The 214,449-nt window shown below is 45.7% G+C and overlaps 12 protein-coding genes and 5 non-coding genes across 31 annotated transcripts; 7 read left to right on the forward strand and 10 right to left on the reverse strand.

The window, feature by feature from the left end:
• Nucleotides 1-13,208: 13,208 nt before the first annotated feature.
• Nucleotides 13,209-17,146, reverse strand: ERAL1 (Era like 12S mitochondrial rRNA chaperone 1). Its single transcript, XM_045836789.1, has 10 exons — nucleotides 16,854-17,146; nucleotides 15,901-16,028; nucleotides 15,715-15,792; nucleotides 15,272-15,318; nucleotides 15,049-15,110; nucleotides 14,774-14,886; nucleotides 14,435-14,683; nucleotides 14,146-14,295; nucleotides 13,955-14,035; nucleotides 13,209-13,837 (listed from the first exon to the last, which is right to left on the reverse strand). Exons 1-10 carry the CDS (start codon nucleotides 17,134-17,136, stop codon nucleotides 13,715-13,717), a joined length of 1,314 nt encoding a protein of 437 aa, XP_045692745.1. The 5' UTR covers nucleotides 17,137-17,146; the 3' UTR covers nucleotides 13,209-13,714.
• Nucleotides 17,147-25,323: 8,177 nt separating this feature from the next.
• Nucleotides 25,324-90,147, forward strand: FAM222B (family with sequence similarity 222 member B). 5 transcript variants are annotated; one of them, XM_045837511.1, is made up of 4 exons: nucleotides 25,324-25,442; nucleotides 60,489-60,558; nucleotides 79,976-80,097; nucleotides 87,227-90,147. In XM_045837511.1, exons 3-4 carry the CDS (start codon nucleotides 80,016-80,018, stop codon nucleotides 88,831-88,833), a joined length of 1,689 nt encoding a protein of 562 aa, XP_045693467.1. In that variant the 5' UTR covers nucleotides 25,324-25,442; nucleotides 60,489-60,558; nucleotides 79,976-80,015; the 3' UTR covers nucleotides 88,834-90,147. The 5 variants fall into 5 exon arrangements, with proteins under 5 accessions (XP_045693467.1, XP_045693466.1, XP_045693470.1 ...); XM_045837514.1 differs by lacking the exon at nucleotides 25,324-25,442 and adding an exon at nucleotides 51,008-51,236 and having other exon boundaries at nucleotides 87,339-90,147; XM_045837512.1 differs by lacking the exon at nucleotides 25,324-25,442 and adding an exon at nucleotides 51,009-51,236.
• On the reverse strand, nucleotides 42,303-42,410 carry LOC123817849. The gene has a single exon (XR_006785547.1). It is a non-coding gene; the product is annotated as a U6 spliceosomal RNA (small nuclear RNA).
• Nucleotide 90,148: 1 nt separating the features above from the next.
• Nucleotides 90,149-99,795, reverse strand: TRAF4 (TNF receptor associated factor 4). The gene is made up of 7 exons (XM_045837515.1): nucleotides 99,523-99,795; nucleotides 96,513-96,564; nucleotides 95,817-95,921; nucleotides 95,587-95,748; nucleotides 95,336-95,497; nucleotides 95,100-95,255; nucleotides 90,149-94,843 (listed from the first exon to the last, which is right to left on the reverse strand). The coding sequence occupies exons 1-7, from the start codon at nucleotides 99,663-99,665 to the stop codon at nucleotides 94,211-94,213; spliced, it is 1,413 nt and encodes a 470-aa protein (XP_045693471.1). The 5' UTR covers nucleotides 99,666-99,795; the 3' UTR covers nucleotides 90,149-94,210.
• Nucleotides 99,796-100,356: 561 nt separating this feature from the next.
• NEK8 (NIMA related kinase 8) lies at nucleotides 100,357-109,086 on the reverse strand. 2 transcript variants are annotated; one of them, XM_045837508.1, is made up of 15 exons: nucleotides 108,984-109,086; nucleotides 106,607-106,812; nucleotides 106,139-106,371; nucleotides 105,778-105,909; nucleotides 104,868-105,076; nucleotides 104,625-104,704; nucleotides 104,360-104,541; nucleotides 104,116-104,266; nucleotides 103,639-103,715; nucleotides 103,209-103,326; nucleotides 102,426-102,576; nucleotides 102,030-102,193; nucleotides 101,764-101,922; nucleotides 101,432-101,590; nucleotides 100,357-101,040 (listed from the first exon to the last, which is right to left on the reverse strand). In XM_045837508.1, the coding sequence occupies exons 1-15, from the start codon at nucleotides 109,028-109,030 to the stop codon at nucleotides 101,012-101,014; spliced, it is 2,097 nt and encodes a 698-aa protein (XP_045693464.1). In that variant the 5' UTR covers nucleotides 109,031-109,086; the 3' UTR covers nucleotides 100,357-101,011. The 2 variants fall into 2 exon arrangements, with proteins under 2 accessions (XP_045693464.1, XP_045693465.1); XM_045837509.1 differs by lacking the exon at nucleotides 108,984-109,086 and adding an exon at nucleotides 106,962-107,106.
• A 2,150-nt stretch (nucleotides 109,087-111,236) lies between these two features.
• TLCD1 (TLC domain containing 1) lies at nucleotides 111,237-113,456 on the forward strand. The gene is made up of 4 exons (XM_045836367.1): nucleotides 111,237-111,613; nucleotides 111,936-112,018; nucleotides 112,116-112,198; nucleotides 112,715-113,456. The coding sequence occupies exons 1-4, from the start codon at nucleotides 111,420-111,422 to the stop codon at nucleotides 113,096-113,098; spliced, it is 744 nt and encodes a 247-aa protein (XP_045692323.1). The 5' UTR covers nucleotides 111,237-111,419; the 3' UTR covers nucleotides 113,099-113,456.
• A 257-nt stretch (nucleotides 113,457-113,713) lies between these two features.
• Nucleotides 113,714-117,508, reverse strand: RPL23A (ribosomal protein L23a). Its single transcript, XM_045836368.1, has 5 exons — nucleotides 117,362-117,508; nucleotides 116,555-116,738; nucleotides 114,751-114,927; nucleotides 113,971-114,040; nucleotides 113,714-113,747 (listed from the first exon to the last, which is right to left on the reverse strand). Exons 1-5 carry the CDS (start codon nucleotides 117,390-117,392, stop codon nucleotides 113,733-113,735), a joined length of 477 nt encoding a protein of 158 aa, XP_045692324.1. The 5' UTR covers nucleotides 117,393-117,508; the 3' UTR covers nucleotides 113,714-113,732.
• On the reverse strand, nucleotides 113,859-113,928 carry LOC123817779. Its single transcript, XR_006785494.1, has one exon. It is a non-coding gene; the product is annotated as a small nucleolar RNA Z17 (small nucleolar RNA).
• LOC123817776 lies at nucleotides 114,103-114,168 on the reverse strand. The gene has a single exon (XR_006785491.1). It is a non-coding gene; the product is annotated as a small nucleolar RNA SNORD42 (small nucleolar RNA).
• LOC123817778 lies at nucleotides 115,000-115,070 on the reverse strand. Its single transcript, XR_006785493.1, has one exon. It is a non-coding gene; the product is annotated as a small nucleolar RNA Z17 (small nucleolar RNA).
• On the reverse strand, nucleotides 116,827-116,890 carry LOC123817775. Its single transcript, XR_006785490.1, has one exon. It is a non-coding gene; the product is annotated as a small nucleolar RNA SNORD42 (small nucleolar RNA).
• A 125-nt stretch (nucleotides 117,509-117,633) lies between the features above and the next one.
• Nucleotides 117,634-123,496, forward strand: RAB34 (RAB34, member RAS oncogene family). Of its 5 annotated transcripts, none has more exons than XM_045836364.1 (11): nucleotides 117,634-118,556; nucleotides 119,537-119,667; nucleotides 119,871-119,962; nucleotides 120,787-120,855; nucleotides 120,957-121,058; nucleotides 121,160-121,224; nucleotides 121,353-121,404; nucleotides 121,588-121,669; nucleotides 122,161-122,251; nucleotides 122,380-122,487; nucleotides 122,570-123,496. In XM_045836364.1, exons 2-11 carry the CDS (start codon nucleotides 119,614-119,616, stop codon nucleotides 122,635-122,637), a joined length of 783 nt encoding a protein of 260 aa, XP_045692320.1. In that variant the 5' UTR covers nucleotides 117,634-118,556; nucleotides 119,537-119,613; the 3' UTR covers nucleotides 122,638-123,496. The 5 variants fall into 5 exon arrangements, with proteins under 5 accessions (XP_045692320.1, XP_045692322.1, XP_045692319.1 ...); XM_045836366.1 differs by lacking the exon at nucleotides 117,634-118,556 and adding an exon at nucleotides 118,600-118,794 and having other exon boundaries at nucleotides 119,589-119,667; nucleotides 120,790-120,855; XM_045836363.1 differs by lacking the exon at nucleotides 117,634-118,556 and adding an exon at nucleotides 118,607-118,794 and having other exon boundaries at nucleotides 119,455-119,667.
• Nucleotides 123,497-125,557: 2,061 nt separating this feature from the next.
• Nucleotides 125,558-133,377, forward strand: PROCA1 (protein interacting with cyclin A1). Its single transcript, XM_045837110.1, has 5 exons — nucleotides 125,558-125,822; nucleotides 129,655-129,741; nucleotides 131,680-131,815; nucleotides 132,102-132,263; nucleotides 132,351-133,377. The coding sequence occupies exons 1-5, from the start codon at nucleotides 125,735-125,737 to the stop codon at nucleotides 133,000-133,002; spliced, it is 1,125 nt and encodes a 374-aa protein (XP_045693066.1). The 5' UTR covers nucleotides 125,558-125,734; the 3' UTR covers nucleotides 133,003-133,377.
• Nucleotides 133,378-134,847: 1,470 nt separating this feature from the next.
• On the reverse strand, nucleotides 134,848-165,740 carry SUPT6H (SPT6 homolog, histone chaperone and transcription elongation factor). Of its 2 annotated transcripts, XM_045836255.1 has the most exons (38): nucleotides 165,588-165,710; nucleotides 160,640-160,715; nucleotides 156,758-156,899; nucleotides 155,848-156,000; nucleotides 155,671-155,747; nucleotides 155,119-155,311; nucleotides 154,804-154,888; nucleotides 153,919-154,192; nucleotides 153,435-153,536; nucleotides 153,074-153,190; nucleotides 152,638-152,727; nucleotides 152,301-152,443; nucleotides 151,630-151,778; nucleotides 151,381-151,479; nucleotides 150,773-150,902; nucleotides 150,539-150,689; nucleotides 150,224-150,378; nucleotides 149,834-150,029; nucleotides 149,317-149,456; nucleotides 149,082-149,199; nucleotides 148,012-148,088; nucleotides 147,643-147,778; nucleotides 147,210-147,347; nucleotides 146,964-147,131; nucleotides 146,210-146,337; nucleotides 144,696-144,903; nucleotides 144,045-144,192; nucleotides 143,050-143,192; nucleotides 141,786-141,926; nucleotides 140,551-140,746; nucleotides 139,910-140,148; nucleotides 139,217-139,330; nucleotides 138,924-139,048; nucleotides 137,132-137,244; nucleotides 136,798-136,875; nucleotides 136,535-136,701; nucleotides 135,911-136,098; nucleotides 134,848-135,628 (listed from the first exon to the last, which is right to left on the reverse strand). In XM_045836255.1, exons 3-38 carry the CDS (start codon nucleotides 156,864-156,866, stop codon nucleotides 135,442-135,444), a joined length of 5,175 nt encoding a protein of 1,724 aa, XP_045692211.1. In that variant the 5' UTR covers nucleotides 156,867-156,899; nucleotides 160,640-160,715; nucleotides 165,588-165,710; the 3' UTR covers nucleotides 134,848-135,441. The 2 variants fall into 2 exon arrangements, with proteins under 2 accessions (XP_045692211.1, XP_045692210.1); XM_045836254.1 differs by lacking the exon at nucleotides 160,640-160,715 and having other exon boundaries at nucleotides 165,588-165,740.
• A 61-nt stretch (nucleotides 165,741-165,801) lies between these two features.
• On the forward strand, nucleotides 165,802-172,872 carry SDF2 (stromal cell derived factor 2). The gene is made up of 3 exons (XM_045836256.1): nucleotides 165,802-166,207; nucleotides 169,726-169,922; nucleotides 172,191-172,872. Exons 1-3 carry the CDS (start codon nucleotides 166,057-166,059, stop codon nucleotides 172,476-172,478), a joined length of 636 nt encoding a protein of 211 aa, XP_045692212.1. The 5' UTR covers nucleotides 165,802-166,056; the 3' UTR covers nucleotides 172,479-172,872.
• Nucleotides 172,873-175,926: 3,054 nt separating this feature from the next.
• On the forward strand, nucleotides 175,927-202,818 carry KIAA0100 (KIAA0100 ortholog). 2 transcript variants are annotated; one of them, XM_045835723.1, is made up of 39 exons: nucleotides 175,927-176,055; nucleotides 176,880-177,003; nucleotides 177,560-177,609; nucleotides 177,909-178,056; nucleotides 178,237-178,355; nucleotides 178,791-178,851; nucleotides 179,042-179,231; nucleotides 179,792-179,915; nucleotides 180,060-180,184; nucleotides 180,418-180,485; nucleotides 180,592-180,737; nucleotides 181,641-181,759; nucleotides 181,870-182,033; nucleotides 182,191-182,449; nucleotides 182,972-183,177; nucleotides 184,536-185,631; nucleotides 186,055-186,246; nucleotides 186,389-186,591; nucleotides 186,732-186,850; nucleotides 186,971-187,191; nucleotides 187,502-187,692; nucleotides 187,824-187,923; nucleotides 188,071-188,273; nucleotides 189,123-189,417; nucleotides 192,382-192,539; nucleotides 192,815-193,021; nucleotides 195,890-195,989; nucleotides 196,228-196,410; nucleotides 197,629-197,750; nucleotides 198,243-198,398; nucleotides 198,481-198,602; nucleotides 199,183-199,363; nucleotides 199,999-200,085; nucleotides 200,284-200,394; nucleotides 200,533-200,668; nucleotides 200,778-200,908; nucleotides 201,080-201,181; nucleotides 201,467-201,601; nucleotides 202,020-202,818. In XM_045835723.1, the coding sequence occupies exons 1-39, from the start codon at nucleotides 175,988-175,990 to the stop codon at nucleotides 202,197-202,199; spliced, it is 6,702 nt and encodes a 2,233-aa protein (XP_045691679.1). In that variant the 5' UTR covers nucleotides 175,927-175,987; the 3' UTR covers nucleotides 202,200-202,818. The 2 variants fall into 2 exon arrangements, 1 of the variants encoding a protein (XP_045691679.1); XR_006785325.1 differs by lacking the exons at nucleotides 201,080-201,181; nucleotides 201,467-201,601; nucleotides 202,020-202,818 and having other exon boundaries at nucleotides 200,517-200,668.
• A 132-nt stretch (nucleotides 202,819-202,950) lies between these two features.
• On the forward strand, nucleotides 202,951-210,818 carry RSKR (ribosomal protein S6 kinase related). Of its 4 annotated transcripts, none has more exons than XM_045835724.1 (12): nucleotides 202,951-203,270; nucleotides 203,648-203,896; nucleotides 203,994-204,077; nucleotides 204,211-204,279; nucleotides 206,465-206,534; nucleotides 206,766-206,870; nucleotides 207,054-207,094; nucleotides 207,311-207,338; nucleotides 207,448-207,537; nucleotides 207,625-207,713; nucleotides 207,841-207,951; nucleotides 208,393-210,818. In XM_045835724.1, the coding sequence occupies exons 1-12, from the start codon at nucleotides 203,127-203,129 to the stop codon at nucleotides 208,612-208,614; spliced, it is 1,302 nt and encodes a 433-aa protein (XP_045691680.1). In that variant the 5' UTR covers nucleotides 202,951-203,126; the 3' UTR covers nucleotides 208,615-210,818. The 4 variants fall into 4 exon arrangements, with proteins under 4 accessions (XP_045691680.1, XP_045691681.1, XP_045691682.1 ...); XM_045835725.1 differs by having other exon boundaries at nucleotides 203,651-203,896; XM_045835726.1 differs by lacking the exon at nucleotides 206,766-206,870.
• Nucleotides 210,819-214,449: the final 3,631 nt, after the last annotated feature.

Here is a 214,449-nt window from a genome sequence, read left to right on the forward strand (position 1 = left end):
ATTAAGAAAAATATGTATACAGCCCTGGCTGGCGTAGCTCAGTGGATTGAGCGCGGGCTGCATACCGAAGTATTGCAGGTTCAATTCCCAGCCAGGGCACATGCCTGGGTTGCAGGCCACGGCCCCCAGCAACTGCACATTGATGTTTCTCTCTCTCTCTTTCTCCCTCCCTTCCCTCTATAAAAATAAATAAATAAATCTTTTTAAAAAAAAAGAAAAATATGTATACAGTATTTTAGATAATGTGTGTACTAAGAAGAAATATAAAACTGAAAGAACTAGGAAGGTCAGGAGGATGCTGAAATTTTAGGATGTTGAAGACAGACCTAACTGAGAAGGTAATGCTGAAAAAAAAAAAAAAAAGATAGATTGAACCTGGGCCTGTGAGCCAATGATTCCCAGTCAGGACACATGCCTGGGTTGTGGGCCAGGTCCCCAGCAGGGGGCACCTGAGAGGCAACCACACATTGATGTTTCCCTCTCCCCCTCTCTCTAAAAATAAGTACACTTTTAAAAAATGATAATAAAGGTTAAATTAACCTGTATTGTGAAACAATTTCTCTAATGAATGTACTACTTTTTTTTTAAGATTTTATTATTTTTAGAGGGGGGAAGGGAGAGAAACATCAATGTGTGAGAGAAACATCGACTGGTTGCCTCTCCCACACCCCCAACTGGGGACCCAGCCCACAGCCCAGGCATGTGCCCTGACTGGGAATCAAACCAACGGCCTTTAGGTTCACAGGCCAACACTCAACCCACCAAGCCACACCAGCCAGAGCCCACCTGTCTCTCTTACATGTGACTTTGAGAGTCCTTCCAATTAGATGTAGAGCATATGTCCCCTTCCCTTGAAACTGAGTGGACTTTTGTGACTAAGTCAGTAAAATGTGATAGAATTGATGGTATGTGACTTCTAAGGCTAGATCATGACAGTGTAACTTATGCTTTGTAGTTGGAATACTGTCTTTTTAAAAAGATTTTATTTACTTTTTGAAGATTTTACTTATTTTTGGAGAGAGGGGAAGGAGGGAGAAAGATGGAGAGAGACATCAATGTGCAAGAGAAACATCGACTGGTTGCCTCTCTCACGCCCCCAACTGGGGACCTGGGCCACAACCCAGGCATGTGCCCTGACCGGGAATCAAACTGGTGACCTGTCAGTTCACAGGCCAGCACTCAGTCCACTGAGCCACACCAGCCAGGGCAAGGATACTGTCTTTAAAGCTCAAACCAGTGTACAAGCAGTCTGACTGTTCTGAGGCCACTGTGCTGTGAGGAAGTCCAAGCAGACAGGTCCTGACCTACACGGAGAGAGAGATGTCTGGCCATCCCTCAGCACCTCCAGCCACCATCTGACTGCATCTGCATGACAGATCCCAAGCCAGTTCTGCCCAGCCTACCTCCTGAAACCCTGGCCCCCGAAACTGTGGAAGATGGTGAAAGGACTGTCAATTGTTTAAGCTTCCATGTTTGGGAATGGTTTATCACACAGCAGTGGATAATGAGAATAGCATGCATAACTTCATTAGTCATCAGGGAAATATAAATTACAAACCAGGATGAGATATCACTACACACACACCAGAATCACCAGAATGATTAAAATGGAAAAAAGTAACAACACCAAGTTTAGATGAGGATGTGAGCAATTGGAACTTTCATACACTGCTCGTAGAGGTGTATATTGACACAACTACTTTGGAAATCTGTTTAACAGAATGTAGTACAGCTGAGCATAACATAAGCTTTGACCCAGCCATTCTACTTCCAGAAGAACTACGCATACACGAATATTCATAGCAATATTATGAAGAATGGCCCCAATTTTCAAAAAACCCAAATGTTTACCCATGGTGGAGTAAATAAAGCATAGTATATTTAGGAAATTAAATACTATACAATAATGAAAATAAATTATTGGTATATGCAACAACTTGAATGAATCTCACAGTATTGAGAGAAAGCGGCCAGATATAAAATAGTACATGTATATCAGTTCATTTTATAAAGTCCAAAAAAGCAGAAAAAACTAATCTATGGCATTAGGAGTCCAGAGAGAAGGTCGCTGATGGAGAAGAGGGCTGTGACAGAGAGAGGATGTAGTAGGCTCCTGGGAACATCTGGGAACATTCTCTTTTTAATTTTATTTTAATATTTTTAATTTATTAATTAATAATTTAATTTATTAATATTTTTTAGAGAAGAAGGGGAAGAGAGAGAGACATCCATTTAGTGCTCCACTTACTTATGTATTCATTGGTTGATTCTTGCATGTGCTCTGGTTGGGAACTGAGCCCACGACCTCGGTGTATTGGGACAACACTCTAAGCAACTGGGCTATCCTGGCCGGGGCCATGTTCTTTTTCTTTTCTTTAAAGATTTTATTTTATTTTATTTTTTCAGAGAGAGGGGAATGGAGGGAGAAAGAGTGGGAGGGAAACATCAATGTGTGGTTGCCTCTCACATACCCCCCACTGAGGACCTGACCCTCAACCCAGGCATGTGCCCTGACTGGGAATTGAACCAGTGACCTTTTAGTTCACAGGCCAGTGCTCAATCTGCTGAGCCATACCAGCCAGGGCTCACTCTCTTGATCTGAGTAATTTGTTACATAAATGTGTTCACTTTGTGATAATTCACTTGCAAGTTATGTACTTTTTGAATGTATGTTATACTTCAATAAAAAGTTAATTCAAAAATAAACTGTTGCCCTGGCTGGTGTGGCTCAATGGATTGAGTGCTGGCCTGTGAATCAAAGGGTCACCAGTTTGATTCCCAATCAGGGCACATGCCTGGGTTGCCGGCCAGGTTCCCAGTTGGGGGTACATAAGAAGCAACCGATGATTCTCTCCTGTTTCCTTCCCTTCCCACATCTTTAAAAATAAATAAATAAAATCTTTTAAAAAAATAAATTGTCCCATGAAATATTACTTGGCCATAAAAAAAAAAAAGAATGAGCCCTGGCTGGCATAGCTCAGTGGATTGAGCGCGGGCTGCGAACCAAAGTGTCGCAGGTTCGATTCCCAGTCAGGGCACATGCCTGGGTTGCAGGCCACGGCCCCCAGCAACTGCACACTGATGTTTCTCTCTCTCTCTCTCTCTCTCTCTCTCTCTCTCTCTCTCTCTCTCTCTCTCTCTCCCTCCCTCCCTTCCCTCTCTAAAAATAAATAAAATCTTAAAAAAAAAAAAAGAATGAAATCGCTGTTTACAACAGCATGGATGGACCTAGAGGGTATTATGCTAAGTGAAATAAGTCACAGAAAGACAGATACCATATGATTTCACTCATATGTAGAATCTAAAAAACAAAATATATAAACAAAAAAAATTGAAACAGATTCATAGGTAGAGAGGGGGATTGGGGTACTGGATGAAAAAGATGAATGAATTAAGAAGTACATATTGGTATTCACAAAGAGTTGTGGGGATATAAAGTTCAGCATAGGGGGTATAGTCAGTAACATGGTAATAAGTATGTATGGTACTTGGACTGGAAATATCAGGGGGCACTTTGTAAAGTATCTGACTGTCTAACCACTAGGCTGTACACCTGAAGCTAATACAAAATAATATTGAATGCAAAGTGTAATTGAAAAATAAAATTAAAATAAATAAATAAATAGCTTCCAAGGTTTTGGGGCTGTCTGAAAGAATGAAGTTGCTATTTATACATGCATGGGAAAAACAGTTGAAGGAGCAGATTTGAGGTGGGATCAGGACCTCAGCTTTGGACATGTTAAATCTAAGGTGTCTATTGGAGAAACTGGTAAGTAGGAGATTCACTCCACAAACTCGTTTAGGAGACAGGGAGAGGCCTGGTCTGGACATTAGGATTAGAGAGTCACCAGTGTGCAGATAGTATTTAAAGCCATGGGACAAGATGAGGTCAATAAAGGAATGAATGCAAGTATTGAAGAGAAGAGGTTCAAGGATCGAGTCTGGGGCTGTGTATAGTTGGGAATGTCACAATAGCTAAATGACAGGGTTCACATTAGCATCCAGCATGGCACTCTGTGAGCACGTAGCATCTATTAGCTGATATTATTTGCTTGGTAGCTAGCATATAAAGCCCTCCTGCAGGCACTTTTTAAATTTAAATTTTATTTTCCAAGTGATTACTAAAATGATATACATGTCGTACTCATTTCATCTCTGAGTCAACCCTGTGAAAAGAGCCACTGCCTTCTATGTTATAAAATGAGGAAACTGAGAAGCATAGAAGTGAAGGAACTTGCCCGGGCTACACAGTATCTGAGCCAGAACCAGCATTGGAAGCAGGATCCCCAGACTCTGAAACTCCTGCTCCTTTTACTAGTTCCTGTTGACCTTTAGGGAAGGGAGGCCTGGGTGGCTGCATGGGGCCTAACTAGATGTCAGAGACAATGGTTAAACAGAGGAGATGACCAGAGGGGCCTGGGGAGGGCAGTCAGCAAGAAAACAGGCAGGGGGTGTTGCTAAAAGAGGCTTGGAGAGGAGAAAGGGGCAATAATTTGGGGGTGGAGAGAGGGGTGATACATCTGCACTAAAGGTAATGGACTCAGGTCCCCAACCCCAGAGCCTGGAACCTCAGGAAGGGAGACTGGGTAGTGGTACAGAGCCTTTTGTCTAAGCCCTTAAAGGTCTGCTCAGGCTGTCCCCTCTCACTCTGGGCTGTCATGGACCTAGGATGGGGCATAAGAAGGCCCAGTGTGCAGAATGGGCTCCTGGAGGACATAGTGATGCTGCTGTCTGCTTCCTTGTGTGCATGGCTCCAACCTTCAGAACTGGGTATGGGGTACACGGGCCTACCTCCCCTTTTTGCTATTTCCAGTCCCTGGGCCTCAGGGCCCAGCACAGAGAGGGTTAAATGCTTTCGTACCTTTGCCTGAAAGGGTGTGGGGGCAGGGAACTGTCACTAGGAGACTTGTCTGACCTGATAATCCAAGCTGCCTATCTCTTCCACAGCAGCTGTGGAGCAGACAGGTTGTCCTGGCAGGGAGGGAGAGAGGTGAGGGCCTGGCTGATGGCGGGAAGGATCTGAAGAGGAGGAAACACCCAGGCTCCCGGGGGAATCCTTTCCCTTTCCCAACCAACAGCAACTTTAGGATGGTGCCTGGAGCCTGGGGAGGTCATAACCCCAGTCTGGACATGGGGGTTCCCACTGACCCAGAGAACAGGAGCTAGAAGGGAATGAAAAGACCTGGGAAGATGCTGATCAGAAAGTCTCTATTTCTAAGCCCTGGCTGGTGTAGCTCAGTGGATTGAGCGCGGGCTGGGAACCAAAGTGTCCCAGGTTTGATTCCCAGCCAGGGTACATTCCTAGGTTGCAGGCCCTAACTCCCAGCAACCGCACATTGATGTCTCTCTCTCTCTCTATCTATCTATCTCCCTCCCTTCCCTCTCTAAAAATAAATAAATAAAATCTTTAAAAAAAAAAAAAAAGAAAGTCTCTATTTCTGACTCAGTATATTCCCAGGCAGATATGCACTATCTCGCGCATCTGCACAGGTATGTGAGTGAACACACGCGCCCCAGCAGGGAGGACAAATAGGGAAAGCCCTCTGCAAGGCCAGAAGGGAAAAAGCCTGCATTTGTCCAGTTCCTATAATACAGGGTCCAGCACAAATAAGGCCCCCTTTTTATTATAAAATCTTTTATTACAAAATCATAAGTATGTAATTCTGTAACATAACAATATCATACTCAAGCATACCATATGACATTTTAGGTGAAATGTTCAAATTAAAATGGCAAATTATTACACCCATGTTATGATGCTACCAACCATGTTCAAGCAGGTGTTAATTCTGCCAGACCCTGCATATGAACCTCTACTATCTTATTTCATACACAATCATCACAGAAAATAAGGCTTTTAAGCCCATTTTATGGATAAGGAAGCCAGGGCTCCACAAGCAGGGCAGGGAGCAGGGCCCAGGCCCACCGGGCGGGTAGTAGTGGAGCCCAGGCTCAGACAAATTCAAAGCTGTGCTTTTCCCTTCTGGCTCTGTCTGGCCCAGGCAGGCTGTCCAGAAGAAAAGCAGTAACTCTAGGGCACGACCCATGAACCAGGAAGGCCAAGGCTCTGGTTCAAGCCAAAGATGTCCCATGATTCCAGGCTTGTGAGCTCCATGTGAGGGCCTGGCTCACAAGCTACAGGAGGTCAGGGAAAAGAGAGAGAATTGTCACCTGGTTGGAACTGGTCAAGAGCAGGGTGTGGAAAAGGTTTTAAAAGGAGTCAGACAGGCAGGCTCTCCCTCCCGGGAGCACCCCTGCGCCTTTCCCTTTCCTCTCTTCTTCCCCCACAGACACATCTCCCAAACTCTAAGGGACCCCAGGAGACTTGAAACCAGGGGAGCCATGAGCAGCGGCGGCCTGTCCTGGCTAACCCCCTGATCCTGTCTTCAATGCCCCCTTTCCTCTGATTCTGCAGTGAGCCAAAGCAGCCCCGCCTGGGCTCACTCCTGTTGTTTCTTCTGTCCTAAGCCCTTCCTTGTTTCGCTGTCCCCAGCTTTAACAAATGTACTCTCAAAACCAATCAACCAATCAATCAATCAATAAAATAAATAAAAGGAGTCAGACAGGTGGGAGGACCCAAGGAAGTGGAAGCAAAGATGAAATCTCTGCATTGTGTGGCAGCTTCCCACACTTTCGCTGACTCTTCCAAGGATCTCGTGAGATGAGTATTGTCATCCCCACTTGAGAGAGGAGGAGGCTGAGACTCAGAGAGATAAAATAAGCAATATGTTCCGAATCACATCACTGGTAAGTGGCAAACTCAGGTCTGATTCCACTGTCTCTAAAACTCAAAAAGCCCCCACAGAGACACACAAAAAACCAACCTCATGCACAGCAGCTTTGTGCACAGAGCCTGCGGTGGGGGTGGGGGGGTGGTCTGGGGAGCAGAGCTGTGCTCCCACCTCTTTTTAAAATCCCCTGTGCGATTCAGGGCCACGCATTTCCTCCAGGAGCCCCACTATCTCCATTATAAAATCAGCACACAGCCACCTTTTGGAGACTGAGGGACATGGGCAAAGCCCCCAAGGACCCCACTGAACCCGGGTTCATTGCTCAGCATGTGCACTTGCTCACGGGGCCATGAGGAACTGGGAGCGCGAAAGTACTTGAGCACGCGCTGGGCACTGTCTGCAGGGCCAGCATCTGTTCAGTGCAAGGCGTCCTCTGAGCACCTCCCAGAATAAAGCCCACGAAGGGTGCGGGGGCCACAGAAAGTAATCCGACAAGATGCCTGGTCACAGAGTAGTTAGAGACTAGTAAGAAACAGATGAATTCTGGCAGTGTAATGAGGGAAACAGAGCAGGTCCAAAGTCTGGACATAAGGGGCAAGTGTCGGGGAAGGTTAGGAGAAGCTCCATAGGCTGGTCATGATGAAACTAAGCTGGGATAAAAGGCAATCACCAGCGGTCACCTCTGACAAACCCCTGGATCTCAGACTCCAGTATGTCACATGGACAGAAGGGATTAATTTTCCAGCTCCTCTTTTTCCACATCTCTTAACTTTCTAGAACCACACCAGGCTCTTGCTTTGGGTCCCCTGTACCTAAAGCAAAACAGGATGGCAAGAACCTCCCAGAACTTCTCAAAGTCCTCAGTTCCCGGGTGAGTTTTGCTGGTAACTGGACTATGAATGAGACATTAAATATTACTTACTTAGCCTTTTTTTGTCTTTGCCAACTTCATGAAACTTAGTAAAGTAACTGAGAGGAAATTAAGAGTAATTTTACAAAAAAAAAGTACTTTACTTAACCAAGATGAAATTAAGAATAATTTCACTAGCTGAATCTATTTTTTGAGTATTTTTAATGTGTACCCCATGTGCTGTGTGTCTATGTGGGCATCACACACGTGTACTGGGTGTGTGTACTGGGTGTATATGTCTGTGGATCTGTGCATATCTGAGGCTGCTGACCTGTTCCTCCTAGGGTCCTGAGTTCTCTGATGCTGAGAGGTGGAGGGAACCCTGAGGCATTGAATGATTCTCTCCCCTCCTCTGGGCCCCGGTTTCCTCTACTATATAAATGAGGGACTTGAACTCCATGATTTTAAAGGACCCTAACTCCATCACTTGCCATATGGTTTAAGGACTTCATCAGAAGGTCTAAATAAGAGTCAAGGGCTGAGCCCTGGCTCGGTTGGAGTGTTAACCCTTATACCAAAAATGTCTCCAGTTTAATTTCCATTCAGGGCACATGCCTAGGTTGTGGGTTCGATCCCCAGTCAGGGTACCTACAGATGTTATTAGATGTTTCTCTCTCACATTAATGTTTGTTTCTCTTTCTCTCTTGCTTCTTCTTTCTCTTCCTTCCTCTCTCTCTAAAATTAATAAACATATCCTTGGGTGAGGATTAAAAAAGAGAGACAGAGCCAAGAACTGAAAACTGCACTGGAAGGGACTAGAATTAGACCTTAGAAGGGTAAGTCCCAGACCATCCCACCCTGGCCTCAAGAGAGCCATGAGGCTCTAGGTCTGAAGTAAAAGCTGTTACAATGTAAGACTAAACTCAAGGACCCCACCCCCATGCTAGCCATGCAAGGGGCAGAACCTCCTTGTGATTGGGAGAAAAGTAGGACTCTCGTTCTAAACCCCCTTAGGGCTCTAAGGAGGCACAGGGTTAAAAAGCAGCTATCCAGGAGATGGCGGGAAGTGTGCTCAGGTCCTACTGTGGCCCCTGCTGGCTCCTGATAAGCAGGAGAGCCCCCACCCTGATAGCCACAAGTCTGCTTATCAGGGGCCCAGACCACTCCACCCAGGCTCAGACTCTCCTCCAGCCCACACCCTGAGCTCAGCCCCCTCCACCCCAGTCAGGGGCCACAGCCACAGGGTGTCTGGTTAGATGAGATACTGCTACTGCTCTCCTCTACCTCCAGGACCCCTGGGTTCTGTCCATGTTCACCTTTACACTTGACTCCCAAGGATTAAGCAGAAACCTAGACAGTGAATGGCATAAAATTTGGCCTTGGTGCACAAAGCTTTTACTCCGGTAAAGGAACCTAATCTATCTGTGGGGTCTCTGAGTGGAGGTGGCCTGGCAGGAGGGGTCACGGGGAGGCAAGAGCAGACATACTCATGATTCCTCACTTGATTAGAGCACATTGGTTTATGAATGTTTCTCACACTTATTTCTCACTTATTTCTTAGAATTTGGTGAAGTATATATTGCCACCAAAGCTCAGAGTAGTGGTACTTTAACCCCCCAGTCATACAGCTCATGAGACAGAAAAGGAGGGGAGAAAACTGACATTGGTTCTATACATGGTAGGCTCTGATCTGGGTTTGAGATGAGTGCTGTTAAAAGACAAAATTCAGGCCCTGGCTGGATAGCTCAGTTGTTTACAGTGTTGTCCCCGATATGTCAAAGCTGTGGGTTTGATCCCATCAGGGCACATACAGGAATCAACCAGTGAATGCATAAATATAGTGAAACAACAAATTGATGTTTCTCAATTTATATATGATTATAAATTCTCACTCAATGATTATAAATTCTCACTATATGATTATAAAATCTCACTCAAATCAATAAATAAAATGAAAAAAAATCATTAAAAAGGCAATGAAATTCAACCAAGTAAATTTGAAGGTCTAATGGGCTTTAAGGGATTCATGAATCTCATCTAGCAACTAGAAAGGTGCTCCCAGGAGTTATACAAAATGAAAGGTTTTTATAGGAAGCAGGATGGAGCAAGGGAATTATTAATAAAAGCAGAGATTATTTTGGGGCCCTAACTTTTTTTAATGGGGAAGGGAATGAAAGGGGTTTTTATCATGCAGATTGCTCTTCTTCCTGTGAGGGATAGAGGGGCCTACATGATATTACCTCACTGGTGCTTGACCAGAAAATTCCAGACTCTTCAATTATTACATTTCTGGGAAAGGTTGAAGCTGCAATTAGATCAAGTAATAAATCTAGGTTTGGTACACGGGCTTTTAGCATGAATGATGTGATTTGGGGCATGTCTTGAAAAAGACATGCTCATATCATCCTAATAACAATGTGCCGGGTATGGGTAGCTCCCATTTATATTTGGGAAAACTGAAGCTGAGGGCACTTTGTCCAAAGTCACAGAGATGGGTCTGGAACGGTTGGGACTGTCACTCAAGTCCTGTTTACCTCTGAACCTGGGCTCTCTCAATGGACTCAAGCTACTTTCAAGAATATTCCATGCCCTGGCTGGGCAGCTCAGTTGGTTAGAGCATCATTCCAATGCTCCGGGACTGCAGGTTTGATCGCTGGCCAGGGCACATACAAGAATCAACCAGTGAATGCATAAATAAGCAGAAAAACAAATCGATGTCTCTCTCCCTCACTCTCTCCCCACCTTCCTCTCTCTTTCAAATCAATACAAAAACCAACCAAAAAAAAAACCCCACAATATTCCATGGGCTTTCAGATGTTCAACAACAGGCCTTGTCTGTGGCCTTCAATGAACACAAGAGAAAGGGATGAAGTAGGAGTTAACTTGTTTGAACCCCTTCTGAGGGCCAGCAGTAGTACTGTGCTAAGTGCTTTATTAGCAGCTAATCACCTTGTTCTCACAGCTCTATGAACTAGGGACTGTTATTATTGCTATTTACAAAGGAGAACAGGGACAGTCCAAGAGAGAATATGACTTGCCTGCAAGAGCTACGCCTTTGTCCATCTGCCTTCCCAGGCCAAAGACTCTTGCCTCCCCCACAATTACATCAGGTTCAGCTCCATGTCAGTCATTCAACATGAACATCAGTCACTGCTCTGTGGCAGAGAAACACCAATGAGTAAACCAGACCTTCACAATTATGCATTATTTACCTAATGCAAATAATCATATAAATAATGAGCCTGTAACAGGAGGATTTAACTAACCAGGGAACACTCTCTTGAAGAGGTGACACTCAGAGATCTGAAGTGGGACTAGCGTTAACTAGACAAGAAAGGAGTGAAGACCATGCCAGACATGAAGAAACATGTGCCAAGTTCTGTTGCATCAGGAAATAGAACACCTGCACGGAACCAAAACAAGGCTGGGTCTCTCCCCCCACTCCCCATCCTGGCCTCATCTGCCTGTAGAGGAGGGGCATAACCGCCTCCTAAAACACAGACCAGGTTGTCTAGGTCAGGGAAAGGAAAAGCAGATGTCCCCCCCCTCCCCAAATGGGGGTCTGAAATAATGGAAGCCCTGTTTTGAGGAGTTTCTATGCCAGGAGTCTCATCTTCCCCAGAGGCAGAGGACAAAATACTGTCCACTCCCACTCTGAGTGCTTCCATCTGTGAAGAACAGGCCCCACCCATTCTTTTTCTTTTTAATTTTTATTTATTGGTTTTAGAGAGAGAAGGGGGAGAGAGAAAGAAATGTCCATCTGCCATCCCACTTATTTACCCACTCATTGGTTAATTCCTATATGTGCCCTGCCAGGGCTGGAACCTAAAACCTTGGCTGTGGGGGCCATGCTCCAACCAGGACCACCTGAACTACCAGGCCAGGGCGGCCCCACCCATTCTCATGCTGGCTCCACAAGAGTTTTGGATTCAGCGCCCTTCAAATTTCTCAGCAAAGGACTACCCCCAACCCTCCACAAAGAGAAACTTGTCATGACTTAGGTGGGCAAGGGAGTCCACCTGCCTAGGTCTGGCCTCCTTGAGCTCAGTACAAATGCAGGCAGGGGCCTGGGGACTGAAATTTCGGCCAGAGCTTGCCCCAGGAATCCAGAGATCCAGCTGTAAGGAAACTCCCTGCCTTACAGAGATTCAATTAATCCCACCACCACCAAAAAACCAACCCAACCCCCCACCAGGGATGACCTACAATTAAGCCCTGAAGGGATGGGGTAGGGTTGTCCTTTTTCCTAGCAGATATATCACCAGCTTCATAGCAACAACAGTGAAGAGTGGATCTTAGGCCTAGCAAGGTCCGTAAGAGTGTGTGAGAAAGGGCCTAAGAGAGAGGGGTCAGTGACCCTCCTTCCAAGGTATCCTGCAAGGAAAGGGTTAAGACACAGGGCCTTACCCAGGAAAGTGCCCCACCCAGGGGAGGGGCCAGTGGATTAAAAGGCAAGCACATTCAGTGGGAAGGCAGGGACAGGGCCTCTCTACCTCCCCAGCCAGCAGTTTGGGCTCTAGGTAAGTGCTCCAGGTAAGTGCCCCTCCTCTGGGTCTGTCTGTTGGTCTGGCCAGAAGCAAACTTAGGCCTCATTATGTGATTTCTGTCTTAGCTCTGGTGCTGGGTCCCTAAGGTCGGTGGTCCCCAACTTTTTTGGCACCAGGGACTGGTTTTGTGGAAGACAATTTTTCCAGGGACCTGGGGTGGGAGGGTGATGGTTTCAGGATGATTCAAGTGCATTACATTCAAGCTCACCTCCTGCTGTGTGTCCTGGTTCCTACCAGGCTACAGACCACACCAGTCTGCACGCTGGATGTTGGGGACCCCTGCCTAAGGTGATTTCAACAGATCCTTGCTTTGAGAGTTCTCTGGGCCAGTGCCCTTCCGCTAACCCACTTGGGAAGCCCTTGACTACAGAAGTGACATGCTGCCCTGACTGGTCTGGCTCAGTGGGTTGGGGGTCCTCCTGCAAACCTAAAGGTCACTGTGGTTGGGGCACAGGCCTGGTCCCTGGTTGGGGGCATGCAAGAGGCAACTGACTGATGTTTCTCTTGCACATCAATGTTTCTCTCTTTCTTCCTCCCTTCCCTGCGCTCTAAAAATAAAAAGATGCTAGCCTGGGAGCTGTGGAGCAAGGACTGGGGAGTTCTGTGTGTCCAGCCTTGGTCTGTCCTGCTCTGCCCCCAGACCCTGGCTTTCCCTGCCACAGTGGTCTCCAAGCCATGCTCCTTGTGCCCTTCTGCAGGGCCCTGGCTGGGATATCATCATATACTGTAAGTTTGCAATGAGATACTACAGTATAGATGATGTACTAGTCCGGGCACCCCCAGCTCTGGAACCTGATGAGGAGGGCAGAGGATGCCACAAGCCCACCATGCTCACTGATCACATGATCACAGCCTGCTGACAGGGCACTTGGGAATGGCTAGGAAACCGTTACCATTACTGAGTTTAGTAATGGTAACGGTTCTCTTGCTGCGCCCAGAAAACGTGCCAAGAAGAGACCTCAGGACCCTGGAGCAGACTACTGGAAGGGAGGGAGACTCCAGTTCAGACAATAGGGTGGGGGTGAGGAATTGGTAAGTTTTCTCTTGCCTGTTCTAAAAAAATAAAGGTGAAAACCAGAATGCTTGTCTTTTAACTTTATTAGCATCCAATAATGAAAATGATGGGGTGGGAGGGATCAAAGACTTGGGTAGCATCTGGGAGGCACTGTCTCACTCAGGACACATGGATCCTTACAAGGCTTCAAGGTGGAAGATAGGAGGGGGAGAAAGGACTAACTTCTCTCTGCTAACAACTGGCAACTCAGGGAGAAACTCTGCTCCCAATGCCAGAAGGAAGTAGGGTGGCACTGATCCCACCAAAGGGCCAACTTTTAGACCTAGGTAGCTGTGGCCCCAGTGAGAGGAATTACCTGGGAAATGAGCTAAGATAGGTTACTTCCTCCAACACAAGACATGTCTAGACAGGGGCTGTGCAGATAGGCAAACTAGGCCAGCCAGAGTCAGTCAGTCAGAATCCATGCCCCTCACCAGCCCCTGCAGGGGCAGCCTCAGGCAGGGGCAATTCTGGTCAGTGGCTTCTGTCAAAGCTTGGACTGGGATGTCTTGAGAGGCACAGCAGAAGGTGGTCAACTGAGGAGCTTCACAGAGAGGCACAGCCGAACCTCACAGAGAAAGATGTTCATGAGGTCTTGGCCTACCTCCTCTGCAATCTGGGAGATCAGGTGCCCCTTCGGACCAATCAGGATCCTCTGAGGATGGGATAAAAGAGAGGGTCTGTGAGCCGCCTCTCAGGGATCCCAAGCAGTGAGAGGGAAACCCCTGCCTCATGGAGTCTTAGCACCTCCTCCAAGCTTAGCCCTGCTTACCACATGAGATTCTTTGGGCACCAGAAGCTTCTGTACAATCACCAGCTCCCCACTTGGCCCTTCCTCCCACACAACGGTTTTCTGCACAAGGAAACATAGTCAGGTAGGTCCATACCCCAATCACTCTGGGACCCAGCTGTCCTATTGTGTCCCTAGTAGAGAGCCCCCAGATCCTCTCACTGGGCCTGTACCTGCTGCACATTGTATGGCACCTCCTGGGGCAGGTGCTCTAGGAGTTTCTCTCGGATGATGTTGGTGCAGATCTCCTCAGGTGTCTGGCTAGTGAGGACTTCACTATGGAACTCCCAGGGCCCTGGCCGGGCCTGTGCCAGGAGGTATTGCTGGGGGAACAGAGGGAGTGGGTGAGCATCTCAGTCCCAACCAGGACTTTCCTACTTACTCTCACTCCCGGGAAGAACTCTGAGGCTTGTCTTCCCATGGTAGAAGCCAACGGCCAGGCTATGGCCAAGACTAACTGACCTTCAGTGTTTTCACATCCTCCTGGCTTAGGGCTGACAACATGAAGATCTCCTGGAAGTGGGGCCAGCCAATCCTCTTAGGGCCGCCAACAGACTGTGTGTCCGGGCCCTTAGCTGCTGGGCTGGAGCAATGGACACCTGGCCCTGAGTGGAAGGCTGGCTTTATCTTGAGCTTCTTGCCGTTGACCATACCTTCAGTGAGGGCTGCTGTGATCTCCAGGAGAACTGACTTCTGCTTTAGGCAATCTACCTGGGCATGGGGATAGGCAGAGGATGTGTGGTCAGCCAGATGGAGTTCTTGAAGGAAAACAGACCCCTTCCTCAGATAGGCGGTGCTCACCTTGTTCAGGACAAGGATGCTGGGAACTTGGGAATACTGGGTCAAGCACTGGAGCACTTGCGGGCTGAGCTGGTTCCGAGTCCACTTGTCAGAGACATCCACAAGTACCACCACTGGAAGTTGGCAGGGAGGACAAAGATATGACCACTCTCTTCCTAAGCTCCCAAAGAACTTCTAGTGGTATGGGCTCTGACCAAACCCCACCTCCCAAACTATCAAGAATAAGAGGTCATGACAGTGTAAACTGGGCTTCAGACTCCCATCTTGAGCCTAACCCAGATTAGCAGACTCCATGCTCTTCCACGGATCTTCCAACAATGAGAGCTCCAGGTGGTGCCTGAGGGACAGACATACAGAGTTCAGGCAGGGCCTCATGATCAATGCACCCTTGATAAGGGATGCGGTATGAAAAGGGGGTTTTCTAGACCTTGTGATGGAATCTCCCCACCCCCTCTTCAACACCTTTGCCCTTAGAACCCTTGTTTCCATAAGTATTACCTTTTCTGTTTAATAGGGCTGATCAGACCAGGTGTGTCAAGTAGAATCTAAAATGAGGAAAGAGAGATACCCAGACCCCCGGGCCCCAGGAGGAAAGATTATGACTGGGAGCAAGAGAAAAGCTACCCTTGATGTCAGGAGCCTGCTCCGCCCCACCCCCACACACACTTTTTGGTTAAGCTAATTAGAGTTTTACCCTCTCGCTTTGTTTAAATTCTAGATGGGATCCAGGAGGAAGATGATGACTGTAGATATATGGAAGACTACAAAGGAGTAAAGACAAAATAAGCTCTTTCTGACTAAATGCCAGAGAGAGAATCTAGGCCTAAAGGAAGAGGAAATCCTCTTTCCTCAGAGAAGTGAGTTTAAACATAATTTTCTTCAGGTCTAACACTAAGGGAGGCCCTTTAAGCGTCACAGTCTGTCCTGTTCCCAGTACCTACCACCTGGGCCTCTTCCTCCGTGATGACCCCCAGAGCTTGGCACCGAGTGGTGTGCACCTTCTTGGAGACAGGAAACACCTGCCAGGAACAAAGAGGTCACAATTGAGGTCCCAGATCCTTCCAAGACAATACATGGAGAGATGAAAGGGGTGTGTTGTTGTGGGGTGGGTCCAGGGTGCAGCATACTTTGCGGCCCAGCAGCTGGTTGGAGAGTGTTGATTTCCCTGCATTCGGGGCACCCAGGAGGACCACTCGTAGGACTCGGGAGTTTTCAGGCATGTCAGGACGATGGACCAAAAGGAGATCCTGTTCATCTGTGTGTGGAGGCAGGAGGGGAATGAGAGGGAGTACAATCTAGATCCTGTCCGTTATGCAGCCCTACCCACCCACAAAGGGAGTACAGATACAAGGTTAGTGTACCAGGTTGAAGCCAAGACCTGGTTTTGAGACTTAGTTTGTCCATTAATTAGTTTATATCATTCTATCAAGTCCTCTAACCTCTCTAAATTCCTTTCTTTTCTCATATGTAAAATAGAGATGATATTAATGGTACCCACTTATAACCTTCTTTTGACAATTGGTCATTTGTGGAAACAATCCCTGGCACTTCATACTCAGTTACTGAGTGGAACTGCACTGTGTGGTTGTGCCTGGTAAATATGTGAGTACAGATAGACCAGATAAAGCCAGGAATCCCTCCAACCCTGACAGTCTCACTCTACTGATGGTGTTAGGAAGGCTCTGAAAGCTGTCTCAGTCTTTTTGTATTAGCCTCTTATGACATTGCACTGCAATGCTCAGTTTATGTGTCCGGACTCCCTACCAGAATAGAGGACGCTATTTCCCAGGTGTAATCCAGTGGCTTGCCAAGTACATGGGGTATTTACTGGATCGAGTCTGCTTCCCACGTGGGGTCAGAAAGCCACAACTCTGCCTGTGGTCCTTCAATCTCGTGCTTTGTGAGCGTCTATACTTGTGACCAGATGAGCCTTCACTGCTCACCTTTCTCGTGGCCTTTAGATTGTTTTTATAACGCCGGGCCAAAAATATCATCACCGGACTGAGAGGTTTCCCCAATGCTGAACTTTCCGTTATTAAAAACCGTGACCGTCCCGGGCATATCTGTCGGGGCTCTTTACCTTTGTTAATGGACACGGCGGGGACGCGAGGTGTCAACGAACTGTCCGACTGAGAGATTCCGAGCAAGCGGTCCAGGGCGGAGTTCTGGCCATAACGCCTAGAAGCTGAGGCCAGGAGGGGGCCAGAGAAAGCAGCGCCCGCGATACAGGACACGCACCTCCGCTGACAGCCTAAGAGTGACGGAAACTGCGTCGCCCGTTCCCTCGCGGCGACAGGGCCCAGCTGCCAAAACCCTAACGCTGCTCGAAAGAGCGCAACCCCGCGCTGGCCGGGGGGAGCCATGATAGCCGCAAAGCACTCCGGGAACTGGCCGGGAAGTCACCTACGATTGGATGGAGCAGCAGAAAGACGAGCGAGCTGGAGAGAGATAGACTGGCCCAGAGTGCCGAGACGCTAGCTGCGTTGGAGCGGGGTGCGGGAAGAATTACTCTGGAGACTGGCCAAGAAAAGGGGAAAATGAGTATTTAGAGTGTGAGCATGATGATCTTTTTGGAATCCTGTATATATCGTGTTTTCTTCTGCTAAACTTTTGTAAAAGGACCTTGTAGCCCAGCCTCCTGAAAAACTACATCTCGCACGAGACCAAGCAGGAGAAAGCGTTCTCCTTTTGGTGCCTGACTTCTTCACCCAGCTAGAGAAACCCAAGTATCAAAGGGGGTGGGCGTGGGAACCGGCACTGTTCCACTCGTCTCCGTATGGATCGTTTTAGTCTTCTCCAGCCTCAGGCTTGAAGGATCCTTTTCGAGGCCCGGTTTGGATTGGCCCTAGCGGCCGGCAGCGGCTCCGGCAGGCTGCACTTTCACTTTATGCGAGCCTCCTGTATGGAGTGATCCGTGGGTCGGTGTTGCGGGTGAGCAGCCGACCCGGATTTCCCTCCTTAAACCTTGGCTACTATCTCCTCCCTGAGATAGTAGACCCTGTCTTCCAAAATAGGAGAGGGTCTTCAAAGGAAGAAGCAGCCGTTTAGTCACCCAGGATCTCCCAGACTGCCTTAGCAGCCTGAGCAACTTGCTTTACCTTGGGTGATTTGTGGCCTAAAGCCCCTTTCATCCTTTGAAGGCTTTCAATCAGACTCTTTATATTGAGAGACAATTGTTACGGGAACTAGAGGGATGGGAATTCATTAGGCATATACTGTGTACAGGCCCTGCCAGGATGCCGGCATATAACAATGAACAAAATGGACAAAACTCTTCCACCACTTGCATCCTGGGGGCCATGTGTGTTTGTGTGTGTGTGATGTCAGTGACCTGATAGGAACAGTTCAGTAGAATGGTCTGGGTAAAAGCCTAAATGGAGTGGGTTTAAGAGAGAATGGACAGGAATTAAGGATAGCCAGGATACACTCATATATACAATTCTTCCCAGGGGAGCAGAGCAGAAGAGGAGTGGGGTTAAGAGAGAGTTTTCTTTTTTGAGGTGAGAGATTTTATTTGTTCATGGCAGTGACCCAGCAGAGAACGAAAACCTGATGATACAGGACAGAGGTGGGGGGATACTGGAAGATGGTGAGAACCAGCTGGCCAGGCTGCTGTTGTAGGAATTGAAGGTTGAGTGTCCAGGGAAGCTGAGTGACAGGATTGACAGAGCCAGAGGAGCCAAATACTCTGATGGTTTGCAAATGTCGCCAGGCTCCAGTCTTCAGGGTGCCTAATCTGGTAGTGGAAGGAACAGCTTTTTTGGAACATGATATTCTGGATGTTCTTTGGGCACCCATATGCCCCCAAAACAAGATGCCACTAAGTACAGGACAGTCAGCAATTAGGAAAATATGAATCTTTCATGGATAGTAAGGTAAAATGCATTTCAACTGCATTAAAGTGAAGGGAAATTACAGGTTAAACAGTGAATGAAGAGTTTAATTACCTAAATGCAAAATTACCTATGGAACACATACTAAATAGTACAGTTCTGGCAACAGATAGTACTGTGGAAGCATCCCAGGGATGACACAAAAATTAGGGGAAATGAGTCAAAGTGCTTTAATTCTCTTCTTTCCCAGAAATTTCCCTTCAAAGGATATTGTGGGGGAATTTTGTATTATGTGAAGTTAGAAGAGGTTAATCAAATGAAACATTACCTGGGCTGATATCTCACTTTGCCATTTATCAGCTGTGTGAGTTTGAACAAGTTATTTAAATTCTTCAGGTGTCAGTTCCCTCATCTGTAAAATGAAATATATGTTCATTTGAATCTAGGACTAAACACAATATAGGCTTTCAATAAATATTTTTATCTTAAGGCTAATTGTTTTGCACCATTGGGAATCTTTTTCCATAAATTTCTTTTCTGTATAGACAATTTCTTTCTGTACTGTATTTCTTATACCAGCATTTATTTTTAAAAAATGCTTAATTGCTTCCATCTGAAAAGCGAAAAACCTTTTCTTATTGCAAATCCTGTTTCAACTTTTATCTTATTAAAATAGTCCAATCAAGATGGTGGAGAGAAGCAGATAAATTTCAAAGATTTAAGAGAATAGAATTGGAAGGAGATGGCCTCCTCTTTCAACTGGATTAATCCAAAGTCCTTGCATGCATTAAAAACTTTGCTTACTTCTATTCCCAAGACTTCAGCCACATTGGCTTTTTTCCATCTCTTAATTGTACTAGGCTCTCCCTGGCTGGTGTGGCCCAGTGGATTGAGTAGTGGCCTGCGAACCAAAGTGTCACCAGTTTGATTCCCAGTCAGGGTACATGCCTGGGTTGTGGACCAGGTCCCTAGTTGGGGACACACAAAAGGCAACAGATCTATGTATCTCTCACACATCAATGTTTCCCTCCCTCTCTTTCTCCCTCCTTTCCTTCTTTCTAAAAATAAATGAAATTATACACACACACACACACACACACACACACAGAGCTCATTTCTGCCTCATGGTTTTTACATGTTATTCCTGCTTCATGTGTTCTTCTAGATTTGGCTTCTGCTCCCCATTCAGGTTTCAGTTTAAATGTTACTTCCTCAAAGAGGCTTTTCTTCACAGCAATGATCCTAAGAAGTTACTCAGGGGTCTTCAGGATCTTTGATCTTACCAACTTCCTCATGGCCCCAATCTGACTAAATCACTCCTTTGCTTCACTGCCCTGAGAATAAAGTACAAGCTAATTAATATGTCTCCAGCTTACTTTGCCAGTCCCATCTTTTGTCATTCCATTCAAGTGAACTTTTTCAGCTCAGTTGAAATTTTCAGTTCCCCAATTACATGGTATTCTCTTTTACTTTTTTCTTTTAAATGTATTTTATTGATTATGCTTTTACACTTATCCCATTTCCCCCCTTTATTCCCCTCTGCCCTGCACCCCCTCCAACCCCCATTACCCACCTTAGTTCATGTCCATGGGTTGTACACATAAGTTCTTTGGCTTGTCCATTTCCCATACTATTCTTAACCCCCTCTGTCTATTTTTTACCTACCATTTATGTTTACTCCCTCTACCTTTTCCCTCATTCTCTCCCCATCCCTCCCTACTGATAACCCTTCATATGATCTCCATTTCTGTGATTCTGTTCCTGTTCTAGTTATTTGCTTAGTTTTTGTTTATTTGTTTGTTTGTTTCTTATAGATTGATTTATTGATAGTTGTGAGATTGTTGTCATTTTACTATTCATATTTTTGGTCATCTTCTTTTTCTTAGATAAGTCCCTTTAACATTTCATATAATAAGGGCTTGGTGATTATGAACTCCTTGAACTTGACCTTATCTGGGAAGCACTTTATCTGCCCTTCCATTCTAAATGAAAGCTTTGCTAGATAGAGCAATCTTGGATGTAGGTCCTTGCCTTTCATGACTTTGGATACTTCTTTCTAGCCCCTTCTTCCCTGTAAGGTCTCTTTTGAGAAATCAGCTGATAGTCTTATGGGAACCCCTTTGTAGGTAACTGTCTCCTTTCCTCTTGCTGCTTTTAAGATTCTCTTCTTCTCTTTAATTTTAAGTAATGTAATTATGATGTACCTTGGTGTGCGCTTCCTTGGGTCCAACTTCTTTGGGACTTTCTAAGCTTCCTAGACTTCCTGGAAGTCCATTTCCTTTGCCAGATTGGGGAAGTTCTCCTTCATTAATTTTTCAGATAAGTTTTCCATTTCTTGCTTTTCCTCTTCTTCTTCTGGCACCCCTATGATTCAGATGTTGAAACATTTAAAGTTGTTCCCAAGCCTCTCCTCATTTTTTTAAATTCTTGTTTCTTCATTCTGTTCTGGTTGAATGTTTGTTTCTTCCTTCTGGTCCAAACCATTGATGATTTGAGTCGAGGTTTCCTTCCAGTCACTGTTGGTTCCCTGTGCATTTTCCTTTATTTCACTTTTCATAACCTTCGCTTTTTCCTCTATTTTGCAACCATACTCAACCATTTCTGTGAGCATCCTGATTACCAGTGTTTTGAACTCTGCATCTGATAGGTTGACTAACCTCTTTGTTGCTTAGTTGTGTTTTTCCTGGAGCTATGATCAGTTCTTTCATTTGGGCCATTTTTTTTTGTCTCCGTGTGCCTGTTCTGTCATAAGGGGTGGAGCCTTAGGTGTTCACCAGGGCGGGCAACCCATAGCGGGGTAGGGGTTGCGGAGCAGGGGTCTGACAGGGAACAATGCTGCTTACTTAGCTCTCTGCCGGCTTTCAGTCCCTTCCTCTGCTACCCATAAGCAAATTGGGCCTTTCTGGTGCTGATTCCTGGGTGGGTGGTTTGTGTATGTTCTAGGACTCCATGGGTCTCTCCAGTGAACTCTCATGTGAGGCTGGGAGTTTCTCCCACTACCACAACCCCCACAGGTTTTTTCAGTCAGAGGTTTTGAGGTTTTATTTCCCCACACTGTAACTCTGGGTTGTGTGGTCTGTCTCACTCCCCAATTGTTCCTCCTGGTTTATCCAAACGCAAATGTGGGACTACCCGCTCCACCAGCCACTGCCTCACCCACCCTGGTCCTCCAGCTGCTGCCTTGCCTCAAGTCCTGTCTGTCTGGCTGCCCTTCCTACTGGTCTGGATGAATATTTCTTCTTTAACTCCTTGGTTGTTGGACTTCTATACAGTTCAATTTTCTGGCAGTTCTGGTTGTTTTTGTTTTTAAATTTGTTATTGTCCTTTTGGTTGTGAGTAGGGACAGTGTATCTTTCTACACCAGAAGTCTCTTTTTTTTTTAACTTGCAAGACTGGTTATATTCTCTCATAGGCCCCTTTTTTCCTCCTATGACAAGGCAGTTTATAATATGGTGAATAAGCACACATATTGAGCCAGACATCCTGTGTTTGATTCTCAGCTCCATTATTTATGATGTGATCTGAGGCAGGTATCCTCTCTACTTCAGTTTCCTCATATTTTAAAATAGGGATAATGGTAATATGCTGATAAGGTTGTTATTAAAATAACTGATATGTGTAAAGCACTTAGAACAGTGCTTGGCACACAGTAAATGCTTTGTGTTTGCTGCTATTGTATATCCTATACTAGAATGTAAGTTCTATGAAAACAAGGAATACATATTATTCACTACTGTATCTCCTGCACTTAGGACAGTATCTTATATGTAGTGGATACTCAATAGGTTTTTGTTCAGTGAGTGAACAAATTACATTTCTGTATTGGCTCGCCTTTTATAGCATCAAGATGGTTGCAGCAGTTCTGGGTATGACATCTTCTCATATCCAGTTTTAGTGGAAAAGAACTTTCTCAGAAAGAAAATTCTCCGTATGCGTTTTTGGCTCTGTCTGGGTTATGCGCCAATATGTGCTTATCCACATGGTCTGAAAATGGAGTAAGGGTGGTTGTCTGAATGATCTTCATTAGATATAGTGAATGAATGCTTGGTAGGAAAAAAACTGCACTCTTTTGTCCTTGGTAAGAAATTCAAGCCCTGGCTGGGTGGCTCACTTGGTTGGAGTGCTGTCCCATACACCAAAAGGTTGTGGGTTGGATCCCTGGTCAGGGCACATTCCTAGGTTGAGGGCTGGATCCCCAGTTGGGGTGTGTAAGGGTGATTGATGTTTCTCTGTCACATTGGTGCTTCTCTCTCTCTCTCTCTTTCCCCCTTCCTCTGTCTCTAAAATCAATTAAAAAAAAGAAATTTAAGTAAAGAAATAGGTTAGGAGACCCTTATGGTTCAAATATAAGAAGATAATGCTGTCATCATATGGATTCCAGCAGGCCTTCCTTAGGGGCTGCATGTGGTGGTGAAGTTGGGAAAGCACAGTTCCCAGAAGCATCAGGGCCAACTATGGCCTTCTTTTTAGTCATCAATTCATCAGAACATAGTGTCTACATTAATTCTTCCTCCTTTCTGGCTTTGCAATTCTGCTAAGGTGCCAAATGTGCTCTCATTCCAAAAGATAATACTTTTGCAAGTAATGACAATTCTTCTAAGCCAGGAGCTAGCCTCTGGGGTTGGCCCTGGGCCCTACCCACAGGCCCACAGGATGTCTTTAGTGCCCACCATCCTGTTCAGTTAGCTGTTGTATTTTACTTTATATATGTCAAGATATAATTGCCTTGGTGGGAGGCAGTTCATACATGAGAACTGTACCTTTGTGTAGATTTGCTTTTCTTGAGATAGGATTATGTGAATTTATACATTGTTTCCCTACAGCAACATTTAGTTCTGCATGTAAAAATCACAAGAATTTGATAAGAAAAAAAATCCTCATGTTCCTGTGTGCTTCAGGGAACAACCCTTAGTATCTTAGTGACCTGAGAATTCCATTAGGTGCATTTGCCTTTATCTTTCTGCCTCCTTCTGCAGAAGAATTAGTAATATTTTAAAAAATATTTTATTTCCTTATTTTTAGAAAGAAGAGAATGGAGAGAGGGAGACTAACATCAATGTTCCACGATCACGTTTTGTGTGCCCCCAACTGGTGACCTGGCCTGCAACCCAGGCATGTATTTTGACTGAGAATTGAAGCAGACATCTTTGGGTTTTAGGGACAATGGCCAATCCAATCTCCGTAATTAGTAATATTAATGCCAATCAGGCAGTGTTGCCTCCAGCATCATTCTGATACTTCATTTTCAGCATTCTCAACCTTTACTCAATGGCAACGATTTTCTAGGCCTAGGGTCTATTTTTATTTCTTTTACAAAATAGGAAAACTTTCCTTATCTTATATTAGGAGTTTAAACATTCATTCTAGAACCAGGCCTACAAGTAGAATTTAACACCGTTCATTAAAAAAAAAAGGCACTTTATTCTTTTTTCCTAATGTTATATCTTGGTCCCTATCTCCCCAAATGCTGAATTGTAGAGGGAGAGTGAGCTGGAGGTGGGATGTTGGAATCACAGTGATAAGGAGAACTTAGTCCTGTACCTCTTCTTCCCTTTGACTGAAGTGCATTGCCTGCAGCTTTCAAATTTGTGCTGTTCAATTCCCAGGACTCAGCTGAGCCTAGTCTCTTACTGGGCTATGCCAAGGCAGCACAGTGGTCTACGAGCTGATAGTTGGGTCTCATTGGGCTAAAGGTTTGGTTTCTTTTACTAGTTTGCAAAAGGTTCAGACTCTACAGTGATAGCTGGAAAGTAAGGGCCTATTAGCCAGCAAGTCCCTTGGCGGTACAAATGAGACATCTAGAACATTTTCATCCAATAAACAGTATGCCCTTGATAAACAGACTGAACTTAACAGTGTCCCAGTGCATTCTAGGTGTAGTCATCTCCTAGAGAAGGACCCCGGGCTTCTGAGCACCCCCTAGCTAGTAGTATATTTTGGGGTGTCAAAGTTGCCTTTTACACAGTTACCCCTAATGCATTCTACAATAGATATGATCATCTTCTGGAAAGAAACCTAGCTCTGGCTGGATAGCTCAGTTGGTTAGAGCATCTTCCGGATATGCCAAAATTGCGGATTACCTCCCTGGTCAGGGAGCACACGTGCAATAATGCAAAAATAAGTGGAACAACAAATTGATGTTTCTTCTCTCTCTCTAAAAATCAATTAAACAAACAAAGAGTGCTCGCATGGGCAGCACATTTACTAAGATGGGACTCACACAGAGGTTAGCATGGCAAGTGAGAGAAAGGAAGAGGGGAGGGAGGGAAGGTGGGAGGGAAGGAGGGAGGGAAGGAGGGAGGGAAGGAAGGAGGGAAGGAAGGAAGGGAGGAAGGAAGGGAGGAAGGAAGGGAGGAAAGAAGGGAGGAAGGACGGGAGGGAGGAAGGCAGGCCTAAATTCTCAGTGCTCACCTCAGAGCACGTAAATTCAGGCCTTCAGGTGCAAATGGGATACAGAATCCTGGTAGTGCCATTAAGTCTATGGCCCCTTATGGGTCCAAACCTTTAGTAACTGGGCAAGACATTTCAGAGGTTTCTATCCTGGGACAGCTACCAAAGCCAAGTTTAATAGACCCTCCAGGTCCAGCGGCCATGTCTACCTGAGACACAGGACTCCAAGGCATCAGGCACTGTCTAAGACGCCCCTGAAGCGGATTGCGCAGGCGCTGGAGACCCGAGAAGGCCCGGGCACGCCAGGCTGCGCAGGCGCAGGAGCAGCTGCCGGCGAGCCCACGGCGGCGGCGGCGACTGAGGGGCTGGGGTGTGGAGCAGCGGTGTCGGCGGCTAGTGGCGGGCAGCAACGGAGCAGCCATGAGGGCCGGGCCCAGTCACCGACAGTGAGTGGTGGTGGAGCGAGGGAAGGGGGTGGCTTGGTGGAAGGATACTCCGGCTGTGGGGTGGAGGCTCTGCCTGTCGGAAGCGAAGGGGCGTGGGGGAGGGACAGTTTGAAGTAATGAAGGGAGAATTTGGGCCACGGGTGGGCAGATGGTTGTTAGAAGGGCTGGACAGCTTGGTAGAGAAAAGGGGTTGCGCGTTGCAGAGTGAAGGAGGCCATGGCAAGGCAAGTGTCGTATTCCCCCGTTTGTCATCGTCCCTTCCCCTAGGAGCTTTCGGTCGCCTCTCCCTTTCCGCTTCTTTCAGAGAATGGTCGGGGGGTGGGGGAGGATGAAAGCCCTGCTGGAGCTGAAGAAGCCAACTCTGATCCTGGCAGGGAAGGGCCGGTCGCTTGGAGCAATAGGCTGCTCTGGTAGAGGATGGAAGTCGGAAGCCCTCTGTTTAAAGCTGGTAGGGATCTAGAGAAAAGAACTAGGCTAGCCTTAGAGTTTGACAGGTTCCAACCCACGTCCACCATTGATGAAAGGTGATAATCTTGGGCATGACCCACTAAACCTTTCTGTACCTCTGGGAGATGTAGTGATACAACGGGCTATTGCAAGCATCATGTATGTGATTGAGATTGTTTATGAAAATTGTAAATTGTAAGTACTAAGCTGATCTTACTATATCACTAACAGTATTATTGGATTTAGACCTTACCATTATTAATGTTATGACTGATTTATTTGTCAGGGTGAAGCATATTGTTTGCAAAACCTCAGTAGGCGCATTGGTGCTTCGTGTCTAGGCATAGCAGATTATGTGCAGAAATAACAGTTCTGTAATGTGACATATTGGCCATCAGACTTGTGTAGGAAAAATACCATACTCTTTGACGTTTTTAGAAATGGTGTGAAGCTCCTTATTCAAGAGAAAGGAAATAGAGAATGAAGGGCCAATAATCCAGTTTGTTCCCTTGTAACACAGTTGGTACTAATGTGCCTTATTATGAGTTGAGAAAACTAGTTTGAGACAAGCTGGACGGGCTGCACAGTGAGGGATGTGCAAACACAATTTATTATTTTTTAATTATAAAAAACTGTTTCCTTTGCAAAGGAGTCTGGTTGCCCCAGGGCCTTGTCCCTGTTTTGGAGGTCATATAGGCATATAGCAACTTTTCAGCTCCACTCTTTGTTACCCTGCCCTTGGAACCTCCAGGGTGGAGTGTCTCTCAGAGAAAGACAGAAGCAGCTGTACAAGAGCCCAAGAGGTGGCTGGTTCTTTCCGATGGGCTGAGGGAGCACTCCTGAAGCTTTGTTGTGCTGGTTGTTCAGGGTAGACAAAGCAGAGGACAGAGTTAAATTGTGTGCTTCCAGAGGGAGAAGATGGCTTTTGGCCACAGCTTTTGAAAGAGAGGTGAAAACTCCTTTCAAAAGAACAGAGAGAGATGGATGCTTCAGCTTTGCTGGCTCTGAAGATTGAGAGCTTGAAATGGTGAGGCCTTCTGAAAATTAGGGAGTGATTTGTCTTTTGTCTAAGCCAACCTAGTGGCTGTACTAGATCCTTGAAGATTCACAGTTAAGGAAAATGAGTTATTTATAGGAATGAGGAAAATGAACCCTGGTTGTCTGTAACTTCTCTGCCCAGTAAAATATGTTTTACTTCTCTTGCCTGGAAATGGACAGTGATATATCTTTTTTTTTTTTTGACATATCATTTTTAACTTTTTGCTCTTTCACTAAATCTTCTGTCCATAACACTGATTATCTTTTTCTAAAGATAGTTTTAAAAAGGAGGCACTTCTTACTGTTGTCATAGGACATTTAGGGAACACAAATTTATTCTGTCTTTGACTACCACATGGCAGGTGAGGTGGGTATATAAAATGTTAGAGCTGGCCTAGCCAACTTATTTGCAATAACTGGATGTCTATTTTTGAAGAAGATTTATTTATTTTATTTATTTAGAGAGAGGGGAAGAAAGGTAGAAAGTGCGGGAGAGCAACACTAGTGTGTGAGAGATACATTGATCCGTTGCCTCTTGCAGTTGCCCCATTTGGGGGCATGGCCTGCAATCCAGGTATTTGCCCGAACTGGGAATTGAACCGATGACATTTTGGTTTGCAGGCTGGCACTCAGTCTACTGAGCCACACTAGCCAGGGCTGGATGTCTATTTTTAATTTTACTAATTTTTCCATCTATTGGAAATTTCCATCAGCTCAAATAAGTCCATAAATTTCATTCCTGTTACATTAAAATGGTAGAGGTTTGTTCCATTGTGATGAGAATTTCCCGTCCTTTGGTCCTTCTCTTCCCTTTCTTATTTGTGTTTAGTTTTATGTAGTACATGACAGTTACTAAATGAGGAGTCTTTCCCTGGGGGAGAGAAAGGTGATGGTCAGTGCCTTGATTGCCTGTTGTATGAGCAAGCAGTCTGTCTAAAGTGGGGATGTGTCCTGAATGGTGTGGCTCAGTTGGTTGGGTGTCGTCCTGAAAAGCAAAAGATTGCCAGTTCCATTCCCAGTCATAGCATATGCCTGGGTTGTGGGTCTGTTCCCTGGTTGGGGTGTGTGCAAAAGGCAACCAACAGATGGGTGTTTCTTTCCTCCATTTCTCCTTCCCCTCCCCTCTCACTAAAAATAAATAAGTGAAATCTTGAAATAAAATAAAATAAAATGGTGATGTAAGGGCTTCCCGTGAACACCTTACATAGCAAGGGCTAAAATAAAAGGAATAAGCCCATGCCCTGGCTGGTGTGGCTCAGTGGATTGAGTGTGGGCCTGCAAACCAAATGGTTATGGGTTTGGTTCCCAGTCTGGGCACATGCCTGGGTTGCAAGCTGGGTCCCCAGTGGGGGTGGTGTGTGAGAGGCAACCACACACTGGTGTTTCTCTCCATCTCTTTCTCCTTCCCTTTTCCTCTGTCTGGAAATAAATAAATAAATAAATAAATAATCTTAAAAAAAAAAAAAAGGAATAAGCCCTGGCTGGTGTGACTCAGTGGATTGAGTGCCAGCCTGCAAACCTAAAAATTGCTGGGTCAATTCCCAGTCAGGGCACATGCCTGGATTGTGGTCCAGATCTCCTGTTGGGAGTGTGCAAGAGGCAACTGGTCAATGTATCTCTATCTCTCACACACATTGATGTTTCTTTCTCTTTCTCCCCCTTCCTTCCGCTCTCTCTAAAAATAAGCAAATAAATCTTAAAAAAATGAAAGGAATAAGGTTTATGAGTTCATTTTTTTGAAAGATTTTATTTATTTTTAGAGAGAGGGAAAGGGAGGGAGAAAGGGAGAGAAACATCAGTGTATGGTTGCCTCTCATGTGCCCCCACCACCACCACCACCACACTGGGGACGTGGTCTGCAACCCACGCATGTGCCCTCACTGGGAATTGAACCAGTGACCCTTTGGTTTGCATGCAGGCTGGCACTTAGTCCACTGAGCCACACCAGCCAGGGCAAAACTTTATTTTTTTAAAACAAAGGGATTTTTTTCTTTCTTTTTTAATTTTAAAAAAATTTCATTTATTGAATTTTAGAAACAGAGAGGAAGGAGGGAAGGAGGGGGGGAGAAAGAGAGAGAGAGATTGAGATTGGTTTGTTGCACTTTTTTGTTGCTTCTTGTACGTGCCCTGACTGGAGATCGAACCTGCAACCTTGGTGCATGGGGATGATACTCTAACCAACTGAGCTATGCAGCCAGGGCCTTTCTTTAAAAAAAAAATTATTTATTTTTATTTTTGAAAAATTTTTATTTATTTACTTCTATTTATTTTTTTTAAAGATTTTTATTTATTTTTAGAGAGGGGGAAAGGAGGGAGAAAGAGAAAGAGAGAAATATCGGTGCGTGGTTGCCTCTCACATGTCCCCTACCGGGCACCTGGCCCACAATCCAGGCATGTGCTCTGACTGAGAATCTAACCAGTGACCATTTGGTTCACAGGCCAGTACTCAGTCCACTGAGCCACACCAGCCAGGGCTATTTATTTTTTAGAGAGAGGGGAAAGGAGGGAGAAAAAGGGACAAAAACATCAATTCGCAAGAGATACATTAATCAATTGCCTCTTGTACACCACCAGCTGGGGATCTGGACTACAACTCAGGCATGTGCCCTCACCCGGAATCAAACTGGCAACTTTTTGGTCTGCAGGCCAGTTCTCAGTCCACCGAGCCATAGCTGCCAGGGCATCAGGGCAAGCTTTTTAAATCAGTCTATTTAAAGACAAAAGTATGGTGTTTTACCTCGCGCTCTCTCTCTCTCTCTCTCTCTCTTTTTTAAAGATTTTATTTATTTATTTTTAGAGAGGGAAGGGGGCGAGAGAGAGACAGACAGACAGACAGACAGACATCAATGTGCAGTTGCTGGGGGTCATGGCCTGCAACCCAGGCATGTACCCTGACTGGGAATCAAATCTGCGACACTTTTGGTTCGCAGCTCGCGCTCAATCCACTGAGCTACGCCAGCCAGGGCTCCCTCTCTTTTTTTCACTGATAATATTTACTTGCAAACAGAATCTTTGTTTCTTAAGAGCCCTTCTGATCTTGCCACTCATCCCTTAAGTCTCTTTTGTGATATTTTCACAGCTGCTAATTAATAATAGAGCAAAACAGTTTTTAAAAATTGTTTTATTGTTGTTTAATTACAGTTGCCCCCAAAAAGTTTTATTGTCATTTGTCTTGGTTCTTGGTAGAGTGCTAATACTTTAAAGGAGGACTGACTATATGGGAGGATGTTAAAAAGGAAAAGTAAAGAGTGGATTTAATTTAGTGAATTTATGGATTGGTTCTGATGTTTGGAGGGTAAAGGATTCAAGAATGTGCCCTGGCTGGTGTGGCTCAGTGGATTGAGCACCAGCCTGTGAACCAAAGGGTTGCTGGTTCAATTCCCAGTCAGGGCACATGCCTGGGTTGCAGGCCAGGTCCCCACTTGGTGATGTGCAAGAGGCAACCACACACTGATGTTTCTCTCCCTCTCTTTCTCCCTCCCATCCACTGTTTTTAAAGATAAAATAAATAAAATCTTAAATAAAAAAGAAGAAGAAGAAGAATGAACCTATAATTGAGAGTAGCCTCCTGAGAACCAAGGTTTGCTTACCAGTGTTTAGCACAGTAGTTTTAGTTGGTATAGAGTAATTACTCATTAAATATTTGGTGAATGGGAAAATGATAACAATATGAATCATAATCAGTGAATATAGATTCAAATCTTTTGCAACTTTGTGTATCTTTGAATGAGCTTACCAGTGTGTCTTGACCTCAGTTTACTTATCTTTGTAAAATGAAGATAGTAATTGTACTTATTTCAGGGGGTTGTTATGAGGGTTAACTGTGTTAATTCATCTAAAGTGTCTAGAATAGTACCTTTTACTTATTAACTTAATTATTATTAGTGTTTATTGGATGTGCTCTCTTTTTGTGCCCAAATCTATGCTGGTCACAGATGATTTTGACATAGCCCTTCCCCTTTGGGGGATCACAGTCTAGTAGAGGAAACAGAAGTAAACAAATAATTATAAGATAATGTAATACCTTATTTCATCAAACCTGTGGTGCCAGTGATTGTAAGGCTCACAATTATTTTACATACCACTAAGAAAGAAGAAATGCTACTAATGAGACTGGCATGCCATCAGTTGTAAGATATATCCTGTTTTAAAAGAAATGTGGGGGGGGAGGATGTCTTAGAATTGATGAAGTACAGTAAGTATTGTACTAGCAGGAGGTACAACTTACAAGTGTTGATGGAAAGCTGGGTGCAGGTATTGTTTGTAAAGGCTTCCTGCATTGAACCTACGTGGTAGCCCCTCACAGATGGACAAGGATGATAGGACATTCCAAGTAGACCAACAAGTCTGAAAATGGGAAGGGAGAGAGCATTATTGATGTGTAGCACCATATCAGGACTAGCAGAAGGAGGAAATGAGCTAAGACTTTGGCAGAGTTACATTGTATAATGCGGCAGAGTAGGACAGGAAGCTTGGAACATTTTCAGAAGAGACATGAGCCTAATTCTTGGATTTAAACTTCTAAAATATTATAGCAACTCTAAAAAGATGTTTCAAATGCAATAAATTGAGAAGTGAGAGTGAGTGTGAGAAACAAAGTGGCCAGGGAAAGGGCTGTAGCTCTACAGCTGACCAGAGTGGGAAGTAAGTGTGAAGTCACTGTACTTTTGGTGAGAGGTGAATACTTTGTCAGCAGGGAAGTGTTTAATATTTCTGTCTTGGTTCACTGTCTATCAAGGTCTTGATTATGCTCCTTCCAGAGCTTTTTAACTTAAGAGTGAAGAGGAATACAACTCAAGAGGGAAAATGTTAAGTTTTCTTTATTAAAGATGCATTTAATACAAGGTGGGTAATAAGTTATCAGATTCGATGGCTCAGTTATAAAATTGTGGTACAGCACTGGATTGTACTGTTTCATGGGAAAATATAGGCCATCTAAGGAGTAATGTAAAAGACTCAGTTACTAATTTTTCTGGCAACTAATCCTGAAGCTAGTAGGAAAACAGGATGAAAAACTAGAAATAACATAAACATGAATTCATGTAGTGCCTTTTATTTTTACCAGTGAGCCAAAACCAGGCTTAAATCTCTTAAGCTATTTGGACTCTGATCTCATTGAAAAGTGTTGGAGTTGATCCTTTTAGCAGTCAAATTCAGCAGACATTTAAGTGCCTACTGTGTGTTGCGTATTGTGCTAGGCACTGGAATTTGAATGACATAATCCTTGTGTTTAAAGAGCTCACATTTTAATTGGAGACTAACTAATAATTATGAATCAGTACAGTAAGTGCTGTCTGCACCAGCTAGAGATGTGCACTAAGTGCTATGGGAACACCGGTTCTGTGTGGTAGTGGGAGGAGAAGGTTGGAGAAGCCTTCCTAGAGGGAGTCAGTAGGAGCTTGAAGGGTGAATACAGTTTGGCTACTTCAGCAAAAAAGGATCAAAGAGGGTAGTGTTTCAAATGCGGAGAATAGCTTGCTCAAGGGTACAGAATTATAAGAGTATGGACCTGCATGTGGGCCAATGGTTTAATGCAGCTGGATCATGGGGTATGAGGAAAGACTGGAAGGAAGTGAAGTGAAATACAGGCTTGAGCCTGATTGGGGATGGCCTTGGTGAGGTGTCTGAATTTTATTTTGTAGGTATGAAGGAGTCATAGGAGAGTTTTAAACTAGGTAAGGAACATGTTCAGATCACTACTTATTTATTTACATTTAAAATTTTTTTATCCTCACCTGAGGACATACCTATTAATTTTTAGGGTGAGGGGAAGGGAGGAAGAGAGGCAGAGAAACATCGATTGGTTGCCTTTCCTATATACCCTGACCAGGGGCTGAACCTTCAGTCTAGGCATGTTCCCTGATCAGGAATGGAACCTACAACTTTTGGTTTATAGGACTGTGCTCCAGCCAACTGAGTCACACTGCCGAGGGCCAGATCACTGTTTAAGAAAAGTAACACTGTTGACAGTGTGGAAGTTAGATTTAAAAAGCTGAGATTGGCTGCAGTGAGAATAGTTATGAGACTGGTATAATAATCATTTGAGAGATAACGAAGATCTGTTACATTGATAATGGTGGAGGTGTAGACAGATTAAAGAGTTTTTAGGAGACTGGCTTGAAGGGTCTCATTGACTTTATGTTGGGTAGTGTGTCAGGAGGAAGGAGTTGTCAAAGATGGATTTGATATTGCTTGCTTGGGCAAATAAGTGGATGGTGATATCATTAACCAGGGTAGGGAATCCAGGAGTAAGAAGCCATAAATAGGGGTGTCCAACCTGTGGCCCAACACAAAATCCTAAATGTACTTAAAGCATTATGAGATATTTTTGTGATTACGTGTCACAGTATATTTACTGTGTGGCTGAAGACAAGTCTTCTTCCAGTGTGGTGCAGAGGCACCAAAAGTTGGACACTCCTGCCGTAACATTTGAGGGAAAATGAGTTTGATTTTGGTATATTAGATTTGAAGTATCTGGGAAATCTAGGAACAAATGTCCAATAGATTTCTGGATATTTGGGTCTTGAGTTCAGTAGAAAGATTTAGAATGGAGATGAGGATTGAGAAATCGTTAGGGTATAAGTAATAGTTAAAGCCAGCATGATGGCCCTGTGTGTCTAAGCTCCAGATGTTCTGTGTGTTGTTTGTTCACATCATCTGGAGGGATTGGCTTTATGGAAGTGTGATTTCTAAGTTCCCTCTCTATAGTAGTGCATACAATACTGATCCTTTTCTTTATTTTTCCATTTTTTAGTATGCTATATACTTGACTTAAAATAGCAGTTTTTAGATCCAAACAAGAGTAAAACACAAGCCCTGGCCAGGTAACTCAGTTGGTTAGAGCGTCATTCAGATACACCAAGATTACGAGTTCGCTCTCCTGTCAAGGCACACAAGAGAACCAACCAATGAATGCATAAATAAGTGGAACAACAAATTGATGTTCCCCCTACTTCTTGCTCTCAAATAAAAACTGAGGGAAAGAAATAAAACACAAAATTTCTTACCTTAATGGAAAGAATGGTATTGCTTTTATTTTTATTTTTTGAAAGGGTGAGAAACATCACTTTGTTGTTCCACTTCTTTATGCATTCATTGCTTGCTTCTTGTGTGTGCCATGACTGGAAATTGAACCCACAATCTTGGCGTATCTGGACAATGCTCTAACTAACTGAGCTACCTGACAGGGCAAGAATGGTATTACTTTTAATTAAATAAGGATACCATTCATGTTTAAAACAAAAGCATATACAGGTTTATAACATTTTCAATAAAGTGCATATAAGCTGTACATCTTGTTTTTCCTATTCTTGGTGGTTTACCAGACTTAGAAAAACTGCCTTTCTAACATCAATATGGCGGGGACAAGGTAGGGGGGGATTTGTTCCACTGAATGCCTCAAATTAGAAACTAGGTGTTATGAATCAGAACCTCAGATTTGAAGATCACAGGACACTTTTGAACCAGTGATGCCAAGTTATTTCAGAGTTGGGATAGGGAACTCAAGCCAACTAACTCCGTTAAGTCTTATGCTCCCTCATAGCCTTTTCACCAGTAATATAAGAACTGAAAATGAAAACACTGAAATAAATATGCCTGGTGGTAAGTGAAAGATATATATGTTGTTTTTGCTGTAAAAAAATTTATTTAGTTATTTTAGAGAGGATAAGAGAGGGAGAAAGAAAGGGAGAGAAATATCAGTGGTGCGGTTGCCTCTATGTGCCCCTTGTTGGGGACCTGGCCTGCAACCCAGGCATGTGCCCTGACTGATTTTCAAACCGGCAACCCTTTGGTTCACGGGCCAACGCTCAATCTACAGAGGCACACCAGCTAGGGCTACCCTCATCATTTTTATTAAGGTAAATGTAGTTGGCTAATTCCTATGTAAAAGTGGACACTTTTGGGGAAGGTTGAAAAATTGGCAAAAGGCTACATATACAAGATCAGCAAACAGAATAGAATCCAGAAATAGGTTTATATTATTCGATGAGATTAGGCGCGATTAGGCGTGGTATGGCCTAGACTAGGCTCACACTATTAAATATGGTTATTTGTTTTTTGGCAGAGATACAAAGGCAAGTCAAGAAAGGATAGTCTTCTCAACAACTAGGTATTGGAATAACTATCTACATGCAAAAAAAAAAAAAAAAGAAGAAGAAAAAGGAAAGAAAAAAGTACCCTTAACCCATACCTCATACCTTATGTAAAAATTAACTAAAATTCTATCATAGATCTAAATGTACAATAGAAAACTATAAAATATTTAGAGTAAAGCAGGAGAAAAATCCTTATTGTTTTGAGTTAGGCAAAGAGTTCTTAGATATAACACCAAATGCAAGATCCCTAAAAGAAAAAAATGATAAATTGGATTTCATCAAACTTTACTTGGCAAAAGACATTATTAAGTAAATGAAAAGACAAGACACAAGATTGGGAGAAAATATTTACAAATCATACATCAGATGTAGGACCTTATCCAGAATGTCTAAAGAGCTCAAAGAATTCAAAACTCATCAAGTAGAAAGCAAATAATACCATTTTAAAAATGAGTGAAAAATTTGAATGACTTCAGAGAAAATACATGGATGGCAAATAAGCACATGAACAGGAAATGTGCTCAACATCTTAGTCATTAGAGTAATGCAAACTAAAATCATGATGAAATATGCCATTAGAAAGGCTAAAAAAAACAAAAAAAGAAAAGAAAACTGATTAGATTATGGACTGGCAAAGATGTGGAACAACTGGAATTTTGGAAAACACTGTGGTTTCATTTTTTAAAATACATGTATTTTATTGATTGTGCTATTACAGTTGTTTCATTTCTTTTTTCCCCTTTATTTCTCTCCGCCCTGCACCCCCCTTCCCACCTGCATTCCCCTTAGTTCATGCTCATGTATCGTACATATAAGTTCTTTGGCTTGTCCATTTCCCATACTATTCTTAACCTCCATATGTCTATTTTAACTTACCAATTATGCTTCTTATTCCCCCGTACATTTTCCCTCATTCTCCCCCCACCACTGATAACACTCCAGGTGATCTCCATTTCTGTGATCCTGTTCCTGTTCCTGTAGTTATTTGCTTAGTTTTTGTTTGTTTGTTTGTTTTAGATTCATTTATTGATAGCTGTGAATTTGTTGTCATTTTACTATTCATATTTTTTGTCATCTTCTTTTCCTTAGATAAGTCCCTTTAACATTTCATATAATAAGGGCTTGGTGATGATAAATTCCTTGAATTTGACCTTATCTGGGAAGCACTTTATCTGCCCTTCCATTCTAAATGAAAGCTTTGCTAGATAGAGCAATCTTGGATGTAGGTCCTTGCCTTTCATGACTTTGGATACTTCTTTCTAGCCCCTTCTTCCCTGTAAGGTCTCTTTTGAGAAATTAGCTGATAGTCTTATGGGAACCCCTTTGTAGGTAACTGTCTCCTTTCCTCTTGCTGCTTTTAAGATTTTCTTCTTCTCTTTAATTTTAAGTAATGTAATTATGATGTACCTTGGTGTGCGCTTCCTTGGGTCCAACTTCTTTGGAACTCTCTGAGCTTCCTAGACTTCCTGGAAGTCCATTTCCTTTGCCAGACTGGAGAAGTTCACCTTCATTATTTTTTCAGATAAGTTTTCCATTTCTTGCTCTTCTTCTTCTGGCACTCCTATGATTCAGATGTTGGAACATTTAAAGTTGTTCCTAAGCCTCCTCATTTAAAAAAAATTCTTGTTTCTTCATTCTGTTCTGGTTGAATGTTTATTTCTTCCTTCTGGTCCAAACCATTGATGATTTGAGTCGAGGTTTCCTTCCAGTCACTGTTGGTTCCCTGTGCATTTTCTTTTATTTCAGTTTTCATGACCTTCACATTTTCCTCTGTTTTGCAACCATACTCAACCATTTTTGTAAGCATCCTGATTACCAGTGTCTTGAACTCTGCACCTGATAGGTTGGCTATCTTTTCATTGCTTAGTTTTATTTTTGGAGCTTTGATCTGTTCTTTCATTTGGGCCGTATTTTTTGTCTTGGCATGCCTGTTACATAGTAAGGCACAGAGCCTTAGGTATTTGCCAGAGTGGAGCAACCTATGGTGCTGTGTTGTGGCACTGTATGTGGGGGAGGGGTCAGAGAGGGAACAATGCCTCTTGCTGGGCTCTCGGCTGGCTTTCAGTCACTTTCCCCACCACCAACAAGCAAAGTGGGCCCTTCTGGTGGTGATTCCTGGGTGGGTGGTTTGTGTATGTTCTTGGACCCTGCGGTTCTCTCCAGTGACCTCTCCTGTGAAGCTTGGAGTTTCTCCTGCTGCCACAACTCCCACAGGATTTTACAATCAGAGGTTTTAAGGCTTTTTTTTTTTTTCCCTGCGCTGTAACCCTGGGTTGTATGATCTGTCTCACTCCTCAGTTGTTCCTCCTGGTTTATCCACAAGCAAATGTAGGACTGCCCTGTCCACCAGCTGCAGTGCCTGCCTGGGTCCTCCAGCCACTGCCTTGCCTCAAGTCCTCTCTGCCCTGCTGCCTGGCTCTGCCCTTCCTACCAGTCTGGATGAAGGTTTCTTTAACTCCTTGGTTGTTACACTTCCATACAGTTCAGTTTTCTGGCAGTTCTGGTTATTTTTTGTTTTTAAATTTGTTAATGTCCTTTTGGTTTTTCGAGGAGGCAAAGTGTATCTACCTACACCTCCATCTTGGCTGGAAGTGATGCTGTGGTAGTTTCTTATAAAGTAATACATATACTTAACATATGACCCAAGTATTAATCCAAGTGAGAGGACAACCTATGACACAAAAGCCTGTATATGAATATTAATAGCAGCTTTATTTTTACTTACCCAAAACTGGAAACAACCTGAATGTCCCTCAGCTTGGATTGAATAAATCAACTGTGATATATTCATACAGTGGAATACTACTCAACCATATAAAGCAACTATTCATATATGCAATCACATAAATGAATCTCAATTGCATTATGGTAAGTGAAAGAAACCAAACTCAAAAGGCTACTCACTACATGATTGATTTGATATGACATCTGGAAAACTCAAAACTATAGGGACAGTGAAGAACGGATCAATGATTGCCTCCAGTTAAGGGTAAGGGGAGTGTTTGACTACAAAGGGATAGTGTGAGGACATTTTTTGGGGGGTGCGATGATGCTGTTCTGTATCTTGATTGTGGTTACACAACTTAATGCATTTATGAGAACTCTTAGAACTGAACACAGAAAAATGAATTTTACTATGTAAATTTTTTTTTTAGAAAGTCTGAGCATAGAAGAGGGAGACTTTAAAGAAGAATTCCAGAAATAGAATTTCCTAAAATATTTGAATTTTTAAAAAAGATTTTATTTATCCATTTTTAGAGAGAGAGGAAGGGAAGGAGAAAGAGAGGGAGAAAAACGTCAGTGTGTGGTTGCTTTTTGTGCACACCCCACTGGGGACCTGGCTTGCAACCCAGGTATGTGCCCTGACTGGGAATCAAACTAGCAATGCCTTGGTTCTCAGGCTGGTACTCAACCCATTGAGCTACACCAGCCAGGGCAAAATATTTGAATTTTTAACAATTTTATTTTGTGGGGGGGTATAATCCTCACTGGTTTTTAGAGAGAGAGGAAGGGGGAGAGAGAAACTGATGCAAGAGAGAAGCATCGATTGTTTGCCTACTGTATGTGCTGAACCAGGGATCATACGTGCCCAGACTGGGGACAGAACCCACAACCCTGGTTTGTGCCCTGACTGGGAATTGAATCCGTAACCTTTTGGTTATAGGATGACACTCCAACCAGTGTGGTTACAGTGAGCCACATTTACCAGGGCTGGATATATTTTAAATAATTTAAAAGATACATAGTGAAAAGTCTCTGAGTGGAAATTAGATCCTTAGAATGTCTTTATTTTATTTTGAAATGCAGTTGTCTCCTCTGATTTGTAAGATTTCAAGACTATGTTGCCAGTTTTGTTTTGTTTTTAATTTATTGATTTGAGAGAGAGGAAAAAACCTCACATTGATTTGTTGTTCCACTTATTGGTGCATTCATCAGTTGATTCTTATGTGCCCTGACAGGGGATTGAACCCACAACTGTGGTATATGGAGACACTGATCTAACCAAGTGAGCTAGCTGGCCAGGGCAGTTGCTTTCTACTTTAGTTGTTAAGCTTGCTCATTGCCAGGTATTGTGTTACTTAGCTTTTCTTCCCTACTCTGTTCTTCCTATCCTAGGATACTACTGTGTTACCTAAAGATAAGTTCTGCACTTCGGTGTGTAAGACAGTATTCACTAGTGAGATTTATCAAGTCAATTGGATATGTGGATCTCATCCAGAGTCTAGCCAAGCTGTCTGTTCTCCCAGAGATTACTTAATGGACTGAAGTTTAGACATTCAGGATATCATGGCAGGAGACATCCTTAATATTCTTGGAGGCTGTGTGTTACAGTTTTCAGGTGAGTGTGGATTTTCAGATTTGGGAAGACATTGAGAAAATTGGCTTTTAGATACCTGAACCAGGTTCAATATTGATTAACAGCATTTCCCCCTCTGGTTGGCATCCATCTGCTTCCCCCTGCTACTTTCTCAGAGGCAATTTGAATTATTTGCTAGTGTTTCTGGATCATATCTCTACCCTAAATACTCTGATTTTCCACAAGTTATCAAATTTTTAAGTAAGGACTTTTATTTAGTAAAGTAAGATTATTCCTGTTAGTAAGGACTTGTTGGGTGTCTGTTTAGACTCCTGTGTCTCACCCTAAATATGTATCTGTTCTTGGTAAATTGTTATTTCATTTGATCTCTAATCCTTTAATTTATTCTCTCCCACCTTTTTCTCAAAGGCTGTCAAGTGGAAATTTTACTTTTCTTCTACACCTACAGAGTTTACTGTATTCATATTCACATTGGCCTTTCCTTTCTTGCTATACTGTTAATCTCTCTGTGACCTTGTTGTATCACTATTTCTCTTCTATTGGGATCTTCGATCTTTGTCTTTATGTGTTTTTATCCAGCTCTCTGTCCCTACCCAGGCTCCCCCCATCACTGCTCGGTTTCTCTCCTGTTCATAAAAGTCGTCTTCCCCCGCTCTCTTCACTATCTCACAGCCTGTTTTTTCCTCAAGCATGTAATTTGATTTTGATTCCACCACTCCAGTGAAATTGCTCTGCCCAGTGACCTAATTGTCAAACCCAGATGATACTTTTCAGCCCTTAGTTTATTTTGCCTCTCTGCTGCTTTAAACTGTGATATTGTCCACTCTTGGTTTTTCTCTTATCTCCTATATCTTCTTAGTCTCATCAGTCTCCTTTTTTCCCATCCAATTCTAAATGTGTTACATATTTTTGTCAAAGTGTTAAAATATTTTAATATTTTAGTACCATAATTTTAGGTGGATTTTTGTAAGTTCTCTAAAAACCTACTTTAAGTAGGGTTTTAAGTAATATACACACAATGCTGAGTGGATGAAACTGATTTTAAGAGTCAAGACTCTGGTTTGGAAAAGCAGACCGGCTTGACCTTGGCCTTATGATAGATACATCAGTTTTCTCAGCTGTCAAATGAGCTTAACAGGACCAGTTTAGCTCAGTGAGTAGTTGTGAGGCATGACTACTAATGAAAATAATTGTAAAACACTTTGGCAAGTGTGATATAAATGCTAAATAATAGTTCTTTATTGGGATGTTGTGAAAATTAGCAACATGCTGTCTCAGAGGCCCTAAGTTCCTTTTGAGGAAGGTGATATCTTTTTTTTTTTAATATTTTATTTTTAGTCAGAGGAGAAGGGAGGAAGAAGGGAAGGGAGAAAGTGAGGGAGAGAAACATTAATGTTTGGTTGCCTCTCACACACCCCACACCGGGGAACCTGGCCTGCAACCCAGGCATGTGCCCTGACTGAGAATTGAACTGACAACCCTTTGGTTGACAGGTCAGCACTCAATCCACGGAGCCACATCAGCCGGGGCTGTGAGAAAGGTGATATCTTTTTATAAACATAGTTCAGGATTTGGGAAAAGATATTCCTGCCCCCATTTTCAGAATGTAACAAGTATAGAACCACAATGAAACAATTTTTTGTTAGAATACTTCCAAAAGGTTTTTTTAATAATATCACTTTGGGCACATGCCTGAGTTGCTGGCCGGGTCCCGACTGGGGGCATATGAGAGGCAACCATTTGCTGTTTCTCTTCTCTTTCTCCCTCCCTTCCCTTCTATCTAAAAATAAAATAAATAAAATCTTAAAAAAAGAAATAATATCACTTTTGAAGGATTGGAAACACTAGAGTTTTTAGCATCTTGGCCTTTTGGTTCTTCATTATGCTAGTTACGGTGTATGGTGGGGGTGATTTATTATCTATATTTGAAGCATCATAGTCAATCAATAGAACCACTTACAAAAAAGCATAGAAAAAGCCTTTTAATTTATTTTAGGTGACGCCAAATGGACGCTGAGGTGATGGCTGCAGTTAGCTTTGAGGAGGAACATGGTACCATTTCAGGCAAAGTTAGCACTTCTTGTTGCATACTTGAGGCTAAGTATAGAATGAGTAATATCATGTACTTAGAAAATGCTTGAAATTTTAATCTGATGAACTAAATTTTCCTCAGCTTCTAAAGTGGCATTAACAGTAGAGAAAAATTGGCCCTGGCTGGTGTGGCTCAGCGGATTGAGTGCCGGCCAACGACCCAAAGGGTCATCAGTTTGATTCCCAGTCAGAGCACATGCCTGGGTTGTGGGCCAGGCCCCCAGTAGGAGGCGCACGAGAGGCAGCCACACATTGAGATTTCTCTCCCTCTCTCCCTCCCTTCCCCTTTGTCTAAAAATAAATAAGTAAATAAATAATCTTTAAAAAAAAAAAGAGGAAAATTGGGATGTGGTTCTTTTGATGTCTAAAACCAAAGGGGAAAACTGAAATGGTAAAGCAATAGTCTGCTGACATGCTCAGAAGTTTCACTTTGCTGACAGCTCAGTTGCAGTCTTGTATGTTGCTTTTTCAACAGAAACCTGTGTATTACTAACTTTAGAACAAAGTGACATGGAGTTTTTAGCTTTACATAGGTTGGAATTGAATCTTTTTTTCTGGAATTTAAGTTCTCCCACAATCCATTATCTGTTTGTATCAAGGACCAAAAGGCTTAGGTTTCTTTTCCTCTTTGATGGGAAGATACTTGCTTTTGCAGCACCCAGGCATTATTTGCTTTACTTTTACATTTGGCGAAAAAGGGATCCTTGAATGGCCTGCTTCCACAGCAGAGATAGTTGAGTAAACTTAGTTTTTGGAAGTGCTTTACTTCTGTGGTTGTATTTAGACTTTGTTATTTGCTTCCATTATCTGCCATGTTCATTGTAGACTGAGGTATCAGCTTCAGCTGTTTTATGTTCATAGGTAAAGTTTCATCTTATTTATACACACACACACTTTTCATGTCATCTTTGCATAGAGGACATGCTAATCTTCTCTGTATCATCTTAATTTCAGTATATGTGCTGTTGAAGTGAGCAATCATTTTATTTTGGGTTGGCCGAAAAGTCTGTTATGTTTTTTCCTTATGATGGCTCTAGGAGTGCTTGGTTGTGTTTAACTTCACTTGAAATAATTTTGTTAGATTGTATTGTGACAGCTGTCATATCAGCATGCATTAAAAAATAAACCTTACCAAACTGGTGAATTTTTGTACAGCCATTTTAATGTTGAAAATGGAAGAAAACGTGCAACATTTTCAGCATATTCAGTATAATTGACAAAATAGTAAGATATTTAAAGTGTACAACATGATTTTAGGCACCTTATCTATTTTTGTTTTGTTCATTACTAGCCAGGTTTCTCTGGAAGCTTGCAGTTGGCATTTCTGTCAAGTGAAAAATACCTGTAGGACTGTATGGAGAAAGCACTTTCCATCACTTCCTAACAGTGTGGTCTATATGTAAGGACCTTATGTATTTTTCTTTAATCCTCACCCAAGGATATGTTTAGTGATTTTAGAAAGGAAAGGAGGGAGAGGGAAAGAGAGGGGGAGGGAGAAACATTGATAGAGAAGCATCCATGTGAGAGAGAAACATCAGTGGGTTGCCTCCTGTACCTATGTGCCCTGACCTGGGATCAAGCCTGCAACCCAGGCAGGTACTCGGACAAGGAATCAAACACCCAACCTTTTGATTTGCCAACCGATTGATGCTCAACACACTGGGCCATACCAGTTAGGGCATTTGTCCTCTTTTTTATTGCCTTGTAGAATTTCTTTGTATTTTGTGGCTATCAACTCTTTTTCATAAATGTTGCAGATATTCTTTAGGGCTATGAATAAGAAGTGAGAAAGCAGGTAATTGTCAAATGCTTATCCAAGATGGTATTTGTATAAAATGTTTGCCTTGGCTATCTGAGCAGTGGTAAGCTTCTTTTGTTTGCCTCCTTCCAAAGATGCATAGAAAAGCTCCTTCTGTTTGAAGTAAAGTGTTGGCTCTGTATTGGTTATAATTTGCTTTTTCCGGCTGGCAAAGCCTTCTTTTTGTTTCTGTCTTCTGACAGATTATAGGATTGTGGGGAAACAGCGTCCAGGGCTTTTTCAGGAACTGTGCCATTTATCTACAGAAGCCATTGGCTTTGGCACTTGAAGAGAATTGGCTCTGCATTTAAAGATGCCAGATCATGCTCGATTCACAAGTTTGCTGTCTCATTTTGTGTATGTGTATGAAACTTTTTTAGGATGTCGGCTTTTAGTTTTTCTACCATGTGCTACCCCATCAGTATGAGAAATTAATAGCTCATCCGTTCTCTCCAGCTCCTCACACCTAATACCCACAATTCAGGTATCTCAAACCATAGCAAATAACACAACAGTCATTTGAGGATTAGAGAAAAAGACACCACACAAATGTTTCCATTGCCCTTATGGTGACTTGAAGCTTTAATTGTAGTTTATCAGTTAAAGTCTTAGTCTTTCGTATGTAGGCTTGAATTATTTAGATATGGAAATGATTTGCCAACTAACATGTCTCTTTACAGAGGCTTTTCAAAGGCAAGAGTGAAAGCTAATTGCCAAAGTACTCTCTTTCTTAACTTGGAAACTTAATTTGGATAAGGCAGAGTACATTTAGGAAAGTTCTATTTATTCATTTACCCTTGGCACATTCTTTTCAGATGGTAGTAGCATAATTTATCCTGATTTCAAGAATTGTAAGCAGCCTTAACTCCATTTGTGTGCTACCCTCCATGCTTTTTAAACTGGGTGCAATTGATTTTGAAACCTAACCAACTACATATTTTAGCAAATCTTCCACACTCATTAAGGCCTTATGCTTCTATTTTCTATAGATAACTGTTTAAAGATATCTTCAAGGCATAGATTATTTTCATTTAGATAAGTCAGGGAAAATTGTTAATAGAATAAGCCAGTTTGGATAAGCTGATGTGTCTAGTATGAATTATATGGACATAGGAATTTTTCTCCTTCTGCTAGAAATGCTTCTTTTTTTTCTTTCCTGCCCCAAATTCAGTCTTGCCAAAGTTGGGGCTTGGTTCTCATGTGCTTTCTTTGTTGTAGTTTACCTTTAAGAAAATTTTTGATTGACTTTAGAGACAGGGTGAGAGAGAGATAGAAACATTGATTTGTTGTTGCACTCATCCATGCATTCATTGGTTGCCTCTTCTATGTGCCCAAACCAGAGATCAAACCCACAACTTTGACATTTCAGGAGGATATTTTAAGTAACTGAGCTACAATGCCAGGGTTTTTTCTTTTCTTTCTTGACTGGTGTGTCCCCTCTCACTAGACTTAAGTGCTTTAGTCAGGGACTATAGCTTTTTTTTTTTTTTTTTTTTTGTCTCTGGGTCTAATAGAATTCCTGATATATAGGAATGCAATAAATAAGAGGCATTGTGAGTGAATGAATGAGTAAATAGAACTCTCAAATATACAGTAAATAGATTTTATTCTTCCCTCTAGTGTCTGAAAGAGAAAGTGCAGCCAGTTTAAAAACAACAACTATTGATCCCTCACTACATTGAAATAATAGTTCAAAGCATTACCTTTTTAAATTTTTTGCTTTTAAAAAGATATTATTTATTTACTTTTGGAGACAAGGGAAGGGAGGGAGAAAGAATGGAACAGAAAGCCCTGGCTGGTGTAGCTCAGTGGATTGAGCTCAGACTGTTTGGGTTGCTGGTTCAATTTCCAATTAGGGCACCTGCCTGGGTTGCAGGCCAAGTCCCCCAGTGAGGGCCACGTGAGAGGCAATCATACATTGATGTTTCTCTCCCTCTCTTTCTCCCTCCCTTCTCCTCTCTCTAAAAATAAAATAAAACCTTAAAAAAAGATTAAAAAAAAGAAAGGGAGAAAAACATCAATATGTGAGAGACACACAGATCGATTGCCTCTCGAATACCCGCTGACCGGGAATCGAGCCCGTGACCTTTTGGTTTTCAGGCTGGGGCTCAAACCACACCAGCCAGGGCATTGCCTTTTTTTTTTTTTTTTTTAACTTTAACACTTTTTTTTTCCCCCAGACTTTCTGTTCTCTGTAAGTCTAGTGAATAATAAGGTTTCTCATTAAAGTTTGTGTTCTGACTCATGGGTATTTGAATCCTGTAAAATGTCACATAGCAGGTCTTTAAGGAGGAAATGCCTTTTTATTTTTTGAAAGGATTCAAATGGCTTATTTATTTATTTTTAGAGAGAGAAGAAGTGGGGGAGAGAGAGAGAAAAGAAACATTGATGTGAGAAGGAAACATTGATTGATTGCTTCTTGGAGCAGGCTCACAACCCAGATACGTGCCCTGATCTGGAATCAAACCAGTGACCTTTGCTTTGCGGGAGGATGCCATCAGTCAGGGCATGTTTTTTATTCTTTATTTTATTTTATTTTATTTTTAAATTTTATTTATTTTTAGAGGGGAAGAGAAGGAAAGAGAGAGAGAGAGGAACATCAGTGTGTGGTTGATTCTCATGTGCCCCCTACTGGGACCTGGCTGGCAACCCAGGCATGTGCCCTGACTGGAATCTAACTGTTGACACTTTGGTTCGCAGTCAGGCACTCAATCCACTGAGCAGCACCAGCCAGGGCTATTTTTTATTTTTTAAAAGATCAAATACCCTACTGTGGCCAGGTGGCTCAGTTGGTTGGAGTATCGTCCAGTACACCAAAAGGTTTTGGGTTTGGTCTTCAGTCAGGGCACATACCTAGGTTGCACCCCGGAACCCTGGTCAGGGTGCATACAGGAGGCAACCTATCGATGTTTCTCTCTCACTTTGATGTTTCTCTTTCCCTCTCCCTCTCTCTCCTTCTCTCTTTCTCTCTCTGCCCTCCTTCCTCTCTCTCTAAAATCAATAAACATATCCGTGGGTGAGGATTAAAATAATAATAATAAATAAATAAAAGATAAAGTAAAACAAATACTAAAAATAACCCTACTCCTCTCTACCCCTCCTATCCTTTTTTTCTTTTTTATTGAATTTATTGGGGTGAGATTGCCTCCTCCTCTGTGGTAACGACTGCTGCTGACCAGTTGGGGTATGTATACGTACAGACATCCAGATATTTTGTTGGACCCTATAGACATATATATTCATATGTGCTGAAAAGTAGATGGGAGCCCTGGCCAGATAGCTCAGTTGGTTAGAGCATTGTCTTAATATTCCAACTTTGAGGGTTTGATCTTCATTTATGGCACATATAAGAATGAAGCAATGAATGCATAAATAAGTGGAACAACAAATTTATGTTTCTCTTCTCCCACTCCATTCCTCTCTCTCAAAATCAGTAAATAAAAATTTTTAAAAATGGATGTGATTATTTTATAATACAATCTGAAACTTGGTATTTTAAAATTTTTTATTGAGATGAAATATACATCCAGAAAAAGTGTACATAAATGGATAGCTCAATGAGTTTTTCGCAAATTGAACTACCTATGTACATAACTAGTCCCCAGATCAAGAAACATTACCAAAAAAATCCACAACACATTACGCTTTTGGAACCCCTCCTATAAATTTGACCGTGATACTGTTGAAGCAGAGTGGCTAAGTACTTTCCAGTGGCAGAGTAGGAACTTCATTATCTGTTCTATCTTGAAAAATGAATTAAGGAAGTTATTAATGATTTCAGCTTTGGTGGCTGTTAATGAGAACTTGAGTCATTTAAGTGATTTGGATCTTTTTTTTGCTATAAAGTTTACTAGGGTAATTATTTATTGAGGACTATTACTATGCGTGCCTTACTGTATAAAATTGGGAAGAGAGAAGAATAAAGGCAAATATAATACTAGCTTTGAGTTACAGTCTAACTTAGGAAGACAAATTACATTAGACAACAGAACAGTTAAGTACCAAATTGTATAGTAGTGATTCAAAAGAAGGATTCATTGCTGACAGCATCAAAGAAGCCTCCACAAAGGAGGTGGAATTTAAGCTGGACCTTGAAGAATGGGTAGGATTTGAATGGAATGGTGATAACTTTACAAGTCATGGCAAGAAAGTAGAAATGGATGAACATGATCCGTAGATAATGAGCAAACAGAACAGTCTCTCTGGTGTGGGGAAAACTTGCTGAGGAAAGGTAGGGAGTTAAGATTGGTAACGTTTGCCAGTGCCAGGCTATAGACCATATATAACAGCCACAGAGTGGAAACTTGGTTGGGTGAGATAAGCACCAGTGAGCCATAATATAGCTTAGTGGATAGGAGTATTAGATTTGGAGCCAGAAAACTCAAGTTCTCATACTGACTTTTCCACTTACCAGCTATGTGACCTAGAGCAGATAATTCAACCTCTCTGGACCTCAGTTTCTTTATCTGTAAAATGGGGGGAATTTCTTCTTTTCTTTTTTTTTAAGATTTTCTTTTTTTATTTATAGAGAGGGAAGGGGGAGAGAGAGAGAGAGAGAGAGGGAGAGAGAGAGGGAGAGAGAGGGAGAAACATCAATGTGCGGTTGCTGGGGGTTATGGCCTGCAACCCATGCATGTACCCTGCCTGGGAATCGAACCTGCGACACTTTGGTTCGCAGCCTGTGCTCAATCCACTGAGCTATACCAGCCAGGGGAATTTCTATTTTAGAGGTTTATTATGGTGATAAAATAATAAAGTGTATGTGGGGGTGGGTGGGTGTATTGACATAGGGCCTTGCACCTAGTAAATGTGCAATACATTGAACTGTTTTTGTAGTTCTTAAGAGCAAATGGATGAAAGCAGTGGTATGTTGAATAATGGAGACTAGAAATAAGTTATAATTGCCCCCACAGACGTATGGTAAGGATCTTTGTTGGGGTAGTGGTAGCGATATAGAAAGAGTACATTTGATGGACATGGAAAGAAATTGGACTTGAATTCCTGTTTAGGAGGAAATGTTTTGGGTGTTCTTGTGATCTTTTCTTTTTAAAATCCTTATTTATTGATTTGAGAGAGAGAGAGAGAGAGAGTTGTTTGTTGTTCCCCTTATGTATGCATTCATTGGTTAATTCTTGTATGTGCCCTGACCTGGGAAACAACCTCCAACCTTGGCATATCTGAACAACACTCTTACCAACTGAGCTACTGGTCCAGGGCCATGATTTTTTTTTCCTTAAACAGTTATAATTCCTCTGTGGTTTCTTGGATGGTATAGATACTTTTGGCAAGATATGTTTGACTTTTTAATTTCAGTTAGAGTATTTGAAAACCCTTAAGAGTTTCTCGTTTATACTTTAAAAGAGGATATTCGAAGTTTTGTCTGAATTACCCAGTTGTCAATAACATTCGTGATAATAATGGCAAGACAAGTATGTTTGTTTAATTTTTATTTATTGATTTTTAGAGACGGGGAGGGGAGAGATGGGGAGAAACACTGATTTATTGTTTCACTTACGCATTCATTGTTATGTGCCCTAACTGGGAATTGAACCCCCAACCTTGGTGTATCAGGATGGTGCTCCAACCAACTGAGCTATTAAACTAGGACGCTTGTTTGTTTTTGATGTCTTGGTGAATTAATTGACACATGAGTGAACATGGAAGATATTAATCCTTAAAGAAAAACAAATGTCTTTATTGAGAAGACTAGAGTTTGGGGGAAAGTACTGCCTCAGAGGTTTCCTTAGCTGTGGCTGCATTGCTCAGTTAGTTAGAACGTCACCCTGATATGCCAAGGTTGAGGTTCCAGGTTCCATTACTGGTCAGGGCACATACAACAGTCAATCAATGGATGCACAAATAACTAGAACAACAAATGGCTCTCGCTTTCTCAAAAAAGTAAACAAAAAATGTTAAAGCTAAACCATAGACATTCTTTAGACAACCATAGACAGCCTTTTCCATAGACATCAGGAATAAGCTATTTTAAACAGTATCGTTTCCCTGACCAGTGTTGCTTGGTTGGTTGGGCATCATCTTGCAAAGTGAAAAGGGCTCTCATTCAATTCCTTGTCAGGGCACATGCCTGGGTTGCTGGTTGGTCTGGTCCCCTGTCAGGGCATTTATAAGAAGCAACCTATCGATTTCTCCCTCCCTCCTCCTCTCTCTAGTAATAAATAAAATCTTTAAAAAAGAAACAAACAGTAGCTTCTTGTAGTATTGTTTAGTTATTTTAATATGGACAATGCCAGGGGATTGCTAAGTGATGTGGAGGAGAATTGTAACTGCTTTGTGTTCTTGAGAATTTTATTTTAGGTCAGTAGAAGGTGGGAAGGAACTGGACACACCTCCTAGCTGAACTGGCAGACTTTTGTGGGCAGAATTTAAAATAAAAAAATTTTCTCATTTGGTTCTCTTCATGTAGACCCTGATAAAAGCTAGGCTATGAGACACCAATGAAGTTCCTCAATATATCTTAAACCAGAGTCTTTTAATTTGCTTAGAACAATGAACTGGTTTTAAAATGGGTATGTTTTCAGCTCCTTTTTCATTTTCAAGAAGATAGAGGTTATATATATGAAATGTTCTAAGCTTCATATAAGAAAGGTCTACTTAAAGTATTTTTGTAGTAGGTTGTGTTTTAATTATAGTAGTACTTGGGGGAACTAAGCGGTATTGTAGTGTGATTTAGATATGTAATATTAGTTGCCAGAATTCTGTGGACAAAAATGACATTATAGGTAATAGCTTACCTTCCCTCAGCCCCTTTTACTTTTTTCTTGAGCCCCACTGCGCCTAAGCAAATATCCTACAGTCCTTAGCATATTACATCTCAGCAGTGTTATGCCCCTAACGTTGGCATTAGTAATTGAAGTGTTGATGCAACCTGCCAGTTTTATATCGCGGCATGGCAGTTGCAGAGTTTTTTCTATTAGGTGTATGGCTTGAACAAGACTTAAGATGTTTGCTTCCTGGTTTTACTGAAACCTGCTAAGGGAGCGGTTAGTATGGGTTTAATTGGATGTAGTTGTCTTGTGTCTGAGCTGGGTTGGAGCTGTGTGTGTGTTTTGGTGTTCTTTTTTGCTTATGATTTAATGTATTCCTTCTCCTCCCACCACCAACTTCCAGGCACATACCTTTCCAATAAGCCCGCCCCCTCCCCATTCCTTAATTTCTACGACACTAGAAGAAGGAGTTTCAGACAGGGTGGTTTGAGGTATGCAGCTGAACCTTATGCAAACCTAAATCTATTCATGGTTATGAAGGAGCGTAGTTGATTAGTCTGAGGAAATAAGGGCGAGGCATAGCGGCCTGGGGAGCATCTTTTTACTGTTGAGTGTTTCCCAGTGGCTATTGCTGTGGAGGTCTGAGGCACTCTGGGAGGTTCTGCCTTGGATAAGGGTCTCTCTTAGTACCCAGGCAGAAGATGGGCGGGGGAGTGGGAAAAGGGGCGCGGTATCACCTGGCCCGTCCATGGGGTACTAGGCTCCCCGCTTTGGAGTGGGGGCCAAGAGAGATGGGGGCAGCTCTAACAAAGAGGAGCCGCGCCGGGGCCGGGGCCGCGGGTAACTGGCCTATCCCCGGCGGCTGACCTCCCAGTGGGCCTCCCCAGTTGGCTGCTTGGCGAGTCGCTCTGCTGGCTTCCTGGCTCGTCATTGGCTTGAGGACGGGAGGGGGATCGCAGAGGGCCGGGATGGAGTTGAGGGGGCGGGGCTGGCTTCCGGCGGCGAAGGGGAGCTAGCGGCAGCAGGCTGGGGGAGGGGGTGTCGGCGCACCGCGGAGTGCTGCGCTCGGAGAGCCTGGCATCCGGACCAGCCGCCTCTCCCCGGAGCAGACGCCTCCCCTCGCCCGCTCCCCCCGCCCCAACCAGGACCACTAGAAGCCCCTTCTCTTTCATTCTCTTGGGGCGGGGCGAGGAGAGTTGAGCTGCCCCAGGCGGGCGGGGCGGAGTCCAGAGCCCCACCGAGCGCTGCGGAGCGAACCTCACCTCTCTTCCAGGGCTCAAGGTGTGTGTGTGCTTTTTCTAACGCAACCCCGACTTCTGTCGACTTAACCTTGAGGGGAATGGAATGTGAAGTAAGAGCTCCACATCCCTTCAGTTTATTTTGATTTTCTAATTCTACCCTTCATTCCTCTTTCCCTCCTTCATCTCACCCCTGCAGCCGGGTAAGAAGATTCAGGACTCATCTCTTTTTACTGATGCGTCGATGTCGGTCGCGTAGTGAAATAACAGAAGAAAAGAGAAGCCCTTTCTTATTGGCATCTGACGCAGTAAACCGCAAAAAAAGGGGGAAAAGGCTAGGAATAGGTTTTTGGAATGTTCTACATCTTGTCCATTAAAACTGTCTTCACCGTTTTCCTGCTTGGGACTGCCTTAATCAGCAAAAACTATCTGAAAAGGAAGATGCTAGTGGAACTAGGGAGAGCCCCCTTCAAATGGTGGCTAAGGGAAATCCTGATAGTTGTTAGCTATTAACTCCGCTAAAGTCTCTTCCCGAGTACATTTTCGCCGTTTTGGGTAGGACTAAGCCCTTCTGTAGAATCCTAGCTAGAGCGAGCAAACTTACCTTGCTGTTACTGAAACTTAAAAGTCTTAATCTGTTTTCCCACTGGTCTGTTTCTTATATCCATAGGTTTTCAGAGAGAGTAGTTTTGGTCGTCAGAAGCCAAAACCAAACTTGAAAAAGTATCCAGATGAATTTTAATTCATTTATTTTTTTAACCCCGCCCCCAACTTTATGAATTTGAGTGGCTGTAGCATTATAATTTGAATTCTGTATTTCTGTTTTGAGTTCCTTTGCTTCTACAACTTTTGGGTTTCTTCTTTCTGAAGGACACATAGCTTATCTTCAGCAAAAGTCAGTAACCTCTTTATAGGTTTTTAATTGAGAGGAAAGTTATCAACTGATAGAAAACCCCAAATTTATAATAGAAACAAGGGGTGTATGCATGTATGTGTTGCACCTATGTCTGCATTGAGTGGCAATTTCATGGTAAACTTTTTAAAATTGTATTTTATTTTATTATTTTCTTAATCTTTACGGACTCTCTATTCAGATGGCTGGGATCTGAAAAGACAGTGGGCTTCTACCCTAACAGACCATCGTAAATTCCATTTTCAACCAACTTCTTTTGTAAGGAGAAGAAAAGTATAGGTAAGGGGATTGGAATTCAGGGGAAAGTTAATCAGATAAAAAGCTGCAGCATTCTTTCATCTGTGCCCTGGGTAGGGGGCATCTCACCTGGAGTACAATGGCTCAGATGCCATCTTGATTGCTTATAGTCCTTCTGAGGTCTCAAAAGGTGGGACTGCTTGTGATTTCCTGGAGTCAAGGTGGGTCATACCTTCAGTTCCTGAAACAATAGTGGAGAGTGCCAAAGGTGCAGAGTCCCCAGAATAGGAAACTGGGAAAGCCAGTGTTCGTGCTGCCTGTCACCTACCAGGCCCAGCAAGTAGAGACAGGGATTGAATCTTTATGGGCTCTTTATTTAAAAGGTCAGCAATATGAGAAGATGGTGGGTTTGTACCCTAACAGACCATCTTAAATTCCATTTTCAGCCAATCTTTTTATGAGAAAAGTGCATGGAAGGGGATTGGAATTCAGGGGAAGAGTTAATCAGATAAAAAACTGCAGCATTCTTTCATCTCTCTGTATTTTATTGTTTATGCTATTACATATGCTATTATCTCTTCTTTTTCCTCTTTTGCCCACCTCCACTCAGAGCCACCCCCCTTTCCCTCATGGTAAACTTGTTTTAACCGGGCATTTTTACCAAAGATGTTTGGACCAATTTATGTTAATGTTGATTAGCTAGAATGCCAGAAGGGATAAACATCAATTTTTGGGCAACATTTTAGTTAAAAAAAATGTTTGGAAGGTCTAATTGGCTTTATTAAGCAATGCATGAATTGGGCTGCATCCTAGCTAGCAACTAGAGGGGCATTCCTGTGTAAATATTAATTGAAGTGATTGAGAGTTCATTCTTGAAATCCAGGTTCAGTTTCCAGAGATTGTTTTAACTGGAGTTCAGTGTTGACAGAATTGGTATGCTGGAGCTATTTTACAGTTTTAGCTGAATTAGTGTTTTTTCTTTGTATTGATTTATTGTATTTCTAACCAATAAGGAGTGGTTTGGGGTGAAAGCAAGTATTATAAAGAATAGGGTCAATGAGACAGACCACCTCAGTTGTGGAAACTTATTAGGGATCAGAAAACTTAATATACTTTTTAAGAAATTCTCAAGTAGACAGTATAGAATTGTACAAAAAAGTTCTTGGGTTTGGTGTTTTTATTTCATTACCCATTTATTCGTTAAGACTCCATGAATAATATTTAAATTGAAAGGCAAAGAAGATCTCTTACTCAGGTGTTACTATGGAGAGTGAACTGTTAAAAATCACTAAAGTTTTGACAGCTAACCTAGTACAAAATGAAATGCATTTTGGCTAAGCTACAGTAAGCTGAGGAAATGACAGAAAAAACACGTGTGGGCTGTATTAAAGCATGTACCACCAGTTTATCTTGTTTTAACCAGAAAACAAGTTGTCTTCCTATTTGATATCCCAAGTGGTTTTTTCTTTGTCTTCCAATGGATGAGCAGTTAGTACAGCTTTATAAAGTTATATTACACTTTGCTCACTTAATTTCTTAATATTTCTGTTGTCTTGACTGATTTTTATAATCAGTATTTTGCATGGTACAGTGATTTCCCCAAAGAATTTTCCCCAGGAGACAAAAGGCTATATATAGAACTAATCTTAGGTATATCTGTCTGCACTGGTCTCCAAATATTATTTAAGGGAGATGGAAATCCTTAGATTTAGTCCCCTGCAAGAAAACATGAAACTATGACTTGCGAGGGGACATAGTGCTGCTGTGAGGATAAAATAACTGATTTAATTTTCTTAGCAGTCTGTTTTTATCGATTCTGCTTATTTTTGTGAAACACAGCTTTGAATGTGTTAAGGAAAAGGGCCCTATGTTTTCCTAAAGGGAGACTCAAGCTCAATCCCCCGTTCACATAAGTGTAAAATGATCCCCTTGAGAAGGTGAAGGCAAGATTGAGCCCTTGGCTTTGTTTGAGTCTCATAATAATCAGCTTGAGTGTTGTCAGGTTTGGAATTGGGTAAAGCTTGCTCAAGGTGAGAACATATTAGAGGCAAAAAGACCTGGGAATATTGCTGTATGAGAGATTTATTTGGAGAAGATGAATGCATTCATATGGAGATGCACTGGTGGTAGATTTTAGCTGTTCATCTTTGTCAGTCAGATGTCTGAAACAATATTTTGTGTGTGTTTTAAGCATAACCCCTGTCCCAGGGGTTGACTCTTGGCAGCTGAATCTTTTGAGGAAGTTGTTTGCTGTTCCTCTGAATCCAGAGGGTAGAGGACTTGGTGGAGTCTGTTATCTGTTTATGACCCAGATAAGGACTTGGAATTGGTTGCTGGTGAATTACTGAACTCTTCCTAATGAATGGTTGCTAGGCAAAGTGCATCTCAATCAGTTTAATCCTCAATAGTTTATAGGCCTGCTCTAGCTGATGGCCAGGGCTGCCTTAATGATACTGCCCTTTAAGAATCCTTTCGGATGTGCATGTATGTTATGTTGCTCAGTGGCTGAAAAAAAAAAAAAGGACTAGAACAATTTAGGGAGATCACTTCATCCATCTACTTACCTTTTGGTAACCTGGATCAGCATTATCATGAACATTTCTCCTGCATCAAGTGGTAGTGGTGGTGAGGGGGTTGCTCTCCAATATTAAGACACCACTCTGATTACCTTTGGTTTTGTAACTAGTAAGGCGGTGAACTAACACATTCATTGTTAGTTGGAAACAGGCCAGTGATAAAACTGCCCTTGGGCCTGGATGGATAGAAAAATAGGACAGAGTAAACAATCGAGGGCATAAATAATGAATCTTCCAACTGAGCCTTGGGAGAGTGAAGGAGATTATCCTTAGAGCTGTTCAATCTGGCAGTGAAAGGGAGAATCCACTGAATTAATTACCCTGACTGTGTTTGATACTGCACTTATATGTGATTGTTAGAGCTATTCAAAACACAGTTGTCTTTTAGATACAAACTTTTAACCCATCTTTTTTTGTTCATTTTGCTGTTGTTTTTTTTTTTAAGATTTTATTTATTTTCAGAGGGGAAGGGAGAGAGAAAGAGTGGGAGAGAAACAGTGATGTGAGAAAGAAACATCTATCAGTTGCCTCTTGCATGCTCCTGATCAGGGACCAAACCCACAACCCAGGCATGTTCCCTGACTGGGAATTGAACCTGTGGCCCCTTGGGCTACGGAACGATGTTCCAACCGAGCCAAAGCAGGCAGAGCCAGATCTTGGAATTTTTATTAGAGATTTCATTATTTGTAAATATATATGGGAAAAAAATTTAAAAAGAGAAAGCCTAATCCCAGTTTAAAAGAATCCTTTGGTATCTTGAATACATAGTGTACTCTGAAATTAAATGTGGGGTTATAGGGTATAATAATATAACAACTCCAAAGGTTAAGATAAGAGTTTCTTCAGCCCAACAATCATCTCTAGTGTTAATGTAAATATTTTTACTTTTGGATTAGTTTGTATCCAATTAATTAAATAAACAGTCTCTTAGTGGTCTCAGCTTTTCTTTGAGGTAGGAATAACTAATACCCCAAGAATGTCTAAATAACTTAGACAATGATTTGATAGTGAGGTCACACCCAGAGCCAAAAAGTCTCTAAATCCTTCCCTTCTCTGAATTTCTAATATATTTATTTTTTTCAAGAATTCCTTTCAGGATCCCCATTTGAAATGATTTAAAAATTTCCTCTCTCTACCTTGAGAAGCTGTTTTTATTTTTCTAGTGGGAAGGGAATCCAAAGACCAAGATGCCATTATTAGTCAAGAGAGGGAGGAAGTTTCAGGATGAGGTGTAGGAGGAATAAAAGATAGAGATGTAAAGGAAAGGCCAAGTTGAAATTTTATTATATTTAGTGCTGATGGATCCCAGGGAGGGAGTGTTGGACTGTTCAGATCAAATTTAGTCAAGGACTGAGTTTGTTAAATTTCAGCCTAGCTGAAAAGGGCAGAGGGCATCTTTACCAGCATATGTGCAGAACTGTAGTTAAGGGTTCATTCCTCATCAGAAAATATAGTCCATTCTTGATAATTCATGCAGAAGGGCAAACAGGCAAAGTATAGGTAAAAGATAAAGTTATTCCTAGGCCACATTTTTAAGCAATAGCTTTAACTTCCTGTACTTTTTAACTGGGATTTTCTAGCTGAACAAACTGATTAGAGATGTTTTCTTTGGTCATTCAAGAGATCAGTAAGCAAGATAGCCATGGGATTGGGTTACAGTTAGTTTCTTAATAATAACAAGTATTATAATAACTCAGTGTTAGATCTAGAAAAGTTCAGTTTAGTATCCTTGAGACAGTTTTATTTAATACTTTATTACTTGACCTTTGTTACCTAATTACACTGGGTTCCTATGGATAATTGAGATCTTCCAAGGAAATCATAAATAAACTAGTTCTTGAGACTGGTATATCTTCTTTGTTGGTGTCTTCTGGCTCCACAGTATATGCAAATCATTCATCGTGTGGGTGAGCTGTGGGTGAGCTGTGGATAGCCAAGCCAAAGAACTGTTACCCAGGCAAACCCCTCTTCTAACATTAGGCTTTATGTACTCTAATGATGAGGGCAGTTGGCCAAAATGAAAATCTGTTTAGAAGTCAGATTGTGATTAAAGAAGTACTACAAGTTATAAATTCAAAGCTGAGGATTTCTTTTAAGTGCTATTTAGTGGGAGTGGGAAAATGTTACATGCTTTTCTCTTTTTAATGGAAGAGCTGCTGAATATTACAGCAGTTTTATTTTTAAAATTTTTATTGTTGTTCAATTACAACTGTCCCCATTTCCCCCCATTTCCCTCCCTTCCCCACACCCCACCTTCCATCTTCAGTCCTTCCGCTCCATGCAGGTTCCCCCCACCCCGTTGTCTTTGTCCATGGGTCCTTTATACATATTCCTGGACTTGACTCTTCCCCTTCTTTCCCTCATTATCCTCCTCTGCCCTCCCCTCTGGTTACTGTCAGCTTGTTCTTTCTCTCCATGTCTCTGGTTCTATTTTTCTTGCTTGTTTTTTTTTTTTTTTTAAGATTTTATTTATTTATTTAGGGAGAGGGAAGGAAGTGAGAAAGAAAGGGAGAGACATTGATGTGTGAGAGATATGTTGATTCGTTGCCTCTCACACACCCCCAACTGGCGACCTGGCCCGCAAACCCAGGCATATGTCCTGACTGGGAATTGAACCAGCAGTGCTTTGGTAAGCATTGGTTCACATGCCTGTGCTCATTTCCACCAGCCAGTTTTAGAAGGCAAGGTTACCATGACCAATTGCTCATGCAAAGTGATTTTGAGGATTAGTTGCTGATCTAAGTAAAAATCAGATTTTTATGCCACTTAGAGAAGTGAAATTATCTAGCCAGCATCCCTGTTGCTTCAGAGGAGAAGCTGAAGTACTTCTACCGTTGGCATTTCATCGATTACTTATTAGATAGGACTTAAGTCCATTTTGAAATGAAAGGGGAATCAAGACTACAGAAGTTAAAAGGCAGCTTATCCCAGGTCACAGTATAAGAATGGAAAAGTCACATTTCCTGGGTTCCTGAATGGGCCTCTGCATTACCCAGCTATAGCTGAAAGTGGTTTTACTATTGTGAAGACATTAACTTTTTAGCTGTGAAGGTACTGCTTTGGCTTTTGCTTATCTTATTCTTCCAGAACCTCCTTCATTCAACAGAAAGTGGGACCAACGGGCCAATGAAGAATCCATATCTTGGTTTTAACCTGTTCTGTCAGATGTTATGGTACATTCACTAAAGTGCCTTAGAGAGGATTTTAGTACTTAGGCTTTATTCAGTCCCTGTGAGGTATGGTGCAATTGGAGTGTGATAATGTGTTAGAATATATTCCCAGAGAGACCAAAGGAACCTTTTCTTTTAAGGAAAGTCCTTTGCCTATTTCCATAGTCAGAGGCAAAATTGGATTGGAACAATGAAAAAACAGACTTAAAAATCCATGGCTGGGTTGTTTGGAGTGTCATCCTGTATACCAAAGAGCTGCGGGTTTGATTCTCAGTCAGGGCAAATACCTAGGTTGTGGGTTCGACTCCATCCCTGATCAGGGAGGCAGCCAATCCATGTTTCTCTTACATCAATGTTTCTCTCTGTTTCTCTCTCTAAAGTCAATAAACATATCCCCAGGTGAGGATTAAAAAAAAATTCAAGAGCTGAGTGGTTATCTTTTCTAGGGATACAGTAAGAATACAACTAATAACAAAATCAAATCTCTTGGGTAGTGCCCAAATAAACCTGGGAGCACGTACATTAAAAACAGTGCCAGACCGTCTGTAGTTCCCAGCAACAAGTGTTTCCTAGGATTCTGTTTACACATATGATGGCGGGTGTTGGGTCCATGTCACACATTACCTTTACACTAACACTCTTGCTACTGTGAGGGTAACACTTTGGAGAAGCATATGAACAAGAGTAATGAAGTACTAATACATATTTCCTTGTTACTGAAAATAAATAAATAAATGCAAACAAGTTGCTTTTTCAGCAAGCTTTATTTTAATTTATGCCTCTTCTCCATGCTGAATAAATTTCCCAAGTGAAATGTATTGTCCTTATCACTCACAGTATGTTTTGGGGAGATTGTTCCTTAGTTGCATCTAGAAGTGAGAGGCTGGTACCACTTCAGCCTGCACATCAACTTTGTAGCTTTCTAAAATTCCCTACCATATTTCTCCATCCCTCCCATCTGTCTACATCTGCTCATCTCTTGGCTCCCTACAACTAGTTAGGAAAGTTGCATTGCTCAACCAGGGAAATGCTAGTATTTTTCAAAGTCACAGTTGAATCTAACAGCAATCTTTGGTTGTGTGCAGGCTTACATTACTTTGTTGCATTATTGCTTAAAGAGTATTTCTACATTACAGAAACAAGATTTCCACTCTTCAAAACAAGCTGACAAATTTGCATTTTATTAAATGTGCAAGTGTTCATGAGTTAAACTTAAAATGAGAGGGGTTTGAGAGGGAAAAAACCGTATATTAGTTATAGCTTCCTTTAAAAAAAGCTGTTATGTAGTTAAAAGCTGTACTGCTCCCTTACACAGAAACTAGCAGATAAACCATGGAGAAACTATAGTTGCTCGGTGAGGACCACTCTGACTGTACTATTTAAAAGTCTCTACCTTAACCCTGACTGGTGTAGTTCAGTGGATTCAGTGTGGGCCGCCAGTCAAAGGGCCACCAGTTCAATTCCCAGTCAGGGCACATGCCTGGGTTTTGGGCCAGGTCCCTAGTAGGGTGACACTTAAGAGGCAACCACACACTGATATTTCTCTCCTTCTCTTTCTCCTTCTCTTCCCCTCTCTCTAAAAATGAATAAATAAAATCTTAAAAGTCACTACTCCATTCAGTACTCCTCATCGTCTTACACTGTTTTTATTTTTTCATAGCATTTATCACAGTCTAAGAGTGTGTGTATCGTACTTGTTCATTAGGTTTATCTGGCTTGCCCATTCTATCCTGTGTAAAAACGGAAGCACTATGAAGACAGAGTTTTTGCTTGTTTTGTTCATTGCTGAATTCCTAGCTCCTGGAGCAGTGCCTTGCTACATAGTAGGTGCTCAATAAATATTGATATGAATTAATTGGAGAGGTACTCTTGAATAGATATCTGAGTATTAGGGTTGGAGTGCATAGAAAGTGCATTGGAGACTATTGTTTTCCTGGGGCTAGTACTATATTTAGGATCAGATTACTTAACCTAGTTTAAGGGAAAGAATATTTATGTGAAAAAAAGTCAAGAGATTGAGATTGATTAATTTATTGTAAAGAATGACAGGCATTTTATAGTATGCAGTTATGAAGGAACATTATATAAAGATAAATGACCAGCTTTTATTCACCTTGAAGGGGACAAAAGAATAGGCTGAAGTTCCTGAACAATGGACATGAGACATGCAGAAGAATTCCCTGATTTTAAGAATAAACCCTGGAACAGGTGAATAAGGGGGATGGTTTCTCAGAATTGATTTTCAATTCTAGCAACATTCTGGAGGCAGTCGTGTGAGGAGAAAGCACAGAGCCAGGGGTCAGAAAACCTGGCTGTAGTCTAGGCACTTACTAGCTTTTCCTAGTTTCTTTATCTGTGAAGATGAGACTAATGATACCTGCCCTGACTGTCTCTCATAGGGCATTTGAAAAAATCAAGTGACAGAATCAATGTGAAAACACTTTGAAAATTGTAAAGGTCTCTACAAATGTAAGTAATTTATCAATGACTTTATAAAACCACCTTTGTAAGTGATTTAGAATTATGGGATCTGGCTCTGGTCAGTGTGGCTCAGTTGGTTGGAGTGTTGTCTGGTAAACTGAAGGGTTGCGGTTTCTGTTCCTAGTCAGGGAGAATATGGAGGAATCCAGTCAGTGTTTCTCTCTCACATCGATATTTCTCTATCTCCCTTTCTCTCTCTCTAAAAGCAATGAAAAAAATGTCTTTGGGTGAGGATTTAAAAAAAACTTACAATCATGGAATCTGGAAGTTGAATTTAGAAGTCACCCAGTCCAACTTTTTAGCTATTGAAAATAAAATTTTAATTGAATTGAGGTAGAAAATAAATTTTGTTCCATCATTTAAAAAATATATTTTATTTGCCAAACAGGTGTGGCTCAGTGGACTGAGTGCTGTCCTGCAGACCCAAGGGTTGCTGGTTCAATTCCCATTTAGGGTGCATGCCTGGGTTGCAGGCCAGGTTCCCACTAGGGGACACTTGGGATTATTTATTTACTTATGTTTTAGAGAGGGGAAAGGGAGGGAGAAAGCGAGAGAGAAACATCAATGTGGGAGAGAAATATTGATCAATTGCCTCTTACACACCCTAACCGAGACCTTGCCCAGGACTTCAGACATGTACCCAGACCAGGAATCGAACCAGCAACCTTTCACTTTGCTGGATGATGCCCAGCCCACTGAGCCACACTAGTTAGGGCTCTTTTTCAGCATTTTAAATAAGTGGTCATTGTTTTTGCTCCAGCATTTCTGGTGCTGTGCCATTGTTGAACAAGTTCAAATTGTTGTTTTTGTTCACCTAAAATTGCCTTTCTTAAGACTTTATTAACCTATTCTGATCTCTGGAGTTCAAAGATAGAACTACTCCTTTCTTTGTATAACAGCCCTCTTAGAGATCTTCATCTCTCACCTTGAAGTTACTATAGTCACCTAACTGACTTCTTCCATTTCTCATTTGTCTTTGACATGTCCAGCAAATTTATTTAAAGTAGACATCTCATCATGTTTACTGTCCTTAAAACCTATCCCTTTCTCCCTGTGTCTTCAGGATAAAGTTTGACATTAGCTAATAATCGTTATAACTACTGTCATTGAGCATAGGCACTGCACTAAGCAATTTATACATATAATCTCATTTAATCATGACAATTATTCTATAAGATATCAGGGCTGCTTTTTTGCTGACTTAATGGTAAGAACATTGAGCTGTGACTCCAACCAAGCTTTATTATTAATCTGCTACCCTTTAGTATGAAATAAAAGGCTCTTTATAACTTGGCATATCAGCCTCTCCTCCAGGTTTAGCACCAATGCCCTACTTCTCTGCAACAGACCACTTCTGGTTCCCCAAACATGCCATTTAGTTTCACAACTTCATGTCTTTCGTTATGCTACTTTTCTCTGCCTAGAGTGGCCCATCCCTCTCAATCTGTTAAATTCTTGCTTGGCCTTCAGTGACCCATGTTGTTCTCCCTTCCTTCTCACTGTACCCTGGAAGTATTTGTTTTATTATTTGAGTTTTCAACAATTTTACTCACTTTCTTCCTTTTCTTTTAAAAAAATTAAGGTATAGTTGACATACAACATCATATTATATTAGTTTTAGGTATACAACATAATGATTTGCTGTTTGTATGTGTTGCAGAGTGATCACCACAATGATAGCATTGCTCACTAGGGATTTTGTCTGTCATACTTGTATTTTCAATTCATAGTACTGCCACAGTGCCTGTTGCATCACAGGCACTCAATGCATGAGTAAGTGAATAAATGATGTCCCTACTAAGTGTTCTCTTTTTCAGATTAAACTCTTGATTTCCTTTACTATCCACATTACAGTTTCTAGATCCCTCTCTAGTTTCTACATCCTGACTGAGCCATTCCTAGGCTTTTCCACATTCTACATCAGAAAGTGTTGTATTTTAATGACTAGAAGAAGGGAACTGCAACCTTCCAAAATAACTTTTACTGAAAAGTGTACCAAATGGGCAGGTGGTCCAGTTGCCTCTTTGGGAAAGGTTCTGATTGCATTAATTTCTAGCCATCTCATCCATGCTGGTGTGACTCAGTGACTTGAGCATCAGCCCGGGAACCGAAAGGTCTCTGGTTTGATTCCTGGTCAGGGCACATTCCTGGGTTGTGGGCCAGGTGGCCAGTTGGGAGCGTGCGAGAGGCAAGTGATTGATGTTTCTCTCATACATCCCTCTCTTTCCCTCCCTTCTCCTCCTTCTAAAAAGATAAATAAAATATATTAAAAAATCATTTTCTACCCATCTCCTTGCCAGAAAAAAAGCCCAAATCACCTGAGAAAAAAATGAGCAGAGATAGCACTCTGTACCTGCTTTTTTCTCTTTTACCTTCTGTCACTTCAGCAGGGTACCTGCTTCCCACCCCCTTTATAGGTCATTACTGATATAAAGACCACAAGACAAATGGTTTCCTAAGACTTTTTAATACTTTTTAAGAGAAGTCTTAGCTCTTTGGGCTGTAGACACAGTTGAAGAGCAGAGAGTCTGATACTAAATTCCAGGGGAAAGGGCACAGTTCTTGTCCAGAATTGAAGGCAAATGAGTTAGGCAGCAGGAATCTATTAACTCCAAAACTGATTCAGAAATGATTTAATCTTTGCTATTGAAGCAGATCAACAGTGCCATTTGCCTGTCTAAAAATGAGATTACCCAGGATTCTCTTAGAAGAGAATAAATTATTAGTGTAATCATAGCTCCTGGCTTGCATAATATCTTCTTACAACTACATTTTAGTGGCACAGGGCACATCTATTGCATAGTACTAGGATATGTAGATCAGGCCACATTGCCTTACTAAGGGTGTCCAGGGGAAATTAACAATTCTCAGCAACCCACAGCCTTAATGAGCTTGGTTATTGTTAAAATTCATCTTTATCAAAGGAAGCATTGCTTAGTGATTTTTCTTCTAGCCTAACATCCTGGGCATTAGCTGGAATTACTGAGTGATTTGCAGTGGGGAAACCATGAGAGCAATTTCTGTTTTGTCCACAAATTATCATTAGCAGTTTCATTTGCAGATTGAAGGAGCAGGAGGAGTGTACTCTTAGCCAGTTGCAGCTTCCCTCCAATTAGGGCGTTAGTTCAATTATGTCCAATTAACTTTTATTGCAGCTAGTGGTGATAATTACTTGCAAGTCAGTTTTTTGGCCGCAGTTATACACTGAAGTATGAACTTGATGGATTTTAATAACCAGAATGACACATTTCACTCCCTCCCTGCACTGCAGTTAATTTTTTTTTTTAATTTTTACTTACTGATTTTGGAGGGGGAAGAGAGAAACATTGATTTGATGTCCCACTTATTTATGCATTTATTGGTTGATTCTTATATGTGTCCCAACCGGGGATCAAATCCACAACTTTGCCATATTGGGACAGTGCTCTAACCAGCTAAGCTACTTGGCCAGGGCCTGCAGTTCCTTTTTCCATACCTCTTTCAGACAGGAGATCAAAGAAATGTAAGGATTCATCTTACAATTAAAACATATTGTTCTTTTTTGAAGAGCTGTGTAGGATCATATTTTAAAAGAATCTATTAGGAATTGCCTTAATGTCTTTTCATGTTCTGAAATCATAATCATACCCTTGAGTTCATTGCTGCTTATCATAGGAGAATAGACTGAGATGGAATTAAATGTCATTCACAGCAACATGTGCTGATTGTAAGGCTATGGTAATTGGCAAGGTGCAGTTTAGTCTTCTTGCGTTTGAAATTCTCTTCAAAATGCAAAAGTAAACGTTTGTTTTGGGGTACTTTTAAAATTAGTAGAATGCTGAGAACATGTTTTTTTAGCTCTATGGGAATTTTAGTATGTTGTTTTAATAAACAGTTACATAATATATTTAGAAACAGTCCCTGTTAGGTGGAGAAAGAGGGAAAGGAAGAAAACAAATAGTTTGTCTTCCTCTGAAGATGACTAAGTCCCTTTGCCATTTCCCTTCAGTGTTGTTTGATAATTACCCTGAAAAGTAAATGGTCTTGTAAGCAAAATCTTACTTCCTTAACCTGCAAAAGATTGAAGTGGATTTCTCCTAGGGGTGTTCTTAGATCTCCAGGTGACTTGCTGCTGCTTTCATTTCAGATGCTGTTGCTCAACTTAGTGTCCTTTATAGCTAGAGCTTTCTTCCCACGGACTGATCAGTCTCCTGAGATATAGTCATATATGGCAGTGCATTTTAAGAGCCTGTTTTTGTTAGTATTTATTTAATGTAAGGTAGAAAGTTTATGGCTGCTTGGAGGAGGGCCATAATATACTTGGTCCTCCTCCAAAACTTCATGATCACACTAAATAGGAAAGAAGAAGAAAGGATAAGTGATAAACATCATCCTTACGCTACTTCAAAGCTCTTCATTGATTGTTACTGAAAACCTTTCTGCTGTTGAATAACCAAGACCCTGCTTGCCAGCTGCTTTTGGTGTGAAAGTGGAGAAGCTAGTTATACTCTACTTTTCAGGAAGTCTGGAGATAAAGCTTGTGGTGTTACTTGAAACTTTTCATATAGTGGAAGGAAGAGAGTGTCAAAACTCTGTTAGCACTCCAGAATATATAACTAGGCTTTCCTTTATAGCATAGGAGAGTTTGCATGGCACTTGTTTAGGTTCGGTATGTGTGTTTAGAAGGAAGAGCCTTGAAAAACTCTTAAGCCCTGGCTGGGTAGCTCAGTTGACTAGAGTGTCGTCCTTGTACGCCAAGGTAGTGGGTTCAATCCCCGCTCAGGGTACATACAGGAATCAACTAGTGAATGCATAAATGAGTGGAGCAACAAGTTGATGTTTGTCTGTTCCTCCCTTCCTTTCTCTTTAAAAACATTTTTTTAAAAGACCTCTTAAAACATGAACTTAATGACAGTGTTAGTGAATGTTAGTCCTGAAGAAGGGAAGGTCACTAATAACAACTTCTTCAAGATAGACATTTCTTTTGGAACCTTTCTAAAGGTGAAGTTCTCCATCTTTAAGGTAAGAGGGAAGCATGCATGTCACACAGCATTGCCAGAATAGAGTTGAGAATGGGAGAGAATTTGAAGTATAGGCACTGGAGAAAATGTTATTCAGGTAAGTGTTGAAAAGAAATTGGAAGTTGATTAGGCAGAAATATACAGGATACCTATTTTTGATGGCAAGAACTCCAATGTTGGTACTCAGCAATTCAGAGACAAGTTACTTGCATTAAGATAAAGTGAGAATGGTTACCAATAGACAGACCATTCTCTCCAACTCTTCTTAATGATCTGCAGTCCCCTCCCTTCCAGACCTTTCCCGCCTCTAAAAGGTACTGATTTGAGAGAGAGAGGGAGAGGGGAAGGGAGAGAGGGGGGCATTTATTTGTTGTTCCACTTATTTATACATTCATTGTTTGATTCTTATGTGCCCTGACCAGAGACTTATTAATAAAATTTCTGAAAAGAATCTCAAATTTATAGAAAAGTTCCAAGTACAGTACAAGGAACTGTTTTTCCCTTGAATCACTTGATAATAACTTGTTGACCTGATGGCTTCATCATCCCTGAATACCTTAGTGTTTATCTTCTATAAGCAAGGACATTCCCCAACATGAAAATCTGGAAGTTAACACTGATGCATCACTGTCATATAATTCTCAGATACCCCCTTCTCCAGATGTTGCCAGTTGTATCAGTAATGTCCTTGTTGCAAAAAGGATCCACTTCAGCCCTGGCTGGGTAGTTCATCTGATTGGAGCATCATCCCGTGCACAAAAAGGTTGTGAGTTCGATTCCTGGTCTGGGCACATACCTAGGCTGAGGGTTTGATTCCCAGTTGGTGCACATGCCTAGGTTACGGGTTTTGATCCCCCTGTTGGGGTGCTTATGGAAAACTGATTAATGTTTCTCATACTGATATTTCTCCCTCTCTTCCTCCGTCTCCTCCCTCTCTTGCACCACCTCTTCTTCTCTCTCTAAAATCAATAAAAACGTATCCTCTGGTGAGGATTTAAAAAAAGAAAAGGATCCAGTTCAGAATCATATATTGTATTTATTTGTTGTCTTCTTGCTTTCCTTCAGTCTGAAACAGTTCCTCAGGCCTTCGATGGCTTTCATGACCTTGACACTATTAACAGTTATTTGGTAAAAGTTCCTCAGTTTAGGATTGTCTGATGTTTCCTCATGTTTAATGTAGGTAATGCATCAGCAGCAAGAATATTACAGGAGTGATGCTTTATTCTTCATTGCATAACTTCAGGATGTGCTGATTTTTATTTGTCCCATTGCTGGTAGTATATGATCACTTGATTAAGGTGTTGTCTGCTAGGCATTTCTATGTGAAGTTTACTCTTTTTCTGTTTGTAATTAGTATTTCAGGAGGAGTTACTTTGAACCTGTGTAAACACCCTGTTCCTCTTCACTCCTTCAGTTTATTTATTTATATTAGTATTGATTCATGATTTTCTGTTTTATTGAATAGGTCATAATCTGTTATTATTTGTTTTGATGTTCAAATTATATATATTTTGCCAGTAAATCGGAGGTGGGGGGATTACATGTTTAACCTTAAAGATGCTGAAAGAATTTGCCATCTTTTTATTTCAAAGGATTGGCCGATACTATCCAAGGTAGCATCTTACGAACAGTGGTAGAAAACAGGTTTACAGTTCTTCTATTCCTGGTGCATGTCTCCTTCATTCAGTGTACTCATTCTCTGCTCTCTTCAATTTTTACTGTGTAAACTTCTCTTTCTGAGGTTTCCCTTCCCAGTTGAGCATACTGTAGCTCCTCTGTCCTTTGACGTGTTATCATTATTCTTGTGTACTTCCTTCCTTTCCTGCATGATGAGATGCACCAGACTCAACTGGTAGTTTCTCTGCGTCAGCCATTTCTACAACGAACCTTTGTTTTGTTAGCAGGAAATTCAGTATTTAATGTTTTATTTATTTATTTATTTATTTATTTATTTATTTGGGACAGGGGAAAGTAGGGAGAAAAACATAGATGTGAGAGAGAAACATCAATCAGTTGCCTCCTGTATGTGCCCCAATTGGGGGCAGGCCTGCAACTCAGGCATATGCCTTGACTGGGAATCGAACCAGTGACCCTTTGCTTCATGGGACAACGCCCAACCAATTGAGCCATGCCAGGTAGGGCAAGAATTTAGTATTTAGATGCCAAGATCTGAGTAGACCCTACTGAGATTCATGCCTTTGGACAAGGAGTAGTCACTGCATCCCCTCTGGGGATGCTCTCCTTGTGTCGCTTGGGTTCTGACTCCCCACATCAGCCCCCACTCCTTATCCCTCTGTGGATACCCTGTTCACTCTATTTGAGTGCTTTCTGTTTCTAACCAAATGAAGTAATTTAACAGAGGTAACAGGGTGAAAGTTGATAAGGACTCTCAGTTGGTGAGGGAGGCCCCAGAGAGAAAAGTTTACAGAGTAGAAATTAGGACAGTGAATGGATACACTGAACAAATGAGGCATGTACCAGGAAAGATGAGTTGTGGATTTTTGTTTTCTGCTATTGTCCAAAAAAATGTTCATTTGAGTACTGTTAGCCATTCCTTTTGAGATAAAAGGAAGGCAATAATTTGGACATCTGTTGGGTTAAACATGTATTTATATAATTTTTCCCCCTGATTTTTCTCAATGTTAGAATAATCTCAAGTTAAATTGCTTTGTTTGGGCGGGATTTCAAATGTGGTATTAGGCACATATTTGACCAGTTAGAACCACTCACACACTGATAAGTAACAATGTCAAATGGTGATGAAATTTCTCAGGGCACAAAAGAGGGCAAAAACACTCTGCTGATCTGTGAGTGAGTTGTGGTACTTTGAATCCTTGAGAGGTTTAAAGGACTGCTTTCTTGGGTTTTATTTTGTTTTCCAGGCAATTCCTGAAATGAGGAAGCTTCCTAAAGCTAAGTTCAGAATCTTACCTCAGTGGGTATATACCCTAGCTATAAAAGTATTCTTCCAGCAGGGACTGTCTCTCTCTTCTTTCTTCGTCCTGTGGATTGAGCCAGTACTCCAGGTTTTATTAGCTAGTTGTGGTGGTTTGCAGGGTGTGGAAGGAGGAGGTCCTCCTCTTTCTAAATAGGCTTTCAGTCCCTGGGTCCTTTTGAGGTTTAGTAGCTTTTACTGCTTTCAGAGACCCTTTAGCTTCAGAAACCTGTAATTCTTTGACTGTGTAGTGTGAGACATAAAGCCTCAAGTTACAGTGAGTCTCAGAGACATAGCAAAGTAAAATCTTTTGATTTTCACTAAGGCTATAGACTCCCTCACTAAACTTTGTTATATGTCAGGATTCTTTAGTCCTCTACTCAGGCTGGGAGGGGAGAAGGAAGGGCCTATGTGAACACAATGTATTCATGTATCAGTCATGCCTTGTCTTAGTACATTGCCTATTGCCAAACTAACTCTTGGTGGCAGCAGACTAGAAGATGCAGTGAAGGGCAATGTGTTAACTATAAGTAAACAGTTAACTTCATTGCCTACCTGTACTGAATTTACTAGCCTTTTTGAAACTCTTCCCTAGAAATACAAGGCACATAAACTCAAGGCATTGTATTGCAGGGGTGTCCAACCCTTTGATGTATCTGGGCCACACTGGAAAATGAGTTGTCTTGGGCCACACATTAACTAACTACGCAAACACTAATGAAAACTGATGAGCAAAAAGGTTGTAAGTAAATTTACGATTTTGCGTGGGGTCACATTTATAGCCATCCTGGGCTGCATGTGGCCTGCAGGCCACAGGTTGGACACACCTGGCAGAGAATTCCTTCTAGGAAGGTAACAGACCAAATGAACATATAGTAGATATAGCAGATACATGACTGAAAACAAGTGTGATTCCCTCCTCATACTCAATTTAAAACACCTGAGAGATCAGCTCTGACTGACATGGCTCAGTTGGATGGGCATCATGCTGCAAAGCAAAGGTCGCAGGTTCAATTCCCAGTCAGGGTATATGCATTGGTGGCAGGTTTGCTCCTAGTTGGGGCATGTGCAAGAGGCAACCAATCGATGTTTTTCTCCCTCTCTGTCTCCCTCCCTTCCCCTTTCTCTAAAAATAAATAATTAAATAAATAAAGTTCAAAATAAAAATAAAACACCCTACAGATCAGAGGGATGCTTTCTGTCAGAGACATTGGTGGGCTCTGTGATGCCCAGCTTCCAAATCCCTTGAGTGTCCAAATGGAAACTGACTTAGGAAAGGTATGAATTGAGAGTAAATTCAGAGTTAGTCGGGGTTACTTATCACATTCAGAGAAGAGCTTGAGGATAGGAGGGCAAGAGTTTTCTGTGCCAGGATTGTTTAAGGATGAGAGATAACTCTGTTTGATCATTACTTGTATTATTTTCTGAAATAGTTTCCTCAGTGTTAATTATACAGCTTTCCCTTGGCTGGGGGGAGCCTGACCACATAAACTTAAAGCTTTTCTTTGCCTTTTTGTAGTTACTTTCCCAATCTGTTCTTACTTTGGTTATAGTTGCTAGCTTATAGTTCATCTTAAAAGAAGTTTTACTAAGAGCTGATTCCAAAATGTTGGGCTAGCAACGTGTAATAGAATTATAGTGCAAAGTGCTGATCTGGGACAGGTAATTCCCCAAATCCATAGGAAAATCAATAATTATATTTACACTTTAAAAAACCCACTATGGGCCCTGACTGGCGTAGCTCAGTGGATTGAGTGTGGGCTGCAAACCACAGGGTCGCCAGTTTGACTCCCATTCAGGGCACATGCCTGGGGTGCAGATCAGGTTCCCAGTAGGGGGCACTCGAGAGGCAACCACACACTGATATTTCTTTCCCTCTCTTTCTCCTTCTTTTCCTCTCTCTCTAAAAATGAGTGAATAAAATCTTTTTAAAAACCACTATAGTATGTTTTTGTTGTATATAATAGTGTAAGAAGAGGAATATGATAAGTGCTCAGTAAATATCAGTAAATATTAACTTGAAGTAGCTGTGGCGTAGTGCAATGTTTTTCAAACATTTTTGTCTGTGCCCACAATAAGGATTACATCCCAGTAAATATACACATATAATTTATGTAATTGAAACAGAGTCAGGAAACAGTAAGCATTCTTACTATACTCTGTGATTATTTTTAATTCACTTTTTAAAAATGCTGGTCACACACTGAGGATAACAAAATACTTTTCTAATGAAATGAGCCACAAGGGGAGGAGTTAAGACAGAAAATCCAACATGAGGTCCACTATTCTAGCAGTAGATTGTTGGACAAGTTACTTAATGTTTCTAAGCCTGGGCTTCCTAATCTATAGAAAGAGGATAGTACTTGTTCCATCTAAATTAAAAAAATTGTCTTAAGTTTCAAATGAAATAATATATGTAAACATGTTTCAAAGTATAAAGAACTGTAAAATACAAGGTGGTGGTTTGGCTTTGTAGGCAAAATAAAAAGTGACCTGGATTTTGATAGATTAGGAGAGTGATAGCCAACATTTAAATAATGTTCACTACATAATCTGGTGCCAGTATCCTAAGCACTTGAATATAGTGACAGTAAACCCACCAAATCCTCACAATTCTGGCAAGTATGTACATTTTATAGATGAAGTTAAATGTCTTTCCCAAGATCACACAGCTAGTAGGCACCAGAGCTGGGATTCAAAGCCAAAGTCTTTTTTTTTCTTTTTAATAAGATTTTATGTATTTATTTTTAGAGAGAGGGAAAGGGAGGGAGAAAGGGAGGGAGAGAAACATCAATCAGTTGCCTCTTATACATGCCCCAACAAGGGATCAAACATGCAACCCGGACATGTGCCCTGACTGGGAATCAAACCAACAGCCTTTCATTTTGTGGGCCAGTGCTCGACCACCCGAACCACACCCGTCAGGGCAACCACGAATTTTTTTTTTTTCTTTTTCATTTTATTGTTGTTCAAGTACAATTGTCTGCATTTCCCCCACCACAACTCCCCCCCAACCCCAGCCATCCCCACCTCTCTCCCCTGATTCCACCCCTTTGGTTTTGCCCATGTGTCCTTTATAGTTGATCCTGTAGTATTTTTTCTTGATGGTTTGGGTTTTATTTTTAAAAAAAAAATTTTTTTTAAATTTATTCATTGATTTTAGAGAGAGAGGAAGGGAGAGAGAAACACCCATTTGTTGTTTTATTTATTTATGCATTTATTGGTTGCTTCTTCTGTGTGCCCTGACTAGGGATTGAACCCACAACCTTGGCATATCTGTACGAGATTCTTAACGAACTGAGCTACCTAGTGGGTGGCCAGGGCTACCTTTGTTTTTATTGTGCCTCACAAAGCCAGTATTTTTTTAAGATTTCATTAATTTATTTTTAGAGAGAGGGGAAGGGAAGGACAAAGAGAGGGAGAGAAACATTAGTGTGTGGTTGCTTCTTGCATGCCCCCAACTGGGGACCTGACCTATATTGAAAGTATCATTCGGTTTCTGTACTTTAGTCCCACTGAAGTAGAAATCAATGTTCCTAAAAATTTGAAAACTCGGGCTGTGTTTGTTGCAGGCAACTAAATCAGAACTTGCAATTTTTCACTATGGTATGTAATAGGTTTGATTTTCCAAAGCCCTATGCAGGCTGGATCATTTAAGCTAAACCAAGGTACACTGACCTCTGTGTTTAACCACATTCATAACACTCATAATTTCAGACAGCTCCCAGACTCAGACTGGGTAGAATTTTACTCATAAGTACCTGAGACTGTGCCCAGCAAGACAATGAGAACAAAGAGAAATGAGAAAAAACTGCTTCCTTGAGGTAAGACACAAATAATTGGATTTTTACTTCTTAAAATTTCCTGTAAAAACTTGTACTAAATTACAAAAAGTTTCAAAATATCATTCAGATGAGATATAATTCAACAGATATGCTAAAATTATATGGCTATTTTTAATCTGCAAAGTTCCAAGTCCCACCAATCCGTTAAAAGCTGCCAGGTGATAGAAGTACTGATCTCACACCCAGATGGGGAAGCCGAGGCAACAACCCCACACTATTCATCCGTTTGTCTTTTTGGTTCCAGAGAGAAGAAGGGAGAGAAACAGAGAGAAACATCGATCAGTTGCCTGCTATACAGCCCAGACTGGGGACCAAACCCGAAACCCAGGCATGTGCCCTGACTGGGAATAGAACCTGCAACCTTTCGGTTTATGGGGCAACACTCTAACCAACCGAGCCACACTGGCCAGGGCCAAACTATTCTTAATAAAGGAAGTCTATAGGAAAGATACTGATAAGTCTCAGGGTGTCTAGAAGGTCCTTGAACAAGTCAAGCCACAGACATATTCTTTCAGATAAAAATGGAAAAGGCAGTCCCCCAGTGTTGCTTCTGTAATTTTATAGATTGTAGCTACAACATGGAAAAAGAATTTTAAGAATTTATCAGGCTGTTAAAAAATACCGGCTTTGGCCCAGGCTGGTGTGACTCAGTGGATTGAGTGCCAGTCTGTGAACCACCGGTCTGATTAACAGTCAGGGCACATGCCTGAATGATACTTTCAGAACAGTGCAAAAGTAGTGCCTGGGCTTTTCCGTCTTTTTTAAATCTGTCCTCTCTCAGAGGGAAGGTACTTGCACGCATGTGCACACACTTGTTGGCACTTGTATTACCCATGTATTTCAAGGGTGTAAATTCAGGTAAATTCCAAAGCCTGGGATTAAAATACATACTGTTCTTCAGGAATGTGAGCCAGTAATATTTATTAAGCATCTATTATGTGAATAATCTTGTTCCTGATCCAGTAACTTGAATGGATAAGTAAAAGACGAGGCTCTGGCCTTAGGAAGTTAACACTCAAGTTGAAAAGCTAGAATCTCCAGGGAGAATATTTTCCTGGTACTGGAGTAACAAATTCAAGAGAAAGCACTGGGTCATAGATGAGTTAATTAATAAGGGGATCCAGGAAAGAGCATCCTTGTTAAAGAAAGCCCTGGCAGCCCTGACTAGTGTGGCTTAGTTGGTTGGGTGGTGGTCCACAAAGCCAGAGGTCACCGGTTTGATTCTCAGTCAGGGCAACTGCTTGGGTTGTGGGTCAGGTCCCTGGTTGGGGTGTGTATAAGAGGCAGCCTGTCAAAGTTTCTCTTTCACATCGATGTTTCTCTCCCTTTCTTTGTCCCTCCCTTCCCTATATCTAAAAATAAATATCTTTTTAAAAGAAGAAAGCAAGCAAGCTCTGGCAGAGAAGATGCCTTTAGGGACTTGGTGGGGGGTGGGAAACAAGATAGGAAGAGGTCTCGTGGTGGGTTCTAAACGGTAGTTAGAAGTAATGTTTTTCCCATCCCTCGAGCTTCGTATATATATTCAGGTAGGTGGAGGTGGGTTGCAGCATAGATGGTTCTGGCCTTTCAACAAAATAAGTCCAGAATGAACCTCAGTTTCTCAGTCAATCCCCCGCCCCCAGCTTCTAGTCTCGAGGTCACAATTGCAAGTGACTTTTAGGTCCACTATTGGGTTAAAGATAGAAAAGAAAGATACCTTTGGCAGTGGCCAGACTTTTTTCATGTTGGTATATAGCAATAAGTACACTCTAGTCGGAAGTTCATAGTTATCTGGATGACAGAATTACCTGTCAAATAGAAAACTTCATTGTAACAGAATATAACGATGACTGATTTTGCAGAATCTGATTTGATAAACATGTAATTTTTGCCATCAGTGACCCTGTTTATTTTCCCCATAGAAAACCCTAAGAGAAACACTAAGTTTCCCCTTAGTGTTTCTCTTAGGTTTTAACCTAATTTCTGGGACCCCAGAAGTATAGGGACAGGGAGCAGTAGGATAAAACTTTGCCCCCACCATCAAAAAAGCAGTCTTTTTTAGCCCTGGCTGGTGTGGCTTAGTGGATTGAGCACCAGCTTGCGAACCAAAGGGTTGCCAAGTTTGATTCCCAGTCAGGGCACATGCCTGGGTTGCAGGCCAAGGTCCCCAGTGAGGAATGTATGAGAGGCAACCACACATTGGTGTTTCTCTCCCTCTCTTCCCCCCCCCCATAAATAAATAAATAATCTTTTTGAGTAGTCTTTTTAGACCTGGGTCAGTGGGTCAGTCAGCTGGAGCATTGTCCCGTATACCAAAAGGTTTCAGGTTCAGTTCTAGGTCAGGCTACATACATAGGTTGCAGGTTTGACATGTCCCCCAGTTGGGACATGTTCCAAAGGCAACCAACTAATCAGTGTTCCTCTCTTTCTCTCCTACCCCTTCTGCACCCTTCCTCTGTCTCTAAAAAAATAATCATCGTACTCCCAAGTGAGGATTTTTTAAAAAGTAGTCATTTTAGTAAGCCTTTAGCTCATAGATAAGAAGGCTTAATCAGGGATAGTGATGACACTTTTAATTAATACAGTTTCTCAGTGTTAATCATATTCTCTTCAAGATGCATGTACTCAGTATTTTCACTGTTGGATGTATTTTATTCAGTGGAGTCAAGGATAAAATGGGGCATAACATTTTCTTTCTTTACCTGGAATCTCAGAGATGGTGCTGTTCTCAGTTTCACTTCTAATTAATGGCAGGTTTAAAATGTTGAACCACAGCATAAATGAGAAATTGGTTAATCAACCATTCTTTTGGGGGGGTTTCTTTTTGAAGGTGGAGGTTTGGCAGAGAGAAATGGTGCCCCAAAAATGTACTGTGGCTCAGTTGGTGGAGCGTCGTCTCCATAAACTGAGAGGTCACCAGTTCAATTCCTGGTCAGGGCACATGCCTAGCTTGTCGGTTTGAGTAACCCCACACCCCCTGCGCCCCTTTCGGGGCACTGTGAGAGGCAGCCAATCAGTGTTTCTCTCCCCCATCGATGTTTCTCCCCCCATCAATTTTTCTGTCCCTCTCTCTTTCCCTCCCTTCCCCCCATCTCTGAAAACAATAAGCATGTCCTTGGGTGAGGATAAAAAACAAAAACAAAAACAAATGTGTACTGGAAGGTACTAGATTGTGGATGGTGAGACGGTGCTGAAAAAATGATTGCACCCTGAAGTAGTAATTCCATTGCCAGCACTTTATCTGCTTTCCCCCACTTTTCCCACCAAAACACATGAAGAGGAGCTTCCTCTTCCTCCTTTCCCTCCCCTTCAGTGGTCTTGAGCAGGAACAAGCACACAAACAACAGTGAGGTGTTCTTAACTCCACAGACCTACCCTAGGACAGAGACAGTTCCTTCTTCATCAGATGCCACCCAGAAAAGAGTGTTACATCACAACTCGAATAAAACCTCTCTCAGTCTTCTGAAGCGGGGAGAGGCACAAATGAAAGTACTTTCAAGTTTTCCCGGTAGGGACAAGGGTTTTTGTCCCTTAATTAGAGGTAGTCTGGGAAATGCTAGCACTCGTGAATGTCCCAGGAGAGTTGGAACACCTCCGTTCTGTCCTCACTGTGATAATAGTAGTCCCCTGCTCAGGCGGCAGCTGGAAGTAGGAAAGCTGGGTGAAAGCTCACGGAGAGGCCCTGCCAAGGAGATCTTTTTTTCCTTTCTCTGATGTCTGCAGCTCACTTGGCCTGAGCTCCAGGTTACTACTTGATTCTGTTCAGAAGTCAGCACTTAAATTCTGAGGCCGTTTCAGAAGTTAGTACTAGTGTTTATTTCTGGATCTAATTGTGCTTCTAGAAATAACAGCTGTAAAATTATATTAGAATTTATGTTTAAGAAAAGTCAGATGGCTATCAAAATATGTGGGTGGTTTGAACTTTTTGAATAAAAGGCCTGTGCTCAGCTGCCAGGCCTCCGGAGGAGTGCTTTGTAATACTGTGCATCCTTGCTTTCTGGGATGGGTTGTGGAAGGAAATTGCTTATTTCCTGTTTCACCACAACCGTCATGACCAGGCCACTTTCCCTGTTGTCCTTGTCCTAGCAGAACCTGATTCTTGACTTGAGTGAAACTGGGCAAGGGGCTTGAAGGCATTTTTAGTATAGGTAGATCCCTGGCCTTTTAAAGAAAGGGCCACAAATTAGCTGTACTGTTAGCAGCCCAGATGATGCCATTGAGAGCTCAAGAGTGTTCTAAGTTTGCCCTGACTGGTGTTGGCTCAGTGGACTGGGCGTCGTTCTGCGGACCAGAGAGTTGCAGGCTTGATTCCTGATCAGGGCATGTGCCTGGGTTGTGTGCCAGTTTCCTGGTTGGGGACATGTGACAGGCTACTGATAGATGTTTTCTCCCGTTCTTTCTCTCTCCCTTACCCTCTCTCTAAAAATATGTAAATAAAATCTTTAAAAAACAACAACAACAATGAAGAAAGAGTGTTCTGAACTTACTGAGTAGTTTTTTGTTGTAGATATATTAATCATGGCAGATTCAAAGCTCTGGTATCTTTTTAGTCATTCACTCTTTCCTGCCCAAACTAAAAATTGACTTTCTGAAATCTTTACTATATCAACCTTTTATTTTTCTTCTTCATTCACTGCTAGTAAATCTTTTAATGTCTGTTTGCCACTTTTTAGCTGGCTTAATTTTTTTCTGTTCTGTTGAAGTCCAGAGTTGTGGCTTGAGGGGCAGTAAGTTATGGTCAGTTCTTTGGATCCACACCCCTATTTATCTCTTCTTGGTGGCAGACATCAAAATTTAATAGGTATATTAGAGATTATGGTGATCATTTGTAGACTGGTCACTTCCAAAAAAGTACAGGGAGAGGGTGTTATCTGCAGACAGCTGAGTAAATGTGTTTTTGTACTTCCATCATCACAGCATCTCAGTTATCCAGATGAAGTATGAGGCCTAGAGTGGAAGTGTGCTCAGGTCCTTCGAGGGGCTGCAAGGAGATCACTGTGGCTAGAAGTAGAGTCAGCAAGAGGGGCAGGGTGGTTAGAAGATGAGGCCAGAGAGGTAATTGTAACAGAATATGTGAGGTCTTGTGGGCCACACTACGAGTTTGTATTTTATCTCTCTCTCTCTCTCTCTCTCTCTCTCTCTCTCTCTCTCTCTCTCTCTCTCTCACACACACACACACACACACACACACACACGAGAGAGAGAGAGACAGACAGACATTGATTTGTCATTCCACTTATGCAGTCATTGGTTCATTCTTGTACATGTCCTGACCAGGGATCAAACCTGCAACCTTGGTGTATTGGGACGATGCTCTAACCAGCTGAGCTACATGGCCAGGGCTGACTTTTATTCTATAATAAATTCTGTATTCTGGCCCTGGCTGACATAGCTCAGTGGATTGAGCGCAGGCTGCGAACCAAAGTGTCGCAGGTTCGATTCCCAGTCAGGACACATACCTGGGTTGCAGGCCATAACCCCCAGCGGCCGCACATTGATGTTTCTCTCTCTCTCTTTCTCCCTCCCTTCCCTCTCTAAAAAAATAAATAAATAAAATCTTTAAAAAAATCTGTATTCTGTAATATGGGAAGTCATTGGAAATTTTTGACCTGATATGGTAAGATTTCCAATTAAAAAAATAAATTACTCTGGCTGTTGTGTGGAGAATAGATTGGGTTGTTTGGGTTGTGCATCAGTTCCCTGGTTGGGCACATGTTCCCCCTTCCCACCATAGTGGGAAGAAAGATCATTTAGAAGGTTATTGTAGTAGTCCAGGCTAGGGATGAGACAATAAATGAAATTATTACCTATTTCCAAGAAAGGTTTGAGAGACCTAATTAAGAAAACATCAGTAGCCCTGGCTGGTGTGGCTCAGTGGATTGAGCACCCACCTGCAAACCAAAGGGTTGCCAGTTCTATTCCCAGTCAGGGCACATGCCTGGGTTGAGGGCTAGGTACTCAGTTGTGGGCATGTGAGAGGTACCCACACATTAATGTTTCTCTCCCTGTCTTTCTCCCTCCTTCCCCCTCTAAAAAATAAATAAATAAAATCTTAAGAAAAAAAGAAAAGATAACTAAAGCCCCTCATACAGCCCATTTCACAATGTTAGGCTCCAGTATTTGTTAATGCCCTTCCTTTCCTTGGAGTTTGCCCTCAGCTATATTAGGACCATAGGGGAGAGGTTATTAAATAGAGATCAGTATTCACAGGGATGGGATTCTAACTAGTACCTCAGTCATTTGACCCCAACAGAAGACTTTTATTCTTGAGGTACTACAGTTGGCACACTGTGTTCATTCTGTTGTCCCACCCACCAGAGACCTGAAAAGACTGATTCTGTGCCAGAACTCTTGGGCGGCTCTATTCTCATTGAAGCATTCAATCTTCAGTTCTTTCTGTAGTTGCTATCAGTTTGAACAGCCTCTTGTACAAAGTATCTTTTCAGCTACCTGGACTTGCAAGCTGGAGCTCTCTGATACTCATCATGACAAGGTAGTTTCACATACCTGAGGGCCCTCTAAGAAAAAGAGGTTTTGTGATCTTTAACATTTGAACATTCCCCCCAGTCTTTTTGGTGATCTAAAGCCTTAATATGCTACTTTGATTTCTGGGTTTTGCAGTTTGAGAAAAAGTTTCGTGTGTTTTAGTGCATTATATTTCTTTGGGAAAAGCTTGGTGTTCGGTATACAGAAAGCTTGCTTGGCATTGTTGACACGGTTTCCTGTCCCACAAAAGGCCACCTCAGTCAATATATCTTGTTGGTACACAGCACTGATGCAACCATGCTATCTCGACATAATGTTAGGATCACTTGCCCAGAGAGGGCTTGTGGCAGCCTACTACTTCCTTGATTTCCTTTGGGTGCAATGCACTTTTGGGGTGGGTGTGGGATCCAGGAGGTCTAATTGTGTGACAGGTAATAGGAAGGGTGACTCCCCAGAAACTTACAGAATTTGCTTTAACAGTAGTTAATTTTGTCTCCTAAGATGCTTTGCTCCTTCCTTTTACAAGTGAGTTGAGATTACTGGAGTGTCACAAGTGAAACTTTCGGTGCTTTTGCAACTCACATACTATACTGCCTCTGGAAATACCTGACTTCCAGGCCCCCGGCCAGCCTGTAAATAGAGTAAGCCAGACACTATGAGGGCCAGCTCTGTTCAGGAACACTGGTCTGTTTTCAGGGAGAAATCATTTTTCCCTTCACCTCAGTTGGAATGTGTCTTACTAGCTTTTCTGCTCCTTCGTTGGCTGAGCACAGAGGAGAGTCAGCGTGCCACTCATCTGGCAGCCCCGTGGCCATGCGCCTTTCCTAAAGCCCACGACAGGAGAGGTAAAGAGCTTGTGAGCATAAAAGGTCTTACAGGTGTACCTGTATTTTCATTTAGTGGCATGGATAGGTATTTTTCAGTTTTTTCCCCACCCACTCACCTGTGCCGACTGAAATATCATTTTACACTTAGTAATATAATAGTTGGGAGCAAATTGTTACTGCAGATAAAAACACAAATATATTTTCAGCCAACATGCTGTTAATTAAATTGCTTATCTATCTAAACTTGGGCCTGTGCTGCCCATATCAGATGTCCCCGATTTCTTCCTTGAGTGAGTTGCCTTGTGTTCCATGACCTTGTTTTTCTCATTACAGTGTGAGTGACTGCCTCACGTTGTGTTGATGCTGGTCTGCCATGCTAGCCTGTCTACCAGGGCCAGGTGACCTGTCCTTTCAGCTTCTTTCTCACACGCAGATGAACACTGGACTTCAGAAATGTAAGTAATCGGGGTTCCAGGGAAGGGCATGTTCCCTTGTTTTGTCCCTACATTTGGGCTGTTCCAGAGCAGTACATTGACCGTGGACTTTGGTACCTTCAAGATATTCTTTAGTACAGACAAAAGAAAGCAGTTGCAAAAACTTGTCAGCAGCATATAAGACTCTTCTCTGATCAGTGAGATCCTCTAAAAAGTACTAGAATTTTCCAGTGCATAGCTTCTTAATTTTAATTGTTGCTGATAGCTGTTTGTTGAGCAACAAAGCTGTAAGGAGTTTTATAGGAGATACATATAGATACATCTGTCTGTCTATATCTGTCTATCCATCCATCTATCACCCTTCAAAAAAGTGTCTCCATTTGAACCCCCATGAGGAATTAAATGAAAACGTACAGTCTAGATTACTTACTGTGTATCTCTGAAACAAGCCTTGTACACTGTTCAGTTGTTTTGAACTCTCTAAGCGCTCTCTATCATGGAAACAGACAATTCTCTTTGGCTTTGCTGTCTGCCTTCTGAGCCAGTGACCTCAGTTCACAGCAAGTAAAGAAGCTCTCACCTTCAGAGGGATAAGGAGCTAGCTTTCTCATTCTTTCTAGGCGTATTCCTGCTAATGTACTTCCACAAGATGGAGCTTTTGAGAACTGTCTGTTGGATTCCCATCTTAAACTGGCTGGAACTGGGGCTTTATGCTTCGTACTTTCCCGGATTCCTGCTTCTACCTTTGCACTGCACAATGTGCAAGGAAAAGATTCTATTCCTGGCTCATTACCATGTACAGTATCTTCAAGTGTTAAAGTGGCCTTAAATTTGAAATAGACTTTCCTTTCAGGGCAAAAAGGGGAAATCAATGAAGCATCTAGGCTTACCCTTTAACAGAAAAGGTGCTTTGGCATCTTACTTGAATCCTTCATAAGAGGGTTTGGCAGGGTTTTAGGCTTTGTGGGCCGTGGTTTCTGTTGCATCTATTCATATCCGCTGCTGTAGGGCAAAGGCAGCCATAGATAATTTGTAAACTGTGTGTGACTATTTTCAATTAAGCTGTTTAGAGAAACAGCAGCTGGATTTGGGCCCATAGGCTGTAGTTTACCAGCCCCTGTTCTGGTAGATCATCTTCAGAAATTAAAAATTATCTAGCCTCTTACTTCCTGTCTTTGAGGAAGAGTAAGACTCAGAGCCTGGCTAGTTCTGGGATTTGGCCAATGAATCCAGCTTGCATAATGACAAAGCTGAAGGTGACAGTCTTCCTTCTGCAGCTTTCTGACTCAATGGGCAAACCCTGCTGTAGCAGCTTTCCCCATCGGCCTTTCTCTTAATGAGTGATGACTAGGTGACTAAGTTGTATGTGCTCCCTGGCCACCCAAATCTACTTGCCAACTACACTGTGACTGTTTCTGGGCTTCCAAGGACACACTGGAAGGGCAGTATATTTGGAAGTATCCACTAAGATGGCAAAGAGCAACTCCCTGTCTTCTAGATTCCTTAACACTGACCGCTTCACCCAGAGATGTGATGTCAAGGGATGAGCCATTTGGGAGGAAAAGGCATATTTAAGGCATCCAAATAGGCAGCTTTATCTTGGGTGCTGACATTGGATCTCCACTTCCTTTTCCCCGAAAGCAGCTCTTAAGTAGCCTCTGCCATCCACTGGCCCCAGTCTGTATTTAAGAATTGAGATGTCCTTCCTTGTTGGTTTCAGACCCACCTGTCCATTTGGGGGATGGTGTCTTTGAATCTCTTTGACTCCCGGGTTGCTATCCTTAACTAAATTCACACTTTTGCAGAGGAGAAATCCTGTTGGTCTTTTTAAGCTTCCTCACTTACTTCTCTCCTCTCCCAAAATGTATAAGAAAAAAGAAAACTCTTACTGAGTGACTTACAGCTGTTAGTGTTAAACATTCACAGTTAAGGTGAGATGGAGCATAAGCTCTATCTCCTTTGGGAACCAGCAACTAAAGAACTGCTTAGAACCCAAGGCTGCCAGTTATAAAAACCTTAAAATCAGTTTTGTGACTCTCCAATTCAGCCTTTCCCTACTTCCACACCCATTCTCAGAAGGGTCTTCTAAGTCCCTTAGAAACACAGCTTGGTATCTGGTAGGGTGGGGATGGGATACAGAGTTTATAGATTACTGTGCTTTATGTTATAAGAGTCAGCCAAGGCAGGAGAAATGGGTCAGGGTCAGGAGGTGGGATATGTGACTTCTTGGTCCAGCACTGCAATTCATCTGTCTAATCACCCACCCCCAGGCTTGAGCTGCCATATGAGCAGACTCACAGGATCGATCCCTTCTAACTTCACATCTTCTCTTCTCCCCTTCCTTTCCTCTGTATACAGGAGGATGGGCTTCAGTGCCCATCTTAGAAGTGTAATTTGCAGTGGGGCAGGCTGGATTAAAGAACATCTGGGTTTGGGCTGGGTCTTGTACTTGACCACATTTAGGGGTAAGAGGATGCCCGCCTAGAGCTTTTCTACATTGTATATTCCATGACGTCACTTGCTCTGACAGTCCTAGCCATTTTGGAACTCTGCTCTTGAAAATTTGTTTTCCTCTGACCCATCTTCTCCTAATTCCTCCAGGAAACGTGTTTTTGACATTTTCTCCTTATTAACCCCAGGCCTCTGCTCCTGTTTCCTGAGTTCACAGTGTGGTCTGTAGTGGTGGCTCAATAAGTATTCCTGAGTGAGTGGCTGAAATGACCAAAAGACCTTGGTTCTCAAATCATCTTTTAGATAACAACTTTGACCTCTCTTATTGTAGCCTTTTGGGGCCTGGGACAAATGTCAAAAATCTTTTGCTGCTTCTTGGTATGTCTGTCTGCCCCCTTGTGGAAGGGTCTGGAAATGGTGAATTGGTCCAGTGGTTGAAGAAACTCAGAAATATTAGACTACATCTGTTGAGTGCTCACCATGTGCCAGGCACTATCTTAAATATTTTTATGTATGTTTTCATTCATTCCTCAATAATTCCATATGGGAGACTCTCTTATCGTTCTTTTAAGAATAAGAGTGTCTGCCGCTTGCCAGCATTACATGACAGTTCAGTGACTGGCTTAGAACTCATACTCAGGGCAGACTCCAAAGCTTCATTACAAATTGCATGTGCCTCTCCACCTATAGATAGAGGTTCCTGCTGCATATGCCACCCATGCTGTCTGACCTTCAAAACAGGATACACAGCGGGGTCCCGGTGGGGAAGCCTGGATTCAGGCAGATTTCACCCTTAGTCCTGGAGCAGACAGCAGTGCTCTCTGTTTTACACTGTGCTCCCAGACCCAAGTCCAGGGCATCCTGCAGTTCGCGCTTCCTTTGCCAGCTTGCTTTGTCCTGTCTGTGAGCAGACTCAGGCAGAACTGCTATCCTTAAATAATATCGACAGGCACTGTTCCTGTCCACGGAGCGTTTTCCCATTCACTGAATCTTAGTAATTCTGCAAAGGAGGACGGCAGGTGTCATTCCTTTTTATACATGAGGAATGACTGAGACTGGGTAGTTCCATAGTAAAGCCAGTACTTGAATCTGGATCCCTTTTTTTATCTAACCACATATTCCTTCTTCTATATACTGCCTTATGTCTTTTTTTTAAAGATTTTATTTTATTTATTTTTAGACTGAGGGGAAGGAAGGAGGGAGGGAGAAAGAGAGGGAGAGAAACATCAATGTGTGGTTGCCTCTCATGTGTGAGCCCCCAGCTGGGGACCTGGCCTGCAACCCAGGCGTGTGTCCTTACTGGGAATTGAACCGGCGACTTTTGGTTCGTCCTTACTGGGAATTGAACCAGCGACTTTTGGTTTGCAGGACAGCACTCAGTGCCTTATGTCTTAATTAATGACACCCTTGATATTCGATGTTTAGTCAAGTGTTTTTTTGTTTTGTTTTTTTCATCTTGAAGAGACAGAAAGAGAAGTATCAGTTTGTTGTTCTACTTACTTATCCATTCATTGGTTGCTTCTTGCATGTGCCATGACTGCAGACGGCACTCTAACCAGCTGAGCTACTTGGCCAGGCCTGCTATTCAGTATTTAAATAAGTTGCTTACAAAGCCGTGGTACCTGCGTTACCTGTGCACTTAAGGGAAGATGTTACAGAAGAAAGACAGACTCCAAGGTACCTGTGTGTGGGGAACGAGATAAAAGAGTGTTGAGCCCTCTTTGGACTCCTGGTTGGGGCACATGCCTGGGCGGGCCAGATCTCCAGTTTGCGGGCACATGCGAGAGGCAACCAGCCCATGTTTCTCTCACACATTGATGTTTCTCTCTCTCTCAAAAACAAAACAAAACAAAACAAAAACCTGTTGAGGAACACTTGACTTTTTATACGGATTGGACTTAAGTCGGGCATATGAGGTTGGTGGTGCTAAATTCTCAGAATGTGTCCTCTTGTCCGACATACTCATCCCATCTGAGAGATTCTTCCTTAACAAAAATACTATAACCTGTGCCCACCCTCCCCTCCTGCCATTCCTTCCCTTTGATTCTGATTCCTTCATTTGACTACCCTCATCATCACTGTCAACATCAGTGGAGGCAGGACAAGAACTACTCGGTGTGAATGTCCTGTTTCATACCCCTGAGTGAGGCCAGCTCCCTCCTGCCTCTGCGAGACACAGACTGGCAGTGGGTACTCGCTTGGAGCAGAGAAACCCTATTCTTCAACAAGTCACTGCATCCTTCTTTCTGACTTAGTTTTCAAGGAGAAAAACCCAGTAACATGGAAGAAAGTCCAGGGGCAGAACTTTACTTCCTGTCTGAACTAAAACTCAGCAACCTCGGGCTCCCATTCCTCATCCCCACTTATTCAGCCAAGCAGCACCCATGCTGATGGCACTTCCCAAGTGTGTACTACAGGCCTGCTCTGGGTAAGGCGCTGAGCTAGAAGTGTCATGTGATTCTGACCAGTCAGACAGACACCTAAGTACAGTGGCTGACCAGGGCAGCTTCTAATGGAATTCTAGCACCTTGAGCTTAGGGACCATCTCTTGGCAATTCTAGACGTTTTTTGTATCTTCTTGTCCAGGAGAGTGTAAGAAGGGTCAGAGAATGGTTCCACTTTATGAAGACTGAAGCCCGTTAAGTGGCTTATAAAAAACAGCCCAGACACTACTCTCAGGGCTTTGACCCTGCTCACCAGCTGCTGCTCCGAAGTGGGTGGGGAAGATTTCCAGACCTGTCTGCCTCCCTCTTCTTCCTGCCCTCAGTTGTCACCATCACATTCATTGTTTTAAGATTTCCTTTGGTCCTAGTTGGGTAGCTGGGTTGGTTGGAGCATTGTCCCGATACGCCAAGGTTGTGGGTTTGATCACTGTCCAGGACACATACAAGAATCAACCAATGAGTGTCTGAATGGGTGGAACAACATATTGATGTTTCTCTCCCTCCCTTCCTCTCTCTCAAAATCAGTAAATAAAAAGACCTTCAAGTCTGTCATCTTTCAGCCATTTCATTTATGAGTAGAATTCTGTATCCAGTAAATAGAGTCTTGAATAATGTCTGCCTGTCTCCTAAGTTCAAGGCATTGTTCTGGTACTGGAAAGCACAAACCTTTTCCTTTCTTTACCCTGTTCATGAACTTCTACCTTGTTTACTGTGGACCCAAATCTTTCTGCTCGTCCTAGACCTGAGCTTTCTTTTCCTGCTTCTAGTAGCAGCCATTTCTAAGCAGTCGCTGCCAGTTAACCAGCAGTGTCACCAAAGCATGGCATCTGCGCCCTCTGCCTTCTAGCACACTCACTAGCCTACTTCTCTTCCAGTCGATACCCAGTGACATGACTCTGAAGTGGGGTCTCCTTGAGCCAAGCCAGCTGAAGCCACAAGCTGAGCATTCAGTCAGCTTAGCCCCTGGTCTGTATGGCTGCTTCTGCAAGGGGCGGAAGTAGGGAGGGAGTCAGTCAGCGGAGCCTAGGCTCCCAGCCAAGCCCCTTTCCTTTTGCTTTGGGCAGTTTGTGCACTCACTCACTCACTCACTCAGCAAGCCTTTAGTAAGCACCTTCTGTGTGTACTCAGGGGAGACCCTCCCTCAGAGAGAGGGACAACGGAGCAGAGGCCCCTCGCAGGAGCCTGATCTCCTGAAAGAGCTCTGTTCTCAGAACCTTTTCCTTTTTCACTGGAAGCACAGCATCCGCGGAGCCCCCAATGGGAGGCTGCGGGAGATGGGAACAAAGAGACTGTTAACATTAATGAAACGCATTGAGTGGGTATTTCCGCAGTCTCCAAAGGAAGGCAGGTTTTTCCTCTTTCATTTTGGAAAGTGACAGCTGACAAGGGCCAATACAGACTATTTTTGGCTCTCAGGACTTAAAGATTCTCTGAATCCTTTCTTCTCAAATTCCTTCCCTGCTGCCCTGTCATTATTGTCACCCCCCACAAGGAAATAAATAAAGCTTTTTGATCTTCACCCAGTCAGGCTGAGAGTAAGCTGTAAACAAAAGTGAACTTGTGACGTGGGGGTGGGGGACGATGTTGGCAGCTTACTCCTCTGCTCCTGAAAAAGAAGCATCCTGTCTGCTGGGCCAGTTTGCCCACCCTGTGAGCCTGACGCCCCAGCTGCCAGTGCTGAACAGAAAGCTAATGCCTCACTGCCACTGCAGACTGGAGAGTAGTCACTCTGGGTGCCCCCTCTACCAGGATGTCCTAGGGAAGGGACTGAGGGCCCTGACAATCAGCTCTGCTTAGAGCTGTCAGCCCCCAGGCCAGCGTGGCCTGGTAAGAACTTGGAGAGAGCTCCCTGTAGGAGAATAACAACTCCTGGTTACCTCTGTAAGAACAGCCATGGTCTGGCTCTGCCAGGTACTGGACTTGTGGAAGCTGTTCTGCTATTCCTGTCTTCAGTGAGATCATGTGTAAAATAAGAAAGAGTCTTGATAGTACCTGCTTCCTAAAGCAGTAGCAAGTGTTTACTGAGGTAGCCTGTCACTTAGCACAAGCCCTGGCCCGTTATAAGTACTCACTAAATGTTAGCACTGCTGCTGTTGTGGGGCCTGAGGCCAGATTTGAAACAAAGGCTAGGATTGACAAAGTAGTTAGCCTCTTCCACCTTAGGCCCGCAAAAGGGAAATCTAGAAGGACTGGTTGGCTTGGCACTGATGAGCTCCCTCTCCTTCTTTGCTCTCCTTCCCCTTCTCTCTCTCTAGGGGACACTACACAGAAAATGAGAACTGCTCACTGTCCTACCCCAGCCGAATTGGACGCGTATGCTAAGAAGGTCGCAAACAACCCACTGACTATAAAAATCTTCCCCAACAGTGTGAAGGTTCCCCAGCGGAAACACGTTCGTCGTACTGTGAACGGCCTCGACACATCAGCCCAGCGCTACAGCCCCTACCCGACTCAGGCTGCCACCAAGGCAGGCCTGCTTGCCATTGTCAAAGTGCCAGCCAAAAGCATACTCAAGGACTTTGACGGCACGCGAGCCCGGTTGCTCCCTGAGGCCATCATGAACCCCCCAGTGGCACCCTATGCTACTGTGGCACCCAGCACTTTAGCCCACCCCCAGGCCCAGGCTCTGGCCCGCCAGCAGGCCCTGCAGCATGCACAGACCCTGGCCCACGCCCCTCCCCAGACGCTGCAGCACCCTCAGGGTATCCCGCCACCCCAGGCACTGTCCCACCCTCAGAGCCTCCAGCAGCCTCAGGGCCTGGGCCACCCTCAGCCCATGGTCCAAACCCAGGGCTTGGTCCACCCTCAGGGTCTGTCTCACCAAGGTCTCCAGCACCCCCCCAATCCCTTGTTGCATGGAGGCCGGAAGATGCCAGACTCAGATGCCCCCCCGAATGTGACCGTGTCTACCTCAACTATCCCCCTCTCAATGGCGGCCACCCTGCAGCACAGCCAGCCCCCGGACCTGAGCAGCATTGTGCACCAGATCAACCAGTTTTGCCAGACAAGGGCAGGCATCAGCACTACCTCAGTGTGTGAGGGCCAGATCGCCAACCCCAGCCCCATTAGTCGCAGTCTGCTCATCAATGCAAGCACCCGGGTGTCGACCCACAGCGTCCCCACACCAATGCCTTCATGTGTGGTCAATCCCATGGAGCACACCCACGCGGCCACAGCCGCACTGCCTGCTGCAGGCCCTGTCAACCTGCCCACGGGCATCCCTCGAGCCCCCACTGGCTACCCTAGCGACCTCAAGCCAGTCACCTGGAACCAGCATCAGCTGGCCCACCTACAACAGATGTGCAGTGAGGCTGGTGGGACGCCAGCCCCTGGCCTGACAGGCAAGCATGCAACAGGACGTGAGTTGGCAGGGCCTGGCTTTGTGGGCAAGGCCCCTGCCTACCCGCAGGAACTCTGCCTGGCACAGTCCTTCCATCTGAAGCCACCCCTGGAGAAGCCAACCCCATCCCCACCGGTCAACGGCCTGGCAGCCCCACTGGCCTACCCCAATGGTCACTACTTCCAACCCCTGTGGAATAACATCCTGCCCACTCCCAATAGCGACAGCTCGGGGTCTCAGGACCTCACCATGCCGTTCCACGGTGGGCAGCCCACAGGTGCACCCCTCGACTGTGTGGCAGCTGCTGGGGCCCACTACCGAGCAGGGACCGGGGGCGGTCCGGTGGCGAGCCAGAACAGCTTGATGCAAACAGTGGATTACCTAAGTGGGGATTTCCAGCAGGCCTGCTTCCGAGAACAGAGCCTGGCCATGCTGAGCAAGGCTCACCGAGCCCCTGGCAACCGAGCCCCTGATCCCACAGATAGTCAAAGTCTTCATATTCAGCACCCTGGGTATAGATAGGTAGCCCTGGTGCCCTCCACAAGCTACACATCATATACCCCCTCCTAGGTTTAGTCTTACTTTTGAGTAATTGGATAGTTCAAAGTTTTATTGCTCCAATGTGATCATTCTTAGATGTTTAAGAAAGGGAATTTGGTGGGGTCTAACAGAACAGAGGGGGATCCTCTGTGCCCTCATTCTGTCCCCTCCGCCAGGCCGCTTTTGGGTTGTTAGGACCTGGTCCCAGTCCCAGGCTTTTTTCTTAGCTGCCTGCCTGTCAGTCATGCGCCATGCCTACACCCCTCTGTCCCCTTGCAGTTCTCATCAGCCGTCAGCTCTTTTTCTTGCTCTGCCTTTCCCTTAGGACTGTGGTTGGGCTAAGGAAAGGGCCCTTAGTGAGGTGCCCAGCCTCCTAAGCTAGGCCCTCCCTGTTTGTCTTTATCTGGACTGAGAAGCCAGACTTCTCAAGTGCTCTGGAAGCTACTTCCTTATTCACCCTGAAGACTTCAAATCAAAACTGACCAGTCTTTATCTCCTCTCAGCCTTTCTCCATCCCTCAAGGCTTTGTTTTACATCTACGTTGATTCCAGAGCCACTTAACTTGCCCTTGCCACCTTTCTCAAGGGCATCATCCTACAGGCACTTAGCCACCATCGTGAAAGGGGGGGGGGGTATCTTTGTGTTGGTGTCTTGGTTCCTGACTCCTTTTTCCAAACCTTCAGTGACCATCCAGCACACCCAAGATCCCTTTCTCACTGTCCTCTCCTAATTCACCTGCTGCCCTCATCCTCCGCCCCCTCAAAAAGACGAGCAAAACAAACAAAAATTGATCTTGAGGAGTTAGGTAAGGGATGATCACATTGGAGTTTCAAATTAAAAACACCAAAAAAAAAAAAAGGCATTTTTGGTTCTCGACACTGGCTAAGAATATTGCTCTACACTGTAAGTTTTCAATGTCATGTTTCTGTGTGAATGTAGTGTGGGTTTGAGTAGCATTGTGTGTGAGTAGCCCCACAGGTACATTTACCTTCTAGACACCTCCTTTTGCAACCCCTCAGTTTGATGAGAAAGAAAGAAAAACACAAAGCCTTAAGCTCTTTGAATTCTTCCTTTACCAAATGAGCATGGTTCTAACAGCCGAAGATGGGCGTTCATTGGAAACAGCCCCTCCTGCCCCTCATCCATCCTCCGCCCATACCCACCCCATGCTCACTGCATCTCACTCCCAAGTGACAGTCGGCTAGAAATATAAACTTTTCTGTAACTTTAAACTTAGATTATGTTTTGTTGTAATTTTTGCACCCTTTTGTTAAAGATGCATAGTTGGGCTCTGCCCTTTTTAACCAAATAAGCCCTCCCTTTTCCTCTTGTCTCTGGGGAATGTGAGCTGATGTTCTTATTTAAGATTTTGGGTTTTGTTTATTATATGCTATCCACTGTTCTTTAGCCAGAAATTCTCTAGTGATCTGAAGCAGTGTGACTGAAGACCAGTTTTTAAATTATGTGTTGGCAAGTTGCCTTATATTTAAAAAGAAAAAAAAAGCCTGATTGTGTTATGCCAAATGATAGCAACATGAAGTCCTAATTTATTGTTCCCGATTGTTTTCCTGCCGTCTGTGAACACTGGTACCTCCTTGTCCCTGAGCCCTCGGAGCACCTCTTGCTCCTGGTGCAATGCCTTCTCCCACGGCGTTGGCCACCATCTCACCCAGGGCCCCTTCCAGTTCTTGCTTCTCTGAGTTAAATTGAAAGAGCACTACTGTCTCCTTTATCCCTTGCTTGAGCTTCAAACCAGATATTTTTGCTGTGATTTTTTTTTCTAATGCCTCTCCCCGAAAGGTGAGCTGCCATTTTAGGAAATTGGACCAGACACCAAGTTGGGGGCTTTAAATCAAACCTCAAACCCATCTTCCTGTGTGGGGGTGCAACTCTCTGAAGCTCTCACTCTCACCCCTAATCTGCATGGAAAATGTACTGTGACCCCACCTCCACTCTTAACTGCCCTCGCCTTTGGTGTGAGATGTTTCCTAGTTCACCCTGAGCCCCTCACCCCTCTGCCAGCCAACCCCCAACCAGCAATAAGAGGCCAGACCAGGGCCTCCTACCCATACTCCCTGCCTCCATCCCACACTGCCCCTAGGGAATACCAGGATTCCTCAGCTGTCCACATACTGTAGCATTCATTCTCCACCTCCCTCATCTTCTCACCTGTGGTGGTTTATGGGTGTGATGGGGTTTTTAAGATTATTATAAACCAGTAAAAAGAAAGAAAACTCTCAATCTTGTCCTATTTGTTTATAACGCCTCATTTACTAAAAAGGACGTAGTTCCTCATTCTTAAGAGGGGGTCTCCTATTCATCTCATGAGAAGCTTTCCCAATCCATTATTGCACACCATGTGCTGAGGGGATTGTAAAGCATAAAAGTAGATTCTTCAGTCAGCCCCCAGAAGGTACCCAGCTGGCTGGACCTCTCCCTGGGCAGGACAGCTGGCGCCTTGAGATCTCCTGGGGAAGTATGGTCTGCCGCCACCCTTCAGTGAGGAGCTGCAGTGTGCTGCCACTTCCACTCCGAGGACTGTACGTCATTGGAAAAGGAGTGTTTGGCTAATAAGCCATTTAAGACCAAATGTGCCTCCCTTCTGCCAACAACACTGGAATTTCCGAGGGCCTCTGACGGAGGTGGTATTAAGTGCTCTAATCTATAACATGAAAAGTGGCTCTTTGGTGACTTGAATCTTGAGGATTGAGAACTGAAGAACTTGCCCCTTTTTTGTCTGCAGGGGGGGAAATACAAAAGAGCTATTTACAGTTGACCCTTGAACAACATAGGGGTTGGAGGGGCCTACCCACCCCCACCCCTCCACACACAGTAGAAAATAACGACTCCAAGTTTTACTAATAACCTACTGATTAGAAATCTTACCAATAACAGTCAACACATTTTGTATGTTTTATGTTGTATATTCTGTATTCTTTGTAATAAAGTAAGCAAGAGGGAAAAACGTTTTAACAAGAATACATTTACAGTATTTATTGAAAAAAGTCCAGTTCAAGCCTGTGTTGTTCAGGGGTCAACGAGATTCCCCATTCCTTTTTGCTGAGTATGGATTTGGGCCACAGTGTAATGGAAGAAAGGGAAGATTCCACAAGATGTGGGATTCGGTGAGGGTGGAATCACTGTCAGTAGCAGGAGTCAGTGGGTGGCTGTCAGAATACCGTTGGAGTGGGAAGCACTCTCCCCTCGTGGGCATGCTTGTATTTGCAGGTTGCCCTCTCGTGAAGGGGCTTTCACTCCTTCCCTACTCATGCCACCCCTGTGAAAGAGAGCCCTGTTACGTCTGTCACAGGAGACCTGCAGTCAGCCCCAGGTCACAGAGGTAGTGTAGACAGTGAGGTGAGAGAGCAGTTCACACTTTGTTGCAGAACCTGGCCTGAGTTCCATAAGGCAATCGAGACTGCCTGCAACAGCTGGGAGGAGGGCGAGGCCTGGGCGGGCGTGCAGCTGACTGCAGTCCCCTCTTGTTGCACACAGCTGTGGGCGGCATGTTCTGGCTTGCTGCAGCAGCAGTCTTGCCCACCAAGAGAACCCAAGTTTGGTCCAGTGTCCAACTTCTGTCGGAAAGATGGTTCCACCTGTTGCCTGAAACAAGTGCTTAAGTGAAGGCATTCCTTCTGCTAGAGCCCATAGTTATCCCCACCAGCTTCCAGGCATCCCGTACCGAGATTCTTTAGCTGGTGAAGGGGCTGTCTTTATCAGAAAGGCAGTCAGGGCCCCCATTCACTCCCTAGATCAGTGAATTTGACTTTTTGAAGGCTACGCTGGTTTCCCAGGCAGGCTGTGTCAGGCTGTCCTTTCCTGTCACTTTCTAAGAAGGGCTCCCTTCACCTGAGCTGTGTGGTGAAGGCAAGAAAGAACTACAGCCCTCAAACCTTCCCTTCACTAGATGTTTCTGTTGTAGGGCTTCACAGGGCCAGCCAAGATTAAGGTGCCTTATACTGACTGGCTCATCTTTACAACAAATCTAGGTGAGCAGGATTACTCTGATTTTACTAGTGAGAACAGATACCCCACATATAGCTAAGTAATCTGTCAAAAAGGAAGCACAGCAAGGGTCCAAACCAAAATTCAACTATTGGCAAAATTAAAAGGAGCTATACTTCTAAGGATTGCTGGAGCTTCAAACAACCCAGGTCCTGCCCCAAACCAGCTTAAAGACCACTGAAGTCAATTCACTCCTCTGTTTTTACTTCATCAGTCAAGTGTGGATAATCACAGGCACCCACTGAGGCTTAATAGGAAAACCAAATGAGTATGGATGAGAAAATCCAGTTGCCTTATACACCTTGAAGGCCCCTTTGCTCAGCTCAGTTTCTGGTTGTGGGCTGGACTTTGGAGTCAGGTTAACGTTCATCAAGCACTTACTTTGTGCCGAGGACATGCTTTGTCTGATTATTAAGTCTTCACTATGGCCTAAGGTAGGCTCTTCTATTGTGATAAAAGCTGTTTAACTTGACTGTTGCATTAAATGAAATAACACAGGTAAAGTGCTTAGCAGTGTCTGCCACATGAAAATAATAAGTGGTAGCTATTATCACTAGACCAAGAAAGAGTTGCCCAGGGCAGAGGCACTCTCTTTGGTGGCCTATCTGGGATTCCAACTTGGTAATATTCAGAACCTGCACCTTCGCCATGTAACCACCAGAGGGCAGCGCAGGCATCTCATCCAGACAAAGCTTGATGCACTCCCCCTGCCGTCCACCAGAGGGCGACCCAGCAGGGCAGCTGGATCCTGGCGCCAGAGTGGCTGCAGCTTATCTCAGACTGGTGGTCCTCTGCTTTCACCGTTGGGCCCAGCCTTCCAGAACCCTAACCAACACAGATGAGTCAGACTGGAACCAAATTAATAAATACAATTCAGGATTTATTAAAAATCAGGGCTCCCCTGCTGCGCCCTCCTGGCACTAAGTAAATAAATAACCAGAGAAGGTACAGCTGGGGAAGGGGGAAAAGAAATCAGATCTCAAGACAGATTCTTTAACTACCCAACTCCCCCTTCCCCCCTATGGCTCTTGGGACATAGCACCAGCAGGCACCTCAGTCCAGGTAGAGTGTGGCTGGCACCAAGGGATGTCTGCCCTGCCCAGGAGAGGAGACAGGCCCTAGGATCACTTGTTTCCAAGCCCTTGACAACCCCAAGGCCTGCTTGCCACAGGGGCCAGGGCTGAAGCACCAATAGGAGGCACCTGAGGGTGGTAAGGGAGGGGGGGGGGGATAGGGTAACAGAACCTAGGCTGCAGAAGCAGCTGAAAGAGGGTCCTGCCCCCTTCTCCAGGCTCAGCCAGTGCCTAACAGAGGTCATGTTCCACCCCCCTTTCTCCTGGAGCCCTGTGTGTGCTCAGCTGAGGATCTTTCGGGGTAATTCAACCGAGGCACGGATGAAGACTGCATCATCCCGCACATAGTTTCGCTTGCGGATATCCTGGTGGGAGATGAACTTGGGGTAACCAAAGCCCAGAGAACTCTCATCCAGGGAGCCCCGCCAAGTGCCTGGTTTTTGGAAATTCTTCCAGTTTGGGTCAGGGTGAAAGGTCTCAGTGACATGCTGTGGCTTAGCCAACCCAGGGTCACTCTGATCCAGCAAGGAGAAGGTGACACGGCGGGCAAAGGGCCACTCAAGGAGATTGTCAAAGGCACCTGGCAGCACACGAATGTAGAGCGAGAGGTGTGTGCCCTCACCACTGCCATTGCCATTGAGGAACGCAGACACCTGCAGCTTGTAGCCATACTTATGTGTGTAGAAGGCAGGGCTAAAGCACTCGAGGTTGGGCTTGGCTTTGGCTTCCTGTAGCCGTCGCCCGTAACTGCCAATCTTCCAGATGAGCACACCATCACTGCCTACGGACAGCTCCTCCAGCTCTCTGCGCAGCTCCTGCAGCTCCTGCCGCTGCCGGTTCACCAGGGCACACATCATGGCCAGATGGGGCTTCATGCTCTCCTCCACGTGTCTCGCCATTGCTAGCTTAGGGCACTGTTGGCAAAGCCCCAGGCCATGGGATAAAGGAGAAGAGTTATCAGTAGGGGCAGACCCAGAGCAGAGGGGAGGAGTGGGTACACAGGGTGGCAGGTATCCAGCTCTCAATGAGAAGGAGGCTGGCAGCAGGGGGAAGGGCCAAAAGGTTCAGAGCTGCAGAGCAGGGACTACCCAGGGCTCGGGCCCCTATGTCCATGCCTGAGACTTCAAGGACCAAGAAGCAGGCTGATAGGAAGGAGGAGGGGCATCTCACCCTGTGCTTGCAGCCGGAGTCTTTGAATGGACACAGCACCAGAGCAGTGCTACAGCTGTCCTTCAGATGGCCTGGCAGATCCTCCCGAGCCACGGTTCCCACACCACACTGGTTGGGGCAGGGCACAGGCAACCTTGGGCACTGGTACTGGTGGCTCTAGGACCGTGGAGACAGTGGTCAGTAGTAGCCTGACTGCCTGCTACCTACCCCACAGCCCAGTTCAGTGAGGGCCTCACCTGGATGGTGTCAAAGACAAACTCCTTGGCACAGTATGCGCAAGGCTGGGTGCGCTTGGGACACTCAGAGGTGGCATGCTGGCCTAGCAGCCGTCGCATCATGCGGGCACCACACTTGTTCTCACAGTACACACTCTCTTGGGGACACACACCCTCATGGCTCTGTGGAAAAGCCAGAGGGGCTGAGTCAAGGGATCCCTGGGCCACTAGGTGCCCCACTCTTCCTTTACCCTTAGCCAAGCCCCACCCACCTCAAAGGCCTCCCCACTGAAGTCACAGCCACAAAACTCGCACTTGAGGCGCCGCTTGGGGCAGTCGTGCTGCAAGTGTGCGGGCAGGTCTCGGCGGCTCAGCTTGGTGGGGCAGCGATTGGGGCAGGGGACCACATTGAAGCTGCAGGTATTCAGGTGACCCTGGTGGGAAAGACTGTGGTTAGTGCCTGCCAAGTGAAGGGTAGTCCCCACCCCCATCAGAGCCTCACCTGCAGGTGGCGAAGTGGCCCACTCCAGCGGCAGCCCTCCTCACTGTGGATGCAGCGGATAGGCAGGCTCAATACCTGTACCTCCAGCTCTGGGTCCGGGTAGATCTGGGGACGCGGGTGGGAGAAACTTTTCGGGGTCAGAGCCTGCTATGTTCCCCACGTCCTCCTCCACCACCAGAGAGGCTAGCTCTACCTTAGAGCCAATAAAAGCCTCTCCTGGGCTACGTTCCCCTCTGTGCCCAGGGACAAAGGGCACAGTAGGCAGTATCTGCTCCATTGCTGAATCCTGGGGTCCCCAACATGTCTGCACATGATACTCCCTTTGGAGTGACAGCCAATAAGCCTGCTCAGTCTCGGGCAGCCCCCAAACTCTCTGCTTCCTTTCCTCTGGTGGAAGGGTCCTGGCCCTCAGCCACAGGTCTGGCCTGCCACCTGGAGGGGAGGGGAGCACTTCCTGTGGGCACAGAGCACCTCCGTGTACCCCCATAGACTGGGCATAGTGCCTGTCCTCCAGGGCAAATATGGGCCTCATTTGCAAACTGGCCTGGTGGGCGGGAACAGGCCACCTTTGTGGGGGCGCATGATTCGGAAACACTAGGTTGACATTGGCCCTGAGCCTACTGGCTGCCAGTAGCTCCACCCTCCACCAAGGGCAAGAGCATGTACCTGGGCCTCTGCCTGGCTCAGTGGACTCACCTTGGCATAGTCCAGAGGAAGCTGGTCCTCAGGGCATTTGAAGACTCCTTCACTGTGAAAGGGGAGGGGACAGGGTCAAGGCTCCCCACACTAATTGGGAAGGGAGAACCTCAGGCTCCACCCCCTCAACCAGCGCCGCCTCCTTCCCTCACCAGACCGGTTCCTAGCCAGCCCCACCTGAGAGGGCAAGCAGAGTCCTGAGGGTACCGGCTTCCCCAGGACCCCAGATGATCCCAGCTCTTGTCCTGGGGAGGGGAGTTCTGGGCCCACTGGCAGCAGAGACAGCTGCCTCAGACAGCATTTGGCCAACAGGTGGCAGCTGGCACCCCTCCCCCCAGGATGGCAGCTGGACTGGGAAAGAACAGGCAGCTCAGCCATGCCCTCCTCCCAGGATAGTTTTCATTGGCTGGATGAAGAGCTGATGGGGTGGGGGTGGGGGGGGGGGGGGGGGCAGGCAGGGTGAACAGGGATGGGCTGAGATTAAGTGCCAGGGCTTCCCAACCCCTGTGAGAGTGCCCAGCCAAGAACCCTGGGCAAAGGTCAGCTAGGGGCCACCTTATCCCATCCCTTCCCTCCTCATGAGGGTGTGTCTCCTAAAGCAAAGAGGCAAGGCTCGCTTCAAGGCACTGTGTCTACTTCACTCCCATCCAGTCCTCAGCACCTGTCTGAGAAGGGGCTGAATATCCCTATTTTGCAGATGAAAGCTGACGCTACAGCTGAAGCGGCACCTGGATGTGTCTGATTCCACAGCTCAGACAGGTTCTGCTACACCACACAGCACACGGAAGAGAGGCTAGGGCAAGGCAAACTGTCGAGGCAAGCACAGCCAACACTCTGCACAGCATGCATCCGAAGCCCGTTGACCCTGCCCGCTGCCCTCCCTCTCCACCAGGCAGTTAGCACTCAAGGAACCTGCTGGCGTGCCTCCTTCTGCCTATATGGCCTTGCTGACCCTGGCCAGGACGAGTCAAACATGCCTGCCGTGGCCTAGGCAGAGCAAAGGCTCACCCAGCAGGACTGAAGGCCCTCAGGCATGGTGTTTGAGTCAGTTATGTGGGAAGCAGTCAGGAATGGGGCAGAAGCAGAGGCCACATGGCGACCCTGTCAATAATGGTACTTCCCGGAACCTGGGTAGTCCATTCCCCAGATGCCCAAAGGATTTCTGGCACCAACCTCCTCTCCCGGACCCCACTACTACCATCGGCTGTGCCAACAATGCAGAGAACAATACATGCCCAGGCACTGACGAGGTGTGCCCGCGCCCACGGGGCAACCAGCCTTCCGGGGCCAACCTGGCAGGAGTGGGTTAACAGGGGTAGGCTGTGGGGGAGGGGGGGTCTGCTTGGTTGCTTCAGGAATGTGCTGACCACTGGCTTTGGAGACAAGGAGGGGACTGGGGCAAGTCCCCAGGCCTCAGGCAGATTAGCCTGGGCAGCTGAGGGCCCCACCAGGACAAAGTTTCCTGCCAGTGCTGCGGACACCCTTCCTCGCACAGTGTCGAGTGGTGGTGTGGTGGTGAGGGGCAGAGCCTGTCCAGCCACCTCTTCTCTCCTCCCTCCAGTGGCCTCAGCAGCAAAATTCAGGCACTAGGGGAAAGGGGGAGGCAGAGGCAGAGACTGCTCCAGGCTGTGCAGTGGAGGCCCAGGCCCAGGGGAGAAGGCCGGATGGGGGGAGGGGGCTGTGGGAGAGGAAAAGGGGATTTCCGGGGGAAGGAGGGGCAGCAGCAGCAGCGGAGAGGGGCAGAGGAGGTGGAGGGAAAGGGGCCTGGCCGCCCCCTCCTGGATCCTTCCCTGAGGCAGTGGGGGTGGGTCAGCTAAGTTGTGGGGGTGCTCAGCTGGCCTCATCTGGAAACCAGAGGGCTAGGGAAGGGCACTGGAGAAGACAATGGGGCTGTGTGTCGTAGGGGAGTATGTGTGTACACAGGAGGGAGGGAGGAGGGTGAGGGAAAAGGAGGAGGGGGCAGCATAGCGGCGTGTGCAGGAGCATATGTGAGGGCAGGAGCCGGCCCAGGCTTCGGGGAACAGAAAACAAAGGGCCTGCTGAGATTTCCGCCAGCCGAGGAACTGCAGAGGACAGCCGGAGGGAAAGAAGGAGGGAGGGAGGAAGGGAGGGTGCACTAAAGGCAGGAGCCCCTTAGATGCTCTCCTGGCCCACACCCTTCCGCAAACAGCCTCCTGACACAGGGCAGTGGCTGGCTCAGGCCTCCCTGGTGATCTTGGGACACAACCTCCCAACACCTGGCCTGAGCAGCTATGAGTGTGGGCAGGAGACTCAAGACCACAGGTCACCCAGAGCCCAACGGATACCAAGAGCCCCAGGGGGTACCTGGGTCCCTCACATCTGTAGACCACCCAAGGCACCCAAGATCCCCAGGGGGTCAAAAGGGACACCCAACAGCTTCCTCTTCAGGGGAGATGGACATCACAGCCCTCCCTCTATTGTGTGCCCACACAGAGCCGGGACTTAAATCCCAGATAAGCCTTTAAGAAACTGTGTGACCATAGGCAAGTCAGACCTTTCTTTGAATCTTTCTGTGAAATGGGAGAACAATAGCTGCCATTCTTGTAACATTCCAAGAATCGAAAGAGATTAGTTAAATGGGTGAAAATTCCGGAGGTTTAAGGTGCAATGCTGGAGGGAGGGTTTTATCGTCCTCTTCCCAGAAGGATTCAAAGTTCAAGGATGAGGCCGCTGTGGCTCCCAGGTGAGGGGGAAGGGCCGGCTACCAGTCAGGAAGGGCGTTTTTTTCCCACCACCAATCCGCAGAGAGGCATTGAATTCTTCAGACCGGGCGCGGGAGCCGGTGTAACCCGGAACCCTACGGATTTGTAGTGTTTGGGATTTTCCTTTGGGGCCTGACGTCATCACCGCCCTGTGATGTCACGGTGGGAGCCCCTGAGGTCATGGGGCCAGGTGCAGACAAAGGCCCGGTGTGCCTCCAGCCTGGACCCCTCCCCATGCGGTGTCCCCCGCACCCGAACCCGCCATCCCCGTTACCCCCTGCCCGCACCTGAGGAACTCCTGCAGGCAGGTGTCGCAGAAGCGGTGGCCGCAGGTAGAAACCTGCACGGGCTCGCGCATAGGCTTCCCGCACAGTGGGCACAGCAGTCGCCGCTTGGGCTTCTCCAGGAACTTGTAGTCAAAGCCGGGCATGGCGAGCGGGCGGGCACGGGCGAGCGGGGGCCGGGCACGCGGCGGCCCCACAGCCCGCGCCTCGCTCGGGCCGCACTCCCGGCTCCGGGCAGCACCGAATGTTGGCCGCGGCCGGCCGCTCAGCCCGCCCGCCCCCAGGCCGGAAGAGGGGGCGGAGCCGCGCCCGCTGGGTCCTAGCGCCAGTGCCTGTCGTGCTACCCTCCCACCCGCGAGGATGCTGTTCGGGGTCGGCGTTTGGCTGGGCTTGCTCTCTCCCTGAAGCAGCGGCTCCTCTTTCCCCTTGGGAAGGGAGATCGTGGCTCCGCTTCTTCCCAGAGCTGTGAAGGAGTGGAGCTGGGGCGGGGCGGGGCGGGGGAGAGGGGCCTAGGGGACTTGCCAGGCCGCACTACAAAGGTTCACTTCTCTCGGGTGTACAGCTCGCTCACTCCCGCTCTCGGGGGCCACGTGTCGCTCAGGAGCCCAGGACTCCAGCTTCCAGGTGCTAGGCAGCCGAAGCCTGGCAACCAGATCTGGGGAGCTCAGCTGGGGAGGGGAGGCAGGGCTGGGCACTGGGCCAGAGCAAACTTGGCCCCAGCCTTAGGCTGCGCCCACATTCTTTCCTTGACCATGGCCCTGCAGTTGAGACTGGGGACCCAGCCCAACTCTAGGGTGTTGGGCAGCCACTCCTGCTCCTGAAGAGACCACACTCTAGGCAGGCAGCTGATGTTTTTATTGGCACTACTTCCCAGGCATCTGGAAACTGGTCTGCTCCAGCCAGTTACTCTTTCCCTCAACCTGTTTTGGAGGAATGGCGAGGGCTGAGGGGCAACCTTCAGCAAGGATGCCAGGTGACATATAGTTGACGTAAGCTGCCTAGGACCTCCCTGCCCCAGGCAATGCACAGGCTAGGCCGCTGGAATGGCCAGTCCAGGCAGGCTCTGCCTGTCCTGCTCCAAAGCACTGAGCTGCAGTCCTCGAGGACACCAGGGACGCATTTTCTACCAGGGCTAGGAGAGGGGCAGGGTCTGGGTAGAGCCACATCCATCTCCAGCCTTTTTCTGCCAAGGCTCTGAAGACCACCCTGTTTCCAAAGGTTAGATCTGGTTTCCAACTCGGCACGCTGGACCCTGGGGGCAATGACTTAAGAGAAGAGGTGGGGAGGAAAAACAGAAGTGTTAGGGGGATAGGGTAGGTTGAGTTTTACACATTCAGGGCCAAAAGCAGCTCAGAAGCTCCACTAATTCTTATACCCCATTGGACACAATCCAGGGGCCATCGGTGGGGACAGTTGTGCCTCAGGCACCTGTACTTTTCAAGAACATCCCGAGAAGCAACAGCAGGGTGGTGCAGAGGTGTGTCCAGCTGCCTCACGGGGGGACGGGCTCGTCTGTGATGGCTGGAGAGGACAAAAAGGAAACAGCTCTGCAGCTTCCCAGAGGGCAGAGCCTCCAGCAAGCATCACTCCCCTCACCCGGGGCTCCCCCTTCCACACTGGGCCCTGGACTCTGCCGCACCAGAAATAGAGGTTTAAACTAAACTGAAGTAGGGACAGGGGGAGAAAAATATATTTGGGCCCTGGAAGCAGTGAAGGCAGCCCTTTATTTAATGAGGCCCCAAAGTGCCAACCCCAGGCAGGAAACAGTTTTACCCCACAGCTTCTGCTTTCATTGATTTGAGGACTAAAGATGCTTTTAGTGATTTGAGCTGTGACCACTGGGGGTGGGGGTGTGGACAGAAGCCAGCTGGGTTAACCCCGTGTGGATGAGGTGGGAAAACTTGTAACTCACGGCGAACAGCCAGAAGAGTGTTTCCATGGCAACAGGACACAGAAGTCACAGTGTAGGGGTGTGTCTCGTCCAGCTGCACTGGACGGGGGAGTCCAGCATCTTCATCCCTCCTTCCCAGTCGACCTCGAGCCCCTTTGCCCCAAGAATATACTTCACCTTCTGCCAAAGAAAGCCCCAAAGAGGGAAACGGGGACACAGCTTAGTGAGCAGTGGTTCTCCCAGACTGCTGTACTGGTCCCACTATGAGGTTGCTGAGTTCAACAGACCCTAGCATGATACTCCTCACATTGCCCATGGGCCTGCCCATACCCGTATCTGCTCCCACTAATCACCTGCTCCAATAGCTACAGTGAAGGCGTCCCCACAGGCCACCATTGCTATCTTGATGCCCTGGAGGCCTTGGACTTGACAAGGTGCCCGGCTGACCCGGCGAGCACTGGTACCCAACTGCCCATGCTGATTGCTGCCGAAAGTATAGCAGTCACCAGAGGCTGTAAGGGAGGAGAGGGGAAAGGAAGGAACGAGGTGCCTCAGCTGAGGTCCCAAAGAGGCCAGCAGAGTCCCCCACCAGCCTCCTTGTCCAGGTCCTCCTGCTCACCAGTCACAGCAGCTGAATGAGCAGTGCCCAGGTCCACACTCAGCAGGGGCTCCTGGTCCAGTGGTGCAGAACCTAGCGGCATGAAGCTCAGAGCCTCTTCCACCTGTTGGTGGGGGCTAGGCTCCTCCCCCAGGCACAGGTGGTCCAGGCCCAGCTTGTTGAATCTGAGGGCAGAGCCAGGAGCCAAGTCCAAATGACACTGTATAGATTGTCCTACCTCCACCTGTTGGGCAGGAGTGGGTGCACCAAGGGACAGATCCCACCCTGAGCCGAACCAATAGCACTCCCAGCCCTCCTTAGTTCTAATCCCTGGTGGAGGGTAGTCAATGACAGATGGAGCATTAGCAGCCAAGGGTGGCGAGGGGACAGTCAAGTCATCCTGGGGCACCTGCTTACCTGTTGCTCCCACAGGCCAGGACTTGGCCAGGCACAGTGAGGATCATGGAGGAGTCAATGCCACACACAACCCGCTGGGCCTCCTGTCCTGGCAGCACAGGCACCTGCTGAGGGCAGTTGTGGGACTCCCTGGTGCCTAGTCCCAGCCGGCCTGTAAGGGGAAGCAAGTGTGGGGCTAGTTTGAGCTTCAGGGTTGCTGATGCCAGGATGAGGACCCCTGGGAAGGCAGTAACAATGTGGGTGGTCCCCTCAGCCTGAAATGTCCATCCTTGGCCCCTCTGTGGTCAAAATCCTATTCCTCCTTTAAGGTCCTGTTCAGGTGCTACCACTGCTCCTCCAGGTAGAGTCCCTTGCCATTCCTTGAGTTCCCACACCTCTGGACCTTGGGCAGAGCCCTGATGCTCTTGTCCTCTGTCATGAGGATGTATTATTCTTCCCCCATCAGAGCCCTCCAAGGGGACTGGAACCGCATCTAAGTCATCTCTAGTTTCAACGCCCAGACTGATGCCTCACCCAGAGGGCCACAGTGAAAACTGCAGGTGAGTGAACTCTTCCTCAGAAGTATCTGAAGGAACTGACATCTCTGATCATCTTGTCTGAGCACCCGGCACAGGGTGGGCACATGGTGGATGTGTGGTAAAGGTTTGCGGAGTAAGTAAATGAATGGAATTGGAGAGAAAAGAGGGGAAAACAGGCCATGGGGTGGAAGGTGGGTGCAAAGGCAAGCAAAGCATAGCCAGCGGGAGCTGTGACGTGGAGCCAGAGGCTGGGTGGAGAGCTTACCACCATCTCCGCGGCCCCAGGCAAATAACTCTCGCTCAGTGGACAGAGCCAGCACATGAGACGCCCCACAGGCCACCTGCACCATCTCATAGCCCAGCAGGGCCTCCACAATGGTGGGCTAGAGTAAGAGAGGAAACTGTGGGCAAAGGACCCGGACACAGCATCCTCTGTAGGGGCAAAGTCGGAAGCTGCAAATTTCCATGAGATGCATGTTTCTTTAACTCCCCCCACTACCTCTGCAACCACTGGGGAAAGCCTGGTGTTTCTGTACTTCCCCTAATGCTGCCCAGAACAGATGCAGCCTGGGAGCTGGAGGGACCTGTGGTTGCTGAAGATTCCCCTGCCCCCAACCCGGGTATCAGCTCTCAGACCGGCAGGTTCCTTGCCATCTCCCCCACTTCCTCCTCCCCAAGGTACATGCAGCACCCACCTGGCTGATGTCATTGAGGCTGCCATGGCCTAGGCACCCATTGCTGCCACTACCAAAAGTCATGATGATACCTCGGTCTTGGGAGGAGGCAGTGGAGCAAAGGGAAGGGAGAGAGATTAGGCTGTTTTTCCAAAGAGACCAGTCCAACCTTGGGTTGGAGAAGCAAGACAAGTTAGTTGGAGGCTAAGGCTAGACGAATGATAAGGACAGGGGTCTCTTTTCCCAAGTGTGTGATGTTAGACAAGTGACTCAGCCTCTGAGCCTTAGTTTCCAGATCTGTCAAATGAGATACTGTAACTACCACCCCAGGCCCACTGTGAAGGGTAAAAGAAATAGTGTAAGTAAACCCCTGAAATAACTAATAGATAGAAGCATTATTAATCGAGCAGTTTGTAAATGACAGGCAAAGAAGGAAGTTGCCCTGGGGGGCCTTCTGATAGCAGGGTTCCCACAGGGTCGTGTCTGGACTCCACTAACCAGTCAGGCAGGCTGTGAAGAGGTCCCCACAGGCCACGTGCTTGATGGTCACACCTGACTGGCCCTCCAGGAAACGTGAGATGAACTGGGGCTGCTGCTGCTCCACTGCCCCAGGAAGGAGGGCGCCCCCGCCCGTACCTAGGGGCGGGGCCTGCGGAGGAGGCAGGGGAGGGCGTGGAGCCTGGGCACCCCCTTCCCTATGGCACACCCTCAGCATACTCTAGGCCCACCGCAGCCTGCTCACCTCCCACAGGATGAGGCGCCCAGAGCGTGTGACACCAGCCTTCTGAGTGCGCCCGGCAGCCACCTGGACCACCTCTGTGTTGAGCATGGGCAGCCGCAGAGGAGCGCTGAGCCCCCCACCCCACGTGTACACGGAGGACAGTGGTGGTGGAATGGCTGGCCGTGCGGGTCCCCGGGGGATGCCTGTGGGAGCAGCTCATCAGGCCTGTTACACTGGCGGGAATGGAAAGGTGTCCAAGGGGGCCCAGAAAGTCAGCTGGACTTACCCCTGCAGCGGGCACTGGTGGTCCTGCTCCCTGTGCTGCCTGGGGCCAGGGATGGCCCAGTGGTCAGGGACTTCTCTGCCCTGTGGGACAAACAGGGGCCTTAGGACACCGACCAACCTTCCCTGGTATTCCCACACACAGGAATGGAGGACTTGTCCTGAGGGCCCCTATGCCCCAGTCTCCCGTGCTCCCACTGGGTGGCCCCTGCTGCCCAGGGCTCCCTCCCTCACTCCCTGCACAGGCCTTCGCATGCGAACACTGCCCACGTCCGTGTGGAGGTTGAGGAGGGCACGGATGCAGAGAGGCTGCGCCATGATGTGGCTGAGTGGTGGCCGCTGCGCCGGCTCCAGGCTGAGCAGACTTAGGACGAGCTGGCGTAGCTCTGGGCTGTACCGGTCAGAGATGGGTGCAAAGGTGCCACTCATGATCTTCAGCACCAGCGCTGGCAGGTTCTGTGAAGGCACAAGTTGTAGGGCCGGCCAGAGCCTCAGGCCAGGCTCGTGGGTGGCTCCAGCGCCAGCCCCTCATCTGATGGGTGGACACAGCCCTGTGCTCAGGAGCCTTCAGTCTGGCAAGGGGACTCCCAAAATGATAGGGGATAAGGGGACCCAAACCCTGCTTTCAAGAACCTCTCATAGGGGAGGTATGTCCTTAGAAACCCCAGATTGTTGGGAAAAGTCTGGACTTTAGTAGGGTCACTAAGCTGATGGAGGAGCCCCGCCTTCAGCAGCTCTCAGTTTAATCCTCACTTGAGGACATAGTCATTGATTTGAGAGAGAGAGAGAAACATCCATGTGAGAGAGAAACATGGATTGGCTGCCTCCTGTATGCACCCTGACCAGGTATCAGACTACAACCTAGGGATGTGCCCTGACCGAGGATCAAACCTGAAACCTTTTGGTGTACAGGACGATGCTCCAACCAACTGAGCCACTTGGCCAGGGCAGGAGCCCTCAGTTTAAACGGGGGTCCCAAGCCCTACCCTCAGAAATCCATAGTCTGAAGGAAGCCACAGCCCTGCCCTGGTGTAATCCACCAGTCTGATGGAGACATGACTCAGACACAGAAGAATCACAGAAGCAGTTGGAGCCTGGGACTTCAGAGGGAGGGAGATAGAGATTTCCGGGCTATCCCCTTGAGGTTGCTTACTCACCGCAGCCTCAAAGGCCCTCTTGAGGCTAGCCAGCTCATAGAGGACGCAGCCCAGGGCCCAGATGTCGCTCTTCTGGTTGTAGGGCTTGCCCTCACACAGTTCAGGGGAGATGTAGCATGGAGTGCCCACCACCTGCAGGAAGGAAGCTAAAATTACAACCCAGGGAGGGAAGACCAAGAGCTCTGCCCACAGGGCCACTTGGAGAGATCTTCTCCCCCAGGCAGGCCAAAGTGCTTCCTCCTGAAAGACAACCCAGCCAGGGGCTAAGGAGCCAAAATCTTGGGGTGGGATATAGGGTTACAGAGTGAGCCTGGCCCTCTAAATCTCCAGCACTGCTGAGGTCCCCTCCATGCCCAGGCACCGTGTAGGCCTTGCTTTTGCTGCTAAGGATCTTGGAGATGCCAAAGTCACCAATCTTGACAACCATGCGATGCTTGTCAAGAAGGATGTTTTGGGTCTTGAGGTCCCGGTGCAAGATGAGGTGGGTGTGCACGTGATGCAGTGCAAGCAGGATCTGCACAAAGAAGTGCATGATGGTCTCCTCCTCCAGCAGGGAATTACAGCGCTTTTGGATGAACTCCGCCAGGGTGCCACCTGCAGCCACAAGGGACTAGTCAACATCCAACCTCTTCCAGGCCTGAGACTTTCCTTTTCTGAAACTAAACACCCAGACAAGGCAAGGGCCTCCCAGCATCACACGACTGGGATCAGAATTCTATACCTCTGACCCTCAGCCAAGCCCAATCCAAGGAGGGAAGCTGGCTAATCTGTGTCTGTCCCAGAGGTGAGAGGCCCTGAGAGGCAGGCTAGTGCAAGGAGGCTGGCCCACCTGGTGCATATTCCATGGCAATCATGAGGGCCTTGTCCTCCAGGAAGTTCTCGTAGTACTCAATGACATTGGGGTGATTGAGGAGCTTAAGGACCTGACACTCATTCTGGGCTGCCTGCCGCTCTTCCTTGGTCATCTGCTCCACTGGGATCTGCTTGATGATCACCAGCTTCTGGTCCGCCTTGCGCAGGCACAGGTGCACAATCCTGAGGACACAGTACAGCAGTGGGTACTGGCCAGCCTCCCGCCACGCATCAGGCTGGGAAGACCTGGTGACTGGATAGTGACTAAGGGCATCTGAGTGCACAGATCACTGAATTTAGGAATGGGGAGCAATAACCACAAACTCTGAGACCTTAGGCAAGTCATTTAGCTGATTTGAGACTCAGTTTCACCACAGGCCCAATGCAGCAAAGTTAGTCTTCATCTCTTTAAGTTTCCACAGACACTGAGGTTAACTGTCTGGGTTCAAATCCTGGCTCCTCCTCCTCCTACTAGTTATCTGGTCTTGGATTAGGAGACATCATCATCTGGAAAACAGAACTGACCTCACAGGGTTGTTAAGGAGATCAAGTTAGAAAATACATGTAAGGCATTTAGCACAGTACCTGACACATGGAAAATGCTCAGTGAGTGGAAGCCATTCATATTATTTTTCTTTCAAGTATTTGGTTGGTGTCCACAAAAGTAGGGTTCTTGCCCTGACCAATGTGGTTCGGTTCATTAGGCATACTTGTGCAAGGTAAAAGGCTGCCAGTTCGATTCTGTGTTGGGGCACATACCTGGGTTGTGGGTTTGTCCCAGATTGGGACACACATGAAAGGCAAACGATCTGTGTTGCTCTCCATTTCTCCCTCCCTTCCCCTCTCCCTACAAATAAATAAATACCATTTTTTTTAAAAAAGCAGGGTTCTACGCTCTGGCTGGCGTAGCTCAGTGGATTGAGTGCGGGCTGTGAGCCAGGCATCACAGGTTCGATTCCCTGTCAGGACACATACCTCGGTTGCAGGCCACGGCCCCCAGCAACCGCACATTGATGTTTCCCTCTCCCTCTCTCTTTCTCCTTCCCTTCCCTCTCTAAAAATAAATAAATAAAATCTAAAAATAAGTAAATAAAAAAAATAAAAAGCAGGGTTCTTGCTCTTTCTTGTTCACCATGATATCCGCAGTGCATAATCTAGTACATATCTCAGCACATAGTAGGAGCCCAGTATCTGCTGAATGAACGGACCATAAGATGATCATCTAAATACCAACTTTGTATTTCCAGCTCTGACCTCTCCTCTGAGGCTGACTCACATATCCAACTATCTACTTTGCATCTCTACCTGAATGTCTCACAAGCATCTTAAATTTTAACAAATTCAAAATAAAATTCTTCATTCCTGTCCCCAAAACCTTTCCTTCTTCAGTCTCTTCCATCTCAGCAAATACCACCACCATTCCCCAGTTATTAAAGCCAGACACCTGAAAATCATGCCAGAATCCTTCCTCCACTTCACACTAACACATCAGTAAATCCTGTCTCTACCTCCAAAATATTGTGAACCCATCCATTTTCTTGTATCCTTTAGTACAGCTCTTGGCAAAACCATCATTTCTTGCCTAAAACACTCTGTGCTAACCCTCAAAATGTCACCCTCAAATCTACATTCCATACAGCAACCAGAGTGATCTTTTTAAAATGCAAATCATATCAAGAACATATCCTCTGATAAACCTCTGCAAATAAATTTAACACCATTTACCTAAGCCTAAGGCTAGATTCTGGCTCTGTCCCCACATTTTATAGCATTCTTTACCTTGCATACTACATTCCAACTACACCAGACTTTTTCTTAGTTCCTTGAATACTTTGAATTTCTCTCCATGTGAAGACCTGAAAAGCTCTCCCTTCACCCTCAGACTGGTACTCATTCCTCAAACCTTGGCTTTAAACTTTACCTCTCAGAGAAATTTCCTTGATCACTCCCCCAAAAATACTTCTCTTGTATTATACCCTGATCTCGCAGCTTGTTAATAACTGCTTTAACAATGTCTTGTTTACTGTACATTTTTCCTATAGTCTGTAAGCTAAAGGGGAAAAAATCACGCCTATTCTTAACTGTATTCCCAGCTCCGAAAGCCTCAATATTTGTTGAATGAATGAGTCCGTCATCTAACTCGAGAACTCTGAGGGGGCGCAAAGGCTTGCAGAAGGCAAGCTCCTTAAAAGCTGAGTCTCGCAGCCCGGACCTGGACCGGAAGTTTGGGCGGGGCTTGCCAGACTAGGCGCTCACGCTTCGGGGCGGGGCTAGCCGGCAGCGATTTCGCGGACAGAGTTGGGGTTTACTTTCCCTCTCCCTGAGTAATTTCCTCCCCCAGAGCCCTGGCTCACCCGAAGGCACCTCGTCCCACCACTCGGATCCGTTCGTACTTGTCCATCTCATTTCTCAGTCACGTTTCCGGAACCCCCTACACCCAGACGCAGCGCATGCGCGAACCTGCCCACTCTAGAGCCACGCCCCCTACACTGCAATATAATTGCTGGGAGCTGCAAGTGGAATTAGGTGTCGGTTTAAGCTTCGCATCTCTCTACGATTTTTCAACTTTCCTGCAACCCGGATGAGCGGGGTTGCTTTTTCAAGGTCCAAGGGAGGACGGGGCGATATGCTATTTCTTGGCGCGCTTCGCAATGGCCTGCACTGTACCTTCCCCACACTCCTGATTTCATCCACCCTTCGCAGAGCTTCCTAAAGCGAGAGGTGCCCTGCGCAGGTCAAGTGAGGGTGAGAAGCAAACACCAACTTCTCTCTGCCCCCATTTTTGCCCACTAGTTACTGTTTCGAAAAGAGCAAATTCGCATTGGCACACAAACGATAAACATTACCAAAACTGAATCGAGTGCGTCGCTTTCTGTCCATGGGGCTGGGAGCCCGGTTAGTTTCATGTTTGCCTAGGGAGGGACTAGTGAAACCCCGACCTGTGTAAATTGATTCACCTACGGAGGTTGTGACACAGTTTCCAGGCTGTCCCGACTAATAAACATCGCGCTTGTCGGCACTTTGAGCCCCCAGCTGCACAGACACAATGCTGCCACAGGGTAACTGCCTTCAACGCCCAGCTAGGGAGAACCTCGGTAAGGGAAGATGGGAGTGAAGTGGACCACTATCTTAAAGCGTCAGGGAAAAGAGGAAAGACAGCCGTTCGGCCCATAGGTTCTAAGTTTCTGCCCAGAGGTTAGTATGATTGTTTAGGGTCTTGACCAGAAGTGAGTTTAATTACAGGTGTCTCCCTGGCACCTCCTGCTCTGCGCAAGTCAATAAAAGCTCAGTTAAGGAGTAAGAGGATGGTGATTAACTAAGGGATAGCGTCCCTATTTACGAGTGGACGAGGAATGAGGTGTTTATCTTCTGCTCCCATCACATCCTTCAAGAGGGTGCCCAAACCTTCCCATGTGGAATGACCATTAGAAGAGCCCCAGGAGGGCCCCCTGAGGGCTCAGACCGGTGTTGGCCGGCAGACAAAGCTGCCCAGGGGAGCGGGAGCAAGCACAAAGGGAGAAAGCTGCTCACCTGGGACACTCGTGCTCTCACCTAGAAACCAAGAGGGACTTGGTTGACCCAGGAGACCCACAGGGGTTAATGTGTAACCTTGGAGCCACCAGAGGAAGCAAAGCAAACACCTAAACCTCTCGGCCTCCGGCTCTCTGACGCCTCAGGTTTCTGGCTTTTCCTCCCTCTCGAAGCACTTTTTCCCTCGCCCCCAACTACAACCCTTCAACTTTCCTAGCCTCGCCTACCGCCTCTTTCTCGCCCCCTATTCCTGACTGGCTATTTGTCGCTCCTCTGTTCCCTCGAGTCTGGCTGGCTAACTCTCCTGTTAAAGTACCACCTCATTTCTTTGGAGGCGGGGCAGGGTGGGGGTGTTGTTAATCCCACACCATGGTGAGTACAGACTGACACCTAGTGGCCATAAGATGCAAGTGCTCCAGGCCACCGGCCTGAAGAGTGAGGGTCACCCTAGCCTCCAGGGAGCCGGGAGAAGAGATCTGGCACAGTCTGAAGGCGGACTGGTACAGTCGCTCGGCCCCAGGAGCCCGAAAGCGTTCTGGGAAGAGGGGCGGTGATGGGTTAATCAACAGTTTCTAGGCACCGACTCGAAGCAGGACGCTGTAGAGGCAGGTAAACACGTCCGTCTCTAGCCTGAACAAAGCTAGTGATCCAGTAAAAGAACAGGGACTGGGCAGAGATTGTAGACCAAGGCGGGACTCCGACCCATCCCCAGGTCCCGGGTTTAAAAGTCGTGGGTGTGTCAAGAATGGAGTTGAGGGTGGAGAGAGTGCTCACAATACTCGCTCAGGCGGGGGAGCCGGTGGCGGGGGAAAGTGAGGACGCCGGATAGTGAAGCTAAGAGAGCAAGCCGGCAATTGGGAGGCGCCAGCGAGGGGTGCCTCCGTGGCGGCTGCCGAAGATAGCCCCCGAAGTCCGCGGGAGAGAGGTGGGACGCGGAAGCTACGGCCCCCCTCTCCCAAGCCTCCGGGAAATGGAGCTAGTGCCCTCTGTTCAGCCGGAGGCGCCGGAGGGGCGGAGGCAAGGAGGTGGGGTGGGGCGGGGCGGGGCGGGGGCCCAGGCGTCCAGGGGCGGGGGCAGAGGCCCGCTGGGAGGGGACAGGAGGAGCGTAGGGGCCTAGAGGGCTCCGTGGAGAAACTGTGTGAGGCTGGAGGCCGGCGGGAGAGGCGTCCGGAGTGGACTGGACCGAGGGAACTCCACTCGCCGGACAGCCCGAGGAGGCCGGCTAGAGGGGGGACAGAAGGACGGCAGGGAGGGCCAGCATGCCCCCACTGCTGCACCCCGCCCTGCTGCTGCTCCTGGGCGCCACGCTGACCTTCCGGGCACTCCGGCGCGCGCTCAGTCGCCTACCTCTGCCTGCTCACGTGCGCGCGGACCCCCTGCGCACCTGGCGCTGGCACAACCTACTCGTCTCCTTCACCCATTCCATTGTGTCAGGGATCTGGGCTTTGCTGTGGTGAGTGAAGAACGGGGGAAATGAAGGTGGCCAGGGAATCCCGCGTTACTCTCCCCATCACTCACGGGCGGGCTGAGGCCATGGAGTCTCACATGATTCCCTGTCTGGAAGGCTATCCAATCCTGAGCGGCTGCAGCCCCAGGAGAAGGGGAATCTCACCTGGGAAAGGGAAGACACCTGGGTTTCAGCCAAGCCCCTCCTCGCTTTCCAGCTAATATAGCGAGCTTAGACTCCTGCTGGACTGGCAAGGATAATTGGGGAGCTGGAAGTTCTTTAGGAATGGGGAGATGAACGCCTGCCTTCTTTCTTCCCTCCCTTTCAGTGTATGGCAGACCCCAGAACTGCTAGTAGAGATTGAGACTGCATGGTCGCTTTCTGGCTATCTGCTCGTTTGCCTCTCCGCAGGTAAGTCTTGCCCAATAAGCATTAAGTAGGTGGAGGAACGGGGAGGTGGTTTCTTGTTCAGTCCCCTTCATGACCTCTTCACCCATTCCTCTGCTAGGTTATTTCATCCACGACACTGTGGACATTGTAGTTAGTCGTCAGGCTCGAGCTTCTTGGGAATACCTGGTCCATCACGTCATGGTAAGGAGTGTGGTATAGGCCTGTCTCTGTCAACTTTACCCTCCACCCTCTTAACTCCATTCACACCCTGTGTCACATCTTCCATCATCAGATGCTAATCTAGGCCTTTGGTTCACTAGTTAAGGCTACCATCTCATAACTTCACCTAGTACTGCAGTTAAGTCTATATGGGGATCAAAATTTAATTGCGTTTAACTCACTGTAAACTATATGCCAGAAGGCAAACAGGGTAAGATTTTCCAATCTCAATCTAATAGCCTTTTTTCTTTAATGCTTTTAGAGACGGGAGGGGCAGGGAGGGAAATACCCATGGGTTGCTTCTTGTATATGCACCCACTGAACCCAGGCATGCACCCTGACTGGGAATCTAACTAGTGACCCGTGGGTTTGTAGGCTGGTGCTCAATCCACTGAGCCAGAACAGCCAGGGCTTAATCTGATAGCCTTGATACTCCCACCAACTTCCAGGAAAGCCCTGGTATTTATTTCCTAACCTGTTCTCACCTTTGCCCTCTAGGCCATGGGTGCCTTCTTTTCAGGCATCTTTTGGAGCAGCTTTGTAGGTGGGGGTGTCATAACACTACTGGTAGAGGTCAGCAACATTTTCCTCACCATTCGTATGATGATGAAGATCTGCAATGCCCAGAATCTCCTCCTGTACCGGATCAACAAGTATGTCAACTTGATCATGTATTTTCTCTTCCGGCTGGCCCCTCAGGCCTACCTCACCTATTTCTTCCTGCAGTATGTGGGTCAGGGAAACCAGGGCACCTTCCTGCTGGGTATCCTGCTCATGCTGGACGTCATGATCCTCATCTACTTTTCCCGCCTCCTCCGCTCGGACTTTTGCCCTGAACGTGTGCCTAGCCCACAACACAAAGACAAGTTCTTAACAGAGTGAGGCAGTCTGCAACTTGTGGCAAGGACAGCAAACAGCCAAGGAGAACAGCCTCACTTATAAACAGGTTAAGACTCAAGACCCAAACCTGGGGCATCTGGGCTCTCCACCTTTCAAGCCTGCATCCACTATTGAAAACACTAATGAAAGCACTCCTCTGAAGTCCTTGTCCTTTCTTGGGCAAGGCTGAGGAAAGCAGACAGACCGGTTGGACATGGTAGAAGGGTGTGGGGACAAGGTGCTACCCAGCCCACACTGCCCTGAAATGGATGCTAATGAACTCCAGGTATTGGTTTCATACAAAGCCTCGTCCAGGGATAAAAGAAGGGGTTCTGATTAAACTGCTCGCTTTTTCACTTAATCCTATGACAGAGGCAAGTTCTAGTTGTCCTAGGACAACTAACCCAAGTCTGGATCACAAAAATCTGCTGAGCTCTTGTTGCTGGGATTATAACTGGTATGGTGAAATGAGAGTGCTGAATGTTCCAACGGGGTAGGTGGGCCAGGACTCTTACCCACACTACTGTTTAATGTGTATATACCACAGTATGGTGCCCTCCCAGCCCAACCAGAAATCAACATAAAGAAGCATATAGTATAAAATTTTTATATTTAGAATTAGCCAGCTGGACTCAGTTTAGATGATCCCAATCTGAAAAACAAAAGGGAGCTTTGTTACTGAGGTTGAAATGTAAAGATTAAGCCAGAATTTCATGGTTAAAAAGCATAATGTGGGCACAGGGCAAGGCCTATTAAGGAGAGGGGTGCAGTCAGTCAGTTAAGGCTAATCAGCAAGTCAGGCTTTGGTCGCAAACAGACACATCATTTGCACCCAGGGGGTGGCTGTTAGGGAGTTCATGACAAAGGAAGCTTACTTTGTTGGCAACATCCAAAGCATCATAGTCTGGAGCCAGTCGAACATATGCCTTCTTCTCCCCGTCAGGTCTAGGGTGGAGAAAGCAGCCTTAGTCCCTGCTGCCCACGGTGCCCCTCCCCCCAATCTTCTGGGGCATCAGGGGTTCCTTTGTTCATGTAGTCTTTTCCAAATAGTTATATTTTTCTGTCATTGGCACAGAGGAAGGTTAAGGAAGCCACTAGGCTACAAACAGTTAATGCCCTTTTTTGGGAAACACCACAGGATAATCCAGGTAATCAGACATAATTTTCTCATACTCTAGGGCCTGCCTCTGTCTAGAGGTAGGAATCAAGAAAATGAGCACCAACCCCATAAGAGGCGTCAAACTCATTTCCACCAGGGGCCACATCCACCTTGTAGTTGCCTTCAAAGGGCCAATGTAATTTTAAGCCTGTATAATATAAATGTAACTACTCCATAACAGTTAAGTGAGAGCTTGGCGCTGCCATGCGGTAGAAACAAGGTGGAGGGCCAGATTCAGCCCACAGGCCTTGTGTTTGCCACCTGTACCATAAGTCAAATCCTAGAGGCAGGGGAGCTGCTGATGCCTCAATAGTCCACAGTCCATACAAAGGACTGTAATTACAGCAGGGGCTGCTCATTTCTCAAGGCTTGCACACTCTGAAACCTACTCTGACCCCAAAAGCAGCATCAAGGAATTTTAAACAATTTCATGCCATTCAGGTTTCCTGGCTTCTGAGGCCCCAGTGTTCTCCTCAGTCCTTGGGGCCCCACTCACCTGATCAGGGTGTTGACCTTGGCCACATCAATATCATACAGCTTCTTCACAGCCTGTTTGATCTGGTGCTTGTTGGCTTTGACATCCACAATGAACACAAGTGTATTGTTGTCTTCTATCTTCTTCATGGCTGACTCAGTAGTCAGGGGGAACTTGATGATGGCATAGTGGTCAAGCCTGGGGGAGGTAAAATGGGGTCACCTGGCCTGAACCCAGTAAAAGAAAGGATGGGACCTCTTTTGAAGCCCAGGTGCATCAGACAATGAGTAGCAATCATTTTTGTCAGACTTTGGTCGCCAAACAGTGTCATCATCTGCAACCTGAAACCTAGGGACCTGGAGCCTCAGCCGGGGAAGAGAACCACGTACACTCTATTTCACTTGAAGGGCTTTCATCCTTTTTAAGTAATTAAAGAATCATCTTGAGCCCCAAACCCCTCATTCTTTATTTGACCTCACCATTTCTTTCTCCTTTTAAAAAAATTTCCTTTTTATTGTTTTAAAATTTTATTTATTTTTAGAGAGGAAAGGGGAGAGAAACATCAACATGTGGTTGCCTCTAACACACCCCTTGCTGGGGACCTGGCCCACCACCCAGGATGTGCCCTGACTGGGAACTGGGCCAGTGATCCCCTGGTTCACAGGATGGAGGTCAATCCACTGAGCCATGCCACCCAGAGCTTTTTTTTTTTTTAATCTTCGACTTCAACATTTCTGAAGGGCGAATTTGTGGATAAAACAGATTTGAGAAGTTAAAACTGAAGAGTACAAAGCTACACTGCAACATCTTGAAACCCAGGCTAGAGTTCCAAAGAATGTTGCTGCTTCACTATGAGGCCGTTTCCACCCACTTTGGTAGCTCAAAGACCATCAATTCTTCTTTTTTTTAACCCCCCACAATTGTTGCTCAAGTAGCTTTCTGCCTGGACCATCAATTCTTGAGAGCAACTTTTTATTTACAGCTCAGGTTAAACTTACAGTGGCTTGAGCACAACTACAAGAGTTTCCCTCCCCTGAAGTTCAGAGAGAAGAAACACTCTATTCACATGGACGCTACCTTCTCATTTTGAAGCTGGAAGTCAGGTCTCAACCTCTTATTACACCAAATGCTAAGTCCAAAAGGAGGTAAAAAGACTGTCAAATGCTTGCTTTCTTCCACAGAGGGACTCAACCCACTCTATTCTGCCACTGTATCTTGTCTAATCTGTGGTTCCTAAGGTCAATTATTAACAGCAGCACGACATCAAAATACTAAGTATCCCAACCTTTTGTGCAATTTCCTAACCATGACCCAAGTGTAAAAACTTGAGAGTGAATGAAAAGGAAGTTTCCATATGCTATTGCAGGCCTTCACTGTCCAGTCCAGATGAATAAATCTCCTTTATCAACCTAGATCATCCCATGTTGCCACCTTCAACCACCACTCCCTGCAGGAGGGTGCTATGAGGAATGAACTAAACCTGAAGCCCTACAACAGAGCACATCTAAGTCCTACTTCGTACTTCCACGAAGGTGGACCCTAACATATAAAGTGATAATTAACCCAACAATTAACCCTGGCACTAACTATGGGTTGTTTTAAATAATTCTTGCCAATAGTGAGAACAGTCTCTTCTTGTTCTTAAATAAGGCATTAACAATCTTCTCACAACCCCATTAGGGAAACATGTTAAGTACCACATGTTTTTGAGAAGCCAAGCTCTAGGTTTGGTAACCTGCACAGCCACCTGACTCACTTCTCCTACCTCTGTTAACTTCCTAAACTTTCTCCTATAAAGGGGAAGGGGGCGGAGGGCAGTACTGACTTGTTTCTCCTGGGGGCGCTCTTCCGAGGATATTTAGGCTGCCTTCGGAGCCGCAGTGTCTTAGGCCTCCTGAAGGTGGGTGACGTGCGGATCTTCTTCTTTTTGTGGCTGTGGACGCCTTTTAGCACTGCTTTCTTTGCCTTCAAAGCCTTTGCCTTGGCTTCGGCTTTGGGAGGGGCAGGGGCTGAGAAAAGAAAAGAAAATGTGGAAGCGGGTTTCAGAAATCGATCACTTCTGGCCTGAAGACCGGTAGTGGGCGCCCCAGGCTACACGCGCATCAGTGGTTCCTTTGAAGACATCACAAGTCTCAGGTTAAACATTTTCCATCATATGCACGGTAATGGGGCACACTTGGAGGAACTTCAGGTGTCCGAAGCAGAAAAAAGTAACTAGCAACGCTTGATACTTGCCAGGATGCGTGCGAGTAGTTTTATACAGACTATCGCACAGCCACCCTGGAAGATTACATAGCCATCTGCAATGAAAGTGGTAAGTTAAAAAAAAAAAAGGAAAAAAGTGAAGTTAAGGGAACTGATTCCTTACAAGCCTGGAGACATGAAACTGTGATCTGTGGATGCGTGTAGTTCCCAAGTCCACTGTCTGGCTGTCAGCTTCCCTCCCCTCACCCTTCAACCGGAGCCCAGCCCATGCGGTTGGGCCCACGCGCACGGCAGCCTGGCCGAAACGGGAGGAACAGCTCCTGAGCTGACACCTAAGTCTTAGCTTAGCCACTGTCCTTTCCTTTCGTTTGCTCTGTAGAGATTCCAGGCCAGCCAGACATGTTCCCCCCTAAACCCCAGCACACACCTTCCTTCTTCGCTTTGGGCGCCATCTTCATGAAAAGGGTTTCCTAAACTCGTTCCCACGGGCTTATAGAGCCAAGTCTCACCGAAGGCTCGCGATGCCTTTCTACTTAAAGCTGATTGGGTGACCTGTAGCGCGGTGTCCGCTGGGAATAGTAGTTTGGTTTAATTGCCTCGAGAGAGGGACTAAGCATGCGCCACACCTCCCCTGGTAAGACCGTAGAGCTTCTTGGGGGTTGTAGTTTTTTTGAGACGTGTTTATCTGCTGCCGCGAATAAGCCGGCTGCTACTCGCATGTGGTCCTGAGCGTTTCTCATCTTGAGCAACTTCAGAGAAAAGGACTGCAGTTCCAGGAGGCAGTAACACTGCAAGCTGTAATAGATATAGTTAGATAGACTCAGTGAGAGTGAAGCAAAGTTCTAGAACGTTAGAGCAGAATTTGTCAGGCCCAACTATTTCAAGTAACATTTGTGGAAATTGAGGTCCTGAGATTGAGACGTGACTTATCAGTAAGTGTGATTTTGTGGCAGAAAAAAATCCAGTCAGGCAGAGGTGAGGAGCGAAGTACTAGAGGAGGTGGGAGGTGGCCACATCTCCCCTCTTTACGTACGTCGGATTTCATATGCTTTTTCGACAATACTCTTGAAAAACTACCAATATTCCAAACACTCAGCGCACAGATTTCTCCAGCATTTGCTAGCTTTTCTTGCAGCTTTTCCATTCACAGTCCCTTCCCTTTAAGTAGTCTTGCCTTCCCTGCCCCGGTCATCTTTGCATCCTCAAATTCAGTTCCGGACACACAGCAAAGTTTTGTAAGGCTCTAGTTTGCTTCTCAGAGGGCAGGTGTCTGCAATGCCTCCACCCCTCCCTTTTTGTCTTCTTCCTCGCCTCTTGGAACCTGCTTTCCCCTTTAACGGTGAGATTTGTGTTGTGCTATCCCGACCCTATCCTCAAGAACTGCAAAATGGAGAAGTCCTTGGGAAGGTTCCGAAGGGGTCATAGAGAAGAAGGCCAGGACCAGAGGAGAGTCCCCGCGCTGCAGAGCAGTGACTTCCCCCAAGGGCGGAGTTCCCGATCCATCTAGCCCTCCTTTATCCTCCCATCGAGGGAGGAGGCTTGGTCTTCAGCCTGCCCACCCCTCAATTTACTCGGTAGCCTTCGAGGAAAAGACGCCAGACCTCGGACGTCTCTCTCCACGGGTGGGCATCCAGCTCTGCCTCTGGCACCCCCTCTATGCTACCCGCCCCCCAACTCCCAGGGCTGAGGGCGGCGAGCGGGGGCAGACTCGATGAGTCACGTCCTGGGCCTGGAGTTGAGGAGGGAAGCGCCGCCTCTCCTTGGGCCCCTTCTCTCCCCCTTACCCCTCCCCGCCGGTCCTGGGCGCAGCCAGATGCTGCGCAGCAGTCACCGATTCCCCATCACCACCGGTTCGGCTGGGTAAGGGTCCCCGTGGACACGCAGCCCCGCAGAGAGGTGCAGGGCAGAGCAACCCGGGGATCCCTCTCTGGGCAAGTTCCAGCCTGGGTGGGGGCGGTCCTGGTCCCCATGAGGCGTCTGTCGGGGGAGCCAAGGGCAGCGCAGGGAGGAGGAGAGGATGGGGAGTCCGGGGCGGGTTGCGAGACCGGGAGCTGCCGGGAGAGGGGCAGGGGGCGGCCCTTCTCCAGGAATTTCCGGGGATCATGTTACAGCGCTCGCAGAGGGAGAGCCGAGTGGGACGCGGGGCCCCGCGCCGGCTGGGCCCTTCGCCCCCTCCTCCAGCGGCTGGCGGCCTCGCAGTGCCGTCCCTGCCCACACTGACCCCGTGTGGCCGGGCCGCTCCCGCGCCCTTGGACCGCTCTGTTACGGCGGGGCCGCCTCAACCCCGACTTGTCGTCGGGTCTCCGCGGCCTCGAGTTACTGTAGGAACTATCCGGCCCCGAGTTATTGTGGGGTCTGCGCGGGCCCGGGATCCCCGGGACGGGACTCCCAGTCCCCATTTGGCGGCCGAGGGGTCTCCCGGCCCCCGAGTCGTCTTCGGGACGGCCCGGCCCCGGGGGACTGTGGGTTCACCCCAGCCCCGGGTGACTGTCTCATCTCCGTGGCCCTCGGTGATCGTAGCATCCCCGAGGCCGCGGGCCCCCGTAGGCTCCCCGTGTCCCCGAGTTATAGTCGGGACTCCTCGGTCTCGGGTGATTGTCAGGTCCCCACGGGCCCGGGTCGCTGGGGCGGATCAGTTCTCCGCGCCTTCTGAGGGCGCCCGACAAGGCCACAGGCGAGATGAACATTCTGGCGCCGGTGCGGAGGGACCGCGTCCTGGCGGAGCTGCCCCAGGTAGGCAAAAGGGCCACGTCGGGCTTCTGGCTGCGGTGGCGTGTGGGCGGGGAGGAGGCGGCACCAGGCCAGTTGGAGGCTTGGGCCCAGCCCTGCCTCCCAGCTAGGCCTGCTGCTTGTGGGTGGTCCCCTCCCCACCCCCAGCCCCAGGCTGCTTGGCTGCCAGTAGTGGGTGAGTCTCCGTTCGCTTCTGTCCCTTTCAGTACCTGAGGAAGGAAGCAGCTTTGCACGTGCGCAAAGACTTCCATCCCCGGGTCACCTGCGCTTGCCAGGAGCACCGGACAGGCACCGTGGGGTGAGTTGTCTGCACCCAAAACAAAGAAAGTAAGTCCCAGGAAACTGTGGTCAAGGCAGTGGTAACGTCCACTCCCTGGGGGCTCGCTCCATTGAACCTTCTGCCTACCAGCTACGTGGTTATTCCCCCTTTTTATGACCCTGCATCTACCCCTTTATTTTCAGCAAGGTTATGGTGAGTCCAATGAGAGGGGGGTGGCCGAAAGGTGGCAGTTCCATTTCTGACAGAGAAGGATGTGGTCCCCAGCTCAGCTTCCCACGTACCATCCGTTTGAGGGCGGGAACTGTGTCTACATCTATAAGTCCAAGTGTGGGTAAAAAGGGAATACTAGGAACGGTTGCCACTATTAGTGTAGGGTTTGCTCTGTGCCAGGCACTGTGTTGGATACTGTTACCGCCTTTTATTACATGGAAACCACATCACATTTAAGATGTACCCTGGTTTCAGAGATGTTAAAATGTACGTGTGTGTGGGAGGTATTTTTCACAATGTAGAACATTTATCTCATTTTAACCTTCTCAACGCCCCAATAAAATATATTCTAAATATTCACATAAATGTTGAAATTGAGACAGAGAGGCTAGGTAATTTGTCCTAAGTCACACAGCTAGTAAGTGAGAGCTGGAATTCAAATTCATGTCTCTCTTATATTGAAGCACAAAACACTTCTGGCCAGCACATCCGTCCAGGAAAGCTGCCCAGGAGGCCTGGTGTCTCTGGGAACTGCAGCCTGGATGCAATTACCTTTGTAGACTTACTAGGGAATCTTGGGACTCCCTAGAGTGAAACAACTAATGCCCACTCCTGCCTCCTCTTGTGTCCAGCAGATTTAAAATCTCCAAGGTCATTGTGGTGGGGGACCTGTCAGTGGGGAAGACTTGTCTCATTAATAGGTAAGAGGGTGCTGGACTGAGCTGGGTTGGGCTGGGGAGGGGAGGGCCAGGCCTAACCAGATCAGCTGGGCTCAGGGCCAGAGCATCTGGTGCCTCCTCAGGTTCTGCAAAGACACTTTTGATAAGAATTACAAGGCCACCATTGGAGTGGACTTTGAGATGGAACGATTTGAGGTGTTGGGTGTTCCCTTCAGTCTGCAGCTGTAAGTGCTTCCTCTACCTCTTCCAGCCATTTCTTCCTCTAGCATCTACCTCCTACCCGTTCCTACCCCCATGCCTCTGTTTCACCCCTTCTTCCTCCCAGCTGGGATACTGCTGGGCAGGAGAGATTCAAATGCATTGCATCAACCTACTACCGAGGAGCTCAAGGTAAGAGGCTAGGTGAAGTGGGGTAGGTGGTGGGTGCACCTGGCTTCTAATTGTGGACTGAGAGGATTGTGGAAATGAGCCAAAAGTGTCTCCCCGTCAGCCTGGGACTGTTTCTGCCACTCTTTCAGCCATCATCATTGTCTTCAGTCTGAATGATGTGGCCTCCCTGGAACATACCAGGTACATGGGGATGCTGAAATATATTGGGGCTCTGGGAAGAGCGGGTTCAGAAAAGAGGGGTGCTCAAGGTGTGGTGGGGAAGGAAAGACTGTGACTAGGAGCAGAGGGAGGATAATTGGACATGTGAGTGTCAGCGGAAGGGGCCTGCCCAGCTCATGTCTTGCTGTCCGCCATCTGTGGCAGGCAGTGGCTAGCTGATGCACTCAAGGAGAACGACCCTTCCAGTGCGCTTCTCTTCCTCGTGGGTTCCAAGAAGGACCTGAGTGTGAGTGTGCCCATGGGGGGGCTCCCCAGCATGGTGTGAGAACCCTCCCACGTCTAACTCTGACTTCCTTATTTTAATTTTACTATTTATTTACTTATTTATTTTTGTCCTCCAGGGACATGCTTATTGATTTGAGAGGGAGGGGAAGGAATGGAGAGAAACATCGACTGGTTGCCTCTCGTAGGCACCCCAACTGGGGATCGAACCTGCAACTTAGTGTACCCTGACCAGGCGACCCTTCAACCAATGGAGCCACACTGGCCAGGGCTTTTTTTTTTTCCCTCAATTTAACAGAAAAAAATTTTTTTAATTGATTGATTTTAAAAAGAGAGGAAGGGAGAGAGAGAGAAACATCAATTTGTTCCACTTATTTGTGTACCCATTGGTTGATTCTTGTATATGCCCTACAACCAAGGTCATCAAAGACCTTGGTGAGACGACGCTCTAATCAACTGAGCTCCCTGCCAGGGCTGACTCTGCCTTCCCTTCAGACTCCTGCTCAGTATGTGCTAATGGAGAGAGACGCACTCAAGGTGGCCCAAGAGATGAAGGCTGAGTACTGGGCAGTCTCATCTCTCACTGGTAAGAGGCTTCAGGCCCTCTGCTGTGGCATTCCTGCCTGCCTTGCCTCTCACTCCTGCAACTCCAGCTGTGCCCAATGACCCCAGGCCTAGAGCTGCCCCTGAGCACCTATCTGTTCCCTGTGTCAGGTGAAAATGTCCGGGAATTCTTTTTCCGTGTGGCAGCGCTGACCTTTGAGGCCAACGTGCTGGCTGAGCTGGAGAAATCGGGGGCCCGGAGCATTGGGGATGTTGTCCGTGAGTGCCCTCCTGCATGCGGGTGACAGAGAGCACGGGGAACCTCCAGTCCCTGCTTCACATATTCCCCACTCTTCTGCAGGCATCAACAATGATGACAACAACCTGTACCTAACTGCCAGCAAGAAGAAGCCTGCATGTTGCTTTTGAGGGATGAGGGGTTGCTCAGCCCTGGGGCACTGTGCCGCCTTGACTCCCCCAGACCTCTACCCCTGGACATTTGCACTGACTGTTATTACAGACCAAAGAGCTGTCCCTTGGTGGCGGTATCCCCAGAGGGGTAGTTGGGACCATGCTAGTCACTTCCTGCCCCTAGGCACTATACCAAAGACTGGATGCCCCCTTCCTCCCCGGGATCTGCAGGGTGCCCAGGAGTGGAGAGATGGTCCCTGCTGTTTATGCTCCACCTGCTGGGCCCTTTGGGTATGAGGGTGCTTAATGGTCCCAGCCTTACACCGTGCCTTATGCATTAAATTCTCTGTTATTAGCAGTTTGGGGGTTGGAGTCCTTTGTTGGGGATGAGGGATATGGAATGGGCAGGGCTGCAGGGCAATCTCGGAACCGGATCGCCTCCGGATCGGATTCTCCCGCAGGGATGCTGGCCATCCCGGCCCTGGGCAGGCTTCAGGCAAGCTGGGCGCTTAGGGACCAGGTTTGGGGGGCTGCACTCTCTTTGGGCAAGATCTGAATTGCTGGCTTTGAGAGCCCTTTCCTTTGCTCCCTTCCTCCCAAATGTGTCCTACTCGGTGCTTATAGCCAAATTTCTATCATTGGATAATATTTTATTTTTTTAGCCTCTTCTCACCTTCCCTTTAACAGATAGTTGTCTGAGAGGAACAACAGAAGTGATTGGGTTTTGGATACCTTTGGCCCAGGGAGGGTAGGGCCTGGGCTCTTATTCAGAAGATATCCTATCTAACATCTAGCTATATTAGGGGTATAAACATAACGTTATGAGTGGTGTCTTTTTACAGTTTAAAACACGATGAAAATAAATTGAATAAAAATTGCCATGTGTATTTTTACCTCTTCAAGAAGAGAGAGGTATTCTAAGGAGGACCTGCGCTTGAATCCTCACTGTCCCTCCTGAGTCACTCAGGCAAATCACTTATCCCGTGTGCCTCAGTTTTCTATTCTGTGAAATGAGGCTAATAATGCTGATGAGATTTCATGGGTTAAATAAGAAAGCACCAACATACATAGGAAGGGCTCAAAAACCTTAACTATTATAACCCTTTTCTTAAAAAATTTAGTTATTTACTTTTAGGGAGAGAAACCAATGTGGGTACGTCCATTGGTTGCCTCTCCCGTGCCATCAGCTAGAGAGCTGGCCTGCAACCCAGGCATGTCCCCTGATGGGGAATCAAACCAACGACCTTCAGTTTGCAGGCCAGTGCTCAATCCACTGAGCCACACCAGCCAGGGCTTATAACTCTCTACAGGACGAGTGACCAAGAACCTGGCTCATTGTTGACATCTGACCCAGAGCTATACAAGTAGATTGGCTGGAGCACCTCAGGAGTCTGGCCCAGCAATGGAGGGACACGTGTAGCCTGGCATCATCCTGGGAGGCCGTGGAGTATCAAGATTAGAACACAGATCCTGGCTCCCAGTCAGCAAGTGCTCTGTCCGTTCTATGCCTGCTCTCATTCTCTGCCCGCTCTCCTGCTCTGGGAGGGTTGGTTTTCTGCACACTCCCCTTTGCCTGTTTTCCCCTCCCCTGCTGTTCCTGGAGCTGGAGGTTTTGGGCAGTGACCCTACCCATGCAGGTTGCTGGGTCTGGAGGAAAGTGGAGGGTATCATGCAGAGCAGCAGCAGGAGAGGCCCTTGGTTTCTCTGGAGAAACCAGAGTTTAAATACCATCTTTTCCTTTTCATCCTTTGAGGCATATCTTGGCTTTGGAGCCTGATGCCAAGAGAAATTGAGGGGCGTGATGTGGGAATGTTGGTTATGCGGCTCTAACATTTTTTCACACTCTCCTGGAATTTATTGTTTGTTTCTTTATCTTGGCTCCCACATGGGACAGCTCATCACCCCTTGCCTTGCCTTGCCTTGCGCAGAGCCTCTGTGTGTGTGTGTGTGTGTGTGTGTGTGTGTAGTTGGCACCACGGCACTGCTGTGGAGTGTTTGTGCTGAGAAAAGTGTGGGGAGCAGGGGTATGGTTCTTTGTTCGGGTAGCCTCTGTGAGGGGCGTGTGCACATTGTATTAGGCTGTGTGGCGAGTAGATATTTTTTTAGGTACATTACGTGTGTGATACAAGCATGTGCAATGTGTATGCTATACTTAAGGTGCGAGGGGTGTACAGTGCGAGGTATTAACGTAGTGGTTCCTGCTCCCAGCACTGGACAAACCTATGGAGACACATAAATGTGCGTGAATGAAATAAGAAAGCACAAACACATAGAAGAACTCAAAAATTTTAACTGTTACAACTTTTGGGAAAAAGTGAGCAAGAGCAAGCTCTATGTTAACATCTTTATTGCGCAGCATTTCTCTGGATCAGGGCGCCCCATCCGAGCTAGAAGGGAACTCTGCTAAGAGGCTCTGGGGTTGGGCGCCACAGGGCGGCTGAGAATGCGCAAGCCCTCATCAGATGAGCCTGCAGGCCGAGAGAGCGTTTGAGCCTGGCCTCCCAGGGCCGGAGGAACCTCAGAAAAGCCGGGATGGGTGGGTGGTGTGGTTGGAAGCGGTCTCTTCCCATCCCGTAGAGAGGTACTATTGTAGCTTGGGGGCGGAGCTGAGGGCCGCGGCAGGGTTCGGAAGGGATTGGGAGGGGCCAGGAGCAGATGGCAGTGTCAGGTTGAGAGAATGGATGGGGCGGGGCTAAGAACAGGGCTAGGGGCGGGGCCGAAGTGGGGGTGGGGTTAAGAGCTGGGGGTAGGTCTGGAGAGGAACTAGGGATGGGTCTGAGGGCTGGTCCTGAGCGGCCGAGCTAAGGTTAAGGCCTGAGATAAAGGTGAGGCACTAAGGTTAAAGTGGGACAAAGAGGGAAGGACTTGGAAGGACCTGGGGTGCCTTGGAAGAAGAGCTCGGCTGAAGCTTAGACTTAGGCTGAGAAGACAACACAACCTAGAACGGGGGGAGGGGGAAGGTAGGTGGAGAGGTTGGGCAAGCATGAGGCTTTGTTGAGGGCTGGACGGGAGCGAGCTGAGATTGGGGTTTACGGTTGGCTCGGCCAAGCTCAGGTTCAGGGTTGGACTTCTGTGAGGAAGAGTCTTGTAGAGAGGAAAAGCTGGGCTGAGAGCTATGTGGGTCAGGACGAGAATGACGATTGAAAGGTGGACTAAGGAAAAGAGTGAGGACAATGCCAACATCTGGGATGAGAGCAGCAGTGGTAAGGAGAGAGCGGGGCAGATTAGGGGAGGGCTTCAAGCTGAGACCTGGGCACAGGGTCGGGGCGGCGGGGCGGGGGCTAGTTTGAGGACCCAAGGAGGCTGTGGAACCAGCCAACCCGACAAAGGAGGCGGAGCCAAGGGCTAGGATGAGGTGGAGTTAGAGCCTGAGGGCGGGCTCATGTGGAGCCACGGACCAATGATTCAGGACTGTGGTCCTGAGTCCCTGGAGAATAACCTCGGGGTTTGGCTGGGGCCTTCTGGCTGGAGTGCGAGCTGTAACTCCTCTTTGCACGGCTGGGAGGCGTTGCTGTGCAGTAGCCCGAGAAGGGCTGGGCCTGGCTGGAGCCCATGGTCCAGCGTCCAACCTGCCGCCGGGGCTTGGGCGGAAAGTTCTATTGACTCTGAGAGCAAAAAGGAGTCTGCAGGTTCCACGCGTGACATCACAATCGCCTTCAGATGTGGGCGGGGCCAGGGCTGCATTTCCAAGGAGACCGTGCACACTTCCCCTGCTTTGCTCCCTCCTCTTCCCTCCTTCCCTTCCTGGTTTTTTCCTCCCTTCCTTTCTCCCTTCCACCTTCCTTCCCTCCTTCCCCTATTCAGCTGCTCTGGTGTCCAACCTGGAACCCCACCGTCTGTGCTGCAAGGGCGGGGAAGCTCCTCCGCCCTCAGGACTGGGAGGATTCTGTACAAATGAGCATCACCTGTGAGTTTCGAGTTAGGACCCTGTACCCCAATTTCTCCTGCGGAGAAAGAGACCACAAGCCTCCCTCTTCCTTTCAAGCTACACAGTCGCCCCATCCCACCACGTGTCTGTACACTTCTGCCGCTGGAGCTCTGGACTGATTCAGTGACGCTCTCTGTTCTGTCCATGAAACTAGAAAGCAGGTTGCCTTCCTCAGACCCAAGGAGTTACTAAATCCCACTCCTTGGCAAACAGCTCTGATTGTCTTCTTGGGGCTTGGCGGAAGTTAGGGGACCCTGCATACAGGCCTTTTCCATGGTGACTCCGGGGAGAACAAGGGAAGTGGAGTCAGACAAAGCAGAGTTTGAGTCCTGGCTCAGGGCCCTCTGGCCTGACCTTAGGTCCAGGCTGTAGGGGAGGCTGAGACTCAGGACTGGGTAAAGCGAGAGGATGGGGAATTGGCTGTGTTAGGGCTGAGCAGGTGTAGTAGGAAGTGACATCTGGCAGCACAGGTTTTGGATTGGAGTCCCAAACCAACAGCTGAAAGAGCACAGATTATTGAGCCAGGAAGACTGGGTTTGAATCTTACTCTGCCATCTATTAACTTGGGTCTTTGGACAACTTCCGTATTCTGAATGTGTCCGCATTCACAGAATGGGCTGTGGCGAGAGCATCTAGAATCAAAGGCATGTTTTAAAAGCCTGGCACAGTGCCTGACACTGTGAAGATGCACACCCTGGGTCGTCTCTTTCCCAAAAACATCCTCCAGGTTTGAACCCTGGGCAGAATTTCCACTGCCATAGCTTCCTTTGGCTCTGATAGAGGGTTTATCCTATTCTACTCATGCACTTATTCCAGTGAATAAATGCATGAGTAGAATAGAAAAGAATAGAATAGAGTAGAATAGGCCCCCGGTGAAAATGAGTTTGACACCCCTGATGTATTCTATCAACCAACATTTACCAAGTACTTTCCATGTCCCAGGATCTGTAAAACAAATGAACTACGGGCCTTGTTCTCAAGATGCTATAAACACATGAGGAACCCTAGCAGGGTAAAGGGGAACAAGATATGTGTGACTAATAGTACTTGGATATCATTGTTCTTTCCAAGATGAGATCTTTCCAAGATCTTTCTCATCTTTCCAAGATATTTCTGGGGAGTGGAAGGCAGGAGAGAAGGAATGGAGAAGGAGACGGATGAGTGGGAGGAACTGATAACTGAGAAGGAAACCAGGGCCTGGATTCGGGAGTGGGGGCATGATGAGGAGTTACGTCACGATGAGGTAGTAGAATGCTGTTAAAGAAGAGGAACACGGTGGACCAGTTGGCGTTCTGGAAAACTGTTTGGCTGCACTGTGACAACTGGATGAGGGAAGTGAGACAGAGGCAGGAAGGCCAGGCAGGAGGCTACTGCAGTGTCTTGGTCAGAGATGACGAGAGTGTGAACCAAGCCAGAGGCAGAAAAGGGAGCAGATGAGCAGGACGAGACTCGGTCGTTAAGCTGGTGTAGGGATGAGGGAAAGGAGTTTCAGCTGCGGTGGCTGCTGCTCTCTGAAATGGAAGAGACAAGGGGGGGCGGGTCATGGAGCGTGGGGAGAAGATGGCAGGCTCGTGTGGGACCTGTTGGTCTAGGGTGTCTGGGGATGTCGGAGAGGATATGGGCCCTGTGCTCAGGAAAGCAGTCTGGACTGGGGACCTGCCCAGATGCACGTCATTGGCGGACGCTGTAACCATGGACTTGGATGACATTAGCCGAGACAATCTTGTACTCTGAGAAGCAAAGCCAAGCCAGAGCCCTGGTAATCATCACCTTAAGGTGTGCAGCCGAGGAGTTAAGAAAGAACTAAAGAGCTAGTCAGAGAAGAGAGGGACGAGAGAGGTCTGCAAGCAAGCCAAAGAAGCAGAGTGTACAGAAGAGAGAGACCGACTGGTTAACGGGGAGATAAGATGAAAAGGAGGCCACTGGGTCTGGCTATTGGGAAACTGTGGGCAGCCTTGGCCTGGGCTGGTTGGACAGGGACGGGACGGCTGCCATGGGTAGGTGACTGGAACGGAGAGAGGGGAGGTTCGAGCTCACTGAAGGTGGCGACCGGGCCTCCTGACTGGGGTCTAGTGCAGAAGCCATTCAGCATGTCTGTTAAATGAGTGAATAGACTTGGATTGCAAAGGAAGATGGAGGGATATGCAGTGGTAGAGGCAGGAACAGGGTTCATAGATTGTTTTGTTGAAAGGTGTTCACAGCCTGTAAGGAAAAAAACAACCATTAAAGAAGGAGAGAGTGAGAATTCTGGCTGGGACCTAGAGCTCAGGTGCCTTGGGCAGGAGGAAGGGGGGATGCTCCCCCAGGTTGGGGGCGAGTTGACGGGGTGGGAGCAGCCACAGGGAAGGCTGGTTCAGTGATCTACTGAGAGGAGCAGCAGCAGGACAGGAGTTTCCAGGGATAGGAGTTTCCAGGGAAAGTGCTTGATGCTTCATTCAAACGTTTTTGAGTCTTCACTATTCTGTGGAAAACGGGAGCTGACCAGGGAGCTGTAGGAAGATGACCAAGTGCCAGTGAAGGCCCAGCTGCAGTCCCCAAGCAGTCAGCTTCCCCTCCTTAAGCAGAACTCAGTTCTGCTTAGGATAAAGCTAATCATGGGAGGAAAAGGAAAATGGCAGACTCCACCCTGTGGTGGTTGACGCAGCTGCTGTCCCAGCTGGAGTTCTGCTGGGTCAACTGCTGATTCAGCTCTACACACTCCATGACAATTCCCCGATCTGTCCTCTCTTGCCTAGACTGGCTCAGTCCTGCTATTTCTCCAGATTCAGCTCCTATTATGCTTCTTCCCAGGAAGACTTTCCTAATCTTACCCTAACCCTCACCCCCACTGTCTCAGTAGGTGCTCTTGCTGTCTGCTCCCCCTGGCCCCCCCCCCCGTCCCCGTCCCCCTGCACGTGTTCCGCACCACACTACTGTCACAAACTGTTCCGCACAAACTGCGTCCCCTCTGCAACCCTCGCCCAGCCCCTTGAGAGTTGGGACTTATTTTTTTAACCTCGGCATCTTGGACATGGCTGGGACCTGACACCCAGAGAGTCTCAGAAAATGTTTGATGAGTTAAAGGCCTGGGGAAGGGGCGCTGCTGCTGCCACTCTGTACTCTCTCAGATGTGAACAGGTTACCCAGCTGGGAAAGAGGACATCTGCTGGCTGCTGTGGCGTCCAGCACTGACACATCTACCTTCTCCTCTGAAGGTGGGTCCAGGGGAAATCTCTGGCCCCAGGGGTCCCCACCACCCCTGACATGGGAAAGCTGACACTTGGTGGTAGGCAGGAGGGAGCGTTTGGTCCTGAAGGGGTTACCCCACCCCCCCATCCTCACCCCATCACCCATTCATGCCAGAGAGGGCCCCTTTCTGGAGAGCAGTCACCCCTTTGTATAGCACTTTATGGGGCACGGATACCTTTGACATGTGAACTGAGGCATCCCAACAGCCCTGCAAAATAGGTATTACCACCACCCCCATCTTGTGGACAAGACAGGAAATGTGAATAACTGGCCCTCAGTCACCCAGCTAGTGACAGAGCCAACACTTGGACTTGGGCCTACCTGGCTTCAGGTTCAGGACACTTGCCATCACGCTGCCCTTCCCCCGAGTTCAGCAGCGCTGAAGCAAGCGGAGGTGGTGGTGGTATTGCAAGATCCCGCCTCACCTGCTGAAGAAGAAAGGGCACGAGGGGAGAGGAAGCAGAAAGGGAGGCCACCAAGTGGGTCAGGAGTGCATGGAGGACCCTGGGCCCTCACAGCCTGCTAGCAGGGAGGGATGTGGGGCAAGGCTCAAACCCAGCTGCTGTCTACTCGTCCCTCAGGTGCTTCAAGGCCATGTGGACTAACACACCCCCAGCCTGGGTTGTAGGAGTTCTTGCCCCAGTTTCACACCTCGTAGGGGCTGGACCAATCCTCCTGGTCTGTTCAGCGGCAGTGAGCCAGCCCTAGCATCCCATGCCAGGCTGCCAAGGAAGTCACTGGTGCTTGCCCACTTCTTCCTCCCAAAGGGGATGGAGCCAGAGTCCAAAGGGACCTGCAGGAAGGTGCCTTGTCCACTCTGCCCTGGTGTGTGAAGTCCTGGGCACGTGGAATCACTTCGCAGGCTTACCTTTTAGCGGGTGGGCAGAAGGGAGACCCACTGATAGACTGGAGCCTTGGGTGGGGTCAGAGGGGAGGCGGTGCGGGTAGAGGCTGGGGGACTCCAGTGTGTGTCCGGGATTTGCATTCAGTTGAGGAAAAGATGTAGGAACCTTTCTCCAGGGCTCCCCCCTAGGCCCAAACTCCCATTCCAGCAGCTTCTCCCCTGTGTCCTGGGAAAGGAGACACAGTATCTGTGCAGCCCACAAGGGGTAGAAGGGCTCAGGCTGGGGTGGGTTGTTCAAGTCCATGGCTCTAAGGACTGGAGAGAATGGAAGAGTGGGAATTTGATGATTAAATAGCAGGGAAAGAATCAAGAATGAGTGTGGGAAAGGGGAGAGAAGTGAGGAAGGTGTCTGGAGACAAGGGACTTGAAGAAGAGAGGCGGGAAAAACAAAGGACCAGAGTCCAAAGAAGCATCCAGGAGCATGCCGTTTGGTAGGCTGGGCCTCAGCTGCCCTCCAGGTAGGAGGCCTTGGGGCCAGAATCTCAGGGCTCAGATGCAGGCCTCGTGGGGACTAAGGATGCTGTTACTGGCTCTAATCACTGGGGACTCTGAAGTGGCATTCTACAATCTGCCATGGTAAAAGGACCATCCCCTACCAGACACCCTGAGAAGTGAGGTAGCAAACTCCCAGCAGCTGGGCGAAGGCAAGCAAGAGTCAGTGGAGGGCCCCAGTGGGGCAGGCTCCCGTGGGAGGCAGGGGAGGGCAGGAAAAGAAGCAGGTGTCGCAGGACAGCAAAGGAGATTTATGTGGTGAGGACCTTGGTGAGACATTTTCCTGTGAGCTTGCAGGGGGCAGCAGATTCCTGCAGAGGACTGGGGAAAGCAGAGTGCTGAGACCTGGAGCTACTACTGGGCTGAATTACTCCCATGAAGTAGAGACAGCTCTGGGGGGTGTGGTGGCAGGTGAATGTGGTGAAGCCTTTAGACTGAGCTGCAGGGAGACCCGCTGATAAGCTGTCGCTGCTGCCACCCCCATGTGACCCAGACTCCTACCCCTCAGGTGAATTCAAGGACATTGACAGGTGCTGCTGGAAACACAAGCAGTGCACAGGGCATCTCATCCACCCCTTCACCTCCGACTATGGTCACTACAAACTGCACCTGCACTCCATCAGCCACTGTGGCTGTGACTGCAGGTAAGGACCCTCCTCCTTGGGAGGCCCACAGGCCAGGAAACTCCCGGGCAGAGCCAGGTCCAAACTTCCACTACGGTTCCCTCCTTCAGCTCTGACCAGGCGTTGCCTGCCCAGCCCTGGCTTTGCAAACCTGGCTCTACTCCAAGAGCAATGGGGAGGAGGTCTTTTTCTCGGCCTGGGCTGAGCCTGAGTTACCACTGGGAAAGCCCACTGTCCTCAGGCTTCTGGCTCTGGGCTCCTGGGGAGTCCTGGAGGCGTGGGAGCCAGGCTGAGTTCCATGTGGCAGGGTGAAGGACTACTCAGAGAAGACAAATAGCAGCAGCTCCCGAGATGTAGGCCCAACCTGTTCCCGAGATGTGGGCTCAACCTGTCTCAACATCATCCAGACCCCTTGCTTCGCAAAGCTCATCCCAGAGGAGGAGTGCGTGGAGCGGTTCTGGTACGGCTGGTGAGTGCTGGCAGGCTGACGGGCTGTGTGGGCCCCAGGCCGTCACTCTCTGCCAACCTTCTCTGTCCCTGCCCTCCTCCCTCCCAGGTGCAAGAGCTACAGGCCCGTCTCTGTGGCAGTGATCCACCATCCCATCCACCACGAGTGTGGGGCAGATGACCTAAATGAAGAAGAGGAAGAGGAGGAAGAAAGCAAGCCTCCCATCCCGATCCAGGTGGGGCCCACCACCACCGCACCCACCGACACAGGCAGAGGAATGGGCACAATCACGGGTACCCCGGACTCAGCAGCTCCCATCACCATCTGGCGCTCTGAGAGTCCCACGGGGAAGTCCCAGGGCAGCAAAATTATCAAGAAGGTCAAGAAGAAAAATGAAAAAGAGAAAAGCGAAGAGGAGATAGACGAGAAGGCAAAGCTGAAGAAAAAAGTCAAGAAAGGCAAGCTGACTAAAAAGAAAAGCCCAGTTAAGTCGGAACCTTCGCCTCCAGACTTGAGCAGATCAGCAAGCCCAAGGGAACTGGCCAGGATGTCAGAGTCCAGCCCCGACAGCAGGGAGGACCTGGAGAGTGAGGACAGTTACACCGACCAAAGGCGGGAGGAGCCCTTCAGCGATGATGTTGTGGAGTCATCACCCAGAAAGAGAGAGAAGAACACAGTCCAGGCCAAGAAAGTTGGAGCGAAGCCCTCTCCAGTCAAGGTCATCAAGAGGAAATCTCCCCCAGCATCAAACCTCGGTTGAGGCCAGGGCGACCGGGGTGAAGAATAAATACGATCAAGCCTGTAGCTGACCCCCTGCTGCCGTTCTCTCTCCCTCCAACTTGGCTACTTCTGTGGGTAGAGGGTGGGCTCTGGGCATAGCTGGAACCAAGGGGCTAGACGGCTGCAGGGGTTTCTAAAGGGCAACCCATCTTTCAAGAGGAAGCCCGTGTGAAGGTAGGTCGGAGGGCAGGGGAAGGGACTGTAACAGCCTCTAACATCCCGGGCCCAGGGCAGGAGAGCACAGCTGGGTGGGGTGGGAAGGAGGCCTCCGTCCACTGGGAGACTGGTCTCTGTTACATCCACTCAGGGACAGGCAGGACTGCCTGTAGGGATACCCCTAATAAACTGAACCTTTTAACCCACTCTGCCCCTGTGCCTGGTTTTTCCCTCCTTTTAGTGGCCCTGGAGAAGGTGCTGGTAGACCGAAGGGAACATGATCTTAGCAGCCGCGTGTTCTTGTTCCTGCTAGGCCCTTCTAGACCGTTTGTGCTAAAGCGAACTGAACTGGGTTCCTCACAGAAAGCCAGTCCCTTCCCTACCTCCTCCCAACTCTTGCCAACCAAAAGGCAGAGATCTTGAAGGAAGAAAAGAAAGGACGAGCCCTGGCCAGGTAGCGCAGTTGGTTAGAGGACGGTCCTGATGCACCAAGGCTGTGGGTTAGATCTCGTCAGGGCACATGCAAGAATTAACCAATAAATGTGTAAGTGAGTGGAGCAACAAATCGATGTTTCTCTCTCTCAAATTAATTTAAAAAAGAAAGAAACTAAAAGCAAGGAAGAGAACTCACCAAGTTTGGGCAGCAATGGCTTTTGACTTCTCTGCTGAGCCTCAGGCAGAGGGCAGGGAGTGGGAAAGCCTCACTTTCCCAGCACTACAGAGCTATAAGAAGAAACCAGGGAGGCCGGCGGTACGGAAGAAAAGATGCAGTGGGGCTGGGGGAAAGTACTAGGGCCCCGCCCCCTTCTCCCGGCCAGCGTGTCTGTGTCAGTGTGTGTGTGTGTAGCAGGAGAGTGAGGTCCACCCAGGGGCAGAGGTTCAAGTTGGGAAACCCAGATTTACTCGTGGCCTTTCTCAGATGTGCCAAAGAAGTCCACAGATGCTCCCTGATAAACCCATTGTAGGGTTGGAAATATCGTCGGGTAAAGAATGCATTTAACACACCTGAACACCAAAACTTAGCCCAGTCTACTTGAAACTCACATTACCCTACAGCTGGGAGAAAGCATCTCACACGAATACACTTTTAGTATCTGTAGTTTACCCTGGTCTCTGGGGCTCGCTGCTGCCACTGCCTAGCACCATGCGAGTATCCTGCTGCACATCGCTGGCCTGAGAAAAGAGCAACGTTCAAAATTTGACGTACAGTTTCTACTGAATATGTGTAGCTTTCATACCATTATGAAGTCAAAAAAAAGTTGAACCACTGTTAAGTTGGGGGCCATCTGTAGTAGGCAGAGTGGATGGGGGTGGCTGTGTGGGAGTCGAAATAATAAAGTAACAGCAGCTAACATTTACTGAGGCCTTATAAAGTTCCAGGCACTTGGCCAAGCACTTCACACATTCTACTTGTCCTCACAGATGCCCTGATGAGGTAGGTATCACCATCTCTATTTGACAGATAAACTGGCTTAGATAACGAGTGCTCTCCAGGTCACAGGGCTGGGAAGTGGAACAGGAAAGTGACACCAGGCCATCTGATGCGGAAGCTGCCTGCTCTCCTGAGTCACTGCCTCTGAGGGAGTTGGGGACCCTTCGGAGCCCCACACACTGCTCTGAAAACCACCCCTCAAGAGCCGGAGAGGGAGAGAGAGGCTTTGCCAAGTGCTCTGTAGAAACACTGTTTATTCAAATGACAGGCAGGAAGCGGCGTGGCAGCAGGTGGGTGAAGGTAGCCGGGTGGGCAGGTTAGCACTGCAACCCTATGTCCCCTGTAATCCTGCTTTGATAGCCACTCAAGTTGTTGGCGTCAGGGTCAGAAACACTTCCCCTCCTCTCCCTCCTGCCCCAAACTGAATAAATAGCATCTGTCTCTCCACAAGAGCTGGGGGAGACTCATGTGCTGAGCTTGCTGCCCCGTCACAGCCCAGAGTCAGGTGAGGGCAGAAGCTCAAAATGGCTTGTAGGGGAGTAGAATATAAAACTGTTCCACTCTCTCTCATCCTCTTCTTCTTCCTCCCTGCCATACTCCCTTCCCAGCCTGGTCCCAGGAGAGGTGGTCGGTGAGGGCCTGGAGTGGGAGAACTGTCGCCTAGCGTAGACTGAGCTCAAGTTTGCAAGGCCATCCAGCCTGCCGCCCATCCAGGCTGACCACCAAGGAGAACGTCAGTTCACTCCACTTTATGGACAGAAAAGGAGGGGCAGGGAATGAGGCAGGCCTCTCCCAGCCTCATAGGTAACCAGAGTCCTAGGAGCAGGCCCCCTACCGATCCATCTCATCCAAGAGTGGGGTGGCATCGCCGGCAATGGACATGGGGGTGCTTTCGATCATAGGGCTGGGGGATGGCCGAGGTGTCAGCCGCTGCTTCTGTTTCCGCCGCTCTGCCTCCTTCTCCTGCAGCCACTGCTCTGCCATCTTCCCCCAGTCGATGGCTGCATGGCTGTTGGACCTGGGAGGGAGAAGGGGCTTTTCAGACGAGAACTCTCCTGAGGCTCACTAGAAGGAAGCCTTCCTACCAATCTCTGGTGAACATCCACCCTTGCAGAAATGGGCCTTGTACCTACAGGCAGCAGCCGTGGCCAACTGCCACTCCGCCCTCCTCTGTCATCGTGCAGAAAGCAGCCCTCACTGGAACATTACTTCGGTCATGGCTCTCAGAAGATCCCCTCAGTCTCCTGATGTACTCTGCCCTCACTAAGACCCTGCTCTATGCCACCATGCATATACTTACTTTGGCTGCTGCTGCCGTTGCCGAGAGCTGGAGGAGGGCTGGGGCTGGGCCTGGGTAGACTGTGGGGTGGTGCTGGCCTGGAGCTGGTGGTATTGTGGTGTGGTGATGGGCTGGCTAGGGGTCGTGTAGGAGTAGCTGGGGGTCATTAGTGGTGTGGCCACTGGCTGCTGGGCTGGCGTTGGGAACACCTGGAGAAGGGTAAACAGTTAAATGAGGCTGGGTTCGTGGCATATTTATCCTTTCCATGAGTTTCTGGAAAGCTGGAAATCTGGGCTCAGCACAGAGCTTTCCAGCCGACCCTCTCCTGAGCACCAGAGGCAGGTCAATGAGATGGGACCAGGCACGACAATAGGGCCTCCCAGTCCTGACCCCTTGAGGTTTCTAGTGGCTTGCAGGTTCCAAAGACCCCAAAGTACTTTGTAGAAAAGCCAGGCCTTCTCTTACCCCTTTTCCCCTCATATGGGCCTGAGGAGAAGGCACATCTGTTGGAAACAGTTCCTAAGGCCCATCTGTGCATATAAAGGTAGGCACTGGCAGCGGCCAGTCTACGGACATCTAAAGGATGACCGTTCCCTGTCACTCTTCTCTGCCCTCTGCAAAGAGCTTCCTCCCCGAGCCACGTACGTGGTAAGCGCTGCTGCCTCCTCCACTGCCCCCATAGCCATACTGGCTGGAGGCCCACTGGGCTGGGGTGGCATTAGGGTTCTGTCCTTGGCTTGTCACAGCAGCAATGGCACTGAACATTTGCGAGGTCATGTTCTGGGGAAGTGCATTCACGGCCCGTGTCAGATCTGTAAGCACAAAGAGGTGGAAGGTGGGCACATCAGAGGTCAAAGTCCTCCCAGCTTTATTCCTCTGAGCCACAGTCCTAGGCATGAGCTCCTTACCTGCAAGGTTGATGTTAGCTGGGGTAGCATTGATAGAAGCAGGTGTCCGGGTCCTGCTGCTGCTACTTGGGGTGATTCCTACAGGAAATAACCAGAGTCAGTAATGTTTCTGGTTGCATAATTTAGAGGACTGAAGGAGGCAATGAGAAAAAATGAAGATAAATAGGCAAAGTGGATGGAGGACTTTCTAATGCTAGGAAGCTGGAGTAGGTATAAGAGAACTAAAATGACAGCCTGTGTTTCACCCCCACACAGAAGGCTATTAGTGATTACCTTGGTTCAGAGGCTAGGTGTCCCTCCAACCACACCCCAGAAGTCAGAGAGTACAACTCACCTGGTACAGGATCCTGGTAATGGTCCTTAAACCATCTGAAAAGCCCATTCACAGTTGGGAAGATTTGGCCCCGGTACCGGAATCCTTCTGGAGTCACCGTTACGTACTCTATCCTGGGATTTTGGAAGGAAACATGCATCAGATACCACTTGGGACCAGCTGTGAGAGAGCGGCCAGAACAGATCTCCACCATGTGAAGTAGTCACACTGGGTGCTAGGGGAAAGAAGATATGGAAGAGCCAGTGCCTGACCCTGAAAAAGGAGGCTGCACTCTGGGGAGGTGAGGTGTACACAGCAGAGTATGTCAAGGCCAGGAGTCAGTAGCCCCTGGCGTGCTCTGCACAGGCCACCGGAAGAATTGCTGGGGGCTGGGCCACCATCCTGGGCTGCAGGTGAGGGTGAAACTTAGGTCACAGGGAGTCAGAGTTGGAAGGGGTCTTCCAGGGCAGCAAAATACAACTCCCCATGAACAGGAATCTGGAAGCGCTTCTGGAAGGTGGTTAGTCTGCCCTAATTCAACACTTCACAGAGCAGAGTGTGGATAAGAGGATGGGTGCTGGGTTCACACACTCAGTTCTAGTTCTAGTTTTGGCTCTGCCACTCATCACCTAGATGGCTGTCCGAAGGTACTAAAACACGAATCTCAGCTTCATTTGTAAAATGAGGATAACAGCTCTTAACCTACAAATGAGATGGTGCGTGTAAAAAGCACTTATTGCATAACATCTAACATAGAGCTGTGCTCGATAAAGAACAGCTGTCAACACATGGTGCTAAGTGTGGCAAAGCTCTCGTTTGTATTAAGCTAAAACCTGCTTCATGATCTTCTACTCAAGTGTACCTTCTGCAACACAAGAGTCTGTGCCCCTTTCCACAAGAAGCTATCATGTTACCTCTGCTCCTGGTTAAAGGTCTCGCTTGCTCAACTGTTCCCTGTGGGACAGTTGCCAACCCCCACAGAGCCCTGGCTGCAAACCTCTGGAAGCCTGACGGTGAGTCAGAAAAGGCTTCAGAAATGAACACAACATTCCAGATGTGCCCAAGCTATGCAGGGACCAGAGTCTAGAGCCTCTTGTCATTTGGCTACTAAGTCCCTTACTAATACTGGCTATGCTGTGCCTCACGTACAGGCAGTAAAGAGATCAGAGCAGATATGCATAGACCTTGGCTAAGGGCCAAAGGGAGGGTGGGGGCACAGAGAAGGCTGGTATGGTTATTGGTCTGGGTAACAAACACAGAGAAAATGGGTGTAAGGAAATTGGACTTTTTCCTATTCAGGGTGAGCAGCAGAGGGACCCAGATGAAAAGAGGCCAGCCTGTTAGTCATACAGAAATGGAGCAGAGAAGGTCAATGGTAGGAAGAAGATGCTCTCCTGACCCGCCCCTTCTGTGCAGGAAGTCAGCACACTAGAGCAACAGCAAGCCACCACGTGCGGAGAGCCCTCGCAAGGGTGAAGCAGACAGTGGAAAGGAGAGACAGTGTTCTGGCCCCCATCTTTCCCAGGCAGGTGGACAGAGTATCTGGTGATTTCCATCACTCCTTGGGAGGGGGAGAGGAAGCAAAGGGAACTCCTTTTCACAGGGTTGAGAAAAGCGTCTTTCTTAATGAAGCTTTGCCTTCTGCCTCTAAATTATCATCCTCTTATCCCACCTCCAACCTCCGCCTCTATTCTAAACAGATACCAGGAGAAGGCAGTCAGGCAGAACCAGAGAGTACTGTTCAGGGCCTCTGACTCCCCTGCTAGCTTGTTGTGGACCCCAGCGGCAGCACCTTCTCAACACCAGTGCTCACCTGGGTTTACCCCGGGGCTGGTATCCCAGTAGGAACTTGCCGGGCAGTTCCTTGCAGGCACAGATGAAATAAGGGATGAAGGTGGGCTTCTCCTTCTTAGTTTTGATGAGCAGCTCCTCTAATTTCTGGGGGTAAAATCAGGGGGAGAGGTTGGGATAGCAGCATGCTTGGCAGACAATGTCTGGCGCATACATGACTGTACACCTCCTTCACCAGCTGAGGGACCCCTACACTGAAGGAAACTCTACATCCTCAAGTGACTGGTGCCATCCCTTGAGGGGCCCTGCGCTCACCTTACGGTCCCCACCGCTGCAGTCCTGATAATACTTGTGGTTCAGAAGGTCCCGGGCAAAGGATGCCATGGGCTGGACATACCGGGCAACAATCTCATCCAAGTCTTCAAATTCCTGTGAGGAGAAGGGAAAGGCCTCGTGTGTCCTGTCCAGAGCTGAGACTCCTGACCCTTTATCAAATCTCCTCGGACTAGAACTCGTGGGAGGGGGTGGACTTCCCAGACCTGCTGTGGCCTCATGCATTGCAAAGTCCGTTTAATTCAGCCATCTGTTTAAGTCGTGTGCATATTTAAAGTTTACAAGTGCACAAAATCGTCTGAATAACTTTAATTCTCCTGTGGTGCCTGAGAACAGGGAACATCATAAAATGTTGCTCCACTGCAAACAGGACAGAGAAACGTGACGCGTGTGCATGCATGCCTACGCCTGCACGCGTTTTTCTCCTCTTCTTCCATGGGCCCTCTTTAGGTAGTTTACTTTAAAATTTGGAGGACAGGGAAACAGGGCCAAATATACAAAATTAGTATCAAATGACTCACTTCACAACCAACCCCCTACTTGGTGGTTTGTGTAGCTAAAATGTATGTAATGCATACAAGTCACTAATATCAGATGATATTATGAAGCGGCCAGAAATGGCTTGTTTTTGGAAGTAGGGGTGGGGATGGGAAGTAAGCAGGGGCTTGCTCTCACCTCACTGTTGATCCACAGAGTGGCTCCCAGGCTGAAAGCATTTTCCTTGCCTTCTTCCCGCACATCCACGTGCTGGTAGATACCATCGCTGACCTTCCATGTCACTGTCAGATGATTCTCGCCCTTGCTGCTTGGTCGGATGATCACGTCACCCTGGTCCATGGTCTCCATCATTTTTTCCGCTTGCTTGAAATTTATATTATGGAAGGACGGGTGTGCAATCACTCGCTTGATGTATGCTGAAGAGGGCAGGAAAGATGCAGATGAGGAGATGAAACCGGGGACCAACAGCAATGGGACACAAACCATGGCTTAATTTCTGACCCACTATTGAATTCTGAGCCTCTTTCACCCTCTCTGAGCCTTAATTCTCTGATATGAAAGATGTGTTCATTGGGGCCCTAGGGTGCTGAGAGAATGAAGTTTTAAGAGTAACAATGCATTAGCAAAGAAAACGTGACCCCAGAGACCCGGCCCTGCCAATGACTCCCTTTTGATGTCTCTGGGCCTCAGCACCTCAAAGCCAAGCACTCACTCCCACAGGGCGGCTGAGCAGGGGAAAGTGCCATCAGCATGTGCGTCCTGCAAGGGGAGAGAGGTTCAGCCTGGGGGTGTAGAGGCATGGCGGTGGGTATACTCACTGGTCCGCTGCTGCTTCCGCTTCATGTCCTCCTCCTGCTTGTGGTCTGCTGCTTCAGCGTCGAAGTCATAGTAGGTGTCCTTGGGCAGTTTCCACTCATTGTTCCTGTCCATGAGGTCTGAGGTGCGGCAGGTCAGGTCCGCGCTAAACTTCTCGATGTCAATCTTCATGATGCGGCAGTGAACAGTCATTCCCACCTAGATCCACAGAACATTTGAGCTGGAAGGGACAAAGATGATCTAGCCCGAGGCCCTATTTACATTTGAGTGAACAAAAGTCCAGGCCGAAAGATGAAGTGACTTGCCCAAAGCCAGCTAGCTACTGATGGCAGGTAAGTTCAGGGTTGAGTCTGGTCTGCAGACTACGGGCTATGTCTTGTACTGATGCCTCTTACTCTAGGCAGGAAAACCAACTGGAGTCTACTGGGACCTATCCTGTCACTGGGCCTACTACCATCTCCCATATAGTTGCCTAGTTACTGCTCCTAGGAGGTATCAGTTTGTTTGCCCTTTCTTGGAGGGGAAGGAAGTAATAGTCATTTTTTGTACTTTACTCTTGACTTGAGCCCATCCGTCTAAACAGTGATAAAAGCCAGTCACTATGCACAGCTCTCCCTTTGAAAATCTCCCTAGCTTCATTCATTAGAAACAAAGAGTCTTTGCCCAGTCTTCCTAAGTCTGGAGTTCTCAGGGTTCACAACACTTAAACCGGAGAATTTGGCAGAACCAGGGCTAGCCATGTCACAAACTAACTGGGTAATCCTGCAAAAGGCATTTGAATTTCTCTGAGAAAAGAAAGTACTATTTCCTTCCCCATCAGGGGATGAGATTAGAGACAACACAGGTAAATGTCAAGTGCTATATTTAGTGTATTTACACGTAATTAATGGCAGGACACTATTAGAACAGAAAGAGAACTTGGCCTCTGTGTTTCCCAGCATTCAACGCTGGGCCCTGCTTCCTGCCCCCTGGACTAAACCACAGCTTCCCACACAGGAAGAGAAAGCCTTCTTCCACAGGGCTGGCAGCTTGTTGAAATTTCACAAGGCACTGAACAAAAGCATTCAGATGCTTCTTGCCCTGGCTTCTTTCAACTAGTTATAAATCCTCCTGAAACTCTCTCCCCACCAACAGTCACTGGGAACAGAGCCTAAGTTTTCATGGGAACAGCCCAATGATAAAGAGAGCCCAATTTAGGCAGCTGAAAACCAGTGCCTTAACCCAGTCATTCATCTACCTTCACTCGCTCTTCTGGTCGCTTTACCACTTTGTCACTGAGGAATTTGGTGGGGATGAAGCCGGTGACACCATTGTCTAGCCGTGTTTTGACACCGATGGCTTGGCCTGGGCATGAACCACTGTCAAAGTGGTTCCAGACCTAAAGAGGGCATCAGGAGAGAAGCTTGAGCATTAAGATTCTGGAAATCAGCCCTGGCAGGTGTGGCTCAGTGGATGGAGTGCCAGCCTGTAAACCGAAAATACCAGTTTGATTCCCAGTCAGGGCACATGCCTGGGTTACAAGCCAGGTCCCCAGTTGTGGGGCATGTGAGAGGCAACCACACATTGATGTTTCTCTCCCTCTCTTTCTCCTTCCCCTTTCAATACATAAAAAAATAAAATCTTAAAAAAAAAAGTAAAAAACAAAACTAAAAGATTCTGGAAGTCACACATTCCAGAAGAGCTGCCAAGGGTGTTGTAATTTACCATCGACACCTGGTAAAGCAGTTTGAAAACAAGATGACTCAGCCACCCACTGACACAGAACTCGAACATGCCCAACGCTCTTTCACTTGTAACTCAAGTTTGGCACCACTGGCCATCAAATCAACTGTTAGTTTTACGCTAACCTGTGTGCCCTTCTAGCTGCAGCTGAGGCTCCCCTCTCCCAGTCTGTTCTGACCTAGTGGGTGTAAGCAACATAAAAGTCAGTCTTCTCAGAGTACCAGTTGCCCCTTGGCTTTCTATATATTCTGGACAGATCCCATCCGCTTCTTTTATTGAGTAAAGATGAAAAAAATTGTCTTTTACAATCTGCCTAACATTTGAAGACCCAGAAAAAGCATTCTTTAATAGAGTTCTGACCATGAGAAAGGCAGATGATTGTCTAGAAGAATGTGGGAAAAATTAAAATGTGTTTGGAGAACAAAAAAATTGAAGGGAGCCTACCTTCTAACTAGCAAAGGAACACTGTGCCAACTCTGCAGGTTAGGAATGCATGTCCTCGTATCTCTAATCTGGCTGAGCTAGGTGCCCAGAGAATGGGAAACAGGGATTAAGGGCTGAGCCAGCAGAGAAGAAAGCACACAGATCATCACTCACTAGCATATGGAGGGACTTCATGTTAGAAGTCCATAGGGACCCATTCGTGTTCTAATCTTCTTCCATCTTTGTGTATCATTTGGTCAAGCGTTACCGAAATACCCCTATTTCCTACTCCTTTCGAGGGCACTCATACCATTTACTCAAGGAAGTTCAGTGACCATGGTAACTGCAGCACATACCTCACTTAGTTCTGGGAAATTGTCCTGCTGACAGAAAGGGCACTGCCACAGCCCAGTCTCATCATTTCGGATTGCCTGGTCATAGCTCTCACCCTGTGGCCGCCTGTGGGCAATGCCAGTGACATTGCAGATGATGAGCTTTCCTGGAGGAAGGGAAGGAGAACAGGGAGCCAGCTGAGAGAACTGGAGAGGCAACTTCCTCCACCAACCTTTTAGTGACAGAACACCTGCCTTATAGCATCTGCACTGATTTCCCTCATGTCTCTGAGGAGGATCTTCCCCTGATTTGTAGACATGGAAAAATGAGGCTTCTAAAAGCAAATTCATAAAGATTCCACAGCAGCCCTGGCTGGTGTGTCTCAATGGATTGAGCACTGCCTTGCAAGTTGAGGGGTTGCTGGTTCGATTCCCAGTCAGGAGGGCACATACTTGGGTTGCAGGCCAGGTCCCCAGTTGGGGGTGTGTGGGAGGCAACCAACCAATTGATGTTTCTCTTGCCTGTCATTGTTTCTCTCCCTCCCCTTCTCCCTCCCTTCACCTCTCTCTAAAAATAAATAAATAAATAAATAAATAAAGAAAGAAAGAAATAGAATCTTTAAAAAAGATTCCACAGCAGGTTAAAAACATAACTTGACCTTGAACTCAGCTTTGTCTCCAGTCCAGGGATCTATAATCTTTTTAAAAGCTCCCCAGGTACAGTAAAAACCTGCCTCATTCTGTTGGAATCACTGATTGGTTTAAATTTATACAGCAAATCCAGGATCCCCAACCCCTGGGGCCTGGGACCCTAAGATCTGCATCCTGTTAGGAAGCTTGCCTGAACTCCGCATCCTGACCACCCCCCACCCCACTACCTGAGCCTAGCCTCCTGTCTGCCCACACCCAGTCTGTGGAAGACTGGTCCCTGGTGCCAAAAAGGTCGGGGACCACTGCAGTAAGCACATCCTCCCCCCAGCACATATCCTCCTCCAATTAAAACCAGACCCAGCATTTACCAATGTAGAAGGTTTCTGGTGTTTCTTTGGTTAACATGTTGAAGATTTCCTCTGTGTTGGGAGAGCGGTAGGCTGTCCGCAGGTCCTTATACCGACAGCTCAGCTCTGCCCGGATGTCATACAGGGTGATATGTTTATCGCCATATCCCTGGGGAAGAAATTCATCAAAAAGAGCCTTGCAACCGCTCCTCAGCCTGAGCCCTGAGCCTTTCAATGAAAGCAGTAGGCTAAATGGTTTTTGTCAGGGCTTCTTCTTCTTCTTTCCCCGAAGATTAACTAAAGAGGGTTTTCAAACTTTTTGTTGTCGTGGAATACTGGTCTATAATAAAAGGGCTTTGGAGAACGCCAATGTGTGAAACAGGCAAGTGCGAAGCTGCACTGCTAGAGAGGAGGAGGACCCAGAAGGAAACTATTACTTAGCCCCTCCAAGCTCCTTCCTGCCCCCCCGCAATGACTGCAGTTGCCTTGGATCCTTAAAAACCAGGTGAAAACTCCTTTGAGAAACCCAGTGTGGAATGGAGGGAGAAGAGATAATCAAGTCTCTCACACCAATAGTACTGGGGGTTTCTCTGGAGCCTTGCTTTCCAGTTCTCCTCCCAACTACGCCACCCGGGATGGTATTTACGCCAGGCTTTCTACACTGTCACCCACCTGCCTCTCCAGCTCTTCTGCAAAGGCATCTAGGTCCAGGTCCTTGAGCCGCTCTGGGTTTTCCAAGATCTCTTCAAGGGCTCCAGCAGGATTGGCATCTTCAGCTGATTCATCATATTCCAGAGCATCCACTGCCATTTTCCTGGCCCACTCATAGGTCTCAGGATGGACTCGAGAACCATCGAGGACTTCAATGTATGAGTCAGTGCTGAAGAAAAGGCAGAAAGGGGGCAGGATATATAATGAAAAGTTTCTGATAACAGAGCAAATGTCCACTAATAGGGAACTGGTTAAATATATTAGGGTACCTCCATACAATGGAGTACTATACAACCATTAAAAAGAATGAGGTAGATCTATGTGTGCTGACATGGAAAAATGGCCACGATATATCGATACGTGAAAAATGCACTGCAAAACACTATGAACCATATGATCCCATTTTTGTAGTAAATGGGTAGTTAGTAAATGCATAGCAAAAATAAAATTTAGGAAAGTTGCAGTATACATCAAATTGTTATAGTAGTTATCTCTGGGGAGTGGGATTATGGGGGACATCCACTTTCTGCATAATATTTCTGTATGTTGAATTTTATATAATGAACTTTTACAAGTCTTTTAATAAGATAAAGTAAGAAGGGGGAAAAAGACCTTTGAAAATTTGCTGACAACTATTTTCCCCCATAAAGCCTTCCCAGGCTGGTCTTGCCCGTGCACTCACATGGACCTATGTTATTCGTGGAGTGTTACAGCAAAGCTGAGTGGAAAATGAAGTTTTAGAACTTGAAGCCTATTTCCCCACTGATTTCCATTACTGAATGAGGAGCTATGTGCCCGTGGAAAAGATCCTCCAAAGACTGAGTTGATAACTTCTGGAGAGGAAGAGGTTAATAGTGAAGTCCAAAGTCCAAGTGAATAGAACTTTCTCTCAAAAACATCATCTCAAAACACACTGAATCTCTTGCCCCCTTCCGTATCTCCTCATAACCCCATTCTCCTTTTCCACTGCCCCTGCTAAACCCACCCTTATAAGCCATGACACACCAGAACAACAAATTTCTGTTTAATGAATAAAACCTTATGTTTTCTATCCTTGAACAAAGAACTCCCTCTTAAATTTTTTTTTTTTTTAATTTATAGAGATTTTAGAGGAAAGGGGAGAGCGAGAAACATCAGTTTGCTGTTCCACTTACTGACGTGTTCGTGAGTTGATTCTTGTTATGCGCCCTGACTGGGGATCAGGCCCGCAACCTTGGAGTAGCAGGACACCCCAACCAACTGAACTACCTGGCCAGGGCCAGGTTCTTTTCATGTTTCTCTCATCAAAAAAAGCTTCACATAATTGAACCGATCTTTTCCATAGGTCAGAGGCTCTTGACTGAATAAAGGTTTCATCTTTGTTTTAAAACATTTCCTAATTTAAACAGCTTGTGGCCCTGTGGCAGCCCTAACCCCCTGAAGCCCCGAGCAAAGCCCACGGGAATCTCTCCTGGGTTACCCAGGCGAGGCATCACCTGTCCCCCAGGGAGGCTGTGTCGATCTTGAGGAAGCCAGCACAATTCATGAAGACTTTGGGACCCATGTGGCACATGGTGACCAGCTGGGTCCGGCTCTCGAGCCTGGTGTTGTTCTGCTTCAGGATCTAGGGGAGAGGCCTGGAGTGAGCCAGAGTGTAGGCAGGCCCCACCTCCCAGCCTGCTTTCGGGTTTCCGGGAAATTCTCCATGACAGCAACTCTGTCCCTGTGCCCCACTATCTAACTGAGCATTATACCATACATACTCTCTGCTACTAAAAAATTATTTTAATGAACTATGTTACTCACCAAAGATAATATATAACTAATACATGCCTTAAAAGGTCATGATAAAACATATACTCAAGTACCCATCACTAACCTTTAGAAAAAAGATTGTTATCAATAATTTTGAATGACCCTGCATGCCCCTCTCCCCTATTGAAATCCTTTTTCTTTCCAGTGGAAAAACCCCACTATCCTGAGGTTTGTGCCTGATACTCTCTCGCCTTCCTCCATCTGTTTTCCACCATGGCTTACCGCTATCTCTTCCATAAGCCACTACCGTAAAGCAGTGAAGAGCACAGCTGTGGCTACCTGGTCTGAAGTCTGACTCTGGCTCTCACTGGCTGGATGACTCTGGACAAGCCCCTTTACTCCTGAGTTTGGTCTTCCTGTCTAATCATACTGGCACAGTATAAAGGTTCAATGAAATGGGAACTTTTCCTATTTCCTGATTCAGGCCAATCCTACCTTCAGAAGATGGGTCCCTTTTCGAGGTCCCAGGCCACACACATACTGGATTAAGGCCTGACTATAAGGGTGGGCAATGGCACGGTTGACATCGACCCCAACCTCATTGACTCGGTTGATAAATTCACAGTACAAGGCGTTGAGCAGCTCCTCTTTCACCACATGCTCCTGTCGACACACAGCAGGCAGGGATGAGGTTACTGTGCTCTTCTGCCCACCTAGACCTGCCTGTTAAATCCTACTCACCTGCAAAGGGTGAAACTTGAGACACAGGATGTCTTCATCAGAGCTGCACACCTGGGCAAATTCGATCAGAGGGTCCTGGATGCGCCGGGCCAGGGAGACAGCTTGTCTCAGCACTGGCGGGTAATCCCGGAACTCTGCCTAGAATCAAAAGAGGGTCAGCAGGGTCATAAAGTACCCTCGGCTCCAATAGTAAGAGAAAATTCAAACTGTTCTGGCTTTAAGTCACTTTCTCTCCTTCTCTGGAACCATTTTTCTGCAGACCAATTTAATCTCTGGGCTTTCCAGCTGAACCATGACTGACAAAATGGAAAGCCTCTCCGTGGAGAAATGAACAGGTGTAGTCCTATGCCCCCAAAACCTGTTTCCCTACTAAGTCTCCCTGGGAATGATAGCTCTACACTATGCAGGTCGAAGAGTAAGGGTCCAGCATTACCTCTGATTTTTTGCTGTTCATATAGAGAATGGCCAACTCATTGTCAACCAGCTCCACCCCAATAGAGGAAAGCTGTTGGCCTTGGTCCAGCTCATGCACAATGCGCTTCACATCCTCAATCAACATCTGGGCATCCCTGGAGAGATGAGGGGTATTAATCAGGGTTATTTCTGCACAGTTTCTCAGGGCAGGGATAAGAGGTGGGGCTGTGGGGAGGAGAGAGCTGTGAAGACATGGTACAATATTTCCAGGAGTATCCCCTTGGGATGGGGATATTACCAAGGACCTACACAAGCACATGCAAGACTCAACAACAAAAGATGAGTGACTTTAAACCAAGCCTGGCCCAACCCCCTGGTGCCCACCTACCTGTTCTCTCCTGCAACTGTCACCACATGGGGCTTTTTGTTCAGAAGAAATTTCTTCAGGGTTTCAATATCTTGAGCCTGGATTGAAAGAAAGTTGGAGTTAAATGGCTCTGAAGATAGGGAGATTTCAAGAAGTTCTCTCTCCCTAAGTAGCTCAAGACCTTGCAAAACTAGAGTACAATAATGTATCACTTGTTGTCTAACTGGAACACAAAGTAGAAGGACTAGGCTCTCTGGATGGAATACTACACACCTGTTAATATTTTCTGAGGTTATTATACTCTGGCTTACACTTGGGTTGTGGTTAACTAAAAATACTAGGCTTTGCCCTGGCGGGGCAGTTTGAATGATTAGAGGGTCATCCCCATACACCAGGGCTGTGGGTGTGATCCCTTGTCAGGATGCGTGCAAAAACCAACCTGTCGGTGCATGAATAGACTGAATAGAAGGACCAGGCTCATCTCCCTCTCCCCCTTCTTCTCTCTCTCAAATCAATAAATTTAAAAAAGAATTAGATAAAAATACTTGGCTTTGTTTTAATATAAACCACCACCTGGCAGCCAGGACTATTCTGATTTCCAATTCAAGAATTTTCCTTTTTTTAGTTGTTTGTTAAAAATTACTTTTTAGAATGGGCACTCTCAACAAAACTGAAAGATAGAATTAGGTAAAAAAATCCGAAGCATACGCATGAGATGAATTCAAATTCCTTCCCTTAGAAAAACAGACACTGGAAGACTAAAGCACGGAAAAGGCTGGCTTAACGCCTCAGTGGCTTTCCGCTTCTGGAACAGGCTGACCCAGATGCTGTGAGAACAGAGGCAGTCAAGGGCAGCTCCCAAGCACACAAGGCTGAGGAACTGGCCTCAAGCCAGAAGTAAATTCTGCACCAGAACTTGAGTGCCATCTAGTGCCTAGGGAAGTGAGACTTAGCCTAGGACACGAGGGGTAAGCAACCAGGTCAAAGATATTCAGGGTCTTGCGTGGGATGTTGCTTAGACCACGAGCACTTATCTCAAGTTAGAAGATATACTCAAGATGTACACTTGGTGACCCACCCCAACCACCTGCCTTTTTCTCCCGTTCTTCCTCTCTCCAAGCAGTTCGCCGTTTGGTAAAATGGGGCAGCCGGAGAAAGTCTGTCACTTCTCCTTCACCGTTGACCAAGGCGCAGAACACAGGGTGATCTCTGCCAGCCGAACAAGAAAGGAACAGTGTGATACTCAGCAATGTGAGGATATGAATAAGAGATTAAGATTAGAACACAGGTAAGAGTGATGGCAGGAAGGCAGAAATAGGGAGTTACCTGGCAGAGGAGAAAGCAATGCCTAGGACTCGGATGCCTTTTCCTTGGTTCTCATCCATAAAATCATCGTCTTCCTCTACCTGTTGATCTGGCCGGTAGGGTGCCACCTTTAACCAGTTGTAGAGCTTTCGACTACAAGCCTGGGGAGGAGACACACCAGACACCATAGCCATCAGCAGCTCACCAAGCATGCTAAGGAAACAGATGCAGGCACACATGTATATTCATATGCACACGTTCGATGGCCATGGTACGCTTACAACCGGAGGGCATACCTTGCTTTTGGAAACTGCACAGCATACAGAGGAAAGCAACATAAATAAAAAATGTTTGGATTGGCAGGTAGGGGTGGGGTGGGGGAAGAGGTTCTTCCAGTAGGGGGGGTCTTGCAATGACACAAGCCTTGTACTCTCGCTCAAATTCTGCTCTGCCTGCACCCAGTGTTTCTCCTTCAGCTGTTAAGGGGTTCCTTCGCTCTCGGCTCTAGTTTGGGGAAACCATGAGTTTCTGTTCTCACCTTTATGACATATTCTTTGGCTTCAACCAGCAGCTTGTTCTTGAGTTCTTTAGCCATCTGCACATAGAGGAACTGCTGCAGAGCTCGTTCGATGGCCATGGTACGCTGCCGGTTCCACTCCTGCACCTGATGGCTGAATTCATCTCGATAGTAGAACTGTTTGATCTCTTCGAAATATGTCTGGTCACTGCCATAGCTAAGAAAAGACAACACCATGGTGTTAGGGATGAGAAAAGGTAATGCCCAGATGTCCACAGATAGTGCCAAGTGAGCCACTACAATGGTTTGCTCAATTCCGAAACTGTGGTTCACATTCCTGAGGGACCCCTTCCTCTAAGAGATTCCTCCCGAAGCCCTCCCCAAGAGTCCCCACCCCAGAGCTTTGCTTACCCTTCCACCCCCTTCATATCTATACTGATGTCAATGGTGAGCAGCCCTTCCTCTTCAGCCAGGCACATCTTGAGGAACTGGTCATCTCTAAGTTCCTTAACAGGCTTGTTCTTTAAGTACTTGAAGGAGTAAGCGTAGTGAGCCTCATCCACATCCTATACACATCAAGAGGGAATCGTCAATCTACAGACAGGCTGGCGTGGCGATGGGAGAAAAGACTCTCTACTCTCAGGCAGAGAGCTGAGCTACAAGAAATTCAGTTCACCCAGCGAGCTGGGCCACATGCTGGATTAAAGCCCTTTACCCAGAGCTTACCTTTCTACCTTTCTTGGTGGGGGTTATATTTAGCTTGGCTCTCTCCTGAAAAGTCTGCCTCAGCACCTGCCGGACCAGGGGCTCTCGAGCAATCTGCAGGGCTACCATGTAGCGGGCACCTTCCAGCACAGCTTCTGGCGTAGGGAACTGGCTGTGGGGAAAATGGAGGAGCTAAGGATGCAGGTGTGTTGGCTTCAGGTCCCTTCTCCTGTCGGCCACCTGTTGCTTGCCTACCTGCAAACATAATCCTTGGCCAGCTCCAAGGGCTCTGCAGGAAACTGTTCTGTCTCGTGCCGCTGGTAGCTGTCCCGGAGGTTTTCCCCAAACTGTTCAGGAGTAAGGCCAAACTTTTTGGCCAGACCATCTAAAGTAACCAGGAGAGTGAAAGGTAAGGCAACAGACTCTTAAGGATGCAGAGCAGCAATCTCAGCACTAGACTTTAAAGGGGTCATGAAGGAACAGGACCAGGGTGTCTTACAAAGAACAATGAAAAAACGGACTTTAAACATCTGAAAGGTTGTTATGAGGCAGAAGAAATAGAAATTTCCTATGTGACTCCTGGGCTCAGAACTAAGGTGGAAGATACAGCTTAATAAAAGAACTTCCCAAAGATAGGATGAGCTGTCTCCCTCTGAACGTGTGAGTTTCCATTCCTTCAGGAATTTAGGGAGAGGCTGGACCATTTCTGCGGGGTGAGTGTGGGACATAGGCAAGTGTTCAGAACCGAATCGGTCATCCACTCCGATGTTCCTTAAGTGCTCTTCCCGCCCACCAGCGACAATCAGGGACTCCCCTTCCTCGCTTGAGGCTAGAATGCCCTGGTCATAACAGCTAGCTTTTACCTAAGCCAGCACTCTGGCAGATGGTGTACATGTCTCGACGGGAAGCCTGCTTGAGCTCTGGCCCCCTCTGCTCCTCATCTTCTGCCTCCTCACCTTCACCTGGAAGAGAAAAAGGAGTTAGTGCGCTAGTTACCAGTCACTCCCAAGGATCTGACACATACAGAGAAGCCCCAAAGGGCACTTAGCCAAGGGCACCCTTGGACATGCCGTGGCCATCAAACCTCCTGGGGCTTCTTTCCCAGCACTCACCTTCCTCATCTCCCTCTTCCCTTACACGCTTCATCTTCTTGCGGTTGGCCTTGGCAGCATTCTGCATCTTGGGGATGTCACGACCATAATAGAGCAGGAAATGGCTGTAAACATCTTTTAGCTCATCCATTGACTGCACATCCTTGAGCCTGAAGGGAAAGGACGTAAGACCTCGCTTGTCACTAAGGAAGAGCACACCCCAGTTCTGCTACAAGAGATCCAATTCCCACCAGGCAAGATCCCGACCAGGATGGGGGCCTGGATTCCCTAATTATTATAGACACCAGCGGCCCCAGACCATGACTTCATTATAACCAAGGTATCTTAAAGGACAAATATGCCAAACAAATGATGGTTGCTGGTTGTTAGAAGTGAAAACAAAAAGGAGGAGAAAGACAAAGCAGCAAGTCTCTAGTGAAGTTTAGTCCTTGAGACAGTCCTTGTCCCTCCTCCCCAGTTTCACGACACTGGCCACTAGAATCACTTGCTTCTATCTCACATCCCTCTGACTCCAGGCTCACCAAGCTACTTTCTGGTGATAATTTGGTTTCCTACATAACTTCATATACATATGCTGAGAATTTTGCAAGGTTACGCTCTCCTGGGGTTGGTGGTGGGGCTGCCTTTGATCTGAGGGCTCCGTGTCATGCAGTAAACCCTGCATATGCTACCTTTCCATGTCGGTGGTGTCCAGAGCCCGGATGCCATCAGCAAGAGGTTTGTCAGGGTCAGCAGAAATTTGCTCATACTGATAAGCCTGCATCTTCTCAAACAGCCGCGTTAGGTTCTCTTTGCGGATCCTTAGCTGGGTCCACTAGGACAGGACAGGGCAACAGTTAACAGCTGGTGTTCAGCCTTGGAGTCTCAAGGCTGTTCTGTTCCTTACCAGGAGATTCTGGGGAAACCTAACAAGCCTCGGGGTGGGGGTGGGGCTCTGAGCGAGCTTGGGCCCTGATAATAGCGGTGTCCAATCCAGCCCTCAACCCCTTGGGGAGCGTGGAACATTACCTTTTCATCCCACTGCCACACCCTCCACAAGTCATTGATGTGCAACTCAGGTTCCACATACTCCTTCCGGTAGAAGGCAATAAAAGGCACCTGGGGTGGCAAGGAGACTACAGTCAACCAGGGGGAAAGATCTGTATGGATTGCCTTTACCAAAGGGGTAAAAAGCTCCAGAAAACTCCTCAGTTTGGAAGACTGGTCTCCCTCACAGGCCCATCCAGGGTGCATGCTCTCCACCACTGGGGAAGAAAATGCTGCAGACAGGGTAGCACTGTTCTCTTGATCACCAGTCTCCTGTAGTCTTCACACTTAAGTCTAGGGGCCACTGCTGAGGACAGGAAAAGGGGAATCCCCACCCGACTAAGGTAGTTTACCTTGTCCCTCATCCCCTGGCTGAATTTCTAAAACTGGAAATGGGCCACTAGAGATTGGGTGCTACCTCAAAATGCTGATTTCGCATGAAGCCCAGGGCCTCTTTAATCTTCTGAATTGTGCTGGGCCCTTTTCGACTGAAGCTACTGGTTGGCTGCCCTCTGTCCAGGTAATCACAGCTTTCCTACAGTAGGAAGAAAAAAGAAACAGCAACAACACTGTCACTTGCTTTGTCTCACTGCACATGAAACTGCTTCATGTCACAGGATGACCCGTCAGATGAAATCGAGAAAAATCCCTCTCATCTGCATGCACACAAGTGCGCACAGACACTGTTCCACAATAGGCACGCAGATGTTTGGGACAGTAGAGGAGCAGCTCCTCAACTTCTGGTTCATGGCAAACACAAGGACCTTTTTGGGGGGTACCTGCAAAGAAATAGTTGGTGTGGCAAAAGCGTTCCTGTAGATCCAGTCAGCTTCTTCTTCTAGTTCATCATCTTCAGCCCCTTTGACTGGGATGGAGCGGAGCTGCATGGGACAAGACAACTGAGTGAGGCTGACTTCCTCTCACATCCCACGTAGGAGAAACACACCATTCTGGACAAAAACGTGTGCTCCGGAAGCACACGATTCCAGTACCCAAAAGAGTGTCATCCTGGCAAGTAGGCCCTTCACATCTTGCTAAAGAAAGAGTGCCATTTCAAGAACCAGAAGCAGCACAAGAGCTGATCTTCCCTCCTCGGGAGCTGGACTCCCTGTACCGCCCAGTCAGGTGGCGCTCACAGCTGCCTTCTTCGATCACATTTGCTAACACTGTCGCTAAGATGGTTTCTCTGCTACAACCCTCACAGCAAGGAGGTTCAGAGCTGGTGATGACACGTCAGCAGGACAGAGGCTGGTAGTTTCTCACCTGGAACCTCTCAGGCAGGTCAGTGGCTCGAATTTCATTGTCCTGGTCTGTGAGGTGACTGCTTTCCAGCTCACTGGGCTCGTACATCTCAAAGATGCTCCTGCGGCTCACACGTTTCTTGGTGGTCTTCTTGGGGCGCACTCGGATCTCACCCTCAGCCTCATCATCCTCGTACTCATACTCTTCCTCCAGTTCTTCGTCATACTCGTTGTATTTCTCAAATTCATCATAGTCAAAGTCCACACCAAAAATCTCCTGGGCTTCCTGCAGGGCCCTGTGGGGGAGAGCAAGGGGCAGTGGGCCCAGGTTCTGGTGTGGAGAGACGTGCAGCCCCCGCACAGACCCTTTACTTGCCCCAAGGGAACTAAGAAGGTTAAGAAAAAGGCAAATCAAACAACATTTTCACCATGGAAGAGGCTTAGCTGGGGACGTTTCGAGGAATGTTATTTACGTAGGATAAAAAGCCCATCTTTGACACACGCTAGTGACAGGGATTAAGTAGCAAGAGGGTAAATGTGTCCAGATCCAGCTCAGTGGATCTGTCTTCTGCTCAGACATTACTGTGTACCTTAGGGCAAAACCCTTCTTCTGACAAAATTCTATTTAGAAGGTTAATGTATAAGTGAATAGACACAGAGCTGCAGGTTGAAGAGAGAGACTGGAGTCCCGCCCACTCCAATCCCACTGTGATCCTACAGTGCACAGGGTACTCTCGGAGCTTCTAGGAACAGGCTGACATCACTGCCTAGCAAAGGGCACCTGAAGCAGGAAAGCAAAATGGCTGAGAACTGCTGCGAATGTCCCATTTCTGGCAGAGGCCTCTAACCTCCTTGACTGGGTTCACTCAGATGCCATTATCACTACATTGTACCAGACCCCACTCACGCATCTGTGTATCCAGGAAGCTTTTTCCGCCACTTAGGTTTTTTCAGAGGCTGTCCATCATCATCCACAATGAAGTCATCAATGTCTGGGTAGGAAAGGGAGGGGTTAGTGCTCAGAGCCAGGACTAGGTGGCTTTAGTTTCTATTATGCGAGTGGCCAGTGAGGAGAAGAGTAGGGAATCTCCTAAAAATGAACTTTTTGGTGTGTCAAATCCTGGGGGCCTAGAGCTGAGGAATGGTTCCCCATCCTGTTCCTAGGGGCTAGGAAACCCTAACACTTACTCCAACATTGGCTTCCCTGCCCGATGCCACATACCTGACTCTTCATCATCTTCCTCCTCCTCCTCTGCAGGAGCCATGGGGGCCTCCATGGCCTCCTGCCCTTCTTCCCCTTCACCATCCTGGAAGATTTCCTCTGCAATGGCCTCTTTCTCATGTTCCTCCTTGCCATACTCCTCCTCGTCATCGTCCTCGTCATCTGACATTTTTTTGACACGTCGGTATTTTTGCTAGGGGTGGGAAAACCTGCTTCATCAGGGTCTGAGGGGACTGGCATAAGGAGGTCTGCTCTCCAGTCTCACTCACGTTTTCCCACTGGTTATGCTGACCGAGGGAGATGGGAGAGAACCACATTACGTGGTACTCTTTCAGCCCCAAAGCCTACCCTTGAAATGCTGACAAGCCTTTCTCTGACAGGCACCCAGATCTCGGATATAAATCTAGACTCCGCAGCACAATGATACTGAGCAACTCTCTCTTCTCTGATGTTCTCCAGACTGTTTTGGATGTGCCTCCTTCCCCAGGAGTAACTGAATTTCAAGGGCTGTCTCCTTTACCCCCAGGGACAGAGACAAAGAATGGCACTTACTCCTCTTTTGACTTTGACACCCAAATTCTCTTCAATGAGGTCAAAATCATCATCCTCCAGGCGATCATCAAAAGATGCTGGAGAAAACAAAGTGTTACCCATGGTGACAGACAGGCCCCCTTTCCACGGCAACTCCCACCCCAGCCTCATTGCACTTGAGGAGAGACTACTACTCACTGCGTTTTCTCTTCTTGTGACCAACATCATCTTCTGAATCACCAGAGTCGCTACCCTCATCCTCCTCCCCTTCATCTTCATCGTCATTGATAAAGCCTTTCAGGTTGCCCTGCTCATCCTGATCATCAGGGTTCTCCTCCTCCTCCTCCTCATCTAGAAAACACCCGTGTTTGAGACATGAGGTTTGGGAAACATGTTGGGGTGGGCAGGGCCACCTGCTTAACTGTGATTTTCCATCTGCTCTGAACCTAATGGCCTGGGTGCCATGCCAACTCTTCTGCTTCATCCAACCGTGTAAAACACGACCACTGACTGAGAACACAAGCACGTGGAAGAGACTATCTCTTTCCTGTATTTACCATCAGTCTGTAGGTAAGATGATTTTCCTAATTACTTTGGCTCTTTAATAGAGGCTTTATGGCCACCAATATTACCTTTGCTTTCCCCTCAGTTTATAAACTCAGCAATTATATTCCTTCTTTCACCATAATTCTTTTGATGAAACTTACATTTTCCTTTCTGCCTTTAAAGACATTTCACGGTTCTCTGCTGGTGACCTTAATGGTTGGGTTTGGTCAAAGAAATAGAAAACTGGGTGCATAACTACCAACACTGCTAGGTCTCTAAGAGGGAAACATTACATACGTATCTATTACTATCTGTCTTCTCCCCTTGATGTAAACTCTACAATAGCTGGGTTTAATTTTGTATTGTTCATTCTAGGCACAGTGCCTGGCATATAGCAGATAGATAGATACACAAGAAGTATTCTCTATGAAATGACTGAAAATTCTCAAGATGGCACCTCATGTGTGATAACTTCTGTGCTTAGCCTGAGCCTCTCATCAGCAAGAATCCAACTATCCAAAGTTTAGCAATAGTGAGAAGCTTGAGGCTGGGGACTCCTCACCATCATCCTCCTCTTCCACAAATTTCTTGGTGACTCGGGGCACCACCTCGCCTTCATCGTTGTACTCTTCCTCTGACTCCTCGGCTTCACTTTCTACAAAATCAGACATCGCTGCAGCTTTTCACGGCCTGCCTGAAAAAGACTAGAGAAGGAAGAGAGATGGTGATAAAAGAATGAGACACGAGACTTTACAGAGGGCCCCACACCTTTTCACAGACAGACTTTTAGCCACATGCCACCGCTCTGCCCAGTCAACTCCACCTGGGGAGGAGAGCATAAGGATCGGATGGCTCCATCTCTTCTACTTTCCATTCCCCCACGGATGCTCCTCTCATTTGTACCTTTAAAAAGGTGATTATACTGGACTTCTCGCTATACATTCCATCTTACTTCCCCAAAGAATTTTACTCACTTTACCATTTGGGGGCAGGAATGGTCAGATAAGGAAGGAAATAGTGTAGAAATAATTATATAGGATGGTAGTATTGAGATTATGTGATTCGCTCATCAAGAAGTTTGAAGAAAGCCCTGGCTGGTATGGCTCAGTGGACTGAGCACTGGCCTGTGAACCAAAAGGTTGCTACTTCGATTCCTAGTCAGGGCATGTGCCTAGGCTGTGGGGCTGGGTCCTCAGTTGGGAGTGTGTGTGAGGCAACCAATCGATGTATCTCTCACATATGTGTGTTTCTCTCCCTCTCTCACTCCCTTCTCCTTTCTCTAAAAATAAATAAAATATTAAAAAAAAAAGAAGTTTGAAAACAAGCACCCAATTAATGACAGGCATTTTCATATATATTATACCTGTCTATTGGCAGAGACAAAAGAACTTTTCAATAAATTAAACATTTCATTAGCTTGAGTCCACCTTTTTAGAAACGTTAGAATTGTAACTCTATTTTTACCATTATTCCCTCTCCCCCAACCTAGCAAAACAACAAGAGAAACCACAACACTTTGAAAGAGATTTACAGGGCCTACTAAATAAAAGCAACATAGTTAAATGCAAAGATTGTTAAGCTTAAGGGTAGAGATCAATCCTGGTCCCATCATGTATCAGGTATATAAACCTGAGCAAATGACTGAATGTGTGTGAGTATCAATTTCTCCATCTGGAAAATGGCAACAGTATACCTACCTACAAGGTAGCTGAGGATATTACATGACATAGGGGAAAGAACTTAGCATACACTGTTTCAATAAATGTTAACTAAGTTTGAATTCCAGGTCTAATTTTCCTTAGCATTCTGTAATTTTGTATCCATCAATCCAAACTTTGTCTTCTACTCCCCTGATTTCAGACTCATCCAAAGCCTGGAAGTTGCAGTGGAGAATGCCAAAACCAGAACATGGAGCTTCCTGGGACTTGAGAACTTTAAAAAACAGCACATATCATACAAATTGTACCATCAAGATTCCATTCTGGAATCCTGAAGCTGGTTGCTGATAAACTCAACATCACTCCTCACCTTGTTCTGAATTATGGTCATTGTGTACATGTCTATTTTCTCCACTCAGACTATAAGCTTATGGAAGTTGGAGACCTTCTCCAATTGAAGGGGTAATAAAAACTATGCAAATAGCCCTGGCTGGTGTGGCTCAGTGGATTGAGCGTCCACATGTGAACAGAGAGGGCAAGGGTTCGATTCCCTGTCAGAGTACATGCGTGGGTTGTGGGCCAGGTCCCTGGTTAGGGGCTGTGTGGGAGACAACCAATCATGTTTCTCTTGCATATCAGCGTTTCTCTCTCTCTCTCTCTTTCCCCTTCTCTCTAAAAATAAAAATAGTGCTGGCTGGTGTGGCTCAGTGGATTGAGCTTGGGCCTGTGAACCAAAGGGTCACTGGTTCAATTCCCAGTCAGGGCACATGCCTGGGTTGCAGGCCAGGTCCCCAGTTGGGGACGCACCAGAGGCAAATCACACATTGATGTTTCTCTCCCTTTCTCCCTCCCTTAAACAAATAAAATAAAAAATAAAAAACAAAGTATGAAAACATAAATGGCACTCTGAGAGGCATCATAAGATACTTTGTGATTCTGTACCAGATAAGCCATATCCTTCTTTGTGTTCTTCACAAAATACAAATGCTAAGTATCTGTTAAATACTACTTACTTTTTCATATTGTTGCCATCATTCCAGTGAAAGCCAGCAGTGGGAAGGGAAGAGAACAGGAGGGTGTGGCTAAAGGCTACCTGAAGTGATCTAAGCCTAGCATGAGCTTTTTTAAGTTCTGTGGCTCTAATTCTCCAGAAAATTATCTGTGCTGATATCAACTAATACCGTAACCGATTACCTTACGATTAACCAAGCTCAAGGGAACACAACTAAAGGTACTGAGTTCTGGTGGAAAAAGGAGAGGCAATGATACGGTCTTGTGTTCAATTTTAGGCTGAGGTTTCAGATGCCATTTTTTTTTCAAATGTTATAAAAAGCCTACCACGTACACATAGTCTGCTAGGAGCTGGGTAACTGAAAAGAAATAGGATTGTTGGTTCTCAAGGAGTTGACTGCTAGTAGGAGAAAGACATGAAAACAAATAAGGATCCTAAAATAATTGTATATATTATTACATTCGTATAGAGCAGGCACAGGAAGATAATCAGAAAACAAGTCGGAAACACTCATACAAAAACCCAACCAAAACTAATATGGTTGGGTTTCTAAAGTACCCTAGAAAGGCTAGGGTGCTTTAAGCAATTAAAAAGAAAAAAGTACCCAAGGAATAATATTTATCACACACCTACCAAATTCCAGACACTTAACAAACAACTATTAACCCTTCCATTGACCTAGGGGTTACAGCACACTTCTCTCTCTGTCCGACAGAGGAAACAGACGCAGAGATAAAGCCAGTTGTTCAAGCGACACAAACATAACAACCGCAAGAGCTGAGATCTGAGTCAAGATCTGTCTGACTCCAAAGTCACAGCTATTTCTGCTGTACCAGCAGTTCTCAGTGTGGTCCGGGAACACACCCTCCTCCCTCCCGAGAGTGTGCAGTGGTGTCTGCCAGAGGCTAGATGACGTGTACCACAGTAGACTGAACGCAGAAGCAGACATGAAAAATTCAGCTGTATTCTATTAAAGCAGACGTCAAAAAGATGAAAAACAAACAAGCAAACAGAAAGTAAAACAATGCCACTCTTCTCACTATATTTTTTTGTTTTGAAGATTATACTTGTTTTTCATTAAAAGTACTATTTATGTTTAAATGTAGTAGGCTTATTATTTTCTTTAATGAGATATAATTGACACATGACATTATATAAGTTTAAGGTGTATAAGTGTTGATTTGATGTACCTGTATTTTGCAAAATGATTACTTTTTTGTAGTGGCTTTATAATTCAAAATGTGTATTTTTCATTTTCATGTCTAATCCAGTATACATCAATATACATAAATCTCATAAATATCAATAGCTATAACTCACATAAACAAAATGTCTTTGGAATCTTAAATTACTTTTAAGAGTATAAAGGGGTCCCGAGATCAAAAACTTTGAGAGCCACTGCACTGGACCATGGTACAGGCCCTGCAACGTGGTGATATGGGAAATCTTGGGGTTAGATCGATGCCCTTTCCCCCTCTAAGATCTGTACCCTTAAGGCCATACACCTTGACTGGTGCCAAAAAATTATTTAAAATTTCTGCCAATTAATCTGGTGTTCTAATTTTAATTTTGACACCGCTTCTCCTCAGCCCTGAACTGAGCCATTAAAAATAGATTTGGGTACTGCAGTCCCTACACAAGTTTGTTCTAATTAAGCTATCAAACCCACGAATTCAATCTTGTAAAGCCTCAACACCTTCACATTAAATGCAAGCTACCTCCTACGGACCAGAAGCCCTATAGCCTACTCAACAGAGAGAAACAGATAGCCTACCTGATGAAAACAACGGCTTTCTTCCATCCCAGGGGTGGCTGGTACTCTGTGCGGCACGCAGCTTTTCTCTCATTCCCTAGGTTAGCAATAAAGTACATGCTGTGCTGTAGCTGGGGAATGCCTCCAAACTAGCTCGTTGCCAAGACTTCCAGTTAAAAGAGCTGTGCCAGACACAATCCTGACTTGCTGCAACTTGTGGGAGCTAGATGTGCAGAGGGTGCCGCAGCAGCGCTGCAGGCTGAGGCTGGCAAATATTCCAGGACAAAAACACTGCTACTTATTAGTATATGATTAATATTACTATATGATAGCTGAGATGAGCCTGATATAGTTTGGATTTTGTATTTAATATTTAATACTTATGCCCTTGAATATTCCCCATATTATGACTGTGAGTTAAATTTGCTGTTGAAATAGGTCCACAAGGGGAGTGGGGTGGTGAAGGGAGAAGGTTTCTCCAGACAGAAGCACAGCTGCAGTGCAAGATGGGGCTCAAAGGGAGAGGCTGGCGGTTACCATGACATTCTCTGGAAGAGGAATGAAGCTGGGATCAGATTGCCACAGGGGAGGCCTCAGCAGTCCCTCCCTTTGAACATGATGTAGGAGGCAATTAAAAGGAGACCAGAGCAAAAAGAGATGTCTGTTAATTCCCTCCACTAGCAGCTTCAATTAACCTTTACTTTTTTTTTTTTAGGGTCAAGTTCTGTGCTGGGATTTGGGTATATAAAAATGAGTAAAATATGCTTTTTTACCCGAGTTCACAACCTGTCTCAAAACACTTATAAATAAAGTTATGACAAAACATAATAAATGTTACATGATAGTCATATACGAAGATTATGAGAGTACTTTGAAGAGGGAGGTCAGGAAATATCTCAGAAAAAGTGATGCCTGAGTTGAGAGAAGTTAAGAAGATAGTCTGGAGAAAGGCAACATTAAGCAAAGGCTCAGGTTTGAAAGGGCCCAGTGGTCTGGGGAACAGTCCCAGAAGTTTGGTGTGGAGTTTAAACTACAAGACACTCTGTACTTTATGAGCAAGGACTAATCCAAATTGGATAGTTCATGAATGACTACCCAATTTGGAATCCCAAAACATAAAAGTTTAATAAATAAAAGTACTCTTTTTATTTAGTGATTTGAGAGACAGAGAGAAACATCAATTTGTTGTTCCACTTATTTATGCATTCGCTGGTTAATTTTTGTATGTGCCCTGACCAGGGATTGAACCTGCAACCTTGGCATACTGGGATGATACTCTAACCAACTGAGGTACCTGGCTAGGGCCAAAAAATAAAAGTATTCAGAGTCCACGTAAGACAACCTACTTTCAAATTTGGATTCAGAACTCTGTTATAAAAAATCCTAATTCCACCTAGTCAAGATGTTAAAATACAGAAAAGGCTAATTCTACGCACAATCATTTTAACATGCACGCACATCATATTTGTAAGAAATAATTTTAGAATCTTTTCAATGCCAGGGTATAAAAAGCACTACTGTTAATAATGGTTCACATAATAAGTAATTTAAAAATATTAGTTATCCCCTTTCTTTCCAAGTTTCCTTGGGGAACAAGGAAAGGGCAAAAGAGGAGCAGAAACAACTGAAATATGTAACCAGATTCAGAATCCCTGCAACACAAGGAGAGAGTGACAGCTAGTGAGCCTTGCACACAGCTAGGAAACATATACAGTAGTTCCTGCTGTAGCACAGGGTTGGCAAACTATGGAGGGCCACACCTGCCACTGTAGCACAGAAGCAGACAGACAACCCATAATGGTCCAGGAGACTTAGTTTGGTGACTTCTAACCTCAAAGTAGAGATCTTTTGCCCTGGCCAGGTAGCTTAGTTGGTTAGAGCATCATCCCCATATGCCAAGGTTGTGGGTTCAATCCCTGGTCAGGGCACATATATGAGTCAATCAATGAATGCATAAATAAGTGAAGCAACAAATTGGTGTCTCTCTCTCTCTCTCTCTCAAATCAATGCATTAAAAAAAGCAAATGAACTACAAGTAGAGGTCCTTAACAAATTGATGACAAAGGTACCGTGGGGACCTATAATAGAGGACCTTAACCTGGTTTTGAGGAAGTGACTTGAAACACAGACTCTAAGAGTGAGGAAGAATTAGCTAAGTGGAGGAGCTGGCTCCTTCAGCAGTTCGAGGAGTGCCGTGTTAGAGAAGAACACTCCAGGATGAGGCCCACGATGCAGTGTGGCAGGAACAGTGACGGCTGCTTTGGGAAGAGAAAGGTAGGTTCATAATGAGTTGGAGGTGAAGCTGTAAGAATCTTGGTAGGATGTTAAATTTTGGACTCTACCTGAAAGGTGCTGGGAAGCCTCTGTGGAGTTTTAAACAGAGAACTGATAGAACTTACTTATTTATTCAAAAACATTTTAACGAGTACCTACTACATGCCAGACACACAGAAGACAAAGTTCCTGTCCCTTTGATACCTGTATTCTGGTGCAGGAGAAAAACCACAGACAAATTATACAGACCTGTTTTAAGTGGTAGGAGGGAAATAAACACCCTCAGCTCTGAGAGTTCAGGTTGAGATAGGAAGAATGGGTAGGATGTGGTATGCAAAGCCAAGGGAAGAGGCTCCTGGTAGAAAAAGAATTGGCATATGGTATGTGATGTTCTAAGGCCAGTATAGCCAGAGAACGGTGAAGGCAGCAGAATGTGAGAGAGAGAGGGGTCTCCTTAAGCAGGGTTATGAAGGCCATGGGAAGCCACTGGAGCATTTTAAACAGGGAAATGACATGATGTGACCTGACCTGATCCTGCAATATAGAAAACAGATCAGAAGGGATCTGAGTGGAAGCAAGGTGAACTGGGGATAAAAAGATGATGGTGGCTTGGAACAGGGTGGTAGCAGTGAAGATGAAGGATAGAAGCCAGATACAAAACATATTTTGGAGGTAGAAATGACAGGGCTTACTATAAGACTTGGGGATGGGGAGAGCAGAGGAGGATCCAAGGTATTTCTGGCTTTCGTAACCATGTGGATGAGAGTATCACTTAGTGACACAGAAAAGACCAGGTTTGGAATGATGGGCAAACCGAAATTTTCTTATGCTATGTTAGGTTTGGGACATTAAGAGTCATCTGCACACAGTTATTATACTGGCACATTCTGTGCATGATTCTTCAACATAGAGGAGAGAAGAATGGACTAGAGATTTAGCCACGCTTTCAGGTGGTTATTAAAGCCATGGGACTGGATCACCTAAAGGAACATACAGAAAACCCAGGGTTAAACTGTAAAGAAAATTCAATGGTCAGACACTATGCAGGGAGCAAAAGTGGCTAGCAAAGGAGACCGAGAAGAGTTAGACAAGCAGAGAATATCCAAGAGTGAAGTGTCCACGAAGCCAAGAAAAGAGAATGTTTCAAGAAAGGAGTAAACTGTGTTGAATATTTTCCTCAATGAGGAAAATGGGAATGATGTATGTATGGAACTTGGTAATACAGAAGTCACTGGTGGTCTTGATAAGAGGAATTTCAACAAGTGGTCAGAAGAGAAATCAGACTGGTATAGGGTGAAAACTTAATAAAAGCTGAGAAAGTTGACAGAGATAGAAACCTGGCTATGAAGGGAAATTTTTAAAAAAGTAGTAGTGGTTGGAGGCAGATAAGAGGAATACCAGACAGAACACAATTTGTATGTTGATGGGAACAGACTTTTATAGAGAGATAGGATTCAGTGATTGATATTATTGGAAATAACAGAGAGGGAAAATCTAAGGATTACACATAGGATTCTGACTGTGATGCCATTATTGAAACCAAAAACCTGGGAGCAAGAGCCAATTTATTTGCCCCCAAAGCCATAAGTTACCACCACCCTGGGCAGGCTTCCTTATTTGCCAAGGTTTACTGAGGGAGAACTATAAAATGTGCCTAAGGCACAATGGCTTAATGTAATTAATCTCTTGATGAGGTTTAAACTTCTAAGGGAACAACAATACTATGCTAATCTAATGTAGTACCCAGACAAACCAATTAAATAAGAATTGGCTGGTCCCAGCTGAAGAGACACAAGTTATGGAAAAGGGCTCTAAATTCAGAGCTATGGGGAAGCAATCATACTTTTGTAATCAATGCAATGAATACTTAGGTAATTTTCAGATAAACAAAGAACCAAGCCACACACCTCCAAGAAATTAATCAAATTCAGAATTGTTTATACTCTCCATGTTTACTATAGCAATGGTGTAACTTAACAATCCCTAATTATTTCTGATATTACAGTGGATTTCCATGGGCATATTTTCGGAGAGCTTAGGTCTCCTCTTAAAAAAGAGTAAGTATCAATTTTTGCAACAACCAAGGGGAAAGTACTGCTCCAGCTGGTTCAAGGAAATGCCAGGAAAGAAAGGCAGAAACTGGAAGAAAACAACATTTTGACTTAATAGCCCATTTTGATTTCTGTGGTAGGCGTTTGTGGAAGTAGCCAATCGTCTACAAAAAGTTCTAACTTTACTATTCAATAATACAGAAAAAGATGGAATTTGGTACAGCCCTTTAGGCCTGATGGTCGAGATGCTGAAAGCTCCACAGATACTACATCTCCAGAACAAACAGTTCAATCACCTGATCTTGACTCAGAAGCCAGAGACCCATCCCATTTTCAATCATTTCGCGTGGCCCAGTTTTCAGAAGCTACGACAGAAGGACGGGATTCGAGGAAGACTGTTGATACAACAGGCCGCCCAATTCACGGGCTCCGGGTGGCACGGGGTTCGGAAAAGCCTAGAGACTCTGAGCAACTATCCGGCTTTCCTCCTCCTCCTCCCTCATTGAGCTCGGAAGGCCGGGGACCCCAGATCTTCCCGCATACGACTCCCCAGTACCTCTTCCCTTACAGGACCAGGCCTTAGGAGCCTGGTGCCCCACCTGACCCATTCAAGCAGCACGTTTTCCAGTCCGAACTTTACCTACCCGCAGCCCGCCGCTTCTCCGCTAAGCTAAACCCCCACGCAGGAAAATGGAGTCGTCAAAGCCAGACCGGGAAAGGATAGTAAGCTCCCACCGCACCGATCCTCCGCCGCCACCGCCGCCGCTGCTGCGTCAACGTGGTACGTCACTTCCGGCTCCCTGTCACTGGGAGTGGGCGGGACATTCCTTGGTCTCTTCTCCCACCCAGCTCTCCGGGCATCATCCGGGAGGTCATGAAAACTGGCAGAAGCAGTTCAGGACGGCAGCTGTTGGGTCAGAGCCAAGGGAACAGAACGAGCGGATCGGAAGCAACCAGGCTTAGCGAATTCCTCAGACCGCTCTAGCCAAAGGAACCATAAAGACCAAACTAAGGCTTTTTCATTTCCTCTTCTCTGTGATTCCGTCCTTAGCTTCCGGTTCCGGGGGGGGCGGAGATTTCTTCGGAGGTTAGAGGCACTGCGGGACATCCAGAATGGCTGTGGTATCGCTACTGTTGTTCGCGACTTTTTGTAGTGCTGTAGGAGCATCCAATCTGGCTGTCGTTACGTGCGGTTCTGTGGTGAAGTTACTCAATACGCGCCACAACGTGCGACTGCACTCACACGACGTGCGCTATGGGTCAGGTACTGTGGCCCGAGTGTGGGTGGGCTGGGAAAGCCTGGTAGTCGCTGGGGGGCGGGGCCTACAGAAAATCTGAGGGGTGTGGTCTGGGAAGGTTTGGGGAGCCCTGGCAAGGTTCTTGAGTTCTGGAGACAGACAGTCGGAGAATTGGGTTGTCCTAAGGCATCTTAATCATAATACCAACTTCATTCTGGTGAGCTACAGAGTGTACATCTATTACATATATACTCTCATATGTAACATTCACACGAGATAGAGACTACTGATATCCTCATTTCATGGATGAGGAAACAGACTCTGAATCGCTTGCTCAAAGCCTTGCAGCTAGCGAATGACAGAGACGGAATTTGATCTAAATTTGCCCAGGTTCAAAGCCTTTTTTCAGTTACTCCTGGCTAGCACTAGTCGGTGTGGGAGAGACAGACATGTAGAAAAATTACAGTAAGTGCTGTATCTCTGAAGTTTTGAACTCCAAGAACCCACTCTTTGGCTACGACCCTCTGGAGGTTCTAGCTCTTGCTCTTCATAGTAACACTTGCTCTTCAACTCTTTTCCTTTGGCCTCTTTTTATCAAACCTTCCCTTTTGGTAAAGAATTTAAAGCACTCACTGGAATTGGAGAGGAAACCGATTTGAGAGTTTTTTATCATGTGAAATTAAAATGCTTTGTGTGTTCATTTATAATACAGCAATTATTTATGGATTCATTCAGTCTAATGAGCTCCTACTGTGTGCCTATTACTGTTCTCAATACAGGAGATATGGTGATCAGTCAGCAAGTTACAAGGAAACAAACAGCCAAAAAGAAAAAAATTAGTGAACTAGTGACTGCTACGGGTCTGTGTTGGATGACTGTTGATGCTAATAGCTAAGAGAGGAAGGAGATCTCTCAGATGGAGGCTAGTTTGTGGTTCATGTTTCTCAAAACCTGTCTGACCGGTTAGATTTGGAAAGGAACTGAGTTGTCATTGTTGGGATGTCTTAGTAATCCTAGCAGCCATTCAGCAAACACCTTCTATGTGTCTGGTTTATTACTTTTAAATTGATCTACTTTTTTATTTTGGATCTACTGAATCAGAGTCCTGCCAGTAGGAATTTGTAAGTTTTAAAAAGCTCTTTAAGTGCTCCTGATGGGTAGCCAGATTTGAGAACCCGGTTCAGTCTAGAGCTCAGAAATCTGTGCTGAGCCCAAGATACAGAGTTAAGTACACATGGTCCCCAACTTAAAAAATTTTCAACTTTACAGTGGTGTGAAAGCGGTACACATTCAATAGAAGCAAACTAGGCTAATCTCTGGTGTTTGGTAGGTTAGGTATTAAATACATTTCGACTTACTATATTTTCAACATGCAATGGATTTATCAGGACACAACCCATTGTCATACATTGAGGAGCATCTGTTCAACATCTTTGTATATGTGGTGGTTAAAGACGTGGATAGAGTAAATGAGATTGCCCAGGATGGACTGTGGTCCTCAATCTGGTGTCAATTTGAGTCACCTGAAAAAGTGGTTGAAGGGCTTATACATGGTTTTGTCCTGACTCCCAACAAGTACAGTGGTACCTTGGTACTCGTTGTTAATTTGTTCCAGAACTTGTGATGAGTGCAGAAACCGATGAGTACCGATGGTGAGGCGTGATGAAGCATTTTCTCTTGCGGGGCGGCGTCCTGACTCACACAAGTTCTAGCACGTGCGACAAGTCCCGAGCAAGTGCCAAATGCTGAAACTTTTTTTTCTCATCAACATGTGACAAGTGCAGGGTTTGATGAGTTCTGAAGCCGATAAGTACTGAGGTATAACTGTATTTAAGAATGGATAAGTACCAGGTATAGAACTCTGGGTAATCACAGGGTCTAAGGATGGGAGGGGAAGTGGGGGTGTGATAGAAAGTGAAGAAGTAGAAGACAGAAAGTATAGATCATGATTTAGTGAGACATGGCAGTTAAGGACCAACCACGAGAACTGTAAGGTAATAACCAGAAGTAAGGAGGAAGGGGTGGGTTTGGGGCTTTTTTTTTTTAAAGATATAAAAACGCATGAGTGGAAGAAGCAATAGAGAGAAGCCGGTAGTTTAGTTACAAACACTCACCCAGATAACTGTGGGATAAGATGTCATGTGTCAAGTGGTAAAAGGGGTGTCATTAAAAAGCTGCAGTCAGGCAGGGCCAAGGGACTGAAGGCAAAAGTAGGAGGAATAGGCAAGAGTACCTAAAGAAGGTATCTGGGAAATATGGGGTACTTTTAAAGATTTGTGTAGTGCATGAGGCCTAGGGAAGAGAATACCCCTGGTGTTTATATGAGAGAGTGGCCTATCTGGGCGAGTTTGACAGAAGATAAAGCTTTGTAGGAGACCACGTGGTAGAGGTTAAGAATGTGAGTTCTAGAATTGGAGCATCGAGATTCAAACCCGAGCACTGTTGCTTAGAATTGTATGACTTTGGGCATACTGTTCAGCCTTACTGACACTCCAGTGTAAAATAGAGGTGATAATAATAATAGTAATAGATGTGTGTACCAAATATGAATATTCTGTCAAAAGGCTTCGGTTAGTATCTGACACCTAGTAAATGCTCAGTACACATTAACTAGCCAGCGATTTACTTGCATATCTTTTTTGTTAAGCTACATGTTTAACCCAGTGCCTCCTTTTTTTTTTTTTTAAGATTTTATTTATTTATTTTAGAGGGAGAAAGAGAGGGAGAAAAACATCAATGTGTGGTTGCCTCCTGAGCACTCCTGGCTGGGGGCCTGACAAGCAACCTAGGCATGAGCCCTCTCTGGGAACCAAACTGGAGAACCTCTGGTTTGCAAGCCGGTGCCCAATCCATTGAGCCACACCAACCAGGAACCCAGTGCCTCTTAACTTGCAGGATTTTACCACTTTAGGCAGTGTTAATCAAATTTAGATGACTTGAGAATACTTTTATAATATATTGATAGATCACTTATAGGAATTTGGGAGCTGTATGGCTGTTTGGATTAAAGTTGACAGTAAAAACTGGTTGCATTTTAATTGTGAAATGTGATAAATATTATTTTAATAGATAGTAAACATTAAATAATATTACAAACATGTTACAATTATATGAGTAGACACCTGGGATATACTATAGGCTATCCCAGCTACTATATATAGGTAAACACTGACTGCGCTTCCAGAAAACCCACATATGTTCATTTATTTAGTATCCTTTGGTGCAAATTTTTGGAATTTTCTAACATGGTACACTCTTAGATATAGTTTATCATTCATAACTAATACTATATAAATACATTTAGTATATATATACACACTATATATATTTCTCATATATATTAGTTGTGAATATATATTAATATGTATATACTAGTATGTATATTAGTACCTACACAAATATTAATATTATAAAAGAAAAAATTATTAACAAGCATACAGTTTCCTCCCCACCCCTCCAAGCCTATTATGGGGCACATTATTGGCTATGGGAAAGAAACAAGGGTCCAGATGAACTCAACCTCTTTTTTTTTTTTTGACTGCAGGTAGTGGGCAGCAGTCAGTGACAGGTGTGACCTCTGTGGATGACAGCAATAGCTACTGGAGGATACGGGGGAAGACCTCCACAGTGTGTGAGAGGGGAACCCCCATCAGATGTGGCCAGCCCATCCGACTGACACATGTCAACACTGGCCGAAACCTCCATAGTCACCACTTCATTTCACCGCTTTCTAGAAACCAGGTGAAGTGACGTCCTGTGGGTCATTGCTGTTTTGTGCTTTACTCAGTTGAGTTGTTTGACAACTTGGTTGTTAGTCCTTTCTTTTTTAGGTGTAGATATTCTCTGCTCTGCAGACCTAGAGAATTGGCTTTGTCACATATGTGTGAAAGAAATTGTTTCTGGTCAAAATGGAGACTTTACATCTAGATCAAGTCAAGAAATGAGGAAGAGAGACAGAATAAGTATCCGTTAGCATATCATAAGTTATCTTGATAAATCCTGCAGTAAAGAAACCTAATGTTTTCCAAACTTGCAATAAAAATATTTTTTAAGGTTTTATTTATTTATTTTTAGAGAGAGGGGAAGGGAGGGAGAAAGACAGGGAGAGAAACATCAATGTATGATTGCCTCTCACATGCCCCATACTGGGGACCTGGTTTGCAACCCAGGCATGTGCCCTGACTGGGAATTGAACTGACGACCCTTTGGTTCACAGACGACAGTTAATCCACTGAGCTACACCAGCCAGGGCTATTATTATTTTAATGATGCCAACTGACCACAGGTATTGTGCCATTAAGAAAATTTTTTATTGCTTTTTTAGACAGAGAAAGAAAAGGGGAGAGAGAGAAATATTGATTCATTGTTCCATTTATTTATGCATTCATTGGTTGTTTCCTATATGTACCCGGATGGGGGATCGAACCCACAACCTTGGCATACTGGGCCAATGCTCTAACCAACTGAGCTACCTGACCAGGTCCTATGCCATATTTTTTAAGCCTTGAGTTTTGGCGGGATGTAGAACCCCTTAATGACTGCTTCCCTCCCACTCCGACTCTGTTTATAGTTTTCCCTATTAACATTTTACATTAGTATGATAGGTTTGCTATAGTTAAATGATAATATTGATACATTGTTATCTACTAAAGTCCATAGTTTATTTTAGTTTTCTTAGTTTTTACTACTCTCCTTTTTCTGTTCTGGAATCCCATCCCGGATACTGTTTCACATTTAATTGTCATGTCTCTTTAAGTTCCTCTTGGTTGTGACAGTTCTCAGATTATTCTTGTTTTTAATGACCTTGATTGACAGTTTTGAGGGGTGCTGGTTAGGTATATTATAGGGTGCTTCTCCACTGTAATTTGTTTGATTTTTTTCTTATGATTTGACTGGATTTATAAGGGTTTTTGGGAGAAAGGTCACAGAGGTAAGGTGCCATTTTCATCACATCATATCAAGGATATATGCCAGCTACATGATTTATTACTGTTGATACCAATTACCTGGCTGAAGTAGTTTTACTTTTAGGCCTTCTCAACTAACAGAGCAAAGAAACATGTATGTAAACATATATACACATATCTATAAATGTTTATATGTGTAACCATTTGTATGTATATTAAGTTAAACATGAGTTCTTAATGATGTCTCCAACTCTATTACCACATAGATCATTCTAGCCTCCTTCCTTGGCTTATTTGTAAATTCCCACTCTGACAGTGAGATACCTGTCTCCACTGCCATGCATTTACCTGTGTGCCCAGTTCTAGTGTACAAATACGGTAGTAGTAGTCGAATTGTTGGTTACATGCAGATCCTTTTGCCTTTAGTCTTAGACTTTCCAAATGGCTGCTTTTTATCATTTAAAATTATATAGCTATTTGTGTTTAAATTATATATATTTCTGAATTAATCAGCAACTTTTTTATTGTGATAGAAACTCTGAATATTTGGCCCTAAGGGGAATGGGATTAAAAAAGGAGTGGAAGATAGGATCTGCTCTAATTTGTTCAATTAACATTTCTTACTTTATTTAATCCTCATAATTATTCTTTAAGATGAATTGTTGTCATTTTATAGAAGAGAAAATAAAGGCTCGAAGGGGTTACATAGGAAGGAATAGAGCTGAGATTCAGGGTCTGCTTGTCTCTAGCTTGTGTTTCTCACCAGGTCACTTAAAATCTAGTTAAGGGAATGAAGCAGGAATATTTAAAGCCAAATAAAAAGAGCTATAAAGTATTTGAAGACTATAATAGAAAATACAAGGGAAATAAAGGGTTATTTGCAAAATACATATTTGGACCATATATTAGGGCAACTGATTTTGTGTCTGCTATGTCTTACCTTTTTCCCACAATTTAAATTATTTGCTTATTTTTAAACAACCCTGGAAAGCCTCTCATTTTTTCATTTTTGGGTAGTCTTGTTTTTCTTCTTATTGCCTTCCTCCCCTTTCTGAGCCTATGTACCAGCCATGCTAATGTTGCTATCATTTATGTCTTCCAGGAAGTAAGTGCTTTTGGTGAGGAAGGTGAAGGTGATTATCTGGATGACTGGACAGTGCTCTGTAACGGGCCCTACTGGGTGAGGGACGGTGAGGTGCGGTTCAAGCATTCTTCCACTGAGGTTCTGCTGTCTGTCACAGGAGAACAATATGGTCGACCCATCAGTGGGCAAAAAGAGGTGCATGGTATGGCTCAGCCAAGCCAGAATAACTACTGGAAAGCCATGGAAGGCATCTTCATGAAACCCAGTGAGTTGTTGAAGGTAGAAGCCCACCATGCAGAGCTGTGAGTCTGCAGGCTGTGAGCCACTGTCACCACACAGTGTTCATTGACATCTGCTGCTGTCTCACCTTGGGATCCCCACCACAGGGTCCCTGGGCATTGGCCATGTCACCACTGAGATGAAGATGGATGCAGAAAACAGTAACTGTGTGTGGAAGCTTCAGCCCTTCACAGTTGAAATGGTTGTTCTCCCAGACTTGGGTCTGTTCTTTCTGAGTGCAAGACTTGTTGGTAAAGGAGCAGGTGCATTTTACTCATATTGATAAAACAGAAACTGAGGGAAAAAATCCCTCCTAACCGGGAAATTTTTACTCTTCAGAAGCTTGGCATCATGGATTATTAATGTGTGTGACTTTTTCCCTGCTTTCTTTCTCTAAAATGATAAAAAGATTTCATTGTTAGTCACTGTGTTGTCATTTATTAGGTGCACTATTTTTTTTATGCATTTATTTTCAGAGAGAGGGGAAGGGAGGGGGGCAGAGAGGGAAGGAACATGGAAACATCGATTGGTTGCTTATCGCAGGTCCCTAACTGGGGGCCTGGCCTGCAACCCAGGCATGTGCCCTGACTGGGATTGAACCAGTGACCTTTTGGTTTGCAGGCTGGCACTCAATCCACTGAACCACACCAGCCAGGGCCAGGGGTGCTATTCCATGATCTGATTAACCCTTGAGTCCTGAAAGTCATTGCTATCATCCTTTTGAAATGCTGCAAACCTTTGGTGTGGGCCCTTTTAAGAGCCTTACTTGCATCCAAATTTTTCCTTTTTCTACTTTCACTTGTCTAGCACCTTACTGTTGTTCGATTTTTCACTAAAATTATGACTAAAGACCCTCAAAAAATGTTTTACTCTAGACCTGTTACTGCAGTTGAGAAAAGGGTAGTAGTAAAAAGAGGAACCCACATTTATTCACTGTTTGCTAAATACTAGGCACAATGTTGCAGATCTTAACTCATTTAATCCTCATAGATAAGGGTAGATATTACAGTTTTACCAATGCAAAACAAAAAAGATGAGTAACTGCCCAAATTCTTAAAGCTAGTAAATAGTTTGAGGATAGGAATCCAGCTGTGTCTGGCACATATTTATTTTTTATTTTTTCAAATTTTTTATTTTTAATCCTCACCTAGGGACACATTCACTGATTTTAGAGTAGGGGGTAGAGAGGGAGAGAAACATTCATCCGTTGTGTTTTGCACACACCCCATCCAGGACTGGACCTGAGACTAGGCATGTGCCCATACTGGGAAATCCATGTTTTGGTGCATGGAATGAGGCTCAAACAACTGAGCCACACCAGGCTGGCCTGGTATGTGTTCTTTTCACTACACTACAATAATGTTTAGCTCTTGATAGATAACTACTCTTTTGAGGACAATGTAGGAATATCTTTCCCTGAAAAGGTAGGTAGAAAACTTTTGTCCTCTGCTCACCTCATTTTCTCCCTGTCCTCTGCTGGTCAAGTCTAGAAAAGTTTGCTCCTACAAGCATGCAGCAGTGATCGAGGGTTTCTGCCATCTGCTGGAATTTCACTGATTAACAGGCCTTTTGTTTTTGGAAATTTCTAGGTTTTTATTTTCCTGTTTGCTTTAGGGAGTTAAGGTAGAACACATTGGGGATACAGGTCTCCCCCACTTTCCAAAAGTTTCTGTTGTACACTACTTCCCTTTCATAAAAGAAGAAAGTGTTCAATGACTTTTCATCAAAGCAAAAATGCTTTTCAGTTATCTTCAGTTAGTAAAAATTGGTAATAATGTGAACTTTGAGAAAGCTGGAGATACTCTTTGCTTTACGCCATTTCAGCTTATTAAAGGTTTCATAGGTACGCTCTACTTTCAGATAGCTGGGAAACCTGTACCAGGTCTGTGCCAGACATGGCCCCTTACATTAAAAAACATGGTTTCTTTTAGAAAGATTTGTTTCAGTAAGTTGAGACCATGAACTAGTTTAACTCCAGCTATGCACTCTCCCTCCTATTCTACTTCAGTTGCATTGATCCCTTGAGAGTTTTCCCAGGAAGTAGACAAATGACAAAGTCAACATTTCAGGCTCAGTTAGTTGGTAGGATGGTAAGTCTGGGAAGAAAGGAAATGTCAGAAATCAGCTGCTTAAAGGGAGCAGATTGGACAAGATGAATGAGAGTAGGGAGCTGTGTTGCAAGGTACCCCTCCTTGGCTTGGCCAGAATGTTCCCTGAGTTGCTGGGCCTTCCCTGAAGGTTCACAGACAGAACACCCTGTTGGCAGGCTGCAGATTACTAGGAGGATGGTAGAACAATGGTGCTTGAGAGATAGGCATGGATTATAAAGAAAGAAGCAGTGGGGAAGCCCTGAGGAAGATGTGAAATTAGTAATGAGAGGGCTAGAGAAGGAAGGAAACCAGTTGGAGGGTTGAAAAGCAACTTTGGACAACCCAGGTGAAAGTTGAAATGGTGCTTTATCTGAAGGAATGAAGGCGAGTCTCCAAATAAAATCTGAAGGACGTTTATGGAAATTAGGATGTGAGAGTAAAGTATGTGAAATACCTCTTTTGAAATCCTCAGAATTTCTTCAGCTTGTACTGTATTAGCACCACCAGAATAGAGTTGGAAGGGACCTTTGTCCAATTCCTTCATTTCATAGAGAAGGAAACAGACAAAAAAAAAAAAAAATAGACCTGAATTTCTCCCATTATGTGTAATTGTTTGCTTCCCAGATCAACTATTTGTTGCTGAAGGGCAAGAACACTATCCTCTACTACTTTTATGGTATCCTCACCCCCACCCCCGCCGCGCGCCCAGATTGCACTCTGCAGACCTGAAAACTCCAAGTAGGGTTCAGAATGGTGCCGCCCACACAACAGGTCAATACATATTAACTGACTAGAACAGTATTGAAACTGAATTAAATTCACTTCTTAGTGGATAAAAACTAATTAAGGCATCCTTTGATGTCTTACAGTACCTCTTGGTTTTCTCAATGATTTTTAGACAAGGCCCTTGAATAACATAGGGAAGCTACTTCGTATGACCCAGAGGTATAACTTCTGCAGTATACTCGGTCCAGACCCTAAGTGGGCAAGCAGACTCTATCCTAGGAACGTGTTTTTTAAGTGGAACTCTCAGAGGCGGGCCTGATCCACTGCAAAGCAGGGAGCGGTTCAGACTGTACCCCCGGAGTTCCAGGCTCCGCGGCCCCGCGTTTCCGGGCACGGAAGGGTGCGGCTGGGAGTGGGGTGTGTTTGTCAGTCCGCGCGAGGTCCACTCTTCAGCGCTTTCCTTCCAGAGCCACGCCTTCACTTCGGGCTTACAGCCGGTCGGCCCTGCCGGATTGCGCGCGCCGGCGGGGGTGGGGCGTGGCAACGACACAGCTGCTGGCTGGTTGGCTGGCTGGCTGGCTGGCTGGCCGGCCGAGGGGGGGGGGGCGTCCCTGCGCGTGCGGCTGGTCGGCCCAACACAGAGCAGTGGAGAACTGGAGTGGGGTGGGAGGGGGGGACCCGGCCGGGCGGGGGCTGGAGCCAGGCCGGGTAGGGGCCGTAATGCCCCTGTTCTTCGCAGCGCTGTTGGCCTTGCTGTTGGTTGCGGTGTTCGCCCTCTTCCTAGGCCGGTGAGGGGATCCGGGCTACGGCGGGGTGGCGGAGATGGTGGGAGGAAGAGAGGCTGAAGAAGGGGGGGCGCGCTGGACAGAGGGGCTCGCGGGAGGGGGAGGCAGATGGGGAGAGGGCTGGAGGGGTTGGTGCGCGGGCGGCGGGAGGGGTCGATCCGGGGTGCGGGGCGGGAGCAGGCGCGGAGGAGCTGGGATTGGGGTAGACTAAGGGAGCGGGTGAGGCCTGAGGAGATGATGTGCCTGGGAGGTGAATGTGTGTGAGGAGGAGGCCCGGCTCAGTGGTCTCCCTTTTTAACTCTACATGCCCCTGAGTGTCTCCTTCACCTAATACAAAGGGCACCTGCAGCCTTGCCCTGGGAAGCCGGAACAGGTTTGGCTGCCCAGGGAAGAGTGGCATTAGAGCTGGCCGGGTGTGACCCCACAGTGCCTTCCTGCGGACATCTGTCTGGAGGGCGAAGACATAGGCTCTTTGTGGAGTGTGTGACACATCTGACCCGGCTGCTTGTACTTCGACTGCTGTTGGGTCCTCATCTTTCTACCTCTAGGGTTCCTAAAAATTTCAGGGGTTGCTTTCTTTGTCTTCAACTTAGAAGGTGGAGTTTAGTTTATCTGATTACATCTGGGTGGAGGGGACACCCTAGAGCAACAGTTCTGATTGTTGTGGCTGAATGTATGTGACAGCGTGGTGTTTGGGAGACAGGAGAGTTGCCCAGAAGTCCCAGCCTCAGGATTTGACCTTTTGCAAGGGCTTCTAGGACCAACAAGTAGTGAGGGAAGACGTAATTGGGAGAGGGTCCTATGAACTCACAGGGACTTCCCTACAGGTGGCTTGTGGTCCGGTTGGTCACCAAGTGGTGTCAGCAGAAGCTGCAGGCGGAGCTAAAGATTGGCTCTTTTTTTTGGATCCAGAATGTCAGTCTTAAGTTTCAGCAGCACCAGCAAACAGTGGTGAGTCCTGGGGAACTCCCCGGGTGTGTTTGTGTTTGTGTTTGTGTGTGGGGGGACAGTTGATTCAGCTGAATTTCAGCTTTTAATTTTCTTTCAAAAGGAATTCTGGGGGACTTCCTTCATTAACCCAGTCTTGCTGTCTGTTTTGCCAAGATGATCTTAGTTTATTTTGGGAATGCTGGGATTGCTGTAACTTTTTCAACTAAAAATGCTTATAAGGCACAAAGTGTCCAGACCACATAAGAAAGATACAGAGATAAAGCACAGTATAACAAAGTAGATAGTAGATAGTAGAACAAAGATAACAGGAACTAGAAGAGCTTACTGTTCTAATTTAAGAGGGGAAAAAGGGTAACTTATCCATGAAAGAGGAATACTAACATCATTGTTAGGAGCAGGATATAGTGTAGAGTAGAGAAGCCCGTACAAATGGAATGGAGGATAATTCATGGAAGGGCTATATAGTACTTCCCTCTTCTCAGAACCTTTCCTGGCTTGTCAAGCTGCTCGTGTCTTGCCTAGAAGCTAATGTACAAAGCTTTCTCCCATGTTTTAGGAAATTGATAGCCTATGGATTTCCAGCAAACTCCTTAGCCATGATCTGCCGTGAGTACCCTATATCCTCATTTTTCCTTTGGGGAATATTTTGGGATTTGGGTTTGCAGAAAATGAAATTCTTCTACACAGGCCTCAAAGTCTGAGAAGGGAAGTGGCCCTTGGCTTGATGTCTCGTGGTTAGCCTGGAAGTGATTCTCTTATGAGACAGATATTGATAACTACTATGAGACCATCCTCAATGATTTGAGCACCATTTTTAGGGAGGAAGGGGGAGTGACTGGGAGGAAGAAGAAGGGACAGCTGTGTAAGGGATGGGCCTGATGGCATGAAGTTTCTCTTCTGGGCAGGCGCTATGTGGCATTGTGCTTTGGAGAAGTGCGTATCAGAACCGACCTACAGAAGGCTTCTGGCCTATTTGCTCCATTCTCCCAGAGCACTGGAGTGCATCACAAGGAGCTGTCCTTCAGCCCAGCCTTATCGAAGATCTTATGTCAGGTCAGACTACCTCTCCCACTTTTTTGGCCTATTCTAGGAATGACTGGCTTTGGAGTCATGGGTGGATTTTTCTACTATTTGAGGCATGATACTAAGAGCTTCCTCTTACTTTTTTTCTGTTGAAAAGGAAAGGCAGTGCCTTAGCATTAATTGTTGTTCTTCTTTGTTTATTCCTTCCAGCTATTCTCCATTCATGTAGATTCTATAAACATCATGGTTCTCAAGGTGGCTACTTCTGAGTCCTTGTGGCATATTCAAATCAGAGAAAGCAGCTTTCTTTTGGATAGTGATGGGAAAAGGTAAACTCTGGGTAGAAAAGGGTCTAGTAGTCCGATTCTTTCCTTATAGTTGTTTCAGGGTGGGTGGCTGTCAGGGCCTTCTCATTCCATGTAGTTTTTAAAAAAGATTTTATTTATTTATTTTTAGAGATGGGGAGGGAGGGAGAAAGAGAGGGAGAGAAACAACATGTGATTGCCTCTCGAGCGCCCCCTACCGGGGACCTGGTTTGCAACCCAGGCATGTGCCCTGACTGAGAATTGAACTGGCAACCCTTTGGTTCCAAGGCTGGCACTCAGTAAACTAAGCCACACCATCCAGGGCTCATTCCATGTAATTTGAGGAAAGACTAAGGTTAGGCACTTTTGCTTTTCTTGTTCCTACCAGCCAACAAAGCTTGATTGAAGATAAATGGTGAGGAAAGGGGCCAAGTGCTTTTAATTTTTTTCCTTTCCCAGGCTAAAATGTGAGGTGAGCCTAAGTCAGATCAACAGCAAAGTTCTAAAGAGTGGCCAGTTGGTGAGTATGCCATGGTCCTTCAGCTGTCTTGTATCTTTCTGTGTGTATCAAAGAGCTTAGGGCTTACCCCATAGATTCTGTGTCCTTATGGGGTTCTCTCAAGGTAGTGTTCCAGGCCACTGCATTTTGACCCAAAATTCCCAAGCTCCCTACACACACATACATACCTTATAAGCTTATTCTTCTGTAGGAGGACACCTGCCTAGCAGAGCTCTCACTGTCCCTAAAGCTGTGTCTAGAGGTGGGCATCAGGAGTCGGCACCTGAAGGCCATCACTGTGGATGTGTGGACACTTCATGCTGAATTGCATGAGGGCCTCTTCCATAGTCAGCTGCTGCACCAGGGCCCAAGCCTGGCACCCAAGCCTGCTCCCTGTTCAGGTAAAGCCCCAGTCAGTGAATTCTTGGTTGTCCTGTTCTCAGGGGGTTTTGGAAGTAGAAAAAAATAACTGTTTCACTATTCATTTAGGTGTGATTTGTTAGTCACCATGGCCTTGGACCCTGAGAATAGATAGAGGAAATAGGGCATTAATTTGTGGTAGGTGAAAGAACCAACATTTAGTGGGTAATTATTGTTGATTAGACCTGTACTATGTGTTTTATATATGTCCTCTCAGCATTGCACAAATGAGGACCCTGAAGCTTATGAAGATCAGCTAGCACACAGCTAGTTGATATTAAAAGTGGGGTTTAAGTTAGTTGACCGTAAAGCCCATATTCTTTCTGTTATACCGATCTGCTCCCCATACTATTTTTTAGACTCTGGGGAAGGAAGTACAGGAGGTACCTTAATCTCTGGGATATTTGCCTTGTAGCCTAAGATTGGGAATTTGCTTAGCTTATTTTATATGGGAAATTTTGGCCAAAGAGGACAGGGAATTTTTGGAAATTTGGGAATGTTAAGGATTTGTGGCTCTTGTATTATTCATTCATATTTTCAGAAGTGACAAAGGACTTGACTGAGCCAAGTCTGCCTGGCCTAAACCTCCTTCAGCAGCTGCCAGACCAGGTGAAGGTGAAAATGGAGATCACAAGTGTGGTGCTGTCCATGAATAGTCAAAAGAGGTGAGATCTCTCCTGGCACAGAGGTGTGGAAAGTAATAGTTGGAGCTATATGCTGGTATATGCAGCTAGTAGCTGCACTGAGCTCGTCTGTGGGGAGAAAGGGCATTCCACATACTTCTGAGCTAGAGTCTGTTTCTGGTCCAGGCATCTGAACTGGACGCTGAAGCTGCTGCATTTCCTCTACCACCGTGATGAGGATCAGCTGCCCCTTCGAAGCTTCACGGCAAACTCCGACATGGCACAGATGAGCACTGAACTCCTACTAAAAGGTTTGTGGGTAGGGATGCTGTTACTGAGAGAATGGGAGGACCAGACACTCTCTTTCCCCGTGTGCCACAGAGTCTTCTTAATTTGATATCAGTGGGGAGGGTGAGGAGGGAACCATACTGAGAGAAAATAACCCCAACTCTTGAGTGTTAGTGACAATCTGTTCATCTCCTTGCCTGCCTGTAGTTTTACCTATTGCTCTCAGTGTTCTCAGATCTTCCCTCTGCCCTTACAGATGGGTTGTTGCTGTCCCAGAGCCGCCAGCGCATTGTCTGCCTCAACTCCCTCAAGGCTAGTGTGCAGGTGTGGTGATTGTGGTACCAAAAATCATTCCTTTCTCTGTTCTCTCCTATATCACTGTCTTATGAGATAAAACCCGAGCTCACAGTTCTGGTGTTCTCATTTCTAGGTGACCACCATCGACCTCTCAGCCTCCCTGGTTCTGAACACTTGCATTATTCATTACCGGCACCAGGAGTTCTCTCACTGGATGCACATGCTAGCACTTGAGACCCAAGGGTCTAGTTCATCTGTTCTTAAGCAAAGGGGAAAAAGGTCAGTGTAATCTTTTTTAACCGCTATCTCATCAGATGGATTCCCTGCAATTCTTTTGGTTTGAAGTGACATCTTGTGTGAAATACGTATTTGACTGTTTGATCTTTTTAAATCTAAGTTTCAATGGCCCAGTCTCAGTAACAATCATATTTTATATATCTTCCCCATTAGATTAGACTCTTTGATGGTAGGATGATGCCCCGTTTTTTATGTCCTCAGTACCTGGCACAGTGCCTTAATAAACAATTTAATGTTTGTTGAACTGAACTTAAATGATAAACACTATCTTGTCTGCCACATGTTATAAGATGACAGGTCATGTTAGCAGTGCCATTTCTCTTTCTGTGTAGTGTTTGCATTGTGTGGCGTAGAGAACTTAAGGTTAATAGTGTGGAAGCGATGCTCCTTGGTTGTAATAGGTTGAATTCTATGACTTCCTGACATTCACCATAGTTGACCTATGAAATGGCCATTTCGTATGGTTCAATGTAATACCCTTTTGCCATTCCTACAGATTAACCATTCAGAGTAACAGTGAACTGATGAGTTCAGTCTTTTCTTTTTCTTTTTTTTTTTTTTAAGATTCTATTCACTTATTTTTAGAGAGAAGGGAGGGAGGGAGGAAGAGAGGGAGAGAAACATCAATGTGTGAGAGAAACATTGATTGGTTGCCTCCTGTGCTCCCCCAATTGGGGACCTGGCCCACAACCCCCCTGACCAGGAATCAAAGCAGTGACCCTCTGGTTTACAGGCCAATGCTCAATCCACTGCGCCACACCAGCCAGGGGCAGTCTTTTGTTTTCTAGCTGCATCTATTCCTAAGAACCCTGATTTTTGAGAGCCTCCATTATAGGAAGCTGCAATTCTTTCCTTATCAAACAGTGATGTCTTGTCCCTATGCAGAACTTTTCCCCAAATCCTGGCTCCCATCATCTTTAGCACCTCCATCTCCAATGTCAACATTTCCATTCAGCTTGGAGATACACCACCCTTTGCCTTGGGATTCAACTCCATCTCTCTGGGTAAGGCTCTGGGGTGGAAAAGGCACAAAAACCTGTCCATGGTGGAGTTGGACCCAATCGATGGCCACAGTGGCTCCATAGAATGCTTCTCTTCCACCTCTTTGTTTTAGATTACCAGCACCTGAGGCCACAAAGTATCCATCAGCGGGGCATCCTAACTGTGGACCACCTCTGCTGGAGAGTGGGCAGTGACTCCCACATTCAGCGGGCACCACACCCACCCAATATGCATGTTTGGGGTGAGGCACTTGTCCTGGACTCCTTCACACTGCAGGTAGGTATGGACTTCAGTGAACAGGAGTCCATGCAGTTTCCTCATCCAGCCCTATTTCAGAGCATGGAGCACCTTTTTGGCAGCAGGTGATGCATTAGTGTCTTATAGAAGTGTGTATCTGAGTGCTTCTACTGGAGTCCCTCTGCTTCTTTTCTAGGGCAGCTATAATCAGCCTCTGGGCCTGTCCAGCACCCAGTCGGATACCTTGTTTCTTGATTGTACTATCCGAGGATTGCAGGTAGAAACATCAGATACCGGTGCCCAGTGTCTCTCTCGGATGTTATCCTTGATGGGCCCACAGTTTGGGAAGTCGGCAGTCTCTAGGGAATCTTCATTTGGAGAATCTGTGTCATTACTGTGGAAGGTGGACTTGAAGGTGGAGGATATGAACTTGTTCACCCTTTCTGCCCTCGTTGGTAAGTAGAACAGGGAGTCTATACCGAAGTGGGTAGTTTGTAACCTAAGCGCATTACGCTGTTTCCTTCTCATTTAATGAAGCTAATTATCTGTAATTTTTCTACGTTAGAAGCTGAGAAGCTCGAATGTCCTACATAACTTTTAGGCTTCTTGTTATTTCTTAAGGGCTTATACAAGGTTAGTACTAAGCAAAACTAAGCATGTAAGAAAAAGATAGCCTTGATGTCTGATCAAGAGAATGAGATGCATGTAGTTTTTTATTTTTATTTTTTCTTCCCTTGTGTTTAGTAACTGATGTATCTCTGGGCAATTTGCAGGAGTTAGGGAACTTCTTTGGCCCTGCCAGAAGTTTAGGTTAAGATGAGAAAGGAAATATTTCCCTGTAACATGAGGAATGAATTTAGAGAGGTACGGGGAATAGAGATAACTAGAGTGAAGAGAAAAAGTAACCCAGGAGAGTGAGGACTGAAGCTGCCCATTGGAAGTTGAGAATCAAGGCTGACATGGTTTCTGGATGTCAGGGGCGTCAGAGGTCCGACTAGACACACTGACTGTCCTGGGAAGTGCCGAAACCTCCACTGTGGGTATTCAAGGACTTGTGCTTGCACTGGTGAAGTCGGTCACAGAGAAGATGCAGCCCTGTTGCAAGGCTCCTGACATCCCTGCCCCCGTGCTCAGCCTCTCCATGCTCTCCATCACCTATCACAACAGCATCCGCTCTCTGGAGGTACTGCTTCTATGTGGGGGTTGAGTCAGGTTGGGTTTTCCCTAGGCGTAAATCATTTCCCGTCTTTTGAGTGATGTGAAACCCATCTATGAGAAATACAACACCTGGTGTTCTTTTTTCCTGGCTTGTTTTGAACATTTTTAACTCTTTATTATGGAATTTAAAGTATATGCAAAACTAGATAGACTATATGAATTTCTCTGTGTTCTCACCCAGCCTCGATAATTACCAGTTTATGACCAGCTTGCTTCATCTGTACTTCCACCAGCTGCCCCTGCCCTCTGGCTCTGGGATTATTTTGAAGCAGATACTAGACCAATAATATTCACTGTAAATATTTTAGTGCGTATCTCTGAAACAGAGCTTTTTAGAAATCATAATCTTGTGTCATGTTGCTGAAACACTCAGTTCATCAAAAGGCTGGAAGATGGAGGTGCTGGCAAGTTTGAGAAGCTTTCCAACACTGTTCTCTCAGGGTATTAGATGGACATGGGACTCTCTTAGGAGGAGAGTGGTATATTCCTGTTTGTCAGACTTCAGCTTCCTTTGGATCCTGAAGAATTAGTTTGTTTTTTGAGCCTGGAGCTCAGAGGAATTTTTCTATCCTGGAATTTAAATTTTCCCTGTCCACTTAGCTGTTCAGAACTGACTTTCTTTTTCAAGCTCCCTTCTTTGGGGCATACTTTCACATAAGTCCATTGCTATATTGATGTGTGTGGTCATTACTTTTTTTTTTAATATTTAATTTATTTTTTAGGGAGGGAAGGGAGGGAGGGAGAAAGAGAGAAACATCAATGTGTGGTTGCTGGGGGCTGTGGCCTGCAACCCAGACATGTGCCCTGACTGGAAATCAAACCTGCGACACTTTGGTTCACAGCCCACGCTCAATCCATTGAGCTACGCCAGCCAGGGCATTACTTTTTATACTTTTTAAGAATTTAGTTAAGATGAAATCAGTATATGAAACATTTTCAAACTGGTTGTTGCAGAGGTTATTATACAGAATATGAGAATATGAGAATATTATACAGAATAAGTTATAGAAAGATAACTTAGCAGAAATATAAAGCCAAATGGCTTATTGAGTATGTGATATATATGCTAGATGTACTTTGATAGATACCAAATAATTAAAATATATGGCCTTTACTCTAAGACCATTTAGGATCTAGTTGAGGAGAACTTAGATATGAATGCTCTTATGTGCTCTTGGTGCTGAGAACAAGGCAAGGGCTACTCAGGAAACATTTCTAGGTGGAGAAGGTTCTTGAGTCATGTATGCATGTATGATGATCCCTGTCCTCTCTCCTGTTCTGGGTCATAGTAATTGACAGATCCTTTTCTCTTGCTCCCCAAAGGTTCAGTGTGGTACAGGGCTGACCTTACTCTGGAGTCCCCCGGACCACATGTACCTGTACCAGCATATCCTGGCCACCCTGCAGTGCAGAGACCTACTAAGAGCCACTCTGTTTCCTGAGACTGTTTCACTCCTTGCACTAGAGACTCCAGAGACCACTTCTGAACTGGAAGGCCATCCCCCTGAGCCATCTCCCCCAAAGCGGCTGCTCAACCTGACACTAGAGGTGAGCACAGCCAAGCTGACTGCTTTTGTAGCTGAGGACAAGTTCATAACCCTGGCTGCAGAGAGTGTGTCACTGAGCCGGCATGGGGGTTCACTTCAGGCTTACTGCCCAGAGCTGGCTGCTGGCTTTGATGGCAATAGCATTTTCAACTTCAAGGAGGTGGAGGTGCAGCTACTACTTGAACTGGAGGAAATGATCCTCCACCGGAACCCCTTCCCTGCGCTGCAGACCCTCTGGAACCGTGTCTGGTTCCTCTCCCTTGGCTCAGTGTCAGTGGAGTTTCCTTATCAGTATGATTTTTCTCAAACTCTGGATGAGGCTGTGGGAGTTCAGAAATGGCTAAAGGGGCTACATCAAGGTGAAGCTCATGCTCAGGCCTGTCCAAGCCCTGCCCCACTCCCACCTGATCTGCTCTTGAAGGTTCAGCACTTCTCATGGGTTTTCCTGGATGACGTTTTTGAGGTGAAACTTCGTGATAATTATGAACTGATGAAGGATGAAAGTAAGGAGAGTGCCAAAAGGCTACAGCTGCTGGATGCCAAAGTAGCTGCCCTTCGGAAGCAGCATGGGGAGTTATTGCCAGCCCGCAAAATTGAGGAGCTCTATGCCTCTCTGGAACACAAAAACATTGAAATCTACATCCAGCGCTCTCGTCGTCTCTATGGCAACACACCTATGCGCCGGGCACTGCTCACTTGGAGCCTGGCAGGGCTAGAGCTGGTGGCTCTGGCAGATGCCTCCTTCCATGGGCCTGAACGTGTGCTCGAGCAGGTTCGAGAGCTTGATCCAGGCAGCCCTTTTCCTGCTGAGGGAGTCGATCTTGTTATTCAGTGGTGTCGTATGCTCAAGTGCAGTGTCAAGACTTTTCTAGGTAAGTCTTTATTTGCAGAGCCTAGTGTTTGCCCTTGCAGCTCCCGGGAGCTCTTTGAGTGATTACAGAGGAGCTTGGTTATATTGGGAACTCTGACTGTTTTTGGATGGGTGGAGTGGGATGGGTAGGCTCCTCTTCCCTTTTTTTGTTCCTGCTTTTCACCCTGAAATTACTTGGCTAACTTCAAGGAACAACTAATTCAGTCATCTCTGGGGTTAGTGTGGCTCTTAGATCTCAGTGTTATTCTTACCATCTGCTTAGGATCTCACTGCCCTTTTTCAGCTTTGTTACCGACTACTAGCTTTTGTTCTCCCAGTTGACTTTGTAAAATATATGTGTAAAAGTAGTGGCAGGGGAAAAAATGCCTGAGAATGCTGAGACCATTCCCTGAATAGCCAGTATGTATCTTCCCTATAATAACAGTTCGGATAAGAGATTATCCCCGGTACCTGTTTGAGATCCGTGACTGGCGGCTAATGGGTCGACTTGTGGGCACCGAGCAGAGTGGTCACCCTTGCTCCCGTCGGCGTCAGATCCTGCACTTGGGGCTACCATGGGGTAATGTGGCGGTAGAGAGGAACATGCCCCCACTCAAGTTCTACCATGACTTTCACTGTGAGTAGAGGACAGCAGTTGGTTTGGCTGAGGGATGTCGTGACGGCTGGGGTGGAAGATGCACTGAGGCCCCTCTGCAGTGAAGGAAGAGGAGCGGGATTGAGTTGTGTAACAAGCTGTACCCTTTGCCCCTCTACCCCAGCGGAAATCTTTCAGTACACGGTAGTGTGGGGTCCATGCTGGGATCCAGCCTGGACACTGATCGGCCAATCTGTGGACCTCTTGACCAAGCCTTCAGCTGACCCCAGCCCACCCTTGCCCTGGTGGGACAAGAGCCGTCTTCTGTTTCACGGGGACTGGCACATGGATGTTGAACAGGCGAACCTGCACCAGCTAGCTACTGAGGTGAGAGTCCAGATGAGTTGTTTTCTTATTGGGATGGTTGGGGCTTGCACAGCACTTGGGGCAGGAGAGAAAGGCACAATTTGGCAGATAAGGGTGATATTCTTACCCATATCTCACCAAGTTTTTGTGGGTGGTTATAGGATCCATACAATACAACTGAGAATATGCACTGGGAGTGGAGCCACCTGTCGTTTCACTGGAAACCTGGTCAGTTTGTGTTCAAGGGTGACTTGGATGTCAACGTGAGAACAGCCTCTAAGTAAGTGGAGTGGTGGGTGGGGCCTTAACAGGGCAAGGGACTTGGGTTGGAGGGAGAGGGGAAGAGCCAAGGGCTGCAAGTGACCAGGGCACTGAGGACTGGGATTCTGTTGTGAGGCAGGTATGACGACTGCTGCTTCCTTCACCTGCCTGACCTCTGCATGACACTGGACTTGCAGTGGCTATGCCACGGAAACCCCCATGATCACCATGGTGTCACTCTTCGGGCCCCAGAGTTCCTGCCTGAGGTGCCCTTGGGCCAGCTTCATGATTCCTACCGGGCCTTCCGCTCTGAGAACCTTAATCTTTCCATCAAGATGGATCTGACTCGGAACAGTGGCAGTGAGGCTTGGGTCTGGGACAATGGGGAGGAAAGGCTGGGAGGGTAGACTTAGACATTGAGGACTTCACTCAGTTCTCTGGGGAGGGGAAAGGGGAAAGGGCAAGGGAGGATTTGGGTTATTACCTTTTCAAAGAGGGTTGGTGCAAGTAAAGAACTTGGATCTTGGAAAGGAGAGGGTGTTGGGATATTTAGTGCGAGGCTGAATGCTGTTTGGGTTTTTAAACCTCTAAAATCTGAAGTTAAGGAAGGATTTAGCTTCTTCCCTATGTTTTAACTATAGCTAGGAAATGTCTACGCTTTCCTTTGCAGCCATAGCCCAGCCCCGAATTCTGCTATATAGTAGTACCCTGCGCTGGATGCAGAACTTCTGGGCAACTTGGACTAGTGTCACAAGGCCTATCTGCAGGGGAAAGCTCTTCAATAACCTGAAACCCGGCAAGAAGAAACTTGGCCAGCACTACAAGCAGCTGTCCTTTACTGCACTCTTTCCCCAGCTGCAGGTCAGGCTCTGCCATCCTTGCTGACATCTTCATTCTGTTCTCCTTCCCTTGTTTATTTGTCCTTTCTTCTCTGGTCTTTTAACTATCTCTCCAATGCCATTCTTCATTCAGTGTTAACTTCTCGTGACCAGGTGCATTACTGGGCCTCATTTGCCCAGCAGCGGGGCATCCAGATTGAGTGCAGTCAGGGCCATGTCTTCACTCGGGGAACCCAGCGGCTTATACCCCAAGGTAAGGTAAAAAATGAACTTCCTTTATTTCTCCTAGCCTATTCCTTGTCCTCTTTCCCTTCCTCAGTTCCCCTCCCTTTCTCTCTTTCTGTCCCACACTGTTCTTCTGGACTGGTCTGCATAGGCCCTGTATGCTTCCTTTTCTCAGCGGGCACAGTGATGCGGCGCCTCATCTCAGACTGGAGTGTGACCCAGATGGTCAGTGACTTAAGTCAGGTGACTGTTCATCTGATGGCCTCGCCCACTGAAGAGAGTGCTGATCACTGCCTTGATCCCTTGGTAACAAAGACCCACCTACTGAGCCTGTCTTCCCTCACGTACCAACGACATAGCAATCGCCCAGCAGAGGAGGTACTGCATGAAACAAGCTCTTTACTATTTTATTTGTATCAGTAGGTGTCTCAGTTCTTCCCAAGCTACCATAGCAAAATACCATAGATTTGATGGTTTAAACAACAGTAATCTATTCTTCCATGATTCTGGAGGCTGAGAAGTCCAAGATCAGGGTACCAGCATGGTCAGGTTCTGGTGAGGGCTGTCTTCCTGGCCCATAGACGGCTGCCTTCTGTGTCTTCACATGGCACCGGAAAGAGAGCACAAACTCTGGTGTTTCAGGCTCTCTGGGTACAAACCCCATCATGAGGGCCTCATCCTCATGACCTAATCTAAACCTGGTTACCTTCTAAAGGCCCCATCTCCAAATACCATCTCACTGGGGATGATGACCTTAACATGTAAATTTAGGGGAGAGGGACACAACTCAGCCTGTATCAGTAGGTTTCAGACTAAGTCCCTGGTAATGTTCCTAAGTATATTCCAAGCATATATGTCATTACTGAATGATGCACTCATTTGGATCAGCTGTATCAGCATCACTGTTTTTGAAAAGTACTTTTCTCTCTTTCCTTCTAAACATAGTCTCTTGCCCTTCAGGAAATAGAGTACAACTTTTCCCCTAGCACCTTATTTGGTGTTTTTCTTCCCAATTGAGGAAGGATTGTAAGTGGAAATTCTCTGAGTCATTTAAAATACAGTGGGTATATCTAACATGCATGCTAAGTTTTTCTTTTCCAGGCCTTCTTGTCTCTCCCAGAACAGGTTCTTTATTCAACAAACTTGTTTTCTTATCTCTGCACTTGCGGTCCAAGAGAAATGGTGGGAATTTCCATGCTATCCTGAGGTTCTCTTCCTGTTTCTTAGGAGCTCTCTACTCGGATTGGGGACCCCGCCTTTCACACACACCAGCTGCACTTGGTGGATTTACGGGCTTCCTGGACAACCACTAATCGGGACATTGCCTTTGGTTTATATGATGGCTACAAAAAGGCAGCTGTACTCAAACGTAATCTCTCCACTGAAGCCCTGAAAGGGTTAAAGATTGATCCCCAGATGCCAGCCAAAAAGCCAAAGCAAAGTGTCCCCACCAGTGCCCCAGCCCCACCTCCTGTGAGCACTCCCAGCTTTAGTGGACAGCCCGATAAGGGGTCATCAGGAGGTAAGCTGGGGGAGATAAGCTGGGGGAGATAAGAGCCCTCTGGGTTAGGTTTAGGATATGCATATTGGCCTGGACAGGAGTTTGAAAAGCACTAAATCATGGCTGGTTCCATCGAAGTGTAGAGATAAAACCATTATTTTTCCATATTAGGCCACCTAAGTCTTACATAACAATGATATGGGGCATTAAAGTGTCTAATTCCGTGGTCAGGAGGAGAATCAGGAAGGAATGGTGGGGCCAACATGGGATGAGTAAGGGAAAAAAGCAAAGGATTAGAGAATTATTTTATGTTTTAATAAATTATTTTGTTCAGTCAACAGATATTTATTGAGTAATTAACAGCACAAAGCACTGTGTTGGGTTCAGTGATGGATATAGAATGCATGATACTCAACTTGCCTCAACAAGTTGTCACCTCTGGATGAGCTAAGATTAGTTCACTCATTCAATCACTCATTTATCTTTGTAAGAATGCTTTTTATGTATTTATGCTTTGTAAGAATGTTCAAGAAGAAAGCATTTAAATCAGCATAGGGAAGTCTAGAAAGCCTTCACAGAGAAGATGATAATGGAGATAGGTCTTAAAATATGAGTAAGAGTTTGATAAGTGAGGAAAGAAGAGAGGGCATTTTAGGAAGAGGGAGTAACAAGTACAGAGGAGTACAAGTTCATGGTGAGTTTAAGAACAAGGTGAAAAGTGATAAATGCCACAAGGAAGAAATCAAAGAATGTGGAAGTTCTTGACTAGAATAAAGGAGGGAATGCACTCAGGGGTGGTTTTATTGAGGAAATAGTATTTGAGCTGGACATTTGAAAGCTTGGTATGGTTTGAACATGTGGAAATGGGGAGGAAAGGTGTTTAAGGCAAAGGGAATATTCCGAGGGAGTGGAGTTGATAAAGCTTAGCATGTTCAAAGGAGAGGGAACAATCTGTCTGGCCTGGAGAATGGCTAAAAGAGAAGTGAGAGAAGATGCTGGAAAGGAAAGCTGGAGGTAGATCATCAAAAGCCTTTCATACAAGGCTAAAGAGGTTTTTTTTTTTAACATTTTATGTGCTTTTAAAAAATTTTTATTATTTTTGGAATGAAACATCGATTTGTTGTTCCACTTTATTTATGCATTCATCTGTTGATTCTTCTGTTTCCTAACTGGGGATCGAACCCACTACTTATCAGGATGATGCTCCAACCAATTGAGCTACCCAGCCAGGTCCAAGGCTAAGGGGTTTTTTGTTCTTACTCAGTAGACAGTAGAGAACTACTGAAAATTTTTGAATAAGGGTGTGTCATCATTAGAGGGTTGTTTTTTTTTAAGATTTTATTTATTTATTTATTTTAAAGATTTTATATATTTATTTTTAGAGAGGGAGGGGAGGGAGGTAGAGAGAGAGGGAGAGAAACATCAATGTGCGGTTGCTGGGGGTCATGGCCTGCAACCCAGGCATGTACCCTGACTGGGAATCGAACCTGCCACACTTTGGTTCACAGCCCGAGCTCAATCCACTGAGCTATGCCAGCCAGGGCATCATTAGAGTTTTAATTTTAGGAAGATAAATCTGGCAGTAGTGCAGAGGACTGGAGAGGAAGAAACTGTAGATGGGGAGAGAAATGAGGAGACTATTGTGGTGTCTCAAAAAGAGGCAACAAGGGCCTGAATTAGGTAGAGGCAGTGGGCATGAAGATGCGGGGATGGATAGAAATGTTCTTGTGCATGTAAGAGATTTGGCAACTGGTTGGAAAAAGGAATTAAAATGGGGAAAGAGAAAATTTGAGGCTAAACAGTGTTGGTGAGGTATAGACTTGTTGATATGGACATACTGAGTTTTTGGTGCAAGTAGTGCATCAAGGTAATGTTTAACAAACAGCCAGGAATGAGGGTCTAAAAGCTTAGGGCTAGAGATAGAAATTGGGAATTTTAGCATAGAGTTAAGAATAAATGCAAAGGAGATAATAATAGTTGCTTACTGTGTGGCAGACCCTCTGCAAAATACTTTCATATATTATTCCATGAAATTCTCTCAACAGCCTTATGAGATAGTTACTGTTATTTTACAGACAAGGAAACAGAACACACATTAAAGCAAGCTGCTGAGATTCACAATCAAGTCACTGGCAGATAGGATCTTGAGCAGAGGCGGACTAGTCTAAGTCTAGAGATTGTGCTCTTAACCAAAACACTTTCAGTCAAATTCACTAGAATAAAGAGTAGGAAAGAGAAGGGAATGTACCAAGGATAGACCTTAGGAGATACTTACTTCTAAACCTGGGAGAAGGCAGGCAGTCTAGAGCATAATCAGAGGGAGCAGTAGAGCTAGAACACAATGGCGCTGATGGCAAGGGAGAGGTTTCATGTGGAAATGAGTGGTCAACAAATAGCATTTCAAATAATTTGAAAACTATAAGGAACAAAATGGGTGGGGTGGAGATCCTAGAGTAATCCAGAAGTGGCTATGCCTAAGAGAAAAAATGCTACTACTTACATAGTTTCTCTTGGGAATCTGTTACTTTTTTTTTTTTTAAGATTTCATTTATTTACTTTTTAGAGAGAAGGGAAGGGAGGGAGAAAGAGAGGGAGAGAAACATCAGTGTGTGAGAGACACATTGACCAATTGCCTCTTGCAGGCCCCCAATGGGGGAACCCAGCCTACAACCCAGGCATGTGCCCTAACTTAGAATTGAACCAGCAGCTTGAAGCAATGACCTTTTGGTTCTCAGGCTGGCGCTCAGTCCACTGAGCCACACTCGCCAGCGAGGGAATCTCTTTCTGTCATTAAAATTAGGGGAAAGTGAAGTGGCAGCCCTTATTTTGTCCTGAGAGGTCAAGGGGTGGGGTCAGGTGGGCTGGAATTGCGGGCTGGGGAGAATATGTTCTAGCCCTCACCTAGCCTGCAAAATTGAAGGAAGATCAGTTTGGATTTTATCCCTTTGAGACTGTGACTTCTTCTGCTTCCTGTTTCTCTGCCAGGTGCCTATATGTTGCAGAAGCTGATTGAAGAGACAGATAGGTTTGTAGTGTTCACAGAAGACGAGTCAGGTGTGAGTGACCAGTTGTGTGGCATTGCTGCCTGCCAGACGGATGACATATACAACCGAAACTGCCTAATTGAGCTGGTCAACTGCCAGGTACCATCTCTTTACCAGAGCACCCCAACACTGGACTAGGCCATAATCATATGTGTTCACCTTCTCCCACCTCTAAGTAAGAATGGGTGGATAGAGCTCCAAAAAATTATTCTTGCAGCAGGTATCAGGGATAACCCCTACCATATATAAAGCCAGTAGAGTTCACTCAGTAAGCCAGAATTGGACCCAGCATCAGTCATTGGTACATTTCTCTAACTATTCTCATCTTTCTTGGTGGTTCTGGTGCTATGATTTTGCTTCTCTCTCTGACATAGATGGTTCTTCGTGGAGCAGAAACAGAAGGCTGTGTCATTGTGTCAGCTGCTAAAGCCCAGCTGCTGCAGTGTCAACATCATCCAGCCTGGTATGGTGACACACTGAAGCAAAAGACATCCTGGACTTGCCTACTGGATGGCATGCAGTACTTTGCTACCACTGAAAGCAGCCCCACTGAGCAGGATGGCCGACAGCTCTGGTTAGAGGTCAGTCAACATGACGAGGAAGGAAGGCCCATTATATCTTGTTTTCTGTAGTTGGCTCCTTCCACCCAGAATAATTGCAAGATGCTTCGACAGTACCTATTGCTGCCAGCTTAGCAGAATAACAAGACTGATAACACCTTGAATGTAGGAACTATAGGTAGTCTCTGGTCTGTGTGTCAGTGAGTGTAGCATTTCTTTGAAAAAATCTCATGCTATTCTCTTTCATTGCAAGGGAAATTCTCATTTCCCAGCGCTAGAATAAAATGGGTTGGAACTTTTTTTACTTTTGAAAGTTTGCTAACTCCTGTTAATAATATCATACTAATCAGCAGGGAGCCTGAAATCAGGCAGTAAGTCAGAATTTTAGATAAGCTGTCTGTCTGTCTGCCTTTTCTCTGATCTTTCTCTCTCTCTCTTTTAAAAAAGATTTTGTTTATTTTAAGAGAGAGGGGATGGAAAGGGAGAAAAAGAGGGAAACAAACATCAATCCGTGGTCTGTCACATGCCCCCAACTGGGGACCCAGCTGGCAACCCAGACATGTGCTGTGGCTGGGATTGGAACCACCTGTGATCTTTTGGATGACGCCCAATGCACTGAGTCAGGGCTCTCTGATCTCAGTGAAGATGACTGAGTGGTTGTTTCAGCAAGGCAGTGAGATGGAATAGAAAGACTGCCTGTCTAGGAATCAGATTATAAGAGTTCTAATGCCAGCTTTGCCAGTATAATAGCCATGAGCCCTTGGGCAAGTCACTTTTGTTTATGAGATGGAGTTCTAATACTTCACCTTGACAAGATCAAATGAAAGGATCAAATGAGAAAGTACTTTGAAAAATACAAAGTTTCATTCGGATAGAAGGTAGTCTTTTTTTTTTTTTAAGTCAGTATGTCTAAGGGGGCTTCTATCTGTGTGTGTCAAGATAATATTTTTGTTAGATGGTGAGATTGAGTAGTGGCTGTAAATCTTTTCAGCTTCTTGGTAAAACTGAATCTGTGCTATAACTTATAGGATATAATATTATTATTGGGCTATCTAATGGTTACGAGATGTACCTAGTCAATATTCTGCATTATCATTACTTATTTAACAGGTTTTAAGTGTTCACATTGTGCTGGGCATGGTCTACCAAATGAGTTTCTAGATCTCATGTGATAACATCATTTGCCATTCTATAGTCAGTGGGGATAAAGCTAATCCCCTTCTCCCTCCTTGGCTGGTGTTTCTTACTCCAGTGACCTTATTGAGCTTGCTCCAGTAGCTCAATCCAGGCAACCTCTAGTTTAATTATATAAGTAATAAGCATCTCATCAGATGCCAAGCCAAGTAAGGGTTAGGTTATTGATACTTGTAGAGGACATGCTGATAATATTAAAGGTATGGTTCAGGCCAGCAGTACACTTTACTAGTAGTCTCAGGAGGTGGGCACAGAAGGTGTTAAAAATTCATGCACAGGTGGGCAGGATGAGATATGCTAGATTTACCTATATCGCATTTGCTGGGCGTCTGCTTCTTTTAGGCATGCCTACTTTTGCACATGAACCCTTCCCCCTGCCTCCAGGCTATGATATTAGTATTGGAGTGGAATGTCCTTGGCTTAGGTTGGTGGGACTTTGATCCTGCCTTTCCTATATACATTTTTGTGTGACTTGGCAGACCTGCTTATGTTCTTCTATATTATTCATTCTGTTATTCACTTTGGCTCCAGCTAGGCAATGAGAGTCAGAATAATTCAGTCCCCTTCCCCCATGGCAACGGTGTTAGAATGGTTCTCTCTCTGAAGACAGAAAAGACCAAGAACACAAAAACATAAATATCAAAGTGGTGGGAAATTTTGGTTTTGGTGAAAATTTTGCTTATGACATGATTTGATTTTTTTCCAACTTTTTAAGTTGTAAAATACACATTATAAAATTACCCTCATAACCATTTTTAAGTATATAGTTCAGCGGTATTAAATATATTCAAAATGTTATACAACCATTACTGCACTCTATCTCCATAACTGTTTATCTTATAAAATTGAAACTCTATACCTGTTAAACAATAACTCCCTACTTTCCCTTTCCACCAGTCATTGGCAACCACCATTCTACTTTCTGTCTCTATGATTTTAGCTACTCTTAAGTACTTCATGTAAGTAGAGTCATGCAGTATTTTTGTGTGTGTGTGTGACTGGCTTATTTCATTTAGTATAATGTTCTCAAGTTTTGCCCATGTTGTAGCATGTCAGAATTCCCCTTTTAAGGATGAATACATTGTACATAAATACCACATATTGCTTATTTATTCATCCACTGATGGACACTTGGTTTGTTTCCATATTTTAGCTATTGTGAATAATGTGGCTATGGACATGGGTGTACAAATATGTCTTCGAGACCCTGCTTTCAGTTCTTTTGGGTATATATCCAGAAGTGGAATTACTGGATCATATAGTAATTCTATTTTTAATTTTTTGAGGAACTGCTGTACTGTTTTCCACAGTGGTTGTACCATTACATTCCCACCAATGGTGCATGAGAGTTCTGATTTCTGCACATTGTTGTCAACACTTGTTATTTTCTATTATTTTGATAATTAGCCATCCTAATGGATGTGTGGTAGGACGTGATTTGATTTTATCCTAGCTTGTTTTTCTGACCTGAGACCTGTGGGCCTGGCAAAATGTGCATGTAACTCAGAATTTGGGTGGTTTGGGCCACAAAAGAGACATATGTGTCCTCTACCTTGAGAGATCCTTTAAGCTATTCCAGGAAATGGAAATTTAGATAGTTAGTGTAACTACTTGCATCATGGAGATCAGTGACCCAGCTGGCCAGGACAAGCTATGAGCCCCAGGAGTTAAAGGTGCCCACGTCTCTGTCTTCAGGTGAAGAATATTGAGGAGCACCGGCAGCGTAGTCTGGACTCTGTGCAAGAATTGATGGAGAGCGGGCAAGCAGTGGGAGGCATGGTTACCACCACCACAGGTCAGCTCTCCTCTCTTCCTCATCATACAGTTACTATATGGTTAGAAGTAGATGTGCATCTCAAAGGATCCTGATTTCCTCTCCTACTCCTAATGCTGTAGTAGGACTATTTTGTATTAGGCTAGGTTGAAAGCAAGTGTCTGGAGTTCCCTAGACATCACACATAGCTGGCTGGGAGGCTCTCAAAATACCTCTATTGACAATGTCTTTCTCTCATCTCTTTCCCACCTCTTCCCAGACTGGAACCAGCCAGCTGAGGCACAACAAGCCCAGCAAGTCCAGCGGATCATTTCACGCTGCAGTTGCCGAATGTACTATATTAGTTACAGCCATGATGTTGATCCTGAACTGGCAACTCAGATTAAGCCACCTGAGGTTCATGAGAAACAGGAAAAGGAAGATCTCCTAAAGAAGCAGGAAGGTATTCAGAGCTTGCAAGCCTTTTAGGGGGGGTACTAAGGAATTTATGACAGTCGTTATTTCCTTAGTGATTTTGAGGCAGTGGTTCTATTAAAGGTCCTACTCTGCACTAGACTTTAACATTTCACTTTGTCTACATTTTGTAAGTTCTTCTGTGAGATAATAACCCGTACTCTTACAGCAAGTATTCAGTGGTGAAGCATCCTCTATTAAACCACCGTCAAATTTTTTTGCCAAGTCCAAAATTGATAGCTGAAAAGTCTAAAGTGAAATTATAGTTTAATTAGGACTTGGTATAAAGAAATCCCTTTTCCCCTTCCCCAAAGGGATACTGCAATTATATCACATACCCAATAGGCACCACAATGCAGATCAGAGCTTATTATACCTAAGGTTTTAAACACACCAGTTTCCCCAGTAAGTGCAAATTTTACAAGAAAATTAGACATGTCATGTGTTCAAAATGCACATGGCAAATAATCATTTTGCATTCCTGCAAATAAAATTGTTTTATACTGTAAGCTGGAGGCAAGTGTAACTTATTTTTATAATAAAGTTTTTATTTTTTTATGTGTCATTAATATAAATGTGTAGTATAGAAATATTCTGGTTTAAAAGCTTAGAATTTCACATATTTCAGTATGTTTATTTGTACTTACATAATTTTAGGACAGTGGTTGCCAATAGCCTGTATGTTTCACATGAATTGGTTTTTTTTTAATGTTATCTTAATAAACCATTTTAGTATGTGGTAAAAAAAAAAAACCTGTACTCTTAGAGAGAATTGTGGATAATGGATATTGTTTGATTTTTATTTATTTTTTTAAAATAGTTTTTTAAAGGACTCAGCTTTTTTAAAAAATATTTTATTTATTTATTTTTAGAGAGGGAAGGGAGGGAGAAAGAGAGAGAGAGAGAGAGAAACATCAATGTGCGTTTGCTGGGGGCCATGGCCTGCAACCCAGGCATGTGCCCTGACTGGGAATCGAACTTGAGATGTTTTGGTTCGCAGCCCGCACTCAATCCACTGAGCTACACCAGCCAAGACGGATATTGTTTGATTTTTAAATAAGCAAACATATTTTCTACCCATGAACATTTCTTACCAAGCCCTTTCTATGGGGCTAACTAATAGGAGTGGTTCCAAATATGGCTTAAGAAGTGGGGTAGATATTTAAAGAGGAACTTGAGCCTTAATTAGCTTCTAACAATTACCTAGGGGCTGTGGATACCTTCACCCTCATCCATCATGAGCTGGAAATCTCCACCAACCCAGCTCAGTATGCCATGATCCTGGACATCGTCAACAACCTGTTGCTCCATGTAGAACCCAAGCGGAAGGTGAGCGGAAGAATGCCAGTTGTCCTCACAGGAACCCTCAGACCTTGTGCTTTATTTGGAATCCGTTAAGAAAAGCCATGTGTCAAAGTGAAAAAGGGCCTTACAGTTGGTTCTTCATCTATTAGTCAACAGCAGCAGTTGAAATTTCACTTATCTAGGAAAGGTCTGAGTGTCCCTGAGACTATAGAGCTTGTTTACTTGTGTTTCTTGGTCAGTTCTCTACTCAGTCATTTAAATACCTCTAAGAACAGTAACTGCTCCCCGCTTCCACCATCCCTGCCATCCCTACCCTGTGGGATTGATTGGCTTATTGTGAAATACAACAATTACCAAATCTTCTTCATGGGCCCACCTCTTATTCTTGCTGCTGATGGTGACAGATAAAGGTGAACTTTTCAGAAGAGATCCCCTTTTGTTGTCTTTTCTCTTTTCAATTTACTGTAAGACTTGTCTATTATAAAATCTTGTTCATTTTATTTTTTATTCCTTTAGGAGCATAGTGAGAAGAAGCAGCGGGTCAGGTTCCAGCTTGAGATTTCTAGCAATCCTGAGGAACAGCGCAGCAGCATATTACATTTGCAGGAGGCTGTGCGGCAGCATGTGGCCCAGATACGGCAGCTGGAAAAGCAGATGTATTCTATCATGAAGGTAGTCACCTGGGCAGGCTGAGAACAGGGACATCTCCTAGGTTGAGGGAAATCTCTCAGTTTCTCCTGTTCTGGCTCCCTAGTCTTTGCAGGATGACAGCAAGAATGAGAACCTTCTTGACCTGAACCAAAAGCTTCAGTTGCAGCTAAATCAGGAGAAGGCCAATCTAACGCTGGAAAGTGAAGAGCTTAATATCCTCATCAGGTGAAACAGCATTCTTTTTCTGCCCTTTTTCAGTTCCCCAGATGGAGTCAACTTCTCTGCCCACATTCTGATAGTTATTAGGCCTAGTGCATGATCAAAGGCTGATGTAGTAGATTCAGGCTCCTCTTCCTGAATGAGCCTTACTGAACATAGCCAAGAAGTTGAGAACAAGAGAGCCTTTCCTTTGGATCATCAATAGAATACACCTCCTGGGAAAGGAGAAAAATGGGTAGTTGGGAAAGATCACTTTTGTTGTCTTAATACTGTATAGCTGAACTGAAAATAAAATAACAAGTTGATGAGTAAGGAATACAATTGTAGGTTTAATCCTAGGGGTCATTAGTTTAAAGAAATTAGTTTAAAGAAATTATTAAGAAGCTTTAGTACTGAAAGATGGGATTTGTAATCCCATAGCAGGGTGTGAGAAGCAATGAATCCAGTGAAAAAACTTTAGAGAATGGCTGTTCCAGAATAGGTCCATCTCTGGGTTTATCTCTTGCATCATTCTAGAGCATTTCACTCCACCCCTGGACCAAATGCTGTTACCCCTATTGGCTCTGACCTTTCTGTCCATTTATAGGTGTTTTAAGGATTTCCAATTGCAGCAAGCCAACAAGATGGAGCTGCGAAAGCAGCAGGAAGATGTGAGTGTGGTCCGTCGCACTGAGTTCTACTTTGCTCAGGCACGATGGCGTCTAACAGAGGAAGATGGACAGCTAGGAATCGCTGAACTGGAGCTGCAGCGGTTCCTCTATAGCAAGGTATTAGATATACAGTCACACAAAGGCAGCTGTATTGAGAGGCACTGACCTGTCTTGTGAGTGTAACTCATGAAAAGAAACAAAATGGAGCTAGTTATTATTTAACTATTGATGATAATATTAAAGTTTATTAATGATACATGAGCAGCATCCCCCTTAGATACATGTTTGTAATATTAAGTACTGCAGATATAGATGAAGGTGATCAAATGCTTTCCTCAATGAATAATCTTATCCCTAGAAATGTGGCCCTGCTTGGAATAGAAACTTAATTATACAAGACTGGCATTAAACTCTCCTGCAATTATCATGGAATGAAGGAGAGGACATTGTTCATTCCTTCTCATTCCCCCTGCCCCCTTCCAGAGTGTTTGGTAATAAATGAGACAATTTTTGAATGTCATAGCAACTGGGAAGTACTCCTGGCATTTAGTGCCCTGACTAGTAGCACTCATGACAAATACAGGATTAGACGGTACATTGACTATATGAGATGAAAGAGATATCAAAGTTTGGGGTTAGGCATATAGAGAACGTGAAAACAAATAGGATATATAGCTATTCTCTAGCAAGTGCCTGAGAAAGGCTTATAATGGATTGGGGGTTGGCGGGGTGGGGGCAATCTGTCTTTATAGGTGAATAAGTCTGATGACACAGCAGAACATCTTCTGGAGTTGGGCTGGTTCACTATGAACAACCTCCTTCCCAATGCTGTCTATAAGGCAAGTCTTATTTCCCCATTCCTAGCCCATTCACATACTTTCTAGTACAGGCCATTTGTGATGGTCCTTCCATATAAACCCACGATGGGAAATAGTGTGGTGATCTGAGATGGTGAAAGCTTGCCTGTCTAGCAAGACCAATGCTTCTCCTCTTGTCTGTAGAGCATTTTGGGGTTGATTTATCACTCTATCCTACAGGTAGTCCTACGGCCCCAGAGCTCCTGCCAGTCTGGGCGACAGCTAGCCCTTCGTCTCTTCAGCAAAGTCCGGCCCCCCGTTGGGGGTATCTCTGTTAAGGAGCACTTTGAGGTTAGTACACAGTCCTTTGGGGATCCAGGAACAAAGGGCAGTCAGAGCTATCTGTGTGCTGTGTTATGCTGTTAGGGGTAGGTAAACTCAGGGATGATGTCTGAACTTAATTGCTTCTTCAGCCTTTTTCCTCTTTAGGTAAATGTGGTGCCTCTCACCATCCAGCTGACACACCAGTTCTTCCATAGAATAATGGGCTTTTTCTTTCCTGGCCGAAGTGTGGAAGATGATGAGGTTGGTGATGAGGAAGATAAGTCCAAACTGGTGACTACTGGTGAGAACTTTTATTGTGGAGCTCCAGAAGACTGGGGTAGCATAGCAGCCTCAGAGACAGCTGAAGCTTCAGAAAGAGGACAACAGCTGGTGTGCTTGCTTTTTCACAGGAATACCAGTGGTGAAGCCTCGACAGCTGATTGCAACAGATGATGCAGCAGCACTAGCCCCTGGGAAGGGTGTGGCACAGGGCTTGAATCGGAGTTCTGGGGTCAGAAGGTCATTTCGCAAAGCCCCTGAGGTACTGGACGTGCCCTTGATGATAAAAAAATGAAAGAGTCCTAGGATACTCTGTTAGACCAGGCTGGGGATTCCTTCTGTTGCCTTTGAGTCTACTCCAGACATGAAAGAAGATGGAGATGTTTGGGGTCCTAAGTTTCAGGGGCTCATACTCCTTTCCTGCCTTTCCTAGCACCCTGTGGATGATATTGACAAGATGAAAGAGCGAGCTGCGATGAACAACTCCTTTATCTACATAAAGATTCCACAGGTTCCACTGTGTGTCAGCTACAAGGTCTGTTCCTCCCTAGCACTTTCTAGAACAGGGTGGAAAGGGAATCACATAAAATCATCATAGATTAAAGATAGGGAGATAGCCCAGCTTGTGAAGTTGACCCATGGGGTGATAAGTTTTCTCTGCTTCCATTATCAGACTGAGGTAAGTGGAAATCTGTATTTGTAGGTTGCCACTACAGGAAGGTACTAGACTTGGACTCAAGTACTGGCTTGAACTAAAAATGGCAGCTGACATATTTCTTTCCTTTCTTCGTTCTCTTCCCTACCCATCCTTCTCTCGCAGGGTGAGAAGAACAGTGTGGATTGGGGTGACCTTAACCTGGTGCTGCCCTGTCTGGAGTACCACAACAACACCTGGACATGGCTAGACTTTGCCATGGCTGTCAAGAGGGACAGCCGGAAAGCCCTGGTTGCCCAGGTATCCCAGCAGAGTTCATGGCTGTTTGGTTAGCAGGGTCTGGCAAACATATCCTCTGCTCAGGAGCATTTCACTGTGGGACGTATTAACAAGCAGTCTTGGGATGGGACGAGTGAATAAAGTGAGCAACTTTTATCTCTGCTCTCTCTATGACTTCACTCAGGTTAAACTGAGTGATTACTATTTTGTAAAAGTTAACTACTGTAGATTTTTAGGAAACTGAGGTCTGACACAACTTCAGGTTTAGAATGGATTCTAGTTAGACTGTAAGCTTCTTGAAAGCAGAGATCATTTTAAGATTTGAATTGCTCCATTGTGCCTTAGTGTAAATTTAATAAATTGTTGAATTGGTTCACTGTGATTTATTCTGCCTGCTCCACTAATATTTACCTTCCCTTTTACTCCTTTAACCTGTTAGGTAATCAAAGAGAAGCTAAGGCTGAAGCCTGCAACAGGGTCAGAGGTCCGGGGAAAGCTAGAAACTAAATCTGACCTCAACATGCAACAGCAAGAAGAGGAGAAAGCCCGGCTCCTCATCGGTTTAAGTGCGGGAAACAAGAACCCTGGCAAGAAGTCCATTTTTGGCAGGCGCAAATGATCCAGCAATCCAAGAGTGGCTGCTGTACAGGATCTGACTCTGGCTCAGGCCCCAGAGACTTGTGGGGTGGGAGGCATTTCCCTTTATCCATCAGGATTTTTTGGGGTTAGGATCCCACAGGGTACTGCAGAGAGAGGCACTGCTTTTTAGCAGGTGGCCTGTTCTCTGCAGAGAGTGGTGGATAGTAGTGCTGAGTTCTACCTCACACTGATCAGCAGGCCCAGGGCCAGAGAGACATCAAGAGAGCAAGACCCAGGGAATGGCCCCAGGAGGATCTGGTTCCCCTGGGGTCAGCTGGAAGAGTGAGGGACAGTTCTGATCAAGTGTGATAAATTTTTATAAATAGACATATATAAATACATATATATTTCTCTAAGTGTAGATGCTTTTTCCCCTGTGCCAGAAAGTTGGGGGCAGAGGGCTAACCTGTCCCTCATTCCACTGCCTTGTATGAAAGAGGTATTAGTGTTGGGGGGGAATGAGCCCCTCCCACAATGTGTGCCAAGCTCACTTGGGGAGATGGCAATGGGGACCAGGGCGGGCCATGGGTCCCCCTGGGATATGCCCTGGAGAATGGTAAGAAAATGATTTAAAGAGAAAAAATATATTTTAAATTTGATGCTGTTTTTTTTTAATTGTGTTGAGTGCATGGGTTCATCTTGTCTATATCCTTCCCTCCCAATCAACCTAAGATTCATACTCTAGCTGCCACTCTAAAGAGGGTAGCCTCTTCACTCTTGCCTAAAACTGTATCACAGATATTTCCCAGCTCTGGTGTGACACTAGCCCTATGCTGATAGGTCTCTCTGTACATTTTAGTTCTGGCTGTAAACCTGTTCTGACCAGGGGTAATAGGATTTGGGGATAAGGGTGAGGTTTGACTGCATCACTTGCATTTCTAGACATGAACAGCAAGAGGCAGGGTTCATGTGTAATACAACATCAGGGGGAGGAATTGCTTATGTAACTGGGACAGCAGATTTAGCGAAAAGAGAGAAGAGGCAGAGGCTGAGAATGGGAACAGTGAGCTGTCGGCAGGGACAACACGCCCGGGCGGCTGCTCTTCATGAGGTAGGCTGTGGGGCTCTGGCAGCCTGTCTAGGGGAGGTGAAGAAGACCTGGGCTTGAGGCCTGAGAAATGACTGGTGAGGAGCATGTTAGCGATGCCCACTGTGGGGGTGGGAAGGCTGTACTGTGAAAGTATCCCAGCCCCACACTGGGAGGTACAGGTTGGACCTTGGATGCCTCATGGAGCAAATGTCCAAATATTGCCTTCTAGAGGATTTGAATCACGTTCAGGAAATCTAGACCTTGGCCCAAAGCAAGAATAATGGTGGCAATTTTGCCTGGTCTCAAAAATGTATTTCTAGGGTTGCTATTAGAGGGAGTGCCTGCTGAACCTGTAATGCCTCAGGCGCAGGTTTAGAGTGGCCTCCCTTCGTTCTCAGCAGGGTGGCAACATCCAGGGCCCCTGGGTCCGAGGCTGGAAGAGCCTCTGGTCAGGTGTGGGGACCACCAGGTCAGGCCTGGAAGAACTGTGGGGACTATTGGGGCATCAGTGCCAGCACCAGAAGCCCCTGGAGCCAGCCCCACCGCTAATAGAGAAGCCTCTGTCTGAGTGGCCAGTGCCTCAGATCATCAACCTCTTTCTGCCGGAGTTTCCCATTAGGCCCATTAGGGGGCATCGGCAGCTGAAGGTAGGTCAATGGAATCACTGGAAGACATCTTTGTTTTGGGGAGAAATCTAGAAATGACCAGAGTCTCAACTGTTCTATTCTCCATTTTTCTGTACAGATTTTAGGCCTTGTGGCTAAAGGCTCCTTTGGAACTGTCTTCAAGGTGTTAGACTGTGACCGGAAAGCAATATGTGCAGTGAAGGTAGGGACCTAGGTACTCTTCCACATTATTCTCTAGTCCCTGCCTCCAGTTTTGATTCTGGAAAGGTTGGGAGGAATAAACAATTCAGTAGCATTATTCTCTTCTGGGAGCTATCATTCCTGTCCTGTTACAGGTGGTGCCTAAGGTCAAGGTCCTCCAGAGGGACATCCTGAAGCAATGCAAAGAGGAGGTTAGCATCCAGGTATGCACAAAGCCCTGGAAAGGATCCTAGGAAGAACTATAAACTAAAGGTGGAGAAACTAGCCCTGGCTGGCATAGCTCAGTGGATTGAGTGCGGGCTGCAAACCAAAGGTGGAGAAACTAAACTACAGTTGTCCTGCTTTTCCTGGTTCTGCCTATCCCTCTGATCCAACCAAAGTAGATCCTGGGAAAAGTAGCTACCAGCAGGGTTAGTCTAGGTTCTTTTTTTTGTTTGTTGTTGGGAACTTGTTCCAACTCATGCTGTTCCAATTTATGCTGGCTTTTTATGAGGCCAGCATAATCTTGACACCAAAGCCCAGTATGGACATTATCAGAGAAGAAAAACTGTAAACCAGTTTCACTCATGAAAGTAGATACAAAAATCATAAACAAAATATTAGACTGTGTGCAACAATATATAAATATGGAAATACATCACAACCAAGTTGTATTTATTCTAGGAATATACCATATTTTTGGACCATAAGATGCACCTAGGTTTTAGAGGAGGAAAATAATGGGAAAATTTTTGAAGCAAAAAATGTGGTAAAATATTTAATAACATAAATAACATAATATTTCACACCAATGTAAATGTAAACAGAACTCAACAGCAGTATTAACAATCACTATTCCTCCCAAATTGGGGGGGGGGTGCATCTTATAGTCCGAAAAATACAGTAAGATTGGGTTAACACTTTTATAAATCAATGTAGAAACTTCTACTTTCAATCAAGATGGAGTAGAGGGACTGGATTTACCCTCACCCATGAAACAACCACAAACAAAAAAGGAGACTATGTAAGAGAATGTGAACAAAGGAACCCACAGGCACTTCACAAAAGAATATACTTAAATGACCTGTATATACATACACATATATACACATATAAACACATGAAAAGATGCTCAACATCCTTAGTTACCAGGGAACTGCAAGTTCAAACCAGAATTAAATAGCCCTACATTCCTACTAGAATGACTAAAATAAAGGAAAGGGGAGGAGAGAAAAGAATTAAGTAATATTTTTATAATACATAGAAAAAATCAGGATTTCCATCAAGGTCATTAACTATAATTCTTGATTTTTATTGGAATAACCAGTGTTTTCTTGTTTTGCTCATCTAAATTTTTAAATTTATTTTTTTAAAAATACATATAGCTCCTGTAATAAAAATTAGGGTTTCAAATGTTAGAATGCACATGCAAACATAAAATTAATCTGTTAACACATACAGAATTGGAAAGATCAAATCATTCAGTACTGAGCCATTAGTATGTAAGTGTTTAAAAACAAAATATCTGGCACTGTGGTCTGGTGATAAAATACACAAATAAGTCTATTAGACAAAAACAGCGAAGTGAACTTTAAAAAGCATGATGTTTATGATGAGTTTCAAGCACTAACTGCAAAAACATCTCAAACCTCAACTGTTAGGTGACAGTTTAGCAACCAGAGATGGCACTTAATGCAAGCAAGTGGTTTGAGTGAACATACATTCAGCATTTACTACGAAAGGGAAGGATTCCCCCCATGACAGAGGCATTGATACACTACCCTCTGTACCTGGCACAGCCTGGAGGAGCTCAGAGCCACCTTCTCTGTCATGTTGCTGCTATCATGGGTTTCTGAGAGACACCCCACAAGACTGCTCCCTTCAGAGGGTCTAGTCCTTTCAGAAGAAGCATTAGTTGTGTTGTCGCTGAGATTTGCTGACACGGAGTTACCTTTATTCACAACTTCTGTTGGTTCTACAGTAAAATGCACCTCCTCAGTAATGTACAGTAAAACATCTTCCTCCCTTCCCCCCATCTATCCCCTCCTCCCCCTCTTGCTTCTCATGCTGGGGTGGGGGGAACTAGTGGCAGTGGCTTCCTCCAGCTATTGCTGCCCACCCCCAACCACAAGCTCAGCCCTGTCTTGGGCACCCCTCAGCCTGGGCAACGGCCCACCTGCCCCAGCTGCTGCTGCAGTGCCAGGGAAATCTCTTCAGCATGTCCCAGTGTGTTCTTAGTATTATGCTGGTTCCCAGATTACCAGGCAGACAGCCCCAATTTAGTTCATTTAACCTGAGAGGTGGGGCAGCAGCTCCATTTCTGCACAAGTAGATATATTCTGACTTCTTGGCTGCCTTGATCCTCAGTGACCCTGTTCTTCCCTAATTTCCTGTTTTCTTTGTCCCTAGCGACAGATCAACCATCCTTTTGTACATGGTTTGGGGGACAGCTGGCAGGGAAAACGGCACCTCTTCATTAGTGAGTGACTGGTCTCTCCTCAGTCCCTGCATCCTTCTATCATATTCCTCACCTGAGATTATCCATCCCTTTGGCTTGTTCTGCCTTTGCTTTATTTCCTCACAGCATTTCTATCTCCCAAAGGGAGAGGGAACAAATAGCATATGGCATCAATTTGGGCAGGAGGTCTACAATGCCTTGAGCCCAGGCACAGTAGGCCCCAAATTTGCCCAGACTTCTGGTGCTTTGCAGTGTGCAGCTACTGTAGCACAGATCTGTACTCCCTGTGGTCCGCTGTTGGCTGCTTTGCTGAGGCTTCCATCCGCCTCTTTGCTGCTGAGCTGGTCCTGGTGCTGTGTAAGTGAAACAGGAGTGGTAATGGAAATGAGGGAAGAGTTAATGGCGGGGGGACAGAAAGAAGAAAATTGGTATTAACTATGGAGGTCAAAGAACAGGGATAGGGATGGCGTGGGACTACCAGGGTGGCTGGAAAGGACAGGAGAGCTGCAGCACACCCCATGCACTTGCTGTCATCCACAGGCTATCTCCATGACTTGGGCATCATCCATCGAGATGTGAAGGTAGAGTTAAGTGTTTTTTTTCTTTGTCTGAGGAGGGGCCTTAGTAAGAAGTTCCACACATCCAAGAAATCATGGGATAGCTGAAAACAGCTGACCCATGGGGCCCTCATGGGCAAGGACCTTCCAAGTATAGAACTGAATGTTGAGTAGGGCATCTTCAGCTGTGGGGTATACAGGAAGAGGATGAATAATAACTTCTCACCTGTGATTTTTCAGATGGAGAATATCCTTCTGGATAAACGAGGTAAGTCCTTTTCTTTTCCTAGCCCCAGAATGAGAGGTATTTCATTTGGGAATAAGTCATGGCTGATGAGGGATGGAACAGAGTGGTGCTATTGCATTATCTTTTATAGGTCATCTGAAACTGACAGACTTTGGTCTGTCCCGCCACCTGCCCCAGGGAGCTCGAGCCTATACTGTCTGTGGCACTCTTCAATACATGGGTAAGAAAAAAGCTAAAGCCGGTGGGCAAGCGTTGGGCAGGAGGATAGCCAACCAATGTCAATGACAAGTATCTTTCAAATTTGTAGCCCCAGAGGTCCTGAGTGGAGGGCCTTACAACCATGCTGCTGATTGGTGGTCCCTGGGTGTCTTGCTTTTCTCTCTGGCAACTGGAAAGGTGAGAGAATGAATGATAGTAGTGCTGGGCAGAGAAGAGAAAAGTTTTTGCCCTGTGATGGGAAGACCTTAGGGAACCTTGCCTTTTTCCTGCTAAGAAGTGATACCCCCCACACCTCTTAACTCAGTTTCCAGTGGCTGCAGAGAGAGATCACGTGGCCATGTTGGCAAATGTGACCCACCATGGCTCTGAGATGCCAGCTTCTCTTAACCAGGGACTTTCACTTCTGCTCCATGAGGTAAGGGTGAGCACCGCTTTCCTTCTTGACTACCAAACAAACCATTCTCTCCTTTCCCTGTCATTGAAGTGGTATTTCCCCATTCCACTGATGAATTATTTGTGGGGCAGGGCTCCAACTTGATCAAGTACTATGTTATTACTTGTCCACTAACCAGCATTTCAAATTTCATTCCTGAGTTCCTGGTCCTCCAATTATCTGCCCCATCCATAACAGGTCACTTCTGAGTGGGCCAGTGATACTTTCTTACCATTACAGCTCCTTTATTCCTGCCTTTGCCCCCACATTAGCCTGTTTCCCTCTTTTAGAAATCCTTTCCTCTCTAGGGTTCTTTTTCCTGCCCTCCAGGCTCCATGAACTTGTTTTTCCTTTTCCAGTGCCCCTGTTAACAGTCCCTTTCCTATCCCAGTCCCTTATCCTTGTTGCTTTATTTCCCTTCAGCTCTTATGCCAGAATCCCCTCCAGCGTCTACGGCATTTGCATCACTTCCAGGTCCACCCTTTTTTTCGGGGTGTGGTCTTTGACCCAGAGCTCTTACAGAAGCAGCCAGTGAACTTTGTCATGGAGACCCAAGCTACCCAGCGTAGTCCATCAGAGTCCATGCTGTTCAAGGACTTTGACTATAACCTGGAATCCTACCTGGTCCACTCCAGCCCTGCTTGAGGCCCTCTACTATAGATTGAGGGGCCCATTTGGGAACCTGAGGATCACCTCCACTACCAACTCAGTATGACCACCTTGATGATCCAGTTTGGTTTTACTTTGTAATCTCTTATCATTGTGTTCTTCTTCTAGGCATTGTACCAGAGTTTAATTCTTGGGCATTCTGCTGCTGGCAGCCATAACCGGCCCTAGTCCTTCCCCCATCATACAACCCATCTCTCAATTCATTATCTCAGATCAGCGTGTCAACCTCTTTCTGTTTCATTTCTCCAGTGCTCAAGCCCTGAAGCTTTTAGCCAGAGGCTTATTTCACTTTCCCACTTTTTTTCTGCATCATTTTTCCTTTCTTGAGCAATAATAACACTTCATGGGTTCCCAAGGTACTATTTATATGTTTAACAGGTTCTTCAGAAGCAGTGTGAATATTTCTCAGAGGTCTCAAAAGCTGGCATTTCAACCCCAATATGTATCTAAATCATATGATTCTGGGGGCACAAAACCAGTCTGTAATGAGTTTAATTTTAAATAATTTGAAAAATGAATCATAGTAACCTAATGTGACAAAGAAAATAAATAGGGAGTGAAACATGGGTGTGTTAAATGTCATTAAAGGTAACTGGAATAGCTATCCATATTTTTTCCAAAACAAAACCACTTTGAAAGACATAAGGACTCTTTTTTAAAATTTTTTATTTATTGATCTGAGATAGGGAGAGAGAAACATCAGTTCATTGTTCCACTTATTTATGTATTCATTGGCCAACTCTTGCACGTATCCTGACTGGGGATCAAACCTGCAACCCTGGTGTATCAGGATGATGCTCCAACCAACTGAGCTACCTGTCCAGGGGTGACATAAGGATTCTTAAACTGATCATTGCTCTAGACATCCCAGGATTCAGTTTCTAATGGGCAAACCAAGGGATTAAGAGGCATGACATCAACCTTAACATTTAAGTACTTTTTCCTTTAGTAAAGAAAATCATCTGGACCTTAAATTTGTTATACATTTCTGGCCTTTTGACTTCTTTTCATTTTTATTTAACTTCTCAAAAGCTTCATTTTTAATATTCTTCAGTCGTATCTGATTTCTTTTTTCAGACCAAAGGGAGTCTGTAAAATATTCTGTGTACTTCTATTAATTCTGTCCCTGGATTAAGCCAGATTTTCCCCGTACATAGCTAGCATTTTATTTGCCTCTATAGAATTGCTTTTTCTGGATTGTACTTTGGCAATCTGTATCAAATCCCTATGAAACTTAATTGCTGTCGATACTGTAAAGGGTATTTATGATTACAATTCATAATGTTCTTTTTAAAGATGCATAGGAGAAATTTTCTCTGAACCAAGTTGCGCTTTCCCTGAATTGCTGTTTGGCTTTACCTTAAAGACACTGAATATTCAACTGACTATATTTTTCTTTTCATATTGATGCTAGACTACTTAGAGCCAAATTGTGGCCCACCTCCAGCAAGGGTTTAAGGACTTCATGTTGTATATTTTGTATGCTAGCTACTGTTATTAGGGAGACCTGAGTTAGGGGGCTCCCCCTCATTGGTTCTTGTCTCACTCTTGAGAGATGAATTTAGTCAAGAGACAGCAAGTATAGTGGAAATGAGATAGTAAGTTTATTTATGAAATACGCTTGAGTGTGAAGGTACAAGCAGGCACCTGGCTAGACTGTGTGCACTGACTATTGGGATTTTAGGGGTTTTATGCTTGTAGCCAGTTTCTGATTTCCCCGTCCTCCTCCCTTCTCCAGACCTTGGTATTAACATACAGTTTCAAAGGCTTCCTTTCCCAGATAGTGGAAATGATACACACAAGGCTCCCTCCTCCTGCGCTTATCATAGTCTTTCTTTTGATTTTCGGAACACCTGGCAATCTTATCTGACTAGGCTCAGGACTGCTGAATTAATGGGTGAGACAGTCTCCCTTCCCCTCCCTGCCTTGGTTTGCTATCTACCCTGCCTAACAGCTACGTTCTTCCTTCGTTTCCTTTATTTTCTACACTTATTTTCCTAATTCTCATTTTTCTGTTTTATCTTACTATATTATCTGCATCTTTGCAAGCCTTCTGGGAATGAGGCTGGGATATAAATAAATAAAAGGAGTCCTGGCTGGTATGGCTCAGTGAATTGAGTCCCGGCCTGCAAACCAAAAGGATGCTGCTTCAATTTCTAGTCAGGGCACATGCCTGGGTTGCTGGCCAGGTCCCCAGTTGGGGATGTGTAAGAAGCAATGGATTGATGTTTCTCTATATTTCTTTCCCTCTCTTCCTTTCCTTCCCCTCTGTCAAAAAAGTAAATAAATAAAATCTTTGAAAAAAAATAAAAGAATGTATCCGTAATCTTTTTTATTATCTCATTTGTTTCTCTTTAGACACTTTTTTAAAGCTGTTTTAAATTTACCTTGTAGTGGCCAGAACTGCACATTAGATAAAAACCGTGAATACTAGAAATAGGAATTAATGGTTTCTAAAATAGTAGTTAAAGAGTATTAGATTGAAATTTAGGAGATCTGGTGCCTGGATTCATCATCAACTATCTCAGTGCCTTTACACAAGTCATTTTAACCTCTCTGGGTCTTAGTTTCCTATGTATAAAATGAGGGGTTTGTAGCCACTGGTTCTCAATCGTGAGGGATGGGTTTCAGATTTCTGTAACGCTTTTTCAAAGGGCAGATGCAGATGGTTTAATGATTCTATGTGTCTGACTCAGTGTTAATGTTTAGGTCACCTAACATTATATTAGCTTCTCTGGTCACAGCAGCATATTGAGTTAAGGTCTTTAGGACATGGTTAACTTAGCATGTCACTAGGGTCCCTTTCCTAGGTCATATTAGATTGCTTAGAGACCATGATCATGTTTAAGTGTAGTTTGAATAATCTCTTACCAAATGAGGATATTGTTCACATACTCTATTCAATCAGTGGTACACTACAACAGTGATTTTTCAGGGCTGAATGGAGGGGGAAACAGAAAATCAAAGTTTCAGACAGTATAATTTGAAAAAAGCACTGTCCCCCACCCCCTAGTTTTGATATGTTCATCCTTGGAAGGCACCCTTTACTCATTCAGAATCACTGACCTATAAATATAATACTTTTTATTTATATATATTAAGTTCACTTAAAATTTTTTTAATATACAACCTGAAATGATCTTTTAAGTTTAAACCTATGCTTTAATTTGTCATTACCTAGAAGAAATCAGATACACCTGTAAATATGGATATTTTACCTTTACTCCCTCTGTCTTTTTTAAGAATTTAAGATTAGGCCCTGACCAATGTGACTCAGTTGGTTGGATGTTGTCTGGCAAAGTAAGGTTGCTGGTTTGATTCTGTCAGGGCATATGCCTGAGTTGTAGGTCCGGTCCCCAGTCAGCACATGTATGAGAGCCAATCTTGTTTTTCACATCAATGTTTATCTCCCTCTTTCTCCCTCCATTCCCCACTCTCTAAAATATAAAAAATAAATAAATAAAAAGAATTTACAATTAGTCTCAAGACCAATTCTTACATACTTCTTCTAGAACAGTGTCTTCGTAGTTCTACTCATTGTCTCTCACCTCTAACCTAAATTACTTTAAAATATATTGATTTGTTCATTTGTTTACTTGTTCACTGATTTTTTTTAAAAAACTGGTAATCTCTATTCCTTAGTTACTTTTTTTTTTTAAGATTTTATTTATTTTCCCTGGCTGGCGTAGCTCAGTGGATTGAGTGCAGGCTGCCAACCAAAGCATCGCAGGTTTGATTCCCAGTCAGGGCACATGCCTGGGTTGCAGGCCACGGCCCCCAGCAACCGTACATTGATGTCTCTCTCTCTCTCTCTCTCTCTCTCTCCTTCCCTTCCCTCTCTAAAAATAAATAAATAAAATCTAAAAAAAAAGATTTTATTTATTTTTAAAAAGAGGGGAAGGGATGGAGAAAGAAAGGAGAAACATCAATGTGTGGTTGCCTCTCACACATTCCCAACTGGGGACCTGGCCTGCAACCCAGGCATGTGCCCAAGATTGGGAATAGAACTGGTGACCCTTTGGTTCATAGGCTGGCACTCAATCCACTGAGCCACACCAGCCAGGGCATTAGTTACTTCTTTAAAAGAGTAGTCCTCAGTGTAAAAATCTGGTCAAAGCTTTTTTAAAATATTAAATTAATGAAATAAAATCATATTGATTGCATTATTAACCTCTGTTATGTGCTATATTGTGTCCCTCCCCTCAACTCGCATGTTGAAGTCCTAAACCCTAGTACTTCAGAATGTGACTGTATTTGGAGATAGGGTCTTTAAAGATGTAATTACATTAAAATGAGGTCATATGGGTTGGCCCTAATCAATGTAATTGGTGTCCTTATAAAGAAGAGGAAATTAAGATACAGACACACTCAAAGGGAGAATGATGTGAAGATACAAGGAGACAGCCATCTACAAGCCAATAAGAGAGGCCTCAGAAGAAACCAATGCTGCTGAAACCTTGATCTCAGACTTCTAGCCTCTGGAATTTTGAAAGAAAAAATTTCTGTTGTTTAAGCCACCCAGTCTGTGGTACTTTATTATGGCAGCCCTAGCAAACTAGTACAACCCTATGAAGAGTTCTGATAAATTAATAAAAAATGATGGGTATTATTATTTTTTTTAAAAAAAGCATGCTGCCTTCTTCCCTATAGGTTGGTTTTGTTTATATTCTGAGAACATATTTCAGATTTCACTGGCTTCTCTCTAAAGTTTTGCTGATTTATGGAGCTGTCACATTGCCTCCTTTGTTCAGTACTGTGTCATACACATTAGTAAAGCTAATAATTCCACAGTTTTATCCTGGTCGATACTTCTGAGTTGCTGATTTGGGTTATGGAATTGGATTTTTATAAAATAAATAATCTCTAAACCTAAAATTTCAAAACTACAGTTGTTCTTAAATAGCTGGATTCCTACTATATACATCACAAACAAAACTTAATTCCAGATACATTAAGGGTTTAAATGTGAAGATCAAAACATTAATCTTAGAAGAACATTTGGGAGGCTAGACCTATCAAGGACTGGAGGAGATACCCAGACCAAGACAGAAAATGAAAGCACTATAAAATAGAAAAACCAGCCCTGGCTGGTATAGCTCAGTGGATTGAGCGTGGGCTGGGAACCAAAGTGTCCCAGGTTCGATTCCCGGCCAGGGTACACAGGGTACATATGTTCTGGGTTGCAGGCCATAACCCCCAGCAACCGCACATTGATGTTTCTCTCTCTCTCTCTCTCTCTTTCTATCTCCCTCCCTTCCCTCCCTAAAAATAAATAAATAAAATCTTTAAAAAAAATAGAAAAACCATTACATAAAAATTTGATGAATAATCACTCAAGAAATCCAGATGCTCTGAAAGGAAAGGAATATATTGACCACATTAAGTTTTATCTCTGGCTAAACATAGCACGAATAAAGTCAATGAACAAAAAAATAGATCTTAAAAAATACAACATGATGACAGGTAATGTCTATAACACAGAACTCTTTAAAAATTAGAACATATTTTTTTAAGGGTAAGGAATATGAAGTGACAAGTCAACTAGATCTATTATATCAGTTGACCAAGAGGCTCTATAGAAGACATTGAGGGAAAAAATGCAGGGGTATAAGAAATGTTATTTGTGTAAAGGACTCAATGCCTTCTTCCCTTGTGTATGTAAGAGAGAGAAAGAACGTGAAAAAGTGAACAAGGGAGGGAGAGAGGAGTAATGCACGTGGAAAAAGGGAAAAAATAGAAAGGCACTAGCTCTTAATCCCAGAGACCCCAGTGTGCACATCTGTTAATTTTGAGGGTAAAAAATGTAACTAA

Source organism: Phyllostomus hastatus, unplaced genomic scaffold (assembly GCF_019186645.2).
Source record: "Phyllostomus hastatus isolate PE091 unplaced genomic scaffold, TTU_PhHast_1.1 phas_contig_210, whole genome shotgun sequence".
Classification (NCBI taxonomy): Eukaryota; Metazoa; Chordata; class Mammalia; order Chiroptera; family Phyllostomidae; genus Phyllostomus; species Phyllostomus hastatus.

Bases quoted from the DNA above. Each gene is read 5' to 3' on its own strand.
- ERAL1 (XM_045836789.1), bottom strand. From the start codon at position 17,136: ATGGCTCCCCCCGGCCAGCGCGGGGTTGCGCTCTTTCGAGCAGCGTTA. The intron at 15,793-15,900 runs GTATGCTGCACC...TGTTCCTGGCAG, and splicing joins ACCAGCTGCTGGGCCGCAAA to GTGTTTCCTGTCTCCAAGAA. The intron at 14,887-15,048 runs GTTAGGCTCAAG...GCCAACTTCCAG, and splicing joins CATGGAGTCTGCTAATCTGG to TGGTGGTACTTGTGGATGTC.
- FAM222B (XM_045837511.1), top strand. From the start codon at position 80,016: ATGCTAGCCTGTCTACCAGGGCCAGGTGACCTGTCCTTTCAGCTTCTT. The intron at 80,098-87,226 runs GTAAGTAATCGG...CTCTCTCTCTAG, and splicing joins GAACACTGGACTTCAGAAAT to GGGACACTACACAGAAAATG.
- TRAF4 (XM_045837515.1), bottom strand. From the start codon at position 99,665: ATGCCCGGCTTTGACTACAAGTTCCTGGAGAAGCCCAAGCGGCGACTG. The intron at 96,565-99,522 runs GTGCGGGCAGGG...CCCCTTTCACAG, and splicing joins TGCCTGCAGGAGTTCCTCAG to TGAAGGAGTCTTCAAATGCC. The intron at 95,498-95,586 runs GTGGGTGGGGCT...GCTTTTCCACAG, and splicing joins TCAGTGGGGAGGCCTTTGAG to AGCCATGAGGGTGTGTGTCC.
- NEK8 (XM_045837508.1), bottom strand. From the start codon at position 109,030: ATGGACAAGTACGAACGGATCCGAGTGGTGGGACGAGGTGCCTTCGG. The intron at 106,813-108,983 runs GTGAGCCAGGGC...CTGTGTCCTCAG, and splicing joins GTGGGACGAGGTGCCTTCGG to GATTGTGCACCTGTGCCTGC. The intron at 104,705-104,867 runs GCCTGTGCAGGG...TTTGTCCCACAG, and splicing joins GGCAGTGTTCGCATGCGAAG to GGCAGAGAAGTCCCTGACCA.
- TLCD1 (XM_045836367.1), top strand. From the start codon at position 111,420: ATGCCCCCACTGCTGCACCCCGCCCTGCTGCTGCTCCTGGGCGCCACG. The intron at 112,019-112,115 runs GTAAGTCTTGCC...TTCCTCTGCTAG, and splicing joins GCTCGTTTGCCTCTCCGCAG to GTTATTTCATCCACGACACT. The intron at 112,199-112,714 runs GTAAGGAGTGTG...TTTGCCCTCTAG, and splicing joins ACCTGGTCCATCACGTCATG to GCCATGGGTGCCTTCTTTTC.
- RPL23A (XM_045836368.1), bottom strand. From the start codon at position 117,392: ATGAAGATGGCGCCCAAAGCGAAGAAGGAAG. The intron at 114,928-116,554 runs GTCAGTACTGCC...TACCTCCCCCAG, and splicing joins AGCGCCCCCAGGAGAAACAA to GCTTGACCACTATGCCATCA. The intron at 114,041-114,750 runs GTGAGTGGGGCC...TCTCCACCCTAG, and splicing joins AAGGTCAACACCCTGATCAG to ACCTGACGGGGAGAAGAAGG.
- RAB34 (XM_045836366.1), top strand. From the start codon at position 118,646: ATGAGTCACGTCCTGGGCCTGGAGTTGAGGAGGGAAGCGCCGCCTCTC. The intron at 121,059-121,159 runs GTAAGTGCTTCC...TCTTCCTCCCAG, and splicing joins GTTCCCTTCAGTCTGCAGCT to CTGGGATACTGCTGGGCAGG. The intron at 121,225-121,352 runs GTAAGAGGCTAG...CCACTCTTTCAG, and splicing joins CTACTACCGAGGAGCTCAAG to CCATCATCATTGTCTTCAGT.
- PROCA1 (XM_045837110.1), top strand. From the start codon at position 125,735: ATGTGGGTCAGGACGAGAATGACGATTGAAAGGTGGACTAAGGAAAAG. The intron at 125,823-129,654 runs GTAAGGAGAGAG...GTACTCTCTCAG, and splicing joins CTGGGATGAGAGCAGCAGTG to ATGTGAACAGGTTACCCAGC. The intron at 131,816-132,101 runs GTAAGGACCCTC...TCCATGTGGCAG, and splicing joins CACTGTGGCTGTGACTGCAG to GGTGAAGGACTACTCAGAGA.
- SUPT6H (XM_045836254.1), bottom strand. From the start codon at position 156,866: ATGTCTGATTTTGTAGAAAGTGAAGCCGAGGAGTCAGAGGAAGAGTAC. The intron at 147,132-147,209 runs GTGAGTAGGATT...GTGTGTCGACAG, and splicing joins TCAAGTTTCACCCTTTGCAG to GAGCATGTGGTGAAAGAGGA. The intron at 141,927-143,049 runs GTATGTGCTGCA...TGCCCTCTTTAG, and splicing joins ATTTCCCAGAACTAAGTGAG to GTCTGGAACCACTTTGACAG.
- SDF2 (XM_045836256.1), top strand. From the start codon at position 166,057: ATGGCTGTGGTATCGCTACTGTTGTTCGCGACTTTTTGTAGTGCTGTA. The intron at 166,208-169,725 runs GTACTGTGGCCC...TTTTGACTGCAG, and splicing joins CGACGTGCGCTATGGGTCAG to GTAGTGGGCAGCAGTCAGTG. The intron at 169,923-172,190 runs GTGAAGTGACGT...TATGTCTTCCAG, and splicing joins CACCGCTTTCTAGAAACCAG to GAAGTAAGTGCTTTTGGTGA.
- KIAA0100 (XM_045835723.1), top strand. From the start codon at position 175,988: ATGCCCCTGTTCTTCGCAGCGCTGTTGGCCTTGCTGTTGGTTGCGGTG. The intron at 189,418-192,381 runs GTAAGCTGGGGG...TTTCTCTGCCAG, and splicing joins CGATAAGGGGTCATCAGGAG to GTGCCTATATGTTGCAGAAG. The intron at 193,022-195,889 runs GTCAGTCAACAT...CTCTGTCTTCAG, and splicing joins GCCGACAGCTCTGGTTAGAG to GTGAAGAATATTGAGGAGCA.
- RSKR (XM_045835724.1), top strand. From the start codon at position 203,127: ATGTGTAATACAACATCAGGGGGAGGAATTGCTTATGTAACTGGGACA. The intron at 207,095-207,310 runs GTAGAGTTAAGT...GTGATTTTTCAG, and splicing joins TCATCCATCGAGATGTGAAG to ATGGAGAATATCCTTCTGGA. The intron at 207,538-207,624 runs GTAAGAAAAAAG...TCAAATTTGTAG, and splicing joins TGGCACTCTTCAATACATGG to CCCCAGAGGTCCTGAGTGGA.